Below are 285,603 nucleotides of genomic sequence, written 5' to 3' on the forward strand. Positions count from 1 at the left end.
CACAAACAACCTCACATTCCCCCGGCAAGCCTGTTTGTTCCAAATAATCCCTAGTGACAAAATAAACGCCACGGTGTATGAGGTTATAGCCTTAATGGGCCATACGCCATTGAGGTGACATAGTGTATTACACACCCTTAATATGACACCGATTGCCTACTGCGCTTTTAGCCATGTCTATCTGCCTTTTTTCTCTTTACCTCTCCACTCTAGCTTGTCTGTCCCGGGGCCATGGTGTTGTACAGTGGAACTGACAGATTGGGAGTTCACAGAGTGCCTTTATGGTGTGAGTTAACCCTGTCCTGAGACACCTCCAGAGGCTGGCCATGAGAGAGGAAGGAAGAGGAATCACAGTCAGGCAGGGCAAAAAGGCCATCTTTGGTTGTTTTGCTTCCCCTAACCTAGTATCTGTCTTTCTGTGTTTTATTTTTGTACGTGTGGCAGAATTTACTAAATGTGCCTGCAAATACTGAATCGCCGTAGTTGAAAAAGCTATGAACATTTAACTTAGTTGGAAAAGAACTGACTGGCGTCAAAGGTCAGATGGTGCTGTACTGTCACGAGACAACTGCATGGAACTTGTTCTGAGTGAAATAAATTTATGTAGAAAAGAAAATAAAGTCGATTCAAATCCCCCTAACTTTGTGTCCCCTTTAAGGCTTACTGTACGTATCTGTACAGTAGATCTGCTTTTACTTTCTTATGCCAGAGGACTCACACAATACCTGCGTGTTTTCTCCTTAGCAACAAGTAAATAAATATTTATATGAATCAGATCAGAAAGTGCTTTTATTCATCAGAACCAATATCAGTATTTTTATGTACTAATAAGTAGTAATAGTACTGATAGAAATGCATGAGTAACCATATTGTACTCTTATCTGTAAAAAAAGGTTTTTTTGAGATGTACACCAGTTAATCAAATTTAAACAAGTTTCACAACTCCCGTGAGGTATACTATTCTTTAATCCCCGAAGTTCCAGGCTATCTTATATTAAATACTGTATTTTTCACAAAAAAGCAGAAGGCTGTAATGCTGTCTTGTATTTCTTGTACTTAATGTAATACATTTCCTTTGGTAAAGTCAATTTCCAGTTGATGGACTGTTTATAAGGGAGCCACAAAGGACCACATATACCACCGTGATTAGTACAAGAGAACGAAATTATTTTGGGAGGAAACCATGGCAAACCAGAATAGATCTGTGCAATTTACTGGACTTGTAATATATTAGTAATATTTATATTAGTAATTTATATGGTAATATTTTATAAACTACCAAAAGAACAAATTGCTATGTTAGGTGGATTTTTACTAAAATTTACAAATCAACAAAATCTTATAGAAAACACACTCTTAAAGCCTTTGTCTCTAAGTCCACACATGCTCTTAACCCTCTTCTCATTTGCGTGTTTTTTTTTTTTTTCTTTTTCCAAAGAGATTTGATGTCAGGCTGTCAGTTAAAAGCAGCCTTACCTTTCTTATCAGCATCACAGCTTTACCCGTGAAAACTGCAGTCATTTAAAAAAAATAGGAGGAGTAGGAGGGTGGGAGTGAATGATAGAGAGGGGAAAAAAGAAAAGAGAGAGGAGGGAGAGAGAGAGAGAGCGAGAGAGAGAAAAAGAAGGAAGTGCCTTCAGGGGAAGTTATTAAAGAAGGTGCAAGCTGGCTGGCTTGGCAGCAGTTCAAAGGGGGTGGATCCCCCTGCCTCTCTGCACCCAAATGGCAGTTGCTGGCACCACCACTAAACACACAATGCCTTGTGGCAAAACTGTGTCTTTCATTGACAGATGAGTGGGGAAAGGCAAGGAAAGGAAGGAGGGAGGAGGGAACACAAAATGCTGCTATTCCCTCTCTTTTTTGAGGTGGAAAAAAAAAAAAAAAAAAAAAGGCTTAACCTGAAAGAGGTGTTAGCCCCCTAACCAGGAGTGAAAGGCTGAGCTCTGCTAACACACACACACTCACACATCCACACACATACAAAGAAAATGTGGTTGTAGCCATTGGTGCAAGCATGAGTGTGGGAAGGTGTGAAAAATTATGAGGGGACAGTCGGTTTTGTCACAATTACAGCTGGCTAAGGGTACAAAGAATCAAAAATACTTATAATGATAATAAAGGAAAGGCAGCACCTGAGTCCATACAATATTCATCTTTACAGTGATTTCCTTCAGCTCGGTAGTGTTAACTTGCACCGTTCGAACGCGATGCAAAAATGCTCAAATTAAAACAGAACATCCAATTTACTGAACCCACGTAAAAAATAAATTTAAAAAAAAACCACATTCACGCTTTTTCTCTCCTCTGCTTCTTCTAGTAGGGTTTACTTCTTACTTCCTCGCAGGCACAAGGTTAACAGATTCTGTTGGACACAGGCGCTTGTGCTTCAGTCAATACAGCTGGTCAATAGCTCTTATTAATAAATGGATTTCAAGGGATTTATTTTATTCACCTGAATGTAAAACATGCAGTTGAGGCATGTTGGTAAGCCTGGCAATGCTATCCGTATATGGACATACTGTACGTCGGCGACACAGGATGTTGGTTCTGGTGAATACTTACCACTTGAGAAATGTAAGATGCAGCTGTGCATCTTAAGAGGATGGGGGCTTATCATCGACTTTATGCATCAGATTACAGAAAGCCAAAGAGGTACATACAGTAAGTGACCATGAGCACATAGACATATACACAATTACACACCTGCATCCACAGTTTCACTGTCTCTCTCACATGACCACACACACTCACACCGTCAGGCCAGCTTATAGTTAGATTTATGCATACATATATAATCAACAGCCTATGTGGTAGCCCTGACCCTGCAGGTCTAGAGCAAGGCCGGAGAGATTCATCTGAAAAGTCTAAACAGTACGGGCATTAATAAAAACCTGTCCCATCAACAGCTCTAAGAGCCCAGGCCAAGTAGCGACGTCAAATGGGTGGTTGGATGGAGAGATGGAGAGATGGATGAAAAAAGGTGTACAGAAGGAGTCATGTAACATGCTAAAGATCAGCTGGTTTAAACACACTGTAAGAGAGATGACACCATCTGCGTTCAGAGCATGAAAAAAATGGTGTAGTGACAGAGGTTATTTACCTCTGCCCGAGAGGTTATGTGATCACCCGTGTCTATTGGTTCGTTTGTTTGTTTGTTTGTTTTGCTTGTTTATTCGTTTGTCAGCAGGATTACGCAAAAGTACTAAACTGACTTGCACCGAACTTAGCGGAGGGATGGGGCATGGGCCTCCCATTTTTTATCCTGATTAGTAATTAAAATGAGCGCTAGAGTATTTGATCACAAAATTGTCATTGAGTGAGTGCTTAATATTAGAGGAATATACTTGTCACTCGTTTTTGTTAGGTTCTGTAAAGTAGCAGAACAGAATTTGCAGGCAGAAACATGAATGTTCAGACCTAAGAAATTGGTTTGCTTGTACAAACCCGAATGCACAAACACAAAGTTTACGGGTACAACCTACATTTTCAAAAAACTAAGATGCCAAGTATAAACCTCTGATTTCACGCAAAAACATTTGACAGGACCAAAATGTTATAGACCCTTGTAGCAACATTCTATAAATCTCTTAAAAATAACTTTTTGCAGGCCATGCTCAATACTGTCTACAGAAGTACGGACAGAGAGAAGCCGGATGTCTCTTTCAATTTTACCATAACAGAAAGGAGGGATGACACTGGTCTATAAGTCTGTAGACACTTACAGTTGTGAATATATGTACGTAGGTACTCATGAAATCAGGAAGGGCACTTTAAACCCTGAGGAGGCCATCTTTACAGTAGCTAATACTACTACATTTACCCATTTGTTTGTGTGACCACAGATAACAACATAGACTTTCTCAGAAGACTATGCAAGGTTTGCCCCCCCCCCCATCCCGGCTCAGTCACAAGTGTCCTTCCCCAGCTGCAGAGTCTTATGTTCCACTGTTTCTATTATATTCATTTTGCAGAGGCAGCCCGCTGCTGCAAAATGCTGCAATGTCATGAAGTGGCAATTACACAACTCTGCAGGGGACTTTTGATTAGAAACGATGGATACAGGAAGTGGCGAAACATGCCAGTACCCGGCCAAGATGAGAGGGAGAGAGAGAGAAGAGAAGAAAGAAAGAGAAGAGATGTAAAGGTAGATTTAAATAGCTAACATTTCGTTAGCTAGATTTTTATTACCTATTTACATTCACTTCGTCCACCAGCGTATTGAGCGCGCGCACCACCCAAGTACAACAAAAACCTTTCATAATACAACTGGCCACTGAGCATCGCTGGGCTGCTGCATCGGTAGGCCGGTGGACCGTCAAAAAAAATCCATATTCAATTTTTTCCTCTCATTCAAATGAAAGTTCAAATTTGTAATTAAAAAAACGAACTAGCTCACAATATGTGACTATCCTTTAAATGTCTCCTTACACCTCAGACATCATCACAATGCTTCCCTGTTCCTTTCGCCAGATGATCCAGATATGTATGCTGTATGTATGCTTTCATTGTTTATTCGATTTCCTTGTGGGTTATATGTCACGTACTGACGGTGGTTTTGTGTCCCTGGTAAGTGAAAAGACAAATACTCCACCGGAGTAGACAATAAAATGGGTTTATAATGCAACAAAACAACGCTACACCATCTGCTGTCCCGATGGAAATTCTGTTTGTAAGGTTTTAAGGTAACACAGTAAACATCGTAGATGTCGTGCAGAAAAACATACATGACACCCAGCAACATACAGCAGATTCCTCACCAGATAACGTTATCCACACTTTGATCTACTGTGATCTATTCCATTCAGTATTTCTGGACAATATCTTAGTCCTAATTTGGGAAACTGAACTAGGCCACACAATGGCACACCAATTGTGCCCTGTGAGTGTTGAGGGTGTCTGCATGTCCTCTCCCTGTGTGTGTGAAATGGAGCCAGTTGTCAAGCCATGGCAAACTCAGTCACGCTGCCACTGAGCTCCAAACAATGACCTGAATGTAATGACAGATGACACGTAGTGTGTGGATGCAGCACAGGACAGAACCCAAACTCCATCTGTTACTGTGCCAAATTAGAGGAAGCTGGACTTTTTTTAAATAAAGAAACATGCCACACTGTTTGAATCTGCGGGGAAACATGGGGCACATTCCCTTTCAATTAAAAAAAAATGATGGCGATTTTAATGTTATAACTTCAATGACGGATTGCACACTCCTATGTAGGCTGAAAAAAAATTATTTCACTTTTGAATCTCTTGGTTCTAAAACCTTCATAGACAAATTACATGAACTCTAAAATGAAAGGCGGTGAAACTAACAACAAAGGTGTTTTAGGCCATTATTTCCAATTCATGGAAAAATCAGCAACTATTTTGTTAATGGATTAATTGTACAAGTCATTTTTTGAGCAAAAATACCAAAAATTCACTGGTAAAGCTTCTCCACTGTGGATATTTGTTATATTTCTTAGTCTTTTATAATCAAATACCTTTGGCTTATGCATTGTAGTGTTCTCTAGTATGTATTCTGGGAAACTGGGATGAGCATTTTACACATTCTTCTGTCATTTTATAGCCTAAAAGATTATTAGATTAATCAAGAAAATAATCTGCAGACTACTCAATAATATAAATTATCATTTGTTGCTGCCCTAACATGCATGCAATGGATACGGGGCCTACCCTCTTAATTCTCTCCTTATATTTGACTTTTTATAAAGGGCTTCCATCAAGAGACTGTGAGTAGACTAATGAATATGCGTGTGCGCATGTGTACCTGAGTGTGTGTGCGAATATTTGCATGCTTTGTGTAGGTCCCACCCTAAAAAAAACCTGTCATGAGTGAGGAATTTTAGCCAAATCGGCCGAGATGGGAGGCTTTTCACAGTGAGCACAGCTGCCAGTGCAGGAGGGCGGAAGCAAGGGGAAGTGTGGCTGTTTTAAATGTATTTTTCAAAACACTTTCTCAATTAAAGGCCCTTTTTACACATAGCACTCTGCTAATAACATAATGGCCAGTAGAATGTCATTGAGTGGTGTAATGTGCCTAAATCCTTCACCAGCATTTTTAATGTTTTCATAATTGGAGCCCACTTTGGAACATAGTGGCACATGGGAGGCAGCAGTGGAAAGGCAAAGAGAAATGATTTGTAAAGATGTTCTGGCTGGAAATAATAACTAGGCTTGGTGCTAATGTAGGGCTTTTTGCAAAAGGGGAGAAAAAAAAAAACATGTTGCTAATTGAGTTTGCCTGAAAAAGACATTTAAAACTCATCATTTCATTTTACAGTCCTTTTTGTGGCACATTGTGTTTAGAAAGAGGAAGGGGAACACTAGTTGTGTATCACATCCATTTGGAGGTTAATGGTCAAGTTTCAGGCTTTTAAATGTGGTAAAAACTACACAGAAAGGATTTACTTTAATTAATTGCAAAGTGTGATTTTTTTGTGAACTCTTGCCATTGAAAACTTACCTACAGAAAATGCTCAGTTTACGCAAGATAAATAGCAGTTTTAGTACTTTTTGTTTGCAATCAGAGTAATATGATAATTTTGCCAAAACATTTTGCCTGTATTTAAATATATTTTTTGAACAATCAACACATAATTCATGGCTAACTGAGTTAAAATGTACCTAAATTCACTTTCTGCTTGGACTTCTGCAACAGAAACCCCTTGACTTCTTATTTCTTCTCGTTTCCTCAAAGAAAAAAGCAGTTTGGAGTGGACTGCCTTGGATGTGCGAGTCCATCCTGAGACTATACATTGCCCTCCACTACAATGACCTCTAGCGCTGTCTAAACACAGACCTTAATGACTCATGGTTGGTGGGCACACTCCGTGGTTATAGGGCTCCGCAGGCTGTGGCCGGGGCAGGGAGAGGACACTACGCTCCAGGATTGAGTGGACTCCACACAGACATTAGTACTCTTGCTTCTGGGTTGCATTGCGTCAGTGTCAGTGGGTAAAAACATGTCCTCCATCTTCAAAACCACACCCTGAGGGCCGAGAAAAGCACCTGCAGACCCCTTATCTATCAAAAGATAATGGCCAAAGTCAAATCAGTCTTTCTCCGAAAGCACTCAGCTGTTGCGCTGCAGTAGGATGTGGTAAGTCCTACAAATTAGCCGAGGCCCCGTTACTCTCAGATAAGCTATTGTCCTGAAACAGCACTACATCCTTTTTAGCATACCCTGCCTTTGCCACTAAAAAATGGGGAGGTCTCCTGCAAAAATATACCCTCTATACAATGAAACAAGGAAAACGGAGCTCGGGGTGAGGGAGCAGGGAAATCATTTACGGTAGCATGATGAAGTGTCTGTTTCTCCTGGCAACAAACAACTTAACAGGTTCCTCAAGAGAAGGAGTTGTCCTATAATCGTAAAAGCTTTTTTGATCATTTAACCTGCACATCCAATCAATCAGCAGGGGAAGCAGACATACAAGCACACCACACAGTACACAAGCAAGTATATTACACAAAAGGTTAACAGCTCGGAGAGAAAATGCAGAAGGTCAAGAAATAAGTTGAGATGATGTATAGTAAGTACATTGGCAACAAGGAGTCACAGTGACCAGGGCTCTATATACAGTGATATATTCTTTTCTGGTAGGTCAGTGAGAGTAATTGTATTTTATTATGTGAATTCTCAAACATCCCATTGTATGTATGTCATATACAGTATAAAAACACTCTGACATTCCTTTAAAATGACTTTTCTTACACCCGCACTTGATTTTGTTTTGCTGGAGAGCACTGCTTCTCTCTCTCCTCCAACTGGTTTTAAATCAAAGTTGCTATGGGTGATTTATGTTTACTCAAAGTAGCAGAGTGACACTATCATTAAATACACATCGGAGGAGGAGGAGTTGTAGGAGTTTTTGACAGATGAGCCTGATGGCACTGAGAGTAGCACAGGACCTCACCAGCTGGTAGTGGACCTGGCGCCAACTGCCCATCTAGGCTGGCAGCTTGCTCTAACATGCCAGTCGAGACCTGTGAGGGCTCAGCTCACGACCAGTATAACGCTAGAGGGTTATCAGATGCCAAACCTTCACAGTCGGCTCTCAGATGGAGCAACTGAGGCACTTAATCTGAGGAGAACGAACTAAAAGTAATTCAGGATATGACTGAAAATATTAGAAGTGGACATTTTAACTAGAACTAATATAAATGACAGCAAAAGCAATTTGGCATTTAGGCCCACTTTTTAGATGAAAATGAATAAAAGAGGATTGCCCTGTAAAACCTGTCAATGTTACAAATGTGGTAAATTTCAGTTAATCATCCAAAAAACCTTATCTGTCTAAGTCTCCATCATCTCCCTACTGCGGTAGTCAAATTAAATAGAGGCACATTTCAAATCATCAGCAATGAAAAAAATATTCTTTGTGTGACTTCCGTTCTTTTGTGAAAAGAACTGAAGGTCTCACTGAATCTTTCCAAGTTCTTCACTCTTCTGTTTCTACATTATACATCTAACAATTTCTGAAAGAAACCCCTGTCTCAAGCAAATTCCACACAACTTCTAAATCACAGCGCCTGCTGCATTCATGGTGTGTCAAAGCATCGGGGCGAGCTGACGGATATGGACTAAATAACACGTCTGCTTGGCGTTGATCTAAGAATGTAGGAATGCAGCATTTGTGATGCTGTGGTGTCCTGAAATTAGTGCGGTAAATGGTATCAATCAATAAATTTAATGTATACAACTCATTTCATAAACAGAAATGCAAACTTTTTCGTGCATTGGGAGAGACTTTTGGAGATTCATAACGACACTCGCGGCCAGACAACAAGATATAAATTCACAGGTTTTATGTTTAAGGTACATTTTTAAAGATATTATAACAAGAATGAAAATAATCCAAAATTAAACAAAAGAGTTTGAAGGCCAACCTAAGTTACTAAATAACAAAATATTATTTTCAATTAACTGAACATGTGTTTGGCAGTGTGGTGGTACTATCTAGACAGTAACCCTGGGCAAGGTAGGTTTTTCCTTTTCATTTGTTGATAAGTGTAAAAACATGTACAATACTGTATTTTTGAATCGACTCGTAAGGTAATTATTAAATAAGAATAAATAGGTTTAAAACTAGATCATTCTAGCAACAGTTTCAATTAAGAGAGACAGCAACACAAGTGATTGGGTTAAATTGAACTACTATGTACACGTAGTGTACAGTGAGTCAGGTTAACCAGCCAGAAAAGATAAAGGAAAAAAAACAATTAGGATTAATCAAATGTCCAGGCTGAAATGAACTAGTTAGTTAGGACTTAAAGGATTAAGATATTTGTAAGACTCAATACAAGACATTTTTAGTCTTTTTAAAAAGGACCTGCAGGACATCCTGCAAACAAACAGACTCACACTGACACATGCTGGCAGAGATTCCAACTGAACTCAAGCTACACATGGCAAAGACAGACAGATCAAGAATATCAAGGGGGGATGGAGAGCAGCAGAAAAAAAAACTGAGACATAGAAAAAGAGAATGGGTGATCCAGAGACTTGTCAGTCATGGCAATGAACACTGACAAGCCAACTCTGTGGATAATGTTTCTGTCACTGAGCGCTCTTATCACAGTGTTCTTAGTCAAAACCAATCCCCTCGTATCTGTACACTCGCAAAGTGCTGGGTTGATTATAGCAAACAGCTGAAAGAATCGTACAAAGAGAAGGTGTCAAGGCAGGCAGACCCACTCACATCTCCACCATTGTCACCCGCTGTGAGTAGCGCATGGAGTACAAAATGTAAGGGAAAAGACAGTGAGTGACAAAAAAAAAAAAAAGAGAGAGAGAAGAGGTAGCGAGCGTGCACCAAAAAGAAGAAGAAGAAAAGAGAAAGATGGCTTTAAACACACCCGAGCAGGTAGTGCCTGTCAGAACACATTGCCATCCTCTAATTGGGTCATTTTTGATACCCCCTACCACACGGTGCCAGCGTATTGATGGGGAGGTGTCAGGATGCCAAGAGCCTGCGAGGCCTCGCTGGCACCGAATCAAAGCAGGCACAAATGCTGCCCGCAGACAATCTGGCAAGTCGAAGCACACACTGGCGCAAGAACATCCACAAACATGGCCCCACAGCTCCCGCCTGTACCACCGGGGCGTAATTGGTACATGGGCATTTCAGAGCGTTTTCAAAGGAGGGAACTTAATCCACATGTGTACTATGAAATTGGCTATTTTGTACCTAGCTTCCACGCCCCCCCGTCTTCCTCTCTTGCTCTCTTTTACACCCTCCCCCAGTTTGCAACCCTACCACCAATTTAGCACTCGGAATACGTCTTGTTTCTCTCACATCCTCTCTGTCAACTATCAACTGCCACTCTATCTTTCTCTCTGAAATCGCCCCAGGTTTGACCATGACGTCTTAGCCTGTGAAGGCGGACAAGGATGCCTAATCTTTACTCGGTGCACAGCCTGACAAGATTTCACTCCTTTGGAGTTTGTTTGTGGTTGTGTTTGCGCCTGTATGTGTGCGTGCTCGTATGTTCGTCTGCACTGTACGTATGCAGATCTGGAGAGCCTAAAAAAAAAAAAAAATGTAATTTGTTCATCATGTGCCTGAACATAAAGCTGTAGAGCTGGGTTTAAGGGTGTGGGATGTGGATTGATGCTTACAGTAGGATGTGGGTGAGCCAAAGCAGGCACATCCTACTCCTCTACTTAGACTCACCATCTTGAAATCTGAATACTCCCAAACATCAACAGCCTCTCATGTGTTTCTTGTGTTCTGTACATTCCTACGTTGAGGAACACTGTCGCATCTCCTCTTCCTTTGTGTCGTGGAGTGTGCCCTCCAGCCAGCCTGGCACTGACTGGCACATGGAGTAAACCAACTCCAGCTGCTTTCTGACCGAGGGGAACTTGTTTAATTAACCACGCTCTGGTTCCAATGAAAGGGCTGGTTTCGCCCCCAGCTGTTGACCAGGCTGTGGCACTCCGTGGCCCCAATGGGGACTGGCATATCACCCCTGGTCCGGTCCGATCCACGTTTCCCAGACAAAGATGGACTCTGCCTGTCATGCCAGGATGTATCACGCCTGAGCCCTCCTTCATAAATTAAACATGAGATCTGGAGGAGTTCTTTTAAAAAAGGAAAAAGACCCAGAGGATGTTTCTCTGCTCAGATTCACCCACGCTGTTTTTCTTTCCTTTTTTTTTTTTTTTTTTTTTATGACTCGGACTCACTCAGACATAGAAAAAAGGAAGAATGGGGAAAAGGTATAAACAGGTGCAGAGGTGAATTAAAAAACAGTGCCCTCAAAGACTTTCTCAAGTGTGTGTTTGTGAGTACTTGTGTGTGGGCAATCCGTGGTGGCCTGAAAGAGCACTTCAAAGTGTCTTCTGATGGTTGTCTGGCCCTTTTCATGTGCTTTTGAGGACGCATTCATATGTACGAAATGAAATCAGCTATTAAGCATTACTCATTATATGTGTTAAGACTATAGCTTCTGTGCAGGTGGTTTAGTAAACAAAGTTTCACCTTGAAAGTATGTCAGCTTATTTAACTAAAAAAACTGTCTTACTTTCTTCTTTATTATCAGCATTCACTATTAATATCAACATATTTGGTATAAAATTTGAAATTGAACTCGAAAGGTTTAAAAATACAATCAAACATTCAAGGATGAACATTATTTCCAGGTGTAGAGCACTTCAATTGCTCCTTTGCCCAAAATCTATCATACTGAAACACGGAGCACCCCAAGGTTGTACATGCTGAATTTGACCCCTGGGGGTAAATATACATGCAGACGCATGTAAATATCACACAACAACTACATTGTCTCATCACCTTAACCATACTATAACCCAGCCCCCCACCTTCAACACTTATTACAGCCACGAATCACAGGACCGATCCCCAGTGAAGCCATCAGGCACTGGGTTTGTGTTTACGTTTATTTGTCATATGTGTGTTTTAGAATCAAGGTCTGTTTAAATAAACAAGTCAAATCAATGTAAAAAAAAAACAACACATTTTAGTCACTCGGCCTGAAAAAAGGTGAGTTGTGTGCTGGCCACAGTCAGCATTGCATGAAAATTTATCTCAAAGTAAAAGGCATTGATGTCATACAGACAGAATTTTATAGGTTACAACTGGTAAAATACCACATTCAATTGTAGATTCTGATGTTTTTAATAAAACTCCTCATTGTTTCCACTTTGTTCTGCTACTTCTAAGCGCAGAATCTCAACAGTGCTAATTGTTCTGTCAGTAGGTTTCCACTCTGTTCCAACTCTCTTCCTAAATAGATCAGGCTTTACAAGAGAAGTCGAAATGCCAGTGACATCCTGAGAGGTAATGTCACCACCCAGCTGTAGTGGAAGTCTCTCTAAATCTAGTGAGAGCTGGAATGCTACCAAAAGAGCACATTTCACCGGCATCTGGATGACAGGTCATACCATCACCAAGCACAATTGTCACCTTTACAAGTTGTCATGCATCTCGTGTCCTTGATGCCGCGATAAAGCACACGGGAAGGGTGTCATGTCATCACCTCCACGCCTCAGCGAATCACATGAGAAGGCAGAAAAGAGACAAAGCATCTCAGAACCCAAGAGCAAAGGAAAGCAATGGGTCACATGTATATGTATGTATATATACATATACATATACATACACACACACACACACACACACACACACACATACACACACACACACACACATACACATATATATAGTTTTTGTTTTTCTTACATCTTCACAACTCAACACTGATTTTTAAAGATCTCTGGATCTAAGCTGGACTGCCTTTTTCAGCTCTACTCTATTGCCCAACTCATGCAGCCGCCAACGCTCATCCCCTATCCAACTCCCCTTGTCATTTTTTTTTTTTCCTGTGTCCATGGGAGAGTCCACGGGAGCCCCATTTGCTATGACATATGACGAACAAGGCAGGCACTGCGAGAGAGTGGCCCTGTCTGGAGCTGTGACTTAGTGTCGTCCCTCAGTGCCTCTGGCAGCACAGGGACAGAGGGATGAAGGGGATGGAGGAAGAGGGAGAGGAGGCACAGAGACAGAAAAAGGGTTGGACTTGGGGCTGAGGGGGGATTCATGCCGGACTTTTCGCCCTGGAGACACACTGGCAGTCCTAAGATTAGAGGGGTAATCAATCTCAGCGTGGAGCTGGCCAATCCCTCCGCCCCACGGCCTGGCAACCTGGCTTCCTCAGGTGGGGGCAGGGCTGCGGGGAGCAAAGGAACAATGACAGGAGGGACAGAGAGGGGAGAGAGAGAGAGCGAGAGAGATGAGGGCAAAGAATATGCTTTATTAAGAGTCATTTGTCCTTTAACAAGCCTTGGTCCTGGACAAGTGATGAAGCATAGCACCACAAACACATATGATTACTGTCACCGTTGTTTGGAGGCTTAGCTGCCTTTGTCACCTGACTAGGGAAACCTTGTTTTGGGTGCTCCTTACAAACGCATGCCCTGAAATGTGCGCGCCAGTCTTGGTCATAGTTAAGGCTGTGCTGATCCAATAGTCAGTATCTGTATCAGTCCAATAATAGCAAAAAAAAAAAAAAAACACTTGATCAGTTATCAGAAAAAATAAGCGTCAAAATAAGATACAAACTTTTGAAAAATATCCAATTAAATATAATTTAAATACTGCTATTGGCACACTTTGTGCAGACAATCACAATGAGAAGTAGCAACATGCAGTGTGTTAACAACAGTTCCCACAGCAGCTGCCTGCCGTCATTATGTCAGCTATGTTACTTTATGCTAAAAGAGGGGGGAAACGCAGAACGACAGACCTCCAAGAGTGCAATATGAGTGTTTTAAGGGGCGCAATCGAGTCTCTTTGGCTTTAACACCAAAGAGACTCGATAGAACACTTGCAGAAGCATCACGCACGAGAATATGATTACCTTTTACAAACAACGACAGCCGAGACGGAAAGTGCACACTTTGTTTGAAGTAATGAAGAACCATGAAAAAAAAACCCGATGGTAAAACTGCAGAATTTATTATGGTAGATGACCAATCGCTTTTTCATGTTTGAAAATGTAAGCCAAAATCTCAAACTTCACAGCACATTGCCAAACCAAAACACGGAAAACACTACAATGGTGAGCTGTAAGGCCAATGTTTGGAGCTCAAATGTGTGTCCTTATAGACAGTACACTACGCAGACTCAAGCAGTATCTCTTTAGACCTATCAGTTTCCAGTTAGGATAATACAGTTTAAAATCATTTTGAGAAAGAGTTTAGTTCAATAAAAAGAAAGAACCAGTTCTGCAAAACTGAGTCAGTTTCGAACCATGTATTTATTTAACTGTGTGCTCATATTTTTAAAGTTTGAACAAAGTGAGAGTTAACAATTTAAGAAAAAAATAAATAAAAAATATACGCTGGATGGCCAGAAACACAGTACACTGAAGTGTAAGGGAGAGCTTTAGACGGAATAAGCCTGCAGTCATCTTGAGCCATCACGGTTAGTTAGGTCAGTTGTGCTAATTAACAAATCAGTTACCCATTACTGTCAGAAAAAGAAATGTTGTCTAATGTATAACAAACACTGGAGTACAAATTATTAGTGTTTAATGCGTGATCAAGGAGAGGGGTGGTTCCTTTTCCTGACAGTGGTTTTAGCAAAGGTCTATAGCGAAGAGCTTCACCTAATGAGCCACAGAGGACTGTGGACTAGTTTGAATTACTCAGTCACCTTTACTAATTACCATCAATGTCTCCTAATCCAGTGAGTGCATGCACATCAATTATTATCCTCAAAATCTACTGCAAAGATGTACTACAAAAAAGAGATGTAATATAATGCAATAAGGAGAAGACTGCTAAAGGTGTAAAAAGAGAAGAAAAATGAAAATAAAGGAAGAAAACATCCTCACGAGGCCTTTTACAGATAAATGAAATAATTAGACCCAACTCCCTAGTGGCCTTTACCATTTTTATTTTATTTCTAGGGAAATAATTAGAGATGTTTTTTCTTTTGCAAAGCCTCTGTTTTTTTCATCTTTAATCTTTAATCAGTGTGGAACATTTCCCTTTGGGCAACAAGGTGCTTTATGTTAAGATGTAATAATCTGTGGTAATTCAGAGTTGCTTTGCATCATGAGGATAAACGCATCATGTATCAACCAGTGTAAATGCCTTGCTGCTGTAACCTTCTTTATCAAGCTAATGCATTTATATATGTAACAAAGCAGGTAGTTCTGCAGTAGGAAAGCTTGTTTTAATTGGGCCAAGAAGTCTGAAATGAGTCCCATCTGTGGTGTGGTGGGGACTTAATTATAAGCAAACATGGCTACCTATCGATACACCACAAAACCGAAGTGAGGAAGAGGGTTAAGAATAATCTTGACGCCCTGCGGATCATCGCACACTGTAAACAACATGGATTTATCCAAAAACAAGGCAGAAGGAACAGAAACATAACAAGTTGTATGAAATCAATATCAGCCAAAGCAAGAATCAAAGTTGGTATAAGGGAAATTGGGTTAAATTGGACTTTTTGTTGTGCTTGATCAAATATAGTAGAGCTAGAAATGAAGCTCAGGGGACTATGGCAATAACAGAGTAATACTTAAGCAGAGATCCAGGGTCCATTTTTAGACAAAGTCAATTCAGGTCCTTATGACCCTACACAGTGGACAAAGGCATAGATTTGAGGCACACTCTCAGGTCCCTCTCATGAGCCCATAAAGCCATTTTAAAGTGGAGACAGGCATGAGTGCTAAGCCTAGGGATTGTGTGAGAAATTCAATGTGTTGTTCGCCTCCAGTTGTGGCCCATAACATCTGAGGCTAGCTGCTTGGTTCATCTGTGATCCGTGCTTCCAGGCACTTGCATTAATTGAGCTCGTAATTGAATAGTTGTCTTCATTAGTTCCAGTCCCCTGCTTCCGAGGTCTCGGTTACGGATTACTGGGGAAATGTTTGTGCTAACGTCTCCTTCGAACGCTTATAGGAGAACATTCCTGTCCTCCTGTGCTCGTTGTTTTGTTGTTATGTCACCGATGAGAAACAAATGTCTCTCACAGCTGACCAGTGACAAAATGTGTGTTCCCATAGCAACTGTGGCTTTTCAAGTCACCAAAGAGATACACAACAGCCACGTGGAAGCGGCTTGTTGAATGGAAACAATCGACCAAAGTCATTAATATTCTTGTGGAGGTTCAGGCTGCAACACAGAAGCTTTACCTGCAGGAAGTCTCCTCCAGCAAATCTATCATCTCAGCCAACTCAACGATAATCTCAGGGGCAAATCTCAAAAATAATTCACAAGATCTAAAGTTAATACTCTGATTTGTGATTTGAATTCAACAACATCATGTTTTGCTCACACACCTTACAGAGGTATGAAAAATGACCCAAATATCTAGGAGGCATGGGCCAAGTTCTGGCAAAAAAAAATTCCATCCTGTTTGACTGAGAGGGAAAAACAAGTACACAAATAAACAGCATATATAGAGACAGGCAAGACATCAGCACTGTGATGTGCTTGGGGTTGTGCAGCATGGTGGAGAAGATAAAGGGAAATTAAAGGAAAGGTCCCTGACCCTCTCCGATAGCTCTAAATGCCTTGCAATTTTCCACAGGAGAAGAAAATCCTCCTCCACAAATGAAGGGCTGCGTCTGACCTCTTCCAAGAGCACAGGAAGTTTAAGAGAGGTTGACAAAAAAAAGAAAGACTCACAGAGAGGCGAAATGGTAATTTGACTTGCGAACAGACATTTCTAACCCCTTTAAGGTTCATTTTATTAAATCCTCTGCAATTTGCATCCCCTACGCTCAGCCAATTATTATGGCATGCGTCAGATTGAGGCAACATCTATAGAAAGTCTGACACTGTCAAACGGGCAAACAAAAAGAAGCCTAAAAAGGTGGCGTCACAGCAAGCAGGCCCAGCTCTTACGCAAAGACTTAAGGACAGTTGTTCCCCTCATTAGAGCATCATTTGGCAATAATTATCTTTAAGTGCTCTCAAACATCTTGGAGAGGTGAAACAAACTGTGCAGAGCTCCAAGAAAAATTATGACAGGTAACTACAAAGAGCTACAAAAGTGGTCGTCATTGACTGTCAGAGCTAATCAACATCACCATGGCAGTGAATGACATATTAAACAAATTAATCAAATAAAATTTTGGTGCAATTTGGGTAGGAGTGGGGCTCGTGATCAAGCCCCAATATCTTCCACTTCTGCCACAGACACCTCACATATGTCTACCTTGGAGCACAGACACCTTTCTCCTCTCACCAAAACGGATTCACCCATTTCCTGGTACCTAACAGCTTCACAAATAGGAAGTGACTGAGCCGCCCTGGAACAAACAACGCCCGAAAGCATCAAAAATTGATCTTATATGAATATTCAACAAGGGAGCACAAGAAACTGAATTCCTCATTTTCACCTTCCTTCCTTTCCACCATTGCAGCTTTTTCTCCAACTGCATAATTAATGTGTGAACAGCAAAGTGTGAATTTGTTTGTGTTGCAAAATAAAGAATGGTGGGAATTTATAAAAAGAAGACAACTCCATTCCTTTGTACTTTTCAGATGAACATTAGGGTAATCAGAGAAGGAGGAGGTGGATTGTAAATAATTGTGGCTGAAATTTCTGTATTATATATTATTAATTGTATATATCTATATACAGATATATACATACACACGCACATACACACCAGTATATACACACACATATATACACACACATATATACACACACACACACATATATCTGTATCTATACATATACACACACACACACACACACGCACATATATATCTGTGTATACACATATATACACGCACACACACACATATCTGTTGTTTTTCTTAACAATACAAAGTAGCTATGAAGTAGCTGTGATTTTGCTCATATATATCCACTATTCTATATTTTGTAAAAACACATTTAGATGCATAGAGTATATATCTATATTTTCCCCAACAATACTTGCTCTTTATATTTCGGGGAAAAACAGTTAAAAACTGAATGTTAAGCAAAGCCATCATATGTTAGCTCAATGCTTAACATTACCTCCATCCGTTGTTTTGTCAGGCTCAGCACGTGTAGTGTGATGTAGCCTCAGCAAGAGATGGTACACACACACACACACTGTGTCCATCCACCAACATTATCTCCTCTGGTTGTTAATGGGGACAGCTCGCAGAAACGCCCTAGCAGGAGTGAAAAATCTCCAGCCCCTGTTCACAAATTTGTTCCCCTGACATCGATCGTTGATCCTGTAACTTTTCCCACCTTTTGGGGTTTTTGCCTCAGTCGTTGATGTGCTTTTAAAATGCATGTGTGCCATTTGCCTCCGAGTATACAATTGGGTATACACACATAAAACAGAGGAGAAAAACGGAAGGTAGCAAGGGGTTTTACAAGCTGAAAGGATTTTTTTTTTCCCAAAGGTACACAGATACCCTGAGGAATAGATTTACTGGCCTAGAATCATCTGTCAAGATGTGATACATTCAGAAGTTTTGCAGAGATGAATCTAGACAAATTAATGCATTTGTGATTCCTTCCCATATGTGTGTGTGTGTGTGTGTGTGTGTGTGTGTGTGTGTGTGTGTGTGTGTGTGTGTGTGTGCGCACGCGTCTAAGAGCGGAGGAGGGAACTGGAGGGAGTTAGTATGCTGAAGGTAAGTCAGTGGGCCGGCAGGCAAGTAGGACACACACACACCCACACACACACACACACACACACACACACACACACACACACACACACACACACACACACAGAGAGAGAGAGCGCTCCAATCATTCATTTTCCTAATGATCTGCAGAGCAGCAGGAGGCAGGAAGCCATGTTGACTGGGAGACCTCTGCCTAAACCCTCACTAAGAGCAGCATTACTAATGATAATGTGTCAGTCTTACACTGTTGAGTGTGTTTGTCAGTTTGTAAACTGTTTTTTTTTTTTTTTGGGGGGGGGGGGCGATATTTGAAGCACAAGCTAAAACTTTATAACGTAAAGTACTTTTGGCTCAAAGTCAAACACAGAAAAAAAAACACTTTTGTCCATTTGGCTTTGTTATAACTTTTCATTTGAAAATAAAACTTAAAAACAAAACATAGTAAGGTGCGATAATCTCCCATACCACCTATTAACACCCTGTTAACCTAAGCCAGCAAGCGCTCCCAGTATTTCTAACACTACGTATACCCTATGACCCTCATTCCCACCTTCTCGCTCCTTTTCCTCTCACTTCTGTTAAAGACAGATTCGCCGTAAATATTTCTGGGAGGGGTAAGAGAAAAAAAAAAGAAGGAAAAAAAAAAAAACTTTCACCCACACATTTAGGCAAATATCAGGACGGCCGCGGAGGCGAGGCGGCCCTGGGTGGCCATTAGGATGCAGCAAGCAGCGTTTCCATGCAGACACCATCTCCACGCGGAAAGGTCACCTCCCTCCCTTCGCGGGTAAATACGCAGACGTATACAAATGCAGTTGCGTGCTGAAATGGCTCACCTTAAAAAGGCATTAGGCTCTCTTCCACTGAACTTTACACCCCTCTCTTCCATTATCTTAACCAATGGCATTTCAGCATAGTAGTGGAATGCTCCCAAACTATACAAAGCTATTAAGTCTTCTTCTTTGAAAACCGAGGGATTCTCATTTAGCTAAACTGAAAATAAAATTAGAAACAGTCAAACTAGTACATGGTAATATAATTTTATGATTTTCATCGGTGTATGTATTCCACTTTAATAAGTAGACTATTTTAACTTTGATAACATTATTTTGAAAACATCCATTTTAAAGCATCTATTGTACACGAGTCTACTAAGCTGTCTGCTGTTATCATTATGAAATAGCACAGCAATAGGGAGTGACACTGATTGACCAACAGTTCATCCTGTTCGACTTGAGATGTGATTCATTGCTGTTCTCTGTGCATTTCTCCCTTTTGAGTCCTGTGCACTTTAGGTTCACTATAGGGCCTTTAGCACCCAACTTGCCTACTGGCCCCTGCAAGCTTTTCTGCTGTCAAGTCCCATCTAGCCAGGAGACTAACCCAAACTGTCAGTGCCCCGCGTCCATTACCAACACACCTGAGCTGGGGCACACCCTCTACTCCAGCCCTGGGCATAGTGGGACTCGAGTCAGCACTGACTGTTGTGCAGGGATGCAGGAGAGTTAGGTCATACTACAGGAAGCCCTTTTTTAGAAATGGTGGGAGAGGGAGTGGAATATTTTAGAGAAGGGTTTGGGTTCTCATGTATTTTTCTCTCTCTTTCTCTCCCTCCTTCTCTCTTCCTGCCTACAATTTTTGCCCTATATTAAATGGAAATAAGTTAAACATACATATCAGGATGTTGCTAAGTAAATAAAGTGATGAATAAAGTGATCCTCTTTCCAATTAATTTACTTCTTAAGTTATACGGCACCTATTTCTATCTATTCTTCTTTTCCAAACCTCATGTAACTCCCAGGTTATTTTTTCAGCTTAATTTGCTTCTCATATTACTACTTCTACTCCAGAGGGATTTTTTACCTTTAAATTCTCAACCTTCTGTGTCTGTCTTCTACTTTCATCCCTTGTCTGTCCCCCTCTTCCCCCTCTTCCTTTTGCCAGTCTTTCCCTTTTTCCCTTTTGTTGCCTCTATCTTGCCATTTCTCCCGGTCCCAGGGGATGGCCATCTTACCCCTGGCACCAGATCCCAGCGGATACACAGAAGCCCCACCAATGCTGCGCTACCAGCTCTGCGGTTAGCTTCTTGCACGGCGCCGAGCCTTGTTCCCGTGGCACTCTCTCCCAAAGGGAATTCCCACCAGAGACAATGGGCAGCTTACCAGGGTAAACAACAGCCTGCTCCATGCCAGCCTGCCACAAAGGCACAGAGTAAAGGGAAGAAACGTGCAAATATGGTACAATACCACACTGCACAGTAGCAGAAAAACCAGCCACAACACACACAGCCAAGTCAGACACATCCCTCTCAATGCTTCAGAGATTTAGAATCAACGGTTCCACAATCACACTCACAATATGTACACGTGACTCCAGCTGCCTCTTTGATTTAGTCAAACAATTGCTTTAGTTTCCTGGAAAAAAAAATCTGTAAGAGCTAATTTTCAGTATCACCGATGGGAATAAAAAAAAAAGTTTCATCAAGAAATGCAATGAATTATGGTGCAGCTGGAATCCAAGTACAGTGAAAAAAGTAAGCCTGTCTGATGTCACAATTATGTCAAAGCATATGTGAAAGGGGCTGATATAAAAGGATGGTTTGGTCTTGAAATTCATATCCACTTACTGCCAGAGGAGGCCTGTATACCTCTCCAAGTAATGGCTGTTTACAAGATAAAAGAAGAGGAAAAATAGCCACTTTTCCCTGCTCAGACATGAAATCCTCTTATGAAATTAGGCTGATAAAAGGGCCTTGTGACGTCCGCCATTTTTCCCCACGTCAAGAAAACCTTGCCTGTGAGCATTATTAATGGCATCCTTGTGGCATGTCATTTTTCTACATCTCCAACGCGATGCTAACAACAACAGCAGAGGGCTGGGCCTGCTGCGCGCTTTGTCAGAACAACAGTGGAGTCACCGTGCAGCCCTGTCAAGTTCCCAGAGGCAGGTACAACCTGGGAAGAGCCACAAAACACACTTTGCTGTGTGGGTAAGAGCCAAGGGTTAATTTTTGTTGGTTCCTGGTTGCCTTCAGAGGGGGTAGAGTGAAAAAATGAAGCGAGGTTGAAAAAAAAAAAAAAAAATAGCAGCGTCGGGAGAGACGTGTGGCCTTCGCTTAAACAGAGCTATAAATCAGCAGACTGACATGTAGAGAGAGAGGGAGAGAGAGGGAAAGAGGGTGAGAGAGCAAAGCCAAAAGTGAGACAACTGCATAACATTACAAATGTTTAGCCCCACCAACCTACAGGATTAACTCTTCCTAAGACCAGTATATATTTGTTTTATACTGTATATTTCTATTTTCTTTCATGTTCTTAGTACAGTGAGCATGTTTCACTTCATTTTTTCCTCTCCAATGAGGTCATATGAGCGTGTAGCCCCTCATATATGTGGCCATGTTGACCAACTACCCTTTACCTATATTCATGAGACCTACCTTACAGAAAAGAGAAGCAGAACAAAAACCGCTCATCTTTAAACCACAGGACACACCTCATATATAGTATATGTTCTTAAACATGCTGTATTTTTCAGGCAATACAATGCGGGTGTGCTTAAATGTGAATGTGTATACACATGTACAAGTGTGTGCGCGTCCTTACAATATGTGTGTGCTCACCTGGCAGTCCATTTCAGCATCTACCTCAACACAGGAAAGGATTAACAAGCCTCTTTGGAGGCGCGAAGCGTATGGGGATGAACATGCATGTGGATTACATATAGTGAGCATCATCTTGCCGTGATGCTTTTAATGAAGTCCTGTGTGTCCAAACCTGCATGTGTGAAAAAGCCGATACTCCACAAGGCTCCAGCATGCCAGGCCATGAGGCTCGCCAATTCGCTGAAACATTCTACTACTGCCCGTAAGCCCAGGTAGTGACAGAATCTAGGAGATATCTTACGTACGGCCGTGCATGTTCCGGCTGCGACCCACCCTGTGTCATTCATTTTGTCCTGACTTGTGAGGGATTACCTCAGTGTGGGCTTGTGCTGAGGTGGCAAAATAGAAAGGGATAAGAGGAGGAGAGGAAGCTATACCGGGCTGAACGTGTCTGTGTTTTACATACAGGCCGAGTCTCCAGTAAACCTGTGGCATTTTGATCCGATCCTGCTGAGGGAGACATTAATGTATATCATCTTTTGCTATTAGTGTGTATAGAAAGGAGTGAATTGAAAGCTACAGTGTGGGTTTTACAGAAGTAACATAGCAGATGTGGTTCAGGTAGAGCTGGATAAAATCAAATAGGTCACAGGTATTCCAACTTTATGCTTTGAAAGTGAGCCTAATAGTGTGTTTTCAACAGCACAGTAACAGGAAAAAGGGTATTTGGTGTGTTTGTGTGATATAGCAAAGCATGCAATTGCCTCCTGGATTTCCACAGTTTAGGCGCAAAGTATGTGCAAATTATTTCATTCACCTGACACCAAAGAATAGCGGTCGCCTGGCACTTTGAGAGAAAATTAAATTAAGCACCCAGAAAATGTTAAAGGAAAACTTGGAGGATACAGAATGGATTTTTGGCTTTAAATCTGATGGAGCTTGATACTAATGCGGTATAAATCCTCGCCTTTCATTATAGTATTATATGAAATGCATTGGAATGGAGCAATGGATCCTATTTGACATTCCGTTACCAGAGCAGTTGCGCACAGCTTCACACTTAAGCCCTTTAAAGCTAATACATAAATGTAACATTACATATAGCTGAAGCGCTCAACAGCAGTTTTTTTTTCTTTTTTCTTCTGACTGAATCAGCAAACACGAGATGATTCTCCCAAATGGTTTAATTACTCAAACAGATTGAGGAGCGTAATGATGTTTTGCCTCTCCAATGGCAACAATGCTGCTAATCGGCTCAGCTATTATTCTGACAATGAAAATGAATCATAAGATGCTTGTTCCTTTTTTACAATATGTTAATGTTGCACACTGTAATCGACTGGGCTCACGGAACGATTTAGAGGCAAACACTGTTCAGTGAATGTGTTCACAGAATTTTCATGTGTTACATCAAGATCAAAGAGAGGATGCCACGATTTGCCTTTTTTTATCATTTGAGGAAGTTCTGGTTTTGGAGGGAGCTGGGTGAGGATTCTCTTTGTCCTTCTAAGTTATAACAGACTCATCCACACACACACACAAACATGCATAAACTCATCTAAACTCATAGTCTAAATTATGAAGACTAAAGAAATGAAAATATTGATTACAAGACCATTCTTCAGAAGGGGGATTTTTTTTGTCCAGCTTTCAACAGTCATATAAGAAGTCACTCCAAGACAAAGACACAGAGGGATTCCCAAATGTATCTGGAGAATGAGGGAATTTAACTTTTCCCAGTGGAGGTTATTGTTGATGCATCCACATGTTCATTAGTCAGCAATGGGCCACTCAGGGAGGACTGGGCTCTCGCTGGCTTGTCTGTACTCCAGGTGGTGGGTGCTACATGGAGTCCATTTTGTCCAGTGTCATTTGGTGTGAGGGGACGGCGCAGATGCATTGTGCCCTATGGCGTGCTTGTGGCAGCAGCACATTTGGGCTCCATTGTGCTGCGATTATGTAGGACGAGCACGCCGCCTGCTAATCCGCCTGTGGGAGGGTGCATGCCTGTGAATTATTGCACTTTGGGAGAGAAAAAAAAAAGAAGGAAAAGAGAGAGAGAGGGATATGAGGAGCACAGGAAGGAGAAGAAGAAGAAGAACAGGAGGATGAGGAGGAGGAGCGAGAGACAGAGAGAGAGAAGCCCCCTTGGCTGTGATTATGAAATGGTCTGTCACAGATTAAGGCTACAGGGATGCAGGCAGAGATGAGCCAGAGCCTCCCACAGACACACTGGCTAGTCAGGCTGCTTCATTGAGCTTACCTGAGGTTATACACGCCTCGCTCGCATCCATCGATGGATGTACAGCACACACGCAACGGCGCGCACACAAACAAACAAACACGCGCGCACACAACAGAGTGAGGGAACAGAGGGAGGAGGGGAAGGCAAGAAAAAGTGAGAGGGAGGAAGAGATTGAGAACGAGAGGAGAAAGCATGAAAACAAACCTGCTCCAAATAGGCTTGCAATTGAGACAGAAGGGAAGAAAGAGGAAGAGAGGGAGAGAGAACTGTGCCCAAGGAAAAACACAAGAAAATAAAAGGGAAAAGGGAGAGAGGGAGTTTGAGAAGGCTGGCAGCCACAAAAGGCAGTGACTAAAATAAGACCTGTGTGGCTATTGTCTGTTTCCAGGAGGGCTTTGGTGATAAAAAGCCCACGCTATTTGTCTTTCTCTTGCTTTGCCCTCCTCGAGAGCATAGATACCTGGAGATGTTTTTTCAACCAGAGATAGAGGAGAGAGTGTGTCAAGAGAGAACTGGGTGCACTATGTGTTCACAAAGTGGAGGATTGGGTGTCTTCTGCAGGTTTGTATAATTATACTGGGAGTCTTTATACTAAGTATCTATTATTTTCACGCCTGGCAGCTTCAGAGGTGTGCAGTGTTGTGAGAAGGGTCAGAAATACTCAACTCTTCACTGACTGATTGACAGCTACGGGCTGCACAGTTCTGTCCAATCACACGCTCCACTGTCAGGTTGATTCTTCCCCCGACTTCAAGTGGGAAAGAAAAGCCATTGCCAGAGTTTGTTACAGCAGAAACATCCACATTTGATTGGCAGGCCAGCCTTCTTTCAGGACAGACAGAGCCAATCAGCTTAATTAGCCCGATGGTATTTCCAGGGTTTGTATCTACAAGGCTGAGATTTGTGCGAAAGGATTTAAGTTTCAGCCTTTTGTTTAAGGATTCACTGGGGCTTGCAAGTCTCTTTCACTGTAAAAGTCAGACAGGAAGTAAATATGCATCAGACAAGCATTGATAGGAGTTTCTTACAGGTTTAGACAGGTGTTTTTTTTCATCCAGGTGTGCTGGTAACACATCACCTTCTATGTGTCTGAGAGCAAAATGGGTCTTATGGTTCTCTGTCTATAAGAAAACTTACCTAAGGGCCATACTGTTGCCCTGAATAAATAATGTGCGTAGTATAATAGTAAAGGTGTCAGTATTTTTCAAATGACACATTCTGTCAGATCATCGAACAGCATCTGAAACATTTTCCCCCCTCATCTTTCAGACATCGGGAATTTGGGGGGGGGGCTGCATCCAATGATTTTTGGAACTTTACAAGAATCCAATGAGCATAACCACTGGGCAGGTGTGCGGAGGTCAGAAACTGTAGAGGTTCTGTACTTCTCTCTGAAGCTAATTCTGCACATAACTACTCACCTTTTGTACTTACAACCAAGTACGAAAGCATGAACGCCTTAGAGAAGAGAGTGTCCAATAGTGTGCGCAGTTAATCCCATTACCTGTCATACCACCCTGTAAATGGGTTTCCATCCTCCTGTTTTAATGCACATTTTCAATTTGTATAAAAAAAACCGAAGTGGAAATATCGGAAATCTGGGAAAAAAAAGTCTAAATATCACAAAAAAATGTACACTAGGCTGAGGTGGAAAAGTTGGTGTATCAATTTCAAAATGTGGTAAAGTGCAATGAAAACAGACTTAGCAAATAAATCATGATGAGATAGTGACTTAAACTTCCACTGAAGCTTCAGCTCTGCTAAAGCAATGAAACATAGGAGCAGATGAAAACATCAAATCTGCATGGAGTGAGCAAACTGTAACATTCCCCAAATTAATACGTGAGAGAAACACAAATTCCATATTTCCATTACATTTTCTACATGGTTTTCCACTATTTGAGGTTTGACTGCGGCTCTTTTAATTACATCACCTCATTCTTCTGCAATGGTTTAATGGCACCTGACGAGCATTAGCACCACCAGCTGTTTATCTCAATTTGCCCCATTAGCCAATAGTCACATAGCAGTACTGGTTGGAAATGCGCATTTATTTGCATTTTCTTTTGCAGATTGTCTGGGAATCTGGCTAAGATTTGTGCTACATTTAAATTGAATGAAAGCCTGACTTCTGACAACAGGCTTTTGGCCCCAACTATGTGGACATTCAGAACAGCTATAAAAAACTTCGGCCTTTATATGTGGCCAGAGGACACTTTGTATGAACTACTTCATGTCAAGCATAACCCTGCCCTAACACAAGTGAAGTTAAGAATTTGTCCCCCCCTTGGCCTGCCTATGCATTCATGATGCATACATAATATGTAAAAGCCTCCACCAAATGGCACATGTTACATCCTCACAATGAGCCTGCCTGATTGTTAATCCCCTAATCATCAATTTAATAAAATAACCAAATCAAAAGTAGATACAGTATTGTATGACCAGGTTAACTTGGAAAGTAAATAACCACTTCTTGTTACATTTCTATGATAACATGCTCTGCAAACATCTAATGGAGATGTAAAGGAAGCAAATGACGTCAATTTGCGTGTATTTATTAGTAGTGCCATGCAGTAGGCTGCTGGATATGCGTAGAAGCTCAAGGACACAGGGCAGCACTTCAAACAGCATATCAACCATGTGACCCCACTGTGGCAATTCTCCAACATACATACTACTCCTTAGCCATCAAACCATATTAGATGAAAAGGGGATAACCCTTTAAATGTGGTGAGCTATTACAATATCTCGGCCTGACATGCCTGTGACAACCCAAGCTGATGCCAGATAATTGCCCTCATGCTTGCCACTTAATGAACATAATTACGTTCTTCGGTGTTCACCCCATGATTAATTGTTACAACATTTCTTTGTTGGGTTCCGACAAATTACCCCCTCGTACCACCGTTGCCATTTTCACATCAGGCAATCATAAAGTACGCAAGCAGGCACTCATAAAGACAGCCTAGAGCCACTCGAGAGCTGTGTTGGGATTATTGAAGGAGGCAGAGGAAGTTAAGGACTCACCAATCAGTCAATTATAATCATTGGGGAAAGGTTTTTGAAGCTGTCATTCCTTGAGGAGAGGAGAAGAAGGGGATCTCATAAGCGCTATATTCGGCAAAAGCAGGATGTGTCAGTTAGCTGTACACACACATGTACAACCACTCAGATATGCAGCGCGTTATGCAGGCACACACACAAATAATAATCAAAGGGGCAGGTCTAAATAACTACAAATGCCTCAGCAATCATTGGTTCACACACACAACCGCTTTGAGCTCCATGACACCTGTCAAGTCAAACCAAACATGTCCACGCAGGGCCCGACAGAATAAGTTCTAATCCAATTCTTGGGCTCGTGTTTGGGGGCAATTAGCTCAGGCATATTTCACAGACGACCTAATTGAGATGCTGTCACCCAGTTAAGCAAGGCTTGTCTTAAGAGCATTTGCCTAATAAGCCATGGCCTAATGCAATAAGGTGCCTATTCCCAATCAGCCATGACAAAGTCTAATTTATGCCAGGCCAAATGAGCAAGAGCAGAGGGAGTCTAGGGGCTAAGTAATGATCGTGACCGTTGGAAAGTGTGACTTAAAAAAAAAAGACTGAGTTCGGAGCAAATCCCACCCAAAACACAGTTCTCTGCCCAGTGTGAGGAAGATGAAGTTTATGTTCGGCATGGCCCCCCGTTGAGAGGAATGTGCTTCTTTTCTCGGCTGCGCACCTCCATGCCCATATATTCATGTATGTATACGCACAAACACAGTTTCATGTTCAGACACACACACAGACACATGTATAGAGTACACGCAACCCACAACGCTTCTGCATGATTGATTCAGCTGAGCATCAGATCGCTCACTGTGACAAATAGCTGGCTGACAGCCGAACACAAAAAAGCCCACACCCTAACACCCAACCTGTGAGGGGGACTGGGGGCAAAGGAGGGGGTTGACCTATCAGCAGGCCTCCACAGCTGTCTCCATCATACCTCCTTTCCTCCTTCTCTTTCAGTAGCCGCTTTCTCCCTTTGTCCAAACTCACTTCTTCCTGTCTTTTTTCAGCTTGCCTTTCTCACTTTCTACCTTTTTCCTTCCCTTCCAACTTCTCTATCCTTGTCAGCTTCTCTGTAAGGTATTCTGTCCCTCCCTCTATCTCTCTCCCTCTCCTTCTCGAGGAGTGATAGATTCCCCCTCAGTTCATTTATCCTGGAAGCGGAGGAGACGGCAGTGTGATGTGATCCATCTCGCCGACGATGTAGGGAGCGCGGCGTCCCTGATCACAGTCCCTATCAATCTCACTCATAGGGGCCAGATCAGCACTGCTGTCAGACAGTAGACATACATGGCCTGTTTGCCTGCCTAGGACTTCCTACTGTACCTAGTGCACTAGCACTCACTGGGGACCCGACTGTGGCAACGATAGGGAGGCCCAGAGAGCGGTTGTTGCTGTTTCAAAACTCCAGAGAGGGTAATACTGTAGTCCTATTCATCCAGAGGCTAGTGGCAGGAATATAACAGGGGTGAAATGAGTTAAAACCATATGCTCTCGACCTATTTTAAGCAGTCGGAAAGAACAGACTGCACTCTGATAGCGATGTGTACTGAAATCTTCTATGTTTATATTTTACAACATGAAGGAAACAATTTATCTGCCATTAATGTAACACAGTGGATTTTACGACTGAACTCAATAGTCACTTTCTAATTTGAGATCTGACCTGCTGCCAGTCAACTTATGTTGGTTCAGCGCTGAGAGTCAAGCAACAGAAAAATTAACAATGAATTAACAATTTCTTTTAGTCATTTAAGTAATTTATCGAGTAAAAAGGCCACACATTTGCTAGTTCCATCTTTTTAAATGTGAGAATTTGCTGATTTTCCGTTTCACATCATTGTGATTTGAATATGTTTGCGACTGGTACTGCTGCATGGACAAAACAAGCAATTTGGTGTTATCAACTTGAGCTCTGAGAACTTGTGAAGGCCAATATACCCTATTTTATAAAATAAATGATGCAAAAGAAAGGTTGAATTTCCAAAACTGTCAGATTGCAGCAACCAAAAGTGAGTCATATCACAAACACCTGAGACAATTATGCCATCAATATTTGATTAGAAAATCTATAATCTAACCCTAATAATCCGTCCAATCATTTATCTTGACATCCATGGAAGCAGAATATTGGACAGGCAATGTAATGCAATGCCATGCAATGCAATATATATATATATATTTATTTTTTTTTATTATTTTTTTTTAAATCAACAAAAAAAGTTCAAAAGGGGCAGGATTTGTAGAGGATCAGGCAACCACCACCTCAAGTCAAATATCCAAACTGGAAATAATCTTAAAAATGTTAAAGAAACACAAATCATAAAGAAAGTTAAAGTCTGCTAATGAGGGACAGATTAAATAATACAGTTATTAATAAAAAAAAACTAAAGATGAGTTAATTTATTAATGAAAATGATTAGCTCTAGAGGATGAACAGTGAACAACTATTATGGCGCTATTTTCAAACCATGCACTACACATTTTGAGCTTTGTCAAATACTGGCTATATGAGGATTTCTATTTGAGCCGAAGCATTTCAATCCATGTCTGACCACATTTCCCACATTTCTCACTTGCCATATGCTGTATCAAAACACATCAAACTCTCCTTGACACTCAAGTACACAAAATCACCCTCGCCTGTGACATAAACCACCCTTTACACACACTCCCCTTTACGCACTCTGACACCCCTCAAAAAACACTTCCCTGCTGACGTGTAACACTTTCGTGCACTCATCCACAGACACTTCATAACCTGACATGCATCACCCTGACACGCACACACATGCACACATCCGCACACATCAAAAGCAGTGGGCTGTAAAGTGCTGTCCCTATCCACCCCAGACAGCGTCGACCAATCAAATTAGGTCTGATCAAAACATGCCATTCAAAGCCAGGGCAGGAGCTGGGGGGGGGGGGGTTCAGGGGAGCGCAGCCAACGCTTTGACCTTGGGAGCAATTAGCATGACCAGAGAGAAGGAGAGACAGAGACAGACTGAAAGAGAGAGAGAGAGTGGAGGGGGGGGCCTGAGCAGAATAAAGAAGGAGGTAATGCAAAAGCTCCCCCACCTCACTAAATCCGCAAATAGGGGATGGAGCCCTCTGAGGGCCCACTCAGCACAAGGCCCTGGTCTTCCCAACCTCCTCCTCCTCCTTTGCAGCCTCTTCACCCGAGCTCCTCTAACTCCCCCGCCACTTCCTAGAGTTCCCTAGTGCAAGCCCTGGGCCTGGGTCTCCCCCTGAGGAAGCTAAGGCCTCGTCTCTGTGTCTTCTTCAGACTTGCTCTCATTAGATCCTGTGTGTCATATTTGATTTTGTAGTTCATTAGGTGCCATAAGGTTTGAGGTAAAATAAGACTTTGTGGTGGATTTTTTACATATTTCCTATACTCAAGTCAAACACAGGATAAATTAAGTATAAGATCAATAATGACATTGAACTCCCTCGACACACAAGTATACACACTCCACTTCTATATACGTGTTCATTAATTATCCTGTAATTTATCAAAATATGCGGTGAATCCACATCTTCAATCACAGCATCAGTATCTCCTATCTTTGATAATAAAACATTGTGAAGTGCAGTGATCTCCTTTTCAACGCTCACAGCACCTCAGTTTCCTTTTAAACACTGCAGCATTTTGTTAACGTTAACATTCGGCGGCTATGTTCATACAACCACATATTCCTCTAGCATAGAACCCGCGCTCCACTCCTTACACTCCACCCCGATCCCCCCAGCCCCCCACCATCTACCTGGGAATCTAATTTCAATTGACTGCCAGACAGAGGAGGTTTGAGGTTAGACCCATACAGTTAAAAGGCTGTGCAGAGCCGCCTAAGCGAGGTGCGCAGGTTCAAATTGTTTTCTATAAGTCACCTCTGCGGGGGATTTGTGTTTATCCCTGGCCATTGATTTGTTGCTGGGGTTCATTGGATAAGAGAGAGAAAAGGGGAGAGACGATGGGCCAAAGAGGGGAATCCAAGAGAGCCTGAGAGAGGGTCTTCGTCCTTCTCTTGGACCTCCTGAGAGAGGTGAGGTGAGGGAGGAAGAGGTGGACACTGGGTTGGAGATGGAAACCATTTTTTGTGTGCACTGTATTTCATGGGATTCCAAGTGGTAAGTTTAGATTAGTTGAAAGACAGTAAATTAATAATTTAAGTCATTTATCAGGCAAAAGTGTCAAATGTGAGGAATTGTTGCTTTTCTCAACATACTCAACATATTTACTGATGACAATAATCATTAGTTGTAAGCTTAAAATGTTTGGTGTATTTATGCTTAGCTTTGTATGCATTTGTTTCCCTTGGCTGCAAGGCAAACTTATCTGGAAGAACAATAAAATTAAACGTTGAGTTGAGTTTCACTTGAAGATATGAGTGGACAAGACTTTGGAAGAGGTTGTTGCTTTGAAATCACACACGAACAGCGTGTCTTGTCTTCCAACAACAGGATACACTGGCTCACAGTTAACCAGGCCACTCTGGCATACCACGAAGAATGCATCACTACATAATTATTTTACATATAGCTTTTCCTGTGCCTTCTTCTCTTCGTTATCTCTCTCTTTCACCTAGCAAACTCCCACACAGGTTTAAACCTGCCTGGATTTTATACATTGTATAATATTCATATACATATGCACTAACAAATGTCATGCTTTCATTATGTTATGCTAAACACTTTGGCATCAATCCGACATTGTGGTATTATTTTCCTCTCTTCTTTTTGTCTATTCTACTTTTGTCTCTGCTACAATAGGATATTCCTGATTGGGGGGATTTCCATTTCCCTGCATTGTTATACCAAGCTCTTGTCATTCTGCTGCTGTTGTTCTCATCTCATAATGCTGCTGTGGAGCTCGCCCCATGACTCGCCTATTTCAATTTCACTTAGTGGCTTAATTACCGGTGAGCGTCTTCAATGCAAACGATGAGAGACAAATGGAAAACAAATACAATCAACACACTGTCTTATTAACCAGGTTGTCTGAACCCCCACTCCCCCCCCAAAAAAAACACACCTCTTCTGCTAGACAATACCCTGTCTCCATGTGTGTTTTGTACACTACAATGTGCTGATGGAGAGACTGTGAAGTGGATGTAAATACAGATTAGCATAGGCATACAATACAACATTGACTTGTAATTGGGAAAAGGTAAGGTGATATATGATCCAAAGCATTATTAGGTCCATCGCTTAGTTTGAACAAAGTAAAGAGAAGAGCAGCCACATGCAAAATGGAGGGAGCTTCAGTCGGATACTGTATCTCTGTATTGGTGTCTATGTTAAAAAACAAATCAAACTTTATTTATATGCCGTCTTAAGTACAAGACTAGAATGGTAGTCGTTCACGAAGAAATAATGATCATTAAAAAGATACGATATGATAAAACACTAATAAAAATATAATAAATAAATCAGCACTAAATAGATAACATTCAAGAGACCAGGTGAAAAATGAAATTGGTCTTACTATCTTTGCCAATACTCAATAAAAAGATTCAAGATTATATTTACACTAATTTTTATGATTAACTCCCTCGGGCAGAACTGCAACTAACAGTTTTATTATTTCTTAAATTGCCAAATATTTTCTCAATTAATGATTTGGTCTGTAAAACGTCAGAAAATTATATATTTTTTTTTAAATTTAAAAGTTAAAAAAAAAAAACATGCACATCACAATTTCCTACACTACAAGTTAACATATTTAAATTGCTGGTTTTGTCAAACTAACAAGCTGACACCCGCAGACATTCAGTTCACTGAATACGAAGAAATACTAAGAAATATGAAGAAAATCAACATATATTCACATTTGAGAGGCTATAACCAGTGAGTTGTTTGGTATTTTTACTTGAAAAATTACTTACACCATTAACTGATTATCAGAATAGTTGGGAATTATCTGTCAATCAACTAATAATTTAAGTGAATTGATTGTTTTAGCTCTAACCTCAGATATATTAGATTCCACACATAGCACAAAACACATATCTTAATTTCAGCTTTACATGAAATCTAAAACAGATCGTAATTCCTGAGCAAATCCAACTGTAGCCTCATCACCGATTAAGTCTAAATAGCAGTATTCGTACTTCAAGCCCCTACTGCCACGAAGTTACAGTGGTGTTTTGATATATGCTTGATCACCCATGCATGTTGTGGATTTCATCAAGGAATGTGTATTCATTTCTGTTTGTTTAGTTTGGGGAGCGAGCCTCAGCTTGACAGTCATCTTGAGGGGCCTGTTTGCTATACCCATAAACAAGAAGGGTCCAAATTAGCTGCTCAGAAAGCCTGTGGCCTTGACTGGGGCTGTCCTACCCCCCAGCTACATTATTGAGCAATGCTAATGATCCAGGCTCTACTCATTTACTCTCTCTTCAACACCGTTTCGCCGCCTCTCGAATCAGATTTAGCAGGGCTGACTTTGCAGCAAGCTTTATCATTTTAGATTTCAACCCCTCCTTCTGCCCAAAAAAAAAAAAAAAAAAGCCCCAGAAAAAAAAAAAAAAAAAAAAACACATACCCAGTGGGAGCGGGACTCTTCACTCTGAGTCTTGCTGACTGACTCTGTCTCTCTCAAGGTTTTGGTTAACACTACTGCTCCACCAGGTTTTAATAAGCAGTGGAGCAGAGGGTTTGTCTGTGTGTGTGTGTGTGTGTGTGTGTGTGTGGTTTGTGTACATGCATGGCTGTTTGTATGAGTGAGAATTTGAACGGTGAGCCGGTAACGAGACATACGCCCCCTCTCCCACCACCACCACCACCACAACTGACGCTGCACCACTGTTTACTCTAGCAAATCCTGAACGAGGCCGCGGTGCTCCGAAGAGAGCTTTGCTCCTGTTAATTGGTCATTAAAAGTAGTGGTTTGTGGGCCTCACTAAATCTTTAAACAGGCCATGAAATAATAAAAGGGGAGGTTTGTCACCGCTGTTAGCTCCCCAGAGCAGGCAGAGAGGGAGAGAGGAGAAAGAAATAAGAGCAGGACTCGGCTTTTGATCATTATCTGCAGAATTAGCATGACTGATAATAATTGCTCTGTTCATTTCAGGCCTTGTAAATACATTGTGGATATGGGACTGCACACCGGCAGATGAAAGGAGGTTGTCATTGATGTGTGAGGGGGTAGAAAGAGGTGAGCTGGAGGGGAAGATTGTGGCAGTAATCATGATTAGTGAGAAAAACAGAAAGTCTTGTTAGACACAGGTTCAGGCAGCAATAGCTTGTTGTTCCCCGCACCAAACCTACAGTACTGCACGTGTTTGACACTGGGTACTTAGATGTGTGCAGTTGCACTGTTGTACTCAGCTCTGTGAGTGGAAACGCTACACAAGATGCTGCAGAACCAGTGACAAACATGCAAAATGACAAGCCTCTCCTTTTAACAGTAATGATATCAAAGCAGCAGGATGGAGACAACAGGTGTCAAAGCGCGTGCGCGCACACACACACACACACACAACCAAACCATATTGTGTATTGTACCCTCCTAAGCCCAATGAGAGTAATGATTCTGTTATACTTGCATGGCTTCTCATATATTGATTTGGACCAGGGGGAGGCCCCTCCCGCAGGGGCCCCATTCCTCAGCTCCCAATCCGGCTCCTATTGTGCCTGCGTGTGCGTGTGTGCAAAATACCAGCAGTTGGTGTGTCAACAGAGGCTCAGTGTGTGTGTGTGTGTGTGTGTGTGTGTGTGTGTGTGTGTGTGTAAAGAGGAAGAAGGGAAGAGAAAGAGGAATGTAGAGAGAAGTCTGGACCCTGGATTTTCCTGACATCTTTAAGAGTACCAACAAATCCACTCTCGCTCACACCTTCCCACACACACACACACGCACACACACAAGCATGTGCACATGCATGCGGAAACACATACATGAACACGTGCACGCACAACACATGACCACGCACACCTTCATTGTTGGGGTATCAGTTCAAGCTGTCAATAATGGCGCAGTGGACTGTGAAGGGACAGGCATGACCCAGACTGCCCATGGTGTGGAGTCTGTGTGTGTGTGTATTTGTCTGCATTTGTGTGCATGCGTGTGCATGTACTAGGATCTATACAATTTTGCAAATGCACACCAGAACACACACACACACACACACACACACACACACACAGATAATAAGAGCCTGATCACTGACCTATATGACCTTTCCCTCCTCGCCACCCTCCTTCTGTCTGTGTATTGGCCTGTGTATGTGCGTTGTCCTGTGTGTGTGTGTGTGTGTGTGTGTGTGTGTGTGTGTGTGTGTGTGTGTGTGTGTGTGTGTGTGTGTGTGTCCTATACAGGCCCCTTTTCCCCTAACCCCCTCCATCCCTCCCCTCTCCTCAGTCGTCCATCCAAACCTCCCATTGTTTCCTCTCCTCTCCTCCATTGTCTCAGCTGAGAATGGAGGGATGAGAAGCCGGTGAAAGAAGGATGCTGATGCAGAAAACTATCTGCTGGAAGGTTCATCATACATACTGTGACAAAAAAAATTAATAAAATTTAAAAAAATAAATAAATAAAATAGGTTTGCTGATGTGTTCTTTGCCAACACTAAACTTAGAAAACAGACTGTAAAGGTGCGTAAAATCCATCTGGGAGCAAATTACCTGCATCACTACCATTCGTTTTTTGCTTTTTAATTGAAAACAAATTCACACTTTATTTAATTAGAAATTAGCATAACTCTTTATTTAATGCACACAGACCTTGAGTAATTTTCATGTTTTAAGCCATTCCCCTCTCACAGGTTTTACATTTTCAGTCCCGAAAGTGTTGATAAAACAGCAGACACCCTCAATTTATTTTCTGCCCCATCATACAAATTTTCTTTCTCCTGTTTTCATCGTAGCAACTACTGTAACTGTGTTTCCTGACTGTCATTCATCATGCTTAACCTCCGTTTTATTGCAGAACACTGAAAATGCATCTCACTTAAAGGTAACAAAGCTTAAATTTGTTTTATTGCTACTTTGACTGCTGTATTTTAAGTGATATGAACACATGCAGGTAAAACATGATTCTACCACAGAAGATACATTTGACCCATGAAGTAATATTTTGAAAATGGGCCTGTAAATTCACAAGGCAGCTAACTAGGTTTTGGCTGCCATCTTCAGGCTGTTGTGAGTATTACCCTCCCAACCCATAGATATGATTTAATAGCCCGAGAGCTAAACATGGTGATTGTTCCTTCATGAAAATTAGACATCCCCACCCCTAATCTCTTCTTATTTCATTCAAGGATTTGTAGAAGCCATAACCCTAAGACTTACATTACACATAATCAAGAGTGGCATCTGTTTACACAAATGCACATCATCAGCTGGAGTTCTTGCAGATTTATACACATCTTCATCATTTTCCTCAAAAGCAAGAATGGTTTATGTCTGGGAAATGAACAGAAGAAGAATCGCCATTTAAATATATGGCATGCTGAAGGCAAGATAATCAATTGGGTTTAAACCATCAGACATATTCAAAGAAGTAATGACTCTATTCCCAGGTAGCTTTCAGACCAATTCTGCCAAGTTTACTATTGGAACGTCTCTGGACATATTTTTTATGTACAAATCTCTCTGAAGCATTACGTACAGTGAAGAGATGTGTGCTCCAAATCATGCTCTGCACCCTCTGGGAGTTGCGATATTAAATAAGACCTACCTTTGGAGCATTAGTGGAATTCAATATGTGCAATGTAATTATTGTGCTCAATAAGCCACTGGAGGAGGATATTCCATTTACTGCATGCTCTAAAGCAGGTAGATTCAGGTGCTGTTTAATGTTCACACAATATAAGCAAACATGCTACTGGTAAAGGGGGGGAAAAAATTACACTTTTTTTTTAACAGGTTTTGCTGTTAGTTCACCATTAAGATGGGGTACCATTTATGTATTTTAGAGCTGTTGGTAAAGACGGAGGAAATTATAAATTGAAAATCATCAGATTATGGATTTTTTTTAATGTGATATAGGTGACAAAGCCCCTACTGCTGAAACAATAAGTTAGTCGGTTACATGACTGAAAAGTAGTGGGCAACAATTTTGATAATCTGCTTGTCGTTAAAGTCATTTACCAAGCAAAAATGCCAAGAATTAGTGGGTTCCAACTTCTCAAATGTGAGGACTTGCTGCTTCTCTCTGTTTTATAACATTGTAAATTGAATAAGGTTGAGTTTATGACTGTTGGTCAAACAAAACAAGAAAAAGCAGACTCTACCTTGGGCTCTGGAAAACTGTCGTGGGCATCTTAACAGAATTTTCTGACTTTTAATAAACTACACCATTAAAGAAATGATAAAAAAAAAAAAAATCTGCAGACTAATCAATAATTAAACTTAACCATTATTTTGAAGCTTTAAAATTCATACACATTGGTTGCTCAGCGTGGCAATATTTGCACATAACCATCTCAAAAAACACAGCAGATCATGCCAACGGATCAAGGCATTTGATTTGATACATTAAAAAAAAAAAAAAAATCTTAGTCAATGACAGGGTGTACAAGCGGTACAGTGCGGTTGCCTAACTGCAGTACCACCAACCCAAAACATAAAGAGCGCAAGTTTGAAAAGAGACAGGGAGGGAGGGAGGAGGGTTTGGGGGGGTTACGCGTTTCATGCTGTCCCAGTTGCCTAAAGTGATTCTCTCAATAATGTATTAGAGCACTTGTTTATTATTTACTGTTTACACAGCTCAACTCATGCTGCTTTTGTGGACTGACATTCTCACCCGCGCCGTCTGCGCAGAGCAGGCGAAACAACACACGCCGCAGACAGACAAGCCGGGCCCGCCAGCCAAAGCAGGCAGCCAACCAAACCGGGCAGCCACACGCTCCACGCCACGCTCAGTTGATGCAAAGGCACTGGACTGAGAAATAAAAGACATCTCGGTTCATAGGAGCCATTGTACATGCATCCTGAGGTTGTCAAAGAAAACACACACATGCACAGAGGGGGTTGGAAAAGGGTGGGTGGGTAGGGGGCACTGATATTAATATTTATGCACACACCTAACTGGCCACCACCCCACTCATCTGTTTCTTCATTTTCATTTTATTTTCCCTCAAAGTGGTCCTTGTTTGAATTAAAAGAAGGGTAGTGCAGGGGTGTGTTTCCTGCATGATAACAGGTGTGAAAGGGTTGTTTTGTATTGAAGTACTGTATGTCATGTGACATAAGAGTGTTTTCTTAGCCTAAGACTAAACTAAGAATGGCATAACACTAATTTTCTTTTTCTATGGTAATGCTAAGGTAATAAAAAACAAAGAAAATCCCCTGCTTCTACTAAATGACTGAGAATCGTTCAAATTCTCCGTCACGCAGGATGGGTTTATAGCCGAAAGTAACATGATTTAAAGGCTTAATCTGAGATCCAGTGTTAAAAAATGTACAGCACACCACCAAAATCCAAAACACAGGATTGAAGCCTGCTTTAACCCAATAAAATCAAAGTCATTAATGTTTTCAGATCCTTTTAAAGGTCTGTTTAAATCAGTAATGTTTGTATATCCAGCAGGAAAACATGACAATATTTTCCCTTTGGAAAAACACACAAAAGATAATATTCCATCTATAAGTCACACTCTGCAGTTATGTATGTGAATATACCTGTAATTGATAGGATCTAAAAATTAAGGGAGTTTTACCAAGAGTTATGAAAAAAATTACTAGCACTGAGAAAGCAAAAATGTTTCAATTATTACCTATCTCTTGGATTAAATAAGTATATTGATGTTTAATATAAAATAAAAATTATCCTCTAATTCTTCTCTGCATAGCAGACTCTGCATCTCAGCATAACACATGTGAAGTGTTTTTAGGGGAGGAAGAACACCAATATGAGTCTGGTAATTACAAATAAAAAAAGTCCATCTCTGGTCATAGCAGACAATAATTACATCCTCTAGTGTAGACATTAAAGTCGATCAGTTCCCAGGCCAATTTCTTCGAGAAAAAAAAAAAGGGGGAGGTAGACAATTGTGCACACAAGCAGACACACACACACACACAAGCACACACACACACACAAAAACACACACACCAGACACTTACTGTACCCCAAAAACAAAAACAACCACACACACTCACGCTCACACACATGCAGCACTTTCAAAGTCATAAAACGAGGGGACTTCAAATGCAGCTATTTGTTTGGGGCCTGTTGTCGTGGGAATAGGCAGTGCGACTGTGCTGGTTCATTAGAATTCCTTTCAAGTTGTGGAGTGCGGCCTCCCTGTGTTCCTCTCCCCATATTCCCTGACCCCGGCGCATCTCCATGGGGCTGAGGTAGGGCGGGGCGCCGGGAGAGGAGGGGGAAGTAGGGGTTGGAAGTAAAGCACAGTAAATTACACTGTAAATACACGCACACAAACACACTGTTGGATGCAAACGTAGAGTGGGACACCAGACTGCACACTTACTGTATCATAAACACACACCGGAAAGAGTACTTGAACTGGATGTGAAGTCACCATAACTCACACAAAATGGGAGAGTGAAAAACACAGTTGCTACAGCAGACGCACGCATTACATTTAATGCAGATAAACAACCACCAGAGCTCTCCTCCCTAACGGTGTCACCTCGCTGCATCACCCTCTCAGGGATGCAGGGGGGAGGTTCGCCTCAGCAGGCAGAGCTCAGCGCTCGGTCACAGGAGAGACTGCGATGTTGTGTTTTTGCCACCAGAGAAGGAGGCAGGGAGATTTGTTTGTGTAACGCACCTGGATCTTTTCTGGCACACTAATAATTACTCCCCTCATCTGCTGCAAGAGCAGCTGAGTGTTGCCTCGAAAGTCCTCGAAATTAAGATGAATAAAGAAGTGTCACCATCATATGATGATTGCAAATGACTCAGTAGTATTTCATAAATAAGACTAGATTTCCAACATGTGTACTAAGATTACTACTAACGAACAGAAAGAAAAAAAATCATCCTGACATCCAGTCATTATAGTACCGGTGGATCAAAATTAATTTTCTGTAAATGCGTGCGAAAACTCACTACTCCTAAAATCAGAATTTCAAATTCAACTACTTTAACATCAGCATAATGTCTTGGGACAATATCATTATTGTTAACATTTATTTCTAGAACAAGTGGAAATTATCTAAATCCATTGTCTGAACCATTCACTTCTTGTGGGGAAAAAAAAAAAAAAAGAGTTTAAGGCCCAATATGTCACTAAAATACTTAAAAATGGTTATTAAATTTATTTTATCATTTTATAGGACTGAAAGAATTACATCACACTTCTCTTAAAAATGCAGGATGATGAATTTAAGTTAATTGCTTGTTGTTTCTTTAAACAGATACAAAAATGGTCATGTACTGTGTACTTTTCTGTAACAGAAAAGCACATGTGCTCTTTATGATCCAAAACCACTACTACAACATTTCAGAGTAAAATGTGATAGTGATCAAAAAGCTCTAACAATGTTCAATATGGTAAGAAACAGTTTTGTGAAAGCACAAACAAATTAATGATTGTTTTAGCCTAAAACACAAATCAGTGAAGACTGATTGAACAAAAATGTACGTAATAAGCTAAATTATTTAGCAAGATGAGTCAGCATTTTTGTTGCCTATTTAGTGATGCACTCCCCTATTAATGGGAGTATAACATACAAAATTTTTATTGCAAAGTAACACGTGTTGGTTCATTTGTTTGCAACACTGTCCAGTTTGCAGAGTGAAAATGGCATGAACCACGGCCTGTATAATTTTTTTTTTTTCACTCTGTTGGAGTGAGGTCACTTTGGCAGGCTGGGCTCCCGAATGAGACCCCAGCGGGCGCCAGACTGCAGGGAGAGGGACGCAGAGCTGCTGCCCGTCACAGCCCACTGGTCGCCTGACGGGCCCCAAGGCCTGCCAGACTGACACCAGCCCCGGCAGGGCAGGATGCAGAGAGGGGGCAGAGGAGGGGGCCATGGATGGGGTCTACAGAGGTGGAGGTTGGCATAGGGGACAATCAGTATCCACTGCATTTATCTATTTCATATATTAGGGTAGAAGTGGAGAGGACACCGAGAAGGGACAGTCAGTGGTGTGCCACCGTGCCCACTGTTGGCATATGACTGAGGTTGTTTGAGGTGACACAGAGAATGAGAGAGTGGGAGAGTGAATGCAACAGACAGCAATTGCTCAATCTATAACAGAAAGATAGCAATACACGCAATACGCAGCTACAATAGCTTTGTAGTTGAGTAAGGAAAAAATCTGGCTGATAAAAAAAGTCATGTATTATCTGCGAGAGAAATGAAAGAATGAGATAGGGGAGAAAAAAGGGGAGAAAAAAATGATAAAGGAGAGTGAAAAGCTAGTTGTGTGTGTCCCAGCGTGTGTCTGAGGCTGGCGTGAAGGAGGGAGGACGGCAACACTCACAGAGTCTCTCAGGCGTGTCCAGAGCATGAGCCAAGTACCTCTACTACGTTCAAGTACAAACACACATACACACGCACACGCACAACACACACACATGCACGCAGCCTCACTCCCATACATGCACACCTGCCCTCTCCCTCCCTCACCTATCACAGGCATCCACTCAAACACAAACGCACAGCAGCGTACAGGCTTGCAGTTCATCGCACCGACACACACTCAAACTTTTACCCTGCGATTATGAAGTTCATGCAAAGTTTACATGTACATTTGCCCCAGTTGATCCAGTAGGACCGCATACATCCCTATAAGTGGTTTTCTCTTGCTTTTTTCCCCACGTCACTCTTCAACAAGATGTCTACTGTCTCAGAGTTGAGAGAAAAATAACAAAAAAAAAACCAAAGATGGCTCTTTCGTGTGTATCTTTGTGATGTTTTCCAAAGGTGCCTGTGCTTATGTAAACATGACAGTTTTTGCATTGTGCTTATCCTTCAACACTGAACCAAGTTTTGCAACATATAATGCAACAGATACAGTAAATATAAATCTAACACTTACCTTGAAGATATTCAAATTTAGAGCACATTTTCTTCCTCACACTTTCATGGACACTCTTCCAGGTACAGGTTATAAACACACACTGAAAACCAGCAGACATCCTTGCACATGGAATAAAGCTACAACTGATGAGGGGAGCAGACTGAATCTTGTCAAAGAGCAGTCCATGTTCTACAGCAGAGCATACACACTAACTTTGCAATTAAACAGTAAATGGATCAATGTTTGTATATGTTTGTGAGTGCACGTGTGTGTCTGGGGAGCCTCAGGGGCCCGTCCTAATGAGCTATCTGTGTGCATTTCTAACAAGAGCTCGGTGCAGCGCCCACGGCACTGTCATCCTGGGCCGTGGCTGACCTTGCTCGGCTGCTAGGCTGTGTCGTTTGCTATATTTATGGCACCACCACCACCACCTTGCTATGTGTTTCTGTGTGTGTGTGTGTGTGTGTGTGTGTGTGTGTTTGTGTGCGTATGTGTGTGTGTCCGTGAATGTGTACATTCACCAGTGTGTGCATTCCAGGAGGGTGGGAGTGCAGGGGGGCTCACTCAGGAAGCAAATACTGTGTATATCAGCATAATGAATCAAGTGGCAGAGAGAGAGGGAGAAACGGAGAGAGAGAGCGAAAGAGGGAGGGTGGAAGGGAGGAAGGGATAGAGAAAGCCATTTTCCCTCTGCTGTTTCCTCCCCTCCTGGCAACCAACTCCTGTGGTGTCTATTCCCTCTATTCTGCATTTGCCTTCTTCCATTTTTTTCCTTATTTAACCTCTTCTTCCCTTTTATTTCTTTGCTGGGCCTGATTGCTGCTCCCTCCTTCAGCACAGCACTAAAGCCAAGCATTCAGCCATCGCAAGTTGAACTGGACACAACACTCAAGAGGTTATATGACGATTCTTGTGCATTTACTGCCGTCTCTGTCTCTGCTCCAGACATGAGGCGTTAACCCTGGGAGCTTTGAGCGTTTACACAATGTACACACAGCAAAATGTAAGCTGGTAGCATGCCTCAATTCATGTAGAGGCACTGTGCATGCATGCAGCTATTTGAGTTTGGCACCAACCAAGCCAGCTGAATTACCAATGGAATAATAATAATGCATGTGCATGGAATCAACTGGACCCCCTGTTCATTTTTGGGCAGGGGAGACAGGCTTGTGCGCACACGCGTGCACGCGCGCACACAGACACAGACAGACACAGAGACACACGCAGACACACACACGCACACAGTCAGATACATACACGGCCTCAGTATGCAAAGCTCCCCTGTGCTGGGTTAAGGGAGAGGGGCGTGCTGCTGTGAATACTCATCTGAGCCTGGCAGAGGGAGCTGTGTGTATCGCCCCATAACCTCAGGGCGAGGGGCAGGGGAGGGCGCTCGATTTGCGTGGGACACACATACACAAGTGGAAACACACACATCTGAAAATACATTTGCGCACACACAGGCACAACCAGAAAAGTCAAGACACATACATGCTCACACGCCAACACACACACACCCACACATATAATATAACCCATGCATACACACATTCGCACATGCAGGCGATAAGCGAAGGAGCACTATGGGGAGGGGGCGCCGTGACCAAAAGTAAAGTTTTAATTCGGTCCTCGGGGACACTGCTTACTCATCCAACTCCCCCAAGGACTGACTTCCTCTGAAATCTATTCAAATCACATCTCTCCTCCGCCTTTTATTGCATTTCTCATATCCCCCCATCACAAAGTGACAAATCACCACACACTTCACAGAACCAACATCACTTTCTCTCAATTTTGGGGGACAGATAGATTTGGGGGATTTTTACTTTTAAAGTGATTATAGAAACTCACTTCCTACTGGCTTTTCCATTATGAGCATAACTGTACATGAGTTGTCATGTTAGGAGTCCGGAGATACCTTTACCTGACAAAAACATGCAGACGAAATACCTGGAGTTATTTTGAAGAGGAAGGATTATTTTTCTGACAAATTGGTGACTGAGCCTCCCTCAATACTATATACACAAAGATGTGCATCATATACACTATTTAAGTCCCACTACTACTCTCAAACATGCAAATACACAAGTGTAGGAACACACTCTGCTACTCAAGTCCCACACTTCCTGCCAGTGTTCACCGCTCCATTCTCAATAAAGCAGGTGATGAGAGCGTCAAGGTCTAATTAGTTTATGCAGACGTATGAAGCTGGTGGGACAGGCAGCATTGTTATTATTTCTCTGCCAGCCAACTGCAGACACACACACACACACACACACACACACACACACACACACACACACACACAGAATGACACACACACAAACAAACACACAGAACAACAGTGACACTTACAACGTCGCCCGCCGCATCCCCAACCATGCTCATCGAAAATGGTTTTTTTGGGGGGGGGGGGTGCGACTGGATGAGGAAGGGGGTGTCGGGATGAGAAGAGCCCGCATGCGGGTGTGAGAAGAGAGTTAGAGAAGCGCCACTTGATATATTCGTAATGTTCCTTAATATTTTCATTTTGATGTAATTTGTGGCCCCGGTTTTTTAAATATCCGCTCTGTAATAATGTTTAATTTCAAGGGTCAGTCTGCCAAGGAGTATATTAAAGCTGATAAAACTCATTTTCCACAGGCCCAATATCGCGCCCAGATCAGGTTAGGAGGCCAGCCTCCCTGAATATTTCATCCTTTATCATGCCGATAATGGGAAGATGACAGAGGCGCATTATTACAATGAGAGAATTGTTCATTTTCCTGAAGGGGAGGGCTGCCTGCCTGCTTGGCTGCCTTCTTCCCTGACTGCCTGCATCAATGTCTGGTTGGAGGTGCCGAAAGCCAAGGGCTCCACAGAGTGTTTGTCGCAATAAAAGCAATTCTTCCCTGGGAGAGGTGTGGTGACGAGTGGAGAAGAGCAGCGGAGGCGCAGGGAGGGGATGGAGGTAGAGAGAATGAGAGAGAGGTGAGAAGGAAAGTGAGAGAGAGAGAGAGAAAAGCAACTTTCTTCAACCACCTCACTTATTTGATTGCGATGAATAATAAATGTGTGGGCTTGCAGCCGGCATGGGGGGGGGCAATGGAGCAATAGCAGTGTGTGTACATTTACGTGTGCTGGTGGGGATGTGGCAGGGTAGAGGGCTAGGTGGTAATCACAGATTTGAAGAGGGGTCCCCATTCCGAATTAACCCATTTAATTGAGCCATTAGGAAAGACCAAAGCCCGGGCTATGGGGTGAGATGGGGGTGCAAGGTGGGGGGGCTCCAGCCCATCATCAGCCTTGGGAATGGAACCTGCCCCGCACGCAAATGACTTACCGGACCGTCTCTGGCGCCAGAGCAGCTTAATAAATGGACCCAATCAAGGCTTTTCTGGGGACCACCTGTGTCCCGTACAGGTCAGAACCATTAGACCCACATTAGAGGGCCATGATAGACGCAGGCGCCACTCCAACCACCCCAATAATGAGGATAATAAGAGTACCATAATGGCATATTTATGGGCTGGCTAGGAAAAGAAGAGACTGGCTGCAGTGTTTTGGGTTATTCAGAATGGTAGTGAAGGAGAGCAGAGAACTCACAGATAGTGACTGTGTGTGACTGTATGGCTTTAAACAATGTACAATATCATAGCCTGCAATTTCAATTACCAACATGATTACAGGATTTAATCTTTCACATATAAAGCCTGTAATAAAAGAAGCAGCAAACGAGTGTACCAGGAGTGATCAGAATAAAATTACTCACAAGAGACCTAGTTATGATACATTTCCATTTCCACTGGCTGCGCTGTGTGAAAGATCTGTCACACACCAGGTGGGCCTATGTTGGCATTTAATATGTTAATCTCTAATCTTCCTTTTCATTCAACTTTTCTACTACAGGCACCACATTGAAGAAATTTTCTCCTTTTCTGTCTCTCTCTCCAGGACTCTAATCTCGACAGTTCTTACTTCGCCACAGGCACTGAAGAATGAATAATGGGAACTAAGGATCAGAATTTTTAACTGACTAGTCATTTAAACATTCTGGTCGATGTCAGAAACACTAGTCATTTAAAGTTAACTTTGTGTAGGCTTTGCTTTAAAAAGCACTTATCAAACAACCTGTCTACAAATAAGCAAAGATCTGCGTGTTTGGTGGAAGGGGGGAGCCCACCAATACCTAAAGTTACAGCAGTTAGTGTAGTGTCATCTGTACAATACGCCTGTTCCCCATTTGTGTGGAAATAATTAAATAAGGTACCAAAAAAATGTATAATAACGGTTTCAATGCAGTTTAGTTTCACCTCCTCATTTTCTCTTTCCCTCTTCATTGCCCACATGCACTCTCTCGCTGGTTCTCTTTCTCACTTCCCATCCTTATTAATCCAGCACTTCTGTGTTCAGGCAAATGCAAAGGTACTTTTAGATACGAGATGAAGATAATTTTTGACAGAGTTACTTTACTTTTTGCTGTCCTGTATCTGTGCTCGTCTGGGCAAGAAGATCCAGCCAGCATCATTGAATGCATCTTACGCCATCATTTTAGGGCGACATTGTTTTTTTGCCTCAGGTTGAAACATCAACTACAACAGATGCATTTGCTTCCTTTTGTGTCTTTCCATTGACTATATATGCATTTGTACTGTCCAAATCAAAACACACTGGATGTGGTGTGTGTGTATGGCTGCTTGCTGTTCAGATTATCAACTTGTCAGCTGATCTGAGTGGACTACTACAGGAGATTTAAGTTTGTCTTGCCTTCTTTTTCCACCATGTTCCATCCCTCTGGTGTTTGAAAGCGCAATGGCAGGTTTGAGATAGTTAAGGTAATATGCACTTCAGAGCAATGAATTATGTATTACGGTTGAACTGAGGTTCGAAGAGTCGCACAGATGATGATGTCCTGGAAAATGAATGGTTGCCTGTTGCTACAAGGCAAAGAGTTCAATGGGGGACCCGAGGGGTGGTTCCAGGATTTGGCAATGACAGTTTGGACAAACTACAACTACTACAAGTTTAACAGCTTGACAGTGATGTCAAACCAGTGTACTAGCTATTGTGGAAAAGCCTTCAAAAGGAAAGAAAACCTATCCCAGGCACAACCCACCCATCCTTAGCCACCCTCCAAAAAGGTGCCAGACACTTTGGGTGCATCCCTGTGGAGAGGAAGAGGAAGTGATGAGTACCCAAAAGGGCAGCGGAGGTCACTACTGACCAGCGTGACTGCCAACAACCCCAGGGAAGGGCAAGATGGAGTCAATGTGTCTGGACCCCCACCCCAATCAAAAAAAAAAAAAAAAAAAAAATCTGTCACAGTGTCAGGAGGGGTGAGTGGGAGGTGGCGGGTTGGGTCAGGGCGGGGGTTAGGGGGAGTGGGTGATGGTGGGTACCAGACTGGGGCACCTCAGGGGACTTTTGGGGAGGAAGAGCCATGCACCATGTCTCCTGCTACCAACCGTTGTTCCCTCATTTGATTGTAAAGCCATGAATAATGCATGGCGGATGGGACTGAAGGAGGGGTAAGGATGAAGGGGGGGGGGGACCTCAACCTTAAAGGGGCCCCGCCACAGTGGGAGTCATTACCGATGAACAACCACACTGATGAGCCACAGAGAGAGAGAGAGGGATAGGAGAAAGAGAGATGGGAGATGAATGGAGGAGAAAAACAAACAAGATATAAAAAAAGAAAGGAGGATGCCCAAGAAACCAGGCTTCTCAAAACATTTCAAGCATGCCGCTTATTGAGTGTTTTTCCCTCCTCTGTTTTCATCACTCTGTAGATGTTTTGTTGTTGTTTTCATCTGTTCATTCATCTATCCATAATTCAACCCGGGAAAATACTGAACATCTTTTTCCTGTTTGTTTGTATTTGTTGCTGAGTTTCTTTGTAATAAGTTTTATCTGTAGACAGGCCTGTGGTGAACAGAAGGAGTAAATGTACAGTAAAAATTTTAAATACTTCGGTGCAACTGATGTGCCTACACTCTAAGGAAAAGCACAAACTAGATAACAGAACTAGGGATGTTAATGATCAGTCAATGAAGAATTTGATCAATTATTTGATCCAGAATGCATTAACCAGCAATGCCCTTTGGGCACATTATTATTTTTCATCCCCAGGACATCACTTCAAACTATGCAGGCGTTTAAAAAGGCTGGACTGATGTTGAATTTTCATACACCTGAAATAACTGCTCCATGTTTAATATGAACAACTGATCAGAGCCTGTGATGTGGAAATGGCACATATGGTTTTCTATATAACAGGAGGAGCAATATAAAAGTTTATTACTTCCATGACATATTAGATCTTTGAGGTTCACTCAAACTGCAGCGAGTTCCTGTCACCTTGAGCTCCTATGAGTTCACTGTGGCTGCTTCTTCTTTAACTATTTTACTATTACTTCCTTGCAAACTTGCGTTGCCAAATTTACAGTGTACTTACTGTGTGACTGTCTAACTTCTCTTTGAGTCTGCACAATTTTACAGTGATGAGACAGTTACTGTAAATGTTGTCTAGCACCTCTCGGTCAGATACAGAGATACCATGACTGGAAGATGGGGTGTTACATACTGGCCCATGACTGGGCTTAGTATAGCCAACATCAGTCAATTAAAATATACCATGACTGACTCTGATAGCGATTTTGCAATATGGCCTAGGAACAATTTACATTCATTACATTAATCAGTGAGTCAAACAATAGAAACTTAAACAGCAACAATTTTGAAAACCGATTTGTCTTTTATTAAGCACAAATATCGAATATGCTCTGGTTCCATTTGCTGCTTTTATCCATTTTATATCATTGTAAGTTGAAACAATTTTTTTTTAACTGTCTAGAAGAAGTCTGAAGATGTCAGCTCAAGCTATGAAAAATTGTGCCAGCCTTTTTTCACAATTTCCTGTAATTTTGAAGATTAATCAATAAATCAAAAATGTTATATAGTATAAAAATATTGTAAATGTTCATACAGATTGTTATTATTATATATACTTAATATTTGAACTATATAGAAATACTGATGCACAGACTTACACCGACATATACAGTGCATTCAGAAGGTATTCAGACCCCTTCACCTTTTTCACATTTTGTCAAGTTGCAGCCTTATGCTAAAAAATCGTTAAAATTCATTTTTTTCCCCTCATCAATCTACACTCAATATCCCATAATGACAAAGTGAAAACAGAATTTTAGAAATTTTTGCAAATGTATTAAAAAAAAGAAAAAATTGAAATATCATGTTGACATAAGTATTCAGACCCTCTGCTATGACACATGGAATTTAGCTCAGGTGCCTCCCATTTCTCTGGATTATCTTTTAGATGTTTCTGCACCTTGATTGGAGTCCACTTGCGGTAAATTCAGACATGATTTGGAAAGGCACACACTTGTCTATATAAAAGGTCTCTCAGCTGACAATACATATCAGAGCAAAAACCAAGCCATTAGGTCAAAGGAACTGTGTGCAGAGCTCAGAGACAGGATTGTGTTGAGGCACAGATCTGGGGAAAGCTACCAAAAAAAAAAAAAATTCTGCTGCATTTAAGGTTCCCTAAAGCACAGCTGCTTCCATAATTCTTAAATGGAAGACTTTTGGAACAACCATGAATCGTCTTAGAGCTGGCAACCCGGCCAAACTGAGCAATAGGGGGAGAAGGGCCTCGGTAAGAGAAGTGATGAAGAACCTGATGGTCACTCTGGCTGAGCTCCAGAGATCGTGTGTGGAGATGGGAGAACCTTCCAAAAGGACAACCATCACTGCAACATGGTTTGGGCTTTATGGCAGAGTGGCCAGACGGAAGCCTTTCCTCAGTGAAAGGCATGAAAGCGTTTTTCAGAAAAGCAAATAAAGGACTCTCAGACTGTGAGAAACAAGATTCTCTGGTCTGATGAAACCAAGATTGAACTGTTTGGCCTCAGTGCGTCATGTTTGAAGGAAACCAGGGCCCACCCATCAACTGCCCAATACCATCCAACTGGGTAGCATGGTGGTTTTAGCATCATGCTGTGGGAGTGTTTTTCAGAGGTAGAGACAGGAAGACTGGTCAGGGTTGAGGGAAAGCTCAGCAGAGGAAAGTACAGAGATATCTTTAATTGAAAACCTGGTCCAGAGCACTCAGGATCTCAGACTGGGCTGAAGGTTCACCTTCCAACAGGACAATGACCCTAAGCACACAGCCAGGACAACACAGGAGTGGCTTAGGGACAACTCTGTGAATGTCCTTGAGTTGCCCAGCCAGAGCCGTGACTTGAAACTAATCGAACATCTCAGGAGAGACCTGAAAAAGGCTGTTCACTGACAGACTACATCCAACCTGACAGAGTTTGAAAGGATCTACAGAGAGGAATGGCAAGAAATCCCCAAATCCAGGTGTGCAAAGCTTGTTGCGTCATACCCAAGAAGAATCAAGGCTGTAATCGCTGCCAGAGGGGCTTCATCTAAGTACTGAGTGAAGGGTCTGAATACTTATGTTAATATTTCAGTTTTTCCTTTTTAATAAATTTTAAAAACTTTCTTAAACTCCATTTTTGCTTTGTCATTATGGGCTATTGAGTGTAGACTGATGAGGGGAAAAATTAATTTAAACAATTTCAGCATAAGGCTGACATAAAATGTGAAAAAAATTAAAGGGGTCTAAATACTTTCTGTATGAACTGTACTAGACCAACACATAGTACAGTGTGCTCAAACTTGGAACACGGCAAAAAGTTAAAAAAAAACAAAAAAAAAAAAACAAGAGACTCATACTTGCAAATCCATAGAAACACAATTTCCCCCCGCCTATGCAAGTTGGTGGCGCGGGAGGGGGGTGCGAGAGGGAAATGAGTAGAGCCATCCAGCAGTATTGCTGCTGCTAGCAATGTGTGCGTGTGTGTGTGTGTGCGTGAAGGTGTGTGTGCTTGCAGGTGTGTGTGCGAGTGTGCGCACGCGTGTGTTTAAGAGCCGTTCCTGCAGCAGCAGCTAAGGCGCTGTAACAGGACTAGGTATTATCACTCATTCTGATTCCGTATTACAGCATGACGGATGGGCCCCCGCGGGCCGGCGAGCGTCACCGCACGCTTATTACCGCAGCTCTTAAGTGGGAGTTGATTTAGCTTAAATAGGTTGTTTCATAAGGAGAAGACACCAGCGCTGTCACCACTGCTCTGCACTTCGCTACAGCAAACTGCCACTCTAATTGAATAATGCCTCCTCTACATACCTATTAGGGTGCTTAGGTACATAGTGTGCCCCTATAATTGCTTATACAACCTGGCTAATTTGGCCTTCACCCCCTGTGCACGCACACGCACGCACTCACACGTACACACGCGCACACAAAGCCCAGTTTTCCCCAGTGTGTGATATTCATGTTTGTGTTCTTTGTGGGTTAGTGTTTTGGATTATTCAGTGTTTGAAGATCATCACTATTGCTCCAGTGTATTAACAAAAACAGAACAAATAGGCCTATATTTGAGTCATAAATTCAGGATTTGGTACTGCATATCTAATTTGATTTTCCTTTAACATGAATCCAATGGAATCACTGGATTTTGAAAGCTATAAAAGTGCAAATAGACCTACACAATAAAAGATTAGTATTTCATTAGCATATCACAGAGAGATATTTGAGAATGCGTATTCCAATAATACAAATGCCATGGTGTTTTAGCGTGGAGCTGGTTACAATGGGAAGAGGTTCAGATAAAGACATTTCGATTAACGAAATGTTGATCCGTTTCCCCGTCTCTGTTGGCTTTAGGAGATTATTGCTGATGCAACAGTGCAATGGCATGTGAATTGTGTATCACTGTGGAGTAGAACCTATGCCAACCCTCTGTAAGTGAACAAGGCACCATGGATTCTTGCCAGCAACAACATACTCCCGGGGAAGCCTAAGTTGGCCGTCAATCACGAGCCCTCAAATAGAAACGCACCTCTCTCTCACTAGCCCCCCACTTTGCTCTGTTCGTCAGACAGATGCAGATATCCATACACTTGCAAATACACACACACACACACACACACACACACACACACACACACAAAAGGTACTGTTAGTGAAGAAAAAAAAAGTACTTTCAGGGGAAAGTTTGATCAGGCCCCAGAATATCTTGATTAGTCCTAAGCAGCTCACTTGGGTCAAAAATGAACAGGTTAGAATATAATTTTAATCACTGGACAAAATTCAAAATATATGGAGTTGACATCTGCTAGACATGCTGTGCAAGCATCTGGAACCATTTTTAGTAGTCCCATTACTTTGATATTATTTGAAATTACAGGATCTTTAATTCAGAGTTAAACGTGTATTGTATGTATATATTGGGCAGCAATACCCTTGTCCCTCTTATATATTACCCCTCTCTGGTCATATTAATCAGGTTATTAACCAAAAATCTTTTATTCTCAAGTGTGGTAAATTTCTGTCCCAGCACTTTTATTCAGAAGTACCATTAACCACTGACACTGACACTGTCTAGCAGGTGTCAGCTTGTTGTAACAAAGGGCAAACATAAGAAGAGAAAGTATGACACAGAATTCATTACACTTGGTTTTACTTTTTTTGAAAGAGAAGCTTTGGGGTGTTGTGTAATATGGACCTATCATAAGACAACCTGACTGAATTGAAAAAAAGTTTTCTTATGTATTCGTCACTTCCGCCAAAGCAGCTGTTTCATTGCCCTGGTCTCTTTATTATTAGACCTATTAAGATGTTATACTGTAAAGCCGGAGTCTGAATTAAACCTATTTCTATTGCAGTACTTTTAATGTCATTGTTTTTTAAGCCCTAACTGCACATTTCTGTTGCAATACCTCTCAATTTGTTGGGTTCTAAGGCCCAGATGCACCTTATTTATGGTCCCTCTCACTTTTTAAAATAAAACTGTGTTTAGTTACCTCATGTGTGAACTATGACTTAATAACTACAGAGAAATAAGGAAACTGAGCCTAGACTGGTCATTAAAATAGGATGGATTGCTTCAATTTGTAAATTCAGTGAAGGAAAGATAATGTAACTTAAACTTACAATTAAATGGTAGATATAAAAACCAACACATCCAGATTCATAACAGCCGTATTATACTCATATAGTCATACACACAAACCAACATGCACGCACACAATACACCCCCCATCCAGACAAATAATGAAGCGCACAAAAAATCCACTCAACGAGCACACTCGCATGCGCACAAATTAATATACACACAAACATTTACAGAGTATACATTTGTGCAGTGTGTGCTTACATGCCCACATATACACACAGCCCTGTGGGTGCCTTGGTTTGCCACCCCGCTTTCTTTCCCATGCGTACTATCTGTGCCCTCTGGTTGGCGGTGATTGATGACGGCCATGGAGAGGCAGATCATTTGGGTGGCCCCATCTACACAGGACGTAAATCAAATCAGCTTCGCTAATGATTCTCAGACACTCATCTGGCATCCGCGGCCGGAGCCCTATCGGGTTTTGAACGGAGGGACAAAAGAAACATCAATACGTCCCAGAACGATTTTATTTTACCATCCGTTCCAGGAATTGACGTCCATTTTCTCAACGATTTCCAGGTGAAAGAGAGGCACCTCTGTCTAGGATAATCAAGGCTTCATCATCTGTGTAATTGATGCATGTGTGGTGTGTGGGCATGTGTGTGAATTTCTATGGATATGCATGTATTTAGATACACATTGTGATACAATGTGATGTAACGTAGCTGAATAGGGAAAAGATTGCTTCGTTGGAATATCTGATATCAGCTCTGCCAGCGTGCAAATCTATAACATGGCAAATCAATCAAAAAGGTATCCATGGTGAAGAGAATTAAAACTCCAGAATGAAAATCTCAAGCCTCCAGACCATCCACTCGGTTTCTGAACCAGTCTGTGGATTCAGTCCTGTTGCTAGCTGATATGTGATGGATAACCCTGGCAGGCAAGAAGACCTCAGCCCTCAGGCCTCCGGGGGTGACCCATTACAACTTTTCATTAAAACGTCTGTCCGATGCACCGCCTCCATTTGTCCATAATTTATGATGCCATTACTAGCTAATTAGTGCCAGGATCCCTCAGCCTTGCTCGGCATGCCAGGCCCCTGGCAGTTAAGAGAGGGCACACGCTGCTGGCTTTAGCTGCACAAGTACTAGCAAAGGCTACTGTTACCAGCTGGGGCTTTATTTTCCTTTTAAACTGTGGTTGTAAAGGTCGGTAAATACAGTAAACTGCCACATCAGACACATTATACTAATATACCCTGCCCATCTTTGAACCTGGCCTTCGTTTTGATCTCAACTACACAACTGTACATTTTTATGACTGTATCTTGCACAGTTGGGGCACTATTGTGGTGACAAATCTGTCCATAGAGAGACAGACAGATAGACAGACAGCTAGACATATAAACACCCTATATAGTACTCAAAACAACCTCTGTGGTAGTTCCCGCTACAGTAGTTGTCTCCAGGAACACATTTTGCCACGATGACACACACACATAGACACAGACACAGAGACAGACATAGACACAGACACACACACACACAAAGGAACAATACCAGCCACACTGTCGAAGCTGTTAATTATTTTCATTTTATTTTGGTTGGTCCCAGTGATTGCTTCACGAACAAACTGCAGTTGAAGAATGTTTTATCCTCAGACTTTTGGTTCACAAGATTTGACTGTCTGTTTCTGCAGGTGTTAACTCACAGTTTATTCTAAACCAACTGCTGCTGCTGTAGTTGTAAATTTAACACAGGTTTTCTCAAAAGAAGCCCAATCTGACTGCACAGTTGGGACAGGGAAGCTACTCAGCCTGGTACAGGTTGAATCACTGTAAATCAGTTATAAAGAGCAACAGATGATTTTACTTTTTTTTTTATTAATAACCATTCTGTATAAAACTGAATTTTAATCTTGATTCTAGTCAGTTATGTGACCCAAGCAGAGAGCCCTTGTAAAATTCAAAATGTGCATCATCTGCATACAGAACAAATGTTTAACAGTAGCCTAGCAGAGCAGAGAGGGACTGTCCTCAGCAGCTTGTCTATAAGATTGGAGGGGAGGGGGATCTCATCAAAGCCAGTGCACCCTTGCATGAAAGTCAATCCACTGCTTCTGTGTGTTTTATTTATTCATTAGTGACACGCGGCTTGAAAAGGAAGACGAAAAAAGACAAGAAAGTTCCATTCAAATAAGCATGGCATCCCCGGAGCAGGATTGTAAGAGAGAGAAAGAAGGGGGGAGAGATAAAGTGTGTGTGTATGTGCGTGTGTGTGTGTAGAAAACAGGGCGCTGGAGGAAAGGAAGATGAGGGAAGAGTGGGATGATTTATTTTAATTTGGGGAACCCCTCGGGGGAAATCCAGCCCATGAACACGCAATTACGACAGTCATCAGTGGAGCGCGCACGTTTAGGAAGTGGGGCATTGAGGGTGAAAAACATTTATTTATATATATGTATAGATGTATAGATATAGATCTATATATATATAGATATAAAAAACAGCATATATATATGCTGTTTCTATAGACTCCGGGTACAACATCTGAGGTCTCTGTCCAGAAGAGCTCAGTCCTAGGAACAGCTAACATTCTGCGCAGAACCCTTTTGGCTCAGAGGAGCTGAGCTTGAGGAAGACCCCCCCCCCCCAATGGGAGGGGGGTGAGAGGAAGATTTGTGTGTGTGTGTGTGTGTGTGTGTGTGTGTGTGTGTATACATATATATATATAATCTCAGTCTCAACTGCCCCTCCCCCATTGATAATCACTCACATACACGTGCAAATGTACACACACACGTAAATCTCCATGCGCTTCAATATGGAAACTATAAACATAACTAATACAAAGGTAATCTATTACAATTAACTGACAGATTGGGGGGTGGGAGGAGAGGCAAGATCGTCATTATTGGCCAATTATCATCTTATTATGGGTATTAAGTGGCCTCATATTAGGGTCAGTGCCCCTCATTTCAAGAGAGAAAGTAATTGTTAACCTCTGTAATAGTGATACACAGAAACTATTTAACACATACCAGGGGGATCTCTTACGCCTGATACACAATCTGCGTCAGTGAATTGGCCAGAAGTTCAAATGACTTTTTACCAAAGCGATGCACTTCCAAAAATATCTTCTGTTATGCCAGCTGTAAAGACTATATCACATTTTGTTTGTGTTTTGTAGAATAACTTACATCCATGCTAGCTTTATGTAGCTGTCCTTATTTAACAACATTGAAGTTCAAGGCGCACTAATTTTTTGCCCGTGCGCTTTGATATGCATTGGTTTCTTGCCAGCATAAAGTGTTAGCACACACACAATCACTGTGCCATTTTCTTCTGGTGCAAGTCAATTCTCCTGAGTGAGCACCTTTTTCGGTAAGTTTGTGGGTCCGAACAAAACCAGTTGCGCACTTGGTGTAGGGGTAGAAATCAATAAATCAACAAAACTTTCGGCTTGAAACTGCACTTGTGTTTCTACTTGCTTAGATGACCTTTTATTGTAGTGTGCAAAAATAGTTCTCAAATCACAATAAAACAATAAAATCACTTCTTTCACTTTCATAATTGTTTTACATCTACTACAGATTTAAATGCACATCAAATACAAGTGTTTTACATATCCATCCTTTGTTTTGCTTGCTTAACTAAAATAAAGCTATGTATATGTTGGAATGCAGTAGGAGTGTACAAGTTGTCAGGCTAATTAATAGATACTGTAATTGATGATGGCCATTATAAAGAAAGCAACATTAATTCACCCCCAACAAGAAAACTGTGTTCAGTCTTTATTCTGGCACAATCTAGAGAGACACAATGTTAATAACAAAAGGTGATCAAATTAACTTTTTTGTTTGGAAATTCAATATTGCTGAACACATGACTAAGGCAAAATTCTCATTAGACTCAACCAGAATGCTTTTAAAATAATCCCATGCAATAAACTTATAGGAAGTATGAGATTTGGCAGCATCTTCAAAAGTTGATTCCCTTTCAAAACAGTGTATGCAATGAGAATGAAAAATCCTCTAAGGATATATACAGCGCTGCACTTCCCCTCAACAGTCCAAAGGAAGAGACAGGAGACTTGGTAAAGTGTGTTTTCCAATAACTTTTTCTTTTGAGTCAGGTGAAACCAAATCCATTTAGCTTGTAGATAACAGTCAATCTTATATGAATGACTCTCCTAAGTCAACCTGGGGTATATGATTTTAAGAAATCGCTATTTGCAAATAACTTTCAATTCCTTTCCGACCTAAATCAAGTTTTTCAAGAAATTCTCTTTGTGGTTTATTGCATCTGGCTGAGTGGCCTTTATTGTGCTGGCTCTCAGGTGGACTTTTATATAGGAAGGCCGGACCCCAGGGTCCTGTGTCGCCTCCGGCTTATATTGAGACAGACACCGAAGTGACGATCTCCCACAATAGCCTGACTCCCTCACTCAGCGAATCTTCTAAGTGAGTTACCTGTCTAGGAGGGTGGCTTAGATAGAATGAAACACTCACTTGTCACTTTTATTAACCCTCTTATACCCCCTTTCCCCCCTCTCCCCAACAACCCCCAACAATCCCCACAACATAGTACTCCCACTCTAACCCTCTCTTCCCACCCAACAAAATCCCCATCTTTCTTTTCTTTTCTCCACTACATTAACCCGCAATTCTCCCTATCACACCCCCTGAAGCCAAAATCATCTCCATTTTGCATAATGCTCCATTTAAACTGATAGCTGTGACACGAACGGGAGGGCACTCAGAGTGAGTTGGAGAGAATGGGGAAGTGCAGAAGCTTTGTCCTCTCTCTTTCACTCACTCACTGTCTCTCTCCCTTTTGCGGCTGGCTGTGACCCCTGGTGGCAGTTATTATCCACAAGGTCGCAGTTGGTCCCTTGTCCCATGAGGCAGGACACAACCCCTTCATAATGTAGTCCCCCACTAGGCCTGCTCCTGTGAAGCCATATACTCACTGCAGCACCCCTCCTCTTCAGCACACATACATAAACACACAGCACACAGTATACCCTGCCAATCCAACTAGCAAGCATTACTCCCTTAAGCCACTGCCTTGTGCTAGTCCAGTGTGATTCCTGAAAGCAGGAGGAGATGTGACATAAGGTGAGAGGTTATTGTGTCGTCAGTGTGATACCAATTCATGAAATAGCACATTATGCATGTGTTACAAGGTACTCCTTAGAGTACTTAGGGGTAATTTAAACATGGAATAGCACTGAAAGTGGAAATACATCTAAAAAGCTAAACTGTTGCATAAAACAGATCTATTTGATGCTGAAACAGTCAATTAAACAACCAATCAACAGACAATCAAATTTTTTATAGATTAACTATGTGATTCATTTATCACGCAAAATGCCAAACATATGTTGGTTCCAGCTTCTCGACTGTGAAGACTGGCTGCTTTTATATGTTTTAAATCAATGTAAATTGAATACTTCTGGATTTTTGGCATGCTGCTTGGAAAAAACAAGCAATTAGAAGATGTCAGTTTGGGGAAATTATGGTGGTCATTGTTCACTGTGCCCAGCAATCTATAGACTAAACAATTAATTAATTAACCAAATGATTAAAAGTCCTAAAAACTAAGGTCTTACCTAAGCCTAGGCCTGAGGGATAAAAACCCATTTGATTTTTACATTTAACATTAGATAACACACTGAATTACATAGATGCTGGCCTGGTCGTTTTATAGTCCCAGAAAAGACACAGTGTCTAAATACGAAATATTTAAATTTACATACTTGCTACTACTACTACTATTACATTGAAAGTATTTGCAGTACAGTTTGCAGCTCCTTACACAGAGGACTGGTTTAAACACAGGGGATGCACAATACTGTAACTTTGAGAGGCCACAAGATAATTAGTGGGTTATTTCTAGTGAAGTACAGGATGGCGCGATCTCTACGGGCTTGTAAAATTATCAAAATGAAACTGTATGAAAAAGGGAAAGTCGCTTTCTGGTTAAACTGCTTAGAACACACTGACTCATACAACCTGAGATTAGGGGTCACATTTTGCAATAGATACTTTAGAACTCAGAACTCAACTCGCTAGAAGTACATTTAACACATTAAGCTACTAAGCTGAGTCCTTCTTTTCAACTTTCTTCTGTGTCACCTGCACTTATGGTCAACTACTTACTTGGATGCAATGACTGCTGCTACTGCTGATAGTGTTAACTTAATCATGAATATTAAGCATTATGTAAGTGGCTCTGGATGAGAGCATCTGCAAGATTCCATAAATGTGAATATAAACATTAGCAAGATTCTGGATATAAGTTTTTCACTAAGTTGCAGCATTTTGTAATGTACAAAATCCACTGTTGATATTAATTCAACTCATCCTAACTGTCAACATTCATTCTGTTCATGTATCAGATATAGAATAAAAATCCAGGAGGAGACTTTTAAAGGATCTCAGACAGAAAACAATGACAGAAACAAGCTCTGTCGACATCTCTATCTTTCCTTGTGTGACACATTCTTAAATATTCCAATCGAGAAGTGGGCAGAGACACAACACAGCCTCATGAATTCAAAATGGCAGATGCCCTGAATGCCAATGGTTTCAGTCTTTCCTGCTGCTACCAATTTATATTTTCCATATGGGTCCTTAAACAGCAAATGGAAGTCAGTCTGTGCCCTTCTATCCCTCCCTGCTTTCCCCCTGGGGACAAAGGCGGTCAAAAGTCAAGGAAATTCTGATTCCTCAGCTCAGCACACCAAGGGCACCTAAACACAAACCAAACAGCTCCCACAATGCCCCAGCGTTGGCAAACCTGGGCTCCCTCCCTCAGAGATCTACTAGTATTCTAAATGGTAATTATTATACACACACACACACACACACACACACACACACACACACAAACACACACACACACACACGCAGGCATGCATACACACTACCTGGACTGTACAATGCAAAAGACAAAGAGGAGAGAGGGAGGAGTTCAGCAAGAGGCAAAAAAGAAAATGAGGTGTAGCAAGAAAAAAAAATGGAAAAAGTGTAACAACCATAAAAAAGATAGAAAGTAGATAAAAAGTAGTGGTATGTAAATGTGGAGTCAGAGAGTTCAGGAAGAGAGACGAGGTATAATGTGCTGAGCTGACCTGGGGGCCGCGGGGCTGAGTGTCCAGGGGCCAGTGGGGGACGGTGGCCAGATCTCAGCGTTTATCATTATGTTGAGGGGGAGGTCTACTCCATCCTTCCCGCAATCCCTCCCCCACGTCTACCTCAGACTCGATTTCTCTCCAAGGGCAAAGGTGAGATGGCCTGGGGAGCGGCGGAAGGTAAAGGGTAAAACAGGGCAAGCTCGGGGTCGGCAGCTGTCGTTAGCGATGTAGCTTGACCTGCTCACCCATAACTTGAAGTTTTACTCCCCAAGTCCCCCCTCCACCAAAACTACCACCACCACCCGCCCCCACCCCTACCCGCCATCCTTTTTGTCACGCACTGTCTTTCTCTCACCGCTGCCAGACCAAGTTGATAGAGATGAAATGTCCCCTCCTGAATTTTAATAGGTGAAATGTGGCATTGAGGGAAATTACTGGGGGAAGTTTGTCAAAAAGTCTTGGATAGAATCAAAAAGATAAAAATGTTCTGTTCTAAGGAATTCATTCAAAGAAAATTATGTTTTTAATCAGATTAATTTGGTGGGGCAATGATATGCATGTTTATTTACGAATCTCTGAATCTATACATGTCTGCAATAAAGAGAATATAAAAATGACTTTTTGCTGCTACAGACATTCGGTATCACTCCAGAAATGATAAGAGATGAAACTTTATCTCATCTCTTCTACAGTTCTAATACTGAATGATTCTACAGATTATGAATTGAAAAAAAAAAAAAATAGAAACAGAAGGCTGAAAAGAGTAAAGAAAGAAGTTCAAGTGGGAGATAAAAAGGTAGAAGGACCCTTACACCTTAGATCTATGAGATCAAGCACACAAACACGCACGCACGCATGCCTGTCTAAAACACATGGCACTTTCCACAGATTAGAAATCATCTCAGTTTACAAAAGCCTCACTCGACAAAAGGTGTTCTTTTCATGGAGACGAGCACATCGGCGCAAATAAGAGCCCCAGGCCCTTTCATTGTCAAGCTCTCTCTTTTCTTTTCTTTGCCGCCAACAACACCACCCTCTTTATCAGTGCAATTACAGCACAAACAGACTCATCATTGGCCCAACTGTCCTCTCCTATCGTCTCCATTTCCACAAGCAACCTAATTAGTCCTAAAGAGAGAAAAGCTGATGAGCAGAGGAGAGTAGAGAGGCAGAGAGAGAAAAGACTAGCCATCATGTCCATTTGTGTGGGTTTGGAACAGCAATTGTATGTGTTTATGTGCTTCTGTGTACGAGTGTATTTTTCCCCTCCCTGCCCCCCCCCCCTTTCTTTTTGTTGTTGTTGTCCTCACTCTTTCTATCTCCTTTTTTTTTCCCAGAGAAAGAAAGCCTTCAAAGGAGCGATTGTACAGAGCGGCTCAAGTGCTCTGTTGGTAAGCGGACGGCAGAGCAACACAACAAACATGGCTGGCACTAATCAGGGCCCTGGCTAATGTAAACAATGTCATTTTTTGCCCTTAATGAGCCAATTTTCCGCAGATACGAGAGGGCTAACAATTGGGGCAGCGCCTTTGATGTGATTCATCTGAAGGTTTGTTTGTGATCGCTTGGCACTTTTTGTTGGAAGCCCTGCGCCCAGCTGCTTTCATCTACCCCTGAAAAGGGAGAGAGCCACGACTCACTTGGGTACAGAGGGAGGGGGAATAGAAATAATAATTTTCTTTTCTTTCCCTTTTTTTTTTTTTTATAAAAAGACAACCATCCTCCCCCTTTTATTAGAAACTAGTCCTAATCAGCTGACCAGCCCCATCCTTCTGGTCTCCCTCCCCTTTAGCCCAACACAAACACACTTCTGTAAACACATATACATATACAAGAGCGAAGGAGCATCATCCATGAAAAAAAAAGAAAAAAAGAAAAAAAAAACAAGCATCGTTCATGCCGGGTGTCTATAGCGATCAAATAGCGAACTCATTAAAAGGCACCCCAGTGTGCGAGCGGTGGACACTGACAGCGCCTTCATTAACATGGTGCTGACAAAAGGTGAGGCAGACCAAAGAGGCAGCCGGCGGGCCAGGTGTGTGTGCTGCGGCGCCTTTCAAGATGGCACCATGGCCAGAGGCACTCGGGCTGGCAAGCACAGGCCGTCAAATGGCATACTGACCGAAAACAAGCCGGTTCTGGTGAGAGAGAAAGAAGTAAAGAAAGACAGAGTAGAATAGAGATATAAAGAGTTTTTCAGTGTGCACTAAATCCTCAAAACTTCCCATCTGCAGTATGTTCAGGTCAAGCTAACCCTGTCATCTTGCTTACAAGCACTGATACATTTCATTAAGTAGATGACAAAAGTTGCTCTGTGATATTTCTGGACCAGTAAAACAGTTTTTATGCTGATTATCATAATAAAGTCAAGTTGTCAAAGTTCAGTTAAAGGCCACAGGAACACACACAAAAAACAAAAAACTAAAAAGGAAAGAGGAAAGAGTGATATTGATGTAATGAAGGTAGTCAAAGGTAGTGACCAAAGGCAATACATCGCCCCATGTCCAGGCCTATTCCAATCAATCACTGGAGCTGAAGTGAAGTCAACTCCAGGCTAGTCAGTCAGCCAGGCCCCCAATACATCCGCATATACATACGCACACACATACACACAACTCTGCCTGCTTCTCTGGCCATGAGTCAGTGGCCCTCTGGGGCCAACCGCACACACATACACACACTGCACCTGCTGGACCCTGCAGTTACCAGCTGTCAACTCCACGTGTTCTGTGCCGTCTGTTTAGTGAGTGTGTGTGTGTGTGTGTGTGTGTGTGTGTGTGTGCGCGGGCGTGTGTGTGCGTGTGCGCGTGTGTGTGCGTGTTTGTGTAAAGAGTAGGGTAGCAGCAAAGTTACACCCCTAAACTGGGCCATTTATAGGGAAGAAAATGACGAGGGTCCTTCAAAGACATTTACATGTACCTGCATTCAACAAATGTTCAAATAAAACTGGCCATCAACGGTGGCATATTTTTGCTTAACAATAATTCATTTTTGTGTTAATTTTGATTGCCCATTTTGCTAAATAACAATGGATTAAAGAGGAATGGAGATAGCTGTTTCTGATTGACAATGGCAACCTACATTTTTTACACCATCTGAAACAATAATATAACGGGAAAGTTTCCAAAGAACATGGCTAAGGTATATCATTTGCCTTCCCGACAATGTGTTCTTCACAACAGCGTGGTGTTGATCTAATCAAATCAATTAGTTAATTATTCTGATTGAAAGAACGAGTTTGATAATGGAATGATTGTATGGGTCACTTACCAAACAAAAATGTCAAACACTGGCTGCGTCCCAATTCTCAAATGCAAGGATTTGCTTTTCTTCTGTGTTTTAAATCTTTGTAAACTGAGTAACTTTGGGTTTTGGGCTGTTAATTGGAACTAACAAGCAATTTTAAGGCATCAACTTAGTCTCTTGTGATGTAGGGTGCCCTGTTGGCCTGGGAGTTTAACGTACTGACCGCGAACTGCAATGCCCCCAGTTGCCAGTCCGGCCATGTCCTCTGTTGCCCATCATTTCCCATCTTTCCCATCAATTCCTGTTATCTCTCTGCTATTGCCTAAATGATAAAGGCATTAAATGTCAAAAAAAAAAGCTTTAAAAACTTGTGATGTGTGTGAACAATTCATTAATTAATTGAAAAAAAATACTTTTAAATAAATTAACAATTTGCAGCCCTACATCAGTATGCAAAAAAAAAACAAAAAAAAAAACCCTGCTGTAACGTATACAACAAAAGAAAGTCCAAATGAACAACTGATGCACCCTATAACAGTACAAATAACCATTAAGCAGTAAAATGGATCATTTTGGTGGAAAAATAAGACACATTACAGCGTTTACCTCCAGGGCATGACCTTAATCCTGTGCTCCCTCCACCCCTCTGTAAGGGACAGAGAGATAGGAAATCAGGCTCAGACAACAATGAAAAACATGTCTGTTTTGGGGGGGGGGGGACAAGAAAAAAAAGAAAAAAGAAAAAAAAAAAAAAAAAAATCAATAATGTGTTGTGATGTGAAACTGATTCCCCACTGGATTTCGCTGTGCTCTGTGCAAGCCTATTCTCTCTGTGGCCCTGAGGAAGGTAGTGTACTTTCTTACAGTGTGTAGCTGTAAGCCTTAGAGACCTGTGCAGCGATTAAGCCGTACTGCAGCACATTAGCCCAGGCCATGTCATGGCAGGCTGAAACAGGCCTGGCATGGAAGGAAAAAGGATGAAGTAAGGGGTACACCAGAGGGAAAGAGGAAAAAAGGGATTAAAAGAGTATAAAATGAAAGAAAAACAGGATGGGAGGGCAAGGAGAAAGGGAAATCCAGGAGTAGAAAGGAACAGCGATAAAAAAAAAAAAAAAGAAAAAGAAAATGTGACTGAGAGAAAAAAAGCACCACATACACATGGCATTTGTGTAACTTCGTGTCATACAGCTTGTGCCTTGCACCATCATGCAAGGCTTTGCGCCCACACGGATGCATTCTCACGTCAAGAGAAAGACAAGACGCACAGCAAAGCCGAGACACTTCATGGTGTCACTGCTGACAGTAAAGAGAAAGACAGTAGGGTTGGCTAGCAGGGGCGATAGAAGGCTGGAGCAAGGACGGAAAGAGGAAAACAGAGACAGGACAGGGACGGAGAAAGTGACAAATTCCCTGCTGATGGCTATTTACAGGCTATTCCCCCTAACCGCAGAAGCCCGCCATCTGAACGCCCTTTCTCATTTTCTCCTCTTTATTTATCCCTCTCCTTCCTTCTGTGGTAAATTTGTCACTTTTGCATAATGGTGCTATACACTGGTGTAGAGTGGTGTGAGGTGCTGGTGGAAGTGGGATGGCCAGAGGAGCAACCCAAGGTGTGAAGGAGAAAGTGGGGATGGTAATGGAAGAGAGAACAGAAAGGAGTTGATAGCAGCAATTCATTCTTCAATCTCTGGGGGGGGGGGAATCTCTGACCATCTTCCTAAACCCCCAACCCGCTCTCTTTTTCTGTCCCCCTTTGCCCCCCGTCACCCAGCTCTCCCCTTTATCCCTCCCTCTTGTACGCCACCCCTCCTCTCTTTCACTCGCTCCTTTCTCTCCTCTGCCTCTGCCCAACCCTCCTCCCCCCTTTGTCTCTCCAGGAGGCAGTTGTCAATCAAGTGCATCTCCCACAATCCCTCTGGAGCTCATTGTGCCCGCGGTCGCTGGCGGAGGCAGGCGTTGCGAGGCGGCAGAGAGCCGCAGATGGAGGGAGCACTGTCAATCATTGTCACTAATTATTAATTTCTGTCACTCAGGCCCCCGTGGCAGCCACATAGCGGGGGCCTATCATTCTCTCTCTGTCTCTCCCTCGCTTCCTTCCTTCTCCATCCTCCTGCTCTCCACTCATTCGGCGAGTCGGTCTGCATCCCTCTGTCCCTCCCATGTTCAGTCCCTCTCTACCTCCCTTGTCCCTCGTTAAAGTCTCTGCCTCTCCTTCGCCTTTGTCTCTTTCGTTCAGGTCGCCCGTTGTTTCCACTTCTCCTTCCTCTCTCTCTGGCTGCAGTCCACTCCCTCGCTCTCCACTCTTGCCCTGCTCTGTCTCACTCAACACTCCCAGGCTTAGTTGATTTTGTATGCCACCCTGGCCACAAAAAGTTCAACCTTTCATTATGTGGTGCACGTGCACTGAGAACTGCCCCCTCTCTCCTCCTCTCCTCTCCTCTCCTCTCCCTTCACCAGGTCAGTCCCCTTGACTCTCTGCTCTCTTTTAATTGTATTCTGCCCTCCATCCCACTCAGCCTCTCCTTTTCCCTATCTGACCCCCCCCAACACACCAAATCTGACTCCTCCTCTAAATCCACAAGTATCCCCAAAAGACATTCAAAAGACCTGCTTGGCTTTCTTCCTCTTGCTTTTCTTACGCTAGGACTCAGCGAGTCTCATCTGAGGTTCTGATTTGATTCAGTGAACTTGGTGTTCTCAATTTGCGCACCAGCGCTTTCACCTGTGATGTAACTGTGATGGCGGCTAATGAGGGAGGCCTGACCCGTGTGTAGTTGCGACTGAGGACGGGGCCGGTCCACTCCGCTAAGGGTTCTGATCCGCTCCCACCTTCACCTCATTAACAGAAGTGGTGGGCTGGGAGGCAAAGGAGAGAGAGAGAGAGGGGGAGAGAGCCAGTGAGAGAGTTGGTGATTAGGGGTTATAGCACACACAAACACACACACACACACACACAGTCATTAACATATATTCATGAAAACACACTGCACACACACAGGCCCACATATGCACAAACATATGCTATAAACACACACAAACACACGCCCAATCATTATACATACACTCAGGTGCATTCATACTAAACACACGCATATCTTTGAGCATGCTGTATATATGCATACATTAATTTAATAATATGCCAACACAAGCATTTTCAGTCTCACACATGTATACGTAAAAACACAAATACAGTATCTTTTATCACATACCCACTCACAAGTAATAGGAAACACACACATTATATAACACATGCAGACTCATGTTTTTCCAGTCACATTTACACTCAATCACTCACATAAATTCACACACAAGTACAGTCACTACCCCATACAGTCAAATTTACGCAAACACACATGATATCATATACACACAGACAGGTGTACAAACTCTCTTGAAACACACACACACACACTCTACACAACGTAAATACATCTTCTCTTCCCGTCTCCTCCAGGATTACAATTCACGACAGACCTATGCTGCTCTAATGAGGGGCCGGGGAACAGGCCAGCTGGACACCACTGATCCTTCACCTCTCTCCTCCCTCGCTTCACTCCATCTATACTTCTCCCCGTCCATCCATCCACCCACGCACACACCCATCCCCTCTGTCCCCACAAGCTCCTGCCTGTACCACAGTCCTGCTCTGCATATAGTCATTAGCACTCTTCTACCCCTAACTTTTTGTCTCTCTGCACCATCCTCCCACCGACCCATCCCTCGCTCTAGTTCTTGTCTGCATCTTTTCCTCGATCTCCTCTCTTTCCTGTCGCTCTTTTTTCCTCTGCACCTGTCACTTTTCCTTTCACTTTTACTTGTCTTCCCATCTCTGCTGTTTTTTTTCCCCCTTTGCCTTCCTCCATCTCCTCTTTCTCATCTGCTCTTACCTGTCACGGCCTTTCTCTTCCCATCTGATTGTCTCTTTACTCCCTTTATCTATCCATCCCTCTCTCTGTTGCCAACCTCCACTCTCCCTTCCTCCGTGAGAGTGTGTTTTTGTGTTCGTTTGTGAGTCTGTATGTGTGTGTGTGGGTGTCAGCATTCAGCACCTCAGTGGAGACTGGGTTTATTGGGGTAATGCATTTATCACTGCTGCAAGCCAGGGCCTCACCTCCTTCTTTGAGCCAGTGAGTAATGAAAATGGGATCACTTCTGACAACACTTTGCAACAGCACACACACACACACACACACACACACACACACACACACACACACACACACACAGACTCCCACAAATGCACTCCTGCATGCATGCACACACACACACACACAAATCGCTTTTTTAAAACACAAGCTGACACACAACACCACCAATGGAACCCAAACCCCCACAAGCAGAACACTTGTGCACACAAACTCAGAGATACACACAGTATCTCTTTCACGAGTCAGATATTTCTAATGATATGGCCTTTTGTTCTTTATTTTACATAATATTAGTATTGATTGTTTTTGAGAAATTGCAGTAAAAACAGGTGCTTTGTAGTTAATTGATTTCTCTGGACAGTTAAGTAACAGCGTTGCTTTAATTACAAAGAGATGAGAAGCACGCAAGCCGGAGGCTATCCATGTTTAACTGTGAGGAAGACAAACAGTTATGACATAGACGAAATCTCAATAAAGAGGAATATTTAAATATGTTTTAAAATCCCCTGAAGTTACATTATCTTCTCATCTACCAGGTGTTTAATATTGTTTACTTTGTTATCTCGTCGGAGGACAGAATAAAATATAGAATATGGAAACGGTGAAGACCTATGGAACATTCTCAATTGGGGTTAGAAAAATGCTCAATATTCTCAATAATTTACCCTTTAAAATGCATCGTCCCAACCGTGGGGGCACTTTGGCCTTAGTAGCAGGCGTGTTTTGGTCTGTACTGGCTCTAAGTCTCCTGATTCTATCTGTGCAAAGCACATAGGATGCCCAGATCACTGAAACGGGTGTCGATACAGTATTGGCTCAGACTTGTGGGTATGGCTCCAAAGTGTTTTCCACACAAAAGTTACGACTACAGGCCCTTTATTCCGTTCTGATGACACAAAAAAATGAGACCAGGCAAAAAAAAAAAACTTACACTTCACTCTGTTCCAGTATCTCATACTCATTCTGACTTTTTGGTTGTAAATTTTAAAGAGTTACCTTTCAAAGAAGACCAGGGTTATTTTCAGGCTTGTGTGAAAAAATGGGGGGGGGTCTGTTAAGGGGCTAAAGTTATATCATCGTCATTAAATAAAGGATTAAATGAAGGTAAGGTGAGGTTTCTAGAGTAGAATGGACACCAACAACATGCACTTACAAGTTTAAAACTACACCAACAGTTATCAGCAGGGTTTTTTTCCACATATACAGGGCTTCGACCAGTTCAAATTGATCAAGTGATTTCCTCATAAACTGCATAGAAGAGACAAATAATTACAAAATTTTACAACTGACAGTTTCAGCCAAGCTATCTGTGCCACCCCCCAATCATCCCATCATCACAATTTTTCTAATTCTATATCATGACACAATATACACTCAGTTTATTATTAGGTACAAAAACTGCAGCCTACAAAATGATCATAAAATTGAATCAGCACCTCTCTAAAAACAGTTTCAACACAAACTGAACATTATAACCTTCATAAAAAGGTAGGATGTATTGCCGGATTGCTGTATAAGACTGCATTCGCTTTTAGCTACGTGTTCCTAGTAAACTGACAAAAGAGTGTATATTGTAATATAGTGCTTTTTCTTTTTTTTTTTTTAAATTAAACTGAGAAACTGCTTCTAGAAAAAAAAAAAAAAAACTAGACAGACATGTCTGTCTTTGGTTGATTTAAGGCCAAAAGACATTTCAGACATTTCATCACATTGACGCAGAAATTCTGTAGATCTAGACACAACTAAACATATGAAAGAGATAGTGACTGTACCTCAGTATTAAAGATACAGTAAAATCTGTAACGCCATTTGAGTGTGTGAGTGAACAAGAAATGTACTGATTAAGATAATTTACCATTGAAGAAAATAAACTTCTGTACTCTCTGCTGAACAAACAATATAATGGCAACAATGTTTTTAATTTACTAACACCAATATGTCTATGACAAGCTAATGGCTTATAAGGCTTGTAAGCAATGTATCCATCAGGATTTATTTTTTAGTACTGACTTCAGTACTGACAGTCCTCAACTATGCCTAAACCTAGTGTATCATGTTACACCAGTAATCACAGCAAAGAATGCACTTCTTCTTCTTCCCTAATCCAGATGCCACTGGCTGTCTTGAATATCCCCTAAACCGCAATTACGGAAACACCATTGTCCTAGAATATCAACCGACTAAAGTAAAAACTACAAATTTTGGGTTGAATTGAAAGGCAACGTTTCCAACCATTTCAGCTGTGGTTTTCTAAGGAGAAATAAATCAGGTAAGGATCAAGTGTTAATGGCCAGGGGTGCCTGTCCAATCCCATTTGGTCTGGTAGTGTCGGCAGGGTGGGGGAGGTCTTCACCAGTTTAAAACGATACCATCACCACAGGTATTCCAGCTAGGCTCTGATTGGCCTTGACAGAACAAAACATCGCCGCAGCAAACGACTCAAGCACCTCCCACTACATCAAACTCGAGAGGACAAGGTCAGATCAGCAGCGAACATAAAGTTTAATCTTAGAAAACAAACTTCTTTTCAAACTGCACCCTTAAATGCAGTGCATCGTAGCAGAGGAGAGCGTTGCTAATACACCAAGTGATGCATGGAGAGCTTAAGTCAAAGGACTGCTGACTAATGTGCCGAAATGGTTGGAAATACTCTGTGGTATTGCAGATGGCAGTGGTATTTGTTATTCATATGGCCCTCAAGGTGCATCCACAAGGCTTGCGTGAAAATGTGTGTCTGCATGTGCACGGGCAGATGTCTATGTGTGTACGCTTTTGTGTGTGTAGGTGTGTGTGTCTTGTGCTGCATCCGCAGTGCTGAGGATGCCATTAATGCTTGCTGCTGATCGCCCTCCCACATTTAAATAACAATAGTGCAGTCAGAGAAAGCATCGGTGTGAATCCAACCCGCAAAACACCCAGGAGCTGCAGGCCCCACTCCTGTTGTGTGTGTGTGTGTGTGTGTGTGTGTGTGTGTGTGCGTGTGTTAGAGTATGTGTGAGTTTACATGCACTTGCTTGTGCTCAAACATCCACATACATGTGAGTTTGAGAAAAGATAGTAAGAGAGAGACAGGGGAGGAGAGCGAGAAAGACAGCAAGCGAGAGGGGGAGGCAGGCTGCAGCAGAGTCTAAGATACACAGAGTCACTGCGTTGTGCAGATAGGTTGCGTGATGAGAAACTTCAGGTCCAGGGAGCTGCCCCATAAGCCTGTACTGGTGGCCCTGGATTCTTCTGTGGATGAGCTGCCTGTCTTTTAAAGTGAATATAGCACTGGGCAGGTGGTGGACAGAGTATTTAATGTAGGGTTTTCAGTCATACTTTTCCCCTCAGAAATATATAGATATTTCAGCTTTTTCCTCATATTATGAAGCGGCTTCATCAGTGCCATCTACTATGGCTTTATATCAGGCACAGCGAGTGACAGCAGAAGTTTCATTCAACATTTCTGTCGTTATAAATTCATTTGTACAGCTCATTATGAGCATCATCAAGCACACCAATTTTCACGCAGTGATTTCCCACAAATACAAAGCAGAGATGATACCAAGGAACGGGAATATCCAATTAACTTTATCCTACAGGACACCGTTTATTTTAGTCCAATGAAACATCTGTAAACATGCGTGGGGAAAAAAGCCGCACAAGAGGAAGCAGAGCCACTGATTAGACTTTTGATCATTTACAGTAAACAACTAGCATCAAATCCATCCATCCTTTTATCCATTATCTGTACCTGCTTATCCTGTGCAAGGCGGCAGAGGCTGGAGGCTATTCCAGCTCACACTGGACCGGTCACCAGTCTATAGGAAGGGCTGACACATTTGGGCAACCTAGAGTCAACACTGCCAAATTAGACCACACATGCAGCCACAGGAACAACATGCAACCCCATACAAAAATGGGCCCCAGCAAGTCACCAGCAAGGCCCTGGTCAGCTGGTGAAAACGAACACCTGAGATCTGTAAAATTCACTGACTGGTAAACCCCCGGCAACACTGCGGACATTGGGAAAGTGCGAACCCATTTGAGGGGACTCACCAAAAACGCACCCCGTCGCCTGTTCATGGATGATTTTGGTCCATCTCTTCTTCAAGGGACTTCGGTGTTGACGGCTGCCCACCTGACGGAGGAAGTTAGCGTTAGCCTTAGATGAGAATGTGACTGTTAGCCGCCGTTGAGCTCACCAGCTAACTGCGTTGACTTCACCGCCACCAACACCGCTAAAAATCAAATGTGTTGACTAATTAGCGCCTAAATTAAACTTCTCTGTAAGTCAGTGGGGGGTTTAATAAAGTTGCCTCAAGCTCGCCGGTGGTAATAAGGCTACCTAACTTCCCACCAGTAGTTCCCTGAATTCACGCACTTCGCGGTCGCCAGTTAAGTAAAACGCGTCTCATTTAAACAGGCTAGCGTTGAATTGGCTTTAATTCACGGCTCATGCTCAAGTGCTGCCAGATTTGACTGACGAAAAAAAAAAAAAAGTAGCCCAGTCACAGTATAAAACCCAACGACTCGTCGTAAAAGTAGCACATTTTCACTGAGCAGACGGTTTGTTGGTTTACAACTTGAGCCTTTTTTTTTTTTTTAAGCCCATATTCGTTCATATTTTGGAAAATAAAGTTCGCCGGATTCGCCACCAACAGTTCCTGTTTGCTTTGTACAACTGGCTGTACAGACGACTATCAACGAATCACTTCGATACTGAAGAAAACGTAAAAACGCGATAATTCTCTGGCAAGTTCTGCGAGTTCTTTTTTTTTTTTTTCCTCTTAAGATTTCTAAGCGGGTTTATTCAGAAACACTTGAATATACGGTGAGCTTCAGTCCCGCTGAATCTCAAAAAATATGCGTGTCGTATCTGTGCGGGTTATGATTATTGACACAGATTGCAGCAATCCAACGCTAAGGGTTTTAAAGCAGCCTACTTTTATGGCCTCGGTGAGCTGTTCAACACTGCTGCTGCTGCTGCTGTTGCTGTTGCTGCAACTGTTGATAGTGTTGACAGGCAGGTCAGACTACAACAGCTAACTTCCTGTGGTCTCCAGAACACCTGGACGCACCTGTCCCTTTCACCTCACACGGCGTCCTCACCGTCTCTCCCTCTGCCCCCTCACTTATAGTTAAGCAGTTTTTTTTTCGTAGGTGTAAACTGACCTAATGGTACAAAAAGTATTTAAAAAAAAAAAAAGTACAAAAATTATAATACTCCGCCCCAGTCAGGTTTTACCTGCCCAATTAAAGAAAAAGGAGACCAATTATCTGGCAACACTGACTGCAGCCACTGGCTGCTGGGAGACATTTTTTTTTACAACTAAAGATGGACTGCAAAGGGCTCAAATGACAGCATGTTGCAGGGTCAACTTTAGAGTTTAAATAATGTGTTGATCATTTAGTCGGCCATCACAAAATCATTCGGCAACAAAAAATTTTGATGACTGATTAATCGTTTGAAGTGATTGTTCAAGTAATAATATTCCAGTTTCTCGAGTTTGCTGATTCTCTGTATCACATCATTGTGAACTGGATATCGTTTGGACTTCAGTTGAAAAAACAAGACACTGGCTTCCCTTTGGACTCTGGGGATCTTTAATGAACGTTTTTCATAACTTTCTCATGTTTTATAGGCCAAAAGATTAACAAAATAACTGAGAAATAATATAAATATTCGTTAGTTGCAGCCCTAATTTTTCTCATAATATTTTGTATTGTTTAAATTTTTTCTTTTACTTTTCGTGTTTGTATTTCCTTTTATTGTTACTACGAGTGACCCTGAGAGATATTGCCCCGTTGTCCAAGTGATGCTCTATTTAACTGGATTAGCAAGGGTATTTACTGATACAAACAGCTTTAGAAACAGATTAGAAACAGCCTGATTTACACCATCTGTGTGAGCGTAGTTTATATAAAAGAGGTTGATCATATAAAATTTGTGAACTTAAGGATCATACGATCAAAACATTGTTTATGTGCACTTACAAAATAAGCAGAAAATGTTTAATCGGGAATCCTACAGTGTTGCGGATATCTTTCATCTGTTTTTTATTGTTATGTGTATTGCATGCAACCATATAATAAACCTTTGCATTCAGGTTTACATAACATATAAATAATCTGACCGCTAGACAAACAGCAACTGCACCTCTCAGGCCAGGACGCAACATCCATATGCTTTATATCGTATACAGCTGACTCATTGTTTGTACTTTGTGTGGCCAAGAGGGTGTACCTGATAGGGTGAATTCTGAATTCAGTTTTCAATTCAATACTAGTTATACAGTGCCAAATCATAAGAGAGGTTATGTCAGAGCGCTTTTCACGTAGAGCAGGTCTAGACCGTACTCTTTATAGTTATATTCACAGAGACCCAACATTCCCCCATGAGAAAAACACTTGGCGACAGCGGCAGGGAAAAACTCCCTGTCCAAGGTAGAAACCTTGAACAGAACCCGGCTCACGGTGGGCGGCCGTCTGCCCTGACCGGCTGGGTTGAGAGAGAGAGAGAGAGAGAGAGGGAGAAAAGGGGGATAGGACAGTGGAGGTATAAAATAAAGATGTGTAACAATAATGAGACTTATAATAAAACTAATAGTTATAATAATAGGGTGAAGAATAATACAAATAAAACTAAATATAATAATAGACGATCATCATAATAATTGAAGCAGTAGGTGTTGAGCAGGATCATGGGGGCAGTAGGTGGTCTGCAGTCACAGATCCAGACTCTCTAGCAGCAGGGGCAGAAATACCTGCAGAAAGCGACAGGAGGAGAGAGGAGAGAGATGAGAAAGCACAAAACTACGGGAGGGAGAAGAAGTCAAGTTATGAATGTACACGTAATCATCATCTGATGCGAATCCCTTAAAATCCACTTTACTGCTCTCCCTTTATAATCACAGACACCCATTTTGCATCAGCAACTTTCCATCCAGTCTTTTTTTCCATCCACCCCACACATTTCTGGCCCCGCAACCACAACTATCAGTGCACAAACACACACATGCATGCACGCACACACACACACACACACACACACACACACACACTCACTCAGATACAGCTGCAGGATTCAGTCCATCTCTTCATACCTCTCTGTTACAGTATCTGAAAATGTTGGCTGTCACAGAACACCCACTCACTGGCATGTACATTTACACATAAGAAATACACACACTGACATACATATTGTATTGAGCATCTGGGAGCATATGCTGACAGCCTGACTGATCCCATTCAGAATCTTTCAGGTAGAAGTCACATCATTGTGAAATAAAAGATTTTTTTTTTTTAAAGTTTACAAAAAGCAAGAAAATTCTCTGATGTCCTTTCATTTCCCTCGTGATATGCCACAATTTGATGTGGTCACAAGTGCACAGCACACGTGACAAGTAGAGGAGAGAAGTAAAGAGAGGAGGGAAGGAAAGTGAAAGTGGGATGTGTCCAGAGAGTTTTGAAAAAAAAAAAACACGGAAAAAAGACAGAGACAAAAAGAGTGAGAGGCTGAGTGTAATAAGAACCAAGAGACTGCGTGCCGGTATCCTGTGGTACCATTTGAATACAGGGCAGAGCAGCTCTGCACTTCACACGGCAAAACCATCAGGCGCGCATAGCGCTGGTAGTTCTCTGCTGGAATCTTACACTCCCACAGACAAGCCTGTGTGTGAGCGTGTGTGTGTGTGTGTGTGTGTGTTTGTGTGTGAATGACTTGGAGCTCCATGGTTCTCATTACTCAGCCACTGTAATGGACTTGCCTTTCTACCTTACCTTGCTGGGGCTGGTGTTACCACTGTTGGCTTGCAGAAAAGGAAAGGACCGGCCTCACCTCTGTTCTGAATGCATTAGCACACATCACATTTTCAATCTGGACCTCAGCATAGGTTCCCTGCTGAATAGTAACAGAGTGTATGCATGCAACTGTGTGTGTGTGTGTGTGTGTGTGAGAGAGAGAGAGAGAAGGAGAGAGAGAGAGAGAGAGAGATGTTGCAGCAGAGTTTAAAAATACCCATACTCCTGTTCGGTTATGTTAAGTTGTATTATAAGACACTGCCCTGGCAGGCAGCAGGGTCATTAGCATGACTGCTAGATTGAGCGGTAGAGAGGAAGGAAGCAGGGAAGGAAGGAAAGAGGGAAGAGAATGAGGAAGAAATAACACCAAAGTTTCCCAAGTTTTTTTTATGGAAAGAAGCGAACATCCAGTCATAAGTCCGCACATGTAATCTTAGGACAAACATGATCCTCACTCTGTCGTTCTTAGCCAATTCCACACTTGAGGACTGGTCCGCTACAGTCTGTGACAGCTACCTACTTTCATCATCTACTTCTCCATTCGTTCATAAAGGTTAACATTCTTTAAATTTTAGTACCCATGTCTGCTGCTTGTCCAGCAGTGGTCGAAGGAAAACCGACTTTACTTGACTATTTCCATCCCATGCTACTTTATACATCTACTCCACTACATTTCAGGGGGAAATACTGTACTTTTTACTCCACTCCATTTATCTGATGCTTAGACAGTCGCTCGTTGCTTTTCAAATAAAGATTTAACATTACAAAACATACAATAATCTTATTAAATACAACTGTTAAAGATTAAAATGGTGGTCCCCAACCTTTTCCGCCTGTGACCCCTTGAAAGAGTGAGTGTCTAACTGGGGCTCAAATAGACGAAACTATCCAACGTTACCTACAGTAACTGTATATGAAGTAGTTGAAACTGGCTCCAGCTCAGCTTGTGCACTAATGCGTGAGTAATAATCAGATAATCCGATCAGTTACAGGGGGCACTGTTTCTAGTGTTCTGCTGCATTATAACGCCCCTAAGTCCACTCCATCATCTTTAAGTCCGCTTCTGCCCAAAAATTCTCAGAGGCCTTTTTTGACAGTTACTACAACACTAGTCTACTGCCCAGAACCGTTCAGCACCAAGGAGGCGGCTTATTGTTTCAATAGCAGTTGCTTCAGAATTCTTTGTAAAACTGTTGCTCCCTTTCGGAACAACAAATCAAGGAAAAAAGAAAACTCACATGGCTAAAGGACGTGCCTGGGCTATAAAGAGAAAACATTAAAAAGCCAAACATTAATAGGAAGGCTGATAAACTCAGTGTGTCCCAAAGTGACTTATTGCTGAAGTACCATGAACTGGTTCAGGAAGCAAGAGCAATTTTTTCTCAGATTTTATTTAGAAGAATTGTCGGGGGTCCTTTCCAGTAATATTTACTCAGTTGTTAAACCCCACTTCTACTCCGTGAACTACGGTAAATCCTCCCGTGAGAAGAGTGAAGAACGTTCCGTATTCTTTGACCAAAAAAAACGTACTATACTCAAGACTTCAGCCTCCCCTGACAGGGACATTCAGACGAGTGACACATTAAAGGAAACACCTGAATAACTGATTGTAGAAACTTAACGAATGCAGATGCTTCCATGCAGGCCACAAGGGGTCACTGAATAGTTTGATGAGTATGGAAATGATGCCCTGTGGCCTTCACAGTCCCCAGATGACAACCCGACTGGACGTGTGTGGGAGCATCTGAGGCGACATGTTACCTAGTGCTCTCCAACACCGTCATCGTTCCTCCAGTGGCCTTCCGGAGACTCGTTGAGTCTGGCAAGGAGCTGCGGTGGCTCGCTATGTCGCTTTCCTTTCAATTTGTCACCCATTTGTATCCGTCTCTGTAATTCGTGGTTGTTGAGCTGTTTTTGAGATGTTTGTCCTCTGAGAGCCAGTTGCAACACCTTTTCCTCAGTTCAGAATCAGAATTATATCATGCAGAGATTTACGCACCACTAGACTAAAACAGGTTGCGCCACACAAAGTAGATCTTTCGTAGAGATCGGTTGTTGCTAAATATGTACACTCAGTAACTAGGTGTAACTGTTACGTGGCTAACTGAGAGGTGGGATACAGTCAACACATCTGACCTGACACTTCATCAAAATACTCTTTAGTAATGCTATACAATGGGAAGGTTTTACATTTTATTTCGAAAGAACGAATATGTTATGTAAAACTATGACAATCGTGTTTTAAAATAATGTCAGTTAGGTTAGCATAAAGAGATATTTGCCACACGTCCTAAAATGTACGATGAAACACTTACACATATTTTATCCATGTAGCATCAATAAAGAATTCGCAAAATGTAAAAAAAGTCATACCTGCATTTACAAAAGGCTCGGCAGTAAAGTTTAATATAGCACACCACAAACTACAGCTGTTTCCTAGCAACCAAGTTACACGTTACTGAAGTCGTTACTAAGGAACACATTCGTTAAGCTTTAATAATGAAACCCCATTTAGTAAATCACACGTTCGAGACTATCTAGTAGTTACTAAAAAGGACTTAACACACAAACGCAGTGACCGATGAAGCGCTGATACAATCTGATTCTGGTCCAGTCTCACCTTCAGTTCTCCACCTTGAACCTGTCTGGGCACTGGTCCTTTTCCTTACGATTTAAAAATGCAACGAGTGCAAAGTTTTCTTGAAGCCTTGTCAACGGCAAACTGCAGGCCTGCCTACAAACTGGCTTTCAGTATTTTAAAGTTTTTATCAAAATTTGGACCAGTCCAATTGAGATTGTGAATCAAAACAACAGATTTTATCCCAAATTGGACTTAAGTTTCTAACAAGTGGCTTCTTTAGGGACTGAGAATTTTATTAGACTTTTTTGCCAGTCTTTTACAGGTGTTGTTTTTCTAGAAGCTGGCAGTCTTGATCTACTAGAGCTGACAGAATGTTTACCACCACTGAGAAAAAGATAATACTGCTACTTGTGCCTTGCGAGGGAACCACTAGAAGTAGGACATTGACCTGTTTTCGAGCACTTTAAAAAACTGGGACTTAACGCTAAACTCAAAACTCAAGCCTCTCGCACCGAACACGGGTACAACGGCAAGACACAACGTCATTACAACGTCACAACTGTCTGGTTTCTTCCATAACACTAATGAGCAAGTGAGAAAGAGAGAGAGAGAGTACCCTGATTAGTCTGGCAGCATCAGTGTCAGACACTCAGCAGGGCGTCCACAGCTCAGTGTGTTTTTCCGTGTGTGTGTGTGTAATGTGTATATCCAAGCATTTGTGTGGCTGCCAGTCCTCACTCTGTTTTTTTTGTTTTTTTTCATACCATCCCTCTATTTCCACTTTTCTTCATCTTTTCTGTCGTTCTCTAAGCTCCAAAAATTCTGATCCCTGCATTCGCTCAGTCTGGCAAATGACTGCAGGGGCTGACAATCCAGTGTCAGCACGCGCCGCCACAGTCAATAACACTGTCCCAAGTCACTGCGCTACACTGGCTAAAGCTCACATTTCTTATCCCTCCCAAAAACTGCTGCTTAACAGCGCTTCTCTGCCTTTGCCAATCCTGCTAAAGGCATCGCCATATCCCCCTTAATATCCCCCTCCAAAACCCCACCCCGACACTTTTTTGGTTCTCCAAATGACCAGAACATCCTTGGGTGAAGTGAATGCTGCATATTTTAAGGCCAAGAGTAGCACCCAGTGAAATTTGGGGCTAAATGTGATGTGCTTTCCACGATGCCCCCGAATTCTAAGCAAGTGATGGGTGACTGATCTGGCTGTCTCTCTGTAACAAGACCGGGTCATGTAGGCCATACTCAGATACACACAGGAATTGCATGCGCGCATATACACACATGCATGCATGGGGTGCAGTGGAGCTCACACAAGTGTTACCAAGAAATTGTAGTCTCCACGATAATCCACTTCTACTCCATCGTGTTCCATTAACCTCACAGCTTACACACACATACTCCCTGTCTCACCCCACATACACACACACATGCATGTCTGTCAATGTCAGGGCCTGTGTCGACCAGCCCCATTGTATCTGCATGAGGCTGAGATAATGGCATCTGTCGCTGCTCCTTTTATCAGCGCTGTCCCTGGCCCCTGCTCACTGCTGGTCTCCATTAGCTGGCTGCTGGCCCGCTGGCCCCGCCGCTCCACGCTCTGCCGCCTGACCGAGAAGATACAGGAGACGCCTGTCCCTTCCTCTAACTCCCTCTTTCATTATCCTTCTCCCCGTCTCCTGTCCTCCTCCGGCTCCTCCAGCTCCTCCCACCGCTGCAGATTAGAGGTGGTTGAGTAGTTTGGTAAACTGGAGAGGTGTAAACTTGAAAAGGAGAGCGTCTAATGGCAGGTGTTGGTTCGATAATAGTAATAATAGAAACAGAAGCCTCAAACGAGGCGTTCTCTTGCTATATAGGAAAATGTCGGGAGATTCTTTGAAAAATAGGATTTTCTTAGGGTAAATACTTTGATTTGATACCATAATATACCTTGAAATTCCCCAACTATTTCCTCCAGCAATTTCCAACAGGTATCTAAAGTTTGTGTCGCAGATGAAACAACCATGTAGATTATTTTCATTATCAACTGACCTGCCGACATTTTTTCAAGTAATTATTCGGCCTATTAAATGTAATGTGATAGTCAAGTCAAGTCACAATTTCCTAAAGCCCAAGGTGTTGTCATCAAATTGCTTGTTTTGTCCAAACACCAGTCCAAATGCCCCAAGACGCTCAATTTATTATCACTTTTCACAAAGAAAAGCAGCAAATTCTCACAACTGAGATGATGGAATATGCTTGAAACAGGATTTAAATTCTTGAGCTGATTCACTAATTATCCAAAATGTTGCCAATTATTTTTCAGTCCATCAGCTTGAATAGTCAAATCATGCATTTAGTTTAATTAGACGGCATCTTAAAAGGAGAAGGGTCATAAGAAGACATGTGACAGAAATAACTCTCAATCCAGGTGGAAACAGAAACCCATCAAAAAACATCGAAAATACAGAGGTTTGGATTTATGTAAGACTGCCCAAGTCCCTCCAAATTCAACAGCTAAATTTGAATGTCGACAGACTGCCACTGTAATATCTACTTTCATGTAATTTTTACAACCCATATCTTTACCCTAGGGCATACCACTGAGTAAATGTGTATTGAAATTTAAAAGTTATTCTGTGGATATCGTGCAACGGACCCATGCTCTAACTTCAAAGTATTTGATCATTGCATTTTGTGGCTCTGTGACCAACTGGGAACTTCATCACGCAGCAGTGTCAAAAAAAAGACGACATTAACTTTTCAGGCATATGCTGCTGTTTGCAGACTGTAGCGCGGTAGTGTCGGACAGTCTCGAAACTGCCCATCTCAGCACCGACTTCCCTTGTCTATGCCGCATAATTACACTCACTGGAGCGGCATTGCCTTGCAATATAACAAATGAAGTCGGTGCTACACTTGTCACCTATCTGAGACGTCTCACTTAGTCACATCGTTTTCCCCCCTCGTCTCTCATAAGCATGGCTAATAAAATGTAAAGATGGGAGATAATCCACCACTGACTGAGTTTTATTAAGAACGTAATGGTAATATCATTGTTGTAATGATCTAGGATGAAGGGCGGACCGGCGGACGGAAGTGAGCGTGACATCACAGGCAAAAGTATGTTCTGCTCGCTTTATTTCATTATTGGTTGAGCTTCCTTATTAGGGACAGGGGGCGAAGCGGCGTCGCCTTTGATAAAGCAAGGCAATTTCAGGGGGCTGCTACAGTGCCAAATTACAGCTGTACATCACGCAGCTCACTCTCTACCGCTCAGTCAACTTCCATTCAGTCTTCCTACTCTCTCTCTCTCTCTCTCTGTCTGGAAGAACTCTGGATGTGATGTTGATCTCCATGTTGCCTGCACTGGGGGGCAGAGAGACTGAGAGGGGAGAGTGACGAACCACAGCTGAAGCAGCAGACAACAGCCCCATCTAGAGACTGTGTTAAGTCACTGTGTGACCGAGTGGATGTCAGATGATCCAGGTGCACTAAAAGTGGATATTGTTAATATTAAGATGTGATTTTTACCAATTTCCTGTTTCTTACTCAAGTCATATTGGACATGTATTCCAATATGATTTGTATTATATTTATGTTGTTTAATTCTCTTTAAATTCAACATGTGTTGCTTGTATGACTTGTGCCAGTCACTAAATGCTTTCATCAGGAATGGACACACTTGATTCACGAAGATAAAAGGTGCCAAGGAAAAAGGCATCTGTAAGCCAAGCGTAACCTTTTGCACAAGGGTTTTTCACTATAAAATACACACTTCACACACTTTGCTTTTGCTGCTGTAAGTGCAATAACTGTTTTGTAAGTTGCTAACCCTGCTATCTGGAGACACAAGACACTTTCTAGCCGCAAGTGCAATTTCTGATTCACAAGTGTCATTTTTATATTCAACTTTTTATTGTAACTTTAGTTGGCTCAGACTTTATTTGTGACTACTTTGTGTCAAAACACTTTACAGTATTGCTATTTACATTGTTGTATGGTCTTTGGTGTCTTCTATTTTAGTTTTTTTCCTGCTTTACTTATATGTAGTAGACGTTCATAATGTATATCAGATGGTAGTTTTGATGAAAGTCTTTTAAAGTTATCTATCTATTCATCTGTTCTTGTATTTCTACTGCCGTGAAAGTTGAATTTCCCTGTATGGGATCATGAAAATGTATATTATTTATCTTATCTATGTCAAAAGGAAAATAAAAACTACACTAGAATACAGTAGTCTTTGAGTAATTTCCCTGAAAGGCCCTGCATCCTTCCCGAGGTCTGAAAAACGGCCCTGCACCGAAGCCAAATGACCTTCAAAATATCATAAACATGACCTCTCTCCTTCTCTGAATATGAAGTGACTTGCGGATCAACAAACCATCAGGTTGACAGGTCTAACCTATCTGCCATTAGAGAGTCTAGATATAACACTTTGCTTTAATTCACCATCTTTCAGAGTGTCACACTTTATATTCCTTGGCATGGGTAGGCTACATGCGGATGCATAATTTATCTCAAATTAGCGCCTATTTGAGTAAGCATCAAAGCAAGGCGGCTAAGGTTGGAGGAGAGCTTAAGGAACCGCAGGGAAACCATCATCAGGATTAATGCAGGAGATTTTTATAAGAAATTACTGGCTTAATGAAGTGGATAAAAAAGCTGTCAGTGTTTTATTGCATCTAAATTGTGTGGAAGTGGTGTTTAGCTGTCTCGCCTGCTCCCCACATAATGGGTCGTGACAGTAGCTGTGAGGCTTATTTAACCTAACTGGTGAATAACTTGCATGGCGAAGCTATTCACCGAGTTGTTTTTAAATGCACTAAACCAGAAAAGGGATCCCCCCCCCCCCCCCATTCTCACTCATTATGATGCCATATAAACAACAGTAAAACACAAGAAAACTGACGGTTAACAGTTTATCTGGTTTCATATTAGAAAATCGCAGAAGATAGTTTTTTTTTTTTGGAGCAAATTAGCAAAGGTTAAAAAGGAAATTTAGACTTTCAACATTTAGAAAATCTCCAGTCGACATGAACTTTGCTTCTTTATAAATTAGATGTGAGCTAAAGCCTATGTTCCGTCAATACTGATTAATCCAATTTACCCCATGGTTATGCTCACACTGCAGGCCCGGTTTAATGAAGCAGTGGTTCTCTCGTCTGCTCAGTGGTTACAAAAGCTGCTGCCATTTACGGTCAAACTTTAACGGGCTGTATAATTCACCGTACAGGTTCAGCGAATGCTGCATGCCTACTGTAAATTTAACAAGTATCAAAACAGTTACTGAGCTTGGAGAAGAGGCAAAAATGAATAACAATCGAGTGTGGAGAAGCACTTGAGCAGTCCTGCGGCGCCACCTTGTGTCTGTTTGTAGGTTTGCATTGGGTTAGATGGTTGGAAACAGACTGCTAAAGAGAAACATTTTGCTGCTCTTACAACAGTACTACTGACCGTTCTCCCATTTTGGATGTTTTATAATTTTATCTGGCTAGTGGGAGATGATTTGGTATATTTCTGAGCAAATTATTACAGTAAAAAAAAGAATAAAATTTAAATTTTCATTTATTTCACACAGTATAGCTCGCAATACATGAAATCAATCATCCATCAAGCCTCTGATGTGCAAGTGTTTATTTTCAGGTGACTGATAATGACAAGGTTGAGAGGATCTTGGGGCCTGTCTGAAGAAGCAAATTCACTAAGTTACTTGAATACCTTTGCTGAGCAAAAACCCTGAACACCTTCAAACCTGGAACACGAACTGCTGAGTTTTACTCTGCAAAGTTATCCAGTTAACATTCGTGAGTCAGGTTTGTGGTCTTTTGATGCGGCCAGTCTGAGTTCCCACATCTCAGCCCTGATTAAAACAAACACAAAAATGCAGGCGTGAACATCTTACGTGTCACTGTAATGGCAAAAGTAAATTTTGTCTTTTTCTCCTCCTGTGTGTTTAATTCTCTTGGTAAGTTTCAATATCACTTTCTTACCTTTAAATACAATGATCAGTGTTAAGGTTGAGAGCAATATGAGGTGACAACACACTGATGTATGCATGCTTGGAATGGGTACATTCTGTTCTGTGAATCCTACTGATCAGAGCCAAACTAAACACAAAACATGGGTTAATAATCTTGGGAAGGACTGAAACTGTAGGTGGAAAAACATGCAAATTTCAACCAGTTAATATCGTCATCCCAAAATGTCACAGACAGTCAATCTGGAGTGTGAACCCCTCCATCAGTCCTGCACGTCAAACAGACCTTATACATTTTTCTTAAATGGCAACAAATAAGGTTTTAATTATGATATTAAAAAAAAAAAAAAAAAAATCATTCTACTATTTCTGAATCATTTCTTCATTTTGGCAGTGCTTTTGCAAAGAGCATTTCCAAATTTCCAGCCAAACTCATCGGAAAGTCAATCAAAAGTTTGATTTTCTTTGGAGCACACACAGAAAAGTTACTTTCACTGATGGAAAAGAGTTTAATTATGCTAAGCTGTTATTGAGAAGGAGGACATATACTCTTTCCATAAAGGTCCTTCACCAGTAGAGACAAGGAACCCAGTCTGGGATCTAATCAAAACCTCTCATTGACACACACACACACACACACACACACACACACACACAGACACACACACACACACAAACAAACAAACACACACACACACACATACACACACAGATACCTACATACGTACACACAAGACCGAGTTAGTTATCGACAGCACAATCCCTTTTCAGACTGCTCACAAAACCTTGTTTTGCCGTCACAAGTGAAACCAAACAGCCAGTTTTGGGCATCATTCAGGTAGGGTGAGGTGAGTGGTGGAGAGTGAAAGCTTGCACTGCAGTCAAGCTTCATCTACATAAGGCCATCTCTGAACATGTGTGGTTTAGGACTAGCAGTTCACATCCACCATCTTTTCAAAAATCAGCACAGAAGTGGTCGGGGTGGGTTCATCACTAGACAGATTCCCGCAAACTGTCATCACAGCTTGTCCATAGTAAGAGGTTACAAAACAAGGGTTGGTTTTCCCTCCTCACATTGTTCATACAGAGAGACCAGCAGCTAAATATCACAGTCTTGGACCGCCTTAGGAAATCCAAAGAGAGAGACCGAACACCTTTTCCTGTCCAGGTGCCGCGTTACTCTGTTGACTTCCTCGCAGCCAACACGGCGTTCTGCATTCGCCTGAAAGGGATGCTTGAAATTCTCTCCCATCTTAACTCGAGAAGCCTGACTCCTTGGTGCTCCAGTGCTGCTCCCACACTCTCCTGGCTCCAGCTGTCTCTCAGTGCTTTAGATTCTGGGAGCAAGGGATTGTGATTGGCCCACCAGTGAGCCCCAGTTTAGAAGTCTCTCCTCTACAGGTTCCCTGGCCCTTCTCTGTCTTTCCTTTCCACTACCCTCTTTTTGCGTCTTTTTATTTTTTGTTTTTCATCAGTGCCTAGACAGTGTTGCGCGGGGTGCCGTTCAATGCAACAGCCTTGTTGCAGGGTGAGCCCACAGCCTGGGGGCCCACTGGACGCTGGGTGGAAACCCCCACTTCGAATACTTCATGGATGGCCTTACGGAAACAGTGGAAGTTGTAGTCTATCAATCCTAAGGAGGCATGACAGATAAAACTGGTTAATAGATTTGTATGAATTGTGAAAGTCCTGCTTTAAAGTAATATCTGCGAATAAAATCAGTCAAAAGCCTGATATACTTAATTATGTCCAGACTATAACAAAACAAAACAAAATAAAACATGACATTCGGGGAAAGTTAAGAATCTCTCAAACTCTGTCTAAAACAAAAACTGAACATTTCACACTTCAAAAATGTAGCATTTATTGTACCACCGATTTAACAGGTGAAGATCATTTAACTCGTCAGAGAAGTACTGCTAAGTTTCTGAAAACAGACATAGTTCCTTTCCAAATCTGTCTCTCGTAAGTCCCCCAACTTCATGAAAGCGCCTACCAAATCATGACAATGTACTTAATTGCAACACATTACAATGCATAGGCGTTCTTGTTCCGACTTCACACACTCTGCATGCATGTGGATGCGCACCTGGTGCAATGCTATAATAACGTGGAGGAAAATATGAAAACACGTGACTCAAGCCACAACATAATTAGCCAAATGAAGCCAAATGAGCTGCGGAGGGTCACAGATTTCCCTGACAGCTAACCTTTGCGCTCAAAACTCTCTTCTCGCAGGATGCAGACAAGGGCCAGGAACTTGGTGACCTCTTTCAGGTACAGCACGGTAGTGTTGTTGAGCTTGATGATGGCCATGGACTCCTTGTCGTAGGCGCTGCCGCTGCCGTCCTCCCTCAGGCTAGTGTGGCACAACAAAACACCATAATGTTTTGGGGAAAATGGAAAAATAAATCGCAGCCTGGCAATTATGTCATTAATTAAGCAGAGAAATGCATAAATTAAATTATGCTTCAATAAAAGCATCATCTGACAACACGTGGGTGAACTTTATACTGTATCTTAAAGCATTAAAGGGAGATTAAATTGAACATATTAAAAAAAAAAAAAAAGTTTTAGCAGTTAATATGCAAATTTAAACAGAAAAAGTAAAATAAATCTATTCTATAGATGCTCTTCCTTATGTTTTCAACTCACTCATTAAAAGGGCTTTCGCCTGTTAAATTGAATGAGGACGTGTGGGGGGGAAAAAAAAAAAAAAAAGCACTCACCCATAGATGCAGGAGACATCAATGACCACATCGATCATATCACAGCACAGCTCATAGGACTGCATGTCTACGGGAGAGCTGTCTGTGGCGATGTAGATCTTACTGACCACATCAAACAGAAAGGCCTTTTCTATCCCTGAATTCTGTCAGCGACCACCATTAGGTGAAGGCAAATGAGCAGGAGAAATGGAAGAGTGAGACAAAGAAGAGAAGGGGGGACCGTTAGGGGAATTATAATGTGGTAAAGAAAGACAGCACCACTATCTGATGAGTTACATCGGACCCGATGATAAGACAGTAAGGGCGGGCGATATGATGACATATGCTGATATAAATTTGGCGACTGTCAAGAGACATTTTTCATTATTGATGAATCATTTTCTTGATTAATCGTTCTGGAAAACGTTAGAAAATTGGGAAATCTCCCGAAATTTCCTGAAACTGAAATTAAATTAATCAATCAAATTGCTGGTTTTATCCAGCCAGCAGTCACAAGCCCAAAAATACCCTGTTTCCAGTCACAGAAGACTAAAATAACCAGCAAATATTTGCATACGAGAGTTTGAGTCTGATGAATTTTTAGCATTTCTAGTTTAAATATTAATTAGAATGAATTAATCCATTATGAAAATAGTTGCCAATTAATAATCTAATGCCTAATTTTTTTACTGGCTAGTTGTTTAATTTGTCTGTACTGTTTATGTCATGGTAGATATCCCTTTCATATCTATGGGTGTACAGTCACAAATCAATGAGAAGGATCTTTTTATGCTGATTTTGGATTCTTATGATTTTGGATCAATGTGATGAAGAACGTTCATTTTTCAGGTGGTTACTTTGCAGGATTAGACAAAAAACAGTCTTTCCTGTCTGCATATTTTATTCAGTATCTCAATTAACTTTCCAAAATTTTTCCAATACAGTGGTAAAATGTGCAAAAAGTTTGGTGAGGATTCATACGGAAGCCAAGCACTCACGTCCAGTGTTGTTTTGTCTTAGCAGGTATCAGTAAAAGGCTCCATAGGAGTGCTCACCCACCTTTAGGCAAATTTCAACACGTGTGTACTGATGAAAGTAAATACACTGATATTGTGATATTAAGTTACATATACCACGATAGAGGATTTTTTTCCCCCCCATTGCACACCCCTAACAGCCAAAAGCTGAAGGAGGTACCAAAAAGAAGTACTGTGCTTCACTTTGGCTTATTTATTGCTTTAAATGCAACTTTAATAATCCAGTCAGGGTTCCTGCTGGGTGTGCCAATTTAAATTTAAGACTTTTGAAGACCTTTTTTTTTTTTGCCCTGCTGGGGCAAAAGGGCCTAGAATTATTTCTTATTATGTTACATGTTTTCTGTACTTCCCATTCCTAATGATATAATGAATTAAATTATCCTGATCCAGACCCTGTCACGTAGCAGAATATTGACGGAAAGATAAAGCAATGAAAAATGATGAATTAATTTAAGTTCATTCGAGCTTTCGCTGAAACTGACACTTGCCCATCATGAGTCAATGCTCGTCCTAGCTTCTGTATTATCAGTAGAGACGGGGATTGCTACAGCTCTGATGGCGCTGACTGAAACTCCACATCAATGGATTGAACAGGTTTGTACTTGTGCACACAAACACTCTGTGCACAAGTACACAAGTGCACGAGTACACACGTACACAAACACTTTATGCAACATCTCCCAATAGCCTGCTCTGACACAACGTTTTATAACTAACATTGCTGCAAGAGAAAATATTCAAGGCTTTTGTAAATTAAATGTAAAACTTTTTAATACCTTCTAAGGCCTTTTAAGGGTTTGTTTGTTTTTTTGAAGAAACTAAAGTCAATGCTTATTCAGACTTTTTAAGACCTGCAGATGGCCTCAGTCATGAAAGGATGTTTGCCAACAGACAACATATTGACAACCAAAAGTCAAAAGCTTTTCACATTTCAAAACAATTGTTGAGTGTCCCATGACTTGACTTAAACATTGCAAATTATTCCAGACAAGTCTAAAAACTGAGTAAAATTCAGCCGTTTGAAGTATTTTTCATCACTGAATCATGAAATATAACATCTGTACTGAGACAATACCTGGGAAATTAAACTGTTGACTGGTTGGTCTGAGCCGCAGACTCCAGAGACAGATTTGGAGCTTTGCACATGACCCTTCTCAAGAGAATATACTGTTTATTAGGCTCATCCAGCTGAGACTACTGCAATCTTATACAACAGTCCTGCAATAAATCCTACCTCAATGAAGTTTATAATAATGTATAATGTTTTAGAGATGTTGATTCAACTCAACGATCATTTTGGAGGATATCGTTTGTGGTGCTGTTGAACTGCATGGGATTATACAGAGAGGTGTTTCTGTTTAGCCTACCCTCATTGATATAAAACAGGGTGGACAAAATAATAGAAACAGCTGTTGTAACTATCTGATCTGCCTGGCTACAGTAAATCCTACCAAACTACATTAAAAAAAAAAAAAAACATACAATTATTGTTTGGGGTTGTTCTGCTTGTTCTTCCTTGATCATGCCTTGAGATAAATCTCTCGAGTGGTCTTTTGGATGTTACAAGTTATCAAGAGTGCCGCAATTCAAAATGTTGTTGTGAGAGTTAGAAATCCTTTGCCTGATGAAAGGAGCAATGTTACAATCAAGGGGCGGGGCACAAATGTGGCCTGACAAGACTGTAAGGACATTGGAGGAACTGCTAACCACAAAGTGGCACCAGGGCTGTCAGTGACTCACAAGCACTAGGTCACACATAAATCACGGTGTCAATGATGAGGTTACGAAAAAGGTTTATTCACCAAGAGCTCGCCGTTGTCTACTTACAGAAATGAAGATGTTTAGGAGGTTCTCCAGAGTGGGGAGTTGAGGGATGAGCTTCTGTACCACTTTGCTGAAGGCCTCGAAGATGGAGTGGTCGTAAATACTTGTCAAGTAAAAGCTGAATGAGATAAAGATTTTTTTTAAAAAGAAGGGAATACGCCGTTACTAGTAGGAAACACTTCTCACTTTCTCAAAAAGGCATATGAAAGCAGGTAAAATTACAGATAGACATGAGATCAGGAGACAAACAGATGCTGGATGGTAGGAAGGTCGTCTGAATCAAAGCATTTAAGCCTGATTCAGACATAAAAACACAGGAATGGCAATAAAATTGATAGCAAAACTGTTTTCATATGACTGCAGCAAAACTGGACCCACATGAGTTATGGACTTTGGTTACTGAGATATATAAATAAAAGGTCAGTGTCTGAGGAAACCAGTGGCTTGAGCCAAATGGAACTATGTGTATACACTTGGCAGAAGCTCAACTTTACAAAGCATCACTGTGAAGAAAGCACCAGGGAGCCACAAGGGAGAGCAAAAAAAAAAAAACTCTGCTCCACTATATATCCAGGACCGCCATGGCTGCCTAACCTCGAATAAACAACAATCTCACCCCACATAAAACACATCAACAGTAAAGCTGCTCCAGAGCTGACTGAGTTCAGCCAGGACAGCCTGTTTAATGTGGTACACAACACACTTAGACTTTCTACACGGTGTTTTAGGGCCAAAGGCTGCAATTAGTGATTTTTTAAAATTTATTTCTCTAAAATATCTGTTGGCCTAAAGTTTACATTTAACTAAACAATAATTACCGTAGTACTTGAAAAATGACAATTTTTTGAATCAGTTCATCTGTCTATTGACTAGGCCGTTAACCAAGTAATCATGGCTTTTGATGGGCTGTTTCCACAGGTTATATGACGGAGCAAAAGTGCCAATATTTTCCTCACAAAACAACAAAGCAATCATCAGATCTGACCTACTGTACAGTGACATACAGAAGCGTGTACCCACCGATACGGGTGCACTTCAGCCTGCTTTCTACATCTTACTCATGTCTGCCATTTGGAGCCCGAATCATGACGGCTTTGGTATGTGAACCACAGGTCATTGTGTCTTCATTAGGAGCTCAAAGAGGAATCGCGCAGTAATACTACGAGTATGCAGACCATGTACATGCACAGGCTTATGTATATGTAACAGAGAAAATGAGCATGAACACCAAATGCCTATCACAGGTGCATCATGTTAAATTATAGACTTTTTAATACCACATACGACGCAATTTAACACCTCTTTCACGGACAAACTGGCCAAAGTATTAAAGTATAATGAAAAAAAAACAGGAGGGACAATATGGTTTAAAATTACTTATTATTATAATATCACATTTTTTAGTACTTGCCATTAATATATAATAATTCCTAATGATATAATTGATTAAATTAACACAACCTGGATAGGCGGCAGAAAATCTTTTGTTAATAAAAGTTTTTGCTAAAAATCGACACCTGTTATAACATCAATGATCTCCCTAGCTACTGTATCTAGCAGTAGTGACAGTGTTTGCTACAGGTTTGATGTTGCTGTCTAAAAGCCTCCTGTTCACATAATCAAAGGGCAAAATAATCCCACTTTTAGTTCATAACTGTGCAACATCTCCTGATAGCCTGATACAGACACAGATACATTCAACAACACTGCCTCTGGCAAGACGTTTTTAAATTAAATTTAGGCCTTTTAGCACCTTCTAAAAGCTTTTTTGAGGAAACTGGATTTGATACTTTTAAGACTTTAAGACCTGTGGATACCCTGCTATCAGTTTTAATAACCATAGCTTCAAACTCAAGTGGGTAGAAAAATGTGACAAATTCAGTCTTTTCTACTGATACATCATACGAATCAAAGCATGTAAAATTTTGTGCTGCAGTTTTCTGAAAACACCCGACAAGCGGTTGCAAGCAGACCGCCGCCCCTGCTCTGAACTGCTGCACATACAGTATCAAGCACAAATGACACTTCTGTTCAAACAGTATGTGCCCCAGAGTTTTTGGCTAAATTGAAGCATGTCTCCAAAAAATTCCATCTTCTGATGAAACCCAAGGGATATGGCTGAAAGCTCAGGAAAATATCCAGTAAGTGGATCTAGAATTTTTTTTTTTTTTTTTTTGTCGAAACAATTTCATAATTATTTCCAATGTTGATGTTTCCATTGTTGTCAACAATTGTGATAAATTCCATTTGGGGGATTAAATTACAAGTGACAAACATCAGAAGTGTTGATGTTGCTCTAAATGTGCAGATTCAGATGAAAAAAAATGGTACATTTTAGGATGCTCTGTCAATACAGTTTAATTTTCACTTTCTGACTTGACATAACATCGGTGGGGCGAGAGGTGTGGCTGACATGTTAATACCTACATGTGTTGTGGTAGCATAAAAATTTGCTGCAATTCAGAGAATTGCTGAGAAAAAAAAAACGCGGAATTAACGTGCTCAACTTAACAACCGTTAAAAATAACCTTTAAAAATAGCAAAATAGCAATCTGCTTCCTTGTATGTGTAACTTCTTTTTTCATCTTCATAAAGTCAGTTTCGGGGAAGCCAATTAAGTCAGGCAGGTAGGGTCAGCTTGTCTCTTACAAAGGGAACACAGAGTCTGTATCATAAGATAAGCTATATTAGAGAATTCACTTCTCATTCATCATGAACATTATATGAATAAAAATTTATGATAAGCACACATTGTTCAAACGTGTAGGAAAAACCTTACACACAATTTTAGCAGTGGCTTAAAAAAAAAAAAAAAAACAGTAATAAATAAACAGATCCCTATTATGTTTACCTGCTGTCCAATATGTGCTCACATTAGGATGGTATCAAGCGGGCCCTCCATCCCATTTAAGAAAATGTTTTAGCGCTGAAGTCGCTGAACTGTCCTCAGTCTCAAACTTACTGTGGATCATCGTTCAGTAGCATCATTTGGTAACGTATCAGCGCCGTGTTCAATTGTTGTGACATTACCTGTGCTAAATTCAGGGCGCTGTTATTTAAATTGGCAGAGAGAGAGAGCTTGTCTTTGCGCTTAGGGTGAGGTATAGGTTGGTCTTTCTCTGCCGCTGTGTTGTTCACATGTTAAAAAGGAAATCAAACCAGCTCTGAAAATATATGCACTGTGCCACGTTAAGATGTTTGAGCCTGTTCACCCACTCCATCAAGTGTAAGAGAAGTTATTATATCTGAGGAAGTTGCTCTTTAGTTCAGTGGCATTCAACTACAGTAGATTAAGTGAAGTTGGCTTTGTAAACAGAATCTGAATCTGCAAATGCTTATTTCAAGGGGATTTGAGGTTTCTCGTTAGCTGCTATACCAAATATTTAGAGCTCTTTTCTAGGGTGCGACTGTGTTTTTGATAAGATTTGGGGAAAACATCATCATTACTGTAAGGATTTAATTCACTGTTTGCTTTGATTCAAAATCCTGCTGAGCTGCATTGTGTCTGATGTATTGTTGAACTGTTACTGAGGTATGAGTAGCCCCAGTTTATGTATGTAAACATCCCAACAACAGTCAGGTGACTACAATTTTTAACAGCAACTTTTCAAGTTCGTCCATTTCTTTAAGTTTACTTTAGCCTAACTCTACCCCTCTCCTTCTTGCAGTGTTACTTTCTGTGTCTGTATGCGTATATTTTTTCAATAATTATTTTAAAATGAATAATACAATACAGATATGACTCCCATAAGATGTCAGATGAGCAAATATACAGTAGTTTGGTGTATTTTCATAACATATTAGGCACATCCTTTTTATTATTATTATTATAATTATTAGATGTTATATTATTTTTATATTAAGGGACTTGTGAGAAAAGTAGAGGGGCCCGCTTTCATGACTTTTATAGCAAAGCAGTAATGAGAAATGATAATGAAACTCAGACTGAAGATACATCGAAAACAGGTGTGAGGTAAGTTATTTTGAGAGCAGTGTGTCTGCATGTACTCGTGTATCAAAATGGCCGTGTATACCAACATCCTCATTGACTGCATAGGTAGCTGGGAAGAAACTGTTTCTTCTTTAACCTTGTACAGATGTAGTTTAATAAGTAAGACGTTAAACAACGAAATGTTAAACAAATCGTACCTGAGATGCAGCTTCTCTAAGCTAGCGTCGGCCAGATCGTCATTGGCTCTCTGGTGGATATCTCTCTGGGTCTCGATCTTGTGATCGTCTGAGAGGCCGTCCACTTTGTGGATAAACACCTCGAAGTTAATCTCTGGATTTACCCTGTAGGCCCGTGAGACTGTGAGGTGGAGCCTACCCAGGGCCTCCACGTAGTCATCCTAAGAGGAATAAAGTTGTATATTAAAACACACACATATACTATGTACATCTTTTCAGAAATTGCATCATAAAACTGCCCATAAATGCATTACAAAAATCAAAACTTCAAGTTCCCTACAGTCCTTATTTTAGATGACAGTTATCTTCTATGACAGCATTCATGCACATAATCACCATATAATTAATCGCCTTTGTTTCTGCTATACTGTCAGCAGAGTTAAAACAACTGAGAGCAAAACAATTAAGCCTCATTAAACATTTATATGCCTCAAAATTGACAATGAAATCTCTCAAAATTGCATGGATGGACCTTGATAACGGTCATTTAAAGTAATTTACTGCAGCTACAGCTTATACTAGAGATAAAAACAAATTACTGTAACTAAACCACAGCAAATTCCCATAAATACAATAAACAAGAAACGCAAGCTATGCTGCCTATTAAAGGGTATTACAGTGACAACACACTCTTTTGTGAGCTGAGCCCAAGGCGATTATTATCTGCTGCTCCAAGGACAGATTGAGGTGTACATCCTCATCAGCTTTAAACCGGGAATGAGGAAATGTACTGATGCACTTCCCTGAGTACAAATAAAACCTGCAATCAGATCAGTTGCAGTTTGCATGGTAGCCGAGATTACTACTTGAAAGCACTTATGGTCATGTGAACAGCATTGGCATAAAAGCCAAGGCATTGTAATTGTCTTTTATTCTGGCTATTCAAGCTGCTCATCACTGAGTTCATTCTCCAGGGTTGAAAAGGGCTTCTAAAGTGTAAGGCTTCTACCCCTACAACATTTTTTTTTCTATATGTATGCAGTTATGAAATGGAAACTATTCACACAAGTGAGTCAGAATATTGTCAGATTTTCTATGTGTGAAATAAAATGTCCAGTCATTGCCCACAAAACAAGAGGAAAAGCAAAAATCCATATTTTTCGTCAGCATATTTGAAACACAACACTGTCTTTTTCCTATGTTCAAAGCAAGTCAAACATCACAGTGTGTTGTTTTTTTTCTCTGTTCTTCACCTGAGCATCAATGACAAATATCAAAGCCCCAGTTCCTCTGAAGATCATCTCGTAGTCGAAGGTGGGGTCGAAGAAGTCAACCTGGCCTGGGAAGTCCCAGATCTGGAAGTTGACGAATGAACTGCTGGAGATGTCGTCCTTGTAGATCTTGTTGGTGCTCTCCAGGAACAAGGTCTCATTTGGAGACATTTTGTGGAAAACCACCTAAAATCAGAGTTGGGTTAATCATTAAGTAGAATAAATGCAGATGCCTTGTCCCTGGGATTTGGGGTGGAGAGAACAGAGCACTAATATCAACCTAGAAAGTATGACACAAAGTAATGTTGCATATTCCCAATTAGGTGCATAGGTACTTGGACAGTGACAGAATTTTCGTTATTTTGCCTCTGTACACCACCACAATGGATGTGAAACAAACGAATCACGATGTGACTGAAGTGTAGAAATTCATCTTTAATTTAAGACATTTCACAAAATCTTGCATTAAACCATTTAGAAATTTCAGCCATTTTTATACATAGTACCTCATTTTCCAAGGCTCAAAACTTATTGGACAACTGACTGACAATCAGTTTCATGGCCAGTTGTGGCCTGTTCCCTCACTTATTCATGACAAATTAAGCAGATTTTAAGCGCTGAATTTGCATTTGGTAGCTGTTCATGGGAACTCTCTATATGCGGTCCAAAGAAGTGTTGATACAATTGAAGGAGGCCATCATTAGGCTTAAAAAACAAAAACAAAACAAACCTATCGGACAGATACCATAAACTTTAGGAGTGGCCAAATCAACGATTTGGTTCATTCTTAAAAAGAATTAATGCACTGGCGAGCTCCACACCACCAAAAGGTCTGGAAAATAACTGAAGTGGATGATCACAGAATTCTTTCCTTGGACAAGAAAAACCCCTTCACAACATCTAGCCAGGCCAAAAACACTCTTGAGAAGGTAGGCGTTTCATTGTCAAGTCCTTCATGAATGTAAATACAGAAGATTTACCACAGGGTGCAAACCACTGGTAAAAGCCGATAACCAGAAAACATAAGAAAACGTCACAAAAAAAAAAATCCTGCCCAGTTCTGGAACAAGATTCTTTGGCAAAAATGAAACCAATATTAACTTGTACCAGAATGATGGGAAGAGAAGAGTATGGAGAAGGAAAGGAACGGCTCATGATCAAAGCATACCACATCATCTGTCAAACATGGTGGAGGCATAGTTATGGCATGGGCATGTACGGCTGCCAATGGAACTGGCTCACGGGTGTTTATTGATGATGTGGACTGCTGATAGAAGAAGCAGGATGAATTCTGAAGTGTATAGGGCCGTACTATCTGCTCAGGTTCAGCCAAATGCTGCAAAACTGATAGGACAGTGCTTCATCCTACAGTTTCATAGCCTGTTATCTAATTCCCAGACAAAGCTTTAGCCAAGTTAACATGCCAACATTGGACAAGCAGGTTATGATAAAACAGCTGAGCTACTTTTAAGACTTAACGAAGCTACAGTTTCCTAATACTGCCTGTGACATTGAAATCTCACATAAATATAATCATACTGTGCTAAGGTGAAGATTGAAAATAACACAACTTAGAACAATTATCTATACTTATCATATTATACTTGTACTTATTATCAACATCTAAATACTAGTACATTGCAATACTTTTGGAATCTGTTACAGACACACAAATGACTATTTTCAATAAATGTATTTAAAGCTGAAACAATTAGCCAATTAATAGATTAGTCAATCGACGGAAGAATAATCGTTAGCTATTTTGATGATCAATTATCCGTTTCAGTCATTTTTCAAGCAAAACTTAAGCCAAATGAGAGGATTTGCTGATTTTCTTTGTCACATATCATGTCAATTGAATATGTTTGTGTTTAGAACTGTTCGTTGGACAAAACAAGACGTCTGAAGACGTGACCTTCAGTTCTGTGAAGTCGTGAGGGTCATGTTTTTTGATGTTTCATAAAGTAAATGATTAAACAAAAAAATTGGCAGATCAATTGATAATGTCAGTTATCATCAGTTGCAGTCAAAAATGTATTGATTGGTTTTGAGCATACAGGTTTTTTGAAGTGTTTTTAGGGTTTTCTTCACTAGTTACATGGATACAGATAATTTGTAAATGACTGTTTCAGAATATGTTGAGTCTTGCAAAATTGCCTACATCTAAACAGCACTGTATTTTGACAGATGCTATGATTTCAGCACAAAGACGTCATCCAGACTTCCCATGCAGATCAGCAGGGAAAAGGGCAAAACACTGCAGACTCACTGGTTAGATGGAGCACACGTCACTCTACATTCAGAATTTTTTTAAAATAAGACTGCAGCTGTAAAGTCAAGTGTAGTTTTGGGTTGATGAGAGACTTGGTCTACTGGATACAGTGACAGGTAGAAAATAAGTTGCACCAGGTAATGGTGGAGGACCTGGAAGCGTTCGCTCCACCACTGCCATTTTGAATCAGTGTGTGGGCCACTGAGGTCACAGGCCAATGAACCAGCAAAAAGCCAAATCACATGTTTTTCAGCCCATACTGGAGGCTTACAGGGGAACATTAATCAGGGACTGGATGGTGTGTGGATTACAGAAAAACAGAACAAGTGCACATGTGCACTTCAGTAAAGAAAAGTGCAATTCTTTACTTTTATTTCCTCCAGGCAATGTCTGTAGGATAGCATCTGGTGTGTCACGCAATATTCAGCCTGCTTCTACTTCCTCCCTTGAATTTTAACATAAATAATAAAATATCATAGAAGGAGTAAACTGCACGTCATCTATTATTCAACCACAGTGCCAGTCTGAAAGTGGCAAACTTGAAGAATATGATGGAGACAGCTAACCTTGCTATAGGAGGTAGTCAGATCATGGAAAAGGAGATACATTCAAACCTCAGGTTCACTGCTTGTCAGTTGGTTTTGGTTACTTGATTGAATGCAAAATTGTTAGGGAATTTCCACCACTGAAGTACAATATCAACTAAGGCTAATTTTATGACCATGTCTTTTAGAAGGACCCTGTGTCAAAATCTAGTTTGAGGAGCATTATTATTTTACTTTATATTGTGTTCACATGATGTATTTTCTTAATAAAATTGTATTTAATCAAACTGTGGTAAAACTAACACTAATTAATTATTACGCTAGCATAGGAGTCAGGTTTTCCCCACAGTGTTTTATACCAGAGTTGGCCCACCTTGCTTGAAACAAAGACTACCTCCATTAACATCAGCATAAAAAATAAAAAAATAAAAAAATACACTTTTATGAAATAAAGCATTAAGCTTTATGGAAAAAACCATAGGTGCTATTTTCCTCAACCAAACCTTATATGTAACGAGTCTGACTGTTGTTCAGAGCATCATCTACTAAGTAATCCGATCACGAGACGAGCTGCACCAGGATCTGCACTTGTAGGGGAAGAGACCCTGGGAGTACTGGTTAATCAGGACTAAAGCTGAAACAATTACTCGATTAACAGAAAAATTTATCAGCAACCCTTTTGCCAACCGATTAATTGTTTATATCAGTTTTTAAGCAAAAATGCCAAACATTTGATGGTTCCAGCCTCTCCAGTCCGAGTATTTTTGCCACTTTTCTTACGTTGCAGTAAACTTAATATCTTTGGGTACTGGACTACTGGTTGAATGAGAAAAGCTTTTTGAAAACATCACCTTGGGCTATGGGAAATTATTATACAGACCAGACCAAAACACTTGTCAGTGAATCAAATTAGTTGCAGCCCTGCTCTGGACTTGAACCTGGGACAAGGTACATGTTGATTGCACAGGGGGTGGTTGGTGTGGAGACTATGGGGGCCAACCAATACCCCCCAAAAAAATAACAAGCTAATCCGTCCACTTAAATACTAGACGATGTTGTCCAAACTGCAGGTACTGCGCTGATTTAAAACAAAGTGTTGTGACTTGCAGAATGGAAGGTGTGGTCGCTTTGCTGTCATGTGAGAGTCACACATCAGACCTGCCGTATGCCTCACAGCTGGGTGGGACTAAGATATATTTGGCATGTTGGACAAGTTGTTATCCCAACAGGCACATGCTGTATTTCCACCTATCAGTGCAGATGCACCGAGCGTCTCTGTCCACCTGGTTAATAATTCATTGCTACAGCTACAAGAAGCTGCTCCTCGGCGCTAACTAGTCATTAGCTGCTGGGAAAACTGCTTTTTATTGCACTTCGTCCATTCTTATGTAGCTAGACGTGTTATCTGCTGGCAGATAGCTATCATCACTTGCGACATGCTAAGCCAACTCGCTAGCTCTTCTGGCTAACATCCCATTGACTTGCGTGAAGGAGAGGAAGGCGCCGCTCGCCTCGAAAGGCTAACACTTGAACGCCTCTCCCTACCTTCTGTATCGACGATTTGCCACTTCTTCTCAAACCCATGAGCAGGATTCTGGGTTTGCTGTCGGACGGCGCCGGGCTGTCCTCGATGTCGGCCTCCTCTTCACCATAACCGAAATCTTTGGGGAACGAGTCCGCAACCCCGTAGCTGTCAGCCAGCTGTTCCACATCGTACTGAATCGACATTTTGACCCAACGACGTTCGGTTCCCCTGTTCCCCCCCTTACTTGTCGGTCACCACACCCGTGTTTGTATCAGACGATGAGTACGCTGAATAAAATGAAAACAGTTTGTAAATAATGCTCTGGCTACTTGGAAACACAGAGCGTGATCCCACACATTTCCTTAGGATTTCCTCTCCCCTGCAAAAAAAACTCGCCCTTTGGTCCCACCTCTTGATTCTGATTCGCTGACTCGGTTACAATTCGAAAAGTGATTGGTCAAAGCGTCTGTCACTCTATCGAGGTTTGTCGCTGTCACCTGACTAGTACTCAGACTTGTTTTGTGACCTATCACCCGTGTAAGAAGCAGCTACACACTGTTGTTCGAGCTTGAAGCAGTAATACATGATTCATTTATTTTTATTTGCACTAAAAAAAAAAACTAAAAAAAACGGAACATTTCATGAAGGCTGTTTAAAACAAACTTAATAGAAATTGTGCATTTGTGGTTTCACGCGATGTCGCCAGCAGATGGAGGCAGACATCCACTAAAGTTAAATTGAGACTTCCCTGGTCTGTCGAAAATGTCGGAATTTATAGCTAAAATCATCAATAAGACATAACTATTCACGAAAAAGGGGTCAGTAAGGACTGAGTATTGAAAGATAACATATAAATTTCAAAAAAGATAAAATGAAATTGTAGTAGAGAAGGGATGTGTAAGCATCTGCAGGAGCTATTTCCAACCAAAGAAGATTATAACCTACTTTGTAATTTGTACCCTCTTTCCAGTATCGTTGCCAGGATTGTGCGATTATTAGAAATACTGACGTCGTTTTTGTCCAATGCTCCCAACAAAATTAATGGTAAAAGCAGATGAGGATTTTTTTTTTTTCTCTAGTCGGTGCTTGTGATATGTGCTCATTTTTACGAGGAACACCTGAAGGCAGCACCCATTGCTAGAAGGTTATAAACGAAACTTAACTTTTCTCGCCTGGCTCTTTTTTTTTTTAACCTGGTTTTCTGAAATTAACCGCTGCGATATCAAGTGGGACTCAAACGTCAGAGTGTGTGGTGTGTGGACGTCAACTTTGCAGCTTACACCATCATGGCACATTATAGAGTAAGTGTTTTTGCTTTCGCTCTATCTTACAGTTAATGTTCGTGTCTGATAACTGCTGATTAGCTAAGCTAACGTTAGCAAGCTGGGAGTTTAGGAGGAGTTGATCAGCGCTTGGACCGATCACCTGTGACAGCTAATGTTTTTGGGGTTTTTTTTTTTTTTTAATGATTCGCCGTTGTAAATGTTTGTAGATAAACATACGTTGAGAACCCATTAGACAATGTCAACAAACTAACTACCGATGTTTTTGGCAAAATTTTCTGTTGCAGGTCATAATAAATAAAGGGACGTAAAACTACCACAAAGAGACGAAAACAGCGAAGAGATGATGAATAAGAATGACTAGACACAAAATAACAACAGAGATGTGAAACCACTACTAAGAGACACAAAAAGACGGAAAACGACCACAAAATACTATCTTTCAAACTGTGTATCTTGATGTAATGTTAGGTAGACGGCGGGCCTTATACATACTCTGTGCCCAGGGGGCCATTGTCTCATAATTTGTCATGACCTTCAGGCAAATTAAGGATAAATGACAAATCCTGTGCAAAGTAATTTTGAATCATGCCGTTTGTTTGTGGGTATTCTAGTTAACTAGACCTGACCGTTGACAGTTTTGTGACCAGTTGGTAATAAAATGGCTGACTTCTCTACCTACAGGCTCCAGACCCCAAAAGGGAGCAGTTTCGGAGATACTTGGAGAAAGCTGGTGTTGTTGACAGTCTCACCAGTGGTATGGCACTTTTTTTTTTTTTCCCTGTAGAAATAATTTCTCTCTGGCTATGGTTACTATTCACAATCTTCACAACAAAAGCAACCAATGAAATGCAAATGAAGCGAACCCGGAGAGCTGCAGACAAGGTTACAGCAGAAACGCACTATCTTTGTACAAATGGCGAACACAGATCCTCCTCTAACAGGACTGAACTCAAAGTACCAGTGAAGAGCAAAATACTGCATCGCTGTGACTAGTGAACGGCATCAAATTATCATGTAATATGACAACTTGGAGCCAAAGTAACCGTCTTAATAATTAAGTAAAGGCCTCATTTAAAAAATGTCAACACCAGTACCAGTACAATGTCAGAGTTTCTGTACTGACACCGTGAAAATAATGTTCAATACCTTACACTAAGGAATACAAAAAGGTTTTTCAACATAACCCGCTTTTTATGTTTAAACGGAATATACCAAACTCAGTTTTCATTTTGGTTTAACATAAGTTAGCAGCACAAGAACTTTACATAAATAAATACAGTATAAAATTAGCTATATAATTATATTATAAGCAAACAAGACAAGAATCTGTCCAAGCATTTGCTGATTTGTCAGTTTTGGTGTCACATTTAGGTCAGCATCCAAAAAGTATTGAAGTTTGATACCTAGCCGTATTAGTAGCCTCAGTTCTTATGTAATTTTACCTAAATTTTCTTTTTTTTTTTTTTTCTGTTTGGTTTCAGTACTCGTGGCTCTGTATGAACAACCTGACAGGCCCAACAATGCTCTGGAGTATCCTTTTATACACATTAAACTCACCCTGACACGCCCAAATAATCACGTGGCTGGTAGTGAGTTGAGCACAAAGGTCAGGTTCGTGCCCACACCCATCATTTCTTAACAATAAAAATAATGAAGAGATGTGGGCAGAATTAAGCAGATAAATAATTAATAATAAATGAAACCCTTGGTCTGTAGATTCTTTAATCAGCTCCCTCCAGATTTGTGAAACAGCATCTCGGTGCCGCTGGCCAGACCTCAGCAGACACTGAGGCTCTGCAGCAGGAGGTGATAGACCTGAGACAGAGGTGTGCACGACTGACGGAGGAAAACAAAGAGCTCAAAACAAAGGTAAAAGTAATTCTTTTTTAAAAAAAAAAAGTGTGTTGACTCAGTGCACCTCAGTGCTCATGGCACCTAACACTTTTTTTTCTCAATCTCTCTCTAGCTGCAGCGCCATGAAACCGTATCAGAAAATGGAGCCACGGCTGAGTAAACCACAGCAGAGCTTTGGTTTGATAAATTTTTTGTTTTTGTTTGTTTTGTTGTTGATATTACTGGCACTTTTGAAATTGGAGACAAGATAACACTTCATTGAAAGCCAAGAATTTTTGTATAGCTGTGCTGTTCTTTTGTAAACCTTAGTTTCTACTTTGTTTCTTAGAATCTAACTTATTATGTACGTGTGTGTATATAAGTTTTTGTCTTGTTTATTCAATCTTTACTCTAGCTTTACTGATAAAGTACACTACGTAAGACTGGACATGTCACTTCTTAAGACATGAGACATATCTTTTTCTTTTTTTTTTTTTTTTTTTTTCAATGGGGTTCAATGGAAAGTATTTGTCTATACTGCTGATGATAATTTTATTTTCCTGGCATTGTGATAAACATGCATCTGTTGTCCAGATCCACATGACATAGAGTGCAATTAAGACACACTTACACTGTACTTCAAAAGGTCTGGTGTAAGTGAACAGTTGTAAAAAGCTCAAAAATGTATATCACATGTAAAATAAAGCACAGTATTGTAATTAATGGTGTATCGGTGATTGAAATAATGACCAGTAGTGTTTCAGTCACGCCTTTTACTGGAATATCAGGATTTTGATACTGTAGTTACTGCGGTCAGATACAGCTGTGTAAAGTTAATATTCAGGGTATCTGCAGGTCATGAAAAGTCTCACAAAGCACTGAATTCAGTTTCCTTTTAAAAAAAAAAAAAAAAGGCCTTAGAAGGTATTAAAAATCTTGAATTTCATTTACAAAGGTGTTAAATAATTTTCCTTGCCTGCCATAGGCAGTCCTGTTGGTTATAAAATGTTTTTGTATCTGATTGAAGCAAAAACTGGAAAATCTTCAGTACTCGGACCGCTTGAAAAATTCATATGTGGCTCTGAAATTAATTATCTTTTAATTGGTTAATGCATCCATTCATTCGTCAATTTTCTGCTACTTAACCAGATCACATTAAATGATAAATTAAGGATATTATTTAATAATTGTTTGGTCTATACAACATTGAAGAACTGGGGGAAAAAAACTAACTACAGTAATAAAAATGTGTGTCACAATTTCCTAAACCCCAAGCTGATGTCATCAGACGTCTGACCAACAGTCCAAAGCCCCAAGAGATTCAGTTTATTATAAGGTAAGACAAGGAAAAGCAGTAGTTTCTCACATCTGAAATGCTAGAACCGTGACAAAAATGTGATAATATATGTCAGTAAATTCATGCACTTTGTAAATAATTCTAGGTCTTACTGTCCTTACTGGTTTTATATTATATTTTGACCAGCATGATTTTGAAACGGGCATTAAACCCCTGATATTAAATAGTTGCCATTACTTGAAATTTAACACTTAAGCTAATGCAACAGTAAATGAACAAAATCCCCTCAGGAAACAAACCAAGTATAACACTGATAAAGAGACAAATGAAGACCGCAGGGACCGGAGCACATCTGGTTTTCTACCAGCTTCAATCAGATTTAATCATTTTCAATTACATCATCAGGGACAAACAGAGTCAAAACTATCAGGCAGGACAGGAAACCAGCAGTATTCTTGATGGTGATGACAGTGCTACTGTGTTAGCTGCTTATTGATATGCCCAGAAGTCTGATGACAGCGTTTGATACCCAGGACGTAACGGTAATGCTGAGACGGAACACGTTTTTGTCACTGTGGATAAAAATACAGCTAATGCTTCCACTTTTCTCTCCGTACGGGTCAACTCATTATCTCCTCTCCATTTGAGAGGTGACTTGGCTGTCCCCTGCTAATGTCCTAACGTATAATAGAGATGAAATGAAACCGCAAACTTCAGACAAAATCTTATTTACTCCAAAATTACCTGGATGTTCTTTTTGTTGGGTATCACTTTATGGTACAAATGTACACATTGCTGTTGGACGGAGATCCTTCAAAGGCCTGTTGAGTCTCATAAGTTGACATGTTCGCCATGCTACAAGTTTAAAAAGTGCACCAATTGGGTGACTATTCACAGTGTCAGTTGTCGGGAGTAAATATGCACCCAGAAAACCGAAGTCAGCACCCTATAGAGCAAAAGCTTGGATAAATTAGACAATGTTTATATGTCACACTACAATGAAAAACATCGCCTCTGACAGCTCATCTATATTTGGCCCAGTTCAGGCCATCTAATCTTGTATTAGACCATCAAGACGTGTGATGCAGCTCTTAGCTCAGATTTGAACTACGGTTAAATTTATATCTTCATGCCAATTTGTTGGCAATACATTGACAAACATGTCAAAATAGACAACAAATGTGTATTCAGAAAATAGTTGGAAAAATATATGAATCATACGTTGGAAAGTCCTCTGTTGTTTCTTATTGTCACATGTCTTCAAAAGCAATTAGTGCATTAGTGTAACTGCAGTCGGTTTGTAAAGCTTGTAACATCGATTAGATTGAACTGTCCACTGTTAAAAGTTCAGGACAAAAACGGGACAAACAAATATCAGCAAACTCTCATCAGCTAGAAAGCTTCTTACAGTGCTGTTAAATCCATAGGTCCAATATAGAAATGAAAGTCAAATCTGCAGCAAGGATGTCGATGTGACAATAATGCAAACAAGGAAACTGTTAGATTTGCAGGTCTGGAGCTCGCTTGCTACTTGCGCTGCTTGCCATCGATGTTTTGCAGTTGGAGGAAGGTGGTCTCGGATTGTGCCTGGATCCTGAGCTGGACTCATTCAGTGACTCCGGGGTGGAGGGCCGGCTTTGACGTTTGTCATCCGATTTTGGCTGAGTTCGAGTGGATGAAGGTCCACTACTGGCCTTTGCACCCCCACACGAATCGGTGTCCGAGCTTTTACCCTCCGGCACCGTGGAGCATTTGAAAGAGCCGTGAACCATCCACGGTTTCCTTGATGCGCTCACTGGCAGCGTGGGGAAGGAGGAAGCGGGAGCTGCCTTCAGTGGGCATTTTGCGGAGTCTGGGCTCCCTCTTTCACTTCTCTCTCCCTCACCGTGCGGGGCAAGATGTAAAAAGTCCTCGGCCTCCTTCTTTGGATTAATCGGGGAGTCGCAGCACGGTGAGCAGGGCTCGTTGGTAGTCGAGGGGAAGTTCAGCCCGGGGGGGCTTTGAGCTGAAAATCTGCAATCATCCAAATCCTGCTGAGTGGCCTGCTCGCCCTGAAGAGGTAGAAAGGTTGAAGGTTTGATAAGGTTCGGGTACATAATTGTACCCTGCGCCCTCTCCATCAAGAGGTTGTAGTCACTGGGTGCGGAGGCGGTTGTTGCCTTCCGGGCTACACCGGTGCATATTTGCACAACAGATTCTTTTTTATACTTATTGGCATAGTAGTCATCAAGGTCATCTCTCTCATCTCTCAAGTGAGGGTAGAAGTCTAAGATGACCTCTTTAATCTTCTTGTAGCCCAGATGCATGATCTCCAAGGTGTTTAGGAAGAGGGAGATTGCAGCAATGCACTGCATGAACATCATGAAGACACTTTTCTCCGTCGGTCTGGAGACATAACAGTCCACAGCATTCGGGCAAGGATCCCGCACACACTTGAAGAGCGGGTAGAGGTGAAAGCCATAAAGGAGATACTGGCCTGTCATAAAGGCCACTTCGACAACAGAGCGGGTGACAATGTGAGCCACGTATGTACGGAGCAGAGAGCCCCTCAGAGGAGCTTTGTTGAGCTTCCCCTGATCGAGCTGTTTCATCTCCCGCTCGATCCTCTTCCTGGCCTCCGCCAACTCCACGTCGACCAACTCGAGTTCCTTCCGAAGCAGTGCCTTCTTCTTCTGCCGTTCCTTCTCCAGCGCCCGGAGCCTGTAGAGAGCGTGGCCCATGTAAACCAACGAGGGAGAAGACACAAAAATAACCTGCAGCACCCAGTAGCGGATGAGGGAGATCGGGAAAGCCAGGTCGTAGCACACGTTCCTGCACCCGGGCTGCTCAGTGTTGCATATGAAGTCAGCCTGCTCGTCGTTCCACACATCCTCCGCTGCCACGCCGAGGACCAGCATGCGAAAGATGAACAGGATGGTGAGCCAGATCTTGCCTACCATAGTGGAGTGGATATGCACCTCCTCCAAAATCCCCCCAAGGAAGTTCCAGTCCCCCATCTTCACTCTGCCATTATGACTGGTGGGGAGTCGTTAACGGAGAGAGATTCAATAATTAGGGAAGAAAATCTGCTGAACCATTTAAAATTGACAGACTGATAGATCTATAAAGGTGATAGTACAATGGACATTCAGTAACAGCAGGAACACCTTTGAGGAAGCAAAGACATTTCAGATTAAAGGAGCACAGTATAAAACAGCCAGATTCGTGATAAAGAAAAAAATTGTTAGAGAAAATATTAATTTCGAATTCCCAGTAACAATGGAAGAATCAAAAAAATACAGTACCTCTCAACTGGAAAAAATAAAACAATAACAAGTAGAAAACTTGTGAAGTAAAAATGCAGTGTCACATATTTGCAAAAAGATATTAAAAGTAGACAGAGAAAGGAGTTGTGCATCCAGAGATATGTTTCCTAGTCTCGCCGGTTGTGCAGTTTTGTCATAATAAAACCATTCCCCTCCGCGGAGCCATTATATAAACCAGGGCAGAGTTCTGTGTTGTGTTTCCATTTACCTTGCAGCAGCATGGACAGACTGCCGGTGGTGACTTAAATCCCCTCGGGTCATGCGGCCCTGACGCAGTCACCAAAAAAGTTTTAAAAATCGTTAGTGCCCTCAACATGAGTCACAGCACCTAAACTACAGCGACCCGCCTCTGCCTCCGTGTTGCCAGACACAAAGTGGGTACAACTGAACTGTCGGGGGAAGAGTGCCAGCCCCTAGTCTGACCGGAGAAAGTCAATAGCGACAGCCTCACCAGTGCATTTAGATCATGGCCTCACAGCGGTGAGGTTGTAACCGCTTGTAACACCAATACTGACCTCAATCCTAGCAGGTCAGGAGTTTGTTGGTTTTTTTGTTGTTGTTGTTGTTGTTGGTTTTTTGTGTGTGTTGGTCCCAGTAGAAATGCATCATTTAGACCGTTTCTACCTTTCCACACAGCAAAGTTTCACGCGTTCCAACAGCACAGATGGTGACTGCTGAGCTTTTCTTCTTTTTTTTTTTCCGGTGGTTCGTTTAGGTGTGCGCATCAAGTGTGGGTTTTAAGAACCGTTGCCGTTTCAAAATAGGCGCTTTGCAGGTCCATACCACATGCTTTGAGTTGGTTAGCACTCGATTATCCCAGTATATATGCCCTATATGTTTAAACAAAGAGACGGAAATACAGATACCCTGGCTGGAATCCCCGCATTATCAATACCCGTCAGTTATCCATACATGCCGCGTACGATCAATAGTTTTCTACTGTAGTGAAGTAATCAATGAGTGTCCAATTTCATACTGTGCTGCTCCTCTCTGGACGTAATTAAGTTCTCATGCGCGACACATTACTTTATCCCATTTACAAGAAATCCATCGCAGTGGATTAGTGTGCTGGCTAACTGCTGGTTGCCAGCTTCACACAGTCCAATTAGAAATACCATTAAACGCCTCCATGGGATAAATATGCTTGTTATCTTGGGTCAGTCATGATATTACGGCTTCGCACCCATGTCATGAAATGCTTATTGAATGTTATATTTTTCTCTAGCTGTACAGAGCAAAGAAAAAAAAATAAAATAAAATAACTACAATTGGAATATTTGCAATCAACAGGAAACAAATCAAACCTTACCCCAGGAACTGACCTAATTTTTGAGTGTTGACAAGTTTCAACCCACCGGCTCGGTAGTTCAGTGAAAGACTTTTTCCATCCGTCTGTTAATTTGAAGCTATCCTGAACTGAACTTTTCCCTTTTGACCACAAAATCTTCCATCCTGCCCAGCAGATCAAGATTGATTCAAACCAGTCTGGTACAAACACATTAGAGGTACAGACGGTCACATATTGGGAGAACTCCAGCGCTTTTTCCAATTTTTTTTTTTTCTTCCCATCAAAGCAGTTAAGTTTTCACCCGTACTTCAGCCCCTGACATCTAAATTGAGGGGCGTCAGGACATCTGCTGGTCTACTGTTTAACAGAAAAGTTCATTGTGTTATGTGTTGTCGCTGAAACCTCAGGAACAGAACCTCCATGGCTAAGTAAACTGAATTAAGGTACCCAGTGTTCATTTTCAGTAGATTAAAGCAAGATCCTGGTTAGCTCTTTTAATTTAAACTACAGATTCTAAATTAAAAAAAAAAAAAATGCAAAAACACCAAAGCAATGGCCACTTAGCAGCAAATATTTAATGTAAGAAACAAAAGGTGAAATCTCGCAAATCAGGAAGCCATCTTGCCTAATGACATTACTTTTGTCTGACGCAGATCGATATAAGCCAACATGCTATTCCCCACTTTTTCCGGGTCGAGGCAAACAACTTTGTAATATTTGAATATTGATGGACTAAATTATATTGATGTGCTGAGTTTGGAAACTATGGAACTTTCCACATCCTGTAAAACAGCAAAAGCAGTCGCTTCCATAAGGGCACAATCAAATACGTGTAACTGAGTCGCTGCAGTATCAAACAGCAGGCTGTTAATTCTGTATACATTCATCAGACAAAATCAATAGCCTTGGCCTGTTTCTGCAGAAGTTCAGATTTAATTTCAGAAAACAACAAAACAAAACATAAAAACAACATCAACCTTCATTAAAAATACGTTGAACATTGAGCTGTGAAAATGCAAAACATAATGTAGTAGGTCTCCGATTCCCTGTAATCTTAGATAAATTAAGTACATTTTCAAAAATAAGATGTTACTGAATCCTATCTGGTAGCTGATGCTCCTTGTCACACCAGATATAAAAACATTGATATTGAAGAGTATTAATTTATAGACTTGTGTAACAGAAAATGTGCTGTCACTAAACTGTGACTTCCACTCAAGGTTCCGATATCAACCGCTGTTTTAACTGTACTAACAAGTTACAGTGGACGGTATTTCCAAAAGCTGGAGGTTTGTGTTTAAAGCCGGTAAAGTTTTGCATTTGCAAGGTTAGAAAACAATAAGTATGCCTGAAAAATGAATCAACAGTTTGACAACTCAACATGTAATTAGCCACGTCCTGTCACCAGGATGTGACTAACATGGTATAAAGAAAAGGCCTGAGGTTCAACCAGCTCTTGTGCTTAAAAAGGAAAGGGCAAGACCAACATTTTGGACGTTCATCCCTTTTTTTCCTGAGACTTCTTTGTAGTCTTTCTTTTTGTTAGTGCTGTCAAAAAACAACCAACCAACATGACTGACCAAATGTGGTATCTCTGTCAAATTTAGTATTAAACTCACCACGTTTAAGGCACATGTCCAGGAATACTGGAAGTCCATGATGATTCAACAGAAAATTAGCGACAGCATAGAGAAGCATATTACTACTCCACAAAACAGTCTGGCCATTATTTCCTATTAAAGAAAAATGGCATGATCTAGGACCAGTGTGTTCATTAATATCCCGATTATCATAAGAAATAACAAAAAGATATAACATCCTACAAAGAAAATACACAAAGCAACAACAAATACACAATAAGAGAAATATCGCTTCAAAATTACTGAATTTATAAACGCACATTTCATTATCAACTTTTTCTAAAGATATGCCTTTTGCAAAACTACACATAAACAGCAGGGGGCACCCTCCCACTTGAACTCTCAAATTCAACTCTAAAAAGAGGAAAATTTGATAGAAAAATAAACTGACACTCCATTCACAAAATCTCTGAAAAGCAACTGCTCTGAAACACAGTAGTAAATCAGTAAAATAGAGCTTCCTGAGTGTGACAATAAGGCTTTTAGTGTTTAAAAAAACAAACAAACAAACAAACAAACAAGAAAAAAACAGTGGAGCTGCAGCTTTATGGTCCTATGGTGCTGGTGAGAGAAAGATGTTGAAGAGCACAGCAAAGAGCACAAACACTACGTAGCCCACTATGCACAGCCAGAAACGTGGGTCCTTGAGTAGCTTCTTGTTGTAAGCACTGAAGAAGACGTAGCCGATGGTCATCCCCGCCACAATTCCCCCAAAATGAGCCACAAAGGACACCTTACAGGAGAGAAGATGAAGACAGGTCTTAAATTTAGCCTGTAGGCCTAATCATCAGACCCCCAACTGCTGTCATCAGACTTCCCTGAAATGCGGTGAACACCCGAAAAACTCAAAGGACCAGTTTAACAGGCTAAACGAATTAGCTGCAGGGGAAAAGGGGAAGGAGATGAAGGAAGATAAGGAATTGGGTTTTAGAGTCTAATCAAGTTATATGTTGGAAAGACAAACTTGGTCAGGGCGGCAGATGATACTGTATGCCTTCAGTTGTTTCATTCCTCAGAACTGAAATTGGATTACTGATCAAAAAAGAGGAAAATTTGATAGAAAAATAAACTGACACTCCATTCACAAAATCTCTGAAAAGCAACTGCTCTGAAACACAGTAGTAAATCAGTAAAATAGAGCTTCCTGAGTGTGACAATAAGGCTTTTAGTGTTTAAAAAACAAACAAACAAACAAACAAACAAACAAACAAGAAAAAAACAGTGGAGCTGCAGCTTTATGGTCCTATGGTGCTGGTGAGAGAAAGATGTTGAAGAGCACAGCAAAGAGCACAAACACTACGTAGCCCACTATGCACAGCCAGAAACGTGGGTCCTTGAGTAGCTTCTTGTTGTAAGCACTGAAGAAGACGTAGCCGATGGTCATCCCCGCCACAATTCCCCCAAAATGAGCCACAAAGGACACCTTACAGGAGAGAAGATGAAGACAGGTCTTAAATTTAGCCTGTAGGCCTAATCATCAGACCCCCAACTGCTGTCATCAGACTTCCCTGAAATGCGGTGAACACCCGAAAAACTCAAAGGACCAGTTTAACAGGCTAAACGAATTAGCTGCAGGGGAAAAGGGGAAGGAGATGAAGGAAGATAAGGAATTGGGTTTTAGAGTCTAATCAAGTTATATGTTGGAAAGACAAACTTGGTCAGGGCGGCAGATGATACTGTATGCCTTCAGTTGTTTCATTCCTCAGAACTGAAATTGGATTACTGATCAAAAAAAGGGGAAAGCTGCGTGAAAGGTGTGTGGATGTACAGTATCTGTCTAGTAGTCACGCCCATACGGATAGGTATGTGTCTGCATGATATATCAAGCCCCAGCAAGAGCTGCTGATCTTATCTGTAGCCACAAGCAAATAAAGCCATCACCAAACACTGTCAGCTTTGGGGGAGGTTAGCTGGATTAGCTGGGCCGGTCTTAAGGCTCTTTTTTCTCTTTTGTGTCCCTGCGGGTTTAGTAACACCCTTTATTTTGTTTTTCTCCTCTGTACAGCGGGAGCAAAACCTTACCTTCAAACCAGCCTCATCGTTGACAAATCTTCTGTAGAAGGCGAATCCAAAATCTACGCCGACTGGAAGAGAGAAAACAGTGTCAAATAAAAACATTTTTGAGGTGTAATCACAGCAGGTAGAAAAATGATAGAGCAGGTTGAAATCGCAGGGGGGGGACCTACCAACGACCATTATGACGAGGATACGAAACACTCCAAGTAGAGGAATCATCTCTCGGAAATTCTGTGAATTGCAACAGTCACCAGTCATAAAGAAAATACTGATATTTTAACTTGAGCATAAAAGAGCATAAAACAAAAATAGGGCCTGAAAACACTGAAGGCCTGCTTCACAAAGCAGAAAGAGCACAACTTTAGGACAATATACAGTGCATGAAAACAAAAATAGGAAAGGACTGAACGTGTGCTCAGTAGTTAAGTTACACATGAATGTTACTTAAAAATGATATTTCAAACAATTTTATTCTGAAAATGTGACTGAACTGGTACTGCACACACACACACACACACACACACACACACACACACACACACACACACACACTGTGCTATCTGCTAACTATGGCTGCATACGATGATTATTTTCATTATCCAGTTATCAGCCGATTAAGTTTTCAATTTTGTCTATAAAAAGTCAAAAAGTAGTTAAATTTGCTGTCACAGTTCTTAACTTTCTGTTCCACCTTCAGTCCAAAACCCAAAGATTTTCAGTTTACTATTATATATGATGAAGAAAAGCATCAAACTCTTGTTTGAGAAGCTGGAACCGTCAAAAGTCTGGTTATTCTTGCGTAAAAAATGACTTACACGATAATTCGATTATCAAAATAGTTGTGAATAGGACCACCATAGGAAATGTAGCCTTTAATATTAATTCTTTATAAAGAAATTGATAGTCTTGTCTAGTTCTTGCTCAAGTTTAGGTTCAAGGTATATAGTAAAAACATCAATACTTCTTAATATGTAAAATTTTATTTAAAAGCACTATCTAAAACATTGAGCTGTGAAGATGCACAACTAAGTGTGGAAGGTCTCTGTTCCACTACAGCCATAGTTCCAATCATGGTGCATTTTGTAAAATGATATCTGTTTCCAAACTACAATCTGTACCCGAAACCATTCTCACACATAAACAACACAGTCGACACCTGACTAACACTTATTACTAGTAATAATTAGTAATAAGTACTAAGTAGTACTAGTAATAAGTAATACTAATTCTTCCTATCCAAGGGTATGTAAACTCACCACCACCGCGTTCATAAAATAGCCTCCTATTAGGGCGTAAACACCCCCAGAGGCCCCCACCAACGCACTGAGAGGATCAAAGATGGAGCTGGCCAAGGAGCCTGAGGAGAAACGGCCACAGAAATGATCGGTATTACCATCAGTGGCATCTCTCACTCTAACACAAAGAGGAAGAAACATTTGTGGACTTTGAAAGCTTTTTTTTTCTGTACTTGGGGAGGGAAAGCCGAGGGAAACAGAGAGGGACAGGCGTTTTCCTACCTGCCAGGACGCCAGCAAGGTAAACCATTGCCACCTCGAACCCTTTGTGGACCAGTTCCAGAGGGATACCCAGCAGCAGCTGCATCACCAGGTTGCCCACAATGTGCTCCACGCTGGACAGGCAGAGGTTGGAAACAGGCACAATACACTTGACCGGGAGGAGTAAATGTCTCACAATTGTACAGGATGAGGAACAAAATAGCAGAAGCCCTGCAGTGAATACAAGCTGTTCAATTCAATTTGACGGGCGATTTCTAAAAACAATGTGGGGTTTCTAAAGGGTAAGTTGGTGTTTTTCTATAGTTTTACTATCGTAAACAAATCCCATTCACACTTTCCTCCCCTGTCTCTGGCACTTGAGTCCCAGGCCTATTTGTCCAACTGAAGATGTAAATCTTTAACCTTTTAAAAAGACACCGTCCCACCAACTGGACACTTTGGCCTTGGTAGCAGGTGTGTTTTGGTCTGTACGGGACTCAATCCTCACACAACCTTGACAAATTATACATTGTTTGAAAGCTATAGGTCTCCTGATTCTATCTGTGCAAAGTATTTTAGGATTCCCATATCACTGCAACAGCTGTTTACACAGAATCTGAGACTTTTTAGGGCAAAAACAGGCAAGCCAAAGAAACTTACAAGTTTCTACCATTTTGTGCCTCTGTAACTTCGGTCCAGTATCTAGGTCTTTAGGCCTACAGAACATCACCAGACTTATCGTTTAAACAAATATCCTCTTTGGTGTCTTTCAGTTGGGGTGGGTGAGTGGTTGTGACCACTGTTCCGCTTTGCTAATCTAATTTTCCTGTGTGATTCTGTGTAGTCATGAATTTTGGTTTTCCTGTGTTCCTGTGGCTTGAGCATTCATGATTTTTGAGACATTTTGCGTAGCACATCACAGAACTTTGCAGTATTTTGACAACTGATTTATTTGTAAGTCAATATGTCAACTGTGATTTGCAGAAACCGCTGTTGCATCAGTTAAAGAACACTGAATGAAGTAATGCAGCAAGGGGGGGGGGGTCAAAATTACAACGGCATATACCAAACACAGGTCAAGCAAAGAAGTGCGGTGGTTACAAGGAGTCATGACTACAGAAATGAATGAACATCTCTGACAGCATCAAAAAAAAAAGACAAAAAACCCAACAAAGATTATGAGCTTCACCAGACTGGTATTTACTGCAGGCCATGACACTGTACAACTGGTTTCAGAGGGATTTTGCCCACTTCTCGCACTGACGCAAGCTGTCATCGTGTAATGACAGTATCTAAAAGTCCCTGCCCACTCTTACCCGGCGTGGACAAACATGTAGGAGATGAAGCGCCACGCTTCCTGCCTGGACTCAGGCTTGTAGGACAGGGGGCTGTTCCAGATGCTGACATCCAGGGTCACCCACTGTTTCTGAGGCTTCCACACAGCGTAGTAGATAAACACTGCCAGCTGATGAAGAACCGAGAATGGACACAAAAATTAGGCTTGAAGTGTGGGATTCAAAAAGTCCCTAAAACACTTTAGAAACTGTAGGGAAAAAAAAAAAGGGGGGGGGGGGCAAATCCCAAACGGCTGAGAAAATAATGATAGAAGAGACTTCGAGATACAGATGCTGACCCCCAGAAATCCCCCAGTGTGATCGTACGGGGCAGCTCAGATGTCTGAAAGCTTGTATTTGTGTAAATGTACGTCAAGGGACCGCCGAGAAAGAACACAGCAGCCCAGTCAATCTTTTCAAAGTGTTCACAGACATTCAAATACAGTGGGACTGTATCTGTCAGCAACTGAGCGCTACAAAGAGCGAGCTGTTCATTCCCATGTATGAATAGTTAAGTGTGAAAAACGTTTTGTGATAAGACAGAAAATGTCAGTACGAAATGACAGCCTTCAACTGAATCTGACATTAACGTGGGACCAAGTTCCAAATTGACTTTGACAGCAGTTTAGCACATATTTCCAAAGATTTTAAAGGTTTTAAGCATATCAATCCTTCCCCTAATGGTAATAATATAAAGGGAATTTTTGTCCCCTAATTTGAGGCAAGAAGGTTTAGGAACATAAAAACACCCAAATAATTCAATCACATGCAAAATAACAATGATCGAAAAATTAAAAAAAAAAAGAAAAGGGTAACACTCAACTTTAAGTTTCCGTATTTGAGATTTATGAACACTATACAAACATTTAACAAATGCTTTATAACACACTATAATGCAGTTTTAAGCAGCTGTAAGGATATTTCTAAGTGTTCATTAATGTACAGTATTTGTCAACAACATGCTATAATATTCCAACTATGTTTTACTATGTTGTCATTCATTATCTGTTTATACACCAGCATTACAAATACATTAATTCATAGATCTTTTTACAATTATATTATAACGTTGGAAGCCATTTATTATTTTTTGATATACTGCATTTAACTTCTTGATAAGGGGATTTAGTAAGTGTTGGTGCCAAAATATGATAATGTAAAGAAGTACAAACTGGTTAATAGCAGTGGCCAATACCTAGCTTGACAGAAATATCCAACACAAAGAAAGCACATTATGTGAAGTGCAAAAAGTGCATGAATCAATCTATACACAAAGTAAACTGACCCTCTCTAGTACCAGGGCTGTTCAAAAGTCTTATGGCTTCTGGAATAAAACCAAACTTCCCTCTGTTTGTTTAACATACAGGCAATCTCAAGTGGGATTATCTTAAAGTCGTAATAAATGACGCATGCGGGATCATCCGTGCTACAGTAATAACTCGGTATACCTCCCTTTTTAAGCCATCGCTGTGGGGACAATGAGCTATTTCAACAAATCACCCACTGATCCTCCACATTCCACAAGATGTGTTTATTTACCTGAATCTAAAAGTCAAAAAGACAGGGTGGCTTTCTCTTTGCACGTTCAGGAAAAGCATCTGTGAGTCCCACTGGTAAGGAGTTGTACCCAGTTTAACCTAAAGCTACTACTCATGAAAACTGCTGTTTTCATTGACACCATGCCTACTGCCTGCCTGTGAGGACCGCACTTGATGAATCAGGGCATTCAGAGGAGGCGGAGCGGATGCCAGAAGAGACGGAAAGAAAGAAATGAACGCTCGTGGCCGCAGGTAGAGCTTCTCAGTTTAGAGCTTGGTCGTTGTGAAGACCACAAATTTTCAAAAACTAGCTATGAACAAATCAAATAAGATCATCCACCCGTGCTTCATACCTTCGCCTCAATATCTGCTCAACCAAAAACAATTAAAGCAAATCTATACAGTAATTAACACCGCAGCACCATATGAGCCAAATGTAGGCTGCATGTTGTATAATTAGATCACAGAATCCATACTCACTGTCCCAGTACTCATACAGTATGTGTGTCATGTATATTCAGGGCAGATCTACCTCTCCAATACTGATGAGGATGATGAAGATGGGGGGCGGGCAGCAGTTGGCACGTTCCAGGTACTTGCTGCGCGAGTCTTCTGGAAGCATCCACCTGGAGACAGACTCCTGGAACCTCTCGCAACATCCCCGCTTCCTGTCACTGTCAGGCTGCTCCGCTGGACCCCTCCACCGTCTCCCGTCTCGGTCCACCGGAAACGGCTCCAGATGCTCGGCGTCAATGTCGCCCATCGCTGCTGCTGTCCTACAGAACAGACTGGATTATCTGACTTGGCCGTGGGCCATAGGATGAGATGCATCATGAAATGATACACATTTGTCTACCACCAGCAGGGGCAGGTTTATAAACCTCCGAATGAAGCGGCCACACTGGGGCACATGAGTAAAACTGTGTTCGGAATCAAATTTAAAGCAGTGGCCGTTGGCAATAATGAACTCCACATTATTGATGGTTACATCGTTTATTCGGTGCAATAAATTAATGTCAACAGGAGTCCTCTGCCTGAACCCGCTCGGCCGGTTCAATAATACACCCATGATACCAGTAAGCCAACTACCTATCACCTTTGCAGCTCTACTAACAACAAAATGAATGTCTGTTATATTTTCAGAACAAAATTACAGAAAGCACTAGTTTATATAATTTGCATAATATATATTTTATTTATACAAAACTACACTAAAGATTAAATAGTATTACTAATAAGCTGGTAGAGAATACAGTTACAGTACAGCACAGGAGCCTTTTATCCGTAGTGGAAGAAGTATTCAGATCTTTTGTTTACGTAAAAGTAGCAATACCACAATGTAAAAATACTATGTTACAAGCAAAAGTCCTGTATTCAAATGTTTTACTTGTGTAAAAGTATTTAAGTATTAGCATAAAAATATGCAGAGTGGCCCATTTGCGAATAGTATATACACCACCGGTCAAAAGCTTTAGGGCACCTCAGTTTTTCCAGCTGTTATTTAAATTTAAATGACCCAACTCATGGAATCTTCTTGTTGGACTAAGTTTAATATAAAGTTCTGACTCATCCAGCAACCAAACACACTCGTGGTTTTCTCTCCACAGTGGGAATCAAACATTGCTCGGAAAGTTCGTCCCTACACTGCTGCAGAAGTTCCCACAAACGTGTTGCACTTGTAGTTTGCTTTTCCTTCACCCTTCTGTCCAGTTCATCCCAAACCAGCTCCACAGGGGCTTAAGTCTGGAGACTGCGCTGGTCTTCCATCATGTGAATCCACCATCTGGTTCTTTTCTATTATGTTTTGGGTCATTATCTTGCTGTAAGATGAGCCCCCTGACCAACCAGTCTGCCTCCTTGGTTGCTTGCTGTTTTCCCTGTGCTACCGCAGCACGCACGCAGCGCGGCATTGTCCTAATAATGCATCAGAGGGTGTGGTAACACAGTTTGTTCAAACACTGCCTTTGTACAGACGGAGGGTTTGTGAGTAATCAACAAAAGTTGGGGCACCTGTAGGAATTTTTCGCATTAACTTTCAAGGCTTAATTTACTTCCACTGCTGAAAGAAAGCTGTACGTTGACCAATTTCCCCTGAAAAAGGCCTGTTTTCTATTAAAATTTACATGATTCTTCAGTTTTTGTTGATCTGAACTTTTGTTTGTTTTGTTTTTACCTTTTTACGCCCACCTTTGTACCATTTGAGGCTGTTCCCTGGACTCGAACTGCTGAAATTTCAATAACATCTGGGAAAAGGGGGTCGCTCTGAAACGTCTGACCGGTAGTGTATGTGCATTGTTGGATCACAACCATGGATGCAGATGTGTAAACACCACTAGTGTCGCAGCTGGTGAAAACTGAGCTAACTCCAACTACTTTGTATACTGGGTAGCTTGTTTTAACATATCATCGTTTATTAGTAGATTTGGGGTTAATGAGCTGGATCTGCTAAGCAGCCTTACTGCTGAGTCAAAAAAGTGCAATATGTGCCACCAAAATGTAGCAGAGAAGAGGTATTAAGCTTCATTAAATGGAATTACTCAAGGACTGAAGCCCAAATACCTCAACACTGTACTTACTGTAAGTGAAGGACTTGAGTAGATGGACTTTGTTACTTTCCACCACTGCCCTTTACAGTAAGTTACAGTGAGCCTGCCAATTAGCATTTCCTGTTGACCGGGCGTCGCTGATTTTGCTCGTTGGTGGTTTTCAAGCGAGCATCCAAAACCTACCATCAAATCTGAGGGAGACTCCTCGCCGCAGTAAAAAGTAAATTCCACCCACACCTGTTTCACCTTTGAATGAAACGGACTTTAACCTTGGCCCACTCACCTAAACCTTTCAACGGGAAGAGTGGAGACGGCTCCAGGCGGTCCCCCAGACGCACACGGCTACTGGCTCGACTGAACTAAGCCAAACAGGCTCGATGTGCGAGCCGGAAAGCGCACGAGCCCACGGACTGTATCCAGGCCCAATTCAAAACACGGCACGGTAACGTCCTCAACACCAGTCCTCCATGTTTTCACCCGACCCGTGGAGCCGTCTTCTTCAAACGCGACCGTCCCTGTGCGATCGGAAAAAAAGAAAAAAAAAAAGCCCTTTGGAGATAATTATAGCCCTCTCATTTTCCCCCAAGAAACTTCCTTCCTCGGCCCAAACAAACATCGGATGCACTCATCTTCCCCTCGGCCACAGCAGACAAGCTTCAAGACCAGTCTGCGAGCGCCGACGTCCGCCTGAAACCCGCGCAACACAACAACAACAACAACAACAACTCACCTGTTTCCCCTCCAGTGCCACACCTGGGATCAGTGACGTCACGGACACGGTAGATCCCCATCGCCCTGAGCAGCAGGGAGGGGGTCAGCTTTAGTCAGACAACCGCCCCCCCCCACACACACACACGGCCAGGAAAAAAGGCAATAAAAGCGACCGTCTTCGATCTGCGGTGTCACTATATTCAAATAAATTCAACAGTGGCTGATTCAGTTTGGTGCACTGGCGGCTTCAGTCCGACTTCAATATACATGTTTGTATTACCTTACATGTACCACCAGGTGGCACTAGGCCCCTCATTTAAGAACAACGGAGCGACGTTAAACGTCGACAAGGAAGGGTGGTTGCAAAGAATATACGACGGCAATGAAAACGCTTTCACCAACATTATACCGTGCAGAAAAGAATAAATCAATAATTGTCCTGACAATGAATCTGGGTCAGAACTCCATTGAGGAAAAGCCCATTTTTACTTCAAAATGACTATTACCCATAACCCGTGTAGAACAGCGACAGCATGGACATTCTGGTGAGACCAGACTAACTATTTTGCATTAAATGTCAGAAGATGATGAAAAATTCCCATTGTAGTTTTCCAAAGCCAAAGGTCATGACAGCAGATATCTTGTTTTGTCTGAAGAAAAGTCAAAGGCCCCAAGATGTTCACTTCAGTTTTATGGTGGCTCAAAGTTATGACAGACTGCCTCTTTTGAAAATTTGATTGCCAGGGTAAACAATGTTGAAAGCAAAATTAGCCAAGTCTGGCATAATTTGAACGTCTACTTGATGTGAACATCTACAGCACTCATCTGGTAATGAAGAAAACAGGATGCAATCCAAATCCTCCAGAAGAGCTACCACCATTGACCTTGTGGTGAAATTGTTTTTGCCATTACCCATATTGCAAAACATTACAAAACTTGATTTAAATCAACATCCCAGACAACAGATTTTAAATCACAGAACTTTTATTTTTTTCAAAAGGGAGAAAAATCCACATTCGGGTAAAGAGTTGTGAGGAGGGAGGAGGGTGGTGGTGGTGGGGGCAAGAAATGTGGGACAATGTGAGAAGCAGGAGCCATTAAATACAGCTGCTGGAAGGTTATACAGAATGATCATATGAGCCAATAAGCTTTTTCTACAGCGCCAGCAAGAGCTTTGACACAGATCTGCTTTAGTCAGGATTTCAAGAAAGAGCATGTCAACAAGAAAAAGGGCAAAAAAGGGCAGGCTTCATACACAGTTTATCTTTCAGATTCTAACTTTTGGCCAGCAGCAATAGTTTTGAAGAAAGAAATTAACTTTTGGATTAAAAAGTGGATAAACCATGGCACCCAAACAGTTTGAGATGGAGGGAAAAAAATTGGGAAATAAAATGAAAAATCAAGTGGAAGGGGGCAGTGGAAGAGCAGCCATCTTGTGAGAGGAAGCTGGGATCTAATCCACGTGAGTTCAGGAGACATCTGAAACAAATGAAATGATTGATGCTGTAGATGAACATCAGATCATGGTTTTCAACTCTGAACACTGATTAAACAAGAAATGTGTACATTGACGGAGAATATTCCTCTTTGTAAAGGCAATGTTTTAAGATACTTACAACTAGCAGGCCGGGCTCCATATCTTCGCATGATCTGGTCTTGTGTGAATTTCACAAAAGATTCATATTGTTCTGGAAAGAGAAGAAGATGGAGGTGAGGCTGTGTGCTGTAGATTCAAACACCAGATGGAGCAGAGGAATGAGAGCACGTCCTCACTAAGCCAACTAATTTTCAAAACAGTTTTGTGTGAAAATGACTTGCATCCACACCAGCATTACCAGGTCTGTTTGTACAGATAACTGTCAACACTGAAACACCTGAACAACGGGAAACTGTTAAATCTTTTCTTTCACTTCATCCTCTATTCACGTGGCAAACAACAAAACTGCAGATCAAGGCCAAAATCTGGTAAGGCTCCTGAGCCACAGCCTGTTAAACCTATGTCAGTCTCCTCCTGCTCTGTGATTACCTATACTACATTTTCATACAAACAAGCCCACGATAAACAGTAGCTGTTCTCATTTATGTAGCTTTCTGTTTCTGTTGTCAGAAAACAGAACAATCCCGGCTCATAAATACCATTAACCAGCAGTCATTCCAAAGCTGCTGTGCTGCAGTCGTCTGACAAAATCAACTTAAATACAGTTTAATGACAAGCCTGCATTTAAATTTATACACTCTAGAGCAAAACTCTAGGAAAAATTCTGTTGTTGGGTAAGAAAAACATCAGCTTAGTGCAGACAGAAGACCTACACAGAGAAAAATATGCTTTTTAAAAAAAATATATATATAACTGGCTTAATGTGGACATACAGTTACAGTGAATATAGTTTTGCTTCAGTTGCTAAACAAAATTATAACCTATTTTATTGCACTTGTTCACTCCAGCTGCCATTCCCTGCCCATTTACAATCTTGGCAGTTAGAAGCTCATACAAACTGAGGAAAAGTATGGATGCTAGCACTCCAGACATGATCAGTTATGATGTGAAAAGACACTCATAAGGGAGAGGGAAGGATTTTTGTCATTATAGTGACACTTATACCGATCTTCACTGCCAAAATGTAAAAAATGCGTCCATATGAATTGTGGGTCTTGATATTAATTATAATAATTTTTTTAAATTTCTACATACAAGAACGATCTTTACCTGCAAGTTTTGTGTTAAGGATCTGTTCGTACTCCTCCCGGATCTTCTCCTCGTGGTCTTTGAGCAGGCGCTCACACAGGTAGCTCACCTGCCTCAGTGTGAACGAGGGCTGGTCCTTCCTTGAGGCACCTGTGGAACACAAAATTATATCAGCTATAAAAAGTCTGAATCACTAAAGTCTCCTGTGCAATGATATGTCACCTAGACAGAATCGTCCTCTCTCTCTCTAGAAATAGGTGCTTGGCCAGGTGAAAATTTACAGCTTTGCTCTCTGTCGTCCCTCACCTCTGCAGGACCAACGAGGTCATGCAGCACTAAATGCCCTTTCTTCGTGTCTCATCAATGTCTCTATCACAGTACAACTGGAGCCAGCTTTAGCAAGGTGATTCGTTACCAAGTGGTATTTGAGGTCTGCTATGAGCTGGTAAAACTAAAATCTTTGTAAATCACAGGCGAGGATGGCAGAGGAAGAATGAAGGTTGAACCGCAGTCTCAGCGATAGGAGGTGGTGAGTTAGTCAAAGTCTAGTAGGTGTGATCTATGACACTGTTCTGCAGAGTAAGAGGGAAGCACAGGAGCCTGAAGGCCTGGGGCTTGGATTACATCTCACACCTTAACTGCCAAATTGTGCTTAACACATCAAACTGCTCCTCTATTATTGCAGCACAAATGTGTTTCCAAAGCTAATTTACCATGTTTCTTAAAATAAATGATCAATTATGCGTGCAAAATTGAGGATGTAGTTGAAAATTGTTGTGGAACTGCTGTAAACAACTACTTTCCCTGGAAAGCAGCTGAAGCCTGCTGGAAAAGTTATTAAAATGCCACTAAATGACGTAATGCTAATTCTGATAATGCTAATTAGCATAATCATCGGGTACTTGCATTCTGTCTAGTTTCAGTGAGTTTCAGCGTTTACCTATTTGCTTCTCTCCTACTCTCTGTGCCGACATATACAGTAATTTAATACAGCCGAATTCCCAACAAAGCTGTTCTCTTTTACTAGGTTTCCTGTTTCTGCTGTTAGAAAACGGAAGAAGTATGAAATAGTGACTGAAACACGGCCCATTAAGACTACATGTTAACCAGCAGTCACTTCCAAGCTATTTACAAGCGGCTCCCGACTGCTAAAATCCTTACCCTATAACCATGACATTGTCTGACAAAAATCACCAAACACATGAGTTAAAGACAACGACTGGGCTGTGATTTTGGTTATAATTACTTGTAAAATGATCACTTAGAGAGAAAGTTAGAAGCTCATTCACGTCTATGGCTGCTCACGTGCACTCAACTGAATCAGATGTATAGAGAGGTGTGCCTGTGGAGAGAAAGCCCAACCTCTCACTCGTAGGGCAATAGGGCTACTGTCTTCTATAGAAAAGAGCTAATGTTTGTCCAAAAAAGTTGCCAGATTTGTCGCTAGGGGCTTTTGGGGAAAAAAAAAAAGGTTAAAGGGTGTGTGAAAAGTCGGTAAATCTAGCGACAAAGGCGCTAAGATGGCAACACTGCCTGTAAACGGCCCCCTGATGATGTAATAGAAACTGTTTGTGCCAATTCAGTTTGAAAGAGCAATGGCCAAAGGGGACACTCCAACACTCGGCCGGCTGACCAATGTTGTAACTTCACTCAGTCAGTGACAAACATTCACATTTATAGGGCTGACCCCACTGTTGCAGTCCAGTCACAAATGAACTAAACTAACTGTATATCTGCCACAATCTACACACATTTACATTGCTAGTGTAGTTGGTAATTGATTTTTCACTATAAAAAAACTTGACTGTAAAAAAAAAAAAAAAAAAGGGTAAATTTATGAGTGCAATTTTTAAAGAAAAGCAAAAAACTTGATCATCGTTTGCTCTGTTTGGATGAAACTGTGTCAACCACCAAGAATTAAATTAGTTTGCTTTCACGCATTTAGTATTCTGTGATTTAGAATTCAACTCTTATGACATTTGGATCCATTAACTGGTTTACACAGAAATCTGGTTTAAAAAGAAATCTGTGTGTCATCTGTTGTATTTTGGAACTCTTCACATTATCACAGTAAATATAAATCATTCCATGTCACTTTTGCACTTCATCTATGTTTGATTTGTTATCCTTTTAGATATGAACAGACATGAAAGTACTACTTATTTGGAGTTCCATCTGAAACACATCCATTACATGCAACAGTATTCTGACAAAATGATTATAAAGAGCACTATTGAGGAATTTCCAAAGGGTGAGACTAAACTCACAGGAGAGACACGTTGGATTTGGCATAACATCCACAAATGTTTTACGAACTCACATCTGGAATCACAATCTCTCTGCCCTGTGATGAGCCTTCCTCTTTAGACTTGAGTTGCTCAGGGTTTGCAGAATAAATTACCTTATCATTTGTAACTAACTTGTCAAACTAGCGATCAACTCTAAACCTGGCTTAAAAAGATGTATATTTCGGTCTCTTTAATGGTTTGCTTTCGGAGTTGGTTTTCACTTCATGTCGTAGACCTGCTAACCAGAACAAAACGAAGCAGTTATGTTATTTGATCACATCCATCTCTCACAAAACCCAGATGAATCTGAATCCTTGTAAACTGTCATTAATAATCAACTAAAATGTTATGGCACTCTGCAGTCAACAGCAAAAGAAGGGGAATTCCGAACTGTATACTCAGCTTTTGGAGTTGTAGCACTCATAAAGAGTGTATAAATTTGTGCAAAGTCTATTGTCAATGCTCCTACCTGGTGGGGAGCTGGGAGCGTTAAGGGATGAACTGGGGCTGGGGGCGTCACTGGAGCTACAGGCCTCGGTCTGGTTGAAGGCCCCTTCCAGCTGCCGCCGCCTCTGGATCCGGCTGTACTCCTGACGGAGGTTCTGGAAGATTTGCTCTGTGGGGAACAAAACAGGAACAAGGTGTTTGAAAAAAACAAAACAAAAAAAACCCCAAAGTGGACAGAGCGCGCCCACTGATATGTTTGAACCAGTCAGAAAATTGGTAACATGAGGGGCCCAGTGGGCTCCCACAGAAAATGCATTCCAGGCTCTCTCACAATAACATGCAAACACCATTTTTGTGAACCTTTACTTATTATAATACAACCATCATATAGTATAAAAATTTGTGGAATTCAAGGACATAATGTGCAGTGCTCTGTTTAAGTCTTTATTTTGCTCATGAGAGGCTATCTTTGATTTTTAAAATCTATCTGGTGGTGGTTGTCCCAGGATATTGTTTTATATTCAATGAGTTGAACAATGATTCATTACAGGAATGAAACTACCAGTATTTTCAATAGTTTGGTATTTAATGTGTGTTTTTTCAATAATACACCCACCACAACCACATTCATACAATGTTGAATGTATTCCAACTTGAACGGGGGCTATTACACGAAGTAGTAATCATCCACAGTGTTCTTAAATAAACTACAGCTACGCTCGCTTCCTCTGTCCTACCTGTGATCTAATATGGGTTCTAAAACAAAACATTCATTGACAGAAAGTACAGATCTGAAATTAACATATCTACAGCTGTAGCAAACGCACACACAGCTGACTTACGACAAGCTTTCTGATCTTGTGACTGTATTGCTTTCACTTCTCTTTCCAACTTTTTCATGACGTCAGCATCATGCCAAGCTACATCTAGTGAAAAGGTTGAGCTTTAAGTTGCAACATAAATCAGTTTTTTACTAGGCTGTAACAAAGTAAAAGCCTCTCATTCTTCTAAGGCCTGTGTTAGTGGTTGAACAGATTCTTGAGGTTTTTATGGATGTACAAAGTAAACGTATTTGTGTGATACTAGACTACAATGCGGTCAATGTAAAACAGAACAATACTTGTCTCTCTATATGCTAAACTTGATTACCAATGCTTCTACTACCCAGCTATGTACTGTATAGGTACAGCCCTGAATAAATGCACAGTCATATGATAATCGCCCCTTCCCATTTTCCTGAAAAGGGGCACACCAGTAAATACATGTACTTAAGAAGATTATCTGCTGTTACATTTAGGATATACAAAAACTACCATTACCATATTCTTTGTTTAATGTTACTCTGACTGGAGCTTAACAATGTAAAAAACGCAACAGCCTTGGTAGATTTGGATGTGTATTCAGGGATGTGATCGACGAAATGTTAATTTTTGCACTCTGTGACAATCACCTCTTTTGGATGTTGACCTGAAAAAATTACCTTTGATAAAGTGAAATAGAAATTTAGTTTAAGTGTACTGCTGGCTCAACATTCTCATCAGTCATCTTTGTCCTCATTGGTGCTTTCAAAGATGCTCCAACACCCAAGATTTGTGTTCTAGCATTAACAATTCATATTATGTTGTCAGAAAAACCAACCCCAGTAGTCCAGCCTTAAGCATGATGCAGTATGTATGTCATTAAAAGTTATGTAACTTTAGTTGTTTCTTGCATCACAAAGATGGCTGTTTGCAGGTGACTGCAAAGATGTCACTGTTTTTCATGCACTTGGGCACAGCAAAAAAGAAGAACTGAAACTGTCCCTGCTCATAAATTACTTCCACCATGACATTTTTAGACCATGGTAAAATTAATGAGACAGTGGGTGCCTGGGTGGAAGGATGTCCATTTGAAAACTTACAGTGTGCTTTAGAAAGCAGTTACCAATATGGCAATGCATGTGAAATTGATCCAAAAAATAAATAAATAAATAAATATTAAGTTATTTGGCAACTATTTTGATAATTGGTTTATTGTTAAAGTCATTTTGTATGCAAAAACAGCAAATATTTGATGGGTCCAGGTTTTTAATTGTAAGAATTTGCCGCTTTTCTTGATAGTGAATAACATTTTTTGGGGTGTTGGAATGTTGGTTGGACAAACAGGACATTTAATGATATCACCTAGACCAACCGATTAATTGATTAATCTAGAAAATTCTGGGCAGGTTAATCAATAATGAAAATAATTGTTAGTTACAGCTAAATACGTAAAATCACAGGTATACCTACTACTGTAGGTATACGTGCATAGTACAATGATGGTGCATGAAAATGTGGTTTTTGCACCGTGGATAGCCCCTTATCTCTATCATATTTCCTCATTAGGATGAACCTTATGCTACCTTGCTGTCCAGTGTCAGAACAGCTTATACATGGATCCTAGCCTGCAACACACATGTCTGATTATAAAGTTTAAAGTTCAAAAAAGTCCTGGGAAAAACAACAACAGAAATAACATGGCCTGAACCAGAGCTGATAACCAAATGTAGAAAAGGGACTTTACCTTACTAAATTTGCTTAGGCGTGAAATCTCTATACATGTTTCACCTCTATCTACAAACTGTGCCTCATTTATCTTGGGTGGGGAGCAAGAGCTAGAAGCCATGCTGCCACTTCAGCCAGCTCACCAGTCAGTTTGTTTAGATAGTGAAGAAAGCAGGATGTTCTCCATAGAGGCATTTTCACCTCTATTTGTCTGTACTGGCGGGGACTTTGTGCCCCTAGCTTGAACGTGCTATACAAATAAAATTCTTATTTTTATTATCATTTTAACAAAGAAATATTATATGTGGTCATGCATTATTGAACTGGTGCCTTCACTGAGACCCTTCCTCTTGCTACACGTGGCCTCTGAAACCTTCCAGCATCAACAATACAGGGTCCTAATCCGACAGGCTCTGTTTGTTTAGTTACCACCGGGCTTTTCACTCTAAATAGAGCTATATCACTGAAGAGAGAATAAAATCATCCCCAACCCACAAAGGGGCTCTATGGTGAAGTATGGTCAAACAGTTCCAGGTGAATATCGAATAGTATTTTTGCTTGAAATGGCCATATTGACAGTTTAGTAAATTGGCAGACAATAAAGTGACGATATAATTGATAATCAATTAATCAAAAAAATATACCAAATATTTACAGCTTCGAAAGTATTTTTATTTGCTGTATTTTTCAGTTTTACAGTATTGTATATAAAATCTCCTTGGGTTATTGAATGCAAGTCTGGCAAACAATGTGAAGATTTGACCTTCAGCTCTGGGAAATTGTTATGGGCATTTTTCACTGTATTCTAACATAAATATAAAGTCCAGGCATTAATTGAAAAACTAATCAGCAGATTAATTGAAAAATACAACAAATGATAGTGGATTGAAATTATAGTACCTGCATGCATCCATATTATAGCTATTCTACAGATTTTTAGAATTAATTAAGTAAATGGCTAAGACAATATAGGTATTTTTTTAGAGTAAAATAAGATCAGAGAAATTAAGTCTAAGTGCCCAAGAGCAGCTCACTGGCAGGTACTGGTCGTGTTTTTTGGGGGGGTTTTTTTTGGAGATCTTACAACCTCCACTTACCAATTTCCCAGGGGAAACCTTGCTTTAGAAACGGGAACCCAATGTCATTGTTGTTAAGACAAAGACTGTATAAGCTGGTCAGCAAAAGGGAGCAAAATGCTGGCTCCAAAACTAACTTTGTTTGGTACCCTAATTTCGTGTAATTCTGTGATTTAGTTCTGATGTGTATAAACCACAGTTGCAGTCTTCAGTCTCTGATTGAGGACAACAAAGGATTAACCTATGACAAACATCATATCAATGCTTATCTCCTGTATGACAAATGTATGACTGCATTTACTAAATAGATTTAGGGTAGTGTAAAACTGCTAGACATTCATTACTGACAGATGATTATCAGTACTCCAGGGTTCATCTGACTCACAAGTGAAACCCTCTCTTGCTGCCTGACACTTCCAGTTTCTGCCAACGACTAGTAGCTCAACTGTGGCCATTGCTTGGCAACAATGACCCTGCCACAACCAGGCCAAGTAATCAATCACAGAGACTTCCGGGAGCCAGGGGAACACAGCGGAGAAAGCCTTGGCTAAAAGGCTTAGGCACAGGCAAAACAGTGAATACAACAGGAGATGGGCCAGATTAGAAATAGTGGTCGAGAGAAAACAAAGCTGACTCATTTTATTTCACCCTTTACTGCTACAGGATTGTGGGGGGAGGTGGGTTCCCGCATGTCCAAACTGCCAGGAAGTAGTTTTTGATGTATTATGGGTCAGTCCAAGTTGCCCTTCTGCAGTAAACAATTTAAGAGTAACCACTATTAGTTAAAAACAGCAGAAATAGGAAATACCAACTGAACAGACTACCAAGAAGCTTGCCACAGAGGAATAAGTTATTTCCAGACATGTCTGATCAACTCTGGCTGGGCTAATATAGCATTTAGTGGTCTAAAATCTCACAGCTATTGTCCACTTGTAACACCAGTATCAACAAATAATGTATATGGGTTTTATTAGCAAGCTTCCCACCATGACTTACTACATGCCTGTTAAAGCTGCCATCAAATTAAAAAAAAAAAAAAAAAAAGGAATAAACCTCATTATATACATTATATTCTAAAACAATAGCAAGCAAATTTAGTTCACATAAGATTGGTTTAACAATATATGTGAAAGTAGTCCAATGCAAAACTTCTCACTGCATTTGGAACATGTAGCAGAGCAACTATATTGTAACTGAAATTTTAGGATTTGTGGTGGGGTTATGAACAAATACAGTCAGGTACAGTGACACAATTTTTGTAATTTGCCTACGAAATTGTTGCACATACCAAGCACAGAAGCCAGGAGCATTTTTTTTTTTTGTCTCTCTTTGACAACTCAGAAGGCATGATTTTTTTCATGTCATTCCCTGTGACTGTCCTCGCAGACGCAGACCCCCCCCCAGTTTCCAGAAACTATAACAAGTACCGATACTGCAAGAGATGTAAACAACGGGGGATTAAGATTTTAAATTTCCAAAAAAAATAAAGAAAGAAAGAAAACTCACTGGTTTTATATTGATACTCAGTATCAGGAGAGAGAACGTTGGATCGATGTATCCCTAGCTATTGCTATTGCTGAATGAAATACTGTTAGAAGATTTTAGGTCTGAACTATGACATGCGCACCTTTTAGGTGCCCTGCCTTTTAGGTAACATCGTGTCCCAGGAAACCACCAGGCTCATCTGTCATCTGGGGGAATTTAACCAGAGCACAAGCCCAGACTGGCAGCACAAGAATGAGGCAGAGGAGAATGGAGTGGGTGATCCTATCTACACTATGAAATAATTACCCAAAGATACCTTGGTATTGTCATATCCCTGTGTGTCGTTGGCACACACAGCCCTGCTCACCAAAAGCAAACCTGACTAGCTGGAAAGCATGTCTGGGTAGACACGGGTGGGAGGGATGACAGCTGACCTTTTGCTTAATACAAAACTGCTTTCACTTGGCAAACGACAGCAGAAAGGCAGGCTCGTAGCACAAGTCCCATGAGGGGCCTTTTTCTGGGTGAAGGTGAGCATAATACCTGGTATCTAGACCTCATGTCTGTGGCAGACAAATCTACATTACTTCACCCATGCAGCTGCTATGCTGTAATTCAGCTTAGCAGCCAGGGTCTGAAAGAAATAGAACACACTGAAGGCCTGTTGGATTCTTAACATAAAGTCCAGACATCAGTACAGACAACTTGAAATAAACTGATCCTAATGATTTATGTTGTGCGCTATTATATACGACATAGCTACACCATAAACACCTTTCTGTAGAAGAAACATAATAAGCAAATCATATTGTATAAATAGCATGAGCAAAAACAGGGGCAATAAAATATATCTTCACCTCCGGGCATCAGCAACTACATGGAACTGCCCTGCAACTTCTCAAATAAAACACCACTAAATGATTACGACCCTTTGGCTAACCAAGAGAGTTACACGGATCACCAGAAGCAGAAATCAAAGCATTTTACAAGAAGCCAGCTGTGACGACATCTCCATCAACACCTACATCTGTGCTGGTGTGTGTTAATGCTCTCAGCAAACCTTCCCTGGCTTTCTCAATGAGTGATGTGCACCGCCCCTCGGCATCATCTTTCACTGATGTGCACCATGAAGCACATTTTTTCTTAGAATGCAAAAGAAGGAACAATGGAGACCATGCTTTGCCCTTTGTTTTAATAAATGATGCAGCCGGCACACTGTGCAAATTGGGACTGTGTGGGCTCTTGTTAGTCTGTTTTAATGAAAATAATCTTCACTCACAGCTTGCATTTCACTTTCTTTTTTAGGTAAAAAGTTATTCTACCTCCTCCACAAGTAAATCTCCCATTAAAGAATGACGGCCGAAAAACTAAGACAGGGAGCACAGATTTAAGGGGAGATGCTGCCTGACAGGCACATAGCAATAGTATATAATTTACCCAACTCTTAGCTGATTATGTTATGGAAAGAGGTTGATAATCTATGATGTTAAAAAAAAAAAAAAAAGTTAGAATTAGGGAGATTTAAACCTCTTGGATTTAACCAATCTAATGGAGAAGACAAGTGACGCATAGCCATGGGGTGACTATGAGGGGTGGAACATTCCTAAATCAAAACGTTTCTCCAAACAGTTCCATGACGATAAAAATTAGTTATAAAGAACGCATCTGTGCATTTCTGATTTCTTCGTGGACACAGGAATTGTCAGTACTTGGTCGCAAGGTGGAAGACAAACTTCATAGCAACAGGAGGGTTAACTGGCACCAAAAGAAACCATGCTCTTTATGATATGTCTGCTATAGCCAATCAATTTGTAGTGGATGCCAATAATGTCAAAGTAGGAGTTAACAACAGACCTTAGTATAGGTAATAGAGATGTCTCAGTAATCCTCTCAAATTTCACAGCAGTGAAGTGATCAAATACATTCAAGGATGTCCGGCATTTCTTTAACATTAGAATTCAAAAAGCATAATGATTAGGCCTCACTGCTGACATGCTGCCCAGATCTCAGGGACTGGCACATACAAAATGCTTCTAGATCACAGTGGAGACACCTAGGTAATTATCTTGTGTCTACGTATGTGCCCCACACCGTCCAATGCTCACAGCGGAGGTGCACTTTCAAGTCAACGGGGGAGAAGAGTACAGGCATAAAGGAAATGAACAATGCCTTCCAGGCCTGAGGAGGAAAAGAAATGGTTATGGTGCATAATGGTAATCCCCCACCCTCAAAGCAAGACAATTGTGGCACTAAAGAAAAGGGACATTACCCAGGCAACTCCTAATTAACAGCTTGCAATGATGTGCCTGCTGCTGTGATGCCATTTTTTCTTGCCAAGAAAGCCAACAGGCTAGGCTGTCACCCAGGTGTTAAAGTATAAGATGGATCCATTGTTTAATCCAGTTAGTTTTGAAATTATTGTTTAATTGAATATATCCATATATTTGCCGTGCTAGCCCACACCATAGCACCGGATTGTACAGGTTAAGCTGATAATGGCAGTCATGTTGCTTTATTCGTTCCACAGAAATAGTATTTGGTTTGGCTAAGCAAAAAAACTTTCAATCTACGTCAATATTTTCGTTACCAAATTAACATTTGCCTATGTAAGCTAACTCAGTCAACTATGCAACAATGCAATTAGCTGGCAAGATGCCACCAACTGATACCTACAGAGACCCTTCTACTTTTGTGCGTCTGCTGATTTATTATGATTAGTAAAATGATCTGTGTCGGTAAATTAGCGACGACGTTCCCCTTCCTGACGTTAGCTTAGCCGGGCTAACGTTTAGCCTCCAACCCCCATTTGAATTCTCTCAACAAGCTAGCTATCCATTCCACTCCACCCAAACCCCCTCCCCCATGACACCCACCCTGAAACGCAGAAAAAGACGTAAAATTTGGTATAATTTCATACCTGGGGTGAGCCTGTGCTCGCCTCCTATGGCCGGAGGCGACATCGAATGCGTTGGGCTGTCGACTTGGGGACGGAGGTTGCATCTTTGCGGGGACGGAGTGCCAGGAGTCCCCGGTAGTGGATTGCACCTTCTCCGCTTGGGAGACTGGGGACTGAGGAGGGCCTCAAACTCCATCGACCGCTTTAACGTAGCTCCACAAGCCATGTTAGCTAAACAAAACGGGGAAACGGATAAGCTGGAGAAAAAACGACCCGCAAAAACTGGGCTTTATTGGTCGTATTTTGTATGTTTAACGTTTTTCGAATGTGTTGAGTCTTTCTTCCTCTACACACAACAACGGATTTTCTTCTCTGAGTAGTGAGCCAACGGCCGAGCCTGCCTGCTGAATTTTTAAAACGTCACAATGGTAGAGCCTACCATTAGACGAAAGAGGGGTGTTTAAATATTTACAACAAAGTATTTTGATGTCCAGTGAGTTGAATTGGAATTGTTATCGAGACACACTTTTTTTAAAAACAAAATAGGCAATAAATACTAGAATCGGCTGTGCTTTTGAGATCCCCTGGGCCATCCTAACGCTGCATTTCCCTGCCGCTCAACCCTATTGTTACTGGCGATTGGTTTCCGTTGAACTCCAACTGAAGGTTCACGAGACGTCTGGTGGTGGTGGTCAGGTAAATCAGGTAAATAAAAAATGAACTCCAGTGATGTTAGCCCTAAATCTCCCTCAGTATAAGAGCAGATTTTATTATTTATTTACCGTTTGTCAATAACTGACAGCTCCCACCTACTTTTTTATATTTCCCATGCAAAATAAACACAAATTTTGTGGATATATTATTAATGGATATCAGCTAGATAAATAACTCTTTACAAAAGGCAGCGTCCCTGCATAATAATGACCTGGGGTAAAGTCCCTCAGCAGCGAAGAGTTATTAGAGAGCTAAAACTACTTACCATGAACCAGAAAACTCATTATTTATTAAAATTAAAGTCAGTTACTACCTGAGTGTATCAAAAGGTTGTTTAAAATAAGAGAAAGACGTTATGATTTGAGAGGAATTTGCATATTTGCAAATTCTGAGGACCAATGTAAAAAATAATTGTAGGCTATTTCAGTTGAAGGCGTGAATTTATGGAACAGCTGTCGTGAGGAATTGAAAACATGGAGCAAACTTAGTAAGTTTTCAATGATTTAATGCTTAAAAATAATCTATCGAATAAATATAAAAATGTATGATCAGAAAGCCACTTTGGCGTGATGTTAGTTCTTTATGTCGAAAAGGATGTGTATTGTAAAAGGGGCAGACACAGTAAGATGTAGCTGCAGCCTACATCTTTTTCAAGACTGCAGAAATCCTACGCTGTGTTATTGTGTTGTATTGCTTTTGACTGTGGTATTTGAGCAACTGTCTTTTTTTCTTTTTTATAATTTCTTACCATATGGTCTCTGTTATTTATTTGTCATCTGAAATAAATTTCAGATTTCAAAGAGAACTTGCCAACCCTATACATGCAGACTCAAAAGAGGAACCATATTGTTTTGTATGCATTGCGTGAAATCATTTGTATTGTATATACAGATAGTTGACTCCCGATCTTGTCTTGCTTTGTTTTATCAGCTACATGCTCCACACCACTCCTACTGTGTCACATGCATCATCTAGAATGGCACTCAGTAGAGAACATACTGTATGTTCACCAAGCCCAATGTCAAACATACACCGGAGTTAAGACAGAAAAATTCAAATTCATAGTAAATGATCCGTATCTACCCCAAAATTTAATGGGTTCTTCCCCGGCCCATTCCCCGTGACTCCACCGAGTTCGGCGCAAATCGGTTCAATACTTTTTGCGTAATCCTGCTGACAAATAAACCAACAGCATGGGTGAAAACAGCCTCCTTGGTGGAGGTAGTAACCAGTCACAGACTCACTACAGTCTATTGTTCTGAGTAACCCATTGAAACTGGCATTGTCAAGTAATGAATCACCCAATAATTTATATGTGCTGCGGTCTCCCCTACTGGATGTCCCTCCAGCTGTGACAGTTTGTTTCCTGTGCAAGAAGTTTACCCTGCACATAAGATAAAATGAACTCTGGTCATCCCTGATTGAAACAAAATGTGGTGGGAGGTATTCGCCAATATAAATTAGCTAAGTTGCATTGTAGCATCTCCTTGTAAAAATGATAGGAATCAATGAAGATTTTCACTGGCAGATGTTTCCTTGTAGAATTTATTTATGCGGAGAAGATTAAAGGAGGGGATAGCATAAATAGAAAGTAATAATAATCATATTATTAATCATAATAATACATTATTCTAATTATTCATATATTCGGTTGTTTTCTGTTATTATGTGTAGGATTTTAAAGATAAAATTCTTCCCCTTCATTTTGGGGGCTGTAGGCTGAGATGCTGTTGATTTGGTTGAATTGTATAGAATTATACTGAGAGGTGTTTCTGATATTTAGTCTACCATAAATGATATAAATGCGGTACGGTAATAATAATAGTTTTATTATAGAGCACTTTTCAAGCAAAGACATAAAGTGCTTTCCAAAGACAGGAAATTTACAGGACATAAGAAGATTTAAGATTTAACAATCGCAAGAGTTAATTGTGTAATATATTAAAGTATATATTTGTTTTTCTCATGTATTTATATATATATATATTATACTAGTATTTACATATATTTAAAGAAGACTGATACAGAGACAGATACTGTACAATTGCAAATCATTGTAAACACCAGACTTCCAACCTTTTTTTGGTCACTTGACAATGAGTATGGATGACGCTATGAGTCAAACTAATGGAATTTGCACGAAAACAAACACATAAAGAGTTAAAACGAGGTCAAGTATTATTTTTAATCAGTTGATATAGTGGTTTTAACATATTCTGAATACCATCCAATGACCTAAGATCAACAAGCATTGTAAGACCTTTTGTGATTATCCTATTTTGTTACTCTATGTGCGGCTGTAAGTTTAAGTGCATGTGAGCATGTGCTTTACTGCAGCTGCTGGTTTTCTCTCTTGCAAAGAGTGTTCTAGTGCCTGTGTTCGTTTTCTCTTCCTGGCATGTGCGTCATTTACCTCAGCACACTGCTTGGTTTCATGTGGTGAACATTGTGTGAAATCCTCCCATGCATGGGGCTTTTGTGGAGCCCTGGCATTCATGTGCAGATAGGATAGGCAACCCACAGGGTCCTCTCTTCCCGCGTGCTCACGGACAAACACTCATACATAAACAAGCAAGCCAAAAACAAATCGTAGACCCAAAAGTTAAGTCAGCAGTTCAGTTCACAGGACTCAATATTTCATAGGAGTGAGAGCTTTAAAGCAATGACATGAGAGGTCAAAGGTTATGGGTTAGATGGCCACATTACATCATCTCACTTAAAAAAGCCCAGCACACACTAGAGCATTTGCTTAACCTAAACAAATGCATAGAGATTTATTTTCAGTGACATAGATTAAAAGTCCCCCCGGTCCTACTCATTATCACAAAATTCTTAACAAAACTCCTTGTGTCCTACTTGCAAGTAGATAACTATATACTGAATCATCATACTTAGATAATAATAATAATGGTTAACAGTTAATCATAATCTAACTAATCCCCAGTGTTGTAATTGTTATGATTAAAGTAATGTGTAATGATGACAAACTATTTCCCAGGGTTAATGTTTTCTCCCTACAAGCCCTGTTTTATAGTTGTTGTAATTGCATATAAACCACAATAAGTCACAGCTTTCCCACATTTCATAAACTTTCTGATGTTTCTGATCACCTGTAACTACTAACAATATTCAGGACTAATTGTTTTATAGTTTTTTAACCAAGATAGTCTTGTTCAAAAAAGGCAAGTTACAGAGCTAATATTTTGATGACAATAAATCCCGCTATTGGGTATTGTAGATTGGATTCTTAACCTACAGTATAAAGTTGATTTGAATCACCATTTTCACCACCAGCCCACTGCCATATTCGTTTCTTAGACATTTTTCCATCTGTATAGCTAATTCTTCAATTCAACTCTCCACCTCCTTCACTGTCTGACATTCAGCTGCTGATTGTTGACCATTTCTGAGACCGTTTTGAGTTGGGTGGGTCTGGGCATCTCCTCCTCAGAGATGACAGTAAAGTTGTTGTCTTCTGTGGTCGGTAGTCCTGGGGTTAAATTCTCTGTACACGTTTTACACCTCCCAATCTTACACAGCCTTTGTAATAAATGCAGCAGAGCAATTTTTAGCTCTCTGCAGCGCAGGGCGTACAGCAGCGGGTTGACTGCAGAGTTAAGAAGGCAGAGGGTGCTGCAAAAGGCGAAGGCCCTCTTTTGGTTGCGGGTCAGGATCAAAGAGACGTCAGCTAACATGAAAGAAAGTACAGGAAGCCAGCAGCCCACCAGTATGAGTAGGATCAGGCCAAAGGTACGAGCCAACCGGATATCTATCCTCATGCGGGCATGGCCTGTCCCTGCTGCTCCGTGGAGGCTGGTCATGGAGGATTCATGACGGTGGGCCTTCCACAGGATGAGAGAGTAAGCCCCCAAAATAAGAGCCAGTACCACCAGGATGAAACTGGTCCAGCAGGCCAGATAGTCCGGGTTGATGTAGGGAAACAGATCTGAGCAGGGTGGAGTAATGCCTGTGGGACACCTCCAGCCCATCAGAGGCAAGAAGGAGATGAAGATGGTGACGCTCCAGAGAATCAGCAGACTCAACAGGGCTCGCCGGCGCGTCAGTAGCACCTTGTAGCTGGAGGCCCGGTAGATGCAAAGGTAGCGGTCCAGAGCGGTCAGCAGTAAGCTTCCCACTGAGTTAGTAAAGGCCATGGTGACACCACCTAACTTGAAGAGGTAGGCATTGGGGCCATCGCTGCGACGAAAGAGGTGGAAGTCCAGGAAACTAGTGGTGAAGAAGCAGCTGGCAAAGACGTCAGCCAGAGCGAGGCTGCCGATGAACAGATAGGAGGGCCGCTGCCGCAGAGTGGCTGTGGCAGCGATCACGCCCAGCACAAGAGCATTTTCGAGCAGTGTGATAGGACCTCCCAGGAAACAGATGGAGCCGATGGCTTTCTCCTCTACTTTAGTCAGGACCATGTAGCATTCCAGATTCTCGCAAGAATTGTTACCTTTGAGGAAAAACAAAAATGAATATCATTACAAATCGTAGTAGACGAGTGAACTGAAGCCACAACTGCCATCTTTATTGCATTTGATAAAAAACAGAAATATAATTCTGAAGAAACAGGGTAATGTATTTACCGACGGCTGCATACCTATTTGTGATGAGCCGTTCTCTTTGACCTCTGTGAGTCTTGAAGATGTACATTCCTCCATTTCACCTATCACCCTCTGGGCTAATGCTAGATTGTAATTTGGAAATAAAGTAAATTATCATTTGAATTTGTTGTTCTTTTTGAAATGATACGAATAACAAATGTATCTGAAACAAAATGTAATGAAAGTCAGGATTTCTGCAAAGAAATATTAACAGGAGAGATTGAAAAGTAAAAACATATTTTTTTATAATGTTCATTTATTACCTTAACTGCTATCAACGAAACATACTTCTTGGAACAAAGAATTTGATGTAACATTGCTTTTCATCAGAAAACAGCATTGTTAGAGAATAATAAAAATAATGCAATTCGTGAACCAGAATTTGTAAACTAAATGCATGAGTGTAACGACGAAACAAAGTAAATACATCCTGCACAATTAACAAGAAAATAAAATAACAGTAGCAATACCAACAATCTACAATAAAAATCCTTCAGGGAAAATGAAACACTTTTCTGATTTTGTTGTCATTATTTGAATGATAACAAACATTCACCTTGAAGTTATTAAAAAACAAGAAACTTCCCGTTGAGAAAAAAAAATGTGGGTGATGTAGCTAAGTAGAAAATGTGATTACATCTTTCTCTTTGTCAATATTGAACTTGGTGCTTAAGAGGAACATTAACATTTGTGAGTCAAGACAGAAAGTCATTTAGAGGTCAGGGCAAACAGACTATGATCATCACAGTATCAGCTGATGATCATATTGGAGGGATAATCGCAAAATGCCATGTAGAACAAAAGCAAGCCATAAAGCTCTCCTCAAGGAACACAGACTGAACTCTGAACTGTTTAAAAAGCCAAAGCACCTGATCTCTTTCCTTATGTATGTATTATATTCTGTAGAAAAAAATAATACAGCCAGTCAGATCATGGTGTTTTCAGTGTGAATCCTAAAAATCCTAGGATGTCATCGCTCTCAGCAGCATGCAAAGCAGTAGCCGTAGGTTTTCAACAAGTGTTCATTTGTAAGTCAGGTGACAGTTGTGGTAATTTTATGAACTCAGCTCATGCATATAATTCATATTTCATTCATATTTCCCTCAGTCACTTTAGCAGGGGTTTTTCCTGTAAGTGCATGGAGCTACACCTGCAAACATCGGTCTCACAGGAAACTCCTGTTGTTTGCCTATTATCAGATTTGATGGGACGAAGACCGCCCCCCTTCTTGGAATTAGATGTCACCCAGTCAGGTGACTGCGCCCTTCATTCCATTGTTTTCCCTTTACTCTGTTTCCAGTTTCCATTATTTCCATTTCCATTTTTTTTTTTTTTTTTATCACAAATACCACATTGCCTTATGAGAGCACAGAAAATATATATGGGCAGAAGCGGTGGAAGTAAAATTACTTTCCACACAGCCCCTTATTGACTTGAGGGACAATAGTCTCAATGAAGGGCCATATGGGTGCATGCATTGTGGATATTACACCGCCACCGGCTTTCTCCTTTCTCCCTTGTGAAAATCTTGATTGTCAAAGTGTTGCGTTTTGACTCTCAAGAACCAATCTTTATAAAAATGACTGTCCGTTAAAGAAAGCAGCAGCAGCAGTGCCTAAGGAAAACGTCTTTTATAAGAAAGCCAGAAAATACCAATAGTCCATTTTAGTCACATCACTAGTAACATGCATGCTGAAATATGATGTGGCAATAACCTCTTGAGTCACTGTTGCATCCTGCCGCATTGTTTCAAAATATCAAAAGTGTGGCATAAGTAATAAAATGACTACTTGAAATCTATGACTTTGCGACGACAATAGAAAAGAGAAGCTATATAAAATAGGTCAAAAGCAAAAATACATCTACGGAATACAAGTGAAGTTGCCCAATGATAAGAACATATTCTCCTTATAACTAACATCATCCCAACACCAGTTCAAAGCAAACCTTTAATGAAGAGCTTACCTAATGTTCTCTTTTACTAGTGGTTTCCTGATTTCCCGTCTCGCTCAGCAGCAGCGCAACCCCAGCATTACTGCAAAAATCTACAGACTGGTGAAAAAGTGCTTTGGTGAGGGGAGAAGATGTGTAGGGTGGCGGTGATGACAGGGGAGAGAGAGAGAGAGACAGACAGACAGAGAGAGAGAGAGAGGCAGGGAGAGAGGGAGGAGGAGGAGGAGACAGAGAAGAGAGATGATAGACAGGAAATTATGTTCTTTTGAATTATTATGACTACGGCTGGATTCAGTGATGAAACTGAGAGAAAAATGACAGCAGTGAATTCCACTTGTGTTTGATTGGTTAGATTACATATAGCTGAAGTTCACCTATCCATCACGAGTCCGCACTGAAGTGGATTTGTCAAATCAAAGGTTTCCCTACACAAAACAGAGAGCAAGTGTGGCGATCACACACTTCTGAGTGTGGTGTCCTTCACGGACGGCGTGTTGCTTTCAAGCAGACGGGGTCATGGGCTCTGGGGGAGGAGAGCACTTAGGAAGAGTGCCGGGGTGTTGGATGCTAGGTGTGAAAAACACGTCGATAAAAAAGGAGGAAAAACCCATCATAACCCACACTAGGTTTTGAAAAACTGCAGATGGGCCATGAATTCCTTACCCCAAAGCTGAGGGCAATCTCGCTCAAGCATTAATTAACTAGTAAGGGAACCTTGACTCTACATTATCTTGTCAAACCTGAACTTTCACGCTCAGATTAGTAACCTTACTTTAATTTTTTTCCCTACTCAACGTAGCTAAAGACATCTTGCCACTGGATTATTTCGATCCGTGCAGCAAGAGTTTTCCCTTCCACCTCTTTCGCTGATTACTTTCCACCGTCTTCCATCTTCATTTGACAGACAGTATCTGCCATCACACATACACATACACATACACACCCTTTCCTTGTAGGATCACATGGTTTATGCTATTTTAAGTCAAACTGTTGGAAGGATTACAGGAGTACCTTAAATGCTTGACTCCTCTGCATGGCAGGACTGGCAAGATAATGAAAAGGGGGTTTAATCATGTCTGGTTTGTTAGTTTCAAGATTGTAAGTGTGTGTGCATTAAAATAGATGATATAATAAAGTTGTTTTGCTCTTGGTGTCACAACAAAGAGAAAGTGCCATTTACTTCTTTCAATATCATCCTTTTTTACGGACATGATTATCCTGAAATCAACCCCTGTGTTTTACCAACGCATGCTCATTCAGTTGAAATGTTTAATCGGGTATTTAGAATTTTTAATAGTCAAATATAAGTAATCGCGGAGTTGTATCAACCAGTTTCAATTGCCAATTCACAAGGATTCTGATGTTTTTCTTTTGTGTTCTGCATCAGTCATCATTGCCGAATGCCCACCGAAGCCACAGTTTCAGTGGGTGGGCCGGAGTGTAATTCCGCTTGTGGTACACAAGGCGGCAATGCTAAGCAACCCTGAGCTAGCGGGCTCCACGAGTGACTCACCAACTGATCGGGGTGTATCATAATGTTGGTGCTGAGTTAAAAGGTTATTCATTGTTTTAATCTTTATTATTCTTGGTAGATGCAAAAGTCACGCTCACCAAACAGTCTCCTCTGCAACAGAGGCTGTTTAATTTAGCTTGTTTCCCTCCGGTAAAAATGAAGTACGTTAGTAGTTCAATAATAATTTAATCAGGTCACAAACTCACATACCTGAGGCATTCTGAAATAAATTGGAAACCTATTTCAGCCTCTCAATTTAAGAACAGTATGCTGAACAACAGAGGAACTAGGACTAACAAATGTATCAAATTACATGACAAGAAAATAGGCCAGAAAGAGATGCTTTGCGACGTGTTTATATTTAGACATTATTCAAATAAATTATTGATTTGAAATGAAAACAGAAGAGAAAACGACTGGCCCTGAAATAAGCCATGTCTGGTGCTCTGGCCACGTCTTCTTCTCCTCTGACCTGATAGATCCAGCAGGCCAGAAGACAGGAAATGTGATTAGGGGCAGACAATACAGCTTCAATAAAATTTCTTTTCAGTCACTGTCTGGCCAGGTGCAGCTCAACAGAACGGATAACAGGACAGAATGAAGCCTGAAATGGTCAATTATCAGATGGATTACATCATCCCGTTACACAATCCCTTTTTAGAAAATCACCCGGGACACAAACGTCAGGGCCCGCATCGCTGTTTCAGATTGATTCAGCTCGAATCCATTAATCAGATTTCCTCTCCTCATTTCCAGGGTGCCAGACCTTCAGAGAGCAGCATCAGATAACTGAGACGTAAAACACAAATCAAATTACTTAATGCTAAATGGTTTAATAATGCTTTATTATTAACTTACTGTAGTGTTTGGAATAAATAAGTAACGTAACTGTAAAATAAACACGTATTCACAAATTAAAAGAGAAATTTAGTTGTACATATTTATCAGGGTAAATCAAAAACTGAAAATATAAAGACCTTAAAAACTGATCAAATAGAACTAACTTTCCATTTTAAAAAATTACAATGATCTTTAAAAACTTCTTAAATGTTCCTATTTCTTTCCCCTTTTCCCCGACAATATTCAGGTAGTAAACAGTGAAGTACAAGACTCGCTCCTCTGTTATAGCACAGCATTCAGTATTTTTCAGTTACATTTTCAAGGGGTATTAAGGACTTGTGTTGTCTTGCAATTGTAATCAGGTCTGTAGGATTTGGTAAAATTCTGATGACACAAATCCAAGTCCCAAATAATTAATCAACCATTTGGATTTTTCATATTTGGATGATTGAGTTAGCTGTTCAGTTGTGTTTTCATTCAAGACGTAAATTAAACAGAGCAGTTATTCCAAGGACACGAACAAAAATAGGCATCTGTTCCTAAAACCAACTCTAACTGAGCTGACTCAGAGCGTTGCTTATTTCTCTTATAATTAGCATCAGATTATATGGTTCCTACCAGAAAATGTCCTAAGAAATCATTGGAACATTTCAGACCCATACTATAAAGTCAAAAAAAATATCGGAATCGATAAAAGACCCATCATGTGTTAAGATTTTAACTGTGAAATTCTCCCACGTTAAAAAGAAAGTCCCCAGAAAAAAAAATATGGAGAAACTTGACCTCAGTGTCCTCAATGGTAGCCACGGCCCGGCTTGTACTGATGTAAGAAACAACGACCCAGTCACTTTTGCTCATGGCCATTTACTGTCGTCCATCACAGAGCAGTTGAAAACGCAGGAAGTGTATTGTTTTGAAATGTCAAAATACTTCAAAGGCGTTTTGGGTTAGAAGGACACCTGGGGCCAGACATGTCAGTGCCTCAGAAACAAGATGGTGAGTGAAGGCTTCAACAACCTTATCAATGTGCTGTGGGCCTGTAAAAATGTTGGCTCTCCATACCTGTATATCCTGGTTGAAGGCAGGCGGAACTGAAATATTGTGAGACAGTGAGATTACTTTTTTACTAATAATAATACTCTCAACTTTATTTTTTATTTTTAATTGTTCATTTATTCATTCTTTGTTATGCAGCCATGGGGCATAAGGGCCAGGTATTGGCATTGGGTCTGTATTTGTGTTGCTTATCTGCCAATTGAAGGTTTCAATTTCTGATTTCTATGTTTTAACAAGAGAGATGGGGGGGGGGCTCTTGTGTGGTTTTTAGACTAGATTTTGTACAGTTGTTTAATCAAGGAGTGTATGTTCCTTGTATGAGTGTATTCTGTCTATTTTGTGTTACGTGAAGGTGTCCCATCAAACCACAATGGAAAAAAATCAATTTTAAAAAACTTGGCAACACAAAAGAGAGATTTCATTTGAATGTGTTTACTGTTTCTATACAAAAAATCTTTGAAATGGGCATAATTTATTGTTGAGTGGTGTGAAACCATTTCTGCTTCTGTTCTATCCAACTTCACTTTGTCTGGGTGTGTTTCACGACACTTTTTAGACTATTCAAATTCACGTGAAACTCCTTTTATCGTTTACTTTTGACCTTTTACACCCAATACCTACTGTAAATGGCCAATAAAACGGAGAGTGAGGGACCAAGACATGCCTCTTTGAGAAAAAGAATGAACCTGGTAGCTTTTGTACACCACTTTTTGTTTTTAATGTATTTACATTCCACTTTCCAGGATGGCCTACTGTACATTCATTATGTCTACGACGTATTTACACTCCAAGTCTTTGCAACAGGTCAAATATGGAGATTCGATGGTCTCCAATGTTCTGTACGACCTATAGAAGCCTCTCAGTGACCTACTTTCCATACATAGACTTTTGATGGGCACAACCCCCTTCTGAGATTGCTTTGCTCTGGGGAGTGTCTTTCCATGGCCTTCAGCTGTGAGCACAGCAGACTGTGTTGCGCAGCTCTTTTAAAATCAAGACACCAAGGTAGAGAGGGTAACATTGACCGTGGACTTTGTTATGAGTTAATCAGTCACGATAGATGTTTTGTATTCTTTGGACTTGGACTGCAGACTCCCCTTAAACCTGATGCTAGGGCTTATAGTATGAAAGAAATTGGTAATGTTCTTTGAAAGGCTAGGAGGAAAGTAAGAACAGCATTTTTCAAAAGCAACATTAAGTAGCTGCTGTAAGAAAGTAGAAACCATTTTTAAAAAATTTAAAAAATAAACAAAAGTACCCCAGTCTAACACATGATATATGAAATGTGAAAGAAAAAGAATAGAAGAGAAAATTATTCCAATAAAATAACAGGGCAACAAAATAACTCGGGTCAAATGACAAAAAAGCCAAATTATATCTTTTTTTTTTTTTTTAATCGTTCAAAACCAGATTCAGCCACACACAAAATGTTTTTGTTTACCCTGTAAATTTACTGGGTGTGAGTGTCATGCATGTGAATAATTTCTTGTAACATTACCTGCTATTATTTATACTTAATTTTGTTTTTAGTAACCCCACACACATCTGCTCTCAGGTGTAACAGAGTCCATTCTAAACTGTGTGTGGTGTTGTAACTCTAGGTTAACTCAATAAAACATCGGGGGGGAGGAAAGTTCCCATTCAGCTACCCCCAATGACGCCTCCATTTGTTGCTACAGATTTATGGTAGTATGACATTTATGTGGTGCTCATTTGCAAGGTTTAAATATGAATTGGGCTTTTTGCATCAAAGCTTACACTGAATTATGGTACAATGGGTACAGTAACATCATCCCTGTGCATTCATCAATGACCTATCATCACTATTTGAAAAGTGATAGGAATCTAATGTTGGGGGAGGGGGGCCCTTTCCAGTTTTCATTTCACTGGTCTTCCACTGGTTGGTGTAATAGAAATTGCTTAACTTAGTAGCTCTTAATTAAGAGTTTTGATAAGAGGGCTAAATACTGGTGGAAAAAAGTACTCAGATCCCTCACTGAAGTAAAAGTACCAATACCGCAGTTTAAAAACACTCCATAACCATTAAAATACCTGCATTCAAAATCTTATTTAAGTAAGTACAGATGTATGATCAACAAAATACTTAATATCAATGTAACAGCACTCACTCTGTTAAATGTTCCCCTGTGACGGACATCTTATATATGGCTCAGTTAGTATAGTTAGTATTTTAAGTGATGGTAACAATTTAAGCAGCATTTAACTGTTGTAGCTGGTCAAAGTGGAGCTAGTTTGAACAAGTTATTAGGTTAATTTAGTAAAGTGGTTCCCAACCTGTGGTTACAAAACGAATGTGAGCGGACGTGAGGTCATTAATGGGGTAGAAAAGAAGCAAAAAACAAAGTTCTGCTACTCAAATCTATGGTCACTTTTTGACTTTTCACTAATCCTTGATTTTATTTCGAAATTTTGGACAATTACAGTTATTCAAATGTAACCATCTGAGAGGTTCAGAGGAACTGCTAACAGGTCATAGACACTTGTGACAACGGGCCACAAGTACACACTTGTTTTTTTTGGTAACTGGTTTTGGAAATCACTGATTAAATATTTTACAATATATCACACTTAATGTTTTATGTAAAACTTTTATGTTAAAATCTTAATCTGAAAGATAAACTGTCAAATTAATGTAGTGGAAAACATTTTTTTTCTTTTAAATGTAGTGAAGTGGAGATATAAAGTAGCATAAAATGGAAATACTGAAGTAAACTATAAGTTGCTCAAAATTAGTAGCTCAAAATTGTACTAAAATACATCACTCGAGAAAATGTACGCAGTTACTTTCCACCACTGTGGCTAAATGAGCGTTTTTAGTAAAATGGTCAAGGTTTTGTTTTTATCAAGGGGACAGATGAGAGATGGGGGGATGGGCATCTTAAAGACAAGAGCTGCTGTGTATCATTACAGCCTGTTGACTTTGGTTTCAACACAGCATAACAGGTTTAACCCACGCAGATAGGAAGTGTGGTACGACGGACCTTTGCAAAAGTATGCAGTATTTAGTAGATCTAAATTGTTGACGTGTTTACCTTGGTATTTGACGGAGGGATTGGCATTACATAACACCAAGCTACCGCTATTGTTACCTTAATCCTTTCGACGATGTTGCATGTAACATTACAGTTATTTCACATCTAATATAGTCTGAAAAGCCGAGGTGTCTGGTGACTGAAAGTGGTTGTTTTCTTCTGTTTTCTCACTTCTCTCAGGAAATACCCCAACAAAGGAAAGGAGGGGTGGGTCGGCGATTGACGTCACCGGTCTGGCAACAGGCGTGAATGCGTCTGCCTGTCTCTTCGCTGATTGGCCGTTCGGTTCGTATTCGGTACGCGATTGGTCAGATCTGGGTTAGACCGAGCTACATAGCGCTGCTGTAGATTCCATTTTGTTGCAATTCAGACGGAGTGGGGGAAGTGAAGTGGCGTCTGTTTCGTCCACTTTTAACACCACGAAATCTTCGACGGTGACGGGTTTTTAGGAAATATAGCTTGCTGTGCTTCCTACATAGTCCGCTCAGAGATTTCAGAGGCTGCTCTCATATTTTTCTTCCGACGAAAGGTTTCAACCGCCAAGCCTGAAGAAGTCGGTAAGAGAAGCAGTTTTGAGTCTCGTCGCCATATTGAGCTCACTGTTCCTTTGTTTTGGTTTGGTGCCAAAGTGGTGTGACCCAGATTGTTAAATCGTTATTTAATCCAGCAACGGTAGTAATCAAGTCACCTGGCTCGAGCCTATTAATATGACAGTATTTTTTTTTTTTTAAATTGAAAATCTCGACTAAGCCTCCTGGTAGGACAAAGCGACTGCAGTTAAGCCTAGGCTGTGGCGCACAAGCGGGATAACGTCACGGTTTGCTTATGCAATATGTGGTCTTAAAAAAAAAAAGCAGCAGTTTTTGTAAGTTTTATATAATGGGATTATTATCACGAAACGATGAGTAGTTGGGGTTTTGTCGTTTTTTATTTTTTTTGCAGTACATGATTTAATGACGCACTCAAAAATACACGCCCCCCCTCCTGGACGAAAGCATTAATGCTTTTAATCGGCTGAAGAGCATTTTGACATCGGTTTACTTGTGATGTCTTATGTCTTGCGATGTAATATTTCTGACATTTTCTTCCCCCAAAGGCTTAGGGCTTCTTGGAGCGCCGTGCGCCGAGGTGAATTGATGTTCAGCTCGGTTCCACGAGAAAACAACGCTCCTTGGCACATGAAAACCTCAGACCTTGCTGGACACAAAAGTGCAGCGAGAAGTAGACAGAAAGCTACTTCGAGGACCTGGGGACCGATTGGCGGCGAAAGATTGAAGAGGGGTCTCTGCTTCGTCAACTTTCTGACAACAAAGAGGTGAGTTGGGGCTGTTTTGCTCTGGGTTGTGGGTGGGGGAGGGGCGACGCAGGCCTGTCTGGTGTTTCTGCACGTAGCCCTCAGTACTTGTTTTTATTGAGAGGTGGCGGGCGGGCGTGCTGTGCTGGGGAATTAGGACCAAATTTCATGCTGCCAATAATTAGCGTATCACATGAGCAAGGGGATCATAATACATTCCCAGGTTTGCAGTGCGATTTTAGTAGTAATATATTCTCATCATGCAGGTGACACACAGTGCAAAAGCAGTATGGGAGGTGGAGAGAGGTACAACATTCCAGTTGCCCACCCCGAGCGCCCCTTTCCCAAGAAGAACCATCAGTTTGGCCGGGCTAAGCAGAGAAGCCGTGACCAGAACGGAGCAGCAGCATCTGCAGGAGGGACGGGGGGCCTTCACCACCATGGCCACCGCCGGAGCGACAAAGGCGCAGCCTACCACAGGTCTCCAGAGGCGCGGCAGGCCGCGTCTGCAGAGAAGAATGCTTCTGTCCGTTTTGCCACCAATTATGATCAGAACTGGGAGGGTGCAGTGTCTCACCTCAACACACTCCTGGCTACCCAGGGAAGTCCGAGCTACGCAGGGCCTAAGTTCAGCGAGCCACCATCGCCCAGCGTGTTACCCAAACCCCCCAGCCACTGGGTGTCCTTCCCAATGGGGTCCTGTGACAACAGGGAGATGATGGCCTTCCAGCTCAAGAGCCTCCTCAAAGTGCAGGCCTGAGAAGGATAGCCACACTTGATCGTTTTTTAAAAAAAAAAAAAAAGCCAACGTAGGAACTGGGACTCTTTTGAAGACAGCCACCCATCAGGAACACCGCAATGCTGTAATACTTTTAGCTTTTTTTTTTTTTTTTTTTTTTTAGATTGACTACCTTTGGGGTTAGGAGGCATTTGCAGCAATGTTTTGCTTCTGATGTTTATAACCATTTTTTAAAAATCCAATATTTCAAAATTTTACAGCTTTGCAGCTTTGTTGGTGGGTGGTGCCTTTAGTGGAGTCTGTCTGTGACTAATGACAAACTGGATTTCCTTTGTGCTTCTATTTGTTTTGTTCTTTTTGATGTTGGCTGTCAAAGCAGATTGAGTGTTTTGTTTTTTTTTTCTCTCCCAAACAAGGGCTATAGTATAGGTCAGGTAAGTTCTCATCACTTTCACGACCCCTTTCTTTGGAAAGAAGCTTTTTCATTTACACAAGTTTTTATTGATGATCCTTGAATCCTCCTTCAGAGTCACCTCTGAACATTCAGGTGCTAAAGCAAACTCACCTTTGTAGGCTTTTTCTTTTTTCTTTTTTTTTCCTTTTTGAGACTAGGGCCCAAATTTTTTTTTTTTTTTTTTTGCGTATCCTGTTCCTTGTTTGGGTTGGAAAAGACACTCAACTGCAATTCTGCAGGGAAAAAAGCTACCTTACTGTAGATAATAAGCTGTAGTCAGTAAGTACAGGTCGAAAGTATAACCTCAAACTGAAGGGTAATAAGAGCCCATGGCACACAGGCCTTGGACTGTCAACTCCTGTATCTTTTTTTTATTGCGCTGTGCGCACATGCACTATAGGAGTTGAACTTGTCTAAGGCCCACAACACTCTTGTCATAGCATTATTTTGTACAAAGTCCTGTTTTGTTGTGGTCAGAAGATGTATGAAGTGCTGTATTTTAACCAAAGCAATGTAAAAAAAAAAATTTCTTTCTTACGCTAGACATCCTCTATACGTGGTTGGCATTATTGTCATTGCCACTTTAACCTTGCCAGTCCAAGTGGGGAATGGGTTACAGTCCCCAGGGTCACCCTTTAACTATTTATCTGTTTCAATCAGCAGTGTTACTGCTCCTCAGTCTCTGCCTATTAAGGACAGTGCTGCAGCTTTGACATGTGGAAGAGGGCCAGACTTAGATGTGGGGCTGTTGAGTTTCACTTTCTCTCTGCCACATGACATGGTCCTGTTGGCTGCATGCATTTGTAAGCAAGGTAAGGCAGAGCTGAGGAAGGTTCCTGAAGTGGCCCGAGGGACTCAACATGAGGCAGGTGGCTGGTGTTTGTGTTTACAAAATAGGTCTCGATGTTTGACCAACCCATAATCAACAGGCACTTGCTGCCTCTTGGCTCTGCTTTTTTTTTTTTTTTTAACCCTCTTGCACTGCAATCAGACAGATTTTTTTTTTTTTTTCCCTCCCCATAAGTTACAGGCCAGGATGGTATTGAAATGACGGTGGCGTAAATGACTATCTCCCTATGGAATCTCTTTGTGATTCTGTCTTCTATTGGGGCTCTTTTTACTTTCCCTTTGCAGAATTGGAGCTGTTTATGGCCAGCCTAAAGATTACAAAACAAAATATGAGAGCTTGTTAGTGTATTCAAGAGCCATGTAAATAATGAAATGTATAAAGTACTTGTAGCATATGTACATTTGCAGACCAAGTTTGAGGTCTGCCTGACAAAAGTATTTTTAGTAATAACACTGAATGTATAAGACATGCTATGGACATGTCTTGACTTCAATACTGAAGAATATTTTTGTTAAAAAAATCTGCCTATAGCATTTGTCAGTACCCCTGCACTGTTATCTTTCCAGAGATCTTGCACATGTTTTTTATTGTTTTGTATTATGCAGTGTAGGGTGAAATATGCTAAGTGCAAATTAAGCAAACTGCAACAACTATCAATTGGATGTTAGGAGACTTTTCATATGTATGGATTTGAGTTCTGGATGTGCTTACAATACGTAAGTGTGATGCTTTTAATCTTGAGTTGACCCGTTTGTGCCTAAGTTGAAACCCATGCTGAAACAATTTAATTAGGTAGCAACGCCACAAATTGACCAGATGTTTTCATCAGAACCACATTCAATTCTCCGCTGTTCTTCCACCAGCTGACAATTGAATTTGGCCCCATGCTGTTCTTACCCTCTATGGGTTTTTCATGTAGACATTTTCTTTCTTCCTGTTTGAGCCATGCATGGCAAAGTCTCCTTATTCTAAATTTGAAACTCGTAACGAATTGGCTATGAATTTGTCCCGCTGATACAATGTCACTGAAGATGAAGAGAACATATGCCCCATTTTAAGATTAGTATGAATTGTTGGGAAAAAAAACAAATGTAAAAGACTGCACTCTGAATTGATGACAAAATTTTACAAAAAAGAAAATAAACCCCTTCCCCCTCCCCCCTATTCTTGTCTGTGTTTGACTATCTTATTGTGTTAAGTGTCATATGAGATTTGTTAAGCCAAAATCATTCAACAATAGCAACTCTCACACCTTGCCATCCTAGTCACAGTACAGCTTAGGTGTACAAAAACAGAGAATTTATATCTTTATTGATAAAGCATACCAAGTAAAACCATTAAAAGGACAACATACATACTTTAACGTAAAATACAGGACAAAGTATTGGGTAGCAACTGACTGTATTCCATTCATCATCCATTGCCATAGTAACTACAGAAACTGCTACCACAGTATACAGTTTGCCCGCTGTATAAGTGCCCCTGAAACCAGGCATGTAAGGTCGTGGCACTTGGTAGATATTGGTAATACTGGCCTGGAATTCGATTTTATTTTTATCCGTGTTTACAGAACACCAAACTGCGACAGGCATCATATCAACAAATGTATGACTGTAAATATTGCTAACTTAAAGTAAAAAAAATTATTGGCAAAGCCAAACCATATTATCTCCACCTTCAACAACCCACATCACAAGTCCAGAAAAACTCTGGCAAAACTTTCCAGGGATCAACTGTGTTCTCATGGATCACTTCAGAACTAAAAACCTTCACTGTGCTTGAAAAATTATCTCAGCTCCTGCGACTGCTCTTTGCTTTGGCAACAGATTCTTCCATAATGTGATGAAAAACAAATGCAAATATAGAGCATAACGCTCTGGTTATAAGTTGAAAGCTGAACAGAAACATCCTCAGGGACTGATAAATACAGGGCTTTGGAAGACCAGTCAGTGACCTCCGGACTTGCGTCCAGCCCAGGACCTAGAGCGAGAACGCGAACGGGACATGGATCTAGAGTAGGAGCGGGATTGAGATCGTCCCACAGACTGTTTCTGGGAGCTGGAGGTTGGGTGGAACTCTTCAGCTGGGCTGTGGGACCTTGACTGGCTCTTTTTGCCTTTTGGCCTGGATCTGGAGGGTGAGGGCGAGTGGGACGCGGAGCGGCTACGTGAGCCTGGTTCATGGTGTGTTCTGTGGTGATCACGAGGAGGACCTCTGTACCTGGTGGGATAGACATTATTAATTATAAGAGAGCAATACTTTATTGAATTACTGCGAGATAACAAATTATCCTACTTGTCATTTTCGTGGCTTCTGCTCCGTCTATGTCGACTGTAGGACCGAGAACTGTACAGGGAACAAAAAAGGACGCAACTGTGTAGCTTGCACTTACTTATTTTCATAATAAGAACAATGCGTTGTTGTAATGAGGCAGTGCATGGCCTCTCGCTCAGTTACTGATACTACGGGTTATTACCAGACCGTGTTTCAACTAGTCAGAATACACATTCAGCAGGTCCTCCTCTCTTGCTGTAAAGGTCAGCATATATTTTCTAAATTTATTAAGGAACCACAAAAAGTAAGGACCAAATCCAGGAACAGGTATGTGAACTTGCATACAGTGTCGTATGATGGGACAACTAACACTCAGAAAATGGACTATAGTTTCCAACAAATTATGAAATGACTGTTCTTTCTAAATGAAAATGGAAAGTCTTAAATACACTACTCTTTCTTGAAGATCATTTGAAACATTTTAAATGACAGTGCCAGTACGATACTCCAGTTTGAGAACTGATTGATTACAGTATTTAATGCTTTAATCCTTTTTTTTTCCTTTTAACAAAATATGCCAAGGTGCTCAACAAATCTATGTTTTATAAAGAACTTTGTGTAAATTAAACATAGTCTAAAGTCAGAAAATGTTCCTTATTTAGATCTGACTTGTTTACTTATTGTTTGATCTGATATTTCCTAAGAATCTGACCAAGCATTGAACGCCCACTTCATACTTGATGCTATGCACATGGTATTGGTTGTTACTCAAAAAGTATGAAGTATTCAGGTTTAATACCAACCTCTAATTACTACACACATTTTAGGACAGTTATCCTTCTATAGACTAATTTACAGTGACTGATACAGCAAAGTTTTGCAGCACCAGAAATCACAGGTACTAATACTAAGTGAAACAATTTACGAAACTGCAGTAGTGAATAAAGCAAGGTTGCCAACAACTCACTCTCGAGGGCTCTCAGACCTCCGAGGACGGCGTTCATAGGAGGGGCTCCGGGACCTGCGACGATCATAGCTGCGGCTCCGGGACCGTCTGCGGCGGCCATCACGATCATCATCATAGCGGGAGAAACTGCGAGGGGAATGGCGCTCCTTGGCCTTCATCTGGTTAGGGGCTTGATCGAAAAATTTAAATCCGAACATTAGGTAACAATAAACTATATTTCCCAAACAAAGTTGCATGACGTTTTATATTATTCTTAGATAGGACTGCAAATTGTTCATACTCTTGCGGTCTCCCTGGGCAAACTGGATCTCGATCTGACGTCCACAAACCCATTTACGATCCAGGTTGTGAAGAGCATCTTCTGCATCCCGGACATCTTCAAACATGCTGTATTGTTAAGGCCTTTTATTTTTAAATTTGGAAAGTTGGGACAGAAGGCCGCGCACATGCACAATTGCAAAGGAAATGCTGCAACAGAAGTTGACAGCTCCAAATGAAAACACACAGCTACTGGATCAGTGTGGCGAATAATCAGTTATTTCAGGTAGCAATTTAAAAGTGAAAAATAATAATAATAATAGTAATTCATTCTCTTGGCATTGTCTATTAATTCATAATGTATTGTCTTCAGTAATACCTACTGCAATTAAAATACATAAAATTGAATCAACAGGCCCATTTGTGATTTCAGATTGTGAAGACAAGACAAATATTGATGGTGATCAGATTCGGTAGGATACAAAAAGTTTGGCTTGTTACCTTTAACATGCTTGACCTTTGACCTTCAGCTTGATCTTTATTGTCTTGGCAGAAGAACTTGAGGTTTCCTGCTTGTCTTTGCCCAATAAACACTTTGCTTTTCCTCCCTTTGGTAGACAAATGGAAGCCTGGGTGCTCTCTTTTCTCCTCTTTGTATCTTCATGCTTTTGCTCTCTCTTTATTTTCCCAATTCCACTATTGCTTGTCGCCTGGGTGTCTTTGGCTTGAATCTACTCTACAACCGCCTTTCAACTTTCTTTGGTGTGGGGTCTCCAGAACAGTATCTTTACCATTCTAAGGCAACAACAGAGGAAATATTGGTTAGGAATAGGTTTAACTTTGAATACAGAATACTAGATAACAAATAACACTTAAATATAAAATTACATTAAAAAAAAAAATTCCCATGCAATGGGATAAACATTTGTGATATAAAAACAATAGTGACTCCTCCAGAAATAAAACGTCAGGTAAGGTGTCACTGCAGCCGGATAGTCATATTCAATACTTTACAATTGCTCAGTGAAAACACCATTTCCAAATTAAAAGAATAAAGGATATTGAATGTAAGCAAATCCTCTTGGTCGCCGTGTATAGAAGTCAAGTGGAATGTAGACATCTACAATAGGCCCATAACGACCAAACTCACGTCGTAAATCCTCTGGCCTAAAGTGTCATGAAATAAGCACATTTATTCTGCTGGCTACCAAATGAATTTAGCTGGAGCCCAGTGTGCAAAGTATACACAAGAGCAGGTGCCAGCACAGCATATGACAATACTTCTTGGAAGACAAGTTTTATTGCTTTCCCACTTCAAACAGAAGATTCCTCATTTAAAGGTGCAACTGTACAAATGAAAACCCAGACATCCATCTTAACACTTCCATAGCAGCCATAAAACTCAGAAAGGGCATGCATTATCCATTAACAGAAATTACAAAGTCACAAGGGTTAGTTACCTAAGAAATGACCACCATTTGGCTGAATTTATTAGAGTAACATTTCAAAAAGTCTTGCTACAGGCATTATATGTAATAAAAACACGAATGAAAGTGTGGCAGTGATTGCTGTGTTCTGTCTACCATCTCTCACCTGTTAGCAATTCAAGTGTTTTGCTACCGCTTGAGGTAAGTGGGAGAGTATGTCGTTTTTGATGTGGGCGAACGTCTACACACAACATGTTCATTTTGCCAGGTTATAATTACAAATTGTACTAAAATCAAGGACTGGATTGCGGTGTCACAAATTACATGCTATTGTCAAGGCAACCAAATTATTTTTCTTTTTTAACGTTATTACCAGAGGCCGCAACAGCCCACAACGATGTTACATTTCCACATTAAATTTCAAACCCAATAAGGGTTTTGGGAGTACGTTGTACGTTCTTACGGTCAAGGCAGAAAATTAAACATATTTAAAAAGACATTGGCATACATATCAACATTTGCTATTTTAGTATTGTGTTAATGGACGATAATTTTTTTTTTTTTTTTTAGACAAAATCATAAATGGTTAGTAACCTTAGCTTGACCTATTTGCGTCCGTCGGCACATCTATTTTCTGCTACTGTTCAGTAAAGTACTTTGTTGACTGCCCAAACAGCGACTAGTGCATCTTCTTACGTAATTTCTGAACTGTTCAAGTAGAATAAATAATACTTAAAAGTTTGCTCATTTGTTTTTGTATTTGTACTACCGGAAGATGAGTGTATTGGCACGACACAGAAATAAAAATAACAAACTAAAAGAAAAAACAAACAAAAAAACCACCATAGTATTTGTTAGTAGTATAGGTTTGAAATTGGGACACGGCAAACTTGGACAGAGGTTAACGGTGTAGTTGAAATAAAAATAGACTGGTGAAAAACAAGACTTGCTGACCAACAGTTGCGTGTTTGAAAAGTGAGCTGCACTTTGCAAACACGTAACTTAGGCTACCTCAAACAAAACACCACAGGCTATTATTGAAGTAACACTAGAACATGAATTTATGCCCGGAGTGTAACAGCGACTAGCTTTCCGAGGGAGCATCGTTAACTTCAGGTGCGACAACGCACTCCTTGTTTGCTAGGTAACAGCAAACCTCGTGCAGGGTAACTTGTGTAACGATAGTCGTTAATAATTAGCTGGAGCAATATTCGGCTAAAAATAACCGCCGAGGCTACTTTGCCTCACAGTCTGGGATCACTCCTTGTTGGCCATTTTAGCGATGACAGATATGTTTGCTAACTAACTAGCATTCCGTTAGCTTGACCATGCTTACACACACGCTGGCAGGATTAAAAATGACAACGTACCTGGACTCGTCGGCGATGTTTCTGACGAAGAGAGAGGTATTAGGAGGCCTCAGGTACCTCGCCATTTTCAACGGCCCGTTACAACAGTTTGGTGGCCGTTTCTGTTTTTCTTATTAGAGCTGTTTGTTTTTTTTCTTCGCGAACCCTGACGCTTCGCTGCAGCTAACGCTAGCTACGTGGTCAACGTGTTCTCGTCGCATTGCGCACGCTCAGCCAAGAACGCACATACGGGTGGGGGGAGGGTGTTCTTCTCCTGCTCTTTGAGTTTACGGCAGGCCGAACACTGTAAAGCGTCAGGCCGCCCTCCACCCTGTATTTTTAAATAGAGGCCAGCGGGGTGAAGAAATTTAAAGAGTGCTCTTCCAGTAAGTTGGAAAAAAGTTTCAGATGACAAAAAAACAAAAGACCCAGATCTGTGAAACTCCCTTTCACTTCTGTAATTGTTAGATGAGAATACAAGATGTTGGGCTGTTTCCCAATTTCAAGACTGACACAGACGTTGTGGATGTTTGCCCATGACTTTCAAATAGCTGACTAGACCACCATGCCCCAGTCTCAGCCTAGTGAGAACAACATCATCCCTTCAGCCTCTTTCTTTTAGCAGATGACTCCAGAGATTAATAATGCCTACCCCTTTGCTCTTCTTTCCACTGTTTTTGCAACTGAAGCACAAATTCTTCCTTGCAAATGCTAAAGCATTCATGTTTCCCCAACAGAACCTTCAGATCAGCAGTTTCCCATAGCAGATCCCTTAGCCAATTTGGCAGAAATGTCATTTTCCTAAATGCCCAGGTATCCACAAAAGCCTATATGACAGCCCATGTTCTTGATCCTAAACAAGCTGCACAAAATCTCCTGGAACAGGTCAGGGCCGACCCTTGATGTCCCATCTCTCTAAACTGACAAGGAAGAAGCAGAATCCGCACAGATGACACTTTTGGGGGTTTGAGCAGCTCTATCCACCACATGGCCCATAAAATTGACAGTAGCTCAGCTGAAAAAACAGACAAATTATCAGATCAGTGAATGCTCTGCCGGATCTGAAGATTAACCACATCCCAACCCCAGTTTTCCCAGAGACTGGGTCCTTAGGTCCATCTGAAAAAACGTGCATATGCTCTTTCTGAAATTGATTTACATATTTGTAAATATGACGACATGGAAGATTTCTATTACACATCTGAGCAAGCAAAGATAAATGTACCTCATGTTCAGGGAGAAACCAGAAAGGGAAAGCAGACCAGACGGACCCAATCAAACTGCCTTGCTCAAGCCCAATGTTTACTGCAAGTCATTTTATGAGGTGAAGGAAACTTGACTTCTTCTCCTTACATATAAATTCCCAGCAATCCTCCAAAAGACCTTTTGTTGCACAGCTGTATTTAAGGCCACATAACTTAAACCAGTAGTGCCCCAATTTGTTTCTCCATATTCTTAAAGGTGATTCCCCCATTTCCACCAGTATGGTCGCAACAGGCGTCGTTCTAAAAGCGCCACAGCAAATTCTTAGGGCCTTTACCTGGACCCGATCCAGTTTGCTAAGAATAGACTTAGCAGCTGAACCAAACACAACACACCCATAGTCTAACGTAGAAGTTACCATGGCTCGATGAGCCCTGAGCAATGTTTTCTCTCAGCCCCCCAATCCCCTCGAGCAAAACTACAGAGAACGTTTTTTACTTTCTCACACTTACAAACATTCATCTATACGAGCCTTCCATGTTAGCTTTTCATCCGCATACCCAGAAATTTGAAGACCTTGACTCTGTCTAATGGACACTCATACATAGAAAGATTTAAAGTAGGAATTCTTCTCTTGAAGCCAAAGATCCTGAATTTAGTTTTAGATGAGGAAATTCTAAATCCCCACTTATCTGCCCACTGAACAACCTGGTCCAAGGCCTTTTGGGTTACAAATAACAATGATTTATCAATACATTAAAGATGATTGGACGAATGATTGATCCTTGGGGCGTACCATTTTCAGTGTCAACAATTTCAGAAAAAAAAAAACTCCCCCAACTCTGCAACAGCACACCCTCCCTCAACATGGTACAGCTTCCTTATCAAAAATAGCTTTCCTAATGTCCTGGCATAAAACTGCAATAGTGCATAGTGCTTTTTCCGATTCTGAATCCATTTTGATAGTTCACCAAAAATTCATTAGCTTTCAGGAAATATAGCAGTCTATTGGTAACCAATCTTTCCATTACCCTGCACAGAACAGGTGACAAAGCTATAGGTAAATAAGAAGTTGGACAGGATGGATCTTTTCCTGGTTTCAAAATTGGAATCGCTACTGCAGAGACAGAATTTCCTCTAACACTATATCATCTAAATGTAAAAGCAGTGCATATCTTATCTCATCCTGGCCTGGAGTGGTATTTGCCCCAGCTTCTTTTAAAGACAAAAACACCTTGTATGGGCTTTTTCCATCACATACATAGTTTAATTTACATTTTTCTATCTTTAAAACTTCCTCCCTTATCCTGAAGCCCTTTTCTCCTCATGACTTCGAATTGTGAAAATCCTGAAGAATCTCAACACACATATCTGCTTTTTCCTTACTAATTAAGGCCTCGGTGGAGCCATCGTTCAGTAATGGCATTGATGCCTTGAAAACTATTTCAAACATTTGATGGATTCTGGACCATATCTGCCTGACCGGGGTATCCAGACGTAGTGTCCCACAAAATGTCCTCCAACTTTTCCTTTTTGCATCTTTAACAGTCTTTCTTGCTAAAGCTCTGCATTCAACGTATTCAATACTATTACCTACGTAGGGTTCTTATGTAAATTTCTAAATGCTTGCTTTTTCTTCCTCACTGCCTTATCACAGTCCTTATTCAACCATGGAACAATAACACAATCCTTGGGGGCCTCTCTGCAGGGTATTGTCTCCGAAGCCACTCCCAAGATCATTACAGTTAAAGAATCATTACACTCTTCAATTGAACCAGCACCATAGACTTCCCCTAAACCTACTGCTGATTCTTCCTCAAACTTGTCCCATTCAGCTCGGGGAAACTGGCAACTGGCTCAGAACAGGAAAGTGATCGCTACCCATTGAGTCTTTTCCCAGGACATTCCCTTCCCGAACTCTTGCTAAGAGTTTGTAAATGAAATTTAAAACTTTTTAATCTCTTCCATGGCCTTTTTTGAGGGAACTGAATTAAATGTTTTTTTAAAGACTTTTCAAGACCAATATATACCCTGCGCACACCCACACCGCCAGCAGGCGTCTCAATACACCTATGCTGGCATCAAACCAGAACAAAGATATAGTTCAATGTTTGTCTAATTCATACATATTTTTACACTAGACATCAGGCATAGAAGGGTTGTAAGCCAACAGTTTAAAGAGAGGCATGCGTGGGCATCTGCACAAAATGATGACATAAACTGCTCTTTTTAAGCAACACTTTTATTGGTTTCTATATTGTCAAGTTTACATCTTTTTGCTCCTCCTGATGAGAGCTGTTGAGCCCATGGTCAATGTCTGAAAGGGGATGAGAGAAAAGGAAACGCATTAAATATATGTCCAGGAGATAAATTACATTATTTAAGATGATGATACATTAAGGTGAAGCATTTAACATCCATTTTGATTTTGTTTGATTTAAGATGTGTGTAAGAGAGAGTGAGTTCTGGTAAGATGTACCTCAACCATCTCTCCTCCCTTGAGCTCTTGGATGTGGCAGAACTTGCCAGTTTTGCAGACCAGTTTGCCACCCTCCAGATTGACAATGCACTGGTGGTCAGAGGAGGAGACAAAACATATCATGAATCCCCCAAAACAGCCATGGACTCAAAAGAAATTGAACAAAATACTGACATGTGCAACTTTATCATCATCGCTGGAGGTTCTGAGACATTGTATACATGCAAGCTCATTTCTAAGACAGTATTTTTGAGGGGAATTTTTGGAATATTTATACTTATTCAAGAAAAAAATTAATATACTTGACACTGATATATTGCATTAATTACATTACATTACATTAAGTTAAAGTAATTTTTATAGCTCCTATGTTTCTTTCAAAATAAAATGCAAATTAGAATGACAAACCTTGAGCTTCTTGCCGTCCATGGTAGTGATATCAGCCTCCTTGCCGATGGTAAAGGAGTTGGTCACAGTCTTTCCAGGGGTCTTGGAGGTGACAACAAAGTCATTGCCATTCTGCTTTATCTCAGTAATTGGCTTGATGTCCTTGGCCATCTTGATGACATCTTCTGGGAGTTCTGTTGAGAAAAGTTTGTGAGTTTTTGTTAATTCTTGCATTCTTCACTGGAACTTAATAGTAAGGACTGATCAATCTCTGGGCTGCAAAGCTGTGTTCTCTTTGTGGTTATAAAAACATAAGAAAGCTTTAACTGTGTCAAAATGGCAACTTTGTCTTCAGCTACAAAATAGTTTTCTTTTACAGGGCCAACCCTTGCAGCCCCTTGATGTTTTTCTCACCCATGGCCCTGAGGAACTCCTCGTAGTTCTCCTGAGAGTAAACCTGCCATGTTCCATTGAAATCCATGTTTTCCACAAGGTCTGGGATCTCCTTCACCGAAGAGGGCTGGAGGCTGAGACAGCTGTGTGAAGCTCAACACAATGTGGAGAACGTGAACGTGCTCCCGAACCTTCTTATACTGGAACACAAAGGGGTCCCAGTGCTATGTATAATGAGTAACAAACCCCTATGAAGTAATCAGTGCTGTTTGAACAACCTGGAGTTCACTTACTCCTGTTTGGCCAAAACTTTTCCACTGAATATGAATGTAGAAGGCAGGCTAATCTTTGTCAGGTGCATTCAACAGCTTCACTGATAGGAAATATGTACATATTTTTATATGTACGCCATCGCGTGCAGAAATTTAATGTCTTACAAAATTGAAATGACACTTGTTTACATGCAGTCTTTTCGCATCATTTGTGATAAATGAAAGACAGGATGCAGTTGACATAGAAAACAGACAGCAAATGAACATGATCGTCATTTAATATAAGATTCACGGAGCTCAGGGTGGAATTTGAGGATGGTAACTTCCAGGATCAAAAACAGAATTTGATTCATCATTCATAATTGATTCATTTAAAAGTGTCAATCTCGAAGATTTTCAATTAAAAACATGTCCATTAAGTCACTATCTATGACAGAATGAGATTGTGATTGAGCCTATGGCCCACTGATTAAAGTATTGCAATATTTATATATTTGCATTTTTACGAACTGGGTGTCTGTGGCGACATTCCCGGAAAAAACGCTCTATTAAGTTACCGCTAATGCAAACCAAACATTTCCTACTGCTACTGCTTCACATTAAAAGCATTTAACTGGCGACACCCGGGTTTACTTTTATTATTAAGTAGTCACAGGAAATGCAGCGTGTTTGCCTGTGCACTTAGCACTTACCGCTATTGTTCATCAAAAATGCATGTACAAAACCTAATAGTCGTTTTCGGCATTTTTGGACAGTGGACACCAAGCTGTTAGATGAAGAGCTGCAGGTGACAGGCTGCACACGTCCAACTTCTCAGCAAGGTAACCAACTCCTTTCGCTGTGCTCTGCTGTTTGCCGACTAATGCTGCGTGCAGCATATAATCAGATCACAGTTGCTCACAGAATGATGGAAAAAGGCCAATTATTGCCTAACTTATTTATTAAAAAGAGGAGAGTTTGTTTTGCTGCCCCAAAATTCTGTGGCCTGTAGTATTAAATTGCATTTGCTGTTACCACCGGTAAGTACAGATGCCACTTTAATTAAATTATGAGCCATATCTACATGTATTTTATTTAAGGACTCTTTCATTTAACATTAGATCTTAAATGAACGTCATTCATGTCTGCAAGCTTCCCTCAGTTTGCTGTTGAACCTCCCAAATTGAATCTACCTGGCCGACTGGGGCACAGTAGTGGGGTTAATGACACTACGGACTGTTTACTTCTGAAGTGCAAGAAATAATCTCTACTTGCAAAACCATGTACAAAGAAAGCTGTAGGCCACATGTACTACAATATTTGATCATAAACTGGAATTACAGTTTACTGAATAAGAAAATGAAGATTAAACTGTATTTGTAAAAATAATACACCAATGAAAATGTATTACTGAATTTGCTTTATTCACTACACACACACACGCACGCACGCACGCACGCAACATCTGATTCACCAAAAGCTCAGTCCAGTAGCTGAGGCGTTTGCAGTTTTTGTGTTTAACAGTCGCTTTGTGAGCACTTACAGTGAGGCGGTCAACGATTGCTGAACAATGGCCACTGTGGCCACAAGGGCACATACTGTATATGTTGCGTAGCAGTAGCACAAGTAAAGAAAAGTCAAAGTCTGCTTAGCTTGTAACTATCTAACTCAATTGTTTATTAATTTGCTTATGTTAGCTGACCTTGGCTAACGTTAGCTACCATAAGCAACTAGTCACCGGTCACTTACTTAGCTACTTTTAGCTAACATCAGGTAATTCTTTGTGGTAGCTAATGTTAGCTTATTTAGGCTAACGTTCACTAACATTCAGTATACCGTCCAGATACAGTCCCATTAGCAACATACCAGAAGATGTACGTCTGTAGCAGCAAATCCTGTGAGTGCATTCAACTGAGCAACGGTGCGTTTCACTGCTTAAGAATTCAGCTTTTAACTTGTAATAAGGAAATTGTGTTACTTCTTTTTTGAAAAGCTACACAGCCTTGGTAAATAAAGAAACATCCATGAAGTCAGCTCAGTGAGTTTGACAAACAGGACTTTTGCAATTCTTTATCTCCATCACAGGTGAAGCCTGAATATGACATTTTTAAGGCATACATTGTCTAGTATTTCCAGACAGTTTGGAGACTACAGCAGTTTGCATTTTTGATTCATCCTCATGCTCAGTATAATTCCCTCACATCCCCCTAATACATGAACAAGCCACCATCATTCCATCATTTCACCATCTATCCATCTATCTATATGCATGTTAAAATCTCAATCAGAAGCATGAAATCCCTACAGAAATGAATTTCTGGCTCAATTTGCAGTCTTAAAAACCCATCTCCACAGCATTTGCTGGAGGCTTCTCCCCATGCTTGTACACGCTCAAAGTCACATCAACCGTCTCAGAGCCGTACTGGTTGCGCACAAAGATGCTGTATTTTCCAGAATCTTCCATTTTGACATTGTTGACAGTGATGGTGCTGCACTTAGGCTCTTTAGTGATGGTAAATTGGTTCTGGTCTACAATCTCCCTGTCGTTATGAAGCCAGAAGATCTCTGGGGCTGGTTCACCTTCGATGAAGCATGTCAGACACAGAGACTGAGGAGAGGACAAATAGGAGGAAACAAAATATGAAACGACAGACAACAGAAATGATCAAATCTGCAGAAGTGAAACTGGTACAACCACAGTATGACTCCTGCACACCGGCTCACACAAAAGGTTGACAAGAATATCACAACATAGTGTAAGTTTTTATGAATGTGTCTCCAAGTAGTACTGTGGTGTCTGCTGTGCTTTCTTGACAATGGCATACCTTGCCTTCCATGATGGCTACCACATCAGGAAGACCTTTTGTCACTTTAGCCCGATCTGAAACAAAATAAGCAACAACATCCACTGTAAAGCCTTTTCATCTTTATTGTGGACAGAAATATCTAAGGATTAACATATAACTGTGACTCACTTTTCTCAGCAATGGCCACTTGCCTAAGGGATGGAAACAAAAGGTCAAATCAATGTGACATTGCACAGTGTCAGGCGACAATAATCTATGCTAGGATGTTTTTCAGTGAATAGTTTTCAAACAATACAACCTCTTTGTAGGTCTTTTTGAAAATAGTCTGTTACCTCTGACTCCTCAGTGTTTTCTGTTAGTGTCACAGCAAACCATGCTAGGTGCATCATCTACTGCATATGGTGCAGCACTTACTTCAACCTCTGGTACTCCAACAAGGCATCAGCAAAGGCTGTTGAAAGTGATAATAATAATCAAGACAAAGACTGACCAATTAAAATGTAATCACTTTTGGTATGAAATCTATTCATAATCTGAAATTGTGCAATAGATCCATTTAAATCAAACTTGTAAACCACAATGTTATTTCCACTCACCTTGTCCAGACAGGTCAAGATACCGTGTGTGTGTCTCTTTGCTGTCAAACATCTCCAAGTGGTATTTGCCTTTATCATTCTCTGTTGGGTTAAAGATTTCAATCCAGACCTTCTGCATGCTGCTGCCAGTCTTTGTCCTGGCTTCCTGGTCAATCCTCTTCTCCCTACAGGGTAAGTAGCACGGATACAGTGCATTCAGAAAGTATTCAGAACTCAGAACTTCAGAATTTTATGTTGTAGCCTTATGCTAAAATCATATAAAATTATTTTTTCCCCTCATCAATCTACTCTCAATACCCCATAAAAAAGAATTTTAGACATTTTAGCAAATTTATTAAAAAGGAAAAAAATCACATTGACATAATTATCCTTTACTATGACACTAGAAATTAGCTTAAGTACCTCCCATATCTCTTGATCATCTACAGCTTGAGCGGAGTCCACGTTTGGTGAATTCAATTGATCGGACATGATTTGGAAAGGCACACATCTGTCTACATAAGGTCTCTCAGCTGACAATGCATATCAGAGCAACAACCAAGCCATGAGGTCAAAGAAACTGTGTGCAGAGCTCGGAGACATTGTGTGAGATTGTGTTGAGATCTGGGGAAGGCACAGTGGCATTTAATTCTTAAATGGAAGACGTTTGGAACAACCATGAATCTTCTTAGAGCTGGCAACCCGGCCAAACTGAGCAATCTGGGGGAGAAGGGCCTTGGTAAGAGAGGTGTACAAGAACCCAATGGTCACTCTGGCTGAGCTCCAGAGATCCTGTGTGGAGATTGGAGATCCTTCCACAAGGACACCCATCACTGCAACACGATTTGGGCTTTAAGGCAGAGTGGCCAGACGGAAGCCTCTCCTCAGTTAAAGATGCATGAAAGCCGCTTTGAGTTTGCAAAAAAACCCCAAAAACCTAAAAGACTCTCAGACTGTGAGAAACAAGATTCTCTGGCCTGATGAAACCAAGATTGAACTATTTGGCCTCAATTCTAAGCGCCACGTATGGAGGACACTAGGCACCGCTCATCACCTGCCCAATACCATCCCAATGGTGAATCACGGTGGTGGCAGCATCATGTTTTTCAGATGCAGGGGCAGGGAGACTGGTCAGGGTTGAGGGGAAGCTGTACGGAGCAAAACACGGGGATATCTTTAATTGAAAACTTGGTCCAGAGCACTCAGGACCTCACACTGGGCCGAAGGTTCACTTTCCAACAGGACACTGACCCTAAGCACACAGCCAGGACAACGCAGGAGTGGCTTAGGGACAACTCTGTGAATGTCCTTGAGTTGCCCAGCCAGAGCCTTGACTTGAACCTGATTGAACATCTCAGGAGAGACCTGAAAATGGCTGTTCACTGACAGTCTCCATCCAACCTGACAGAGCTTGAGAGGATCTATAGAGAGGAATGGCAAGAAATCCCCAAATCCAGGTGTGCTAAGCTTGTCATGTCATACCCAAGAAGAATCAAGGCTGTAATCGCTGCCAAAGGGGCTTCAACTAAGTACTGTGTAAAGGATCTGAATACATGTGTTAATATGATATTTCAGTTTCTTCCTTTATAATAAATTTGCAAACACTTCTAAAATTCTGTTTTTTCTTTGTCATTACGTGGTATTGAGAAGTAGACTGATAAGGGGAAAAAATGAATTTAAAAAAATGTAGCATATCAAAATGTGAAAAAAGTGAAGGGGTCTGAATACTTTCTGAATGCACTGCATACTGTTTTATACTGCTGTGTATGCTTTAGTCAGATACAGTTACCCTCGCCCTATTAGTATGTATCAGATCCTCTCCAAATCGAGTATTCTCCTTGTTTTTGCGCTTGACAACAGTACTGGCCTTCGTCCTAGAGATGGTCCACCGGGCACCAGAGTTAGGCTGCCCACTGCTCCCAGTAGTTAAATGCAAGGTCATGTTTACAAAATGCAGCTGATATTCTTCCTTCTCATCACAGCTCCAATCTTTTTTTTAGTCAGAGGAGAGTGATCAAGGATTGAGGATTAAAAAGGGACATGTTTTTACAGTTACAGTTCAGACTTGAATCATATTAAACCATTTTATCCTGGACTAAAAATTTTGCCAGTCTGCATTACACTAATCAGTTTATTTTCAGTTGTCTGCTCTTTTGCAGTGGCCATTCTTAAAGGCCCCAGCAGGTGGTGCTAGTAGCCTTACTAAAGAAATCAGCTACACCCTTAAACATGTCATAATCATGTTTTACTACATACACAGTAGTTCCTTTAAATAATTTTAACGGCATTGAAGCTAATATCATAGAGTATTTCAATATTATGAAATACACAGGCACGTTTCAGTGTTTTAAAAAGACAGACCAACTAACAAATACTTATCAGTCCATCAACAATTAGTCCAGTGCAACAGCTTTCACGTTTCTTCTCTCCTTCTCTGCTATTCTCTGTTGGATTCTACCGTTTACCTTACATTTTCCCTAATTTTCCGTTTAGATAGCTTTAAGGTTGGAAAAAAACGGTCAGTATCACATATAAACATATTCTCTAGCTGCTTGTTCCAGCTTTTCACTAAAGCTTTATTATCTTTACACTGTGGAAAACAAATTTTTGCTGTAAAGATGTTATGTACATCACGTAAGACATATTTGATGTGTCTGGAATCTTTAGGTTTGAACAACGTTTGGCTGCAGGCCGTGATTAGCAGTGTTCTGTTAAAGTAATTATTATTCACAAGTAGGATGAATGAGGTGTTTCAGTGACCAGATGTGCCCCCCACCTGCCACATGAGAACATTTGCATGGAGACATCAAGATCCAGTTGTGCTGTCACATTTTAGAAACTGATCTTTTTAAGTTGTTACTGGCTGAACTTTAATTAGGAGTCACAGACTTTGCCACCAAGAAGAGAGATGTCACAGTAGATTAATATATTATTATTATTATCTGTGCCATTTTCATGTATCTCTATCTAGCTTTCTCTTACCTCCATTGGGTTTTGTGTGTGTGAGCGTGCGGCAGGCATGTCAGTATGCATGGTTACCTTTTATGCTCAATGCTTTGCATATGCACGCTAGCTGCAGCTGTGGTTGTGTTGGTTACCTACGGTCCCTTACCAGCCTGCTGTGAGACAGCTGTCATGCTGGCGACAGTCATAGCGTTCTAGAGTAATGTGCGCATCTTTCGGTCCTTTGACGTGGTTTTTTCCGGTGTGCCACTCCTGTGGCTTCCAGTAAACAGTGTGACCACACTGTATTGAAATCAAAATAAACTTCAAGCTACTTTTCACCTGCCTTCCTGTGCGGGCGTTTTTGTGCATGATGATTTTCAACATTTTTATTCATGACCTGACTTGAACTCTGTAAGGGAACTAAAATTAAGTTTTGAATGCTTCGTTCTCGGCAGCTGCCGCACATAGGATGCTAGGTCAGAGAGGTGCTCTGCATGTGGACTCACTTGAAGTGCCAGCTGGTCTTCAGGTAGCTTATGTAGTATCGGAGTGAGCAGTAGAGCTTGAAACCTTCAGCGGTGCTCTGAATGCTCAGTGGGCCGGCTGACAATGCTGCGGAGACGGAAAGAGAGAAGGTATACATTGCAGTTTTCTCTGGCAATTTAAAACACAGTTTTTTGAACTGGGGAGCTCAACACATCAATATTCTCTCAAACAACACGCACCAAAATTAATTAACATGGCCCTCAGTTGTATCATCCTCATCAACAGCACTCTTGGTGTAAAAAAACAAGCCATTGGCACATTTCACAAAGGTTGTTCTCTAAAATAGAGCTTCCAACTGTGAATAACTCACCACACTGTGTACTCAGCTGCTGGAGAAGCTTGTCATACTCTGTAAATAAAAAGAACAATTAAGCATTCATACGGTGTTTTATATAGCTATTGGAACTCAATAAATATTAAACGCAAGATTAGAGGTGGGAAGCTGAATGCCGAGAACACATAATGAGATAAGCAGGGAAAAATAAAACACATTAATCACCTCATTTCTATTACTGACGGAAAATTCGTGTTAACTGAAATGCACACAGGAACAAATTGGGATTATTGTTTGTGGATACTTGTTCACTGTTGACTAAGTCATGTCTCACCATTATCCAGTAACTCTAAGGTGCTGACATCCTCTCCTCTCCTATCCGACACCACGGCTCTGTATGAGCCTGCCTCTTTCTTTGTAACCTGAGGGAAAAAAAAAAAAACCATCCACCCTATTAAAGCTAATCATATTCATAACCTCTCAAATGAAATATGGATATCTCCGGAGAACACCCAAATACTTAAATTCACCTTTTATTTTCAGGTCGGCCTTAAAATACACGTCAAGGTTACCCTGGGACTGTCTCCAAATAACACAGAGTAAGACATGTCCAGACTTAATCCTATAAACATCAACTGCCTGTCAGTCTGTTTATCTTGTTTTTCTCTCACTACACCGGCTACCGTTTATGAATGCTGATTCCCATTTGTCGGAGCTCTTAATCCCCCTCCCCACATCTAGCAGCCTGAAAGCAGATCAGGGCAGAATCGTTTTGGATACCTGTGGGATGGTGAGTGTGCTGACCCCTGATGACTGGTCATACACAACCTGGGTCACCTCCACGCCTTCTTTAAACCACCTGAGAGACGTGTCCTTGTCCGTGTTTGTCACCTGTGAAAGGAGAGATGTACCATATCTGTGAAAAAAAAAAAAAAAAAGGTACAGCCACAGTATAACACCCTGCAGAAACTGTGTGCCTCTCTCGTCTAATGATGTTTTGGGGTATTTCAGAAGCTGGATATGTTAATTTCAGTAACACGGTTTCTGCAGAACTCACTAAGTTAAATTTACGACTTCTTAAGATCACATAGAATTCAATTATATACCTATTTTTAACAAAAATATAAGGAATATGATGGAAAACCAGTAGAGGCAATATGATCTAGAATTAATTATTATTATATCACATTTCTTTCAGTACTGCCCTGCAGTATACAGTAAAATGGTAATTCTTAATAATATAATTAACTGAAATAAGGCAACCTGGACCCAGATAAGCAGCACATAATTAATTCATTTAAATGCATTTTTAGTTTTCGCTAAAAGCGACTGCTGATAATGAGTAGATGAGTTTTCTAGCTACTGTAGCAGCAGAAGTGACGGTGTTCTCTACAGCTCTGATGAAGTTGATGGCAACTCTGTAAAAAAGGATTAAACGGGCCTCCTGTGCTCACAATCCACCGTCACAACAGTCCAACTTTTTGTTTATAGGTTTATAACGTCTCCTGACAGAACGCAATTGGATATAAAAAACATTTTATAACTGACATTACTGCCAACAAGTTTAAGAGTTTTTAATACCTTCTCATTCCTTTTTAGAGGAAACTAAATTCCATGCTTTTTAAGACTTTTGAAGACCCCAGAAACCTTGATTCAGTTAATGTTTTGGATTGGTGTTAGTTATTTTTAAGGATTGACACAACTCCTCTTGGCCTGTGGTTGTACTGAGGTTGTTTTTAGGCTTTTACATGATTGTATGATTGAAATGATAGTCGCATTTTTGTTTAATTTAGATTTTTTGGCATATTTTTTGTTATCTGTGTCATCTTGTTTGTCCGTAAATCATCGCTTCTGCTGCCTATCTTGGACAGGACACTTTTTCAAAAAGATATCTTTATATCTATCTGAGGCTTTCCTGGTGAAATAAAGGTTAAATGAATCAAAGCATAAAGATTAGCATTGTTATTGCTTTTAGCAAACTTCTACCACTAAAACAAATGATTTGGTTAGTAATAGTAAAAATATAACATTTCTTGGGCTCCGATTGTGATGTTAGGTTAGTTCTGTTATTGCCCTTGGAAAATCTATTCTTTAAAATGTAAAAGTACCTTGCACTTAATAACGAGTTCACAATCCTCATTTATACTCCACGACAAGAACTCCTGGAAATAGGGTCCTTAGGAAACAGAACAAATTACTATGCATCTCTACTGAACAGAATCAGTGACCATCAGACTGGCATTTATCCAGAGCAAGCAACAACACTTTAATGAACAATAATATCTCAATTTATGGAAATTATGGAAAGTTAAGGCTGTGTGATAAACCACAGAGGTGACAGTAACAGTGACAGAATTAAAACCAATTGGTCTATTTAAAATGTGCAGTGGTTGTAAACATGTGTCATGTGCCAATTGGTTAAATCTCTCTTCTGCATCATATTATTCTGAAAATGATAGAAAAAATGCGCTATGTGGACTTTGAGTGCACATGGTGCGAGATAGTCTATTTGAACAAGGACACTGGCCTCTGCACACAAATGAGTTGTATAGCTTCTCCTTATCGCATAGAGTTCAGTAGCACAGGAAGCTTCCTTTCTTTCTTTCTTTATGACCCTTTAGTTTCCAGAGATATGGACAGAAATCATTAAAAGGCTTCTGCAACTATCCAATGTAATATTCACCTAGGAATTAGATGAGAGAGAGTCGTGGTTATGTATTCCTAGGAAAAGTGGTATCACTCACTCACTCACGGGTGCTGCATCAGCAATAGGCTTAACACTCAAAGATGATGTACTACAATGAGTGTGACTTTGATTCGAACCCAGTAGAGCGGTGCTGGGTCAAGCAGCAGAGGCTCTAATTGTATTTACTATATGTTTCTGATGTTTGAAGATTTCTCACCGGACTTTCTCTGATGGTCACGCCGCTTTGCATCTGCCAACGCCAGCGTCTGACGGAACTCTGACAGAGACACAAAGTATTGCAGCAGATATTCTAAATATCAGACTGAGTGTAAAAGTAGACCCCAGCGCACTTCACAACGGTAGAATCACAAAGGTCATATGGCAAGAAGTGACCATATCCTCTTGATCCAAAAGATTCTTATTTCCTAAAAAATGTCGAGCACCAAAAATATGCATGAACACGGCAAAACCTACTCTATTCTTTCAAGTTATTGTAATATGATAGTAATCTTTATTTATAGAGCCCTTTTTAACAGTCAGGTCACAAACTGCTTAACACAAGGCAGCAAATTACTTTTTTCAAATATAAAATCTAATCAAATGGGGAACTTCTGGGTAACAAAAGACATGGACTACAGTAAAGTAAATAAAACCAATTCCAGTGAAATAAAATCAGGATAAGCTCTTCAAGTATTATTAAAGAATGCTCCAGATGAGATTTTAAGATGACACTTTGACCTGGGTTTTATTTCCCTACGGAACCAAAAGTTATTGTGGTGCAAATCAGATCCTGTAATTGCTGTAGAAAGATGATAGTATGATGATGATGATGATGATGATGATGATGATGATGATGATGATGATGCAATTAAGTAGAGAAATAGTGGCACCATGAAAGGCCGACTTTAAGATCCTGAAAAACTGTTACATTACAAACTCTACCGCTATTGTGACCTAATGCTGCACAAGAAAGTAGAAACAAAAACTCCAAGCGATAGTGCACATTTCTGAGCTGTCTTCCTATCACAAATGTCATTCCTCTCCATAACTGTTAACCACTGATTTATAGTTTGAATGATCTGTGCCTGTGTTTCGGCTCGTCATTTTTACCAAATTTTTACCAACCAACTCTGCCAGGAATAAAAATGTGGTGGGCAAGTACCGGATTTTTGATTTATTTGCCTAATGTTATCACATTTATATAGACTGACAATAAAATATACAGTATTAGTTAGTTCTTATATGCAGAATGGCTGCTAGTGTTGCTAAACCCCCCAAATGCCCAGAAAAAAAGAAACAAACCAAAACTCAATGTCCTCAAAAAAAAAACTGAGCTTGGATGATATTAAATTTACATTGTTATCTGTTCTGTTTGTTCTTCTTTTGTGCTTGTTGTTCTTTATGGTATGTAACAAAAGCCAATATGACAACTGGCAGGTGAGTGAGTGACTTACTTTGATCCACAAAGACCAAAGTGAACTGGTTCTTGGCGCGCCCATCTCTCAGCTGAGCCGTGTACGAGCCCTCGTCCTCCTGAGAGAGCTGCTCGAACAGTATCTCCACCAGACCTTTGGCCTTGTCGAAGTTGATCGTGCGGTGCTGCAGAAGAGCAAACAAGCATTGCCACACGTACAGTACACGTCAGCTCATATAGCAGACAGATGAAACGCAGATGGCAGGTTGAAGCGCCGTTTGCTGTAATGTATACATTTTTTGTCATAGAGAGAGAATACAGTGTGAACCGGTGCATGAGAAGTGTCTGAAAAGACATGCACGCTGTAGATGGAATATTCCTCTTTATCTAACACACACACACACACACACACACACACACACACACACACACACACACACACACACACACACACACACACACACACACACACAAACAAACAAACACACAAAGAAACACAAATACACAGCTCGTTTTCATGGCTTTTATGTTCATCAAGATAAGTGTATGCCCTGCATGTTGATAGGCCTCATTGGTGGATGTGGTTTGTGATTTATGGCAGGCCTAAGGGTCTTAATCAGCAGAATGGGCTTTGAATTTGCAAACCTCAGCTGTGATCATTTAGAAATAACGTGTAATCAGTGCCGTTCAGATGGAACTCTGATATTAGGAAATAATGGAATAAATGAAAATGAAACACAAGCGATGAATGGGAGCTGCTGAATATACAGCAGTCGCCCGCCCCACACGAACACGAGCAAACACGAGACACACAGAATGCAGCCGACAGAGTTGTGAAACCACAATAAATACACGGTGGTGTATTTGTTTTTCTCTCTGTATGGTTGAATAACCTTGACGACAGTGCTGATTATTTTTAGCCCTGTGTCATCAGATATATCAGTGCTGAGGAGGTCTGTTCACATTCAGTTTATGTTCTCCGATGATTATTCCGTTTCTTTATTTTAGGTCATCTGAGTTCAAATTACACTTTACAATGGCAGGTGAAATCTGTTTTCCACATTCCTTCTTGCTAGAGCATTACATTATTTTGTCAGTAATGATGGTGAGAACCTTTTTTTGTTTAGAATAGCTATGGCTTTCACTGAGCTGTTTTATGAAAGTAAATGAATTTGGAGGTAATTTCTGACGTTTGAACATCACATTAAATGTCGTAATATAAATTTCTGCATGACTTGTTCAACGGATGCCACAGGAAATGCACTAAAAGAAGGCATGTATGTTGGTCTCTAATATGTCTTAATGTATTTTACCTACCATGCCTTACACATCTATAGTTTTTAATTCCAAAGAGCCACGTCACCAGATACTAGAGACTCACTATTAGCTAGTGACATACTGTTGATTTACCACTACCACTGAATAATGTTGGTTTGAAGAAGGTTGTCCAAATTGTCTATTTATTTCTCCTCTGCCAATCCTTGGCATCCCACCAGAACTGACATATTTACCAGATGTGGGCTCCTTCTTCACCTCCAGCTCAGTTGATCCTCCAGTCTCCCAGACTTTGTGAAATTAGCTTGGCTCCCAGACCTTTCTGTTGCCTAACACACCTGCTCTTCATCTTTGCTGGCAGCCTATATTTCCTGCCCTCTAGGAGGTCTATTAAAAGACTAATTGCTGTTTTCGATTCATAGTAACTTGTCATAAAGGCAGCTGCATGCAGCTACACGCTAATGTTATTATAAGCCCTACAGAGTTTCATGACACCTGTAATTTTCCTACTTTTTTGAGCACAATCAATTTGTTGTCACTAACTTGAAATGTAAATTTATTTCCATGTTACGAAGTTATGAATCACAGTCAATTTTGTAGTGAGCATTCAGAAAATCTTACAGGGAAACCAACACGTCTTGACTAAACCAATGGTTTCCTTATGGATAATCGTAGCTTTAAATTGTGACCAAATTATTGTAATAATATTTAGTCTCTCGCAAACTCTATAGCAGTGGTTTCCAACCTAAGGGACAGGGCCTGCAGGGGGTCTCGAGAAAAATCTGAGGGGCCACAAAATGATTAAAGGAATAAAAAATATTCTGTTTAGAAAATTGTTCATTTTTTCTAAAATTTCTTTTTCTTATGTTTTTGCCTTTTTTCCTGTGAAATACTGGATACTTTCACCTCCTCGGGCCTGTCAAAATACCTAAGATAAATGAAATACCAGACAGACTCACCTTCATCGCCCACGAAAAATTTCAAATGGGACAAATTCAGGAAACATCACTGCTCATAACTCATGACCACGGCCACGACCACTGTTATAACTTGCAAAGGACGGGGGACAGTGCTTCATTTTAATGGGTGAAAGATAAAAAGATTGCAAATCTTCGGTAACTCATTTCTGCAGAAATTTTTCATGCACTAATCTGGTTGATCAGGACTTGCCCCACAAAATCCAGCAAAAGATGGATTACCGATCAGCCTAATGGAGCAACTGCTCATGTGCCCCAAAAGCCTCAGGTTTACTCCATATCATTTGCTCTACATAATTAATGATTAATTGCTAATTTGTTTGAAATTTGTACCACTAAAGTAGAAAATCCAATGTGTTAGTTCCTCAATCCTTCATCTCGTGGCCCAGGTCTTGGAGAAGGACCTTGTGTGACATTCTATCTTAAGACCTTTATTGTTTTAGTTTATATTTGTTTCTCATTTATTGTAAAGTTGTGCTCTATCAAATCGCCTCGGTTTTTTTCCCCTGTGTGTCAAGTCATTAACACACAGAGAAGTTAGCATTATTCCATCAGAGGAGAGCTGTAAGGCTGAGAACAACAATTATTTTCATAATCAAAAAAACTGACAATTATGTTTTTTAATAATTGATGAATTATTCAGTGTCTTAAATGTCAGAAAATGATGAAAATGTTCATCATTATTTCCTGAAGCCCATGTTAAGATATTTCAATTTCTTACTTTGTCTGACCAGCTGTCAAAAATACATATAGTTTGCTGAGTTTACTATCATAGAAAACTAGTGAAAACAGCAACTATTCGCATTTGAGAAGCAGGAACAAGTGATTTTATTTGACATTTTTCCTTTAAAAAAAAGACAAATGATTAATCATTTATCCAACTTGACAAATGATTTCCTGCCAATCAACTAAACGATTAATGAACTAATAATTTCTGCTCTAGAGTACTGGTTGGTTTCCAGGGAAATAATGAAACTTCCATGGGGGGGGGGTCAGTAGCGGGCCAACAACAAATCTTTGCCCCAGGATCCCTTAGGAGGTTAATCCCGGCACGATTATAGGCGAAATTAATTGCTGTTCAGAGGTGCGGCGAGGCCAAGAGGCTCTGGCTGGTGTTCATAGAACTAGGGTAACGATAAGTGCCCTTTGTATGACATTATATATAAACTGTAGAAAAAATAACACACTCCTCTTGGTGTATCCTCTGATCCAAAAATACTTCACAGTATGAAGTGTTTTACCAAGATTAGGAATCCAATCCTCTAACCCTGAAGGGGTCTGTGACACGCTCAACTGTCTGAGCAGCTGTACCTCAGGATAGCCAGTGTAGTGGTTCTTACCGGAGTGCTGGAGATTTCCCTGTCATTGAAGATGAGACGGAGCTCAGCAGCGTTACTCAGACCCTCAGTCTGAAGCCAAAGGCGTACGCCACCTTTCTCGGAAACGTCCACCTGCCAGCCCGACTTCAGAGCTATCACTGCCAAAGAGAAAAAATGAACAGAGAGTATTATAGGCTAAGCTGAATTAGTTAATGGTCATTTAATGAATGAAGAATACTTAATGTGTGTTTAAATTACTGATTGGCCACAGTCTCGCTTGGTCTCTACACCATATACAAATCCTGCTGTTCTGGTACAATGTGTGTCAAAGCGTATTGTATTTTCAAATCAGTACTGGATATCAATGCCCTAACGCCGTTTCGCAGATGTTTACCAAATCTCCTGATGAAAATTACTCTGACACCAGCTGATAAGACTGAAGAACAGAACGGCATCTTTGTGATACATACGTGGATTCCTGACTTGCCAGCTGAGTTCTTTGAGCCGTTCCAGGTCTGCAAAAAAAAAGGAAAGTTAAACAGTAGCTGAAGGTTAATTACACTTTGAACAGAACTCATATTTTGTAATACCCAAAATACTGTCAAAGTACCAGCAAGTACAACAATGACTTGCACAGCTCTATATTTAAAGCTGCTAAGCTGGAAAGTATATTGAGAACACATGCGTAGTTGGACGAGTGACCTTGTTGAAGTGGTTGGGAGGGGCATAATTATTTGCTTGAGAGAAAAGCTCGATAACCCTTAAAATTAAAAGTCCTGCTATTCCTGCTGCCATCAGCTCATTTAATAACATAAGAGACAACTGAGCTGAACTGTGAACTTTTTTCATTCTGCCTAAGGTGAAATACAGTTAGGTCCATACGTATTTGGACAGTGACACAATTTTCGTAATTTTGCCTCTGTTGCACCACAACAATGGATTTGAAACAAAGCCATCAAGATGTGATTGAAGTGTAGACTTATAACTTTGCTTCAAGGGGTTTAACAGAAAAATTGCTTCAACCGTTTAGGAATTACAGTCATTTTATATTTACTCTCTCATTTTCAGAGGCTCAAAGTTAATTGGACAATGGGACAAATATGAATTGGACAAGACAGTTCAGTAACATGAAACTTCTACTTCTCCTTTATTCACTACTCTCAATCATTTCAGCAACTAACAGGCTTCACTTTACCTTCAGCGGTGAAGTCGTAGCTGGATGACAGGTTGGAGTTGTCGCTCATCTCTACCGCGTAGAGACCCAGATCCTCCTCCGAAGGGTTGGTGAAGGTGAGGACTGACCTGATGGACGGATTTAAAAAACAGGCAAATGTGTCTACACAGCATCTTCAGCCACGTGTTTATCCGTCTGAAACTACATTAAAGGGCTGCTATGGGTGATGCTTTGTGCTGTCGGCCAACTGATCGCACAGTGCTCCCTGTCCCGATAGCTTTGACCTGATGCCTTCCAGTCGACTGACGTTAAAAAGAAACCGATTTTTGTTTTACATGCTATGAATGAGGGGAACGGAGTGAATGTGAGAGCTGGCAGGCAAGCTTCCCTCAAGCTTAGAAATTGGATAATCCAAAGAGGCTGGCATTCAGTTGAGAGTCCCAGTGAGAAATACTCCCAAAATGTCAATTTACCCCATCTTATGTTAAAATAGCCTCTCTTTAAATCTTATTCTTTAAAAGTGTAACAGGCTAATTTGTCTCATCATACTGTGCCCATCCACAGTCTTGGTCAGTTTGAGACTGTGCAGGGTAAACAGCATTTCTTGGGTCACCGCTGAAAAAACAAGAGACGGCACTCAAAAGTGTGAAAAGCACACTGATGCTGAGGGATTGACAGGCAGAGAGCCTCACTGAGAGGGAGGGCTTTATCGCCTCTACCGAATCTCGAACCAGACATATCTCGAGCATTTTCCTCGCAACTTGAACGAGCCCTTCATGTTGATAAACACTGTCACAGATTTCTTGGCATCCACCTAAATCCCAGGAAAAAGAAACCTACTTGTTCTTCTTGGTTTCTGTTCGGGCTCTCCCGGCGTCGATGGCCTCTGTGTAGTTTTTGCTCCAGAGGAATTTGCTCTCATCATTCATCTCATCAGCCTCGTAGCCCAAAAATATGAAGCCATCGTTATCCACACCGATCTCAATGTTTTTAGTGCCTGAGGGAGACGAAATGGGTCAGTATGGCAGTACGGTTCATGAGTTTCCATCGGGTAATATAATTATAGCAATATAATACAGATGAAGAAAACTCAGTGTATAAAAAATGTATTAACCCCCTAAACATTGTCCATGTAAAATGAATTTTTACTTATATTTTTTTCCACTGATGCTGAATATACTCTCATTTTTATTTGGTAATTCATTTTCTTATTTTAGCCATTTGCTCCATCTAATTGCACACCCTGCATATGCTGGAAAGCCACATAATCACATTCATATATTCTGAAATACCTTTTAATAAAAAGTAAACCAATAATGCATCAGTTGGTTGATTACATTTTGGTTAAAATGTAAAACTCTGCATGTAAATGTCTTCGCATTATCCTATTATTCACCACGGCACTGATCTCTGTGTCCAGTTGGACATGAAAAAGGGCATTTAAAGGAACAGTTTGAGATTTTGGGGAAATTTGCTAATGTGCTTTCTCGGTGAGAGTTAGATGAGAAGATCGACACCACTCTCGTGTCATATGAAGCTGGAGGCAGAAGCCTTTGGACAGAGCCAGGGCTAGCCCTTTCCCCCTGTTGCCAGTCTTTATGCTAAACCAAGCGAAACCATCCCCTGCTTCATATTTAACAGACAAACATGAGAGTGGTATCAATCTTTTCATCTAGACCGCAAATGCTTTTCCCATTATTATATATATTTTATCTCAGGTCCAGCACCTCCAACAAGCCTTGGGGGTGATTCTTTATTACAGTATTTGTATTTCTGGAACCGTGACAGCTGACCTGGTTTAGTGTCAGCTGTGACTGGCTCAGAGGGCAGGGACGAACAGCCCACTCCAGCCTCATTGACAGCCGATACACGGAGACGGTAGGTCTGATCTGCCTGAAGACCTGACACCTGGATGTCATAGGAAACACGCCAAATACTTTGTGGTCATTGTAAAAATTCATTATGATTATTTAAACCTTTACACCCACACAAATATCAAGGAAGGAATTACTGGGACGCTTCAAGCGTCTGCAAAGTGGGTTTTTATAGAATAATAATTTACTGGCACTTACACTTATTGAATACTTAATAAAACACAGAAATTGTTTGTTCTGTTAAATCAAGTTATGGACAAATCCTAGTTAAAAATCAGGGAAAAAAAATGTATCTCTGTTATCTTAAACTCAAGCCTTGTAAACATTTTTACAGCTCCACTCACCTTGTAATGTGTGTCGGAGATCGGCTTGTCATTTAAGGCCGTCCAGTTGTCTGATTGGTCGCCCTGACTGATTTCCAGCAAATACCCAGTGACAGGGCTTCGCCCTTCATACAACGGAGCTGCCCACAGCAGCACCAGGGAGTTGCTTCTCACCTCCCTGAACTCCAGGTCGTAGGGACAACCTGAGGGAGAAGAGCAAAGGTCATGGCCATACCTATCCTGGTCAATGTCTTTGTGCTGGGGACCTATGAGTGTGGAGGAGCAGTGTGTGTGTGTGTTTTTTTTTGGTACAAGAAAAATAAAAACAAAGAAAAAATATTGTTCGTCAGTGATCATAACCAAACCAACCAAACGGGACTTTTTTTTGTCACAATGGGAAGTCATAGAATACAAACCAGAAATAACAGTATAGTCATAAAGGAGTACAGTGACTTTCCTTAATCTACCCCCACTGACTTCATGGCGGCACATAGTAGTTAATTTGCTTAATGATTTTCAGTCACTTTTAAATTATTAACGCCGTTGAGGAAAGCCCATTTGCCAAGATTAATGAGCTGCGCTTTAAAAGTGGCATGTGTGAGAGAGCCTCTCTCCATTTTCAATATTAATGTCACGAGAGGCTGATATGAGTGCGACCAGAACTATGGGGCTGTCTACTGAGCCACCACATACTGGAATTACTTTTGGAGCGAGTCTGTGTGTACGAGTGGTTGCGCTTGTGTGTTTGTAATAGTGATGCAATCACTTTATGTCCCCCAAAACTTTTATTGTTTCAGGTTCACTTTCTTACTAAAGTCTCCTTAAACTGAGTCCCCTTCAGTTTTTACTGTGCACTTAAAGCAATGAACTTGGTGAACAGCAGTGAGTGTGGTGTACTTTTTTCCCCTGGGTTTTGCCTCACAGGCTACTTAGAGACTGCCCTTAATTGCTGGTTGAGGTTTGGTCTGTGCAAATACCCTGACTTGGGTTCTTGCGCTTAGGTGCACGTTCCCGTGTCACCAAGTAGTTGGAGAGTGCCTCCCTCATCGGAAATTTTGCCGACATGCAGCGCACATAACCGACGCATGCTGCGCACCTCTCCTAATACCACTTTGAAGCAGTTTTCAGAGCTAAGAATCCCACACTGCTCCACACCAGCCCAGTTATGTTGGCGCTCGTGCACCTCTAGGTCTGCGTTAGGACTGACTCTAGTCAACAGACATAAAGAAGTTGAAGTTTATGACTTGGTGGATTCAGTGTGAATATTAATTTTGATGTCCAAACAAAGTTGTGGCAGAACCCCTACACAAATGGTGCTTCTTGATAGGACTGATAAGAATAATATCACATATCTGATGCTGTCAAGTTAAATATTAAATATCATATCCTTTCATCAAAGATTTATAGAAATAGATTTTGAGTAACCACTCAGAATAATACCAGATTATGTCTCTTTTATGTTCGGTAGACCGACCTGCTTCTACATAACTCGATTTAACTGCTTTATTACTTGAGTACCATTTTTTTTTTACTGTCATCTGATTGTATCTGTAATACTGTATGGTCGATCCTACTTACTTGTTCCGACAAATAATCTGAGCGCAATTGAGTCATGTACAGTATTTGTACAGTATAAAGATGGAAATACAACATTATCTATCATTTCTATAAAGGAAACTACATGATTACATTTATAAACGTGGTTTTAAATCCTGCCTTAACAAGACAGTAGAGGTTAACAGTGGTTGCTAGATTGATGTACAGATTGATATGCAAAAGTCTGAGGCAAATGGCCTCAAACTGTAATGAAAAATACAGGTTAAATTATACATATCTCTGAAACCAAAAACAAACCTACACCCTTGTAATAATATACTGTTCGCGTGAGTCCTTCCTGATCCCCGACGTGAAAATCAGTTTCTCTTTGCCACCTTTCGGAGCAGTTTCACACACACAGTGACACTTCAGATGATAGTGGATTGGGACACTGCAGCAGCAGAAATACTAGCCACTAACCAAGGTAATATCGGCGAACGAGTCGTACATATGTAACACATAATGAATTCCACTAACTGCCTCTAACCAAGGCTATTATTTTAGCTATTATCTCAGCTACTGTATTACGCACTTGACTGCTGACCTCTGCCTTTACTCTGCACTTTAATGGCACAATATGCGAATAGCCAGTTTTTATTCTGGTACTTAGGCTTGACCTGTATATTTTCTTGTGAAATGACTGTATACACTTTTAAACTGTGTCATTTTAAATGAAAATAAATTGGTGGTAAGTGGTAACTGGTCCTCCAGTTGATGGATGGTGTTTGTATCAATCTCGCCTCTCTTTACAAGCCAGGGCCAATGAACTTTTTGCTATGTGAACTCACAGCCAAGGTAGAAACTGCGAGTCAGGTTGGTAATGACAGAGGCTTAAATGCTCAATGCTCAGAAATAACTACAAAATTTGAAAATGATTAATTTCTAAAGTTTAATTCCTCCTCCACTCAGAAACTTGTTTTAGGTAGGTAGGTACTCTATTAATCCCCAGGATTACAGCAGCAGTAATAACACAATAGTAGCAGCTGTGGTGCCGAACGTGCTCCTCTGTCTGGCAAGAGTGTCATGATGTGGATGAGAGGCGTTGTCCATGATAGCCAGCAGTTTCACCAAAAATTCTCCTCTCAGCCACCACATCCACTGGGTCCAGGACAGACCCCGTCTTCCTCAACAGTTAATTTATCCTGTTGGTGTCCGTAGCTTTTATGCTGCTGCCCCAGCATACAGCTGCAAAGAAAAGGGCGCTTGCCTCCACCGACTGATAGAAACACATTCAGCATAGTTCTGCGCAGACCAAAGGACCTAAGCCTCCTCAGGAACTGGAGTCAGCTATGTGGCTTCTGTGTTCACACTCCAGTCGAACTCACTGTCCAGGTGCACACCTAGGTACCTGTAGGACTGCACCAATTCCGCCTCTTCCCCCGAAAGGGAAACAGGGGTGATTGGTGTCTTAGTCCTCCTTAGTCCTTTCCTGCCTCCCTTATTGGGAGAAGCAATATCGCTTATTGCCTCTTGTTTGCTCGCTTCTTGTTTGCTCACTCATTGCTACCTCACGTGGATTTTTGAGCTTCACTGTTTCTCTGTGCTCGCTTTAAAATTTTAGTTTAAGACGTGTACAAATGTGCATGATGTTGTGTCACAACTAGTCTGGAAGCCAGTTGGTTCAATATGCAGCTTACACAAGCAAGTGTGTTTATAGTGAAGTAGGTGACATCTTGTGTCCAGTAGTTTCAAAAGAGAAATATCTGTATAGTCATAGATTCTGGATTTTTTTTAATGAGGATGACGATGTCATTTTCTAACCAGGACATTGAACTTTTTTCCAGAAAAATCATAAAAATACTCAAATGAGAGTCTTCTATGTGTTGTTGTAAAACAGGTTTGGGGATCGTCAAGTAAATACACCATCAGTAAGCGAGATAGCACGCAGGAGTTTTTTCACTTTTATTCAAGTTGAGCTGCCCTCTCCTGCACCATTCTCACATTCAGATGTGAAAGTCAGTAGGGTAAAGAAAGGATTTGAAAGGAAATCCCTCCTGAGTGAACTGGATTAAAAGTGAACTGACATTTTCTGTTTACCTGGCTCTGGCATCGTCCACTTCTCACACAGGAAGGCTTCGCTGGCCTCAGAGGGCTTCCCGACGCCGGCCAAGTTGGCAGCAAACACGCGGAACTGGTAGAAGCGCCCACAAGACAGGTTACAAACCTGTGGAACGAGAGCAGGGATAAAAGGTTAATGGCGGCATTCATCAGGCAAGATGAGGACAAACAGGTGCAGATAGAATGCATGACGTAGGAGTTTGAGTGCTTTGAAAATACCTTGTCAAAACCTAAATTAAAGACATCTATCCATATTAAACAGAAGTTTTTGCCCTGAATCATATACTACATCTCACAAAGAACTTTAGTTACACGGTCGAGAACTGGTTCTCTTTCCCTGGCGACTGGAGTTGGCAAATCCCAAAGTATTTGGGCGGCAAACAGACTGTGCGAGCTGTGTGATTTGGGTGAAGTGGAAAGTGGGTCCCTTTTTCTTTTGAACTGCACATACAACATGTGACGATTTCAGAATGTCAATCTTCCATTAACTGGCTTGACAAAACAGTGAAATATTCTGCTGTACAGATGATTAAAAACCGGAATGGTTGTTCAACTTTGATGTATTTAAGTTTGCTAACTCAAAAGCTTTGAAGAGAAGGCATGATGGACTATTTAATTTATTCAGATTTCTCCAGTCCAATACAGACAACGTTTCAGCAATCTATGATTTTTGTTGTTGACAGTAAAGGTCTGACTTGAATTGGTTTTCTTCTTTTTGCAAATTTTTGCAGCACTGTTTAATGATGTACAGTATGTGCAGCATCCTGTATCTGGCTTACATGCTATTAAAAACTTAATTCATTCATATAAATCAAAATGTCTCAGTTCATACTGGCATTCTGGGCCACAAGGAAAACATGGATCAGTTGTCACATCATACAAGGAGCAAGAGTTCCCTGCTTGTACGGTTAGACTCATCCTGACTCAAGCAGATATTTATAAGGCATTAGCTCTGCTGCTGCTGCTGCTGCCACAGCGGTTTTTTGCTGAGCCCCCAAGACCCTTTTGCTTTGGGAAGAGAGGAGATTCAGCCTTATTGATCTGTTCATTGATCTTCCTATTCACAGCCAATTAGACTTTAAGGCCCTTATTGCCTCCGTGAACAGTTGTGAACTTCTGCTACTGCTCTCTGCTCACTCCTGGCCACTAATTGACACAACCGAGGGGAGCTTATTTCAGAGTGAAAGAAATTGCTATCTAAAAACCAATTTCCCCACACCTACCACCACCTTCATTGTCTATAGATCCTTTCTCTAACCACATTTAGGTAAAACGACAACCTTCTTATCAGATCAATGTACAGTCCACCCTGAGAAATGCAAAGGTTGCCTGCCAAAATAAGTGGAATGAAGTACGGCTTTCATCCACTAGATGGCGAAAAGGCTGCATTTGATCAATCTGACGGATTTTTCATCCTCCTTTTGTCAGCCTTTGCTTGGAGGGCAGGTTCCACCGTTTTGTTCTGTGTCATGCTCAGGGAAACAAGAGCTGTTGTTGTTTCCTGTTGAAAGACCGAACACATTATCTGTACTTCATCAGCCTTAATCACAATCAAGCAAATCCCCAGTCCCCCTTTATATAAACTGTAGCATTGGTGTAAATTAACTAAGTACATTAACCCAAGTACTAGTTTTCAGCTAAATGCAGTCTATTCTTCTACTCCTCTACATTTCAGAAGGAATTATTGTAGTTTTTACTCCACTACATTTATCTGACGGCTATAGTTACTAGTTACATTACAAGATTTTAAATTTAAAAACAGATGATAAGCTTATAAAAGACAATGTATTTTTAATGATCAAACCTGTGGTTTCCAACATTTCTGGATGGTGCCCCCGAACAAATAATCAGCGTATATATATTTCACAAAAAAGGGGGGCCAACCCTAGGTAGGCAACCACGAGACTAAACTACCTGACTATATATAATGGAGTTAAAATTAGCTCCACATCAACCAACTATAATAAAAATCAGTATTAACAATGTAATAATATGTTATATATATTAATAGACAGTGAATCTCGAAGGGGAATTTTTCAGTACAACAATTAGCTTTATTTTTTGATATTTTAAGTACATTTTACTGATATGTACTTGAGTACATGAGTGGGACTTTAAATGAAGGATTTTTACTCATAATAAACAGTGTTATTCGTACAGTGTCGTATTGGTACTTTGGTGCTACAGTGGCACAGTCATGTTCTTTCTATTTGGTTTTTGTTTTGTTTTCCCCAGCGGCTTAAAACAGCCACTCACACGTAACACGTTTGCACAATGACTAATTATGGAGCACCTGCAATCTACGACAGGTTAAAGATTTAACTTTCCTCCAGGTATCCATGGACACGGCTTGTTGCCTAGTGACACAGACAATGTGGATCGGGGAGCTTTAGCCAACATTATCATTATTTTAAAGGCAGCTGCTAAATGTAGAAATAATTTATATTATTATAATTATGTTAAAACTAAGTCCTTATTGGTAGTAATGTCTAGAAATATTTTTGTTGCACTTAACTTAATGTATTTTGAAGCTTTTCTCCACGTTTTCATCAGAAGTTGAAAAATAAATTCTCTTCTAGCGCTGTGACAGTGAATAGGGAAAACATGTTATGTAGTTTTATGGAGACTTTTCATCCGACAGCAATCTAGCCAAACCCTTATATTGTAGTTTTATTATTATTACTTCAAGTTCAGATGAGCAATACGCAAAACATCTTCAGGAATAGTTTACATTTAAAACAAGGCTGAGAGTCCACAGCCGTGCTAGCACATCTATGAGGCTGTACTTGGGCACAGCATCCCTTTTAGCTAAACGCTTACAAGGTTTATAAGGTCTACTGTTTACCTTGTTCAACTTAGTTTAGTATGTTGGCATGGTAACATTTGGTAATGAGCACAAAACACAAAGTACAGTTGAGGCAGACGGTGTATGTCATTAGTTTTGGAGGTATTTTTAAAGCAAGTATTGGACAGATTGAAATTTTCACCTGAAGATATCACTAGATATAAAAAGTTAGGAGACCACCAAAGTTGTTACAATTCAGTGAGGCGTGAATGCGGGTATTAAATTTCAAGGCAATCCCCTCAATAGTTGTTGAGACATTTCACCAAAAACCACAAATGTTAACCTCATGGTGGCGCAAGAGAAGAAGTCAGGGGATCACCACATTTATTACTATCCATTATCTGAATACATGAATGTCTGTACAGAATTTTTGTGCCAATCCATCCGGTAGTTGTCAAGATATTTCATTGAAAGCAAAAAATGCGAACCTCCTGGTGGCAGTAGGAGAAAAGCCGGGTGTTCACAAGAATCTCTAGGATTCATTCTCTGGGGACCATGAATATCCGTCAACAATTTCATGGTAATCCTCCCAGTAATTGTTGAGATATTACAGTCTGGAACAAAGTAAGTAATGGACTGACCGATAGACCAACCTTAGAGCAATGCTGTTAGCATGGCTAAGAAAAATCACACTACACCAACTGCATCATGTTAGAGCTTTACTGACCCTAAACTTCCGCTCTTTGACAGGCTTGACGTTGACCTCTCTCCACGTTTTCATGCCTTTTCCCCTCTGGTCCAGGTAGTAGCCACGCACAGGATCTCCCCCATTGCAGGCGGGGGCCCTCCAGCCCAACACCATCTCCGATCCAGTGCACAGCAGCAGGGCGATGGCAGAGGGAGCAGAAGGCACGTCTGGAACAACCGGAGGGAATTAAAAAAAGAAACAACAAAAATCATAAGTGAGAGAAGAGAGAATCTCAGCAGGTACACATTCTTGCCAAATACACTGAAAAATGCCAATAACTCCCTGACAACTTCTGTCCAAGGTTGCAAATTCATAACTCTTTGTCCATATCAAGCACTCTCAAATGATAATGAAAGAAATATTAAACTCCTATTCTGTTTGATTAAAAAATGTATTCCTCACGAAGAACTGGACTTCGGCCACTTATCCCCAGGTAATGGCAGGGAGGCAGAATAGATACGAGAATATTCTGGCAGTGAGTTGCAACCAAAACGAGTCCTCACTGTGCCATACTGCAGGCACATTATCTGAACATGCAAAGCAGGAAGTAAGAAAGTTCAGTAGCTCTTTAAGAGGTGCATGGCCACCCTGCTCTAAACCAACTACACTTAGAGAAAGCATCAATTATACGTACAGTCATTGTTACCTGAAAACATATATTGAGCCGGACATGTGAAAGAAACACAATCTGAGTTTGAGTATGATTGAAAGCACTGAAAAGCATCGAACAGTGTTGTGATACAACATTTTAAGAAGCTTTTCTTCTTTGTCCGACCCGAGTAAAACTTTTTTCTATAAATGCTTTTTTGTTTCCTGTAAAGCTGGAAACATGCAGCGGACACACTATGACAGAAGTTTCTACAAGGAGCTGGTTAAAAGCATTTTTCTGATAATGCTTTTCGCTTCAGAGAGCACACGTACTTTCTCAGAGGGGGCTCTTGAGGCTATGAAAGAAAACTACGAAACATGATAACGGTTCAGTTAAAACTGAAAGTTCAGAATTTTTGGCGCAAAACGTTACAATATCTTCATCTCAGGTGCCAAGAAAAGAGGTTTTGTTCTAAATGTAACTTACATTTACCCAGAAAATTTCTCTCATCTTAAGTACAACATTCATCTAAAAATACATTGATTGATAGAATCAACATTTAAATATTTAATTTCAAAATCAAGTGCTCTAAAATTCTACCTCTGCAAGAGGAACCATGAGTTGCTCAGTTAGTAAAAGCATAAAACGATTGTTTCTCAGATACTTGAGTTGTGTCCTGAAAGAAAATGAAATGTGACGTCCGCTAGTTGGTTTACAGGCTGGAAGCTGCACTTACAAATGGCAGATTTGACGAGGATTGGGCGAGATTGCTCTGAATAGCTGCTGTTTCCTGCTTGGCTTACAGACTTCACCCGAAACACGTATTCTCCTCGAGTCTCGAGCCCATGGACAATAAACCTGAGGACGAGAGACAAAGTTAAGGCGGAATGAAAGTTTTATATCTGAAATATTTTTCCATGCAGAGAGGTAATCCATTGTGGGCACTGTTTACCCGTTTTTTAGACTGCAGAGTCTTAGAAAAGTACAAACAATTCTTCCTGCAGCCAACCAGAGACGTGACAATAAACAACCACAAAGGAAAATGTTTAATAAATCTGTCGCAGTTACCTGGTCTTGGTAATAGGCTTGTTGTTAACCGTCTTCCAGTCTTGTTTGCCAGTTTCACTGTAGTACAGGTAGTATCCCAGAATGTCGTCTTTTTCTTTGGGCTCCTGCCACTGGAGCAGCACCGAGGTGTCCGTGTCTCTGATGGCCATCAGGGAGTGAGGAGGGGCTGGCGCAGCTGATGGGAATCAGACGGAAATCATCAGCTAAAACTATGAAAGCTGAAATGATCAAATGAAAGTTGACCGTAAGACAGAATTCATTCAACTGTTTGTTTCATCTTGGAAAAATCATTTAGCACTTTAAAATATGATCAAGTGATAAGATGCACAGAAACTGAACCGGTGATGCCATTAGACAATGTTTCTAAATCTGATCTGCTCAGTGAGTTGGACAATGTAGACTGTTACAATGATGAGCCTTATATTCAAATAAGCCTTAGAGGTGTCCATTGGTGTTTCTGACCAGTGATAGTATGGTAATATTGCTACTGAGCAGTGTTTTCACGAGTGGCCTCCCATCTTGCGCGTCTTATGCATGTGTACGAATGACGTAAGACACATTCCTACCAACGATTTCACATTATTACACTGATCAACAGGTGATGGTGTCGTGCTATGAAATACAGAAATTGGTGCTGAAAAGGTTTTGGGAGGAAGTATGTATCGGACATGTGTGTTAGGCCCTCAAGGATACACACGATGCGTTTTGGTGAGAAAGACTGAGTGTAAACTCATAACTTTCTGTCTGCTTACAAGAAAATTCTGCAGGGGCCCCTTTAAATAAGCCTTAATTCATTGACAGCAGGGCTAAAACAGTTTGCTCAATGAATTTATTATGCAGCTGACAGTAAATAATTTGGCAACTATTGTGATAAATGATGAAGTGCTTCAGTCATTTATAAGGCATCGGTATTTCTCTTTTGATGATTTGCTGCTCTTCTTTGTCTAACATGACTGTAAACTCTTTATCTTTGGGCCGCGGACTATTGGTTTGACAAAACCAATGTAAGATGTCTTCTTGAGATTTAAGAAAGTGTGATGGGCATTTTTTTTTTTTTACCATTTTGTGACATTATATAGACCAAACAATTATTGATTAGTTGAAAAACAAAATCAGCAGAATTTACTCTGTAATTCAAAATTACAGTCAGCTGCAGCCTAACGAGCTCTGAAAAATAAAACATACCACAAGGATATTCATGTCACTTAAAAACAACTTGAAGTATAAGTGTCCAAATTTTAATCCTCATGCAGACAAGTTACAGGTAACACAAGTAGACAGATGATCTGACAGGTTGTAAACAAATCCCCAGAAAACCAAAATGAACAACCCATAGTATCCGTTATTTTCATCTTTTGTATTACAAAACTGTGTGGGCAAGACTGTATAGTAGGTATACTACAGGAGGTAAATACTGAACTAGGAAGTAGCTCTTCAAAATCCAACTGACCTCTACAGCAGGCCGAGTAATAAGTGGATAGTAGTACATGACATAGAACATTCTCTCTCACCTTGTGGCTTTCCCAAAGATATGGGCAAGCTCGGCTCAGAGGGGTCACTGACACCGTACTTGTTGATGGAGCGCACTCTGAAGCAGTACTGCTTGCCCTTGACCAGGTCAAACACTGGGAACCTGGGAGAGTTTACCACCATGTCTAGACTGGCCAGCTCCCAGCTGCTCACCCCTGCCAGGGACTGAGCCAAGTACAGGATTAGAAAAAACACAAATATGATTGCAAAAGCACTATGTACCTCAAGGACATGTTCATTACTCAATATCCTTCATATATGCTGGAGGATTCAATCTTCACAAGAGTGAAGGGCTGCCAAGACTGCCAAATACGCTTTAAAAAGTCCCATAACTCATTCTATTTATTTACCATGGCTTACTCTGTACTTAACTGGTGATTGACAAGTTTTGGAGCAAACCACTTTATGTTCAGACAGGGGCAGACAAAGAGGAGTAAAGATTTACAGTTTGGTTTGATAGGCAGAGAGACCTGAAGGTAGAAATATCAATAGATCCTCACATTCAGGAAGACAGAAAAACGTGCAGATATAAAGAAACGGTAGCCAGTCAATCCAGGAAATTACCAAAACATGGAACAACCAGTGACTCATCCTGACATCTTTTCTTCATCTTTGTCAATTAGTTGTTTTCAGCTAATGATACAAATACAATACATCGCAGGAATGTTCTCTATTTTATATTCTGCGTTTACTTTTCTTCTGCTCTGTATTACCATTATTTGCTTGCTCTAACTCCCTGTTTGAGGAGGAAAACCTAACAGTAGAAAGGGGAATGTCATAGAGATCAGTGATTATAGAGTGGTTGCTCAAGGGTGAAAGGGATATTTGAATGTTCCCTTCATTATATAGGCAGAAGTGAAGCAGCAGACTTCAGTAATTTCAGATGCCTTTGACAGATTTGACAGTTTTATTACCTCAGTAACTTATGAAAGTCCAATAAAAATTTATTTCCTGTGGCAGTTTTCTGATTATTGGAGCAAGAAGCTGTTGGGGGTTGGGTTTGATATTTAAGAGCTGAGGCCCTTTATCGTTGTAAAGTATAGGTCAGTCCCCACACCTTGATATGTTGGAAGAAAGCTTTTGTTATTTTGGCACCATTATGAACTTTGTATCTAGTCCTGGGTGAAAAAAACAAAACAAAAAACCCTTTTTTTTTTTTTTTTTAAATTTTTGGTGTATTCTCTTTGACAGACGTTACCTTGAATGCATAATTGTAATACTGCCGGATAAATCAAAATCAGAATATACTATAGTTTTGACTGATCTTAAACCACAAAACTTTCAAATCTCAGCTCCAGGTAGTGTTAAATCACCAGTTAGAATGTTAATAAAAGTCTTTCAAGTGTGCAAGCAAGAAAATCAAACCCTGCCTTAGTACATAGCATGAAAGAGGAACATCAAGGTCTGCTTGCCTTTAACGAGTTCAAAAATTCCCAGTTAAATTGACAAGTGTGTGCGTGGTTTTTTTTTACCCTCTACTGTCTGTTTAATTAACGCTGTGGTCAAGAGCCTGCTGCTGATGTGCCTCATGTTCAAGCATCGGACCGAACAAGCCCAACAAGCGGCTGGAGGAACGAGATGAAGCAAAAACACCGATCCTCGTGTTGAACGGATGTGTGTGTATTACTAATTAGAATGGTGGTTTGTGTTTGAACATATTTATGCCTGTGTACATGTGTGTTTGTGTGTGAGAGAGAGCATGTACTTTATCTGATTGCATCAGTAGAGTGAATATTTGGTCATATCTCTTTGTGGTTTTGCATGTGTTGGTGTACAGCTGGAAAAACAGATGCCTCCTGCACCTACAAATCAACAATATGAGAGCAGAGAGAATGAGGGTTGCTGCCTATAAAAGCAAAACAATTAGCCGAAAGCTGTTCAAATGCCTCATAGAGCTAAAGGGAACTGCACACTCAGGTTTGACAAGTTGGTTTGTCACTAAGAGCAAATCCTTTTGCATACAAGTAGTTGTGTGTTCCACGGTTAGTATAATATTGATTATAGTCTTATTAAGGGGATACTTAGGGGACTTGGATTTGTAGAAAATACAAGTGGGGGTTGCATGTCATCCCATTGACTAAAAATTATTTATCTGTCTATCTATCTATCTATCTATCTATCTATCTATCTATCTATCTGTCTATCTATCTATCTATCTATCTATCTATCTATCTATCTATCATTACTGCTGCCTATTTTTCAAAGTTACCATAAATTCTTAGTCTAATTTCACACTTTCAGGGCTGGCATTGGTCTCTGTTCATTTCAACATGTTATGAAAATAAAAGGGATAAATAAAAGAGGGATAATCAATTAGTCGGCTCTATTTTTGGTCACAGTTATGTTGGTGAGTTAATGCAGTTGTGAGTAGGAAGTGTTTTAAGAAATGAAATCGCTGTTCAGGCTGTTTCAGTCATGAAATCAAACCGAAGAAGCAAAATTTAAAAGCAAGAATGAGCAAACGTCAAACTCCACACCAGGGTCGTGATAGTAGCCTAGTGGCTAGGATTTATAATCTGTACTATATAATCTGATTCCCTGGTTTGATTCCAATTTGGGGACCTTTGTTGCATGACATCCTCCTCTCATTATGTCACCTCTTTACTGTCCAGAGAGAGTGTGCTGTTGCTACTTCAGCAGCCAACTAGATGCTCAAGTAAATGTGAAATGTAAAAAAAAAAAAAAAAAAAAGATTCTGCAACATTAGCTAACAGGAAAAAATCTATGTTAAAAAAAAAGAAAAAAAAAGTGGACTAGATATGATGGATTACTCTTTCAAGCCAGTTTCAAGTCTCTGCAAGTGGATTTCTTCCTGCCCTTATATGACCCCAAACTAAAGGCTGCCTCAGAGTTGAGAAATCAATCTAAAAACTAACCTAGTGTGTTGGACAATGGTGAGCAGTAATGTGATTTATGGCTAATTTACTAAAACCTTGGGAATTATCCTTAAGGATAAAACAGGTTAGGTTTTAGTTGAGGGGCTTTGAGATAACTGTAGTCAACAAAGGTCCTCAGAGTTATTGTAATATGAACATTTGTGTGTGTGTGTGTGTGTGTGTGTGTGTAGATGTGTGGGAGTAAAGACTAACCCGCTCCACGTAGAAGTTGAGTGGCTCCCTGCCTCTGGGTTCAGGCTCGGTCCAGCTCAGCACCACGTAGGTGTCGCTAACCTCGCAGGCGTGGACATTTGTGGGAGGGAAAGGAGCTTTGACCTGACCTGCACCGCAAAAGAGAGGAGGAAGAGGATGGTGAGGAGGAGGACGACAAAGAAAAAAGTGAGAAGAAGGTCAGTGAGAATGAAAGTAGAGCCCAGAAAGTGCTGGCTGAGATAGTGTTTTTGCTTCTCTTTTTGTTAAAATCTTTGCATCAGGGATTTTTATTCTTTGTCTGCTGGATTTGGGTCCATTCCTAATACATAGGTGCAACAGATAACATATAGTCGAAAGGCTTGAGTCAGCACACTTTCTGTGACACTCCAAATGAGTCAAGGCTAAGCTAGGCTAATCATCTCTCTGGTTTTACCTCCATACTTAACAAACAGAAATGAGAGTGTCTAACTGTCGGCAAGACGGTGAATAAGCGTATATGTATATGTCATTTTAATTACAGACCTCACTGCATGTGTGTATGTGTAGACACTACAGAAGTCAGTGACTACACTACGATCAGCCTTTGAACTAGCGCCGAGCGGTAGCAGAGTCGGCAGACGACTACGCCTGGTAAGATTTTGCTCCATCTCAGTGGTAAAAAGGTGTCCAAAAAAATGCGAGTAATGTTATCTCTGGATTCAACAACAGCATTTTAAACATGTGCGTATGAGCGCGTGAGGTTACCATGCGTGCCTGCAACACGAGTCAGTGTGTGACGGATGAACACTGATTTCACTATAAAAGCTGCGCTCACACGCATGCATGCTTTCTCCTTCACTCTAAACTTGAAAGTACTGTATGAATTCATTTCCTCAGCCACATTTATTTTCTGGTTGCCTTCTCGAACACAGACCCCTGTTCCTTTATCTCTCTCTGTCTATGAGTTACATTGCCAAGGTTATCAGCCCTCTCCACAGGCATTCACACTACCTCGGGCCATTATGTGCATTTACCAGGACACCACCAGGGACTGTTTGTTCTTTTCACTTCTGTAAATGGAACAAATGCTCACTGCCTGAGCCATACAATTACTGCAGCTCGTTGTTAAATAGAATATGAAGATGCATTAAGCCACAGGCCTGAGGCCACCTACAGGCGAGGAGACGGCACCCTGTGAGCCAATAAAACATGCATACTCTTTGAAGTCACGGGAGGGAATGTTCAAATGGCATTTTTTTAATGGCAAAATTATACACTGAAATAAAATTACAGCATTCTCACCTTCCAGTTCATCTTTTGTAATGGTGATGGTCCTCCCTCTGTCCACTTTGACCACTGAGAAAGGAGGTGAGTCGGTGAGGGAGATAGGTTGGAGATGGAGGGGAAAAAACAAGAATAGATACCAGAGTAATGAAGTTATATGAGAGCCCATGATAACACTACTAGTGTTAATGTTAGAGGACCAGCCACTGGTAAGAGAGCCAGAGCCAGAGAGACACAAAGTGGTGAGAGAGAGCGACATGGATGGGATGGAGAATAGGCCGGCGGCAAGTCAACCTTCTGTCTGTCCTTCATCTCTGTTTAATGATCCAAAGCATCTGAACAGAGCACATCTGTCCTCCCTGCCACACGCACACTCACAGTCCCACACACACACACACACACACACACACTCAGTTATCTACTTTACATCCCCCCACTGTATAAATTATTTAACAAAGCCTATTGCCTTAAAAGTAATCTTATAAGAAACCAAGTGGTCCACTCCAGGATGCTATTGTCGCAGTAACGACAGCAAAACCCCGGGGCTGGATAAAATGAGTTTCGAAGATTTGCAGATGTCATGCAAATAAAGGTTTTTTGCAAATATAAAACCTCCATGGATTAACAATTCACAATAGAAAGAGAAACTTTTTATAATTTTTTACTTTTTTACAATTGGAAGTGTCTTGTCAACAGTATTACAGACGTCTCTTTTCTAATGGCGGTCTACGGGGACAATTGTTTTTTTGGCTGCAGGGGATTTTTTTGCTGCAATATCACGAGTGGGCGCTGGGATACATTAACAGCAAGGCTGAGGAATAGCGTTATATCCAGCTCTCTTAATACATCCACGGGCCCAACACTTCACCTGTAGCTCAGTTCATTTAGCCCGGACTAAGGAGATAAATAGTGCATTGATACGTTTAAGTTGTGGTACAGGTCACGTAAAAAGAGTAATCCAACATTTTAGCATTTCAATGCATAAACAATGTTGGACTCGCACTGGAAGTAAAAAAAAAGAAAAAAGAAAAGGATCAACAAAGCCTCAACCCAGGAGCCTTAAACAGAGATGAGGGGAGGGCTACAGACTACAAGAGGACCTCATGCTATATCACCTCTGAACAGGTAGAACTTAGAGAAAAAATAGGCGTCTTGTAGCCTACTCCAATACTATGCGTTACTATAATGTCACTGGGTGGTGAATGCATTTCACACAGTTTTTAAATGAGGAACTGGTAGAAATACACAGAACTGAACAAAATCTCTCAAAATCGGTTTTTAACTGCTTTTGTCTTTGATTGATCATGTTACCATGGTTACCAGACGGTGTTACTACTTAATTACCTAAAATTAAATTCAATTACTTAATTTATAGATTTCTCAAAAGAGTTCATGATCGGTATAATATTCTAATAGTGGTGTAAGCTTTTGAATTTATACTAAAATCACACATCTTCTATCATAAAATCCTGTGGTTGGTCTGTTTTGGTTTCACACCACAAATGAAACGAACCAAACAGGTTATGTAGGTTTTTCTTTAAATCTGTCACCCATCTGTTTCTCTAGCTGTGGTGATACAAAATGTCACAATTTTTTATTTGTTAAATTCAGCTGTCAGTGTGTGTAATGTGTTACCCGTGGTCCTGGTGTGTTCCAGGGGGTCTGCAGTGAGGACGGGCTCTGTGGCCTTGGACGGGCGTCCTGCTCCAGCCTTGTTGACGGCACGGACTCTGAACTGGTACAGAGTTCCTTCCTTCAGCCCAAACACTGGGTAGTGGCACATTTTCTGAATATGCATATTGCAGGGCACCCACTCGCCCTGACCTAGGTCATATCTGAGAGAGAGAAGGAAAGAGAGAGATAAATCAGTCCTGCAGATGTTACATTCATGCAATAATAAGGAGGGGAAAGGGAGACATCTGATTAAGAGGTAAATAAAGAACCAAATGTGTGATGTTTGAACCACTTTATGTGCAGTCTGCAGGGTGCAACATTATAAAACCAACTGTAAATCATTTTAGCCTGCACACACATCTGAGTCAGTAAATACCCCACCAAGGCCTATAATTGTGACCAGAGACCATCATGTGCAAATAATGGGCCTCCCACCAGACTAAAAACTGATATCTAAACTAGACTACAACCTCAGATTATACAACATCGATGGCAAACCGTTGTCAGTTGCAGTAAACAAAGACAGAGAAGAGTGCAGTTTTCTAACCGTAAGGGGTTGCTAGGGAACTGGGAGGTATCTTACATTTTCCTTCCTCACCCAATAACCTTCAGGAGTTGTATCTTCTACACCGAATAAATAAGATATACAAGTTCAGACACAAAAAACATACGGAAACACAAACAAGCAAAAAAACATACACACACACACACGAAAATGCACAAAGTTATGCACAAATGAATTGGGAGCTTACAAAGATGCAAACATGCTTTGTCTTGCTCTTTCCAAACTTATTACAACACACACACACACACACACACACACACACACACACACACACACACACACACACACACACACACACACACACACACACACACACACACACACACACACACACACACACACACACACACATTTACAGGATGATACTGATTGATTGATGTTGGTGATAACTGCAGCACCTGTTCTCCTTTGGGAGTCTTTGACTCTGCTGTTAACATAGTGTTGAGGGCTGATAATTACCATGTATAACGTCCATCTCATGTGAACTCTGCCAAATGGATATTACACCACTGCTGGTCACCACAGCCATCTCTAATCCAATTTCCTCACCAGCAGCACACAGGGGAGGCTGAGATTCAGTGGCGTAGTCTTAGTGTCGGTCTATTGTTGACTTGCAATAGAGCAAATTGCTGTAATTCCAATCCAAAATAAGCCTTTTTATGGAGATTAAATCAATGTGACCTGACTATAAGAGATCTAAGACTGTCCTGAATATACCTGGCAATGAAAAACCAAATTCAGTTTAAAAACTTTTCATCAATACTCTCATTTTACCTCTAAATCTTTGTTTCTACAGTAATAATCTAAATACATTCAAAATCCCCGGATACGTATGGGGGGAACATTTTAATCAGCCATATGTAATGATAAAATTATAATCTTATAGTACAGTTTATTATTATTTGGAGGGACAGCCCACTTGTCCAACTCAATAATCAAACTGAACAGGTAACCAAGATAAAATGAACCATAACAATAATGAAAATGTATTTTTCGATGGCTTGAAAATCTATTTATATATATATAGTTTATATAATATAAAAAATATATAATAAATGTGATAGCCAAGTAAATATCTTGCTGTCACTGGTTTAGAGTCTTACCGATAGACTGTGCTCACAGTGAGCGTATGGAATAATCAGAAGTGTATATAATGGGACATGACGACATTTAAGTGTAGAAGAGAAAAGAAGTCCTTAAAATGCTCAGGGAAACGGAAATTTGAACATCTACATTTCTATGTCAACTTAAATAACTCCATCTGCTGAGGAAGACTGTATGATAAGATCAAATGCAATACCCAAATTTTTCCAAGGTGAAGAATCAACTTTCAGTCTCAGTTGTCATTTCGTCTCACCAGACTAATCCTCACCTTTCCACATAATAACCCTCCACAGGTGATGATCCGTCGGCACTGGGCGGCTGCCAGGTAAGGAAGACATAGTCCTTGTTGACGTCAGATACCTGGACTGACAGAGGAGAGGCGGGACCTCCCAGCACTGCAGCTGATGCATCTGCGGACAATTAGAGATGAAGGAAGATGAGGAATGAAAAAAAAGACATTAACTCAAGGTAGAAATAAGGTGAAACAATGATGAGAAAGATTGAGAAATAGAGGAAAACAAGAGGAGGTGAGATGCAGAAACAAAACTGGATGATGGAGGGAAAGTGTGATGGAGGATTTAAGGTAATCTAACTCATGCAATCACAGATAGTTTAACAACATTTTATTTGATCTTTTATAGACGAAAGGATTAATGTGTTTCTGAACATGTGCTATACGATCGAGCTGCTCAGACACATTTCAAAAGTTTGATGAGTCAAGTGGGAGGTATTCCGTGGTATATTTGCATGCTGCAAATGTGACCTGACAGATATTTACAAGCGTGACATAGTGTCCATTAGCAGGTGTATAAAGTAAAGATCACCTGCTCCTAAAGCAGCAGCTGAAGTAGTAGTAAAGTATCCCCATTAGCTGATACAAGTGCAACAGCTTCTCTTTCTGGGGTCCACTGAAAGATAACTATAACAATTTCATATGATTATGTAAATAAAATTAAATCAAAGTAATATTACATACATAAGCATACATAAGCACATACAAAATATATTTTACATTAAAATAAAGTAAAATAAAACAAGGTGCAGTACAAGTTATTAATATAATCTGTAGTACTGCAGCACACTGCAATCAACATATGCACAGTATAAAAAAACAGTCACACACTGGAAAGTATCACGTTTTTTTTGTATAAAAAATATACTTCGAATAGTTTGACATTTCAGGAAATACGAGGCAATGACTTCCTGGAGTCTCTGTTGGTTGCTTGAAAATCTCACAGTGACAACAAGACTCACTATGGTCAAGAGTGGTTTCAAACTTGTAATAAACTATAACTCTCAGCATGAATGTGGATAAGCATACTTCCCTAAATGTTGAACTATTCCTTTTAGCTTTGAAAAAAGCAAGTCTTAACACAAGTTCTACTTACTAGCCTTTCCCTGGGCATTCAATCATCTCACCGTTTTTTATCAGCGGATGGAGTTCGCTCAGTTGCCATGTGACTTGTGAAGCGTGGAGCTTCAGTCTTCATGACAAATCACGAAACTCCGTCTGCTAATGTTGACCATAAGATGCAATTTAAAGCCCCATAAGAGGTAGTAAATTAACCATGTGCCTCTTACTTCCTACTATTTCCAAGGTTCAAAATTGAACCTCTGCAGTCAACACACTAAACAAATAATACCGATATATTTTGTTATGAATGAAAAGAACCTGAGAGTTCAGAAGCAATTTCTTTATAATTATTTCCTTTAAAATGCTACATAATTAGTAAAGGAACAAAAACAGCTACAGTATTTACATCAAAATCATCAAAACATAGATTCTAATGTGCTGATAAAAGGTCTGAATATGGGTATAAATTTGAACAGAAACCCTTCATGTTGGTCCTCACCTTTGACGTAGACAAAAGCGCTGTGTTCCTGGATTCCATCCCGGGTTTTTAGCTGGGCAGTGTAAACACCTTCATGCTCCTTGTGCGCAGCCCTTAAAGTGATGGAAGTCTTATTGTCGACCGTCTTAATGTCCACAGTGCTGGACTGATGCAGCTGTATCCCTGGAAAATGAAAAAATAAGAAAAGAAAAAAAGAAACCTAGCGCACCCATTGAAATGACCAAAACTCAGGCTCATATGATTCCTCTTTTACCATCTCTGAACCAGCTGACATCCTGCTGGAAGGGCAGCAGAGGTGAGGTGAAGGTACACTGCAGGGTGAGGCTGTTGCCCTCCTTCACCCATGTTGGAGGGAAGGAAGAGCCAAACTGGGCCTCCTCTTCAGGTTTCAGGGCTATAAGAGAGGGGGTGAGCAAAGATGGGAGGTGACATGGTAAGAGTGAGGATGAAAAGGAAAAAGGAAGGGGAAGGATGAGAGAATATGTATGATTAGAAGAAATAAAATTAAAAAAATTCCAGACACAGTCGTACTGCAGCAAAAAAATATTCCAGATAGTAATAATTTTGGGTGGATGTTGCACTGTAAAATGCAATGCAGATCTCCTTTGGACCACTACAAAGGCAAGAAGCATGACAGGTAAAGAGGGGAGGAATTGGAAAGCAGAGGATGTGCAGGAGGTAAGAAACGAGAGCTCATTCCATCCTCGTTTCCCAAGATCTGTCACCAAACCCGGTCAAAAAGAGTCTCTCATGTCTCTATACCATGGAGTACCTTTGTGCTATGACATCGGTTTCTCATTGTTCTCTGAAAGCTAGCGGTAACAAGCTCGTTCTTACTCAGTTTCTTTTACCGGTGACAGGAAGTGAAACTGAACAAAGCAAACCATAGCAGCTTAATTAACTAAAAAGGCCATCTCATGCAGACTGGTATAGCCAGTATATCATAGACAAAGACCCTCTTTTTCATCCGAGAGAGCACAGTCAGGAGAGGCGTCCCCTGGAGGAAACAACAGAGGACAGCGGAAAAGCTTAAGATGTGACAATATTTTTTGTAAGTGGAAAAATTCCTGTTCTCTCACTTGTCAAAGCACTGAAGCAACACAGTCTGGAAAGTGAGAGATACTGTATGTGTGCCATGAGGTCTCGTCAAATCCAATTCTCAGGGATGAATCTGAGAGACTGTGACATGTTTCTTATAATGATCTTGTTCTGCTTAGCAGTCCAGACTATCACAGGAATGTGCGTAGATTTTATTAAAACACACCGCTCAGATGTTTCTTTCCCATCATTGAAATGCTCAAACTCCTGCTTCCCTCAGCGCAATGGTGATTATGATAAATTCACCGCAGTTGCCCTTCTGTTTACTGAGTGATTCATGTTGGAAAATACGATATACTCCATACAAGGCAATCAATTGTCAGTTACATGAAAAATAGAAGCATGCAATTCTTCTGCACATTTTTGCAGCAAGAATGCGCTGATGCCGTTACAAGCCGATAGAGCTTCATTCAAAATGATTGCCATTTATTTTTTAAGTGTGTGGGGGATGTATTGGCAGCCACCGACACAGCACTTTTGCAGAAGCATCAGTGTAGCTGTCAAATGTGGGTGTCCACTCAATGGATGACTCCAAAGGTTAAACCAACAAAATAAACAGTAAAATGAAAAAGCCATTCTGGCATAAGAAAGCATAAGGTTACTGCATATTTATTTGTCCTAACCAGATGTATGTAGGTTGTCCTCCCCAGTTATACAACACCTCTCTTTATGATGGAATGCAGCACCACAAACTGTGGCCTCTGATTTGATCAGACTTTAATGGGACACGGCTTTGCAAAGGAATCCCATAGGGAAAGCGACAAAAGTGGTCAGACAACCAGACTAACAATGCACAGATCTCTACTTTAATCCAATTATGTAAGCTACTAATTTAAAATGATTAAAAAATAAATAATTTAAAGGTTCACCTTTGTTTTTACTTCCAAATACCAGTAAGTGGTTTAAGATTATTTGGTTCAATGAGGGACTTCAAAATATTGTCTGACTGCTTGTTTGTTTCCCTGTTGTACAGAAGTCGCTTGCAGAGCTTCTGCTTGCCCACATCTAAGCAATGAAGTTGGTGAGTAAACTACAAAGATAAGACCCAAGTTGTAAATAATCTCTCAAAAGAATACATTTTGTCATTGCTTTCCCAACAATCAACACTCGCTTTTTTTGATCTGGTGCCGCTACATCACTTCACATCACTTAGTGCCCTACAAAATGGATACGAACTTCACAATACTGATTCATATGGCACTGCAGTGGTTAAGGTTTGGTCGGGTTTGGGCACAAACATTTCTTCTGTTACTAACTGTGGTGAGGCGGCTTCCTTAAACAAGACATTTGATTAAGGTCAGCGAAGGAACTTGGTTTGGTGTCAAAATTGCTTGGTTCAAGTTAGGGAGCAGCCACAGTCATGGTTAGGAGAAAAACTACTTGGTTAGAATATTGTGTTCAGCGTCGGAAGAAATCAGTGTTGACTGCCGATAGGAGATGGGATGCGAACGGCCATCTCCCCTGTCAAAGTCTCGTGCTTTGCATCCACCCCTGAGATTTTGGGCACTGTGACAACATCACACTTCTTCCACCTTTGTCTCTGACAGACAACAGTCATAACTCACATGGCCACTAGAGGTCCTTGTCAGGTAAACTTAATCAATGGCCATTTTAGTGCGTGCAAACGACCAGTGATGTTGGTCTGGTGAAAACAGTGCCTTAATTCTAAGGTGAACAGCAGCATAGCTCCCATAGAGCCATGAAGGGCAGGCCTGATCAGATACTGAGCAAGTTCTGGCTAAAAATGTCCCGATCCTTACACATGGTGGAGGATAATCTAGGCCAAAGAGTGCCACTGCCAGTACGAGATGCTCCACAGCTTGGAGCAAAACAGAATAAATCCCCTGCTGTCCCTGGAATGAAATATACATGACTATCATGTCTGCTCATTTGGAAGCAAGTCTCTTTATCCCTATAGCAACTATCCTCTGTCTTACTTACATTCGCACATCCACGGACACGGACACCCACACAGAAACAAACTCCCGTGACAAACAAACACCGTCAACACATTGCTCCCTTTGAATCTATCCGTATCTATCTTTATGAGGTGCAGCATGCACGGCAGTGCAGAGTGTTGTGTCACAGTCTTCAAAGCCACCCAGCCCACCCCCGTTTACTGGTGGAGGGAGGACCTTCAAAGGGTGGCAGAGAAAATGAAAGGGGACAATTTTCATTAGGCTGTGATACTTACCGGGGGTCTGCCAGCAATCTGAACCAGCCACGGCTCCATGATAAGCTGAATTGCGGAGCGGCAGAGCATGACAAATTGGAGAAAGGCAGGGAGGGTCAGAGATGGAGACAAAAAAAAGAGAGAGATTTTGTGAAATTGGAGGAGAAAGAGATGGAGGGAGACAGCAGAAGAATCAAACCAGGCGATGCCACATTTATGCAAGTCACATCTAATACTCCCTTTAACCTATTTTTAACAACCAAAAAAGCCTGTGAAATATAGATGGCAAGGAGAAGCCATGAAGTGTCTTATTAAAGCCCTGACCATCCAACTGATCTACTACATTAGGGAACTTTACTGCCAGGCACCATGCGCTTTCAAGAAAGGGTGGGTCATTTAACAGATGCAAAGGGAAAAAAAAGACATTATTATTATTATGAATGTTTCTGCTGAAGAGCTGTGAGGCCAAGATGCTCAATGTAGATGGTATTAGTCACACTACACCCACTGTCCTCATTGTAATTCATTATGCATGAGTGCTGCAACGGGATCTGTTTTTCTGATCATTTTAGTCTGGTTATGATTCTCATCCAAACATCGCATTTATGTAAAAACAAGGATTGTGGGGGCAGAAAGCTAAGAGAAAATAGCATCCAGACTAGAAATTGTCACCTTTGGTCTTTCTTAAAAAAGAAAATGTATCTGACTTCAGCAATGACAAGACTGGAGGCATTAGGAAGATGGAGGAATGTGATCACATTTGGCCAAGACAGTGTCAGCACCCTGTGGGCATTAATGTCTGACTGTGCCACTGCAAGATGAAGTGAAAAATTGAAATGCTCATTTTGTAGACTGACCGATATTGGATTTTTGAAGGCATTACTGGTATTGATATTTGAAAGTTTAAAAATCTGATGACAATATTTCAGCTGATGCTCACGTCTCAAACATAAATGCATACAATAACATGAAACACTTTTGATCAAGATCCTTTAAATTTGATTACGAGATTTGAAAATTGAGACCAATTTATGTTCTGAGCTGACTGTTTGGAGTGAAAAATAAACTTGTCAGTGCCCTCTGATGGACAGACTGTCTATTTCCAACACCATTTCTAAATGATCTCAAACATATTTCTTTATTGAAACTTCTTTTGACTGACTGACATATTGACAAGTAGCCTATGCCGTTCTTATATATTTTAAATATATAGGAATCTTTCATTTTCAAAAAATTAATATCCCCACTAGTTTACACTTTCTTGCAACCAAATTTTGATTCTGTATAGTAGTTCTATCACATCTATAAGTTATGTGGTCCTGCATAAAAAACAGAATGCCACAAATCTTGTTAAATAGACCTTTGGAGCTGAAAAACCCCAACAAGATATTCAGACTGTACATTTTCCCAAGAAAGATTATTTTAATTTCATTTAAACCTTTTTATGGAAAAGTGCTGATATTCATCACAGAGAAATAAAAAATTTAAAGACATAGGAGATATTTCTCCTTTCTGGCGGAAAATATAGCCTGGAGGCATGTCCATGGCAAATAAATATCCATGAACACGCTTGGAAATCAGACAAAAGGCACTCCTTTTACCTCCAGAACTTGCCTGAGAATCATCACGTTTCTTAAGTTTTTTTCGGTATCAAAGTGATTCACTGATAGTTGTCTACACATCTAATGGCACGTAGCAAACAGGAACTGCTAGTATCGTATTCGGCGTATTTAATTTTCCAAAATGTTACCAAATATAAACTAAACAAAGGGGCTCAAGTTGTAGCCCACGGTGTATGTTTAACAAATTAAGTCCATGATAACATTATAGGCCTACTTCCTGTTTCCTGTAGAAGTTTACATCTGTTCATATAAGAGAAGACTTTTAAGGTTTAAATCACTGATGGACAAAAAAGCCTCTGCTGAGTCAAAATTAAAAATTGGGCTACCTTCATGACGACTCGGTTACTTTTCGTCAGCCAAAATCTGGCAACAGTGGTGGACAATAAACTCTACTTCACTGAGTCAGATGTCGAGGCACCTGTCGAAACGGCTCGGGCCGAAGGGAGTGGATGAAGTCGGGAAAATCAGCCGGGTAGCTGACCCCCCCGCCCCCGTTTACCTCCCGAAGCTAACACTTAAGCGGCTAATTAATGGTGAACACATGCAGACTGCTAACCGCGGGCCTCCTTTCCCACAGGCCTCCCTGTGCCAGTTCAGACCATGCACATGTTTTATTGACAGCGTGTCCCAAACTACAAAAGTTAAAACCGCTCACTTGCGATGGAATTAGGACAGAGACTTGTTGGCATATACTGCATACCCACTTGACCATTATATGATTATAAAATATGGCTAATACTTAACTAACTCCTAAGAGCTTCAGCTTAAATCTAGTTTTGCTTCCCCCCGTCTTGGCAGTTTTATGAAATATGATTTCTTTTTTTTTTGAAAAGGAAGAAGATATTCATAAGGCCTTTTAACGTGCAACATAAGCTATTAAAACAAATTTAGCTGAATTGTCTGTTTATGCTTGGATTTTTATCAAGCCTATATGGGGGTGGCGTCATCAGTATAGATAGTAGTGAGCAGTGTGTCGAGTTCCAGTGGACCAGTTTTGTCTGGACAAAATCCTGTGGTGTAAATGCTGTTTGGCCTCTTGTCCCGTTGCTCTTCAGATGATTTTCTTTTACTGATATCTCACCTTTAGTGTTTCAGTGTCCCATCACCACTTTAATGTACAAAACTGAACTCTAGTATTTCGGTCCTTGGAAGGAGTAGTATTGTGACTGGTCTTTGTGTGATTACTTCTAGTTATCCAGCAAGGTGGAGCTGATACGAAACAAGAAACTACTCACAGTTCACCACAAGTGTTGCAAAGGTCATAGCTTCACCCAGGGGACTCTTGGCTACCACTTTATACTCGCCGGCATCATCAGGAGAGCACCTTTTGTAGAGGATATAGCATGTTACATATTTGTATGGCAAAGTATAAAGCGGTTGAAGTTGTAGCTGAAAGAAGGATGTTTCTGTAGTGTTACAAAGCTGGGGCCCTCAGTGCCTATTTGTCTAGCGCCAACCTCCTTCGCTGTGTTGTTTTAGCTGTTAAATTACCACAAAGATACAACATGATGGATAAAACAAAGATACAAAGCAGCACCAGCATTTAGTTCTCAGTCTGACAGCCACATTTTATCTAATAACAACATGATTCCCTAACCTTACCCACAGGCTTCTTAAGTGTATTTTATTCTTTTCTCAGTTTTTTTCATTGGCAAGGCTGTGCTATCCCACCATTTTATACACACACATTATGCAGTTTCCTGCACAGAGATTTTCAGCCTTAATCAGGGAGTTGAGCTAGTGACCTACCTTCTGATCTCCAGTGAGTTAAGACCAAATTTTTGTTGAAGACTGTAATTCCACGGCTGGTCAGACAGTCTCAGTGGCACACCATCTTTATACCTGAGGTAAGAAGTTTAAAAAAAAAAAAAAGACTGAAGTGCGTTAAAAGTTTTTTTTTCTGTTTTTTTTCTTATTTGAACATCAAAGTAAAAGTGAACAACAGGCTACACATGGGGGGTTCATGCGCTTGCCCACCTTATGCACGTTTTTCACATATCAAATGTTAGTTTGGCTGATTCTATAATAGCCAGAGGGGGCCTTTGATCTCTCATTCTGCCTAGTGCGGGGCATTGTTAAGGGCAGCCTTTTGCTGCTCATTGAGCTTGATGGGTCCCATATGGAATGGTGAAACCCACGAGCTGCAGGTTATCTGGATCTCAGCTTAGCTTCACGAATACTGAGCACGCACAGTCTTTTCATCAGCTAGTCTCTCAGCAGCTCAAGTATCAAGGTCGACAGTTTGGCACGTTGCCTGAATTAAAACTGGTTGATATATATGGAGGTCGATTATTCAAGGCGGGGTACAGAACTGTAATGTCATGACTCTTGTTTTTTCTGCAAGCAGCGCATGCACTTTGAGTCTGTCTTTATATTCAGCTACTTGCATATACAGGTGTATAACCTAACCTACCTCCTTACCTCTCAAAATATGAGAAATTCAGCAATATGTCACTGCAGTATGGATGAGTCGTGAATTAATGATACAACATAGGGCTGCAAATATGGACTATTTACATTATTGGTAAATTTTATTGTGTTTTATACATTATAATGATTCATTGTTTGTCTATAAAAGGTTAGAAAATAGTGAAATAATGTCAGTTACAATTCCCCATGGTCAAGAGCGGCATCTTCCGACAGTCCGAAACCCAGATATGTTCAGTTTGCAATAAAACAGAGAAAAGCAGCAAATGATCACAATCAAGAAGCTAAAACCAGAATGTTTATTATTTTTTTCTTAGTAAATTACTTATCGAATTTGTTGTTGATTGATTAATTTTTTGTTGATCGACTGATGAATCAGCTGATTGTTTCTGCTCTAATACAGTGTTAAAGTAAGCGATATCGGGAATGCACATTATTATACACCATGTATAATTGTTCCCTGAAAGTATTAACCTTTTTCTGCTCTAACCCGCCCCAGCCAAGCGAGAGACTAAATTAAAATGACTCAACTCTGTAGTACGACCCCAGCAGTAGAATCTAATAGAAATGTCTTGAAAAGGATTCACAGGTCAAATTGATGTAATGCTGCAGAGGCCTAAGTTCTCACCATGTGATCTTCGGGGGTGGACAGCCCTGGACGGTACAGGAGAGTTTGACTGTCATGCCCTCCCAGACAGTGTGCGCCCTGAGAGGGATTGGAAAGTCTGGCACCTTCTGACTCAGACGCTCCAGGTACTTCATGTAGGCAGATGCCTTCTTTTCTGCCTGGAGCATAGATACAGTCAAGGCTGGAAGTATTTGGACAATGACATTTTTTTCAATTAAAAAAATTTTTTTTTTTATTCTTCAGACTCGATGCTTCAGTACATTCAATTTGAAATAAAATAATGGATACTACATTGAAGTGCCAAGTCTGAGCATTAATTTGAGTAGGTTTACATCAATATAGAAAGAACTGTGTGGGTGACAAAGTAAAGGAAAAACCAACATAAACTGTGTTAGTAAGGTGTTGGGCCACCATGAGTCTCCGGAACAGCTTCAGTGCAGCTTGGCAATGATTCTGCAAGTTTCTGGAACTATACTAGAGGGTATACTAGAGGGTAACACCATTCCCTCTAAGGGGACAAGTGGACCCTATCCATGCCAGCAATATGTCCCCCCGCAGCCACTGGATCCCCTCTCTTTCCCATAGAACCAAATGCAGTTGTCACTTCAGACACAGTCAAGCACCCGTCTGTATATCCCTTTAAAAAAATATTGCCCAAATTTTAGGGGTTCAAAAGTAACTGAAAAGATACACATGAATTAAAACAAAATCATCATATTTTAATGTTTTGTGGAAAATCCTTAGCAGTCAATGACTTCCTAAAGCTTTGACCCACAGACATCAGCAGACCATTTTTTATTTTCCCTGGTGGTGCTCCCCCAGATGCTTTCCACTGTTGTGGGATCTCCCTGCCTTTAGTCTGGTTCTTCACCAAGTGGACTGCTGCTCGATTAGACTTCGATCAGGTGACTGACTTGATGACTTGGCTTTGGCCATATGTCTAGGATCGTTGTCCTTCTGAATGATGAAATGTCGTCCAATGAGTTAAATGTATTTGACGTCCTTTTGCCTCTGTCAGCAATGAAATCATCAAATGCCAGTGTGCCAGTTCTATTGGCAGCCATACATGCCGCAGCCCAAGAAACATTTAGTAGCCAAGTCTCCAGTTACTTTTGATCCCCTAAAATCTGCGTGCTACGTGTTAAAAGGGCTATATCTCCCACACAGTTCTTTTTATATTGATTTAAACCCACTCAAATTAAAGCTGAGACCTGGCCCTTCAATGCAGTATCCATTATTTTATTTCAAATTGAATCTGAAGAACAAAAATGTGTACCTGTCCAAATACTTATGGTCTAGACTGTAGATCCAGGAAAGACAAAGTTTATAAATTATAGTTTGTGCAGATGAAAGAGATAAAAGATGAAAAGAAACATACTGATAAATATTTTCTGCATCTTTTTAAGTTAAGTTTATTTTCTGAAGGAAGCATTTGTGTGCTTCACAAGTCATTAAAAAAGAATAAGAGAAACAAATAAACTAAGGAAACACAAAAAATAAATATAATCTGTAAATGACCTGAATAATCTGATGGTGGTTATGCACTGGAGAAACATTCCAGTAAACAAGAAGTAATATACATATATTTAACTACCATCTGCAAAAAAACATTAATATTTTTTATCTATGATACATCACAGTTGATTAAACTAGGTCATTAAAGTGACCTTGTTTTTCATGCTGTATTTAAAAAAAAAAAATCCACTCTACACCTTATTGTGGAGATTTTGCTGATTATTGGTCATCTCGTCAGTGAAGAAAGTGTTCAGGAGCCCAAGATGTCTTATGCTGAAAATATTTATTGAAGCTTGGCCAAGGAGAATGGAGTAATTATCAGTACGAGTTTATGTGCGTGATGGCGTCTCCGTTCTAAAACTGGGTCCCCTGTGCTCAGTCTTTTAACCCCTACAGATTATGTCGCAAATACTTTACGCCCAGAAATGGTCAAACCCAATGCCTCTACAGTATGTGGAGTTAGTCACTTGGTTGGCTATTCTGTAAACCGGGAATTTTTTTACCCATGTTAGTTCAGATCACGTTTCATGTAGCCTTCATTACGATGTCAGCGCATCCTGGTCTGGGGCCACCGTTTTCTGGCTATGCCCATGGATTCGAGCAGACACCAACCTGTGGCATCTAGGGAGGCAAAAACAGCCATCTCCTGTGACCTTGGCTACTACAGCAACGCTGCTTCACTTTCATCAGAATGGCTGTTTTCCCCCAAATAACCTCAGACAGCTGCCCAGCGTCTCAAGGAGAGAAGACGGTGTGCCTTTCAGAAAGATTTACTGCTGTTTTGCTTGAGACCTCAAGGCCCTTGCTTGACCTGTTTAACCCAATAGAAAATTCCCTGACACAGCTTATCTCAAAGAAACTGCAGACACTCGCTCTGTATGTATTTCATTCAGTGCGTGTACATGAATTAAGAAGGCAGATATCTAGATTACGCAGTGTGGTGTTGTTTACTGAAGAGTCAAAATAACAAACCTTGAAGATTGGAGTATAAGGAAAGTCTTCATCACGTGTATATGAATAACTTAACTTGTTAAAAATTGGAATTGTTAATGCCAGATAGTTTAAATAGTTTTATTTACCAAACAGGATGGAATTAGCCCACAAAGTACCAGTTAGCTCACATATGAAAAACCAGACACAATAATCAGAGAGAACGGAAGCTAATAAAATTTAATTACATGGGCACTGCGAATGGTTTACTTGGTAAAACATGACGTAGCACTTTCTTCAACCAAAAGAGTTAGTGGTTCGGTTCTCACACTGAAAGAGCTAGGCACTAATTGTGCAAAATGCAGGTTTTATATAATTTCAAATCAGTGATTCTCAACTATATATCAGTGAGAGCTAAGATTCTCCAAATGTTCATTCCAATAATTATTCTCTACTGCTGCAATGAAACCTGCTAACTCTTAAACCTTGATGTTGCATGGTTGAGAACTTAATCAACAAGGTTGAGAATATTGTTCACTACTGTGTTGACAAAAATGAATACAAGGTGTTGCTGAGACCAAAACGTGACTTGTACCTGTTTGCGAAGGGCCATTTTGTCAATTCGGGTCCGCAACACATGCTGGTTCCTGATCACATCTAGCTCCACTTTCTCAGCCTCGTTTCCAAACAGGGTCCACTTATCTCTGTGATACTCTTCATCTTCAGCCAGAGTTTCCTCCAGGATTTCCCTGGTGGAACACAGCACAAAGTATTTAATATATTAAGGACTACTGTTTTTCTCTGTTTGTGCTATTCTACATACTTGTTTCAGCTAATAAGGATGGTGGATACAGACAGGTGCAGAATGGGTGACTGGTGCAGACATACATGACTTTACAGCAATGCAGATGTCACCAAAATACCAATTCATAAATAATATTATTGAACAATTGTAGTAGGTTTTCTAATGTCCACATTTGAAGGTTTTTCTGCTGCAAAAAATATTTTGAACCAAGGCCAGACAGGAAGTAATTAGCTTCATTTGAAAATTTTGAGTAGGCTGTCACAACAACCCATTCCTCCATCAGAGGAGGTGACAAGAGCAGAGACAGCAATTCAGACAAAGGTTTGAACATGGTTTGTAACAACAGCAGTTGAGCTTTGAGAGAAACAAAAACAGCAATTTTACATTTTTTTTTTCTTTTCTTTTTTCTTCTATGGCACCTAAACATTTCACTCTCTCCCGTTCTATTTACAGACAAATGCTACTTTTTATGATATTTGGCAGTTTGTTGTTTAAAAGGCTCAGTGATGAGGTTGGCAGTTTGCTATGTGTCGTTTCACCTGAGTCTCATCCTCACACACAATCAAAGGTTTTGAGAAGTTGTTTTTCTATGAGTGGCATATCAAGCCTCGCTGCCACTACTGATGTGCTGCTGGTACTCTCAAGTCTCTCACACGATGATGTGCACCACCAAAGGAACCCTTCGGGTGCGGACAGTACAAAGCAATGCTGTGTGACATCCTTGACTTCCCTTTCATCAAGTTGGCTGGTTCTGATGGTATCTCTCTTTGTCTGGGCAGCAAGGTGGCATAGTGAGTAGGGTAGCTGGACTGAGTTTCAAGCTTGTTTTTGCATCCTCGCTATATAGAAGCAATTAAGCTACACACTCCCTACCTGCCCAACAGCTGCTGAACCTGCACTCTGAGCGTTGTAAACGCCGTTAAACAAAACCAGAAGTCCCTTGCAGACGTCAGTGAAACCCTATGGTAGTCTATAATATATACACACGTTTACAGGATATTGTAGCTGTGAATATATCCACATGTACGTGGAATCACTCATTGTCCTGTGTACATGCTTCTCATCTATATGCACGGAAGTATACGCACTCCAACACACACGGTTATGAATTTTGCCTGACTTTTAAATGCAGCTTTTTAATACTCTTCTCTCTCATCGCCTGAGGGGTGTGTATCCTGAACCGTCTTTTGATTGACAGTCCCCAGGGCTTAATTATTTGAACACTTACTTCACACGCACATTGCCACAACAAACAGAGAGACAGAATCTTAAATATTCACAAACACTTCTCTGAGCTTTGATGGCCACTAGAGCATGAATGGCTCTACAAATGCTTGTGATAATTCAATGAAATGCAAAAACAGCATGAATAAATATGCAAATAAAAATGCGCATGCATAGATGCATATACAGACAAGTGTGAACCCACACTCGCTGTTTCTCCGAGGCACCCAGAAACACAGTTTTGACTTTTTCTGCCATGGGTGTGCAAGTGTCTGCCTGTCAGTGTTTTTAATCTCTGTGGGCTCAGAGATTTCAAGCCTTGAGCGAATGAACCCCTTGAACACATCAAGTCAGTGGGTATGAAAGGGTTTATGGCTTAATTATTGCTCCAAATGGAAATTTTAATATTGCTTGTTATTGCGAAAAACAGCAAACCCCTCCTGCCAAGAAAAACCATCCATGAGTCAGCTGCACAATTTACGTTACCCCTCAGCTGCATAATTTATATGTTACCCCTTACTAGGAGGAAAAGAAAGTGGAGAAACCATTATGTGAATCAGATAGTAATGTGCAATTGGAGCCACCAATGCTAGTTCGCAAAGATCTAGCAGATTCATTTCCACATAAATCAAAACAAATGTCTTGCCCCCCCCAACTTGCAACACTCAGGGCTTCCAGAAATAGCGTGCCAATCCTCGAGAGCTTTCAACTTCATCCTTCCGTCCTTCCTCTCTTATCCTGGAAGGACTCAGTCGTCTTCTGCATCACTAGGTTTTCAGCCTAAAATATCCATCCAGACCATATTCCTCTCAGCACTTCTGAGGGGGATAAGCTTTTAGAATTAATGGCAAGCATGTGAGCGTAGGGGATAGACGGTCGATGAGATGGAGGGTTGTGGTGGTGGCATGGGAGAGGGCACCTAATGAGATGCCACTTTGGCAGGGTCACATCACTGTAGCTGAGGCTCATTACTGTCGGATGTGTTTTGTCTTTCAAGAGGGTGTGATTTCACCCTCAATGACTTCCCCCCTTTTCACTCTACCTCCTTGGCAACTCTATCTTCTATTATTGCTCATCTTCTCCATCAATTTTCATTGTGACCTCTGTCCATCCATCTATTTACTGTTGGCAGCCACTTGCCAAGCCAAAGGTTCCTTTCATTGCTTGAAGAAGGATATAGCTGTGCTATTTTTAGCATTGATGAAGAAGTCAGTCAGACATATACACTAGAGATGTCAAATCCTTTCTGACACAACGAGAGTCTAAATCTGTATGAACTGGAGAACAGCAAAGAGGCTGCCGCTAATCCTCCAAATGTGAAAGGGGTATTGAGTCCCAGCACAGATACTATGTGACCCAGACAGGACAAAGTGCCCCTACAGTAGAAAAGGGATTTTGGTAAAGCAAATTATGTTACAAGAGGCTTCCTGTTCTCTGCAACCTAAACCCCCCTGTTTTGGGACTTGTTTTTAGATTATGACATCCTCTCCATGACAGCTGAGAAGTAATCCTGCCCTGGCAACATGATCCTAAGACACTTAGAAAGTAAAAGATGGCTCATACATGTCAACAGCAAAATCCTCTCAGATTCTGATTCATAATAAGTTAGACTTTCTGTACTGGCAGCAAATTAAGTACAGCCACCAGCCACATGCTGACTTCTTTCTTGTGTCTGGTAATTTTTTAAAATTGACCTCTTCCTTTTGTGGGTAATAACAGATAACCCACGTGTCATGAATTATCAAATCATTTTGAGAGTCCTACCTTAAGGAACGCTTATGGTTGATGGTTGTGATTTAGGATTGAGTGTCTTTACAACTTTCTTCCAAGGTTGCAACTACTGATCATTTTCATAATCAGTTAATCTACTTATATTTTTTGATTAATCATTAATCAGTTGGTCTATAAAACTTACTCACTAAACTCACTCTTAACTAGAGCCCAAGGTGATGTCTTTAAATTACTTTATTTTTTAATGTCTAACCAACAGTCCAAATCCCAAAGATATTCAATTTACTGTAATGTAAGACCAAAAAAGCAGCAAATCTTAACATTTGAAAAACTAGCACCAGAAAATGTGTGGCATATTTCCTTGAAGAAGGATTGCTTGACTACTTGATTGATTAACTAATATTTCAGCTGTACTTTCTGCCAGTAGGATGTGAGGTACCTTCCTCCTCTCCATCAATACAAATGAACAAGGCTCTACTATATGCTGCTCAGTTGAATGGTTATGGCTTATCGGCTTGATGACATCCTTGAGACAGCAAATGATGGGGCAAGTCCCAAGCTGGCCTCTTACAGACAGTGGAGAGTGAAGAAAGAGCTCTGATTTCTGTTTTTGATTGAGACTCTGTTGGCATAAAAACTCTTCTGCGGTCAATGACTTGCAGGGAAAAGCACCAGTGAAACTTGACCCACTTGTCTGTCTCAAGTAAAGTGGAGAGAGAGGATGTGGTGTTAGTGATTACTGATCATTACTGAGAACGGATGGAGGAGATTTGACTTTGCCCTGTGCTGTCATTGAATTGTTGTGAACCTCTGCTACTAAAAGTTAAAAAAAAAAAGTTTTAATTATATGAACTGGTTCTGCTGTATTACTCAAGTTGCCAGCTGGGAGGCAGGTTGGGTCCATGGATTCATGCTGTTGATGCAAAGTTCTGACCCGACCACCTGCATGCAGCAAAAATCCAGATAAATCAGACCGGGCTACGTTTTTCCAGTCGTTGAGCCTGTGCCAACTGCAGCCTCAGATTTCTGTTCTTTGCTGACAGGAGAGGAACCCTACCTGGTCTTCTAGTGTTGTAGCCCATCTGCCTCAAGGTTTGACATGTTGTGCATCTTGAGAAGCACAACATGTGCTCATTATCTGAGTTCCTTTCTGTCAGCCATTCTGTTAGTTCGAAATAGTCTGGCCATTCTCCTCTGACCTCTTGGTCAACAACGTGTTTCCGTCTGCAGTACTGCCGCTCACTGGATGCTTTCTGTATTTCGCACCATTCCGAGTCAACTCGAGAGACTGTTGTGTGTGAAAATCCCAGGAGATCAGCAGTTTCAAAAGCACTCAAACCAGCCCATCTGGCACCAACAACAATGCCACGGTCAAAGTCGCTGAGATCACGTTTCCCCATTCTGATGTTTGAACGTTAACTGATTCCTGACCTGTATCTGCATTATTTTATGCATTGGACTGCTGCCACATGATTGGCTGACTGGATAAGTGTAAGTGATAAGGTGTACAGGTGTTCCTACTAAAGTGCTCGGTGAGTGTATTTGGCTGGATCTTGTGCCTCACCATGTCCGGTGGCGGGGGAAGTTGTCCATGTCCAGGATCTCCTTGACGGACATCAGGTCACCGGGGATGATGGGATAGAAATCAGAGTAGGAGGCTTCCTCATCACTGTTACATCCAGAGAACATTGGGGAAAAATAGAAGAGAGCCTGATTAACACAAAATATCTTGCATATCATCAAATGACACAGGTGAATGATTAAAAAAATGGATATCTTCCCTTGCCATCCTTCACAGTTATTAATCCCGTTGATGGAGAGATTGAGTGTTCATATTAGCATGCCTATTCGTCTTGTCATGGTTTATGGAACATTATCCAATCTCAAGTTCATCAGACCACTATTCTCCTCTGCCGCTAGAAAGCAGCAGTGATTCTGCTATTCTCTATCTAAACAGCAGAGGAGGCCATACATCAGAGAGAGCTCCGGTAATGCAGACAAACAATACACATGAGGTTTCATTTATTCACAAACTCCAGGGATCAAGTTTAAAGCTGGCAACTCCTGTATCCAGACAGAATATGGCTTTAATGGCTATTCTCCTCTTCCCGTTTGGAAGAACTAGCAAGATAAACAATGACAAACCAAAAATCAAACAAAACAACATAAACTGCAAAGAAGTGAGAGTCCATGAAAAGCAAATGCTCTTTGAAATACGATGTCAGTATTGTTTGTTGCACTAATACCCTCTGTCAAGCTGTGCAGCTCAGGAGTAAGCGACCAAGTGTGGTTCATTGTGTGGCACAGCAGATTTGTCACTGCTCAGTATAAACACACTACCGTGTTGTCTAAAATATTACAATAGGATTATAGATTCAGATTCAGCTCATACTCAAACAAAAATGCAAAATGCTGTACTTTTTTTTTTTTTTTTTTTTCTTGTGAGGATGTTTTGTAATTTCAGCCATCATCCTTAGACAAAAAGAGCATTAAGGGCAAGATATCAGTTATCAGTGCCTGCTACAGTTTTGTGTTACACAGTTGCTGGGTATATACTGTGCTTATAGTCTCTGCAGTTTTTCTACAAGCAGTGCATAGTGCAATGTTTTAACAGCCTTTACTAAACTCTAGCCCAAGCATTTGTCTGTTAATTCTACGAGTTGCCTCCCACGTGTAGGGTGCTAATCTATCCAACCTGCTTTATCAAAAGAGTGTGAAATGTTATGACCATAATCAGCTGCTTCTGCTCTATCAGTTCCCTTTTTACTGACTGGTGTACAAACACACGGGCTATTGTCTACAGGGAGCTTATATAATCAGGAGGAACAGGGGCTGCTAATGTGAGCGCAGGCAAATGGTGATGGTGTGGTGTTTATGAGCCAAAGCGTTTTCGATCTAATTCAATAGGTTGTTTGTGGTACAATGGCAATCGTAACTATTATGGCATCATAGCATGCGACCAGCTGAAATGTGCAAGACACAATCCACAATGTGTCTGCGTCCACTGGTGGTAGAGCGGGTTCGAGTTGTCGTCATTGGACAGTGACAAAAGTGATTCTAAATCAAAAACAGTGGCAGTTGCTGTCTCGTTCTCTTTACAATTTAAGTAGTAATTTCATCATAGGCACTTAGTCATGCAGACACACATGCACATACACACACAGACACACAGACAGTAGGCACACATTTGTAAACCTACAGTAAAGCAAAAGCACCAACTATAAACTGAACTGACCTTTTCTTTGTGTAGCCTTTATAAACAGGAGAGAGAGAGGGGTATTTGTTATTATGGACAAGGTCACTTGAGGCAATGGCGTTGAAAGGCCTTTTTGTAACAGGAGAAGCATTAATTTTCGCTCCCCTTTTATCCACAGACGACTAATGTGCTTTTAACAAGAGTAATTACAACCTCAGTGGTGCCATATTTTAAGTTTGAATGCTTTACTTGTTTTTCTAGAGTTATTAGATCTATATTTACAGTATGCTTTTGCCTAATGTTGAAGTCTAGTACGTTACAATACAACACAGCTCGTTTTGTAAAGGAGCTGTGTTGAGCTTTGGTCCTATTCTTGTTCCGTTTGTGGGCCAGAACTGTTTATTTACCCAGGTGTTTGTTAAGCAGCCCAACCATCATTGCTGCTACCATCTAGCAGCAGGCATTATTTTTAAAAATCCGTCTGAAAAAAAGGCAAAGCAAATGGTCATTACTTCTCATTTTCTTTTGTTTGTAAGCAGGGGAATTTCCCCATTTCACAACACTCAGTGGACAACTTCTGCTTTTGCTGACTTATTTTTTTTTTCCCCTCTGACTTTGTTTAGGTTCCCTTTGAGTGTGCGCTGAGAGGCTTTGGCCGTTGAATAATGCCCTGCAGAGCCTGCAGCTGGGCAGTATTGCTCAAGTGCAGCCCACAGATATACACACACAGGGACAGAAACACTCATGGCATGCATATAAACAGGAACATGCAAACGGGAGGTGCATGTTCCTGTTTATATGCATGCCGTGGAGGTTGTGCATTTACGTGTTTTATAAAGAACAGGCTTCCTCAAAATATAAACTTGGTGTAACTAGCAGGAGGAAATAAAAAAAAAAAAAAAGGGGAACCCTCTGAGAGGTACTGGATGATCTTCCCTCAATGTTGTATGCATGTCAACAACTTGTACTAACAGAAATCCTATACCTGTGAGCTATTGTACAAACAAGAAAATTGGATTCCAAAACAGTTGTAGGCTAAACTGTTCTGTTATTTAGTAGTTTTGTTTGCTAAACCTACCCAGAGGCCACTCTTTTTAGTCTAACATGGAAGTGTGCTTCCACTGAGGACTGCTCTAAGTATACATTTCATAATGCACCTGTTCTCTCTCTTGCTTTTTTTTTTTTTTTTTTATAAAAAAAAAAGAGACATGACCACTAAGATCAACTGAACAAAGGTTGCTAGAGTAATTGCTTATTTTCATTGTCCCTAAGGAGAAAAAATGGCTCCAGTTCCCTTCATTCTTTGATGGAGATTGCAGAACCCACAAGTTAGCCTAATTTGATTAAAAAAAAAAAACTACAGCAAGGGGCCGGTGAAAAAGAAGACCAGAAGTGATTCATATTAGATCACACTAGAATCATCTGGGAGCAATGGTGTGCCTGCTGTGCGATTTATATATATATTTTTTTCTTGTCTTCTGCCTCACTGCAACTGGACAGGCCTACTGTATGTGAGTGAGTATGTGCAAGTGTGAGAAAACACCCAAATGTCCGAATAGTGTAGTAGAGTAGACTACTCTTACATACTTTTAAGTTATGGGTCTGACTTACTCAAGCATTTGAAATCATGCAACATGAGAAAAAAAACAGAATATAAATGTGTTTCCATCCAAAAAGTCAAAATATTGCAAAAAAGTTTTTCCGAATGGCTGTAGTTTACCGTATGTATGTGCTGTATATTTCCCATCCTTTGGTCCTATTCTTGTTCTTGAAGTGGTCACACACACTGTCTCACACAGCTTTTTCATGCTGTTCCGCCAGATGAGACGACAGAGGACCTCTTTTTCTTGGTCTCAGAGGTCGTGCTCATGTGTCCTACAAGCACAGTCCTGGAGTATGATCAGGGCTTTGGCGAATAAATCATAACGTACATGAAGCACGTGCCTTCCACTGAAGCTTCCACTTCTGAGAGACAAAATACTTCAGCTGACGAAAACATCACATTTGTGTGGACCAACGAGGAGACTGTAAAGTTCCTCAAATTAATACATGTAACAAACATAAATGCAATATTTCCATGATGTTTTCCACACCATTATTGTTCGTTTAAGATTTAACTAGCCCTTGTAATAATGACATCTTGTTGTGCGTCTCTACTAGAAAACTGGTTAGCTGGTTGTGCGCCAGTTTTCTGGAAATTAATTTAAAATGTGATCTAAATTTCTATGGAACTTTGACAACACAGTCTCAACTCAAGGCCCTTTCAGTAGCTGTTCTGGAGCTTTCAATCATTTCACCCGATCTTCTTTAGCAGATTGACCGGTTGTCATGGATTTGTAGATGTTAAAATTTCCATTTTTTTTCCTGAGCACTTTAAGGACTTCTCATTCGTGTTGGCTTATAAATTCAGATTTTGAAGTTCATTCTTGAACTTCAGATTGTTTTGTCAACTGCTGTTTCCAAGGTCAGGAACGGTCTTTGAACTTTAGCTATAGACAACATGGACAAGAAACTACTCAGGAAGTACTCAGGAAAAATCCAGAACACAGTGGAGCCATTTAATGTATACACTGGCATGCAAAAGTAAACTAATGCTTATTTTAATTTGACAGGTCATTGTTTTAAAGCTTATTTTGAGAGCTACTGTGGCTTAAAATGTTTGCGTTAGTGCAGTCCCATTTGCTGCTGTTTGCATTTGTCTGCCAAACCACTGGTTGACTGGAACGAGCCCTGGTTACCAGTCTTGACATTTCAACTAATATCCACTATGGATACACTACCAACCGCAAAGTAATTATTAAATATTATTATTGCGTACGAATGTGCATATGTGTCTTCCAACCCTTCCAACCCTGAAACATGCTGAAAGCTCCTGTGGTACAATGTCAGAGTGAACTATTAAAGGGAGAGACTGATTAAATAATCAGTACCAATACTACAACATTGAGTTATTGAGAAACACTGTGTGCTTGATGTGGCCTGATGTGGTTTGTGATTGTAATTGTGTGCTTGTGCTCAGAATAACTAACCTGCCATATGTTTCTCTTTTAATAAAGAGCCTACTTAATGTCATCCGTCAAATGAAAAAACAAACCAGCTGTGATCGATCAGGACAGCTTTGCATACATTATGCAACAATGTACTACTCAAATTTATCTCCTTTGTTATTAATATAACTATACATCTAGGGTAGGATCTGAATCAAGGACGATGTTCTCTGACGGTAAAATGTAGGTTTATTGCAAAACAACCTCAGTCTTAACAAGTAATTTAATCTATTAGCCAGTCCTAAATTATGTTTTTTTTAAATAAATGAAGAATTCTACCTATGGTGTGAGATAATTTAACCTGGTTCAAATATTAATCAGCTTGTTTCATAAAGTTTGTAGCCTAAAGTGTCTTTTTCCAAATACCAGAGCAGTGATCTGCCTTATTTTGTCTCATTTCAAGATAATAATTTCTGAAAAAGGCCTGAAACACAAGATACTGCACAGAAGTAAAACTGAATTATCTCAACACATTAGCACGAATTTTCTCGGTTTTACTACAATCAGGGTTAAGGGCTGAATATGAGACTTTCAGTTGTCAAGATCACCATAATTTTTTTTAGTCTTGTAAAATTACAGGTGAAACCTCTGACGTGGCTGCTGAATAATACTGATCATACAGTTTATTTTTATTCAGGAAACACAGAAGCAGTGTTGTACCAAAGGTGAAGGGACTGTGTATGTCATCATAACGCTTGCTTTATATTACCAAACCAGGAGAAATACTCTATGGCTTTGGTGGTAAAAATAAATGAGCCAATGTCTTGTCCTCCCCAACAAACACTTTTCATGTGTCACTGACTGTTGTGCTTGGTCACTGACTACAGTAAATCCGTCTACAGTAAATCCTCTAAACTGCAGGTATAATTAGAAGCCCACATTTTGAATTTTAAGACATAATGCGATAGTCTGTATTTTTCTTATTGTCAACCAATCCCATGAAAAGACATAGGCCAGCGACAGCCACACTTCTCGACTTCAACTTACATGTCCGCGGCACTCAGACCCAAAACCCATTTGTTCCTATTGAGGATGTTAAAAGCAGGAAAAAAAAGCCTAGGTAATTTCCTAAAACACAAAGACACTGCAGTTTTTCAGCAAATATTATTCAAACAGCAGTAAATTTTCTGTTTTCAGCAGTGGATTTGGTGCACTAATGAGCATATACAGCAACAGGACAAGTGTATGTGGGAGTGACTCAAAATAAAGTACAGTGCTTATATTTATCGTAATGAAGGAAGACACCACCCTGTGCAATGGTGTGGCTCACTGATGTTTCTAATAGTTTTGTACGAGAATGGAGCCCTTTGGCTTTGAGGAAAACTTATATTTGGCTACAAAGGCAATACTTGTTAGTAGGATTATAGATATTGATTATAGTACAGCATTATTGTTGCTGGGAAGAATAGTTTGGGTTTTTTTTTTTATTTAGAAAAATCTCAAAAATACATTCCCCTGCTACTATGTCAGGAGTCATGTTTGCACCTGGAAGTGAAAGTCTTCTTCCTGATCTGGGAGGACAGTTGCATGCTGTGAGACATCTGGGATGACTGCTCCCCTTGCTCTCGCTTCATCACCGTCCTGGTTTCCATGGTAACCCCTCAACCGGCACCTGTGGAAGGAGGGGAAGCAAAGAGCGGAGGATGCAGAGGTATGCAGGAGGCAGTGTGATGCAGAGACAATGGGAGTCAGCCTGACAATAAAGGCACTGTGGCCTTGGCCAGAAGCATAACTGCATTGTCTTTGTAAGCAGTTAATGGACACTCATATCCGGAGCAACTCAAAGCTGATGATGGATGCAGATGAGTTGCCAAAATAATGGCCACTTTATGCTGAAGACACTTAATCCTTGGCAAGAGGCAAACTATTTATTTTGCGCTTTATATTCAGAACAGACTCTAGAGATACATTTCTAGTTTCTTTGCTCAGTTGAGGTGGCTAAGTAATGACTGTTTCATATCGTCGGGGTGCAGAATTGTAAAAACGGCCTCCAGCCTCATCTCCAGAGAATTATAATTGAGCCAAAGGGTGTGCTAAGTGTATGCAAAATGTTAACTGCACCATTTAGCTCTCTGATAAATTAGTGCTATATAAAGGGACACCAATCTTCCGATATCTTAAAGTGTCTTGGGACTAGCAACCAAAGTGTATGTAAAGACAGAGTAGGGTGCCATTAATAACGTAATGTTTCTCAATCAATATCAGCAGCAATTACATTCTCAATCAAAAGAAAATAGTGGATCAAACTTATGTCAGCCTCCTGATTTCCATTTTCAAACAAGCGCCAGCAAACCTACCATAAGTGGGTTTTGATCCAAAATGTTACTCATGCACTTTAGAGATGAAAAACTGGTGTCTGTTTTAAAATGTTGACTATTGAATTTCAGAGGCAGCCTTTAATTATATAGCTATTTTTGAAAAGCTTTCAGAAAATACTGACCTTTCGAAGTAACTAGGGCTACGACTAGCGATTATCTCCATTATTGATCTGCTGATTATCTTCTCAAATAATCAATTAATTGGTTGTTCTATGAATCATCAGAAAACAGTAAAAATTGCAGTACCATTTTCCTATATCCCATGTTGATGTCTGGTTTGCCTGCCAAAAAGTCCAAAACTCAAAGATAGTCAGTTTACTATCATGGAACACCAGCGAATATTTGCATTTTAGATGCTGCAATCAGTAATCAGTATCAGTTTGGTTTGAAAAATGACTTTTAATTATCAGAATTGTTGCTGAATCTGAATTTCTGAGCTTTTGATGAATTGACTAATCATCTCAGCTTTAATAGTAACCCACAATGTGATTTTCTTTTATGTCAGCAGTCGTATTTTTTGCCCTGAAGTCCTCTGTTTTCACATTCAAGATGTCTCTCAGCTATTTTGATATGAAATACCTCAAGTCATATAAACTACTTTGTGTGTCAGTGTATTTATTTATTTTTTCATTGGAGCCCAGTGTGGATTTAGTTGTTGGTGTGGAGAAAAAGCATGTGTCAATCCTACGTTAAATGAATCACCCCTTTGTGGGCCACTGAGGTACTAATAATTCATCAGATGAGGTCCGCCATGCTGCTGCCTGCACCCTGCCCATCATTAATCATGCGGCTGCTCCGGGGAAGCAAATGCTAAATGTGCCCAACAAACAGAATCAGGTCTGGTCTGAGTGATAGCTTCATTCGCCCACTCCCAATAGCAACCACCCTGGTTAGCGTTATTTCTTCTCATCTCCTTCAGTTACATTGCTGAAAACAGCAGTGTATAAGCTAACACGCTAGCGCGCCATCTGATTCCCCTGTTGCTTTTTTTTTTTTTTTTTTTTGTGACTCACTGGTGGGCAAGCGGAGAGGTTTGTTTGAACACTGTTAATGGATGGTTGACCTCTGGCACATTAAAACTGATCAGTCTCCACGGTTAAGCCAGATCCTGGGCCCCTGGAGGGAGTGGAGCAAAAACAAAGCGGTGCTCTTTTTTACACACAGTTCAGCTTGCAGTCTCTGGAGTGAAATGAGAGCTCTGTCTCCTGGTCTCTGATATTTAAAACAAAAACAACAAAACAAAAACTGTATCAACAGAGAAGAAAGGAGAGAAATTATTTACTATCCTACTCACTGAAGTGGAAAACATTGTCTGAACATGACATGGGCTTCCTTTATGTCATCCCCAGAGAGTAATTAAAAGCTACATCCACTGAAGCCATCAAAAGACGAGACCATTAAGAAGTTAAGCTAGCTGGAGATACAACAAGAGGAAAGAAGCTCTCTGAGAATACAAAGACAGACTAATAATTAACAGTGTTATGTAGATTTACTGTATTGGCACAGTTTGTGCATTTTATCCAGGCTTAGTGCTGTAGTTTTATGTCATTGAGGGTTATCTCATTCTTTAATGCCTCAGTACCCTGTAACCGATGAAAGGCAACACAAAGCTGTATCCCATTTGTGCTGGATCTATATGAAGGCTGAGTAAAGCAAATCCCACTCACGCTTTCTGTAGCGAAACAACTGAAGTCCTCTGCGTGTCAAAGATCTGTTGGACGGAAATATCCCACTTCCTTTTCTGTCTGTCTGTCTCTCTCTCCCCTTGAAGATATTGTTCAGTCTCACCTCTCTGTGTTACCTGTCACTATCTGTCTGTCTGCGTCTACCTCACTCTCTCTATGTCTGTCTTGATGAAGTGGTGAAGTTGACCCTGAACACAAAGTGTCCTTCAGTGCCAAAGTATTTGGACAACACAATGCTCTCTCATTCTTAAGTTGGTAAATATAGACCAATGACACCTCCCCTGTACACACCCATACCCCCCTCACACACACACACACACACACACACACACACACACACACACACACACACACACACACACACACACACACACACACACACACACGCAATCAACTTTACACCACACTTGCTCCTACATGGATACACAAAACCACCACAGGTGCACATACAGGCACAGATCATTGCCATCAGCCAGATCAATTTACAGACAGCTCCATGGACAAGCAGCTAAGAGATAACACAATAGCTCCCTGTATAGTAAGAGAAGCAGGACCCAATGAGCCGAGAAGCTGAAAGGAGCAGCTGGAAGAATAACGGTGGCTGCGGTGGAGCTACAAATGTCTGCTCAATAACTGTCACTAAAAGAAAATACATATTAATTTCAGCCGACCTGGGTACAAATGTTAAAAAATTAAAGGCTGGCAAGTGATAAACGGGAAGTCAGAGGAGACAGAGGGCTGAAGGAGAGAAGGAAAGATGCCGAGAGAAAAGAAGAATGGGAGGAACAGGGCGTCAGAATGGGAAAAAAAAGGAGAGGAGCAAGTCAGCTGTTGACTTGACTTAGACTTAGAGTGAGACTTGAACCGTCTGGTTCTTCCTCATTAAAAATCTGACCTTCGAAACTTTTTAAAAGGCAAGAGGTTAATAATAGTGGAGGCAACACCTGAGACTGCCTTCACTCTGCTTCCTTTTCTTTTTTCATTGTCACCAACTTTCACTGCCCTCCCACCTTTTCTGTCATTTCTATTTGGCTCTTCCATGCAACATAATCCCTTCCTAATGCTGTATTTGGTATATATACATTGGTACATGAGCTATCTATAGTCATGCTGATTTGAGCCACGCTGGCAGCGTGTTGGTCGGTCTACCACTTTTGACTTAAACATCTCAGCAACTATTGGATGGATTGTGATGCAATTTTCCACAGATTCTTGATCCCCAGAGTATGACTCTATCTCGCTTTGGTGATTCACCAATTTTTACTGTAGCACCACGATGTTGAATTGTGGTTTTGAGTGAACTGTCTGAACATCTATTGAATGGATTGTTGGATTTTCATGAGATTTGTTACAGAAATTTATATTCCCCTTAGGATGAATTCTGATAACTTTGGTCATTCCCAGACTTTTCCTCTAATACCACCATCAGGTAGAACTTTTAATTTATCCAGTACTTTGGTTTTGACCAGATACCTGCAAAATTAATCAACGATCCCTTCAGGCTCAGCCGTATTTTGTGTTTAGCGCTAATTAATGATAGTGTCCTAACGCACTAAACTAAGATGGTGAACAAGGTAAACATTACACCTGCTCAACATCAGCATGTTAGCATTGTCATTGTGAGCATGTTAGCATGCTGACATTAGCATTTAGCTCAAAGCACCAAAGTAACCGAGTACAGCCTTAATAAGTCACTTGTTTACATTTTGTGTAAAATCCACATATAATGCTGCTGTTTTTATATAATCTAATGTACTTTACACTGCTGCTTAATGACTGTACATTGGCTCAAGGTATGGTATAGTGTTTCCTGGACCAGTATTGGTTTCAGTAGTAGCTGTACTGATTTTGACTGAAACTGTTCTTTTCACCTTCACCTTTTGTGCATTTTCCTTGTTCTCGCTTCCCATCTCCTTTTACAGTGATCTTTAATTCGTTCCTGGAAGTTGTCCTCTTTTCTGTCTCATTAAACAAGGAACTCAGTCTGGCAGAGTTCATTTGAACCGCGTGTGTTTGGCTGATAATCTATTTAGTCCCTCTGGAAAAGTGTTGCTTTTATTTTCACTGCGAACAAAAACTTGAAGGAAGTCCACTTTTCTATTATCATATAATTATCATTGCTGTTCTGGTTGTATCATTTTGTGTGTGTGTGTGTTTGCTGAAAATTTTCTTTTTTTTTTTCTTTTCTAAATTCTTTCTCTCTCTGCAAGTTATTTTTAAAGAAGCCCACATTTCTATTACAATGGCTGGTAATTGTTTTCACCTTGTGTGTGTGTGTGTGTGTGTGTGTGTGTGTGTGTAAGGGTGTGTGTGTAAGGAAGGGTGTGTCTGTCACATCATGGCAAAGTGACTGGAGACACCTACTGTGGTGGGAACTTCCACAGAGGTGGTTTTTATTACGTTGGCAGGTGTTTATACAGTTAGGTCCATAAATGTTTGGACAGTGACACAATTTTTGTAATTTTGCCTCCGTATACCACCACAATGGATTTGAAACAAACGAATCAAGATGAGATTGAAGTGTAAACTTTCAGCTTTAATTCAAGGGGTTTGACAAAGATAATGCATTAAACGTTTAGGAATTACAGCTATTTTTATACATAGTCCCCCATTTTCAGAGGATCAAAAGCATTTAGACAAACCAACATAATTATAAATATAAGGATTATTTTAAAAGTTGTCTTTTGAGCCAGTGCATTAATTCTTTTTAAGAATGAACCACATTGTTGATTTGGCCACTGCTAAAGTTTCTGGCAACTGTCTGACAGGTTTGTTTTGTTTCTTAAGCCTAATGATGGCCTCCTTCATTTGCATTGACATCTCTTTGAACTGCATATTGAGAGTTCCCATTAACGGCTACCAAATGCAAATTCAAGACCTGGAATCAACTCCAGACCTTTTTTCTGCTTAATTTGCCATGAAATAAAGAGGGAACAGGCCACACCTGGCCATGAACCTGAACAATTGTCAATAATCCATTTACTTTACCTTTATCTTGATGGCTTCGTTTCAAATCCATTGTTGTGGTGTACAGAAGCAAAATTCCGAAAGTTGTGTCACTGTAGAAATGCTTATGGATCTAACTGTATATCTGTCCGTCTACAGTCACAAAACTTTACTAGTGTGTAATGGAAATCTAAATGAAGGCCCAGTTCGAAGACCCATGAGTTGGACTCATGGGTCGGAACGTCAACATCTTCACGGCCGTCGCGGCTGATGTGATCCCACTGCAAGATGGTCTCCGGTTATCTGTCGTGGTTGCTGTTTGTGTGTTTGTGTGTCCAGAGGTGCTGACTGACAGGGACTAAAAGCACACGGGGGCTGCAAAGAAATAAGGCATCATTCAAGGCCATAGCATTGTATGAAAGGATGGGAGGTTTATTTATAAGCTTTTAGTGGCCACACCTGCCTCTGGAATATCAGCACACAATGCAAGCTGGGGTTGCCAGGCCTTCTCATCTCATCATACATTAGCAATGACTGTTAGACTAAGAATAACCACTGGGACAAAACAGCTGAGGTCCACCTTTAAGCTCCTCTTCATTTGGAAGACTCCTCAGCTTGTTAGTCCCCCAGAAACATCTCATGTCATACTGACCTTTATTTCTTACAGTGCTCACAGTGGAAAGAGGGGTCGCTGTGAGAGAAAAGCTCTGAGACAGTACAATGTTTTTAACACTTTTACTCTGACATTTCTGAAGTACTGCTATGCTTAAAGCAGTGCACCTTCTTTCAGTTTAGGCCCTGTTTTATTCAGACCACTTATGCGAATCAGTTTGGTTGCACTTTCCCACAGCACCTGAAGCACAAATATGTAATGAGTTTGTACGTGCACCAGGTGAAGCATGTATGGCATGCCGACAAGGAATAGATATTTGCTGCGCACCAAGACCGCGTTATCGTGTTTTATTAATCATTAATGCTTATTCACAATTCATGCTCGCTCCTCTCTTTTACATGCCTAAATTATGGATTAAAGCAAGAGTCAGTGTGACTGTGTGGCAAACATTTTTTCCTCGTTGGATGTTTTTGTCTGCACCTCGCAGATGCAGAAGATATCATACCTTTTAATGAATCAGTCACTGTGGAGAGAACAGACTGTGATATCTCAGCTGTATTTGATGCCATATTTATGCTACTTCGCAGGACAGAAGTGAACAAGTGTAGAGTGATGGGACAATTTGGAGGGGTTGACATGTTTTACTTTTTGGAGTGGTCACAACCAAAACAATATAGGATCTGTAGCAGCTTTGAAGTGAGCTGTTTGTATTACTTTCAATGTAACTGCTAACTTAGATTTGTTGACATCTGTGGGTCTAATGCATTGTTTGGAGCCAGTCTTGTCAGTGTAGTGAGAAAAAGTTGTGATATACAGTCTTACATCTCATTGCATTGAAAATCCCCGCATATCCTATTCGTAATTACGTCTTGGAGGCTAGTCTTAATGTTATTTTCCTTAGTTTGCATCTCATGTTTATAGTAAATCTGGCATGATATGAACCAGAGGCCAGGATATGGAGGGGTACCAGACATTTTATTATTGTAGACTTGTCATGACTTTCTTAGTGGGATTCTTCCTCATGTTTTGACAAGAAATAATATCACTATTTTTTGATATTTAAAAGTGAATATGACTCATTTTTTAATCTGTTATTTCTATCCATCTTCCTTACTTGTGGTGTCTTTGAGCAAATAGCACCGCAGCAATGTAGCTCTTAGACTGGCATTATATTGTCATTATGTTGTATATTATGTGGGATGATACATTTTTGGTTTAGAAAAAAAAAGTGAGGTATCAGTCTACACAATATTGTTATTCAAAGACTGAACACTCCCCTCGGTGTATAGCGGCCATCTGTCAGTTTTAAGACATAAGCAATCGTTGTTCTACAGGGAGTTGTCTTGGTGCAAACTAAATGTTACTAAACTTTTTTCACATCTTCTCACCTACCAGTGAATGGGCCCAGAATAGACCTTAATGGACACCAAAGTCTCAGAGATGATCCATCATTTCCTGGCCAGCCTTGACATCTGTTTTTCGTGCCTTTTTTTTCCCTAATCAAAGACCCATTAAGAGTTCATTAGAATGCAAGAGAGGAAAGAGAAGGGGTGATATGATTGCATCCAATTACATGTAGACTTCAGTTCATCAAGTGATTTTTGTCTGGGAAGTGGGTGCATTTTTCAGTGGGTGGTAAGAAATGGGCTGCTTGTTGTGATTCACGTATGCCACGTCAGAGTGGAAAAAAATGAAGTTTATCTGTTGGATGCTCCTCAACTTCAAATTGCCTTTCATCAGTGAGCCAAAAAAAGATGCCCTTCTCTGTGTATACACCATTTGTTAATGATCATTTTATATGCAATAACACTTAAGTGATATGACAGAAATGCATAAAGGATGCTAAATGAAGTTTTTATTAGACAGCGGCCAGTTTACGTCTTCTGAATAGGCGCCCACATTTCAGATTATTTTAGGGATTCAAATAGTTCTGGTCTTGTGCTAAATGATGGCTGTTTCCACTGGTTGGAGAAACAGTCGACCAATCAGATCTTTTCTTTTTTTAGTAGGTGAGATTAAGAATGGGGATATAATTTTCCTCCATAGATATCTAGCTATCTGCTAGCTAATCTGCTAATACCAAATTGGCCCTTTGATTGATTGTGATTTTGGGCTATATTAATAGAATTGATTTGACTACCTGACTACAATCATGAAAAATAGCACCATGTAAGTGGCTAATATTGACAAAGCTGTACAAGCTGTTGTCAGTCCTCAGATCGAAATAACTCTTAATTAGACATTTTTCTTTATTCAGAGTGAAAAATGTGAAGTCAACCGCTCCTTGCAGCCCCTACCGCACCTTCAGTATAAACGGAAAATGACGTCGACAGGATGGATACATCACTCGTTACTGACTGGTCAGAAATTGGCCACCATGAACACAGCGTTGAACCGAAGGAATGAAGTTACACAAATTGGCAATTCAGTCAGACTGTCAGGCTACAGGCTAGATACATGACAATAATGCTGAGCTGAACGTTTTTGCTTTTTCGTATGTTCCCTCAGCCTTACATGAACCATTTGATTGTTCTTACTCTTGCCAGTGGCATTGCCTTATATGCCTGCGACTCCCTCTTAACCAACTAGCAACTCGTGCCAACCCTCCTGTGTGGCAACAGACAGGGCCGGTTGTAGCCATTTTTGGTGCCCTAAGCAAGATTCGGATTTGGTGGGATGGGATTTGGTGGAGGATTTAAATGTTCAAATGATCCAATATCTCACCAAAAATTAGATGTGAAAGGAAGAAGTCCAAAAACTGAAAACAGATTTGTGTATCAGAACTCTCTTCTTTCCTCTCCCATTAATCATCTCATGACCCTTCAGATGGAAAATTGTGGGGAGCAGCAGTGTTTATTCCATCATGTTGTAAACTTGAACTGACAGTTCAAGGGCCGCAGTTTATTATTGTAAATAAAAGGATGCTTTTTTAATTTTGATAATGCTTTTACTGCAACCATTATTAATACAATTATGTTAGTGGTATATTCTGCTCTTGCGGTGCCCCAGTGACATCCTGCGCCCTGGGAAACTGCCTTTGTTGCCTGAGTCACAAGCTGGCGCTGGCAACATAGGATAGACTTTACTTTTGTCTTTCAACAGTCAGACTTTTTCTATGCATTATGTCATGAGAATAAAGGAGAAACATTCATAAAGAATTTCATTGGGTGATATCAAAGAGATCAGAGAACAGAATCATTAGTAGTCTGTCATGCAAACATTTCAATGGACCAAGTTAACACTATGCAGCTTATCATAAAAGATAAATTTAGAAAAAATATGGCTGCTGCCAAGATGGGGTTAATGTCGGTTGATAGTTCTATGACAAAGTCACTCATCTTATCTTTGTTAAGTTCTCTCAGCATCTTCAAACAATTTCTTTTAAGGATGTTTTTTGCCTATGTTCTACTACTTTACTAGCATCTCTTCATGCTGGAACTTCGCCTCAAATGTGGATAGTGTATAATAAATTAGGCAATCAAAACTGCTTATATCCCAAAATAGCCTTCTGAGAGACTGCTTTGGAGTTTAAACCTCAAAGGAGTCATTAAATGTTAATGTGAATCTCTACCAATACACTGTATGGGAAAAAAAATCAAGGGCATGTATCAAGTTTCAAGGACATATTGCAGTGTGTGCTTTTCTTTTTTATTCTGATGGGAAGAAAAAAAAGTAAAAGTATGCATTTCTGGATTTCGAGGAAGCCCTCAACTTCTCTGGCACTGATCGAAATGAGCATTTACCTGTCTCTTTAGTGCTCTCAGGACTAGAAAGGACGCAAGTGGCCAAGACCCTCTGCCCGTCCAGGGTGGACACACCTGTCAGCTGTGTTTGAATTTCTATTGTGTTCACCTGAACTACTTTTCTCCCTTCAAAGTTTTATTATGCCTGTAGCATTTGAGTGCATTCGATCTTCACGGGACTCGGAGAGTTAAAAGAGAGGAGAAAGGCAACCTTCTGGCAGACAGAAAGAAAAGGTCAGTCAGTGCTGCCAGCCAAGAAAAGACAGTTTTTTCTATACACCTGTCCAAAAAGAGCCAGATTGGAAGATAGAGGAAAAGAGCACAATGAAAAGCTGGGCAGCCTGTTGCCATGTCTTCCCTTTCTAAACCCGCCAGAGAACAGAAAACCCCTCTCACCCCTCACCTGCAGTTTTTGTGAGAAGGATTGGCTATGAGTTAAAATAGACTTTTTTTTCCTTTGTTCACTCCTATTTGCCGTTTTACATCCTGTTTGAATCTCTTGGAGATAGTTGTCCCAGTTTTTTTTTTTTTTTTTGACTGGGTCTCGCCCAATTCCTTTGTCTCTCTGCCTCCCACTTATTCCCACTCACAAGAGCAATTTCATGTATCAATTTCATTGTCTTTTATTCTTTTTTTTTCTTCTTTTAGTCGCAACAGTGAACTCTCCTGAAACGATGCCAGTGCGAGCTCTCTGCTCATGTTAAATCATCCTTTGCGATGCCTACTTTTCTTAATGCTCTTCTATCAACCCTATTTTCACTACAAGGGCAGAGCCCACTCATATGACAAGGGTAGCATATTTGACTTCTTCTCAAATAGCGGAACAGAAGCATTATGTTTATTGACATACTTGGGCTTGGAAGAGGGTCACAGAATGCCTGAGGGCTATAAAATATAATGTGCAACATGCTTACGGTATACTGGTTTACTACTGGCTTGCAGAGAACAAGATAGGAGCCACCAACAACACCCACTGTAACAGTTTTACAAAAAATTAAGAGAAAAAAATCTGCTGGGTCAGTAAAAAAAAAAAAAAAGAAATAGAGAGCAATCATTGATCCTAAAAGCACTCCAGAGTTGGTTGTCTAAACCTTGTAGATCTGGCTTTATCTTAGGGAGCAGACTGCAGTTGTTGATTTAAAGTATTATATGTCTTTATCCCTGCATTTACCTATTTCCATGGTGTACCCGTTGGTTTGTAGCACTTAGCTACTATTCTGCTAAATGTACTGCATGTCTCTGCATGATTTATGACACGATGACTTATTTTTTTGTTACTGATGTGCCTGAAAATCTTAAATTGGATTTTTGGTCTGCTTTTTGCCTTGAAAAATACATATTGTAACTATTTTATACGCTGTATAAACAATATATAAATACGGTCATTGTCAGACCCCTGAAAAATAAAGCTTGTTGATATTCTCTACAAAGGTGCCACCGTAATTATGATTAGTTCCTTAGTTAAGACCCTTTAAAAAGGTATATTTGTTGCCTTTCCTCTTGTTATCTGTATATAGGTCAGGCTAGTCCTGTAAAATATTCAATTGGATATCTGGTAGCATTTGTGTAATCTAGCACACAATGGGTATTAAACCACAGATCTAGCCAAGGCTTATATTGTCCCTTGTAAAACATCACATGGATGCAGATAGCTACACTGCTTCCCTCTCTGAGTTGGACCGTTAAATGGGATAACTTCGTTGTTTAGCTGCTTGGAAAAGAAATGCAAAGAAAGGAGAGGACGTCAGTTTTAACTCATAGGTAAACCCCCTGCTTTGATGCAAAAGCTGATCTGATCACCCAAAAGCACAAAAAAACCCCCCCATGTTTTAGAGTTCTTTCGATCCATTTATCCATGTATTCAGTGTAACACATAAAATGACATTGTTAGCCTCTGTAATTTAACTACAGACTGTGTACAATGTGCTGTGTTGAAGTGACGTTCGACCAATTGGGCAATGCGGCGTTTTAACATTTTAACGGCTAATTTGTTCAGTTTAGTCCACCGTATTTGTACAGTGTGGCCAAGCAGGCAGAATGTGTTCATTGCTTGAAAAAAAAAAAAAAATACACTACTTGCCAACAGGCTGTTGAGTTGTACTTTGGATTCTTTGCACAATCCACCTCACCGCTTTATGGTCTGAAACAATGAATGTCTATAGTACCCAGCAAGGATAATAGCCCTTTTAAATACAGCACTTTAATATGTTATACAGGTTCAAGTTTATTATTCTGGCATATTTTATTCGCCTCACCTGGAGACAGAGTGACCAACGTTAGTAACTAAGAATATTTTAATTGGCCAGCTGGATGGTTTTGTGACACTGTTCAAAAGTCAAACTTTCCTCAACCAAACCAATGAATACACAGAACAGTACTGATGTTTCCACTTGCTGAATTTGCAGAGCATCAGTTCTGAAAACAAAAACAAATTCTTTAGGAATTTCAGTAATATAACTCAAAAGTGATATTAAAAGACAATGTTATGTCATTTTTTTGAGTGTTTAATATCTTATCTTGGAATGCAAGTCAACACAGCATGAACTTTCCAACATAAATATTTGGTACTGTAGAAAGTCACAATCTATAAATACAAAACAAAAGAAAGCTACAACTTTATTTTGCATCCGTTAATTTACATTCATTCAGCAGACACTTTTGTCCACGATACAGAGGTACAGATGTACAATACATCTGTACCTCTGTACCTCTGTACTGTGCTGTACAAAGTCTCACATCACACTGTTTCAACACACCTGACATTATTACTTTACAGCTGTCTAAAAGAGATTGTGTTCAGGCTATTGAAAACCTAGCTGTTATCGGTTTGACTTAGGTTGCACCATGCCCCATCTTCTAATATATTTTTTAAACGCTGTAAGAACAGAAAACAATGAGGAGAACAAAATGAGTTCATGAACTTTGAACACAGAAAATATACATTAATTCATTTGTTACATTTCTTTTTTAGGTACAGATGCAATCTTTTTATGTATTTAATAAATCACTCATAATACTGACATACTGCATGTTGGCGAGCATAAAAATAGTAATATATTCCTTCATAGTAGAAATTCATCAGTCATTAAATCCCATTTCAAACAGCTCAAAACGTGACAATAGATGTTGGACTGTATCTAATACTTTGTTCAGGGACAAGGAAATCAAATTTGTTTTCATATCTAATCTTTAAGGCTGAGTGTCCACATTGTAATTTAAAAGTGACCAGACCGGGTTTGTGTATTTAGGGAGTGTAATAAGTTGCAATAATGTGTCGTCATAGTGATGGCACACAAACTCACATGCTGACTATGTGCGAAGAGTTTGGGCTGTTGTTAATTCTACTTCTGTTATGGATAGTGCGTAAGGCCTCTTCAGTGTGCAGGGTTTTTTGTTTTTCCAAAAAAGTAGCAGCCAGCTTAAAAACTGAGCAACCTTGTTTCCTTGAAATCACATTCATACACAATATGTTTTGAAGGAAATGTGATGCCAACTGGATTGTTTCCTTTTAATATAATGAGGAAATGTTATTAATTACCTCCATCAAGGAAGTTATGTAATCACCCATGTCTGTTGGTTTGTTGGTTTGTCTGTTTAATTTTAGGCAGGATTAAGTACTGAACCGATTTGCACCAACGTTGGTGGAGGGATGGGGCATGGGCCATGGAAGAACCCATAAAATTTTGGGGCAGGGCTGGATCATTTACTATGATTTTGATTTTTTTTTTTTTTTTTTTTTTTTTCCCTCTGAGGTCTGGTTTATGTTGTTTGACACTGGCCTTGGCCGAGGTCTGCACTCGTTATGTTTAGGTACTCACAGCATTTGGTTACGGTTACAGAAAGATCGTGGTCTGGTTTAATACACAGTTCTGCTACCGTCAATAAATGTAGCGCTTCATTCACAGACAATTGCCTCTGAACACAAGTAGTAGTATATGAACACAATTTCTAGGAGAGAGGGCTGGATTTGAGTGGTCAGTCTGAGTTGAATTTTAAGGAAGTAATTTAAACTGCATTTCTAACCACTGACTGTACAGTACAGTTATGACCAGTGTGATCATGTTTTAGACTTTGATGACAACATAAAAATACTATTGTTGATGTGAAATTACTGATATACTGAAATATTAGGATTAAGTGATACTTTACTTTTTAATCTTAATACAGTAGCTGGTATATTCTCTTTGCTGCCTTTGATGCGTTTGAGCACCAGGCAATCACTGATCTACACTACAACCACATGACAACAGGAAGCTAAGTCCAGAATAGAGGATATCAGTAATGAAAGAGGTTAACTTTTGTTGATGCTTTCAACTATTGAAAATGTTTTAAAAATATAAATTCTGTGGGTAAAAATGTGGTTAATTTGTAAAACAAATACTTCACAAAGTAAACAAGGACTTTAAAACGGATGCATATACTATGATTTCTTCGAATGTAAACCCACAACTTCAAGACTATCCATATTTATTTTTAACAATTTTTCATTTCTGGATTCGATTCAGAAAACTGGCAATGAAATGTATTTAAAGGTCCAGAGGAGGTTTTTGAGCATGACTTAGTTCATGATAAATTTATGTCTTAACTTGAAAGGAGAGTTTATGAGTCTGTCTCTGCATCGTCAGCCACACAGTGACAGGAAAGCCAGTCTTCATCTGCTAAAACACCCATCCCATCAACTTCCTTCTACCCCTTTTGTTAAAAAGGCTACAGTAAAGAAAACATCTCTACTGATATTTGTTGACCCAAATGAGAAAAAGCATTTTTTTTTTTTTTAAGATTGTTGAAAACTATTCTTGAATTTGTACCATCCAACATCCCATAAAGACTTTGCTTCGATCTCTCCTCTCCTCCTCTGTCTTCATCTCCCTCACCATCCTATGCCTTTCTGGGACCAGTCCACGTCGAAGGATAGTTTGTCCTTCTGTAATCACAACTGTCTTTGGATGCATCTCCAAGAAGGCTTGCAGGCATCCGATTTTGTTTGTAACCTGATTCAAATAGGACATCGCCAGATGGTCTGTTCTGATCTGATTGCTGGTGGAAATCAGGAACAAGTAGTTGAGAGGGGGAAAAATGGGTGTTGCAGTACGGTTGGGTTGGTGAGTTTACAGTGCTATCATCACACCCAGAGTCTGACCATTCAGAGTTGTCGAAGCTCTGCAGTGATGCTAATGATGGGCCCTCGTTGTTAGACTCTATGAGGTCTGATAAAAGAAGTTTTCTCTCTGGGTTAAGAGGGGATTCTGTGTCACCTGTGCTGCTTTTTAACTGAAGGGTGAGCAAAGGCAACACAAGTTGGCCGTTGGTATCGCGCAATGTGTGCAACAGCAGCGACCCGGCTGGGCTGCTCTCACAAGCATCCAGATCAGGTAATGGTGGTACTCCGTGTAACATCAGCTTTGGACTCACTCCACCTCTGTCCCAGGGTTCTTCACTGGAAGGCAATGGTAGGTTACGGGTTTCTCTGGTTTCAGTGGTAGCCTGCTCAGAATTCTCTTCAGTTGGGACATGGACAGCCACTGCGCTGTAGATTTCAGAGGACTGGGTGCTTGTATCCTGGGGATTTGGTGTTCGACTGTGTGCACCTACGCCCACAGAGGAACCAGTGCTGCCTTGCCAAGTTTGGCAGGGGATGTCCTGTGGGGTATAACCTCCACACTTAACTGAAGGCATATTTGGCTTCACCTGAATTGTGGCGTAAACTGTTTGGTCCCTTGGAGTGCTGATCATCGGTTTGGAAATGATGATACGGCTGTCTGGAGGTTGAATTACTTTACACAAGGTGCCAGGAGTGGTTACCTGATTTAAAGATACGGAGGTTAGTGCTCGACAACAGCATTTCTGAATAGTGTATAAATATAGAAAATGAAAATGGGGCAACTATGCTACATGAGAAAAAGTTGAGCAAGTTGAACAGTAAAAATGTTGGCATTTTATAAGAGCTCTGCTGATCTATTTACAGTAGATCACAAAATAGTTCACTTCACTGAAACAACCATGACTCACTGGACAGTATTACACTTTACTAAAACAACATCCGCAATGTCTTGGCGTGTTTAATTACTTTGACATTGTTGCCTCACATAGGCTCACAGAACATCTGTAAAGTCATCAATGTACCTTAAGACTTGAATTTCCAGTAAGGTAAGATTTCCTTGTTGTAAACCCAGACAAACAAAAGAACACTGAAGAAAAGTCTTACCAATGACTGTGGCATGTTATTTTGCTTTCCACCCTTCACATAGTGACACATCCACACAACTGATGTCATGACCACGGCTGCCAGAAGAGCAGCTCCTATCAAAAGCCATGGCAAAAGCATGCGAGGATCACCTGAGGGAGAAGAGAGACGCTGTCATGTACTCATCTGGTTGAAAAAAACAGCACATGTATATCTGTATAATCAGATAAGCGTTTCAAAACAGTGAGTTAAAAAAATTTCCTACTATCACACACAAGCTTAGGCATGTTCCCAGGGACTAGCATTCCTGTGATGTAGGGCTGTTGAATACACTGTATTTCTGGATGTACCAGTACATATTAGTGCTTGTGGGAAGCAGTCACATGTTTGTTAACAGGAACTTTTCTCAACAAAAAACAACACAGCAACCTATAGAAATGGATTTACCCCTCTAGGAATAGGATAGCTATGGATTTGAATGCATTTTGAAAATTGGAAATACTGTTGTACATGTGTAATGTAAAAGTATTATCTCATCATTACATGGCATTCATTATCGTCAGGTTTAAGAGTTACGAATAAACAATAAGCCAAATCAAGCTGAGAAGAAGGTCACCTTTGCAAACTGTGTAATCTAATCTCTTGTCACATCAGTATGACAACAATAGAGGAGGGAGAGAGTTTATGAGAGCGATTTTCTTGGAATGGCTATTTTAGAGGGATTGATTCAAAATATGAACAATATGGTCATTGTGGCCAGGACCAGTATTTTTCACCAGCATCTTCATCGAAGTGTTACACTGTGACAGTGAGGCTTGGTAGAGATGAAGGGACTGATTTATAAAAAAAAAAACTGTCTTGATTTATTACCAAACCACCACACTGTTTCTGAGTGGCTGCAGTTACTTGAGGAGATGAGACAAATTACTTCAAGTAAAACATAGAATAGTATCTTTATTCTGGCATTAACTCCACAGCAGGTGGGTCCTAAAAAAGCTTCCCACTAAGTTGTTGAGTGTCACACTGTTGCCTCAAATTAAATCAAGTTTTTCAAAATATTATAAGGGTATGTCTGCTCCCTTCAGTCAAGTTTTTATAAATGTACATGAAGTTATTTATTAACTTTTATTCACTCAAACTGGCTTGTGATTTTCATTTTATATAGGAAGAGCCTATCGTGGCTAAAATATATAAAAATAGACACACCTTTATGAACAAGTACATCATCTGCATATGACATTTATATGAATTTTGGGCAAAATCATATGCTGATACCCATTAGTAATTATTACCCAACATTTATGAGCCGATGAATATATTGTGCACTACTTCTATAAGTGTGTGAAGAAGAGAAGAGGTTGTGGTCAGCGCTGTTCTCACCCCGCAATGTGACACAGAAGGAGGCATTCTCACTCCCTGTGCGACCCCATTCAGAAAAAGGCTTGTAGACCACATGGCCGCAGTACTTTGTTTGGTTGTTCTTCAAGTTGATGACAAACCGACCGGTTGTGGTTTCATTGACCTGGACACACAGTAAGGTCATATGGATGATAACTGATCGTTTTTAGTCCATTGAAGGTTGCACAGGTCAGATAAACGAAAAACTCTGAGACAGCAGGGAAACCATATATGCAATATTTTACCATATAAATGCACTTGATTCACGCACATATTTTAGGTATCGGTAGATTTGTCAACTTCTTATAATTGAAAATGTAGGCCTGATTTTACTGCTGTGTAAACATACACTCAGTGGCCACTTTTTAGGTGCCCTTTTAGAGTCTAATGCAATTCAATTCAACAGTTCTCCCATAAATTCTACCTTTTTTATAAAGTTTAAAACGTTCAGTTCTTGTTGTTAGAAATGTGTAACTTAAATTACTTTATGTATATGTAATGTTTATGTTTATATTTTGTCATAGTTAACAACGGTGTTGTACTGGACTACATTATATTGAAATGTGTTTCTATTTTTTTCCCTTCTCATTAAGATATAAGAGGTGGGCAGACTAAAAGAAACACCTAAATATAATGCAGTCCAATACAACACCACCACTGACTACAACCTCAATGCAGAAACATATGACAGTGTCAAAAAAATCAGAACATTATGGGCTTCGATTTTATGGCAGGGCTGTTTTTATTGGACTGCATTCGATTGTGCAGGTGTTACCTAATAAAGTGACCACCCAGAGTACAATTAGCAGCGTCAGAAAAACATTACAACTTAAGTGTAGTTGTTTTTCAGTGTTAGTCACTGTATTAAAAGACACATAAATTGATATGGACTAGTGTTTTAACTTTTGGTGGTGATACAAGATTCTCTTATCTCTTTGCTTTTACTTGTATTTTTATCACATGGGATGGCTTATCTAATTCTATGACTGAATTATTATGTGCACGGACTCACCAGTGACGCCCACTTTGGTTCGGTGATTTTCAAGATATAAACAATTACAGTTTTGGCGGGCCCATTTTTGCTCCTGCGAATGATATCGGCCACGGAGACTCTGTTTGGCCCCAAGGGCAGGGTGACGTTAACATACAGGGACGACACCGTTGTGTATGTAGACAAGGTGGGTGGGCCGAGAATAGCTACGGAGACAAACAAAGATGAATGAATAAAAAATGCAACAGAATACATCTGGCTTGGAGGGAACACAGAAATGCTTGAATGAACGTGGAGATTCTTACTGTCTGCTATAGGTTTAAACCTGTTCGTAGTGCGGTGAAGCAAGCCGCCGTTAACGTACACCTGAGCCTGGTACTGAACGTCAGGAACCGATGGGGTTTCTGCAGTCAGGTCACAGGTCAGAGCAATAATGTTCTGACACTCCTCTTTTATCTTGAACTGCTTTTCGACATCGCTGTAATGAGTGCAGCACAGTGTGATCAGTCGGTGATACTGAGACCCCATGAACCTGGCAGTGTAAGTTCACTGGTACCCATTTTACATAGTTGTCCATTCGTTAGTTTGACTCAAAAACTCTGAAAGTAAAAATTATTATTTTTCAAGTCTGTCTTAAAACACTCTGAGTCATAGAGAGAGCAGTCTGAGTTGATCGAAAATCATTTGGATATCTTGAGTTTCCCTGGACAGGTGACTGGAGGTGAAGTGCAGGGATAGTAACACACAGACAGAATTTCTTACTAAAAAGGAGATTTTCCTTTTCCTGACTTAGGAGATATCCGCTTTATTTGACTAACCCAGACTGAAGCCTCATTAGCTTCAGATAATCTTTGGAATAAATATTTTACACAGAACGAAGACTGTGGATTTTTTTCCTCTGTCACTAAGACTGGAAGCGCATGAGGACTGGATTTTTTTAATGGCCAATTATGAACAGGAGGAATGATTACAGCAAGCAAAACCTGTCTCGGTGGCCGTATGGGCACCTGACCATTGTTTTAAGACAGGTTCACAATTTTTCAAAATCTATCCTCTGAACAAAGACTATGGTGTATAGTTCTGACAACCTACATTCAAGCACTGAAACTGTTCTGTGCAGGACATGGCAACAATGAAATAAACACACAAAGAATGTCCTGACCAATTCATCATTTGAAGACAGAGTGCCTTTTTGAGGAAGACAAATGACAGCATTTTTGTTTTTAATGGGGAACTGATATTGAGCGGGCATAGCTAAGCCACTCTTCCTCTGCAGCTGATTTGATGCTGGAGGTCATTCCAGAAATTTCGGGTGACAGTGACTGGGCAAAAAAGTCAATAGGATAGGGGTTGCGATTGACATTTGTCTGGGAGACTGCGTCATGAGTAATTAGCTGAGATAGCCTTTCCACTTTATTGAGGCCGCCTGTAGAGACCGAGTGAAAAGAAGAAAGAGAAGAAATTCTTCCTGGAAGCCATGAAAGTGCACACTATCACTGCTCCATCACCATTCAGTGAGGACAGCAGAGTTCAGTCCATACGGGGGAACAGTCCCTATAGCTATTCTTTATCGTTGCCTCTACGCCTCTGGTAGTTGAGCTGATTCTGAGTAACGATGTGGTACACTTCATTAGCTGCATGCTAGTTTTTGAAAAATTCATTTACTGGGCAACTGGCCTTTCCGGACAATATAAATAGGACAAGAGAGAGAGGGAGAAAGAGGCTGCAAGGGAAAGCCAGATAAGGACTTGCTGGTTAATTTTCTGCATGATACAATCTCTAAATATTAAAGGATAAAGATAGTGATTTTCTATATTTTTATATCAATGAATTCCTAGACCAAAACTGACAACGTTTGAGTCCATCTCTCAGTGCTGTCCCCAGACTGACTGTAGTTCTCTGACATTAATCTAAACCTTTTCAGCAAGCTTTGTTAAAACAGAAGTAAATGCTGTATTTGTCGGAGACGGTTTTTTCAGCCGTGGACTTGGTGTGCCAGTAAGTATTTTTGACAGAAGGCTGGTGTATGTCAACTTGGTTCAAAATAAACTACAGTGTCTGTGTTCATTGCAATGAAAAAAACACGTTACTTAGTGCAACGATGTGGCTAATTCATTTGGTTAACCCACATTTTGGAGGTCTGTGGCCCAGAGTATGCCAGTACTTTTTATTGGGATTGTTTGAATGGTGCTACATCACCTCCAGCTCGAGATGTTACTATAATAAAATTTTGCATAAAATACAATATGTGCCAGGTTTGAGTTAGATAAACTAATTTGTTATCAAGTCTACAAAATTTTGATTTTGAAATGCTTTGACATGGACACTGACACTCTGAGCTCAGGGTTTACAATGCAAACACATTTTTTCTGGTTTGACCCACTTATATAATAATAATAATCTCATCTGTCATCCTGGGTCTCACCTTTTGTACTGGACGCTATAGAGCACCTTTTCCCCTGGGGAGGCAGGCTTCACGGGGTTCCAGTGGAGGACATTGTTAAAGTTCTTGGAGACAAAATACACCGTCCGATTTCCAGTCGAAAGACAAGCTGAGGGAAAAAAGGGCAAAAAAAAAGGGCAAAATAGTCTATCATTGTGTGGTGGATGCCATGATGCAGCCAAGATTTCCCATCACAGCACATACCGTAAAACCATTCAAGCCCCTGCATCCACTCTCAGCCCATATATGAAGTCCTTGGGGAGGCACAGTCACTCAAATTTGTCACACTATAGCTGCTAAAGCCTGAGCGATCCAGGACCACAGGGATATTATGCAAAACTGACTTGTTTCTGCTGGTGGTTGAAACTCAAAACTGCGCTTTGTTCCTTTACTCTGCATGTCATGTCTTTCAAACAACAAAATAATTGCCTTCTCTCGGGCTGGCACACAGGAAAGGGATATGGAACACTATCCTTTAGTGCAAGAAGTATATTCTCCTCTGTTGTATAGCTACAGCAAATCATACATACACTTTCATGCATACACTTTCTCAGGATGTGAGTCCATAGACACATAGCTAGTGGTTTTCCAATCCAGAGCGTATTACAGTTTTAATGTTACAGCTCATGTGGTTTATTGAAGATGTGAAGGACACAAGGCTGAAAATTACACAGTCAGTAGTCCATTCAAAATTAGCATTTTTATAAGCTGTGCCATATTATTGTCAATATTACATCAGCCAGACTCTAAAATGAAATGGCATTTTCCATCGATCGCTATCATTTAAAAATTTAGTCCTTGTGTTGGGGGACTCTCCTTCATTTCAAATGAAGAGAGAATCACTCTCCGTCAAACATTTCGCTTGGCTTTATTGTTTTAGTGTTATTATTTAGTTCTCCTATTAGGTCCACTTTGTAGAAAAAGTGGTCCATTAAATGTTTGACTGCCGGTAATCAACAACGTTTAATCAAAACAAAGATCCATATTAGCGTCTCTGTACTCACCATAGCAGAACAGCAGGAGGATGATGACATTCACAGACCACATCTTCACCAGGTATGTGGATGACAAAAAATATGGGTCCTACACCATATAAGCTGTTGCTATGTTGCGAATTCTAAACTAAAGCAATATATAATACAAACCACAAAAAAAACAAAAAAAAAACACGTAAACTCGTTAATCTCCACAATCCTCCTGAACAAAACCAGAATCAATGTCAAAACGGCAATAAAATATTAAAGTTGTGTTGGGTTTCATTGCATTTTCCTGCCTCCACTCCTCAACCATCTCCTATGTGTAATGGGAAAGGAGTGGCTTTACACAGGTGTGCAGGTGTACTTTGGCACATATTATCATTTTGTTCCTGTTTTTCTGTTACTCTGTGTTCCGCCCACTTGCATACTTTCTCCCGACTCAACTTCCCTTTTCCTCCTTCCGTCTTCACCTGTCTCTCTCTCTCTCTCTCTCTCTCTCTCTCTCAAAGTCAAATTCATAATCAAAGGTGCTTAAATTGCTTCAAAGTTTTAAAAGAAAACAATGTTGCCCAAGCATCAACATACAATTTGCAAAAAAAAGAACAATAAAATAACACCAAGGTTGATATACATGTGAATATTTATTTTATATTTACAGTATGTCATACGTATGTGTGTCTCCGTGTGTCTAGGTCATTCACTGTCCCTCAGGTTATGGCATGTTGATCGATCTCTCTCTCTCTCTCTCTCTCTCTCTCTCGCTCTGCTTGTCTTTCAGGTTATTTCTGGTGTCTGTAGTTTACTGGAAATAATGAGGGCTCGCAGAGGACTGGAAGTGAAAGTGTGTGGTCACACTAAATGTTAAGGTGTGTACCTGGTTCACAGACCAATGAGTACATACAAGCTGAAACAACAGACATTGTTGTCACACGGTTTAGATAATGAACAAACAACTGGGTAAATAAATGTATGAAGAGGCATTTAATTTTGTGTCCCCATTGCTGTAATTACAGTGTTAGAGTTATGATTTCAAAACAAGTTGGGAGATGTAAATCTGCTGTTATCAAACCTGGTTTTGGAGTTATTTTTAATTGGCCAGTGTAAAAGCAGAAAAATAAGGGCATGTCTAATGGTTATCAGTTGTAATATCATAGTGTTGTGTGTTAGGTTAGAGGAGCTGTTACACAATATGATTGGCCTGAAATCAACATTTGTACTTTCCTGAAGTACAAAGAGATAGGAACCCATTATCTTTGCTATTATCAAATTGTGTTCTGATAGCCGGTTCCATTTCGGATCCCATTCCCGTTCGGCAGAATACCTGGATTCGTTATGCTCTGATGTAAACGAATCTCTTGTTGAACCTTTTGTTTTCTCATTTTTCATTATCAAAGACTAATGTTGAAAACACGCAGGTAAGGTTAAGCAGCTTCTTTATAGCTGGCACTGACTGTTGCTTTAGTTCGTTAAAATGACCAACTATTCTTGTGATACATTATATTGACTGTAGCTGATAATTCTGTAACAGCTCCACTGAAACTTGAGACTCTCGGTTAATGTGCTGTTTCCCAGCCATAGGCTTTACTCTGCTTACAATTGTGTGTGAGTGAAACAGCCATGCTTCCTAGAAATGATGTTTATATACAACTAAGATGCCACAGCAAATAAGTTGTGTAGGAAACAACTCATTACTCCACGACCGTGGGTGAACTGTGTTTGTTTTTTGTAGATCAGCAGAGTGGCCACTCTTCTCTAGGGAAATGATCTTGTTGATTGAAGCATTGTTTTGATACAGGTGAATCCCAGTTAAACCTTTTTATGCAGATCTAATCAGTATTTTGAGCTCATAATCATCATAGTATCAAATCAGGACTTCCCTTGAAAAATCTCGATACAGTGATGTGATTCCTGATGTTTGAACTCATGATAACGGGAGGGAATTTGCATAAGTACCTGACACTGCCAAATGTGTTTGGACACCCAAGTATTACATCCGTTCACTCAATTGGGAGTTTATTACGAACACCTAGCTAAAACTAATACAGTGTAATACAACAGTTCTGTAATAAACCCTACCTTCATGGAGGTTATAATGTTCACTCTTTGTTGAAACTGTTTTAGATAGCTGTTGGTCATTTTTGAGGCTGCAGCTTGTGGTGGCGTTGAACTGTATTGCATTATGAGGACTGGTGTTTCTGTTACTTTGTCCACCCCATCTGTATCAATGAAGACAGGCTAAATAGCAGAAACACACGTGCATAATGCACTATAGTAAAACAGCACCACAAACGACATCCTCCAAAATGATCATACACGTGAATCAACACCTCTCTATAACAACGTCAATAAAAACTGAACATTATAACTTTCTTGTAGGTAGAATTTATTGCAGGACTGTTATATTAGGCTAGTTTTAGCTAGGAGTACCTAATGAATTGCCAGCTGAGTGTACAGTACATGAAAGTAACATCATGCTTGTCCGGCTGTTGGTCAAAAACCCTTTTATAATCATTTAACACATTTGTATTTCAGAGAAGACTTGCACAATATAGGTGGTTGGCCGCAAAAATGTATGTTAGCACTAAGATATCAAGTTCAATTCAAGTTATTTATATAGTGCCTAATCATAATATACATTATGTAAAGGCGTTTTCCAGAGTTATGTCAAGACCTTACAATATTGTAGGGAGAAACCCAAAAGTGCCCACCGTGAGCAAGCACTTGGTGACAGCGGAGAGGGAAAAGCTCCCTTTTAACAGGAAGAAACAACTGACACAACCGAGGACAGAGAGGAAAAGCGCAAACTACAGGAGAGGGAAGACACACAGTTAATGACATGCAGCAGTGTGATATAAATACATGTGGAGAGAGAGAAGCCCCTTTTATACAGCTTTGTTCAAGGCAGGAATTTGTGCCCCTATTCCACCTTGCCGTTCTGTATAAAAGGTACGAACGCAGAATGGAGGAGCATTGATGTTCTCCCTTTAAGCTGGCAGTAGTGGTAGTCACAGAGCCGGATCGATATCTGTGTAAAAGGGAGAGCCGGCATGGTGGGACGGACGCTGACGCTGTTGTGTTACACGTCACGCCACCGATTCCAGAACGCCGGCTTTGTTTGGTTCAGCATAAACGAGTAAAGCCACAATAATGAGGGGTCCTCTTAACGCCATTATAGCGGGATCTCTGTTTGAAAAGAGGCTAGAGAGAAGAAGTGCTCAGTGCGTCAGGGGAGTACCCAAAGCAGCCTCGGCCTATTGCAGCATAACTAAGAGATGGTTAAGGACTCACCTTAGCCAGCCCTAACTATAAGCTTTATCAAAGGGGAAAGTTTTAAGCCTAATCTTAAATGTTAAGAGGGTGTCTGCCTCCCGAACCAAAACTGGGAGCTGGATCCACGGGAGAGGAGCCTGACAGCTGAAGGCTCTGCCTCCCATTCTACTCTTGGAAAGTCTAGGAACCGCAAGTAAGCCTGCACTTTGAGAGCAGAACATTCTTTTGGGATAACAGGGTACTATGAGGTCTTGAGAGGAGAAATATGACCTCTCTTTCTAGTTCCTGTCAGTACTCGCAGTGCAGCATTTTGGATCAACTGGAGGCTTTTCACATAGGTACTGGTACATTCTGATGATAAGGAATTACAGTAGTCCGGTCTAGAGGTACTAAAGGCATGGATTAGTTTTTCAGCAACCTTTTGAGACAGGATGTTTCCAATTTTCACAATATTGTGCAGTTGGGAGAAGGCTGCCTTAGACACTTGTTTTGTGTGTTAGGCAAAGCACATGTCTTGGTCAGAACTGACCCCAAGCTTCCTTACAGTAGAACTGGAGGCCAAGGTGATGCCATCCAAAGGAACAATATCATAAGTTTTTTTTCTAAGGTGATTAGGGGCAAATACAATGACTTCAGTTCTGTCTGAATTTAGAAGTAAAATAGATAAATACAGCCAGGTGTCATCTGTGTAGCAATGTAAATTTATGTGATGCTTCCTTATAATATTGCCTAATGGAAGCATATATAGGGTATCTGTCCTAGCACAGAACGCTGTGGCTCTCCATGACCAGCTTTTGTGTGCATGGAAGGGTCATTGTTAACATGAACAAACTGGAATTTATCCGATAAATATGACTTTAACCAGTTTGCTGCTATTCCTTTAATCCCAGTGACATGTTCCAGTCTCTTTAATAAAATCTTGTCATCGATGGTGTCAAATGCAGCAGTAAGATGTAAATGATGTTATAAACCATTTTAAAATACTACTTGCAGGTAGATTCACCCTTACTCTATGCAGCCCCTGACATGGTTGGCAGGATCATCTCCTTGAACTACTGTAGATATCTACTACATCCCTTGTGGCATATTGTTATGGATAAGAGGGTAAAGCTGAGTTCTACTGACTAAATGAAAGGTTTAATGGACTTAACCCAGAATGTTGTAACTCACCCGTGGGTAAACAAACTAATTCTGATAAAATATTTTTGGCCTCTTTAGCTTCACAGTTATAAGACCTCAACACTTGCTTACGTCCGTGTTAAAGAGCAATTCAAATCCAATTTTACCAACCATTAAATTCAGAGTCTGAACTCTGCGCATTTAAAATGAATATCAGCCTGTGTAAAATCCCCTCTTGGCCTTACATAGTCAGGGGATGTTTTTTTTTCATACTTTGTCGAAAAAGCAATACTTAAATCATTTTTAGGCGACCTGCAACCCCTCACTCTTGCCCTGCTTTACTACAATTAGATACATTATATTTTGTGGTGGAAGCCAAGTTAGGGCAGCAGTTTGCTCATAAATGATGCATGCCGTTGGAATCTGTTCTTTTGTAAAATCAGAACTTGGAGTAGTGAATGTGATTGGTTGGTTTTTTTCTTCCTTTTCTCTGCTCTCTCATGCTACACTCTTAATTGCCCTCAGAGAGGAGATGTTGACGCACTGTACCAGCAGATTGAAAAATCTGTTCCAAATTATTTTTCTTTCTTTGGCAAAACTCTATCTCTGGTAAATTTAGACCGAATCCTACTCATGGCAACATTACCTGTTTTTTTTTTTTGTTTTTGTTTTTTTTGTAAAAGTCTGTTCAACAATTCACCATAATACACTAAATGTATTTAGAAAATAACTTTGCTGCATTAAAATCAGCATAACTTTTTATCTTTGAAAAGATTCTGTGAGATATCACTGAGCCTTGAAAGTGTCCTTAAAGTTAGTTAGTTACATTCACTCAAGTACCTTACTAAAGTACAATGTTGAGGTACTTGTACTTTACCCGAGTACTTCCGTTCTATGCTATTTTATACTTTACTACACTACATTCAAGAGGCAGATATTTTACTTTTTACTCCACTGCATTTATTTGAGAACATTAGTTACCAGTTACTTTGTGGATTCAAATTAAAATACACATATAATCAACGAATGAGTACTATGAATGATGTATTAATATAGGCTAAGATAAGACTTTATTGATCTGCTCAGGCAATTTTACAAGCTACCCAGCTGTATATAAAGTAATTAAAATCAGACCCACCTTTACCAGAGGCATCATTAAAGAGATGTACACTTAACGTATCAATAATTATAATCCAGTAATGTAAGAAATATTATTCTGAAATTTGTTAGAATGAGTACATTTACTTTTGGTACTTTAAGTATAATTTGATGCTAATACTTTTGTACTTTAACTTAAGTACTTATATTTTGAATGCATGACTTTTACTTGTAACAGAGTATTTCTATGACGTGGTATTGCCACTGTTACTTTAAGTTAAAGATCTGAGTACTTTTTCCACTTCTGTAACCTAAATAGTTTGAATGGTTGATTATTTACTGTTAACCGTTTTTTGTGTCCTTCTTTTCGCTCATGTTCCTTTCCGAATGAGAAAAGCCTAGAGGTTAATGATTTTCCTGACTTTTAGTTCAGTGTCAAAATATTAAACTTTAAAGAGAAAAGTGACCAAAGCAATTTGTTATAACTCATTCTTAGAGTGCTGCTATTCCCGTACAGCTGAAATACAGTGTCGGCATAATTTCCTGTCCATTGTGAGGTAATTTAAACGTCAGATTCAAAAAATTAAGAACACAAAAGGAGCGATCAATGTTATCTCAGACAGACTGACAGTCTTTCAGTTGTCAAATTTCTGGTTAAATACAAAGGCAGCCTTTACTGAAATTCTCTTTTAAGATTAACATGTAAAGCACAGATTGATTTGTTCCGCCAAAGCAAAGACAATCTACTCACGAGTAATCACAATAAAATCCTTGCTGATTTCTGTCTTTTCCTAATATTGCACGTACCGATCTTTGTGTACACAATGTGACTGTCCTCAGGTGTTGTGACAACTTATTATACACTGCAACATCCTGCCGTGATTTGCTTTGATGGTTCATTTTAATTAGGTCGTTGTTTGACTACTCTACTGTTACCAGTGTCATTACAATATACCACCTGGCCGCAAAATGATAAAAAGCCTTGCCTCCCTTATAAACCTTAGAGATCACTCTGGCTTTAAATGTAACTTGTTGCACCTGTTTTTGACATGAGTACGTGATGTTCTTGGCCTTTAAGTGGCTAAACTTGTGAGAACCCGATTCCTTGACAATAAAAATTGACAATGCAAGAGTCCCCTTTAATCTGTTTTAAATCCCAGTGCAGGAGTTTGTGTTTTTTGCATTTCAGTATAATTCTGAGAAATAAGAAAGAAGTACATAGGCTTTGTCTCAACAAACGTATTCATTTAAGAGCGATCAGACGTTTTCTGGATGAACTCATCTCAAACTCATGAATACCACAGCAGTAAGGCATTAATTTGGACTCTTAAGCACTGCAATCGTGACCCCATTTGAAAGCACTATCAGACTTGATAAAATCAAAAGGCACCAAACACAACCTGGCAAACTAGCACATGAAAACCTTATGAACCACTCTTATGGGGCACTAAGCAAAGTACGCCTTATCATCTGTCCTTTTGTCTCACCAGGTGCCTTCATTGCTATACCACCACCTTCAAGATAATTTCTTAAGACCATATATCTGCCAGTACACACTGTATCAATTATTTGGGTTTTAAAGCAGAAAAACAACACCACATAATGTTGTTATTTAAGAGATATGAATAAGATTAAAAAAGCCAACATTGACCAACACCATAAGTTTTGTTAATGATGAACAGCCTGTAACCAAATGTCCTCTCACCATGACTTGTCAGTCCTGGTTTGACAATTCCCTATGAAGCTCAAACTGACTTGAGTTGCAAGGAAAAACGCAATATTCAATGAAACCTGTGCTTTGCTGCTCGGTTTGGCACCATTTTCACTACAGAACCTTGTTTTCACATTACGCTTCAGTTAATTTTATCATGTGAGAGCCTTTTCTTTTCCCCTTGTCGCCAAATTCATTCACAGTGGAGGCATCCCCGAGAGGAGGAAGGGCTTTGATGTTGTTGGACACAAACTGAGGAGATGTGATGTACTTCTGTAGGCCCTTGCACTTCAAGAACATCATCAATGAATCATCCTTTGCGCTGTCACAGCAAATCAAATGTATCTTACATCTCTCACCTCACCATGCTGTTTGAGTCACAAAGACTGAGCAAGACCTTTGATCTAATTCAGTAAGCACAGGTTGGACAGGGCAGATTCTGGCTCTGGATCAGGTCTCAGGGTGAGGATAAGCCATGTAATCAATTTTTATTTGAAATCTAGCACAGCAGAAACATTTTACAGAATCCCCACTAATCCACCATTACAGTTTTAGTTTAAATTTCTGTATAACACACATTTCTCTGCACAAAACCAGAACACCCAAAGAAAGAGCTTTTTATTAGAAGGGTAAAAAGGAATGAAGAGGCAGACTTAAAAACAGATGGAGTAGAAAATGATGATGCATCAAGCATCAGTAACATCCTTCATCTATAAGCAGTGTCCTTCGTGTACTGTGTGACAAACACAATGTATAATGAACAACAGTTTTACCGTATGCATTGCTTTCTTTAGAAGGTGAATTTTATTGGTTTGTAAGAGCCCCAGTATACAGTAACTATGCCACAGTCCATCGCTGTTATGTTCTGTGTGAAGATGATTGGGTGCACTCACAGTAGGTTTTTAACTGACCCTTTTTAACTTTTAATAGCCACCTGCTTTTCTTTTATGGTGTTTAAAGTAGGGCTGACACTAACAGTTATTTCCATTATCAATTAATCTTCCGTTGGCCATTTTTGCTTAATAAAATCACTAAAATTATTATTTGATTATCAAAATAGCTGGCGAATAATTTTTTTTGAATAAATGTCGACATTTAGTCGACAAATTATTGGAGTTCTAATTTCAGGTGTATCAAGTTAGTTCTTTTACAGAGTCCAACATAGTTGCAGGAAACAGTTCATTGCTCAGTGATTTTTGTTGGGTTTGATAGAATCCACGGCGTTCGGTGTGAAGTAATTTTACTATATTTTTACATTTATACAAAGGTGACAGAGTTTACTGCAGGCCCCATGCGTCAAATGTAGCATGGAGATTTGAATATCACAACCCTGCTCATCACAGGCATTGTGTCGAGGGGAGGCTGGTGATTATGTTGTCACTACTGCCTGCCGACATAAAGGTAAAAGTCTCAGTGTTTGAACGAGTTCTGTTTCCGCACTAAAAAAACCCCTTGCTGCCACATCCATCAATTTCCTTCAGCTGTCCCTGCTGAAAACCACAAGTAAAATTTAAGGAAAAGCAGAAGTGGAAAATAACCAGGAACATTTACTCAGGTACTGTACATAAGTACAAATCTGAAGTAGTTGTACTTTACTTGAGTATTTTTCATTTTAAGCTGCTGATACTTTTACTCCACTACATTTCACAGGGGAAATATTGCACTCTTTATCTGTAGTTACTAGTTACAATACATATTTAGATTTTATTTAACCAGTGGGTTCCAACCTTTTTGGCTTGTGGCCACTTGAAAAAAACACAGCATTTAGTCAGGATTTCTTGTTACGTTTCAGATGTCTGAGTTGTTAGCAACTGTTAGATACTTGGTGTCTTCTAAGGGTTTATTTTAAATGTTCAAATAATCCAGTATTCCAGTGAAAAGACAAAAAAGCTTAAAGAAAAGTCCAAAAAAATTAAATCAGATTTGTTTAGCCAAACTATTCTTTCTTCTTTCCTCTCCCTTTTAATTATCTCATGACCCCTCAGATGTATCTTGTGACTCTTTGGACAGGCTTGACCACCAGGTGGGGAACCACTGGACTAAACTACCAAACTGTATATAAAGTAGTTAAAACTAGCTCCATCTCAACCATTTACATCAGCAAAATGCTGCTTACACATTGATGCATTCGTATTAGCAACCTAATAATGTCCTTATAATATAACGGTTCAAACGGTCACAGGGACCCCTTTTCTGCAGAATGAGCACTTTTACCTTTGATGCTGTCATTAAAATCTGCTGATAATACTTTGTTACTTTTACTTATATAGGATTTTGAATACAGGACTTTTGCATTTTGTAATGTGAGTGCAGAATTTTACATTTTACATTAATGTATTGCTACTTTTACTTAGGTAAAGGATCTGAATGCTTCTTCTACCACAGCTGAAAGCTCATGAAAACCTGACAGATAAGCATTCTTCAGAGCAACAAAGTTTTGTCTCAAACAGTGTCTAAGCGAAGTCATCACTTACAGGCTGATGGGTCACAAACAGACAAGTAGACCAACAGGGAGACGGGTAAACAGGCGAGCTGCTCAGTGTACAGACAGGCAGAATGAGAACAGGATAAAAATACAGTTCTAAAGATAGCCAGAAAACAGAAAAACTGCCCTACACAGACAGGTAAACAGATCACTCCCTTAATGACAATCCAGGGATTGTGAATCAAGGTGATAATCCTTGACAACATGGATGTTGATATATTCCCATGAAAAACACTTCACAACAAGCCTTTTCCAAAACAAAACTGTATAAAATTGCACTCTTTTTGCTCCTCTGCATTAATGCCTTTTTAAATGCATAAAGCTCTTACAGCGTTTGTGGCTCGCTGGGGACATATGGCAGATAAATATAAAGTTTAATTAACCACAGCAGGGAAGACTATAAAGAGGCAAGCATGTGTATGATCTGAGCAAGTATAGTACAAAATAGATTGATTGTTCTGAACAGCATGCTCACTGATGGCCACATAATTGTATTGTGAGACGTGCCCTTTTCATAAATTAATGAGGAAGGATTTTTTTTTATGTTAAACTCATCTACAATGTGTCTTGGGGCTAAGACCCTTGGTTTGATCAGTAATGTGATTTGTGTGGTGCGTGCCTGACCTTTTGCCATGGTATTATCCAAGCCCATCAATTAACACAACAACAGATCATTATAATTTAAGCAGGGGGTGGAGGTGTTTGTGAGGGCATTGAGTCAGCGCTGGAGAAACTGACTGATGGAACAGCATTAATACTTGGATGAAGAAGGAATGCATCAGTGAAATGTATATACTGTGCCTGGTTTACATCCAATACATTCACAGAACCTTATTCTAATGTGGGATTGTTGATGTATACCTGAGTTCTTGATATGAATTATTCCATCTGTTGAATAATGCATCACAGCCACACATTCCTGACCACCGTGAATGAGATAGTCATGTATTTATTTATATTGTATTTATTTACATAATATTTAGACAGCCCAACAGCTATACTATGATGGGAGATACTTCACATGGGCTTGCAGGGGTCCATTGTTTCACAGTTGAGTTAGTTCTGAATCACTGCTGATAATAGCAGATAATACAATAGATAATTGTTGTACGACTAAACCAGTGGTTTCCATCCTTTTTTGCCAGTGTCCCCTTAAAATAAAGCAAATTCTTTTTTGTCTTGTAGTCTTGTTTCATTTAAATAATTGAAATAGTCTTAAAAAAAAAAAATCTAGAAGAGGGACAAAAAGCAATTTGAACTGCAACCCTTTGTGGGGAGTCTGGACGCACGGGTTGGGATCCATTGGACTAAATTTACTCACGGTTAAACCAGGGATATTTAACATGTTAGCTGGGAGGTTAAAAAAAAAAAAAGATTATAATGATGGTTTCTTTATGTTTTCTTTTCATTGGTGAGTGGCCTTGGTAGAAGTCCTTGCAACTATGGCTTGATGCAGTACGCAATAATACATGATGATGTTGCATCATTAAGGTGCCTTTTTGTGTGAGTCGCATAGAACAGACAGATTAACAGAACTCACCACCACTGTCCCACCATTTGGTACATCTGGATAACCAACAATGTTTTTTCCAGCTATATTTCACTTGTGCAAAATGTTGTTAAACTGGTCTCACAGAAAGAGGGCTGAGGTCAGAACATAGGTACCAGTTAAGTCCATGTCTCTAGAGTATGCTGCTGCTAAAATTAAACAATGACTTGACAGCACCGTGGCAGGCTGTGTTTAGCTTGCCAAAATGGGGGTATTTTTGTTGTAACAAAAATATAGAGATGAAAAGGGCAGCTCACAGGAAGTGGAAGAGCACTCTGCCCAGTCGCATGACTGTCAGAAGTGCAGGAAGTGTGACTACACCAATTACTTGGGCTTCTAGAGGACCAGCTAGTACCTCATGTCCTTTCAGTCACAAGATAGCATTATTGCATAAGTGGTTAGCGTCTCAAATGATGTCCTCAAGTCCTGTGTTTGACTCCTCACCAATGCAACAACCTTTCCAACCTCCGTCAAAGGTGAAGAATAAGTGTACCTGTGTAACATTGGATCACGGGCTCGAGTTCATGGACTGAGGCAGTAGAGCAGTAGTTAAAGTCAGATAGACATCACAAACAGATACAGGGAGGCAAAGGATAATGAAGGCTGGAACACTAAGGTAACAACTGTAAGTTATCCTCTAAACTTGGGTTAAATGCTGATAAGGTGCAGTTGGGTGAGCAGGTGAACAAGGAAACTCACGAGCGACGACTGGTGGACAGGTAAGGAATAGCAGGTGTGAAACAACTGGAGGGCTGACCATCACTGAGGGGACAGCTAGACATAGAGGAGGGAGGAGAAGGGGATGTAGCATCTATCTACGTGACAAGACAACCTGTCTCTTCGACCACAGTACATTAGTGAAAGCCCGGGTGTTCAGTTTGCGCTGATAGAACCACGTTGAAAGTCTGAAGTTGATTCATGGGGGTCAAACAAAAAAGGAAATGCTCCAGATGCTCCCATGACACATTCAGATTGTTAGGCCACAGATTCTGTCTGAAAGATAATGCTTGCATCTTGAACTGACAGTGAAGCAGCAGTTAGTCTCTCTTTGTCCATGATGTGATATATTTCCGAGTGATTTGATTTATATGGGCAGAATGTATCAAAAATGGATGTAGTTGAGCACATCAGGGGCAATAAGGAGCTGTGAAGAACTGTTGGCCTCCATACACAACTCCCTCACTACTGTTGTTAGATCAGGAGGTGGCGGAGGGAGGAAGAAATTAATAAATCTGAGCCCAGTCACAGTTTTTGCTGACTGATTTCCAAGCTTATAACTCCTCCTATGATACTACTCTGTTGACTAACACAGCGGTGGTTTAAATGATGGGTGGGTGAGCCAGTTGCTGCGAATCACATTAGACCGGACAATAATTGGATTAGATTGGAATGTTCAACTTGAGTAACCAAAAATATTTTAACTTTTAGGAAAGAGAATAGAATGATTTTGATATCAAAACACTCAAAAATGATTTTTTTGATCATGATGATTGGCAAAACTGAATTAAGATGATACTAATGACTGGCTGAGTGACTACTACATGTGGCATGTTAACTTGATCAAAATGTGTTCTTTCTGAAGAGGGATAAAATGCATTTGGGTTACTGAGCCCAAACCTGTTTTCTCACTTTAAATTGCTCTGGCTCAGCTAAAATGTAAATGTACTGCAGTTCTAATGCCTGACTGCATGTTAGCCAACTTTAATTTGTTGAGGCCTTGAGTAAATCACTGATTGTTGGTATACAGCTTATATCCAGCAAACTTAGCTGGCAGGGTTTTAATGCCAGCCTTGTCATTTTTGACTCCACATGACTGAGTGATGTGTATCTGCAGCAGGCACTTTGGAGAGTGAAGGATGATACTGGCTAGTGATAGAGTTTAGCACAGGCCCCATGTGTCACCCTAGGTTGACAACCATTATCCATCATTCTCCCCAGGGAAACAGGCATATTGGACATTTCATATTTAGATAAAAGACAAAATACATCACCACAGAATAATGTTTAAATGAATGCAAGTCCCTTCTGGGCTTCTCTAAGGATTCACAAATCAGAACTCGTCAATTCAAAGGCACAAACCAGCCCCTACCCTCTGGGCTGTGTGGTGTTTTACTGATATTCACCTTGGGAACTGAATTATAATGGGGTCATAAATGTGTCCCTCCAAAAGGAATGAGGTATCCTCCAGGTCACAAGGCCATTTGTCCCTCTTATTGCATTTTCAGAGAGGCCTCTGCTTTTTCTTTCTCAAAAGTCAACGCTGCGTCTTGTTATATTTGTAGCTATTTTGTCCGGATTTGCAGAGTACAGAGAGTTATCTCTCAAAACATCTGGCAAAGCTACAAATAATGACCCTCATTTTTATCAACCCTGACCCCAAAGAACATGTCTTTTAATAACAATCCTGCTGAGCATAGACTGCTTGGGGAAACGTGACAGCACTCAGATAAACTAGTACTCCAGATGTTGCAGTGTTGCAGAACATAATAATAATAATCTCTCAGAATAACATCACTAACACCAGCAAATACAATTTCTTACATCTCCATATATGCAATTGACTGTTTTAGTGCTTCTTTTGTTTAGTAACTAAAAGTAGTCATGGTGGAAAATACCTTTTCACATAAAAATAACACGTTTTTGTCTTCTATGATTCTGAATCATCCAAGAATTGATTGATGTGTGAAGGTAATAACTCTATTTTGGCAGAACAGAAAAGATGGAACTTTGTCACAAGGGCACAGTGCAGCACACAAAGTCATTTAAAGTTTGTCTTCAAAGAATGCAACAGTTTGAGCACATTTGGGATTCAGTGACTAGCTTTGCAAGTTACCATGCATACTTTGAAAGCCATCACCCAAAGTCTAACATAAGCAACGCGGAGCACCAGACTCCAGCAGTAATGTCACCAAAAAAGCCGGATAGTCAATACGCACTGCCCCACTTTACAAACCTTCTGGCAAACTCTGATCAGGTGCATCTCCCCTTACTTTGCAACATTTAGACCAACTTGTGTTTCTGCAAAAGACACTTAGCCATTGTGGTGGTCAGTATATTGCACTTATTCATCCAGGAGAGTCCATCAAGTTTTCACATTATTGCAGTTAACTTTTTCACATAAAAAAATATGCCAACTCCTACACACTTTTCTCTGCTTTTCAGACATTGACTTTCAGTGAGCTTAAAAAGCCAGTTATGTATCCTATTGCAAATCAGTGAACTAAAAACATTACTGAATGGTCTGGGGGACTGTGCACTGGCATAAGAGTCTGCAAATAGTGCCCCCTTTTCCATTTATTGAAAAAATTAAGAGTCTTGAATCCAAATTGAATCAAACTGAGACATTTTCAAACATTCCTACAGTTCTCCCCGGGTGCTATAGAGTGTTTGCATCAACCTTGTTGATCACAGTGGGAGAAAAATATCCTAACATTATCCGTGCTGTAAATGTTGAGCTTTCTCACTGCAAATCAGTGTGAATAAAAACATCTATTATAAGTATAATGTAACTCTGTCTGTAACAGTCAGTGTTACAGCCGTCTGTGATGTTCTACGCCTTGAGTAAACCTTTGATTTTTAGAGGTCAGATACAGTTTTCCCTCATTACACTTCTTTTTTTCTTTTTACCACCTTCGTTTAAAAAAGGACATAAGTCAATACAATGGAGAGTTCCTTGAACTGAATTGACTGTTACAGCACCTCCTTTTTCTGTTTCCCAGCTTCAAGCCAGGATACCACCGTGACCAAAACAAATTGCAAAACACTAAGGTTGCCTCGTGCTCCACAGACCTTTTTTCCACAGCGTGGGTAGTTTTTTAGAGTCTGTGAAGCAACTTGAAATCAAGCAGGTTTTCACATCATGAGATGAGGCTAGGCTGCAATTTGTTTCATCCCAGCATCGTATCCTCAATTAAACTACACTCACTAAGCCTTTCTGCACCAGGATTATTCTTCATGGTAGTGACATTTTGTGTGTGGCTATAGTCCCGTGGGTTTCTCTCACATTTAGAAAGCTGCTTACCCATTCTGACAGCATGGGAGACTTTAAGCCAAAGCCCATAACGCCACCCTTCAAAATCAGTCAACGTTGAAATGAAATTAAACGAAAGATACAGAATAGAACAAAAGGTTCCAACTGGCTGGTGAGAGAAGATGGTTAAATGAAAGTAATCAATTTCTGAACCAGCGTCAATGGCCTCTCTTTTAAAATTGAGATTAAAAAAAAGAGAATGTGATGTAAAAACAGACAAGTGGAGAGATGGAATGATAAGAACTGAAGAGACAGATTGAAATGAATAAACAACAAATAAAACAAGAATTCAAGATGTAATCAAGTTCTGTATATTGTACCATTAGTACAAAAATATAGCTCATGGTGCATTACAAAAAGGAGAAACAAAAATAGTGCAAAGTAACATTCTTGATAGTGGTTTTAAAAAAACCCCCAAAAAAGAATAAAATTGCAAATAAACTAGCTTAGCACTTATCAGGACAAAATATTTTATCCGCTTTAAGAACATTTTGGGGAATGGCATTTTTGTAAAAAGCATGTGAGTAAAATAAGAACTATAAAACTGAAAGGACCTTTTTCTGTAGCTACGTTACAAGCTACAGTGACTAAGTAGTTAGATTGTCCAAACATCAGAGGGCTTTGGTCTCAACTCTGTGTACAGGGGGTATTTGCGGTTGAAGTTTTTAGATTCCATTGTGCCATGTGGGTGATGAAATCTAACTTCTTAAAGACATTGTTGTAATAACGGTTACAACTAATGATTATTTTCATTGTGGATTAATCTGCCAACTTTTTTTTTTTTTTTGATTAATCGTTAGTCTATCAAATGTCAGAAAATAGTGAGAAAAAACAAACCTTTATTATTTCCCACAGCCCAAGGTGAGACTCCAAAACTCCAAAACATTCAGTTTACTGTCACACATAATGAGGAAAAGCATCAAATCCTCACATTTAATTTGGCATTTTTGTCTAAAAAAATGAACAAAGTCAAAAGAGTTGTAGATTGATTTACAGGAGACCAAACCATTTTAACTGGCATTGACATACAACGGTGGCGAGCAGTGATTTGTCAACGGGACACAGACACGCCCACAAGAATGACAGAAATGATAGATGCACAGAGTCAGTTGCCTACTGCAGCGACAAGAGTGCAGTAAATTACGAGATGAATAAAAACAGGCAACATGAAAGGAGAGATATCGCTTCCACTTAGGCACTGTTCTAATTGATGTCTATTTTCAGCTCTAACTGGACAAGCACTGCTTGCCTTGCTTGTCCCGATGGCACGCCGCTGGCATACAGTATATTCTCCATGTATGTGTTTGTGAGGTGAAAGAAGTGGATTTTTGGTCCTGTATTTCCAATCGTGGGCCAAAGGCCGGAGAACAACCCAGACAAGTCAACAACCTGTTGAAACCACAGCCTGCAAGTGAACGCGGGGCAAAAGATATAAACTCGTTTAGAGGAGCAGGAGTGTGATTTGAATACATTACTATCTTACTGTCTGGGGACTTCATTAGTTGCCAAACCACAGCTGTGAAAAATGTGGAACTTATTATTTTAAATTGTGTCGATAACTCACAACAAAGCAAAAATAAACAACTTATTAATCATTTCATTGTCTTTTACATCTGTGTGGTTATGAATGATTAAGCCCCACTATCCCTTGAGTGAAATATTGCTCCCTCTTACATTTATGGACCGGTGTATTACCATATGAGGAATTCTCAGAGTCTGTATTGTTGTATTATAAGTTCCTGGTGTTGCTGCTCTGTTATCGTCTGCATGACTAATGTTTTATATGCTATAATGCAGTGTCGGCCGACGGTGGACTTCAGATCGTGTAGTGAAATAATGAGTCGATACACAATACCTTGCAAGGTTTTTCACACAGTTCAGTCCACATGGTAACAATGAATGTGTATCAAGCCATAGATTTCTCGCGCTACAGAATACACCGGACTGTTTGTTGCATACAGATGCACAACAATCCTATAAACTCAATGACTGCATGTTTTTGAAATTATTAGTCTCATGCCAGATAGACTGTTACGTCATATACATTGTGGTTTTTTGTTTTGTTTGCCTATGCATAATGTTTATTTGGTGATGAAATATTATTTCAAAATGTATCGCTTTGTTATAGGAAAGAGTGAATCTTCCTTAATAACTAAAGATCATGATATTCCCTCTAAATTGTGTTTAATAGCAGTTGTAGTTCATTATGGAGTAACTGCCACACATTAAGGTCAGTCCTATAAAAGTCTGCGTGAAGTGCTGAAGTCACATCATTGGTCAGCCGGCCAAGCACTGGAGTTTCCCCTTTGGCCGTTGCTCTTTCAAAATAAAATGGCACGAACAGTTTCTATTTCATCATCAGGGGGGCGTTTACAGGCAGTGTTGCCAACTTAGCGCCTTTGTTGCTGGATCTACCGACTTTTCATGCCATTTACAGACTTGTTTTCAAAAAAACCCCCAGCAACAAATCTAGCGACCTTTTGGACAAACCTTAGCTACTTTCCGTAGAGGAGAGACGCCAGTATTGCCCTGTGAGCGCGAGGTTGTGCTCTCCCCTCCACAGGCGCACCTCTCTATGCAACTCATTCACGTGACTGCACGGCAGCTGACGTTGTACATGAATGAGCTTCTAACTTTCTCTATGAGTGATCAATTAAAAGTAAATATAGCCAAAATCACAGCCCAGCCGTTGTCTTTAACTCATGTGTACGGTGATTTTTGTCAGACGACGTCATGTTTATAGGATAAGGATTTTAGCAGCACAGAGCAGCAGCTTGGAAATAGCCTGGAAGTGAGTGCTGGTTAACATGTAGTCTTAATGGGTCCTCGTTCAGTCACTATTTTGTACTTCGTTTTCTGACAGAAACAGAAAAACTAGTAAATGAGAACAGCTTTATTGGGAATTCGGCTGTATTAAATTACTGTATATGTCCGCACAGAGAGCAGGAGAGAAGCAAACAGATAAAGGCTGAAACTGGCTGACACTAGGCAGAATGCAAATACAACATGATGATGTCCTGAATATGCTAATTATCGTATTATGACATCGAGCAACATTTAGCGACTTTTTCAGCAGGGCCTTACTTACTTTCCATTGAAAGTAGTAGTTTACAAAGGTACCACAAGTTTTCAACTACACCCTCTATTTTTCACATGGACCATGCGCGGTCCAGCCATACACTAAGTGTCGACCTAGTCTTGTTTAAAAAGAGGAGTGCTGATTAAGTGTTCCCATAATAGTCATGCATCAAGTCCTATGTAAGCATTTGTAATACAAATGAAATCATTTATTTACTGCAAATCTGAAGATTGATTTCAGTAGTTGTGATTAAAGCCGGGAGGTTTGTAGAAAATACTGCGTAGTACAGGGTTTGATTCATTCATGTGTGAGAAGAGAGACTCAGAGCAAACATTAGCAAAGAAGTCACCGGGAGTTCACTTTGAAGAGGAGAAACACATGCACCCATTACCTCCAGCAATGATCTGTGGCTGCTTCGGCTCAGCACAATCTGCGGGGAGTTTTCTTTGGGTTTATTTTCAAGTGTCTGATCTGGAAATCTGAGAAAACACTTTTTACAAGCCAGCCACATAAAATGTTTATATATTATCTATTTCCATAAGAAATTTAGAGTTCAAACTGAACATGTAATTGCCTGCGTGAAGTCTCCCTCTTTCGTCAAAGTGCCCTTGAATGCATATTTTCTTTTACAAAACAGTAGTTATAAAGTGTTTTACAAGGAGAAAACAATACCAATTAAAAAAAAGGCATATTATACACGGTGATGTGCCTTTTTATATCGCTCATTGAAATATGCTTCCTTCACTGGAGAAAATGCCCCCCCCCAAAAAAAGAAAAAAACAAGCTTCAAAGGGTTTGGCAGACAGATTGATAGATAAAGGTGATGTAGGCGACGGACTGACATATAAATGAGGAAAAAAGAGAGATGGGAGAACCTTATGAGCAACACACCATCAAGTTTTTCAAAATACAAGGGGATCTTGAATTCAAATGAGCTACTGAAAATGTTTCTTTCATATCGTGTCTTTGAATCAGCTAATTAAGGGAGCGAGATTATAAATAAATGAGACACAGATAAGATTTACAGTATCTGTCTCCATTTGCCCCGATACATACATAGTACATAGTTAGAGAACTCTAAATAAGGCCCTGTACCTATAACCTTGTGGATAAAGGGCAAACTTTTTCAAGCTGTCTCTTTGTTAAAGAAATAAATTTACTTTTTAGTTCTGTCTTTACTATCAAGGGTTTCTATTTCTTTTTAAACCTTTGAAAGATGGCGTTAATAATTTAATTTATTATATTTTATTTATATTATTACATTTTAAGGATAATAAATCGATATTCTTTTATTTCCTTGGTGTTGTTGCGGTGACCCTGGCACAAATAGGTGATGAAAATGTTGTCGTCCTGAAGATTCTAAGCTTTTTCTGTTGTTGAACTTACGATAAGTAACTCATAGTACAGTGGGTGTGTTAGCTAAGTGCTGAAAATTTCTATGTAACTTTGGACTTCATCTTTCATGAGCGCTCCAAGCCAAGGTTACGTCTCGCTTTTCACGCAGCCCTTCTCCGTTCTCAGATATCCATCTAGCCTCAGAGGTGGGCAAGGGCGTTGGTTTCCATTTCCGAATGCCAAAGAAGCTTCCTTGCCACTGTATCACTATAATCTTTGTCACATCTTGAGCTCCTTTAATATCAGTATGTGCTCAGTAATCCTTCCTTGTGCAAATCAATCACATCTGAGCACTAAGTTTCAGGCAGGGTGTTGTATGTTGAGGGCTACCAAGATAAAACATGATGAATTGGCTGTCACGGACATTTATCTTTCAATTTATTCTGAAATTCTTAAGATAAAGGTTTTATAAAATTTGCTCAAAAACAAAACATGCATTGCATCAATGAATGCAAAACGTGTTTATGTCATTATTTAAAGATTATTCTCCAGATTGCCGGACAAACGGATTCTAGTGGTTTTAAAATAACGCATATCAATTTCCTCACTTCATGCATTTTATTAAAAGGCATTGCACAGTTTAATCCAGCCAATGGATTAAAGGACAAAAGTTAACAGCATCCAGCTGTTTAAAATATGCATTTTGTTTTAAATGTGCCAATTTACTTAGTTAGAACGTCTGACGAATAGCAGCCTCCGGCAAAATATGCAACATGGAGAAATAAATCCGAGGGGATTTTTGTGATCTCTGTCAGTGTTATCAGTTGGTGTTTTGTAAAACAAACCATTACAACTGGCATTTCATTAAGAACGAACTGAATGAGGGCTGCCATCAGAGAACGTGTCTTTTTCTGTATTTAAACTCAGGCAACTTTCTGTCTGTAAATGACTCAGAAATATTCCACAGCCCTTGTGACTGAAATCTGTGGACTCCAACAGCGACCAAAAAAAACAGTATACTTGGAAACAGTGGAGACAGATCGGCAGGATAACTTGACAGACTCTGTTTTAATTATTATTATTTAATGATCGAGAATCTACAGGGCCATGATTCAACTGGAGCTCTGTCTCCTCTCCCTGTAAAGAGGGCAAAAACTCAAATAAGATGTGACAGGCTGATAGCTGTTGGCTGTGCCTTGGGAAGCAAGAAAGGCTCGGTTTGTCTGATGAGAAATGCTTTGGAGGGAGACAGACAGCGCTGGAAGATAGTGGTGGAGAAAAGAGGAGAGAGAGTGAGAGAGCGGGGTTGGAAAGGAGTGCTGGACTGTTTGATGTGACCTTTTGCAAATAGATTTTTGTAAACTTTTTTCTGGAGCTGATAATGGTGTGTTTTTTTTTTTTTAATTTTATTTTTTTTCTATTTCTGGAGATGGTGCAAGCTCATGTAGTATGCACACGAATAAATATGCACAGAGACACATGCACACCCTCACACTCTAGCAATATATGCTGTGCACGTGGGCCAATATTCAAAGGAAAGGTCAAGACTGACAATGATTTGAAACCCTTTTTCGCGATCTGCCGACCACAAACAATACATGACACTACTTAGGAATGAAGGAAGAAAGGAAGCAGGGGAGGAAGACAGAAAGATATGCCCACCAGGTTAGAGTATAAATGAATGATATTTGAACCAAAATCGGTGCTCCTCCAATAATTTATTACCTTTATGTATATACACGGTTAACAGCATACTCATGGCTTGCATGATTTCAGGCATAAATCTCATCTTCCTTCATCATGAGATTCAGAGGAATAAGTAAGACAGTTGGGGCAGACAGAGATCAAGACACAACGAGTGAGCGCACACGAGAGTGAGACTACAGATCAAGACAGAAAGAAGTGGCAGTGAAATTGAGAGAACGAGAGATCTAGGTACCATGAGACAGACAGACGTTTGCTAAAAGCAGACCTGAGGCTCTATGGAGATGCAAATAGACCTGACACTACACAGGAAAGCGGCTGCCGGTCCATCTGACTCATCCTCCAGCTTCGATCTATATGACAGAAAATACATAATTACCACTTTCTGCACTCACAACAGCTATTATTAATTAGCCCATGAGGCTCTGCAACGTTGATGGCAGTAGGTACCCTCAGGTGCTCACTTGTCAAATGACACTTTTTGTCATGTAGTATCACAGAGCCATCATGCTGTCATGCTGGCCTACGAGTGACACGTAGAGCAGCAGTGCAGCAGTATGAAATCAATGATGCATGTTTTTCACACAGTATTTAGGTCCACTGATAAAGAAATTGAAATATGTCTCTGCCCCGTGCATTGTCCAGTCCAGTGAATTGAACCATTGATTAATTGTGGCTCATGCTCCACAAGCCTACCCTAAATCGTATGATGTATCGTATCATATATGATCTTTCGCCGAGTTGTCAAAAAATTATAGATTGTAAAGTCATTCAAGCCATTCAATGACTTCTTGTCCATGGCTTTCAACACCACAATTTAAACAGCTGTATTTCCATGAGAACTGGGCAGACGCCATCTGCTGATGAACATCATTTGGAATGATTGAAATCTTGAGAACGGCTAGCACCTGGACCTCATGATGAAATTGTTTTCTCAATTTACAAGGATCATCTGTAACAGGAAGATGATTTTTACTGAAGGTTTAAATCTAAAGCTACAACTAACTAACTAACTGTCACTCTGATTATTTTCTCGATTAATTAATTATTTAATCAACTTTCTCATACTTGACTTGGGATGAATTATTCATGTATGGGGCGGTTTGGCGTGTGCCCTAGTTAGCGTTTGCTTTGCTGACACCTACTGGTGCATTCATAACAAAAGATATGAGTTGCATGGTCCTCCAAGGAAACTCTGGCACTCTTTCATCCCCAGTCAAATACGTTTGCTTCGTACTTGCTCCATCTCGTTGCTCCTCTCCCAGAGTTTCAAGAGCATAACTTCCTGCTGACAGATTTCCCCATGCTCTGCTGCCTTTTGTTGTTATCTGATTAGCTGGAGCGAGAGACCAACCGGGATTCATTTCACTGCTGTCTGTCCTAATTTCATTCCAGGCTGTTTCCCAAACAATGACTAGAATCTTAAGCTTCTCCTTGTACGTCTCCTGCTAACAACACTGAAGCATGAATTTGTGAAGGAGATGTGGTATCTGTACCTTTGATTTATGCTGTGTGTCGGACACGCAGCTACCACAGACAATGCATTTGAAATATTTAACTTTATGATACCGATGCTGCCAAGTGAGGAGAAATGTCGTCTTAGATAAATGTGGCTGACATTCACTTTGAAGAGCAGTGGAGGAGCACATAGTGAGTAAGGATTTTATCAGTTTTTACTCCATGTCATGTGAGTTATCTGTTTATATGTTTATGGTACATGATATGATATGATATGATATGATATGATATGACACAATATATATCAGGATATAAATGAGGTCACTATTTGTGTTGAGCTTAAAATTACCCCTTTAGCTCAACAGAAGCCTAAAATTCGCTAGTGGTAGATTTGGAACCTGAAAAAAGACTGATTAATGTTTGAGTCGTGACCAGAAAATCAATTTAAATAAAAAAAATAAATGATACAAAAATAAAAATATTCAATCATTGGGGCAGCAACTAATAATTATATTTATTATTGTTTAGTCTATAAGACATCAGAAAACTGCGAAAAATGCCCATCTCAATATCTCAGAGCCCGAGGTGACGGCATCAGATATCTTCCTTTGTCCAACCAACAGTCCAAAAAATAAAGATATTCAGTTTTCTCTAATGTACAGTTTTTCACATTTTATTAAACATATCCAATATTAGGTATTTTTGCTTCAAAAAAGACTTAAACATTTAATCGATTATCAAAATTCTTGCACATGATCTTTTTTTTCCTGCAGACCGAAATATTTGCAGCAAGAGAGTTAATACCTTGATATATCTTTTGCCATTAAAAAAAAAAAAAAAAAGCAACAGCAAATGCAGTGTGTCTAGCTAATATTCCTGTCACAGGAAGGTTTCTTTAACTGCCTCACAGCTTGTTCCAGTGGATGGGTGTAATTGCTGGTGTTTGAGACTGTAATCGCTTGCACGCTGCATGCTTTATTGAATGGTGATGATCAGATTTTTTTTGTGTTATTTCCCACCTTTGTTGGCACAGTTTTTCATTAGAGTTGACAATTTAGACTCAGTTAGCAGTTTATTAGGAGCACGTAGCTAAAACTAACGTAGACTAGTAAAACATTCCTGCAATAAATCGTCCTTCATGAAGGTTCACTTTTTGTTGAAACTGTTTTGCAGAGGTGTTGATTGAACTGTATCATCATTTTGGAGGCTGTAGTTTGTGTTGCTGTTGAGCTGTAATGCATTATAAAGAAAGATGTGTTATTTAGCCGGCCACCATTGATATAAATGGTGTGGATAAAATAATAGATAAAAGTGTTTTATGTCAGATTTAAAGTGGCCTTGTCCCATTTTGAACCGACTGTCCCCTTTGTGACCAGTAGCCAACTTTTACCCCACTTGTGTCATCTCGTTACCTTTTTAATCGACAACAGCTTTTTACTTTTAAAGGTTTTGTGACTCTTGAGCTGTCACCTTCTCTGCTGAAAAGTTTCCTCAGAGGCACCGTTTGTCTCTGCAGTCTAACTATCCGATTATTGTAGCCAAAACAGTAGCATGTGATGTGTTCACCCGACCCCAGTGTTTGGTACAGCAGCGGTGCTGTTGTGCGCATGTCCGTGAGCGCTGACCCTGGACCCGCATTTACGCGCATCAGTGGAGGAATAGCTTAAAAAGACGTTAGAATCGCTGCTGACTTATGACCACCGCTGCTCAATGCATATATGGGAACACTGTACCCCTGCCGTGCTATTTTGAGAGTGGGCTGCCATTTGTTTCGGTAGAAATGGCTTGGTTTATGTCATGGTTGTTCTTCAACAGGTTGTTAAGGCGGGGACACACATTAAGACGGGTGAGCCGATTATGAATAGAATTTGGGCGTGACGACTGATCAGACCAAGTTGGATCTACTCTGGGCCAGTTGGTGTTGACAGCTGGTAGCTAAAATCTTATAGTGTGTGATATGTAAAATTCTTTCTATTCTAGACTTGCCGGTACATACACAAAAGAGAAGAATGGCCAGGAATAAGGTTTGTGGCATGAATCCACTAGACAACTGAAATGGCGGATTTCACCCAAAGTCTGCACTTTGTTCCTCCGTTTTTGGCCTTTTAGCACAATTGTTTCCAGTCCTTCAGTGTGTTGTGTAGTGTATTTACTTAGCTGTAAGAAAAAAAAACTTGATGTGTGGTTTGTCCAGTTTTTGTAGGTTTCAGTCTTCAGGTTTTTCTCAGGCTTGGTTAATTGTCAAGTGGTGTAGCTTATCAACAGGAGTTTCTCAGCGCTAAGATTAAAATGTGTCAGTTTGCAGAAACAAACGTAATTTTAGGCAGTCAATCGAGAGCTTTCATCCATTCACAGAATTACTGTTACTGAAGTCAAGTTATGGTGGAATGTGCATCCTGTGGATGATTTGAAATGCCATTTCATATATCTAAATAACACAGCTGACATCTCAGACAGTCCCAATAATCTCGAGTTCCAAAGCAGTGCCTCTCTGAAAGAGTTAAGGTAGTGTGACCGCTCTAATAAAAAACTGTCAAGAATAGGAAACCTCTTAGAAGCCCCATCAGCTGCATCTAAACTTCCTGAATCAAACTGATGATCGGTTTTCTGTAGCTGTGTCCCTGCAGGGCAATAATCACGGTTTATTTTCTGTGCATAATTGGCCCACAAACAATTCTTAAAAAACCCATTTGACCGCAGACAAACCCCACGGCTGAAAATGAGCCCTTGTGGGTTGTAGGAGTAAGTCGCAAAGGCCTTTGAAGAGTCTTTTATGAGCTCTAATAATTTAGCCCAATAGGGAGGTGTCCAGGTGGAGAGAGTGGTATGCCTCACACTGAGGCAGGGCCTTTGAGGATTCAGAGAGATAACTGAGTAATATTACTAATAAAGCAATTTGGATTAAACCATAGATTGTATGTGAGTGAGTGTGTGATTGTGTGACTAAGCTCTACTCTTATTGCTTGATGTATTCTTGTTCATTCAGCTTTGTGGGAATTTAAATGAATGTTTTGATGATGGAAGTCTCCATTGTCTGAAATAGAAACACAATATAAGTTGAAAGAAAGAAGAAAACAACACAACCGTCATCAGCCAAACAGCTGCGCGCTTTGTGTTTCACGTTGATTCGTCTGTGGGATTCGAATAAGCGGGAGCACACGTCGAGTGGGCTTGATGGCTCAATCAGTGCAAGTTAATTACAGTCTCAGCTGGGAAGAGGCGCAGACAGAGAAGATCACCTCAGTGCAGTTTGTAGAGCACAGTTTTAGGGTCTCCTGAAGGGCACATTATGTGAGCTGAGCGAAGGGGGAACAAGACTGTGGCATTGATGGGGTGTTGAGAGAAGCAGCAGGCACAAACAAAGCTCCTCATTAGTTATTTCCAACTGCAGGGCATAAACTGGCAAGTCGCACAAAGCGAAAAAACAGAATCAAAGGAACATAAAATGGCGAACATCAATAAACAAACCCTCTGTGTGACCAATGAAGAAGTAATTAAATGGTGTTGACAAAGTCTGCTTGGTCAAAGGGACGGCTGAGAAGCCAGCAAAGTCACTTTTATCTGTATGGTGTCAGTTAAGAGAAGCGCAGAAAATGGTTAATTAGTTCCTCCTCGGCTGTGCCATTGCACTGCATATTTCTGAAAACGTTCTTTGATTCTCTTCTCATACTTGTGCAATGTGTCTTCACGGCTCAAAGCAGCAGGAACCCTCTCATGAGAACAAATAAATAGTTTGAAACAAACAATACAAAGGGTTAGACCAGATCAACTGCATGAAATTACTGGCTAAAACCATAAAAGGCAACTGCCATTATAACTCCTCTCTGATGCCACTATTTGGGACAATTACCAGCAAGTAAAGTTAAAGGTTTATATAAATCGAAATCTAAATGTTAACCGCCTTTGATTGGCTGCAGTCTTTTACACACAAGGGTACGGTGTGTTTCTCCTCTCACTCTCCACTGAGGACAAGCCCCAGTGTGCTGTTTTGGATGGGCTTAAAAAAATCCGGCATAAATGAATTGGATGGTATCTGTTAAACCAATGTTGGCCCGAGTGAATGCTAGTATCAGCATATAGAAATTAATAGGAGAGCAGCAGATGGTCCCATTATTTGATTAAGAGCCTGTCAAAGCTCCCCTCTGTTTACGATTTGATAGAGATTTGGTTCAGTTGCATGGGCTCCAAAATTTTCTCGTGTATTTTGTATTTTATAAGCAGAAAAACTGTTTTTATCTCCTAGAATTTTCCTCCAAATATGTTAGTAAATGCACACATTAGAGTACACTAAAGGCAAGCTTACAGCAATATGTACCTAATAAAAGTCCCAGACCACTATCAGACTATTGACTATTTATTATCACTTTGAACAGTGAGAAAATCTCCTTGGAAAATTTCTGTGGTACAGCAATATGGCATTTTGATTATTCTTTGAAGTGTAAAAGCTAAATTATTGGAAAAAATAAAGTAGGGCTGAAACTATTCTTTATGTTGTCTATAAAATGTCAGAAAAAAGTTAAACATGCCCGTTATTATTTCCCACAAGCCAAGGTGATGTGTTCAAATGTCTCATTTTTCTCTGAACAACAGTCCAAAACCCTCGAATATTCAGTTTACTATCATGTATGACAAAGAAAAGGATCAAATTGTCACATCTGAGAAGCTGGAACAAGCAAATATTTGGGATTTTTGCCTAAAAAATAGTTAATTGACTAATCTTTGTAGCTCTACTATACAGCAAAATAGTGTTCTGATATATTCTTAGCAACCCCTGGGCAATCAACCGGTGACCATGCTGAATGAAACACATTTAAAAACATCAACAGGGTGTGGCATTACATAGGAAGCATAGGAAAGAACAGCAGGCGGTGTCCTTTGCTGTGCAGTGTGTTTTTCTATAACTAAATGCATACAGCTTGAAATTCCTGCTGGCTCTCCACGCCTGAAGAGCAGCATCAGAGCTCTTTGACAGAGGCCCACTCAGGCCTTTTGGGAGAGCTCCGCCGCTTTAAAGTCCTCGATCATAGGGAGGATTTCACCATCATCACTGCACTCCGAATCAGCAGCTGGGTTTTTCTACTGTGTCAAGACGACGCCACTCAAAGCACCGCAGGGCGCAACATGAGCAACACGCAGTATTGATATTTTTGCCACACGCTGCATGAAAAAGTAGCCAGTCATGGAGCTGTAAGCTGCCTCCGAAGTGCATCTCCCCCACCCTCCTTCGCCAGGTCTTATCAGATGTCCTTGTGTGGAAATAGGAATATTGAGGGGAAAAAAAATTTACTCAATTACGCAGAGTTCGGAATTAGACACCAGAGATTTGCAAGGGGTTAATGAAAAGTCAAACAGTGCGATCTGCTAATTACAGATGTTTAGCTAAGATAATGCAAAACTATTAAGCCTGCTGCTTAGGTATGTGTGAACATTTTCTGTCAGACTAGATTTCTTTCATCATTTTTGAGGCAATTATGGTTAGAAGTCCATGACTAATGATTTACAGTATACTGATACAGTGCATGGAGAGAGTGCGTGTATGTATAGGTGTGTATGTGTCTGTATGAGTGGCAGAGAGGGATGGTGTGTGTATATAACTCTACTAGTATGCATGTCATGCAGGGCCTCACTTGAACTCGATGTATGGGACACGTTCCTCTGCTTCCATGAAGCTACTGACTCATGCTGGGGTTTGACTAACCAGGGGGACCGGGTGCGAGCTCTGCAATTGGTTGGCATCAGCCAAGCCATTCTGGGCTCATTAAATCCCCAGATGGCCGGGGCACAGGGGCAGCTGAGTGAATGGTATTATTACCCAGCAGGGTGAGCCGTGGACCAAATGGTGTCCCGGTCTGGCTCAGGACCACCAAACCACATCGAACTGCTTCTAGCTGTGAGCTCATCTGCCAAATAGTTGACTCTGTGGATGCGATTTTTTTTTTTTTTTTTTTCCTGCTATGAAGAGACAAAAAAATACAATTTTTCAGTCTAGACTGAAAAAAGTCCAAAGAAGGATTTGTTCTTCTCCGCAAGAGAAATATGTGGAGAACACATTACTAACAAGTGAGGCAAGTTGTGGTTCAGTGTCTTGCCCAAGGACACTTCAGCATGTGGACAGGAGGAGCCAGGGATCAAACGGCCAACCTTTTGATCAGTCGACAGCCCACTCTACCACCTGAGCCACCCACCAGAAAACAACGGGGAAAAAAGAAGCTTGGTGGTGGGAACTTACAGATTTTAAGTAGTTTGGCAACTGATGCTACCAAATCAAATTAGTTTCTACTAAAACATTTAACACCTATATGCATGGCTACTACATCCTCAGCAGGGGGTTGAGATCGCTCAAGGTTACAAAGCTTTTCCACCAGTTGAGGACACAAAAAATAACTAAGCCAGTAATTCATAGTAACCTACAGAAAAGGTTATGAGCTCGCCTGTGAAGGTCTCACTTCAGAGAGCTGAACACACACACCACATTCATCAGGTTTCCCTTCATTAATAAAGCAATTAATCCGTTCAAATCTAATTTTAACTATAAACCATGTCCTAACCTCGTGGTGTGTACCGGCCATATTGAGCTCATACTTGTGTTGTGTCAACAATTTGAGAAAATTCGCAAACAGGTGTAGCGACCAATCCAACTGCTTAAAAAAGAGAGCTATTCCAACAGTGCAGATGGCCCTGGCAGGGACAAAATATCATCCACCAACCCTGCTGTTTCTCACAGGCTAATTCACCTCCCACTTAACACCACCCTCATATGGAACAAGTAAGAGTTGTTCTCAGTCAATGGACTATGATCATGACATCGTTCTGTCAGATTTCAGATTAAAAAAAAAAAAAAAACGCGTCCCAAAGAACAGTGACATCCTTGACATTTGCCTCTATGGCCCACAGAGTTTGGTCCGCACATCAAAGCTACACAAAAGAAATTGTTTTGCATGTTTGGCTTCAACTCTGAGCAAAAGCTCATTAGCAAGGTCTTATTTATTAAATGTATCCGGCTCAACACAATTCTACACCAAAGCAACTCAGATTTCTTTTTAGGAGGAGAAAATGGGAAGTTGTCTGAAAAGCAGCGGCTACTTTTGGGTACAGGAGAGACTCGTAAAGCAGAGAGAAAAAAATGTTTGGCTTTCTTATTATCTGTTGGAAGCAGACACCTGGGGAAACTGAGAGGTTTATGAGTAATAGGATGAGGAATAGAGCTGTGGGCCCTGCCTCTGTGATTAGTTTATATTTGCCAGGCTTTATAAGTGTCAGTGCGTCCATTTTTTGCAACTCAGTATATCACCATTGCACACTATCACTCTAGCAGTTTTTAATGGAATTAAATACCCATAGGAAATTTGTTTTGTGCAGACAAATGTAATCAATCAAATAAAAATACAGTGATTTCTCCTTTGAACATTACTGAAGGTTTACCACTCTCCTGCTAGCGCAACTTTCGGTCGTGCTGGTTCTGCAAATGTACTGGGGCCCCGTGGCCTGAAGGGGGCAGACAAATACTCACTGCCCCTTTCAATCACATCAAAACCAAAGACCGAAAAATACCTCCTGCTCATATATCCAACAAGACTCGGTCAGAAGCTAGTATATGGCTGGACCGCGTATGGTCAGTGTGTGAAACTGAGGATGTAGTTGAAAACTGTCGTGAAACAAACGCTTTCAACGGAAAGTCGCGAAAGGCTGCTCGAAAAGTCACAAAATGGCGCCAGATGAAGCAATTTGCTAGTTAGCATATTTATGACATCATTGTTTCTTACTTGCATTTTGCCTAGTGTCAGTCGGTTTCAGCCCTTTATCCGTTTGCTAACACTTACAGCGGGAACGCCATTCACTGTAACGCAGTTCTTGCAAGCAGGGGGCACAAGGCAAAACGCGTCCAATTACTATTAATAACACTCATTTAGATGATTAGATAGCAAGTGACTCATAGAGCAGCATGTGCACATATCGGATGCTGCGTGTACAAACACCTAAAAATAGGATTTATCCCTCTGTAAATGAATAATTTACACACGTAAGCATGCTCCAAATATCTAATACTTAATTAATTATAGAAACATCTATTACAGCTGTGATGCATACTAAATAATTCCAAGATACATAAAGCATTACTGCGGTTTCATTGGGAACTCATTCCAATTATATCCAATTGCTGCCTCGTCTTCACTCATACAATGTGTAACGGTAACAAAACGAGTCAGAGTCTGCAGCAGCTTTTTCCTGAGCTGAGGGAGATAAAAATGAATTGTTTGTCGCTTATTTTGGCCTCAGAAATTAGGACTTTTTTTTCTTTCAGAATTTGGTCACGTGAATGTTTTTGAAAAGGTTCCTCTCTTTGCAGTTGTACAGAAAAGGTCGTAAGTTGTTACTCATATTTGATCCAAATAGTTTGTCTTGTTTTATATAGAAAAGCGTCAGTAAAGATGGAAAATGTGGGTCTCTCATTTTAGTGTTGCTTAACCGCTGTCTCTAATCAGCTTCTTTAATAACTTCAGACACCATAAGATCATAGAACTTCTGCCCCCTAGATCTGTGCAGTCTATTTAAAAACATACAAGTAGTAATTTAAGTTGTAGACCATGTCCAGGCACACGTGGCAAAGCTTTAGACACGCAGTCTGAGGTGTGGAATAAATTACAAAATTTCAGGGATAGTTTTCTCTGATTCTGATTTTAGTCCCTTTCCTGGCATTTAACATGGTCATCATCTGTGAACTGAAAACATCTGATTTTCCATACAAGCAGAGAAATAAAAGGTGCGTGTCCAAGTCATGGTTCAGTAATAAAATCGCACACGATGCCTGGCGCCTCTCCAGCAGGGCTCCCTGATCACGCCGTCCGCTGAGGTGGCGATTGCACTGCTGGATGGCAGGAGAGGAAGCGGGACCGGCGTCTGCTCCGGCTCAGCGGCGGTTAAACCGACCTCGGTAGCATTCAGCACCAGAGCTGAGATTATCAGAGCAGTGAGCAGAAATGCAGGTCAAGAAACTGGGTGTGCATCATGTTCTGCCTTCTTCCCCTTCACCCATCTCCCCACTTCCGTTACAGTTAGGTTGGCAGTTGGATAATTCTGATACAACACTATCTCTGGAAAAGATTGCAGTCTGTGATGTTTTGATCTCGAGTTTCTCTGCGTACAATGATCCAGCAAAGAGATGCTTCAAGTGACAACATGAAGTTTGAGTGTGGGACTCCTCAACTGATGAGTCGATCAAGTAATTGATTAATTGCTTTTGTAAATAATTTTTGACAAATCCTCATCCATGCAAGAGTCCTGTACTTTTCTCATTAGTAAAACAAATACCGTATTGTTATATATATATATATATATATATATATATGTATATATATATATATATATATATGTGTGTATATATATATATATATATATATATATATATATATATATATATATATATATATATATATATATATATATATATATATATATATGTATATATATATATATATATATATGTATATATATATGTATATATATATATATATATATATATATATATGTGTATATATATATGTATATATATATGTATATATGTGTATATATATATATATATATATATATATATATATATATATATATATATATATATATATATATGTATATATATATATATATATATATATATATGGGTTATGGTTTGTCCTTTGACAGGAAAATATATATATATATTTGATTGACTTAAATATGGGGGTTAAACAGAAAAAATTTTAAACTTAAACTTAAACTTTGTTAATTGTGTAATGAACTTGTTGTTGAATAAACTTGTCTGGTTGCTTTTTTGCTCAATTTTGGGGGCTGTATTTAAAGTGGGGGGGTTGATAAACTTTAAAGTGAAACTTTAAAGTTTTATAAACTAACTAACTAACTCTTGGGTTTTTGATAAACAGTTCTTATATATGTATTTTTTTAATTTACCTACATCAGGCTGACATGGGATTACTTAATTAATAATCACTAGACAATCACAAACCAGTACTTTCACATGAAGACGGAGCAGAAAGGAGTAATAACACTGGGATCACCCTTGATCAGGGAATGCTTAAAATGTCCATCTCATCTTCATGAGTTTATGCCAAGAGGTCTTAGATGGTGTTGCATGAGCTTGTATGGAGGACTGTGAGCAGTCTATGAAGCTGCAGCATAATAGGAAAACATACCAGTGAGCTCTGCAGGCACCACTGGGAACGTTCTTTTCCTTTCCATATCGAAGGTGAAAAAAAAGGTGGTTGCTTGAAAACACTTTTTTATCTCCAGAGGCAGAGTCCTCCTATGTGTGTTGTTTTTTTTTTTTTTTTTACGCAAGCAGGTGTATACCCATAGTATGTGTATTGATGTATGAACCTTTCATGGAAGAGTGAGAGAACCATTCGTGTGACTGGAGAAAACTGCATCTTGCTATATCCGCCGAAACTCCTGAATGAATAATGAACTCACCTCTAACACGTTCTGTCACACAGAACTTCACCTGCACACAGAGACAGACCCAAAGTAAGGCCGAGTTATGGCTGTTATACATTCAAGTTAGGGCTGCAACTTACTCTTATTTTCATTTTCAGTTCATCTCCAGAGTATTTTCTCAATTGGTCGATCAATTGTTTTGTCTACAAATTGTCATAATGTAGCGAAAACTGCCCGTTATAATGACCCTGAGCCAAAAATGACCCCCTCTAACGTCTTGTTTTGTCCAACGCAATCCAAAATATTCAGTTAAAAATGATATTAGCCATCAACAACTTGCATATTCTCACATCTGAGAAGCTGGAACCGGTAAATTTTTGCCTGAAAATTAAAAAAAAACAAATAAATTGATTATTGAAATATTTTCTGTCGAATGACTAATTGATTAAACGACTAATTGTGGCTGCTCTACATTCGGTGATATTTTACACGCAATCTCTATTCAAAATTATGTTTCATGGAAAAAAATACAAAGGAATAACAGAATTATACTAATTTTGATTAATGCCGTTACATTTAAAAAAGTGGTCAGTTTTTTCACTATAGTACAAATCTATAGTGCAGCCAAGTGTGGTCTCTCTCGCTGTTAGTAATATCTCGATATCGATTCCAGCCATACTCCCTGCTTCCCTCACTTGAGTCTCCTCCTCCAAGCAGCGCTGAGAGAAACGAAATGACCTTAATGATGGAAGACCCCAGTGGATTTCCAGGTCACATGAGTCCGGAGGTTGTGGGAGATATGACATGAGAGAAATGAGACGCACCTATGATGTATCCCTATCTGTGGAGTGTTGAAAATCCTTCTGGGAAACATAGTTAATCACTAACCCCAGGATGATGCAGCAAGGCCGGCTGAGAGAAAATGGGGGACAGTAAGAGACAGCAAGTAAATTACAGCACTTCATTGTGTCATTCGACTCCTGGAATGCGTCAGATAATCCCATATTGATCATGTCTTCTCCTTTATTTTCAGCTGTTATATGATAAGTGCTGATTGGAAAAAGAGTCACTAAAACTAGTAGGCTGTTATACAGGATTTCTTTAGTTAGACATCCTGAGTGTATCAGGGCTGTTTTGGGCACATTTTTTTCTAAAGGATCAGATAAAATAAAGCCAATCAAATGCTCCAAATCCTTTTTTTTAAATTAATTAATTTATTTTTTACTATGCTCTACTGTGTTCTACTGCTCTTTTATACAGCCTACAGTGAAGCATTTTGCTCGTCTGTGCAAGCGACTCTGAATCCTGACATCCAGGTTGGCAAAATACACTGATTCCCTAAGCTCTGACACTTACTTGTGTTTTTTGTTCTCTCTGCCAGAGAGGAGCGGTGTGCAAAACATTCGGGTAGCAGCTTCTCCTTTTTAGCCGGCGCTGAAAGTTGCTTTCACCAGCTAAAATGGAAACATCTGCAGCTCATATCGGCTGTCTCTAAATAATATTAATTTCGTGATTAATTAAATGACAGGACAAAGAGAAACTTGTCGGATTGGCGTGCTCTCTGCAGGACGATCTGCTCGGCCCAAATGCATTTGTGAAGAAAGAACCTTCACTCTGAAACACTGCAGTTCAATTTGCGAGTGGACTGAGTGTTTGTTGAAGTAAGACATTTATTATACTGTATACAGTAGCACTTCTCAAAACCATGGTAACAAAGTGCTTCACAGCACTCTTGTTCCCGAAACTCCAAAAAGAGAGTGGTACGTCTTCTCTCGAGCTGATCAGGGTACGTCAATTTCAGTAGTTGGAACATCACATATAAAGTTTGACCAATATCTTAGTAATAACAGGCTAATCCTGTTATTTTTTTTGCATATTTTCTGCTGCTGTGTGAACATAAGCTCTGACTTGTGGCAGATACCCACTGTTAAAGACTCTGATTGGGATCGGGGCCAAAAAACTGGATCAGGATGTCCCTCGGCTCCTCTTAAATGATGAGTCGTTGAAGTCATTAATTTATCAAATGAACCCATTTTCTCCGTCTCTTTATTTTATGTCTTCGTAATTGGAATACCTTTTGGATTTTAGATAAAACAAGCAATTGGAGTTGGACTTGAGTTTGAAGATGTCACCCTGGGCTCTGTGAACTTGGTTTTACCCTACTTTTGACATCTGAATAACTGAGAGATTCATTGATAATAAAAAATATTAACTAATTGCAGCCCTTCCTCAAAGACCTGTTAAGGAAGGATTCTTATTGTCTTTTATTTTCTGTGTATCTCATGAGATTAAATTACATAGACAAATTTTCGGGGGGAACTGTGAGGTGTATTTAATGGCAGTGTGAAGAATGGACGAAATACTTGCTATTAGCACACAAAAGAGATGATTAAGACCTGTGTAGCGCTTCAGCTTGATGTCAGGGCATTACTCTCAGACACCCCATCACTCAATCACATATTCCTTATTCGCCTCTTAATTGGAAGGAATGCCGTTTTTAATCCGACAAGCTGTCTTCTGTTGAGATGTTGCTGCTGACTGTGTACGCTCTAATTCTGAATGACACTGCAAATACTTCAAATACCTGGTGACACGGTTTGTGTAATGGAAGCTGGCAGCTCATCTGCTGCTTTCCATTTACTCGCTGCTGAAGTGCTGTTTATTCACTCCTGTCATATACCAGATTAAACAGCAGTTACTTTGAGAATCAGACAAGTTGTGCTGATTAGCAAAGACTGATGAGTGAACTTTGTCAAAACTGATTGGATATAGAAGTATCCTCTTGTTTATTATAATTGATGGTGTGGGGACATAGTTGCAATCAAAGCCATACACATACCTGTAATACACAGTTGTCAGTTTATTAGGAACACCTAGCTAAAATGAATGCAGTCAAATACAACAGCCCTGCAATAACTGTATTGCATTAAGCAAAGAGGTGTGTCTGTAAGACTACCCTCAGTGATTTGAGTGGGGTGGACTGAATAATAGGAACCCCTGTCAACAACATGCAATGAAGCTCAACGGCACCACAAACTGCAGCCTCCAAAACGATCACACAGTTGAATCAACACCTCTTTAACACAGTGTCAACACAAACTAAACATTGAAACCTTCATGAAGGGAGGATTCATTGCAGGCCTTTTGTATTAGACTGCATTAGTTTAACCCAGGTGTTCCTAATAAACTGACAACTGAGTGTATAACAGAATGGTACCATTTAAATGTCATAAAATAGTGAAAAATATCCATTCCAGTTTGCCCAGAGTCTAAGGTGACATCTTCAGATGTCATATTTTGTCTGACCAACAGTTCAAAACCCTAAAATATTCACTTTACCATCATAGAGGACTAAGAAAGCAATGAAAATGAAATATGAAATTAAAATATATGTACAATTAAGAGGTTTGGCCCAGTGATTGTTTGGGACGGGTGCCAAAAAAAAAAAAAAAAAAAAGACTTCAAACTATTAATCAAGTTTTCAAGTTTTGAAAAATCCTCATCCATGCCAGTCATGTGGTTTTTTTTCTATAAGTAAAAGAGCTAAAATATTTTCATATTTATGTATTTGGGTATAAGTGAAACCAAAATTTATACCAAAGTCTGAAGCATTTTACCTCAAACTTGCTTCACGTTTCAGTTGATTCCCTAATTCCTAGGAAAAAAAGCCGCAGTAGAGACTTGTGCAGAGAGATCACAAAACAACAACAATAGACCAAGCTTGTCGTTCTTGCAGGTTTGGGAACATTTGCCACAAACAGCACTGACTGCTGTGGCCATCGCTCACTGACCTCATGTGTGCACTGAATGTACCTCAGGCTAAATACAACCTTGTTTTTATTATGTCCCGCCGTGACGATACGTGGTATGTCGTCATGCATCTGTGACTCTGTAGACGCCTTTTATGCCAAGACAATAACTCAAGAGCGACTGATAGCCGAAGCTTCACACTTCCACCGTAGGTACCCCATATGGAGTAGATGATCTAATTAAATCTCGGAGCACCTCCAAACATTTGCATATTAATGATGGAACAGTCATTTCCCAGAAATGTTTGTAACTCTTTAAGACTTTAAGCGAAGGAGTTCAAATTGAGACCAGACATCTATTGTGCAAAGATAAACATGTTTGTATGAAAAATCTTTGCTAACTAATGAGCTAAGTTGCTTAATTAGGAAGAAATAGAATTTCCTTGTGAACACGGTAGCTCGCGAACAATACATTGCAGAAACGTCATACTTACACCACAGGTACTCCATACAGAGTAGATGATCTGCTTGCTGCTTAAATTTGTACATTAAGGAGGTAAAACAGATTTTTAAAAAAAAGTTCTGTTAGCATTCTCGATGACAAACTACTAGCATAGCGTGTTCCTCTGTTATGGAGATCAGAGTGGGACATACATCTGAATAGCCCCTTCCACTTTCTTGGCAGTGTGCAGTCATTTTTCCAATGGGATGGGTGAAAACTCAGATTTTATCAGGAACTCCTGTGGCTAATCTTTTTGTCCTCTAGACTTTTGGGGAGTCTTTCCAGTTTGAGACAAGTCCAGATTTATTTTACTCAAGCAAATGTCCTTTGCGACACTGAGTTAAGCGCTCAGTTGGCGATCCCTTGGCTCATTACCTCTTCGTCTCCCCATTGATTTTATACTGTATGCGATTTTGCTGCCTCTGAAACCAACTTTGTGTACAGTCTGAATGCATCCAATTTCAAAATGGGTATTGTATAAAAGCAGCCTCGACCGTGAACGCCTACCTTCTTTTAAAGGAGAGAGCATGCTGTAGCCTCAGGTGAATCCAGGACCGTGGTTGTTTATGTCTGTTAGAGCTGCAACAATTATTTGATTAATCAGTCATTTGACAGAAAATTGATCAGAATCAATTTTGATAATCAATCAATTGCTACAAGCTAAAGTAATTTATGAAGCAAAAATACCAAATGTTTGCTTATTCCAGCTTCTCAAATGTGAAGACTTTTAATCTATAATCATTTAAAACATAAAGCATTATATCATAATGCAAATATTTTTTGGTTTCGGACTATTGGTCAGACAAAACAAGTAATTTGAAAAATGTTCCTTTGGCTGTAGGAAATTGTGATGAGCATTTTATGCTATTTTCTCATGCTTTGCAGACTGTAACATGAATAATAAGTATATTAATAAACAACTATTAGTTTCAGCCCTAATATCTATTCAGTATGTGTAACCTCAGTTACAGATATGAAAAACACAAAAAGAGGACAGCAAAAAGATTAAAAGAGAAAGCCGGTAGAATAGATCACAGCGGAGAATAATGTGGGAGCAACAGGGTGACAAGTATGGCAGAGCAAAAAGATGAGAAGAGAGAAAGGGGAAATAGAAGACTATCAAAAAGAGATAAAGGCAAAGACACAATCCAGCTTCTTCTCATGGGCCTCTTTCATCTTGTCCCTTGATGGTTAAGTTTTGGTTTCGGCAAACTCTCTCTCCTCTTTCACCTTAATATATTCCCAGAAGTCACATGTCCAGAGGAAATCAGAGCTTTGTAAAAAATAATATGATCGCAGGTTACCCATGCGTTGCTCAATATGTTTGACTCACGGCATGTATGTGCATGACAAGTGCAACCTAGATATTTATACTCAAAGAGCTCTCCTGATTACAAATTGCTACCTAATGTTGTATGTGTGGTAATACATTTTTGCATACGTACTCAAGTTGAAATATGTTTATATCACATTTATATGTTCATATAAGTATTTTTCTATTTTCATCTGCAAAGATGAAGAAAAAAAAAAGCAAAGTAAAACTAGAAAACCACTCAGATCAAAAGCAACATGGTGTGATATAAATGACAACTAGGGCTGAAACGATTCCGATAATCGATTACTCAATTGACAGAAAAGTAATCAGCAGCCATTTTGATAATCAATTCATTGTTTAAATCATTTTTCAAGCAAAAATGACAAATCGTGGCATGTTCAAGCTTCTAAAATGTTAGGACTTACCGCTTTCCGTCGTCTTACATTATAGGAAACTGAATACCTTTGACTTGGTTGGACTTAAAGAAGCAGTTTGAAGACGTGAACTCGGGCTCAGATGGGAATTGTGATGGGCGTCTGTCAGTATTTACTGACGTTTTATAGAACAAATGATTAACTGGAGACTGAAAATAATTGTTACTTAAAGCCTTGTAAACAATAACAGCCAACGATAAACAACAAACAACAGCAACAAGCAACAACAAACACGAGCAACCAGCCAAAAACCAACCAACCAGCGCAAACCAAGACATTTGCTAGAAAACCCACATTAAAACCATATCGGTCACCAGTATTACTCTTAAAACATTATTGTAAATCATAGATAAAATTTATTTCCTCACTTACCTTCTTTCTGTGATGAGTGTTGGGGGGAATTCTTATAAACTCTAATGAGCCAGTTAAAGATTAGGTAAGAAAAATATCCAGTTATCCAAACAGTTACATGGGGAAAATGAGTGAAATAAGGACAATGACTAAGGAAAGGAAACAGGAAAAAGAGGAGGAAGAAGATAATTAAGGAATGGACCAAGGTTGGAAACACAGTCCACCTGCACTGCAAACTGTAAAGTTTTCAAAGGACACTATTAATCAACATTTCATCCTTTATATAGGCCAGTGGGGACTGAAACATTGATCCTTGTGGTGAAGGTAAACACCCTTTTGGGATGATTACAGTAGAGTGTAGACTCAATCCTTCATCCCTGATTTTTTTTTTTCCATCTTTCTAAGTTGGGTCTCTATCATTATTGTGATGAATGGGTGTTGTTGCCTTCACACTTTCCTCTAAGCCAGATGAAACAGGCCAGCAATCTCCACAGTATCGCAGGTGATTGATGACATGTCAGGGTTAAAATGCCATACATCTCCAACAGCTGAGAGGAAATATCAACACAACCATCAGCTTTCAGCTCACTTGCCCAGTCGTACCTGTTTGTCTTCCAGTTGACCGAAGTGCCACATTGCTCAGATGGGACTGGGACCACAATAATAAGTCGGTACCTGCTTGAGTGTATCTGTCTGTGTGTTCATCACACACTTTTGTTCATCAGTTTCTCAGACAACACTGTTTGTTGGTAAGAAGCATTATAGTGTGTTTTGACTAGTAAGCAAGAGGCAGATAAATGAAATTTTAAAAAATGACTATATGTCTTACACATTTTATATATCTAGTCAGATCAGTGAGTGACCACTGTCCATAAAGAAATCCAAAAGTTTTTGCGCATGGCTGAGGTGGGAAAGTTGTTGTATTTATAAAAAACACAAAACTAAACACACTTTGCGGATAAATCATGACGTGCGTGAGACGTGTGACTCAAACTTGTCAAACCCAAACACTTAGCTGAGGATATGAAAAATTCTGGCAGACGAAAACATCAGGTCTGTGTGGCCTGATGAGGAAATTGTAATGTTCCTCAAATTAAGACATGAAACAAACACAAGTGTCATATTTCCATCGTCACAGGTTTGACTGGAGAGGAATTACTGCCAGCAATTGTTTATTAATAAGTCTAACTTCGGATATTTGCATTACAGAAATGGATCATGGCAGAAACCAGGCTTAACAGTAATCAGGTCATTCATCGTATGTGTCAATTAAACAACGGGACAGTTGTACTTGAGGGTAGTTAATGGGAAATCTGCTTATTGCTCCTTTGAATAGCCGTACTGATTGGTCTGACAGTTGAGCTACATTGTTTGATTAGTAAAACGCTGATCATACTTGTCAGTGCAGTATTCTCATTAGCAAGTTCAAAATACATCATTTATTATTTAATAAATTCTATTCTTTCGTTCATCAGTTTGTCCGGTGCTACAGTTCCAACACCTCTGATTCAATTTCAATAAAACTCGGGGGACTGATGAAACTCTAATCAGTAGTTTATGGCTTTCAAATTTACAGTGATTGGTCATGTTCCATTTGTGAAAACCGCTGCCATAAGTAAGTAATTAAGCTGAAATATAATTACCTCCGCCAGCTGATAAGGGCATTCATGCACATTTCCACACATAAGACGCTGTACAATTAAATATACAGTTTATGATGCATTGTAGGTGAAGTCAGCCGTTCCTAAGAGCTACTTACTCTGTAGCAGTCACACATTCTCTTACCTGTTTCCGCACCTCGAGTCGCTTCAGTGGTTAAATTGCTAAATGCTTATCATCAGGGAAGAGTATTAGAATTTGATTTGTTTGTCAAGCTGTAAACGAGTGTCTCTTGGTCCACGACAGGGTCTCATCGAAAGTAAAAACCCCACGTCATGTGTCTTGAGCTCCATTAGGCAGCGAACAGTGTCATCTTTCGACATTACAAAAACCCATGAGACCCCACTGCCAACGAAGTTCTGCACACTGTAATGTCCACAGTGAGTCAGAAAGCACAAACTAGATGAAACTCCAGTAAAAAAAACACTGCAAAGTGAGAAAATCCAACCATATAGAGACAGAGAGAAAATGCAGTATTTACCAAATACTTCTTGAAACTTATTTAACTCCAACCAAAAGATCTTCTACTGTAAAAACACAAGAGCTAATACCAGGGAGCAAAAATGTTAAACTTTTACCTACACAGATGCAAGACAAATGGTGAAGAGTCAAGCTTTTTGCTGGCTTCCTAATCTGTTTCCATCAACACTTTTGTACAAGTTTATCTGTTGAATTTGGATGCGGTTCTGTTTAATTCGACCTAATTTGAGGGTAAAATCAAGAATTGTTTGTAAATTTTAATCACAGTTTAAACATAACCACAGTTCTTAATTGTTTTCTGTCATTCAGATTACTTAAGATTTTCTTAAACTTCAGTCCTTTTTAAATGTTTTCTTTCAGTCTGACGAAGTTTAAGTAGGCGAAAGTTTATTGAACCATTTTAGCGATGCTGAGAACAGTTGCTTACCAGTACACCAGATATTAAATCAAAATATCTATGACGATTAGAGAGACACAGAGGATACTGAAGCAGAAAACAGTAGGGGACATTATGGTCTGCCGTCAAATGAAGCGTACAATTGCTTAATTGACTCATAATGGAGATGGTCTAGATCAATTATCCTAGAAACAGAATTTGGGGTACTTCATAAATGGCACGGTCAACTTTTAAGCAACAGAGTGAATTGTTTTGGGTCTTATGTGCAATG

The 285,603-nt window shown here is 40.3% G+C and overlaps 11 protein-coding genes across 20 annotated transcripts; 2 read left to right on the plus strand and 9 right to left on the minus strand.

Annotated features, from left to right (window-relative positions):
• Positions 1-83,885: 83,885 nt before the first annotated feature.
• rragca (Ras-related GTP binding Ca) lies at positions 83,886-100,025 on the minus strand. The gene is made up of 7 exons (XM_040117723.1): positions 99,646-100,025; positions 95,266-95,469; positions 94,034-94,233; positions 89,888-90,002; positions 87,045-87,187; positions 86,526-86,674; positions 83,886-85,948 (listed from the first exon to the last, which is right to left on the minus strand). Exons 1-7 carry the CDS (start codon positions 99,826-99,828, stop codon positions 85,794-85,796), a joined length of 1,149 nt encoding a protein of 382 aa, XP_039973657.1. The 5' UTR covers positions 99,829-100,025; the 3' UTR covers positions 83,886-85,793.
• A 687-nt stretch (positions 100,026-100,712) lies between these two features.
• On the plus strand, positions 100,713-103,467 carry LOC120784182 (c-Myc-binding protein-like). The gene is made up of 5 exons (XM_040117724.1): positions 100,713-100,926; positions 101,593-101,665; positions 102,393-102,441; positions 102,651-102,780; positions 102,878-103,467. The coding sequence occupies exons 1-5, from the start codon at positions 100,912-100,914 to the stop codon at positions 102,923-102,925; spliced, it is 315 nt and encodes a 104-aa protein (XP_039973658.1). The 5' UTR covers positions 100,713-100,911; the 3' UTR covers positions 102,926-103,467.
• Positions 103,468-105,540: 2,073 nt separating this feature from the next.
• Positions 105,541-107,037, minus strand: gja9a (gap junction protein alpha 9a). Its single transcript, XM_040118043.1, has one exon. The coding sequence runs from the start codon at positions 107,035-107,037 to the stop codon at positions 105,541-105,543; it is 1,497 nt and encodes a 498-aa protein (XP_039973977.1).
• Positions 107,038-111,323: 4,286 nt separating this feature from the next.
• On the minus strand, positions 111,324-120,022 carry rhbdl2 (rhomboid, veinlet-like 2 (Drosophila)). Of its 3 annotated transcripts, XM_040118124.1 has the most exons (9): positions 119,935-119,992; positions 119,488-119,719; positions 117,191-117,434; positions 115,103-115,251; positions 113,808-113,920; positions 113,547-113,647; positions 112,461-112,521; positions 112,297-112,358; positions 111,324-111,697 (listed from the first exon to the last, which is right to left on the minus strand). In XM_040118124.1, the coding sequence occupies exons 3-9, from the start codon at positions 117,419-117,421 to the stop codon at positions 111,518-111,520; spliced, it is 897 nt and encodes a 298-aa protein (XP_039974058.1). In that variant the 5' UTR covers positions 117,422-117,434; positions 119,488-119,719; positions 119,935-119,992; the 3' UTR covers positions 111,324-111,517. The 3 variants fall into 3 exon arrangements, with proteins under 3 accessions (XP_039974058.1, XP_039974060.1, XP_039974059.1); XM_040118126.1 differs by lacking the exon at positions 119,488-119,719 and having other exon boundaries at positions 119,935-120,022; XM_040118125.1 differs by lacking the exon at positions 119,935-119,992 and having other exon boundaries at positions 119,488-119,896.
• Positions 120,023-120,885: 863 nt separating this feature from the next.
• akirin1 (akirin 1) lies at positions 120,886-133,974 on the minus strand. Its single transcript, XM_040118935.1, has 5 exons — positions 133,340-133,974; positions 125,359-125,505; positions 122,623-122,751; positions 121,532-121,603; positions 120,886-121,394 (listed from the first exon to the last, which is right to left on the minus strand). Exons 1-5 carry the CDS (start codon positions 133,542-133,544, stop codon positions 121,384-121,386), a joined length of 564 nt encoding a protein of 187 aa, XP_039974869.1. The 5' UTR covers positions 133,545-133,974; the 3' UTR covers positions 120,886-121,383.
• Positions 133,975-136,000: 2,026 nt separating this feature from the next.
• Positions 136,001-147,294, minus strand: cnr2 (cannabinoid receptor 2). Its single transcript, XM_040117168.1, has 4 exons — positions 147,052-147,294; positions 140,602-140,702; positions 138,633-138,719; positions 136,001-138,485 (listed from the first exon to the last, which is right to left on the minus strand). Exons 3-4 carry the CDS (start codon positions 138,691-138,693, stop codon positions 137,401-137,403), a joined length of 1,146 nt encoding a protein of 381 aa, XP_039973102.1. The 5' UTR covers positions 138,694-138,719; positions 140,602-140,702; positions 147,052-147,294; the 3' UTR covers positions 136,001-137,400.
• A 112-nt stretch (positions 147,295-147,406) lies between these two features.
• Positions 147,407-151,552, plus strand: pnrc2 (proline-rich nuclear receptor coactivator 2). The gene is made up of 3 exons (XM_040117174.1): positions 147,407-147,608; positions 148,148-148,366; positions 148,612-151,552. The coding sequence occupies exon 3, from the start codon at positions 148,635-148,637 to the stop codon at positions 149,103-149,105; it is 471 nt and encodes a 156-aa protein (XP_039973108.1). The 5' UTR covers positions 147,407-147,608; positions 148,148-148,366; positions 148,612-148,634; the 3' UTR covers positions 149,106-151,552.
• Positions 151,553-151,684: 132 nt separating this feature from the next.
• On the minus strand, positions 151,685-156,930 carry srsf10a (serine and arginine rich splicing factor 10a). Of its 4 annotated transcripts, none has more exons than XM_040117171.1 (6): positions 156,685-156,930; positions 154,370-154,682; positions 153,910-154,005; positions 153,630-153,798; positions 152,684-152,734; positions 151,685-152,608 (listed from the first exon to the last, which is right to left on the minus strand). In XM_040117171.1, the coding sequence occupies exons 2-6, from the start codon at positions 154,395-154,397 to the stop codon at positions 152,335-152,337; spliced, it is 618 nt and encodes a 205-aa protein (XP_039973105.1). In that variant the 5' UTR covers positions 154,398-154,682; positions 156,685-156,930; the 3' UTR covers positions 151,685-152,334. The 4 variants fall into 4 exon arrangements, with proteins under 4 accessions (XP_039973105.1, XP_039973107.1, XP_039973103.1 ...); XM_040117173.1 differs by having other exon boundaries at positions 153,910-154,016; positions 154,389-154,682; positions 156,685-156,928; XM_040117169.1 differs by lacking the exon at positions 154,370-154,682 and adding an exon at positions 154,950-155,054 and having other exon boundaries at positions 153,910-154,013; positions 156,685-156,926.
• A 3,179-nt stretch (positions 156,931-160,109) lies between these two features.
• Positions 160,110-162,554, minus strand: fabp10a (fatty acid binding protein 10a, liver basic). Of its 5 annotated transcripts, none has more exons than XM_040118143.1 (5): positions 162,090-162,554; positions 161,147-161,259; positions 160,754-160,926; positions 160,346-160,435; positions 160,110-160,183 (listed from the first exon to the last, which is right to left on the minus strand). In XM_040118143.1, exons 2-5 carry the CDS (start codon positions 161,211-161,213, stop codon positions 160,133-160,135), a joined length of 381 nt encoding a protein of 126 aa, XP_039974077.1. In that variant the 5' UTR covers positions 161,214-161,259; positions 162,090-162,554; the 3' UTR covers positions 160,110-160,132. The 5 variants fall into 5 exon arrangements, with proteins under 5 accessions (XP_039974077.1, XP_039974075.1, XP_039974076.1 ...); XM_040118141.1 differs by having other exon boundaries at positions 161,147-161,325; XM_040118142.1 differs by having other exon boundaries at positions 161,147-161,349.
• A 306-nt stretch (positions 162,555-162,860) lies between these two features.
• Positions 162,861-223,918, minus strand: myom3 (myomesin 3). Its single transcript, XM_040117973.1, has 37 exons — positions 223,870-223,918; positions 221,370-221,496; positions 215,206-215,310; positions 210,477-210,630; positions 207,437-207,594; positions 206,131-206,223; positions 205,617-205,705; positions 202,781-202,825; positions 199,742-199,882; positions 199,489-199,650; positions 197,904-198,045; positions 195,928-196,127; positions 194,311-194,364; positions 193,030-193,157; positions 189,922-190,105; positions 188,411-188,585; positions 188,079-188,200; positions 186,733-186,920; positions 183,200-183,326; positions 179,588-179,769; positions 179,163-179,277; positions 178,210-178,366; positions 177,391-177,497; positions 176,666-176,710; positions 176,217-176,353; positions 172,665-172,809; positions 171,428-171,487; positions 170,633-170,700; positions 169,305-169,415; positions 168,859-168,946; positions 168,561-168,599; positions 168,211-168,316; positions 164,780-164,943; positions 164,598-164,634; positions 164,352-164,374; positions 164,202-164,257; positions 162,861-163,984 (listed from the first exon to the last, which is right to left on the minus strand). The coding sequence occupies exons 2-37, from the start codon at positions 221,474-221,476 to the stop codon at positions 163,712-163,714; spliced, it is 4,287 nt and encodes a 1,428-aa protein (XP_039973907.1). The 5' UTR covers positions 221,477-221,496; positions 223,870-223,918; the 3' UTR covers positions 162,861-163,711.
• Positions 223,919-234,957: 11,039 nt separating this feature from the next.
• Positions 234,958-243,484, minus strand: ifnlr1 (interferon lambda receptor 1). The gene is made up of 7 exons (XM_040118372.1): positions 243,210-243,484; positions 242,188-242,314; positions 240,068-240,240; positions 239,784-239,968; positions 238,754-238,895; positions 237,395-237,525; positions 234,958-236,991 (listed from the first exon to the last, which is right to left on the minus strand). The coding sequence occupies exons 1-7, from the start codon at positions 243,250-243,252 to the stop codon at positions 236,068-236,070; spliced, it is 1,725 nt and encodes a 574-aa protein (XP_039974306.1). The 5' UTR covers positions 243,253-243,484; the 3' UTR covers positions 234,958-236,067.
• Between the last annotated feature and the right edge of the window lie 42,119 nt (positions 243,485-285,603).

This window comes from Xiphias gladius, chromosome 22 (assembly GCF_016859285.1).
Source record: "Xiphias gladius isolate SHS-SW01 ecotype Sanya breed wild chromosome 22, ASM1685928v1, whole genome shotgun sequence".
Taxonomy (NCBI): domain Eukaryota; kingdom Metazoa; phylum Chordata; class Actinopteri; order Istiophoriformes; family Xiphiidae; genus Xiphias; species Xiphias gladius.

Coding starts and splice junctions, on each gene's coding strand:
- cnr2 (XM_040117168.1), bottom strand. CDS start 138,693: ATGGAGGAATGTACATCTTCAAGACTCACAGAGGTCAAAGAGAACGGC. Junction 138,486..138,632: donor GAACGGCTCATCACAAATAG/GTATGCAGCCGT, acceptor TTTTCCTCAAAG/GTAACAATTCTTGCGAGAAT.
- rragca (XM_040117723.1), bottom strand. CDS start 99,828: ATGTCGATTCAGTACGATGTGGAACAGCTGGCTGACAGCTACGGGGTT. Junction 94,234..95,265: donor TATTTGTCATTGATGCTCAG/GTGAAGAACAGA, acceptor TATTCCTCTTAG/GATGACTACGTGGAGGCCCT. Junction 85,949..86,525: donor AGAGAGTTTTGAGCGCAAAG/GTTAGCTGTCAG, acceptor ATGCCTCCTTAG/GATTGATAGACTACAACTTC.
- pnrc2 (XM_040117174.1), top strand. CDS start 148,635: ATGGGAGGTGGAGAGAGGTACAACATTCCAGTTGCCCACCCCGAGCGC.
- LOC120784182 (XM_040117724.1), top strand. Junction 101,666..102,392: donor TGTTGACAGTCTCACCAGTG/GTATGGCACTTT, acceptor GTTTGGTTTCAG/TACTCGTGGCTCTGTATGAA. Junction 102,442..102,650: donor AGGCCCAACAATGCTCTGGA/GTATCCTTTTAT, acceptor AGCTCCCTCCAG/ATTTGTGAAACAGCATCTCG.
- gja9a (XM_040118043.1), bottom strand. CDS start 107,037: ATGGGGGACTGGAACTTCCTTGGGGGGATTTTGGAGGAGGTGCATATC.
- akirin1 (XM_040118935.1), bottom strand. CDS start 133,544: ATGGCTTGTGGAGCTACGTTAAAGCGGTCGATGGAGTTTGAGGCCCTC. Junction 122,752..125,358: donor CGCTCCCAGCTCCCCACCAG/GTAGGAGCATTG, acceptor TGTGTTCCACAG/GTGCCTCAAGGAAGGACCAG. Junction 121,604..122,622: donor CCTTAACACAAAACTTGCAG/GTAAAGATCGTT, acceptor TTCTCTTTCCAG/AACAATATGAATCTTTTGTG.
- rhbdl2 (XM_040118126.1), bottom strand. CDS start 117,421: ATGGGCGACATTGACGCCGAGCATCTGGAGCCGTTTCCGGTGGACCGA. Junction 112,359..112,460: donor CCTCGTCATAATGGTCGTTG/GTAGGTCCCCCC, acceptor TCTCTCTTCCAG/TCGGCGTAGATTTTGGATTC. Junction 111,698..112,296: donor ACGATGAGGCTGGTTTGAAG/GTAAGGTTTTGC, acceptor CTCTCCTGTAAG/GTGTCCTTTGTGGCTCATTT.
- fabp10a (XM_040118143.1), bottom strand. CDS start 161,213: ATGGATTTCAATGGAACATGGCAGGTTTACTCTCAGGAGAACTACGAG. Junction 160,436..160,753: donor TGGACGGCAAGAAGCTCAAG/GTTTGTCATTCT, acceptor TCTGACCACCAG/TGCATTGTCAATCTGGAGGG. Junction 160,184..160,345: donor AGGGAGGAGAGATGGTTGAG/GTACATCTTACC, acceptor ATCCCCTTTCAG/ACATTGACCATGGGCTCAAC.
- myom3 (XM_040117973.1), bottom strand. CDS start 221,476: ATGGAAACCAGGACGGTGATGAAGCGAGAGCAAGGGGAGCAGTCATCC. Junction 210,631..215,205: donor TTCCCCCGCCACCGGACATG/GTGAGGCACAAG, acceptor GTGTTCCACCAG/GGAAATCCTGGAGGAAACTC. Junction 164,258..164,351: donor AGTGGCCATTGCTGAGAAAA/GTGAGTCACAGT, acceptor ATTTTGTTTCAG/ATCGGGCTAAAGTGACAAAA.
- ifnlr1 (XM_040118372.1), bottom strand. CDS start 243,252: ATGTGGTCTGTGAATGTCATCATCCTCCTGCTGTTCTGCTATG. Junction 240,241..242,187: donor TATAGCGTCCAGTACAAAAG/GTGAGACCCAGG, acceptor CACTCATTACAG/CGATGTCGAAAAGCAGTTCA. Junction 237,526..238,753: donor CTTCTGTGTCACATTGCGGG/GTGAGAACAGCG, acceptor CTTCTCCCTCAG/GTGATCCTCGCATGCTTTTG.
- srsf10a (XM_040117169.1), bottom strand. CDS start 156,749: ATGGCGAGGTACCTGAGGCCTCCTAATACCTCTCTCTTCGTCAGAAAC. Junction 152,735..153,629: donor AGGTCTGAGAGCCCTCGAGA/GTGAGTTGTTGG, acceptor TTCCCTGTACAG/TTCTCGGTCCTACAGTCGAC. Junction 152,609..152,683: donor AGAAGCCACGAAAATGACAA/GTAGGATAATTT, acceptor CTATCCCACCAG/GTACAGAGGTCCTCCTCGTG.